The 243,793-nt window shown below is 43.5% G+C and overlaps 3 protein-coding genes, 2 long non-coding RNA genes, 1 other non-coding gene and 1 pseudogene across 16 annotated transcripts; 5 read left to right on the top strand and 2 right to left on the bottom strand.

Annotated features, from left to right (window-relative positions):
- The first annotated feature begins 1,550 nt into the window (after positions 1-1,550).
- MYO5C (myosin VC) lies at positions 1,551-119,387 on the top strand. Of its 4 annotated transcripts, none has more exons than XM_086320970.1 (41): positions 1,551-1,790; positions 19,276-19,386; positions 22,063-22,228; positions 22,774-22,918; positions 26,246-26,402; positions 28,540-28,683; positions 29,386-29,467; positions 30,927-31,034; positions 41,356-41,462; positions 44,859-45,124; positions 49,272-49,353; positions 51,525-51,665; positions 53,574-53,699; positions 57,157-57,240; positions 59,474-59,608; positions 60,459-60,556; positions 62,154-62,240; positions 62,699-62,810; positions 65,837-66,048; positions 68,521-68,686; positions 69,960-70,106; positions 73,284-73,448; positions 74,698-74,791; positions 75,607-75,670; positions 78,940-79,120; positions 83,350-83,443; positions 83,732-83,795; positions 83,877-83,957; positions 85,388-85,568; positions 87,354-87,447; positions 88,179-88,242; positions 90,032-90,200; positions 93,761-93,848; positions 97,278-97,376; positions 98,646-98,800; positions 101,340-101,429; positions 104,315-104,465; positions 105,515-105,797; positions 116,077-116,251; positions 116,747-116,827; positions 118,022-119,387. In XM_086320970.1, exons 1-41 carry the CDS (start codon positions 1,764-1,766, stop codon positions 118,172-118,174), a joined length of 5,229 nt encoding a protein of 1,742 aa, XP_086177096.1. In that variant the 5' UTR covers positions 1,551-1,763; the 3' UTR covers positions 118,175-119,387. The 4 variants fall into 4 exon arrangements, 3 of the variants coding, with proteins under 3 accessions (XP_086177096.1, XP_086177097.1, XP_086177095.1); XM_086320971.1 differs by having other exon boundaries at positions 1,603-1,790; positions 57,161-57,240; XM_086320969.1 differs by having other exon boundaries at positions 1,623-1,790; positions 22,063-22,126.
- An 11,989-nt stretch (positions 119,388-131,376) lies between these two features.
- On the top strand, positions 131,377-164,040 carry GNB5 (G protein subunit beta 5). 3 transcript variants are annotated; one of them, XM_086320965.1, is made up of 11 exons: positions 131,377-131,612; positions 140,966-141,102; positions 144,976-145,017; positions 147,813-147,889; positions 151,492-151,624; positions 154,783-154,926; positions 156,719-156,810; positions 159,087-159,135; positions 160,738-160,834; positions 161,716-161,882; positions 163,210-164,040. In XM_086320965.1, exons 1-11 carry the CDS (start codon positions 131,501-131,503, stop codon positions 163,219-163,221), a joined length of 1,062 nt encoding a protein of 353 aa, XP_086177091.1. In that variant the 5' UTR covers positions 131,377-131,500; the 3' UTR covers positions 163,222-164,040. The 3 variants fall into 3 exon arrangements, with proteins under 3 accessions (XP_086177091.1, XP_086177093.1, XP_086177092.1); XM_086320966.1 differs by lacking the exon at positions 131,377-131,612 and adding an exon at positions 137,903-140,868; XM_086320967.1 differs by lacking the exon at positions 159,087-159,135 and having other exon boundaries at positions 156,719-156,814; positions 160,703-160,834.
- LOC147364463 (uncharacterized) lies at positions 137,773-138,703 on the top strand. Its single transcript, XR_015134490.1, has 2 exons — positions 137,773-137,908; positions 138,498-138,703. It is a non-coding gene; the product is annotated as an uncharacterized LOC147364463 (long non-coding RNA).
- Positions 164,041-172,075: 8,035 nt separating the features above from the next.
- On the top strand, positions 172,076-183,203 carry BCL2L10 (BCL2 like 10). Of its 5 annotated transcripts, XR_015134487.1 has the most exons (5): positions 172,243-172,735; positions 174,462-174,580; positions 177,722-177,833; positions 179,643-179,767; positions 180,455-183,203. XR_015134487.1 is itself a non-coding variant. In XM_086320962.1 (3 exons), exons 1-3 carry the CDS (start codon positions 172,301-172,303, stop codon positions 176,365-176,367), a joined length of 627 nt encoding a protein of 208 aa, XP_086177088.1. In that variant the 5' UTR covers positions 172,243-172,300; the 3' UTR covers positions 176,368-176,929. The 5 variants fall into 5 exon arrangements, 3 of the variants coding, with proteins under 3 accessions (XP_086177090.1, XP_086177088.1, XP_086177089.1); XR_015134486.1 differs by lacking the exon at positions 180,455-183,203 and having other exon boundaries at positions 179,643-180,342; XM_086320962.1 differs by lacking the exons at positions 177,722-177,833; positions 179,643-179,767; positions 180,455-183,203 and adding an exon at positions 176,295-176,929.
- Positions 183,204-186,676: 3,473 nt separating this feature from the next.
- LOC147364460 (protein FAM114A2 pseudogene) lies at positions 186,677-188,441 on the bottom strand (annotated as a pseudogene).
- A 4,195-nt stretch (positions 188,442-192,636) lies between these two features.
- Positions 192,637-192,743, top strand: LOC147364459 (U6 spliceosomal RNA). The gene has a single exon (XR_015135644.1). It is a non-coding gene; the product is annotated as a U6 spliceosomal RNA (small nuclear RNA).
- A 21,501-nt stretch (positions 192,744-214,244) lies between these two features.
- On the bottom strand, positions 214,245-222,841 carry LOC147364458 (uncharacterized). Of its 2 annotated transcripts, XR_015134489.1 has the most exons (3): positions 222,350-222,841; positions 216,255-216,446; positions 214,245-215,829 (listed from the first exon to the last, which is right to left on the bottom strand). It is a non-coding gene; the product is annotated as an uncharacterized LOC147364458 (long non-coding RNA). The 2 variants fall into 2 exon arrangements; XR_015134488.1 differs by lacking the exon at positions 222,350-222,841 and having other exon boundaries at positions 216,255-222,343.
- Between the last annotated feature and the right edge of the window lie 20,952 nt (positions 222,842-243,793).

Below are 243,793 nucleotides of genomic sequence, written 5' to 3'. Positions count from 1 at the left end.
CCTGCCTCTTGAGAAACCTATATGCGGGTCAGGAAGCAACAGTTAGAACTGGACATGGAACAACAGACTGGTTCCAAATAGGAAAAGGAGTACGTCAAGGCTGTATATTTTCACCCTGCTTATTTAACTTATATGCAGAGTACATCATGAGAAACGCTGGACTGGAAGAAACACAAGCTGGAATCAAGATTGTCGGGAGAAATATCAATAACCTCAGATATGCAGATGACACCACCCTTATGGCAGAAAGAGGAACTAAAGAGGCTCTTGATGAAAGTGAAAGAGGAGAGTGAAAAAGTTGGCTTAAAGCTCAACATTCAGAAAACTAAGATCATGGCATCTTGTCCCATCACTTCATGGCAAATAGATGGGGAAACAGTGGAAACAGTGTCAGACTTTGATTTTTTTTTTTGCTCCAAAATCACTGCAGATGGTGATTGAAGCCATGAAATTAAAAGAGGCTTATTCCTTGGAAGGAAGGAAGGTTATGACCAACCTAGATAGTATATTCAAAAGCAGAAACATTACTTTGCCAACAAAGGTCCATCTAGTCAAGGCTATGGTTTTTCCTGTGGTCATGTATGGATGTGAGAGTTGGACTGTGAAGAAAGCTGAACGCCAAAGAATTAATGCTTTTGAACTGTGGTGTTGGAGGAGACTTCTGAGAGTCCCTTGGACTGCAAGGAGATCCTACCAGTCCATCCTAAAGGAGATCAGTCCTGGGTGTTCTTTGGAAGGACTGACGCTAAAGCTGAAACTCCAATACTTTGGCCACCTCATGCGAAGAGTTGACTCATTGGAAAAGACTCTGATGCTGGGAGGGATTGGGGGCAGGAGGAGGAGACGACAGAGGATGAGATAGCTGGATGGCATCACCGACTCGATGGACATGAGTTTGAGTGAACTCCAGGAGTTGGTGATGGACAGGGAGGCCTGGTGTGCTGCAGTTCATGGGGTCGCAGAGAGTTGGACACAACTGAGTGACTGAACTGAACTGAACTGACACCTGTACAATAGTAAATATTCCTAGCCATGAAAACAGCATGACTCCCCATTCCAATGTTCTTTTTGACCCTTGAAAATAAATTCAAACATTTTCTCCACAAAGGTAAAGTGCGTTTTTGTCAGCAGATACTTCGTTTTCGTTGATATTACAAATACCTTGTTTTCTATCTTTCTATAATATTTTCTAACTGGCTATTGATCATACACAGGAGAATTATTCATTTTAACATCTGATTTTGAATCTAGTTACCTGACTGAACTCTTTAACAAGTTCTAGTGGTTCTCCTGGATTTTCTATGCAAATAGTTATATCCTATGCTCTTTCCACTAAGCACGCAGAGACCTAAAGAAGCTAAAACTTGGTCGGGAACGCTTTGGAACACACCTTTTTCCTGCTTTGAGAGCCCGCGAATCCCCAGCGGACTAGTTCTTGGCTGAGCGCTCTCTGACCCCGCCAGGTGGACCCACTTAACCGCGGGAACCTGCGGGGCGGCGGGGCGCCCCGCCCGCAGCCCCCGTCCCGCCAATCACAGCGAGGCCTCGCCAGGTGGGCCGGGAAGGGCCAATCCGGGACTCCTTTCCTCCCCCGCCGCCAGCACTCGGGAAAGTTTCTCGGCTGCTGGAAAACTTCTCCCACAGCAGGATCCGGTCGTAATTTGTTGGGCCTGCAGGACGGTTGCCTTCCGCTGGGCCGCGGAGCCGCCCGCCCAGCCCCCGAGCCTCTCATCTCCGCAGCCCTCGAGCTGCCCTGTCTGCCCATGGCGGTAGCCGAGCTATACACAAAGGTAGGCGGGAGGACCAGACCTAAGGGAGGGCGCGTGGGAGGGCAGCGGGCAGGCGCTAGTGCTGACTGTACCTGGCGGCCGGGCCAAACCTGTGCACCTGGCGTTCTCGCCTCGGGGAGGGGCTGCGGAGGAACTGCGGGTCCGGGGAGCGTCGCCCCCTCGAGAGCTCCGGCCCCTGACCGTGGGGAAGGCCCTCTCTTCCCCACCCCTCCCCCGGCAGCCAGAGTCCCCTCGGGCTGGGAAGACCGAGTGCGAGAGGCTGCTGCTCCGGACCCAAGCTTCTCGGTTTCCGGGGGGTCGCGTGTCCTGTTCCTGCGCCTCTCGGCCCCTCCTCCTGAGCCACAGGTGGAATCAGAGTTGCCCATGGAGACTTAGAAACCTCAGACATGGGCAAATAATAACATCCGTAATCTTTCCTCTTGGGAGCCCCTCTGAGCACGTTGGCACAGAAGCTGGAACTGCAGCATTCAGGATGTTTTCTAGAATTCCTGCATTCTGACTCTGGGAATCACTCCAGAGCATTCCTCTGAAACCTCCTCTTCGCCACCAGAGGGTTCCTCCCCCACCCCTCCCCGCAACCCCACCCCAGTCTAGGAAGGCCAACATACCCACACGGTGCCCAGAATCTTCTGAGATAAGCTTGGTTAAATACTAGGATAAAAAGTGTGAAAGTGTTGGCCCTTCTGAAAAAAAATCCATTCTAATCGCTATAAAGCCATCCCCTACCCCAGTGGAGGAAATCTGTGGTCCCTGGTCCCCAGTATTCAAATGGAAAAGACTAGAATTCAACAATTTCCCCTGACATGTGCCCTAGATTTATGTTTAAAAAGACACTTTTGCTGTAGAAATAAGCACTGGCTGTAAATTTGTTTTAGTTGTTTAAGCAACTTTTTTTCTTCTACTTTGTTTAGTTAATAGTAAAAATATAAATTAACCAAACTATTTCCCCCTCTAATGCATTTCCATTAACCAGAATTCTAAATGGCAGTGTTGGAATAGTTTTACCTGGGAGAATGTGAGTCATCAGATATTCAAACATGCTACTTAGGGCTTCAACTTATTGAAGGTAAAAGAAAATTCTTGAACAAAAGTATTCTTGGAAGCTACTTTGGAGGACAGAGAAAAAAATTTTGATTCATCCATTTGAAGTAATTTTTCTTGAAGCAAAAATACAGGGATGTGAGGACACCTGTCATCAAGTGCCTCACACTAGAAATATTTATTAAATACCAACTACTAGGTACCTTGCCTGGAGAGTCCCAGGGACAGGGAGCCTGGTGGGCTGCTGTCTATGGGGTTGCACAGAGTCGGACACGACTGAAGCGACTTAGCAGCAGCGGCAGCAGGTACCAGGCACAATGTGGAAAAACTACTATGGACGAGTTTTCTAGAGGTGAGCTTGGCTGGACAAAGACTGAGACTCCCAGAGCCGAAGGGCACCTTGATGGCCAGCTCCACCCATTTTGTGTCCAAGTAAGTCCTGTGTCCGTAAGCTGCTACCTTTCTTCCCGGTAGCCAGTCAGCCTCCACTTTGTCAGTTTCAGAGCTACCCATCTGTGAAGCTCCCTGTTTAGGTTTTAGTGAACTTGCTTTGTTAAAGAGTTCTTCTTTAAACTGAGACAAAAGCTTACACTCTCTCCCTTGCTTCCCTATCACTCCCTCCCTCCACCTTCCTGCTTGGGGGTGAGGGGCGGGTAGAAAAAAATTTTAAGTGATAGTCTTGCCTCCAGGAGGTTTCTTTTTTAATTTAATTTATATATTTTTGGCTGCACTGGGTCTTCATTGCTGTGTGTGGGCTTTCTCTAGATGCAGTGAGCAGGGGCTACCCTTCATTGTGCTGCTCAGGCTTCTCATTGAGGTGGCTTCTCTTATTGCAAAGAAGAGGTTCTAGGCACTCAGGCTTCAGTAGCTGCAGCATGCGGGCTCAGTAGTTGGGGCTCCCAGGCTCTAGAGCACAGGCTCAGTAGTTGTGGCGCATGGGTTTAGTTGCTCCTTGGTATGTAGAATCTTTCTGGATCGGGATCAAACCCATGTCCCCTGCATCACCAGACAGATTCTTATCCACTGCACCACCAGGAAATCCCAGAAATTTTCTGGTTAATGAGATGTGAGTACTGTCGAGGAATTCAATTTGCTGAGGCCTGGAAAGCCTGCTCAAGGGTAGGGCTGAGAAGCGGAAAATCTTGACTGCCAAAGAGTTAAGTCAGGGCTTCATACTCCAATGAAGATTTTGAATGGGGTGTTTTAGGAAGTCAGATATGCCAGCACTGACCATGGGACTCTGTGCCTGTGGGAGAGAGGCTGGAGTCAGGTAGCTGAGTTCTCAGGTCATCCTAAATGTCCGGGAAAGAATCAGGGCTGCAGTATTAGAAGTGAAGGATGCAAGCTGATTCCAGAGAGCTTAAGATAGATAAAGAAGAGAGACTGAGCTAGGGCCTCTGAGTGGGAGGGGTGAGCCAAGAACGACGTGAGATTAGAGTCTGGATGATGGAAGCAGGATGGTGCTGTTGACGCAGGGACTTCAAGAGGAGGAGACGTTAGGGGAGTTACGAGGCAAGGTTTGTATCTGCAGAGGCTGAGGTGTTTGAGGGGGCTTCCTGGGAGCATTGCCCTGGCTGATTGGAGCCTGGTGTAGAGGATGGGCCAGGAGTTTCTGCCCAGAGGTAGCTGCTGAAGCCCAGGAAGTGAGGGCCTCAGCAAGATGTGAAAGAGAGCCAAGACAGGACACTAGGGCTGCATCCCCTCAGAAAGGGAGAGGAGGCTGAGGGGAGGCAGATGGAGCCACTGCAGGGAGGAGGACACGAGAGACCTGGCGTGGGAACCACAGGAAGAGGTTCTGAGAAAGGAGACTCCTGCGAGGCGAAGTGTTGAGAGTAGTTGCTGACAGTTGGAGTGTAAAATGACCCACCCCTTTTCAAAATCTGTTTGGCAATATGCCTTAGAAATGTTCAAAGCGGTTGCTGTTCAGCAGCTCCAGTATTTGAAATCTCTCTGAGAAAAACCGGTCCGGCCATCCTCTACTTGAGCCACTCTGGGGGTCCTTGTCACTTTCAGACTCACCAACCAGCCACAAGCCCCCCCACCCCCACCCCAACCCCCGCATCGTCAGGAGCCACCTGCCAGCTCCTACCTTGGCTCATGCTTTGCCAGGCTTCCTGCTGCCCTGCAGTGCATTCCTGCAGCTTCACCACTCTGTGCCCTGGTACAGTACCTGTCTGTGCTGCTCACCAGAGCCTTACCTTTACAAATTCAATTTGAGCAGTGCCGCATCGCTCTCTCTCTTTTTAATCGAAGTACAGTTGATTTACAATATTGTATTCGTTTCAGGTGTACAGCAAAGTTACTCAGTTATATATCTTTTTTCAGATTATTTTCCTTGATAGACGAATGCAAGATATTGAATGTTGTTCCCTGTGTTATACAGTAAACCCTTTTTGCTTATCTATCTTATCTATAGTAGTTTGGATCTGTTGATCCCGTGCTCCTAGTTTATCTCTCCCTCCTCCACTCCTTTCCCCCGCTGGTAACCATAAGTTTGTTTCCCGTGTGAGTCTGTTCTGTATATAGATCCATTTGTATTATTTTTTTGATTATACAGGTAAAGGTATAATATTTGTCTTTCTCCAACTTAATGGGATATTCTCTAGGTCCATCTGTGTTGCTGCAAATGGAAGTATTTCATTCTTTTTTTATGGCTGAATGTGTGTGTGTGTGTGTATGAGAAACACATCTTCTTAAGCCAGTCATCTGTTGATGGGCACTGGATCGTCTCCATGTCTTGGCTATTATGAATAGGGCTGCTATGAACATTGCAGGGCATGTATCCTTTTGAATTAGAGTTTTCATCTTTTTCGGATATAGGACCAGGATTGGGATTGCTGAATAATACGGTAGTGCTATTTTTAGTTTTTTAAGAAACCTCCATACTGTTTTCCATAGTGACCATCAATTTATATTCCTACCAACAGTATCAGAAGGTTTTTTTTTCCACACCCACTCCTGCATTTATTAGTTGTAGACATTTTGATGATGGGCAGTATGGTCACTATGAGGCGATACCTCGTTATGGTTTTAATTTGCATTTCTATAATAATAATTAATTATTATTAGTTGTTGTTTAGTAGCTAAGTTGTGTCCGACTCTTGTGACCCCATGGGCGGTGGCCTGCCAGGCTCCTCTGTCCATGGGATTTCCCAGGCAAGAATACTAAAGTGAGTTGCCATTTCCTTCTCCAAGGCATCTTCCCAGCCCAGGGATTGAAACCACATCTCCTCTGTCTCCTGCATTGGCAGACAGATTCTTTACCATTGAGCCAACCAGGGAAGCCCAATCATTATTAATTAATTGCTAATAATTAGCAGCATCAAGCATCTTTTCATGTGCCCATTGCCCATCTGTATGTATTCTTTGGACAAATGTCTATTGATGTCTTCTGCCCATTTTTTCATTGGGTTGTTTATTTTATTTTGAATTGTATGGGGTACTTGTGTATTTTGGATATTAACCTCTTGTTGAGGTTAATTCACATTGATGAGCAGTGCCTCTTCTGAGAAATTTTTGCAGCCAGTCCCTCCATCCAGGCACATTTCATGATGATGTAGCAGCTCCTTAACTCTTTCTCCCCTGTTGACCAAGAGTTTCTAGAGAACAGGGAGCAGTAAGGACTCAGTAAATGTTTGATGTGTGCACGCATGAATGAGTTTTTCTGCTTTCAGAAAGAGTTATGGGCATGACAAAGATGGTGTGGATCATGGTTACTTTTATCTTATAGTCACTGACTACTTCTTATGTGCCAGATGCCATCCTCAGAGGTTTGTGAACTTTATCCTCAGAGCATCTTTCATTTAATCTGAATGCACTGGTCATAACAAACACCCTCTTCCAACAACACAAGAGAAGACTCTATACATGGACATCACAAGATGGTCAACACCAAAATCAGATTGATTATATTCTTTGCAGCCAAAGATGGAGAAGCTCTATACAGTCAGCAAAAACAAGACCAGGAGCTGACTGTGGCTCAGACCATGAACTCCTTATTGCCAAATTCAGACTGAAATTGAAGAAAGTAGGGAAAACCACTAGACCATTCAGGTATGACCTAAATCAAATCCCTTATGATTATACAGTGGAAGTGAGAAATAGATTTAAGGGCCTAGATCTGATAGATAGAGTGCCTGATGAACTATGGACTGAGGTTGGTGACACTGTACAAGAGACAGGGATCAAGACCATCCCCATGGAAAAGAAATGCAAAAAAGTAAAATGGCTGTCTGGGGAGGCCTTACAAATAGCTGTGAAAAGAAGAGAAGTGAAAAGCAAAGGAGAAAAGGAAAGATATAAGCATCTGAATGCAGAGTTCCAAAGAATAGCAAGAAGAGATAAGAAAGCCTTCTTCAGCGATCAGTGCAAGAAATAGAGGAAAACAACAGAATGGGAAAGACTAGGGATCTCTTCAAGAAAATCAGAGATACCAAAGGAACATTTCATGCAAAGATGAGCTCGATAAAGGACAGAAATGGTATGGACCTAACAGAAGCAGAAGATATTAAGAAGAGATGGCAAGAATACACAGAAGAACTGTACAAAAAAGATCTTCACGACCCAGATAATCACAATGGTGTGATCACTGACCTAGAGCCAGACATCCTGGAATGTGAAGTCAAGTGGGCCTTAGAAAGCATCACTACGAACAAAGCTAGTGGAGGTGATGGAATTCCAGTGGAGCTATTCCAAATCCTGAAAGATGATGCTGTGAAAGTGCTGCACTCAATATGCCAGCAAATTTGGAAAACTCAGCAGTGGCCACAGGACTGCAAAAGGTCAGTTTTCATTCCAATCCCAAAGAAAGACAATGCCAAAGAATGCTCAAACTACCGCACAATTGCACTCATCTCACACACTAGTAAAGTAATGCTCAAAATTCTCCAAGCCAGGCTTCAGCAATATGTGAACTGTGAACTTCCTGATGTTCAAGCTGGTTTTAGAAAAGGCAAAGGAACCAGAGATCAAATTTCCAACATCTGCTGGATCATAGAAAAAGCAAGAGAGTTCCAGGAAAACATCTATTCCTGCTTTATTGACTATGCCAAAGCCTTGGACTGTGTGGATCACAATAAACTGTGGGAAATTCTGAAAGAGATGGGAATACCAGACCACCTGATCTGCCTCTTGAGAAATTTGTATGCAGGTCAGGAAGCAACAGTTAGAACTGGACATGGAACAACAGACTGGTTCCAAATAGGAAACGGAGTTCATCAAGGCTGTATATTGTCACCCTGTTTATTTAACTTCTATGCAGAGTACATCATGAGAAACACTGGACTGGAAGAAATACAAGCTGGAATCAAGATTGCCGGGAGAAATATCAATAACCTCAGATATGCAGATGACACCACCCTTATGGCAGAAAGTGAACAGGAACTCAAAAGCCTCTTGATGAAAGTGAAAGTGGAGAGTGAAACAGTTGGCTTAAAGCTCAACATTCAGAAAACTAAGATCATGGCATCCGGTCCCACCACTTCATGGGAAATAGATGGGGAAACAGTGAAAACAGTGTCAGACTTTATTTTTCTGGGCTCCAAAATCACTACAGATGGTGACTGCAGTCATGAAATTAAAAGACGCTTACTCCTTGGAAGGAAAGTTATGACCAACTTAGATAGCATATTCAAAAGCAGAGACATTACTTTGCCAACAAAGGTTCGTCTAGTCAAGGCTATGGTTTTTCCTGTGGTCATGTATGGATGTGAGAGTTGGACTGTGAAGAAGGCTGAGCACCGAAGAATTGATGCTTTTGAACTGTGGTGTTGGAGAAGACTCTTGAGAGTCCCTTGGACTGCAAGGAGATCCAACCAGTCCATTCTGAAGGAGATCAGCCCTGGGATTTCTTGGGAAGGAATGATGCTAAAGCTGAAATTCCAGTACTTTGGCCACCTCATGTGAAGAGTTGACTCGTTGGAAAAGACTCTGATGCTGGGAGGGATTGGGGGCAGAAGGAGAAGGGGACGACAGAGGATGAGATGGCTGGATGGCATCGCTGACTCGATGAACGTGAGTCTGAGTGAACTCCGGGAGTTGGTGATGGACAGGGAGGCCTGGCGTGCTGCGATTCATGGGGTCGCAAAGAGTCGGACACGACTGAGCGACTGATCTGGTCTGATCTGATCTGATGTGTTAGATATTGCTATCCCATTTTTACAAATCACTCAAACTTTCATGCATTGGAGAAGGAAATGGCAACCCACTCCAGTGTTCTTGCCTGGAGAATCCCAGGGACGGGGGAGCCTGGTGGGCTGCCGTATGGGGTCGCACAGAGTCGGACACGACTGAAGCGACTTAGCAGTAGCAGCAAGTAAGTTGCCTAAGGTTCCATAGAAGCAATCAAGCTAGGATTAAAAGCCTGTCTTCTTAATACATCCTACTGTTACCACCTATTCAACCGACTTCATCATCTTCAGTTTCTTCAAGGGATCTGACCTTTCTCCCCACAACACAGAGGAGTTTTGGAAAGTCCATCCATTTCATGGCTACCTCCTCCAACATCTGGTTATTTATCAGATCAAATAACCTTCTAATAACTAATTAGTTATTCTAATTACTTCTGGTAACTAAAATGGAACCAATCCCAATGTCCAGCATAGGGCTAGAGTTAAGTGAATTACAGAAAAAAGAATAGTATGAAGCCATTGAAAATGCTACTTATGAAGAGTTCATAACAACATGGTAAAATGAAGACACAAGAATTTATCCGCTGTGTGATCATAAACAAAATATGCAAAATATGGAGACCATGTATATCAGTAACAATTCGGCAGTCAGTTCTCTAGCTGCAGAGGAGTCAAGGAGAATGAAGGCTGAGGAAGTATCTTTAGGTTTGGCCTCCAGGATGTCCTTGGCATTGCTTCTCTTTTAGTAAAACTGTGAGGGCAAGAGGGGACACCTGGGCATGATCACAGACTGAAGGTATGGAACTGGTGGAAGACTGAAATTTGAAGATATAAGAAAGGCACCAGGCATGGAATAGCTTCAGAAGGGACTGGTGGACCTGAGGCAGGGTGGCAGGAGTTAAGACATGGAGCTCTTTAGAATGAGGTGTGGGCAGGACTGAGAGAGCGTGAGCAGAGAGACACTGCTACCAAACTCTTTCTTACAGTGTCATTCCAGACCTGTCACCATCAAGGCCACCTTCCTCTGGAACATTTTCAATTTCTTGATGCCCATCTTAGTGGCACAGCTCTCCAGGTCTGGCCTGCTCAGCCAGAGGACTGTGGAACTTGTAGGGCTGCAGCCTCTGTGAGCAGCCCTCTGTGCAGGCGAGCATTAAGTCGTGTTCTGTTGGTTTTAAGCAGAGCTGCTGTGTGCTGCTCCTGGAACGCACTGACACAGTGACTGGGTTAAGTCTTGGCTCCGCTGCTTCCTAACTGGATGACATTGACCAAGTTACTTAACTTCGCTGAGTTTCCACACCCATAGAATGGATTTAAGTCTTGACAGTCATTTTCATTGATTTTTACACAAGTCAATAAATAACTTACATAAAATCCCTAGCACAATACCTGACACATAATGCTTAATAGAGGTTAGTTTTTTTTTTTTTAATATTAATCCTATTGTAATACAGTTAATTTTTGGTACCTAACCATTGGATGTTAACATTTATTCCTGTTTAATTTTCCATCTTGTTGTTCAGTGTTCTGCAGCTTATCAAAACCTTTTTGAATCTTAAAAAAAATTTTTTTTTAATCTTGATCATCTTTAGCTCATCATTTAATGTGCATATTTGATACACGTGTTCTGGTTTTTTAATCTAAGATATTGGTGACAGTGATGAATGCAGGGTGCAGCAGTAGAGCTTTATAGCATGCTTCTAAAGACCTTAAATTGCTCTTTCTAATTAATCAGGACTCAGGTCTTAGCCGCAGATTCACAAGTTACATTATCCTTTACCCATCTCTTTCTCTTTTTTGAGCTTGAAGAATTCACAAGGCATCTTCACAGAAGTTCTGCTGAGACTCAGATATGCAAGGTCAAGAGAAATGCAGCCCAGGGCCTCAGTCTAAAATAAGGTCAAAACTGAGTTGAGTAATTTCCATTTGGGTATTCTAAACAGTTTTAGACTTCTATATATCATTAACCACTCTGGAAAATTAGATTTATCTATCATATTATAATTTATCTATTGTATTATATATGAACAGTTTAGGGATTTCCTTGGCAGTCCAGTGGTTAGGAGTCCACGCTCCGATACGGGCGGTGTGGGTTCAATCCCTGGTTGGGAAACTAAGGTCCTGCATATTGCATGGCATGGCCAAAAAAGAAAAAATTAAATTATATATGAGTAGTTCAAAAGAGTATAAAAAGGAGGGTGTAAAGACTAAAATACCAAGTTTATTTGTGCAAACTACTTGGAATTTGAATTTTTGTTCATAAATTTTTATGTTTTATACTAGCTATGGGGAGATCACTGTATTGAGTTCCAGGGAACAGAGACAAGGCTCCTGAAGCTCACATGCCAGTGGTGGAGAAGGGAAGCTACCAGAAACCTGGGGAAGGGGCAGAGAGAGCTCTGAATAGGAAGCATCCAGTCCTGCCTGGGTGGAAGGTATAGTGGGTGGGTCGGGGGGGAGCTACCACATGTGGGAGTCTTGAACTGACTCCGACTGCTCAGAGCAGTTGCTCACTGCAGGGGGGACGACGGGTGACACTGTGGGTGGAGGAACAGAAAGTGCACAGCAAAGAGCCAGAAGAGTTTGGCATGTTCCACAGTCTGCTCGTGGTTCCCGTGGCAGCAAGCAGGGGATGGACTGAAAATGAAGGTGAGTGAGGCCTGAGTAGGAGAACTGGCTTGACAGTGGTTCCCAGGCCTGATGTTTACCACCATCCATCAGGGGGCACTTCTAGTCTTCATCTTGCTGGGCCCCACTCATGGAAATTCAGGTGTGGGGAAAGGACTCTGTGTGTCCACAGAAACCCTGCGTTCAGCCTGGTGGAGGAAGCACTCAGCAGGCTGTGGGACCCGTCAGGAGAGTGGTGGGGGCAGCACAGGGGAAGCGATTGGTGGCCGTGGCATGGGGGAGTGGATGGGGCACACAGGTGAGCCCTGTTTAAGACGTAGGCCTTCTAGCACCTGGTGTCCACTAGGTTGTTAGGGGGGAAGGGAAGGCAGGTGGGGGTGCCCAGCAGTGTCCCAGGTTTCTGATTTGAGGAGTAAGAGAACTGAGGAGGAAGATCGCATTTGAGGCTGGTGTAGTGATCACTTGAGCCCAGCAGTTGTGTGTCAGAAGACATTTAAGGGGTGACGTATGGAAGACAGGTGGAAATGTGGTCTAGACCCACTGAGAGATCTGGGCTGGAAGAACTCCATGGTGCCGGGGGTGGAAGCTGTGGGCATGGCTGAAAGGCTCCAGAAACAGTCTGTCTTGAGGAGAGGCCACAAGGACCTTGGGAGACACGGGAGGAGGCTGGGGAGCTGAAAGGAGCCTGGAGGAATGGCTGAGGTGGAGGAGGAGAAGAGAGGGAGTGTGGGGCCACTGCTCTGGCCTGGCTGACCAAAAGTGGGAGACCCCCTTCCAGTTCAGAGAGTGGCGAGGAAGAAGACCCCCAGCACCCTACATGCCGAGTAAAGTCTCCAAGCCATTCAGTGCCTGATGCTGGTAGATCCCTTACATGGGCAGGAGGCATGAGCAGGTGGGGGGAAGGATGCAGCCTGTCCCTGGGGACGTGTCACTTCCTGAGGGTCAGGACTCCTGAAGCCTTTGCCTCCTTCCCCAGCCTCCTGGGCTGGCTGCTGCTAAGTCACTTCAGTCATGTCTGACTCTGTGCGACCCCATAGATGGCAGCCCACCAGGCTCCCCCGTCCCTGGGATTCTTCAGGCAAGAACACTGGAGTGGGTTGCCATTTCCTTCTCCAATGTGTGAAAGTGAAGTCGCTCAGTCGTGTCCAACTCTTAGCGACCCCATGGACTGCAGCCTACCAGGCTCCTCCATCCATGGGATTTTCCAGGCAAGAGTACTGGAGTGGGGTGCCATTGCCTTCTCTCTGGGCTGGGGCACACCATGATTTCCCTCTGCGGGAAGTAGGCCTCTCCTCTCTCCCGGCCCCACTGCAGGTGGCCCTGGAGGGCTTGGCAGGTGCCCGAGTCCAGGGGCACCTGCCCTAATAGGAAGGAGCCATCCTGAGGAGATCATATGAGAGCTAGTCACAGTGTTTGTCCAAACGCTGCAAAGGTAGCTCTCCTGCTTTGAAGTGTGGCCTTGTGGGTCGAGGAATGTGCGGCAGGAGGGTGGGACCTAATGGGTGTAACTGAGGTGGAACTGGGTAAACTTGGGCTGTTTACTTACCAGGTTGGGTCTCAGCTGCGGGGCTCTAAACAGCTGATAGCCTTGCCGGCGGAGACACCAGGCTTGGTGGGGTGTGGGCAGCCCGGGGGTCCGGGGCTGAGGAGGACATTTGTGTTCTTGCTGGAGAAAAACAGACTTTGGTTTCACGCGACCTGTTACATTTCATGCTACTTTGAGCTAAAACAAACCAGCCTGTGCACTCTCAAGGAGACGGTTGCGTTGAGAGTTCAGGATTATTTTCTAGGCAGGCTCATTTAATTAACAAGTAGTTCAAAGAAGGAGTCCCAAGCTTTGGCTCCCTGGAGTCCTGGCCTTTGAGATGCTCTGTGTGGTATTTGGCGAGTTACTGACCTCTCTGGGCTGGAGTTTGGGAATCAGTTAAACAAAGGGCTTGGGTTGGTTTAGTGATTTTTGCATCACTTCTCAGAGCCCAAGGATTCCATGGGAAGGCCTGGGGGACCTCAGCTGCAGAACATGGTAGGCTACCACCATTTCGTTTGAAGGGATCTCTAAAAAGAACTTTGACTGACAACTTGGAAAAGACAATCTCCCGGGACCCTTTCAGCTATAAAATTCTATAGTGGCCAACTCTTGATAAATGGGATAGTCTCAAATTATTTTTATCATAAAAATATTAGTGATTTATTTTATAATAAAAAAAATTTTATTATAAAAATTTCAGTTTTATAAAGTTAGTAATAATGTTTTCGATAGCAGATCTGATGTGAAAAACAGTAGCCCATGGCTACAAGTATGTGTGGAGTGTGGGTGTGGGTGTCTGCTTGTGAGGCTTCTGTCCACCTGTTTGCCTGGGTGTGTATTTCAAGTGTGTGTCATCACCTGCCAGGTCATTCTTTTTTAATATTTGTTTATTTATTTGTCTGTGCTGGGTCTTAGTTGCAGCATATGGTATCTAGTTCCCTAATCAGGGATGGAACCCCAGCCCCCTGTATTGGGTGCATGGAGTCTTAACCACTGGACCACCAGGAAGTCCCTGCCAAGTCATTCTTTCTTTCTCTTTAATATTTAGTTATTTATTTGGCTGCACTGGGTCTTATCTGTGGCATGTAGCATCTTCGATCTTTGTTGCAGCACTGGAATCCTTTAGTTCTGGCATGTGAACTCTTAGTTGTGGCATGTGGGATCTAGCTCCCTGACCCCCAGCCCCCTGCGTTGGGAGTGTGGAATTGCTAGCCACTGGACCGCCAGGGAAGGCCCTGCTGGGTCATTCTTCCATTTTCTCTCTCTCTCTGTTTCCCTCCCACCCACCCCACCCCACTCACAAATATTACTCACCCCATGCCACATTTCAGCAAGCTCCTACTCTTAGCTAGCTGTCAAGAATTAAAGCAACCCAGACAACTTAGGGAGTCATGATCGATATCAAATCAATGATATACATACATTTTTGTTTGATAAGTGAGGTAGCTTATATTAACTAATAGATTAATAAATGTGCTTCTCAGCCAGCTTTGTCCTAATCTAGTCCTAGTACCTGAAACTTTGTTTTATACTTATTCTTTATTTCCTTCAACAACTTATTATGAAAATTTAAAGTATATAAAAGAGTTGAAAAAACTTTACAGTCAGCCTCTGTCCCACCACCTAGATTGCAGTATGAATATTTGACTGTATTTGTTGTAATGCATCTGTGCATCTTTTTATACTTCTGTCCACTCCTCAGCCCATCTTATTTTGGGAAGCATTTTAGGGTAATTGCATACATCAGTATGTGTCCTCCTCAATATTCCAGTATGCACATTGTTCAGAGTTGCATATTCAGGTTTTGGGTTTTGGCCACACTACATGGTTTGCAGCGTCTTAGTTCTCCAACCAGGGATTAAACCTGAGTGATGGCAACGAAAGTGCCGAGTCCTAACCACTGGACCACCAGGGAATTTCCAAGAGTTCCATATTTGTTTAGTTCTTCATGTAAAATTTCCAGACAACAAAATGTACCAATCTTAAGTGTACATCCTCTGAGATTTGAAAAGTGGTAACACCTTTTAACCAAAACCCCTTCAAGGTACAAAATGTTGCCATTGCCCACAAGAGTACCTCCCTGGACCCACCATACCTGGAGGCGACTATTGTTCTCAGTTTTTCTCCACATTATATTTGTTTTACTTGTTCTAATACTACATTTAAAGGAGTCATACAGAATGTACTCATTTGTGTACAGCTTCTTTAACTCAGTCTAACACTTGGAGATTCACTCATGTTCTTGCTTATATCAGTAGTTAAGTATTTTTATTGGTAAGTAGTAGCCAATTATATGAAGATACCACAGTTTTATGTTTTTTTATTCTCATGGACACAGAGTGGACACAGTCTAATTTTCAGCAGTTATGAATAAAGTTACTATGAAATGTTCACGTATAAGTCTTTTTGTAAACATATTTTTAATTTTTGCCTTGTTTTGTTTTGGCCATGATGCACACATGCAGGACCTTAGTTGCTTGACCAGGGGTCGAACCTGCCCCTTGCAGAAGTCTTACACACTGCCAGGGAAGTCCCATATTTGCCTTTAAAGATGATATATTCTGATTTATATTACTTATAAAAGTAAAATATGCAAAAACAGAGAATATATAAAATCATAATGAAGAAGAATGAAAAGTCATAATTATTGCCCAGAATTTTATGTAACTGAAATAAGTATGATCTCTCAACCTAAGGAAATATTTCCCCATGGTGGAAAGGCACCAGCAGACCATGGGCCACGTGTTCAGACCAAGCCATCGTTTGGTCATGACATTTGCCTTCTCAGCTGTCCAGAAGCAGAGGTTCACAGAGGACAGTGTCTTGTGCGTGACTGTCCCCAGAGTCAAGGGTGGTGCCAGTGCCAGTTCAGTGACCAGGGACTGTACTCAGCAGGATGGCAGGCACTTAGGCAAAAGTGCCTTGACTTTTTCTCCTACAGGCACAAACATTCCCTGTTACAAGAATTTACACACTTGACAATTACCTTCAGACAGTCCATCTGTCCTGGTGAGGGACAATGCCAGAGGACCAGCATTCCTTTGGCCTGTGAGTATAAGGAGGTAGAACAGGGTGCCACTGTAGGCACCAGCCTGAACTGGTTGCTCATCTCAGGTCTGCTTCTGGGGAACCTGGAGTCCCTGAGGCTAGTTTTCTCTGGGAAATGAGGGTTAGATGCTGGATGGCCTATTAGGCTTCATCTAGATCTGGGATGGTTATGAGCTATCCAGCCTCTGGATTCAGGAATTTTTCTAAGTGCTGCTTCATGTCTCCATGTAAGTGCTTCCCAATTCTTGTTCCTTTTGGCCTGGTTATGTCTCAGGGTAGAGGGGTATCCCGTAGGGGTACCGCATTGCTAGAAACCACTGATATGTGAGCAGAGAGATGCAAATATACACATATGCACATACAGCTCTAGGTTAGAGATTGGCTGAGTTAGCAAAAAAAACCATGTTGACAAACCAGCACTGTGCCAGACACATACATGATAGTTGCCTAGGTGTTGAATCTGTAAATTAATGGCTAGATGGATGAATGAACAATAGAGTAAAGAACAAATAAATGAATGGATGACCACAGAAGAATGTGAGATGTGCGGTCCCGGTCAGAGCAAAAGCAGTCAGTGTATGATGCTGACAGCACGCATGGAGGAGAGAGACGAATGGCTCGTAGAGTCCTATCACAGCTGCCTGGTAGGGACATGGCAGTCACTTTGTGTTTATCTCAAGCAGCATTCAGGAACCACTGGTGAATTCCGGTGAGTGAGGCTGCCTGCTTCCCAATTTATGAGTGTGAATTGTTACATTGTGATAACAACATACCATAGACTGGGTGTTTCAGCAACAGAGGTGTATTAATATTTTCTCACAGTTCAGGAAGCTGGACAGCCCCCGATCAAGGTGTTGGCAGGGTTGGTGTCTGATGAGGGTCTTCTGTTTGGTGCAGACAGCTGTCTTCTCACTGTGAACTCCCATAACCTTTCTTTTTATGCATGCAGGTAGAGAGAGTGTGTTTGCAAACTCTGTTGTATCCCTTCTTCTTATGACATTAATCCTATCAGACCAGGGCGTTGTTACCTCATTTAGCCTTAATTATACCTCTTAAAGACCCTGTCTCCAACTACACTCACATATGGTTTAAGGCTTCAACATATGAAGTCTGGGGAGTGGGAACAATTCAGTACATAGCAGTGTGGTTCAAAAGCCTAAGGACTTGTACATTAGCACAGAGCCAGGTGGGAAACTGAGCTTGGAACTTCTGCGCTTCCCATGGAGGGAATCCCTGGCTGCTGACCAGTGCAGTAAGACTGTGGTAACACCGCTGTAACAAGACTTCCACAGCATTTTACAAAGTGCCATCAACTACACAGCTACACAGTCTTATTTAATTTTCCTGGCAAACCTATGAAGTAGGTCTTGTGCCCATTTTGCAGATGAGAAAAGTGAGCAGGAAAAGTGTCTGGCCCAGAGCCACATAGTCCATTAGTGATGAAACAAATCCCTCTGCTCCAATTCATGTCACAGTGCTCAGATCTTCCCACTGAGGGACTCACAGATTTCCCCTCCCAGGCTTTCCTTTTCTTTTCAAGATATATTCAGGAGGCTTTGGGAATTCTGGTACTTGTGACATGAAGCAGCTAGACCTGGTGCGTTGCAGATACACTAAAAATTACCTCAGGGGCTTTCCTGGCAGCTCAGTGGTAAAGAATCTGCCTGCCAGTGCAGGAGACACGGGTTTGATCCCTGATCCGGGAAGATCCCGCATGCTGCAGAGCAGCTAGGCTCATGCATCACAACTATTGAGCCTGTGCTTTAGAGTCCAGGAGCTGCAACTACTGTAGTCTGAGTGCCCTAGAGCCTGTGCTCTGCAGCAAGAGAAACCACCACACTGAGAAACCTGTGCACTGCAGCTAGAGAGTAGCCCCTGCCCTCCACAGTTACAGAAAAGCCCACATGGCAATGAAGACCCAGCACAGCCAATAAATACATTTTAAAAGTTCAGCTGGTGAAGAATCTGCCTGCAATGTGGGAGACCTGGGTTTGATTTCTGGATTGGGAAGATCCCTTGGAGAAGGGAAAAGCTGCCCACTCCTGTATTCTGGCCAGAAGAATTCCATAGACTGTATAGTCCATGGGGTTGCAAAGAGTTGGACACAACTGAGCAACTTTCACTTTCAAAAATTACATCACAAGCAAAAATTAGGTAAAAGTATTTCTAATGAACTTTGGTTCAATTCAGTCACTCAGTCATATCTGACTCTGCGACCCCATGGACTGCAGCATGCCAGGCTTTCCTGTCCATCACCAACTCCCAGAGTTTACTCAAACTCATGTTCATTGAGTCGGTGATGCCATCCAACCATCTCATCCTCTGTTGTTCCCTTCTCCTCTCGCCTTCAATCTTTCCCAGCATCAGAGTCTTTTCCAATGACTCAACTCTTCACATGAGGTGGCCAAAGTACTGGAGTTTCAGCTTTAGCATCATTCCTTCCAAAGAAATCCCAGGGCTGATCTCCTTCAGAATGGACTGGTTGGATCTCCTTGCAGTCCAAGGGACTCTCAACAGTCTTCTCCAACACCACAGTTCAAAAGCATCAATTCTTTTGTGCTCAGCTTTCTTTGTGGTCCAACTCTCACATCCATACATGACCAATGGAAAAACCATAGCTTTGACTAGATGGACCTTTGTTGGCAAAGTAATGTCTCTGCTTTTGAACATGATGTCTAGGTTGGTCCTAACTTTTCTTCCAAGGAGCAAATGTCTTCTAATTTCATGGTTGAAGTCATCATCTGGAGCCCCAAAAATAAAATCTGCCACTGTTTTCACTGTTTCACCATATATTTGCCATGAAGTGATGGGACCAGGTGCCATGATCTTCGTTTTCTGAATGTTGAGCTTTAAGCCAACTTTTTCACTCTCCTCTTTCACTTTCATCAAGAGGCTCTTTAGTTCTTCACTTTCTACCATAAGGGTGGTGTCATCTGCATATCTGAGGTTATTGATATTTCTCCCAGCAATCTTGATTCCAGCTTGTGCTTCATCCAGCCCAACGTTACTGACATAAGTGAACAGAGAAAACTTTCCCTGAGTCTAGTCATCTAACAATTTGTATTTTGCTTTTAAAGTGCTGAAATTAAACCTGTCTTATTCTCTTGGTCAGTACAACAGGGTTTGGATTCCTGATTCTGAAGAAGTTTGGAAGTCTGCTGAAATAGCAAAGGACTATAGAGTTGGTGACAAAGTTTTGCAACTCCTGCTGGAGGATGGAACGGTGAGGGTCCTTGGTCCTGGCTACCTTTATGTATAAAAGCGGAGCTGTGGGTGTGTACAGGAGGGACAGGCAAATGTTGCTGTGGGTGCAGCCCATGGGTGAGCACGTGAGGGGCAGCTGCTGCTGTGGATCCAGCTGTGTTCTTATGCCCCTCCCGCCTGCCCTGCCCCCACCCCACACTACCTTAAGATATCAAGTTTCCTACATCAGCTGAGTCTCTCTCTGGAGTGAGAAACAGTGGATAGGTCTGTGTTCTGTGCTGCCTTTCTGGGGATTCAGCAATGTTGGGAGGATGCTGAAATACGATTTTATTTTGGTTTTATGAGTCTCAGCAGAGAGACTGGGTGAAGATGAGAAACTTGGAGAGGAAGTTATTTGAGTTGTTGAGCTATAAAGACATCTTACTAGATTCACAGCTAGGCTGACCTTAGGTTTTTAGAATCAAGTCTTTGGGTGCAGAGCTGGACAAAGGATTTTCATGATCTATCTGGATGTGGGAGTTAGTCTGGGGAATATCACGTGAATATTAAAGTGGATTTCCAAGGTATGGAAATGTCTCTTAAGAGACAGAACACGATATTGCCCATCAGTCAGATGGACCTGGATTCGGTGGTCATTTCCTGAGATTCTGGGAAGGGAGACAAAGCAGTTTAAAAAGGGCACGTGCTCTAGAATCAGACTATCTGGATTCAAGTCCTACCACAGCCACTCACTAAGTCTGTGCCCGTGACTCCTCACCTTCGTCATGTGTCAGCTGAAGTTAGCAGCAGCGGGACCTCACAGGGCTGCTGGAGATCAGGTGAGATCATGCTTGGGGGCATATGCAGGTGCAGGGGATGAGGCCGAGATGCTGTTCTTTCCACTTAGCCTTCCCATTCCCAGCAGATACTCCTGGGGGGCAGTTGTTGAGTCTCAGTCATCTGATTAGGGATCAGATGGCTTTGGAGAGAAAAATCTCAGGGCGGCAGCTGCAGTGGCAGTGTGCTGCTTTAGTAACATGAGCAGGGCTTCAGGTGGCCACATTCCTGGCCCTGAACCAGCTGCCCGGATGGAGGAGGAGGGGGAGAGGCAGGTAAGGTAATAGGCGGCCACACTGCGCTTTATTTAACCCATTGTCTACACCATGAAGGACAAAGCCTGCTTTGTGTAAGAAAATGTCACCTCTGTCTCCATTCTCCATGTTCTTCACATTCACATTTCCCCCCTCCCCCAAAGACTGTCTGTTCCATTTGTCTTTCCCTCTCTGTTTCTTTTACACATAAAATGTACACGTGTGCACACACACAGTGGCTGAACTGGAAAAGGAGGTTGTTGATTTAAAATAGAAAACAGAAAAACTCAGGAAAAGTAAAAAATTATAAACGAGTAGCACTTTTCTTTATCTTATTCTTGAAAGTGTGTAGGTTAAGAATAGCCTGCTTGGGGCAGGTCCATAACATAACTGCATTGATAGTGAGCAGGCAGCTGCTCTGGGGCCCTGTGCCCAGTCGTCCTGGAGTGCCCCGAGCTGCTCTCCTTATGGAAAATGGCCCAACAAGTCAAACCCCCTGCCAGCACTGACTGGAGGCATCACGACACAGGCCTCAGAGTCAGCCAGACGCACGTTAACTGAGTGACCTTGGACAAGGATCTTTACCCCTCTGAATCTGTCTCCTTAAGTCTTGGTTTGGGATGCCAAGCCCTCCTTGGAGAGCAGTTTTGAGAATCAAGTGGAAACCAGTGCAGAGTACTTGGCCCAGGGGCTGCAGAGCAGGTTCTTGCTAAGGGGCAGCTGGCTCGCCTTTTCACCTTGTGCCTTTCTGGGAAGGAAGGCAGCCCGGGAAGGTGGAAGAGAAGCAAGCCTGCTGGGTGACTTTGCTCAAGTCCCTTCCCAAAACTGAGAAATGAAAGTACAGGAAGGTAGAACAGGTGGTGAAAAGGGCCCTTAATGCTCTGACACCTACAAGACCCACAAGACCTTTATTCTGCTCAGGCAGTTACTTCCAGAATACACACTGGTGAAATCCCACAGAAGAGGGGCCATCCTGAGCCGGTTACTCGGCCCAGGGCTGAGGTTGATAGAAACAGGCAGCCCTGCAGCAGGAGACGTGTGCCCCTGGGAACACAGGCAGCTGCAGACAGGAGTCACCTGCACAGGGAGCTGCCCACAGACAGACTCACCCACATCAGCTCCTTTGGACACTCCTCACCACCAAGAATGTCAACTTCATACAGAGATGCAGTAACCTTAGAGCTTCAAGGGCCCTTAGATCACTGAGTCATTTAGCAACAAAACCTTGTTTTCAAATGAAAATTTTTGTGGTACCCAGCAGCTGAATCACATACAAATAGAGCCCCTGTGTCAGAAATTGGACAGGGTACCCAGGTCCCTGGCCATATGGCTTCTCTGTCACCCCTCATTGAGGGTTCTGTAGCTCTGAGGATCCCCAATCCAGTCCAGCGCATCTTTTCACAGATGAAAGAAGAGAGACCCAGAGAGGATAAGTGATACACCCTAGGGCACACAGTCAATACCTTGATCCCCTGGCTCCCAAAAGTCAGATTATTTTCTCACTGCTATACATACATTTGTTTTCCAGAGTGCCAAAGAGGGGTAGATAGGAAAGAGGACAGTGATTCAGCAGAAACATTCCAAACCTTTTACTTCCAGAACTTTAATTTCATCTTTGTCCAAAGGAGCTGGATTATTCCATTGATCCTGAATGTCTGCCTCCACTTCGAAATCCTGACATCCTCGTGGGTGAGAATGACCTCACAGCTCTCAGCTATCTCCATGAGCCTGCAGTGCTCCACAATCTCAGAATCCGTTTTGCAGAATCCAAACTCATTTACACCTACAGCGGTAAGGAAAGCAATTCCAGGAGAGCAGGAACGCTTGCTGTCTAGAGCATCCTGATTACGTTTTAGATTATGTTTATATTAGAAATGTTGACTTCTGTCAAAATGCGTAATCACACCTAAACATTTGCCCAGATTGCTATCTAAAAGGTACAGACATCTGAACTTAGAGAATCTGTTATAAAATGAACTATCTCGGTGGGAAGAGTCTTCAACAAATACTAAGCTTGAACTACCAAGAAAAATGTATGTAGGTAAAGCTTGTGTTTGAGTTTCTATTGGCTATAATAAGTTTATTACTGGAGCAATATTATCATTGTGTTTACGCTGAGGATGGTAAGAGCCTCTCAGTTTTAGTGCATTGCCATCTGTCATCTTGTCTAACCTTAAGGGTGGCCTAGAAATATAGGTGACATCAGCAGGGAACGGAGATTCAGAGCATAAAGTGACCTACCCAGAGTCGCACAGCAGGTTTAATAAGTGGCTGATCTGAAAGTTTCTCAAAAGACCCAAAGAGGTGACATCACTGCATCCAACATCTTTCCTCAGGAATCATCTTGGTGGCCATGAATCCTTACAAGCAGCTGCCAATATATGGAGATCCCATCATCCACGCCTACAGCGGGCAGAACATGGGCGACATGGACCCACACATATTTGCCGTGGCGGAAGAGGCATACAAGCAGATGGCCAGGTGGGGCTTCCTCTGATTCTCCCAGTGCTCCTACATTTGCTGGGCCTCATAGTGGCAGGGAGACAGCTGGCCCAGTCTCATTAAAAGTGACCCTCAGGGACTTCCCCGATGGCCCAGTGGTTAAGAATCTACCTTGCAATGCAGGGAATGTGGGTATGACCCCCTGGTCTAGGAACTAGACATGCTGCAGAACAACCAAGCCCACTGCTACAACCAGGGAGTCCATGCGCCACAAAGTTCCTGCATGCTGTTCCTAAGACCAACAGCTAAATAAATAATTATTTTTAAGTGACCATCAGGCTGGAGGGGGTGCTTGGTAGAGCAGACTGGCTTGTACCGAATAGCAAATGTTAGATATAGCTGACCTGTCTCCACCAAGCCTCCTGGTTTTACTCCTAGATAGTCCTGTCGGTCCTACCAACCTGGGAATAGTCAATGCTTTTCTTGCAATGTGTTTGGTTGGAAGAAAACTGATTTTTTTCTCCACTGTGAGATGTTTAGGCTTTTTTGCCCAGCCAAGGCAGAAGATTCTGATGATAGATGAGCACAGGTTTTAGCTGTAGGATATTTGAAGTTTTATGCTAATATTGCCTCCTCTTTCTTGTGTGGTATGTGAAGTTCTTATTTGTTAGCACCGGACAAGGCACTGTGCACACACTCCCACACATCACCCTGAGTGCCCTCAAAAGAGCCCATGATGAGGATGCCCAGGCAGTGGTCAGATGACTGAGATTTGAAGCCATCCACCCAAGGTCACTCAGCAAGAGAAAGGCAGAGCTTGGATTTTCCCTCAGATTTCTACATTCCATGTGTAATTTTTTTTCCTTATAACTATTCTGTTTTGTCTTTAACATCCTGATCTGCAAAAGGATCTTTGTAGATCCTTACAGTTTGCAAAAGAACTTTCATAGACAGCGGTCTAGTTTGAGTCTGGAAACACCTCTGTGAAGTCTTCTGAGCTGCCATCATTTCCTTATTTCCAGATCAAGACTTGAGACACAGGACCTGAATCTGCTACTGTTTACTGCATAACCCTGGACACAGCCCTGAGCTCCCTGAGCTTCAGGGTCCTCATCCGTGAGCTGGATGCTCAGTGACTTAAGCAAGATAGAAATGCATGATTCTCTCATGCAGAAAAGTCTGCTGGGCAGTCCAGGACCAGCATGCCACCTCTACCAAGTCATCAGGGACCCAGTACTTCCCAGCATCCTGATCCTTGGGGCAGGATGCACATCCTCAGAGCCAAGCTAGTGCTCAGCCCTCTTCTCTCTTTTCTAGGCTAGAGTGTTCCAGGGAACGAGTGTGTCCCTCCTGGTTAAGGAGCCCTCCCAGAAGCCCCACAGAGCACTTCTGCTTATAGCTTATTGGTCAGGAGCTACTCACATGACTGTCCCAGCTGCAAGGGAGGCTGGGATATGTAGTCTTTTGTATGGGCAGCAACATGCCCACTAAGAACTGGAGCTTAGACCCTAAGAAGCATGGGGAGGATGACTGTTGGGTCTAGAATTATCAATTAATAACCAATCACCTGGGACACCTGAACCCCATGTCCTCAAGCTCAGCAGGTGTCCTCCATGTTCCAGTCAGGCCATGAGGGACTCTGTGACTCCCTCTTCTTTGAAACACATCAGAGGCAGGGAGACAGGCCAGCTTTGCTTTTGAGGACACCAGTTGGCCCCGAACCTGCCATCCCTACTCAGGTGCTGTGACAAATGATGTAAATTCTCCCCCTTTCCTGAGCCCTGGTGGTAGCATGGAGACTCATGAGCAGAGGGCAGCCAAGCCTGACAGTGCAGAAAATAAAAGATCTTGAAGGTTCCCCCCAAAGTTGCCAATTACCTTGGCTTTTGCTGCAGCAAGTTCCCTTTCAATCCTAAAACACCATGGATCTAGGATTTACCCTGGCCCCTGCAGGTCTCCAGGGCATCTGCAAGATTAGAATCTGTGTGCCTCAGAGCATACAGGACTACTCCTGGGTGTCAACAGCATGAGCTTATTGGAGCTTCAGAGCTGAGCCAGGTTCAAGCTTGAAGAGCCAGTTTCCTCTGGAGGCCTGTCTAACTGCAATAGCAGAATTGAACATAAAGCAGGCTCTTGTTGGACTTGTGGATACTATACTGGGAGTCAGGAGAGCTGGCTTCAGTAACCCCAGGGTGTCATTCATGTCCTCAGCATCTTAGCATCCTCTGTGGAACCAGGGACTCTCGCTAATGTCCTCTCCAGAGTTCCCAGAGAGGCTGTGTGTTCTGTGCATCACCGGGTCACTGTTATGTTCATCTGTAAAATGGATACAGTATGTGGTGTAGGATTTGTGTGAGGTTTAAATGAGAATCCTTGTAAATTATTCACCAAGAACCTCACACACAAGCAGTGCTAGGATGGCACTGTAAAAAGGTTCCACCATCATCATCTTAGGATATGGAAAATTTAGTGCATTTTTTTAAGATCTCCATGTTATATAACAGAGTATGTTGGCTTATGGAGCACACGTTTCCAGGCACATCTCAAGTAATTGCTCTCAAATAATGTCTTAAAAATGTTTTTATATTGAAGTGAAAGGAGAAAGGAGGTGACATAGGCCTGAGACTGCTGTCCTTAGAGACTTACGTGCAAGTTTGGCCCATGGTGAGCCTCTGGGAACTTGGATTTCAGGAGGGTTCATAGAACTTCCTAATTGCTGAGTAACAATTGTGAGTGGCTCACTATACCTAAACTGTTTGTGTGAACAAGGTGGTTCAGGCTGAACATCCGCTCTCCTTCTGGGCATCTGGAATTTTGGTATGTGATAGGAGAGGATATGTGACCAGACCCCAATAAAAACCCTGGACACAGTCTCTGTTGAGCATCCTGGGTAAACAGTGTTTCCCATGTGTTGTCATAATTCATTGCTGGAGGAAGTAAGTGCATCCTGTGTGACCCCCCGGGAGAGGACTCTTGGAAGTTCACACCTGGCCTCCTCTGGACTCAGCCCACATGCCATTGACCCTCGCTGATTTGCTGTCTCCTTCTGGTGTAGTAAGTCTTGGCCATGAGTACAAACGTGTGCTGAGACCTGTGAGTCCTCCTAGTGGATCACTGGTCTGGGACTGGCCTTGGGAACTCTCAATACAGGGGACACAGCAGGAGACAGAGTTGTGTGTTCAGCAGGATCACAGAGAAAAAGACTAGAAGGAAATTCACTGGCATGTTAAAAAAGTTCCTTTAGCATGATAAACCAAGTCCCTTCTGACTTATCTGCATTTTTATTAGTGCACGTATATTGCCTTTTTAATGGAAAGAAATGAACATTTTAAAAGAATTTTTTAAAAATCCTTCTGTTTGCCTTAGAAACAATAAAAACCAGTCAATAATTGTAAGTGGGGAGTCGGGTGCTGGAAAGACAGTGTCTGCTCGCTATGCCATGAGGTACTTTGCCACCGTCAGCAAGTCCAGCAGTAACACTCACGTGGAAGACAAGGTCCTCGCATCAAACCCCATAACCGAGGTGGGTACCCTGTGGGCATGGGGAGCGGGGGCAGAGGCGTGTATATGGAGAGGTGGGCTGGTTCATGTATACAGGTGTACCTTGTTTTACCGTGCTTTGCTTGATTGTGCTTTACAGATATTTCTTTTTGTTTTTTTAAAAAAACTAACTGAAGATTTATGGCAACTCTGTGTCAAGCAAGCCTACGAGCTCATTTTTCCAACAGCCTTTGCTTATTTTTTGTCTCTGTGTCCTGTTTTGATAAGTCTCACGGTGTTTCAAACCCTCCACCAGCAAAAAGATTACAGCTTGTTAAAGGGTCAGATGATGGTTAGCATTTTTTTTTAGCAAAAAAAAATTTTTAATGTGTGTGCATTGTTTTTTAGATACAATGCTATTTCACAGTTAATACACTATATAGTATAGTGCAAACATAACTTTTATCTGTACTGGGTAACCAGAAAATTCATGTGACTTTTATTGTGACATATGCTTTATTCCAGTGGTCTGGAACCAAAACCATAGTATCTTCAAGGTATGCCTATATGTGGTCCTTTAAAGACCAAAGAAGTAAGAGCAGGAAAGAGCCAGGAAGTCTGTTCCCTAGTGGGATTTGTAGGAGACTGGAGCACGGATTGCTGGTTCCAAAGCTTCTCTGCTCTACCTGCTGGGCTAGAAGTTCTACCATCAGGATTTTAGGAGTCCCCTGTTTACATTTATATCCCAGGGGAAAATTCCTCAACCGCAGACACAACTGGCACACTGAGACCAGCAGTGTTCTCTAGCCAACCAATACCAACTTTCATAAGCTGATTTTTAAATATTCAGGACTTTTTTTGCAAGTTGTTGTTAAAGCCTTGGTAGTTTGAAATCAGTCATGGTGGAAGTATTTATACCTTTCCAATTGGCAAATGTCACATATCCAGGCTCTTCCTCCTCCCTTCCCCAAGACTGACTCATTAGCACACCACTGACTTGGGCAAACATATGGGCAAGGCCACCTATGATGGCACCAAGGAGTTAAGGAAACAGCCCTCGAGGAAGAAAGAGCATCTGACAGCTCAGGGGAGAGGGAAATGAATCGATTTGGATTTATTTGGAAGCGTAGCAAATAGTTAAGACTGTTGGATTCTTAGACCTTTTCTTTCTGCTCTCTCGAATCAAAATCCTCAATGAATATTTATCAGACCACCTATTTTGTTCAAGTCACTATGCCTGATAATACAGGAAGTAAGGAAAAGATTAAGGTCCAATCCCCAAGTTTAAAGACTCCTCTAACATATTTTAAACTTAAATAGAAAGATAAATCACAACCCAAGATAGCTATAAAAAGGTGTCAAGAAACACTGCGCTGTTAAATGCCCGCAGGATAATATTGTGTGGCTGTTTCTTTAGGGTTGGTCTCACCTGCAGTTATAAGCTCCATGAAGGCGGGACCGTGTTCACTTGGTCCATCTTCACCTACCGAGCATGTGGCCCACGGCAGGTGCTGAGGAAACATATGTTGTCTGAAAGTGTAATGACCTGGACAGGAGCGCAGTAGTTGTGCATAGGAAAGGCACTTTGATATGGAGGGTGCTCAGGAAGGGAGAGGGCAAGAGGAGAGACAGAAGTCAAGAGCAGAAGTAAAAAGCAAAAGTCATCCTCAGCATGGGAGGGATGGGAGAGGGCTGTTTTTTGGTTGAGTAGAAAGTTTGAGTAGGGAAGTGATAAGGACAAAAATAAAGGTTGGATGAAGGAAGTGAACTTTAAGCATCTCTAATATTTTAGGCGTAGATGAGTTGAGGAACTTTATATTGATACTATCTCTTTTAATCCTCCCAACTCTGTAAGATGCATGCTTATATTACAGATAGAGAAATTGAGGCTTAGAAAGATGCTTGCTAGCATCACCCAGATAGTAAAAATTAACCTGGGGCCATAAAACATCAGAACCCATGCTTTCCCTCATCCTGCTCAGTGTCTACCAGTAAGATTGAGGAGAGCCTTGAAGTAAGATTGAGGAGAGCTAAGGATATGTTTCATTCTCTGCAAGCCCCTGCCTTCCAGCCTCCCTCTCTAATCAGATCTTCCCCTAGCATACAGGATTGGATTTTACTATAATTGCTCCAAGAATATGGATGCAAAGGTTTTTTAATGTTGTTGCTATGTTTTGTAGGCTGTTGGAAATGCCAAGACCACCCGCAATGACAACAGCAGTCGGTTTGGGAAATACACGGAAATTAGTTTTGATGAGAGAAATCAAATTATAGGAGCGAACATGAGAACTTACCTGCTAGAGAAATCCAGAGTTGTCTTTCAAGTAAGGATAAAAATATTAGTTAAATTTCCTTTTTCCCGACTTTTATAGTATGGCTCACATTTATGTATTCATTACACAACCTATGTTGTTTGGTGACTTGAGGTAGAATTTTCCTATCTTTCATTTGCAATGTGGGTTATTTTTTTCTGTTTCTTAAAAATGAAAATTGATGATAGGTACAGTATCAATAGAATTTCACAATCAAGGGAAAAGTTTATGACTTTCAATTTTAGGCACTTTAAAAATTCTTAGCATTTAAAGATCGTTTGTCTTTCTAGAACACAAAAACTATTTAAAACAAACGAAGTTGTTTTTTTTGTATTAGGAAGAGAATGGGATCAGAGCTAGTGAGGTGGGGTTTAAGAGAAAGATTCTTCTGTCCATAAAATGGAGAAAATTATCTTCATTTTGACGCAGAAGGAGAGAAAGTAAGCCTTGTATTGCAAGGAGTTTCTTTAAAATTTCAACTAGTACAAATTACATTATTCCCATTTCGTAGCATGTTTTCATTTAATATCATTTTCTCTGAGGGTGGTTATTTGGAAGGCGATCTTGGACCACCAGGTTGGGTCACAGCAAAAACACAGGTAGATGTCCATATCTGTGAGATCAGATTAGCCATCTAAGACCCTCTTATGGAAAACCTCACATTTTCATTTGATAAGGTCTGGTGTGATTTCAGGATTCCTCTTTATTTTACAGTCAGAAAATGAACGAAATTACCACATTTTCTATCAGCTTTGTGCATCCGCAGAGCAGTCGGAATTTAAACATCTTAAATTAGGTACGTAATGCATGGTGTGTAGAAGAGTCTCTTTTTTTGTGTAAGAATTTAAATTCTAGGTTAATCTCTTCTTCTTATAATAACATCACTTTAAAAAAGTATTCTGTCCAAAAACATAAGATCCTTCAGTTCCAGGAGTGGAATTGATGCATTTAACTAAGCAGGTAGATTAGTTAGGGGCAGGTTGGTCCAGGAATCAGGTACCCTTCAACCCCAGGGTTCTTTTCAAAGCTCCAGAGCAATGGAGATCATCCATCTAGAATCACCTGAAGAAGGCTTCTGACCGCTAGGACTTACTGATTTAAGTCCTTAAATTTTATTTTTATCTGAATTTCCTTGGATGGTCATTTTTCTAAGGTATGACATATTTCCCTTTCTCCTGAGACAGAGTATCTATATATATCATAATTTGAACATCCTTGAAGATTCAAAATCATTATTAATTGTAATCATAATTAATGAGCCACTTTTCCTTCAGTGCAAACAGCCCAGCTCCTGTGGTACCTCAGCTCTCCTGTCTTGGTCACCCGGGCTGAGTTGGTAGATAGAATTGTCTAGTGTATTGGAGTTGAATACACACTCTCTGCTGCTAAGTCACCTCAGTCGTGTCTGACTCTGCGCAACCCCATAGACGGCAGCTCACCAGGCTCCCCCGTCCCTGGGATTCTCCAGGCAAGAACACTGGAGTGGGTTGCTATTTCCTTCTCCAATGCATGAAAGTGAGAAGTGAAAGTGAAGTCGCTCAGCCGTGTCTGACTCTTAGCGACCCCATGGACTGCAGCCCACCAGGCTCCTCCATCCATGGGATTTTCCAGGCAAGAGTACTGGAGTATGGTGCCATCGCCTTCTCCGACACATACTCTAATCCTGAAGAATTTGCTTGCACTTGTAGAATCTGTTTCTTCAGATGTTATATAATGATAGTATCCATGCCTTATCTGCCAAACAGAATGCAGATAGTGAATGTGGAAGGGCTTTCTGAAGCATCACTTACTATTCAAATTTAGGTGCACATCTGGGCTGCCGTCTATGGGGTCACACAGAGTCGGACACGACTGAAGCGACTTAGCAGCCGCTGGTTATTATCTTGACCATGGTGATGTTTTTGTAACAGTATATGTATGTCAAAACTCATCAAGTTTTCTACAGTTCATCATACATTCAATGAACCTCAGTAAAGCTATATGAAATTGTTAGCTGTGGGAACAAAAACCATGTGCTCTGGAGTCACGCCTGCATTTTACTTCTTGCTCTGCCACAGTCACTTACTGTGAGCGGGCCATTTCACTTTTCTGAGCCTCAACTTCCGAGTCAGCAACGTAGAATTCTAAGGAGTCAGTGGAAAAACATTTGTGAAGTGCTTAATATAGCACATTAAGTGTGAACTGCTCTTCTTGCTTCTGATAAACATGTATGTTCACCTTCTTGTGTCACAAACATCATGATCTTTTGATTTCAGGGAGTGCAGAAGAATTTAATTATACGCGAATGGGGGGCAGCACGGTCCTTGAGGGTGTGAATGACAGAGCCGACATGATAGAGACTCAGAAGACCTTCACACTGCTGGGTGAGCGAAAACATCCTGTCCCAGGAGTGGCCGTCTTCTCTAAGAACACGGGGATGCCCAGCATGCGTGTGTTCTGAAGACATCTAATCAATTCTAAGTTTAGGATGTTGTTGTTGTGTTAGTTGCTCAGTCATGCCCAACTCTTTGTGACCCCATGGACTGTAAGCCACCAGGCTCCTCTGTCCATGGGATTCTCCAGGCAACTGGAATGGGTTGCCATTCCTTTCTCCAGGGGATCTTCCCAACTCAGGAATCAAACTCAGGTCGCCTGCTTTGCAGGTTGAATCTTTTACCATCTGAGCCACCAGGGAAGCCCAATTTTAGGATGAGTCAATCAAAAAACATATTTAGAGGCCAAATGATCTAGATTGTGCGTTTCCCTTGACAGATCTAGAAATCAACTCCTTTGCACTCAGGCTCACTGGCTTGCTGTGAGAAGCATGAGCCATAAACCCTGTGGATGCTCATTAGCTCTTCCAGGCTGACTACAGAGAAGACAGGTGAAAGGAAAGGTCTGAATCAGTTTAGAGGTGTGATGTTGAGCCTACTTGGCCTTGACAGGTATCCTGATGATCATGGTAAAATAAGGGACACCTATATGGAGTTCACTATGCACCAAGCACCATTCTAAATACTTTGTTGCCTGTATTAATTCATTTAAACCTTATAACCACCTTATGAGGTAGCTGCTTTTTTTTTTTTTTTTGCATTTACAATAGGAAAACTGAGGCATGGAGACAGTAAGTGATTTACCCAAGGTTGGGGTGGCTAGTAAAGAGCAGAACTGGGATTTATACTCAGGGTCTTTAGACATCTCATTTGTATACAGAAAACCTGATCTTTAATTGCTAGGATGCTGACCCAGGTGAAGTAGGTACTCTTCAGTTTTTTCCCACCTTGCCTTTCCCAAATGGAGCTCAAGTTTGAAAAGACTACAAGTGATATTTATAAAAATAGTCATTCACTTTCCCATTTTGTGTTAGTCTAGACATACATACAAAACTGCCAGTCAAAGCTTCTGATCAATGTGAGACTATAGACCATTTTTACATCTTACAGAAAATATTTCTCTCTTATTAGCCCTAGCTGTTTTCATTGTTGTGGCCTAGCTGATGATATTTGAATGCAAAAGGCAAAGAACTTGAGGTTAAATATATCAGAGTAATAGGTGAGATGAGCACAGTTGTGTAATCAAGAATGAACACAAGATGGTTTCCTAAGCACAATTTCCATCCAGTTCTGCTCCTTCAAAACTGCTTTAGGATTCCCCTGGCGGTCCAGTGATTAAGACTGCCTGCCAATGCAGAGAATGAGGGTTCAATCCCTGGTTGGGGAGTTAAGATCCCACTTTCCTCGCAGCCAAAAAAACAAAATATAAAATGGAAGCAGTATTGCAACAAGTTCAATAAAGACTTGGTCCTTACCCTTTGGGTCCTTACCCAAATTAAATAAAATGGTCCACATGAAAAAAAACCCTTAAAAGTGACCGCTTTAAGAAGGGCAATTTAGACAGTGTCTAATAATGTGATAAGCAGTTCTGGTGCTTATTAACATTTTCTTAAAATAATAATCATGATTTCAATCTCTGTGTAACGTGCTCCATTGAGAGGCAGCACGAGGAGGGGACAGGCAGCCTAGCTCTGGCAGGGCTCCCAGGGGACCTGTCCTTCCTTCCCACCTCTGTAATGGCACCTCACAGTGAAATGATGCAACAAGAGGAGGCTTTGCAATCAAATAAGCAAGAATTAAAAGCCAAGCTGGCAGGACTCTGGAGGTTACCCTCTCTAAGACTCAGCCTCTTGATCTGTAGAATGGCTGTATTCCTTACCCACAGGACACTCAAGACAACTGGTAGGGAAATGCACGCAGCACCAGGCTGAGCACACAGCAGATACTTGCTAAATGTTCCTGCCTGCTTTCTGTCTCTATGAACTATACCCTGTCGTCAAAGTCCTAACCATCCTTTGAACAAAACCATCCCCTCCTCCAGGAAACCCTCCCTAATTACTGGAAGTAGCAGCAGCAATTTTTTTCCAGTTTATCACATACATTAGATCATTTTACAAATGTCCACGCCAGCAAGGCCAGGACTAGCATGGGACAAGAGAGGCAACTGGGGTGCAGAGTTTAAGGAGTGCTTGCTCTCACCATGGCATAAGTGCAGAGCTGGCGCTGGGCACCTTGCTTGTGTTACCATGGCCCCAGCCCTGCACACCAGGCCAAGATATTTTAGGCAAAGCCCCCAAATTTTGTGGGGAATAAGGATAGCAGTCCGCTGCCTCCGATGGCTGATAAAGGTGATGGCTGCCCACTGTGCTGTGTGAGGGGGGGCTGGGAAGAAAGAGGCAGAGCTGTCCTGCTTCAATCTTTCCCGGGATTTGTCTCAGAGAGTGACTGGGTGTGGCTGGCAGCGCAACCGTAGAATCTGTACCTGGTTACTTCCCACCAAGTCTTATTATTTAAAAACACTAGCTTGGTGACCTCCTCTCCTCTGATGGCCTGCGCTTGCCCATTAGACCTCACAGTTTAGCCCTTAACTATCTATTGTCATGAATTTGCTCAGGCTTTTCCCCATGCCTCATAGAATAGGTCTGTGGCCTCGCACGTGTGTGTGTGCTAAATCGCTTCACTCATGTCCGACTCTGCGACCCTATGGACTGCAGGTAGACCTCCAGGCTTTTCTGTCCTTGGGATTCTCCAAGCAAGAATTCTGGAGTGGGTTGCCGTTTCCTCCTCCAAGGTATCTTCCCCACCCAGAGATCGAACCCACGTCTCTTGCGTATCCTACATTGGCAGGCAGGTTCTTTACCACTAGCACCACCTGGCACAGGTCAGTTATTATCTCTGGGTATCAGTTTCCCCATCTGTACACTGGGGCAGCAATGAAAATACTCAGTCATTTCAGTTATCTATTGCTGTACTCCAAATCTTGGTAGCTTAAAATGACTATTTTTGATAACATGACATAATTTATCATAATGTTCCTCTATTACAAACATTCAGGTTATTACTGGATTATTGTCATTAAGATGAAACTTTAATGAACAATTAATTCCATTTAACAAATAACCATTAAAATTGCAAACAATCCAGCACTGTTTTAAATGATCTTAACTATGAGTGCTACTCTTTGAGAAAGTGACTTATGCCAGTGGCTCTCAATACTGGAATATCAGGTCACCTGAGACTTTTCTTTTAAACATATCTAACACCTAGATATCACCCCAGACCAACTAAATCTGAATGAGAATATCTGCAAATAATGATATATCTGAAAGAGAAAAAAAAATCATGCAGAAACTTCTCATTCTAATCTATGAACTGTGTGAAAACTTTGATATAGACATTTCCAATTAAAAATATCTAACTCTGGGCTTCTTTCCATTAGGAATTTATGAACTAACATTCAATTTCTACCCTAGTCAATGGTTCTAACAAAACTTCTCATTTTAAAAAGATCAGGGACTTTCCTGGCGATCCAGTGGTTAACGCTTCACCTTCCAATGCAGGGAGTGCAATTTCAATCCCTAGTCAGGGAGCTGATATCCACCTGCGTCATGGCCAAAATAAAAAAAATATAAAACAGAAGCAGTATTATAACAAATTCAATAAAGACTTTAAAATGGCGCACATTTTTAAAAATCTTTTAAAAAGTACCACTCCTTAAAAAAATCAAAATTTTTTTTGCTACAAAATTTTATTTTCCAAAGTTCACTTAAACTCAACAAAAGAAAATCGTTATAGAGAAATATACAGTTCTTAATGTTTCTCCACATGCATGCATTGGAGATGGCTGTGAGTCCTCTAAGAATAAGAACTTTATCAATAAGCCAGATACAAAATAATAAATATTGTATGATTCCTCTTATATGAGGTACCAATAATAGGCAAATTCATAGAGACAGAAAATAGAAGAGAGGTTACCAAGAGCTAAGGAGCGGGAGGAATAGGGAGTCATTCAATAATGACTACAGAATTTCTGTTTGGAATGATTTTCTTTAAAAGTATGGAAATGGATAGTTGCACCATATTGTGAATGCAGTTTAACTGCATTGAATTAGGCACTTTTAATTGGTAAAAAATATAAATAAGTAATATGACAATTTATCATTGTCTCTTGTGACTCTGGGCTGACTGGGCTCAGCTGGGCACTTCTCACGTGGGGACTCTTGTCTGGTGGTGGCAGGGGCTCAATCAGCTGAAGACTTCTTCTGTTACATGGGCTGGGGTGACTGGAACTACTGGGCGCAGGGCAGGCATTTCTCTCTCTCCGTGTGGCCTTCCTCACGCATGCTGGTCTCAGGGTAGATGGACTGCACACGAGCTAGCTTTTCCCAGAGCCAGTTCCAATAGGCTCAGGTAGACTCTGTGGGTCTTTTTATGAACCAGCTTCAGAAGCAGTGCAGCATCACTACTGCTTATGTGCTTATAATCAAAAGCAAGGCATAGGATCAGCTGAGTCATGACCCTCAGGGAGGGAACCACAGAGGGTATGAACAATTGGAGGGTGATGCATTGTGGGGGGGGGGGTCATCATTGGTAGCCACCATAGTAGCTGTTAGGGATGTTGTGGGAATTAAGAGAGAATGTCTTAAATGGTTTGTGAACTGTGGTATGCTCTGTCTGTAAGAGATCAGTATACGTTTAATGAAAGCGTGACCTCAGTGCATGAATCACTAAAAAAATGTCTTTGGTCAGAGGTTGGCAGATTACAGCCTTTTTTTATAAATAAAGTTTTATTGGAACACAGAGACACTTTTTAACTATGATCTATGGCTGTTTTCATGCTTGATGCTAGAATTGAGTTCTTGTGACAACCTCTACAGCCTGCAAAGCCTAGTAAGAAAACATTTGTTGAACCTTGTCCCAGGTGATAGAGTGAGCATAGTTGATGGGTTCCTTTGACTTTTATTGAAATTTGTGAAAGGACTTGTGGGTGGAGTCATGAGCCTAGCTTCAACCCCAGTGTATCTAAAACATGGACGTCTCCTGAGGGCCCCTGACCAGGCAAAGAAGTTTCAGCAGTCTTTGGAGACCTGTTTCCTGCTGTAGAGTGGATTCACATATGGAACTCACTGTAACTTTGAGATTGCCATCATCCTGTGACCCCCACAGCCAATAATCTCATGCTATGTGTCAGTTTCATGGTCTGTGAACCTTCCTTGTCCAACACAGTAAGCACTAGCCACAGATGATTGTCTATGTTAGTTAAAATGAGATAAATTTTAAAATTCAGTTCCTCAGTTGCACTAGGTGTGTTTCGAGTGCTCATAACCATATGTAGCTAATAGCTGCCATGTAGTTCAGCACAGATAAAGAACCTTTCCTCCCCAAGGAAAGTTCTGTCCAACAGCACATGTCCAACAATGTGAATACCTCGTGTACACCACTTAGCCCATGGGTCGTGTCCTCTTGTTTGTGTCTCAGTGTTTTCTGTCTTAGATGTTGATTCCCTCATGAGCAGACTACCCAATGTGAATCATACATAGGCTTATAACACATTTGGGCAGATACCTTTCTTAAAATGTTATTGCTAAATAGGTACTTGCTGGTTGATTTGTCCATTGCTGTGATTTGTTACGGAGACGGTTTGGAGAGACAGACAAGGTTAGCAGTGAGGTCACCCAGCTCAGTATCCAGATCCACTTCATAGCACACCCAGTAAACAGACCTCTGGAGTCTGCTCACACTTCTTTGCCTGGTGTGGGGTTGTCAGGAGAGCATCACATTTAGATACCCTGGGGTGACCTAAGGCAGCTTTGTGATTCCATGGGTCTTTTCATACATTGCAGCAGTCACTGGCTGTAAATTGCTTAGCCATGACACATGCAGTGTGATTGTGACCTTGGCAAGTTTGCTAGACTTTCTGTGCTTTAGTTTCCCCCTCTGTAAAATGGAAACAGTTCAGTTCAGATTAGTTCAGTCACTCAGTTGTGTCAGACTCTTTGTGACCCCATGAACTGCAGCAGGCCAGGGTTCCCTGTCCATCACAAACTCCTGGAGCCTACTCAAACTCATGTCTGTTGTGTTGGTGATGCCATCCAACCATCTCATCCTCTGTCATGCCCTTTTCCTCCCACCTTCAATCTTTGCCAGCATCAGGGTCTTTTCCAATGAGTTGGTTTTTCGATTCAGGTAGCCAAAGTATTGGAATTTCAGCTTCAACATCAGTCCGCCAGTGAATATTCAGGACTGATTTCCTTTAGGATGGACTGGTTGGATCTCCTTGCAGTCCAGGGGACTCTCAAGAGTCTTCTCTACAAAAAAAAAAAAAAAGAGTCTTCTCCAACACCACAGTTCAAAAGCATCAGTTCTTCAGCACTCAGCTTTCTTTATAGTCCAATTTTCACATCCATACATGACTACTGGAAAAACTATAGCTTTGACTAGACAGACCTTTGTTGGTAAAGTAATGTCTCTGCTTTTGAATATGCTGTCTAGGTTGGTCATAACTTTTCTTCCAAAGAGCAAGTGTCTTTTAATTTAATGGCTGCAGTCACCATTTGCAGTGATTTTGGAGCCTAAAAAAATACTAGTACTTTATATACTTGGATTGTAAGGATTAGATGAGGTGACATGTGGAAAGTACTCAGGATAATGCTTGATGCAGAGTTTCATGCTCTTTCTCTTCTGGCTCTGTTTCTGACATACTACAATGATTCTGGTACCCAATTCCAGTGTGTTGCTGGGACGGGGGTCTCCCATACCGCGCTATTCCCTGGACACCAGCCGAGTGTCTTATAGTTCAACTCAGTGCTGACATTGTCTTCCTGGAGAAAGCATCCGATCTCACAGGTTGAGGGCTCAGCCCCGCCCCCGGCCATGTCAGGTGCCAGCCTCCTGTCCAGGTTGTTACTTGTGCTCCTGACTGAAGGGCTGTAAATCAGAGGTTCCCTTAACCACCTCCTTGAATTCAACCAATTTGCTAAAGCAGCTCGCAGAACTCAGGGAAACATTTTACTTAGTATATCACCAGTTTATTATGAAAGAATATAAAGCTCAAGAAAAGCCCATTGGAACAGATACATAGGAACAAGTATGTGGGAAGGAGCAAAAACTTCTGTGCTGAGTGTATCACTCTCCCCAGTCCCATGGGTTCACTCCAGGGCTCTCCAAACCTTGTCCTTTTGGGGTTAATGGAGACTTCAGTACAGGTACACTGATTAAATCATTGGCCATTGGCAGTCAGTCCAACTTGCAGTGCCTCTCTGCTCCCCGAAGGTTGAGGGGTGAGACTGAAAGTTCCCACTCTCATCGCAGGGTTGCTTCCCCTGGCAACCAGGCCCCATCCACACATGACCCAGGGGGCATTCCAAAATTGCCTCATTACCAAAAGACAGAAGTCTCTCTCACCACTTAGGAAGTTCCCAGGCTTTTAGCAGTTCTGTGCCAGAAACTAGATGAAGGCCAATTTATATATTTCTTAATACAAACCACAATATCTCAAGGACCTTAGCAGACCACAAGTTACCCCCTGAGGGAGCAGAATGGGGTGCATTTTGATCAAGAGCTTACTTCCTTTGTTCTTCTGCTGACTCTCATTTAATTTATCCTTTGATCTCTGCCTGACCATTAAGATCTCTGTCAGAAAGAAAACTCTGGAAACAGATCTTTCCTGGACCTCAGGTTCAAGGAACTTGACCACTGTGTTTCTTGTTGAAACCCACTTCAAGCCATCTGTGCTTTTGCAAGGATTTTATCTCACTGAAGAGAATTACTTAACTAAGGTCTTAAGTTCTTTCTTTGAGTCATTGCTTTGGAGTTGTTATTTCAGTTTTGTCAGTTCTGGAAGGCATGGGCTTAGTCATGGATTATGCAGAGAGTGGGAGTGCCAGAGCAGATTCTCCAAGTTTGCATTTTTAGTTGCTTTTCCTCATCACTTACCTGTCATTTATCATGGTGATGCCCTGGAGGTTATTTCTTTTATTTTTTTTTATTTTTTTTTACTTTAGATAAGAAAGGTTTTTTATTAATGACCTCAGTTTCCACCTTAAAATGTTTTTTTTAAAAAGAAAAATGAAACATAAAATAGGCAGAAGAAAGGATATAATATATATCAGAGGGTAAGTCAATGAAACAGAAAATATAAAAACAACAGGAAATTGAACAATAACTTTTTCAGGGTATCAAAATTAACAAACCTCTGCTGCTAAGTCGCTTCAGTCGTGTCCGACTCTGTGCGACCCCATAGACGGCAGCCCACCAGGCTCCCCCGTCCCTGGGATTCTCCAGGCAAGAACACTGGAGTGGGTTGCCATTTCCTTCTCCAGGTTATTTCTTTTAGAATCTGCTGTCCTTCAGATGGAAATGTTAGCTTGAAATGGGGTGACTGCAAATGTCTGGACTCTGGTTGAACTGGAGGCATCTATGTAATTTTGGTTTGAAATCATATCTGACTTTTTAAAATATTTGTTTATTTTTAATTGAAGGATAACGGCTTTAGAATATTGATTTGGTTTCTGCCATACATCATCAACATGGATCACCCATAGGTGTACATATGCCCCTCTCTCCCACCTCCCACCCTTTCCCATACCTCTAGCATGTTACAGAGCCCTAGTTTGAACTCCCTGAGTCATATAGCAAATGAAATCATATGTGACTTTGATTTTGTGTGGTCTTTGAAGGAGAAAAGACTCTCCAGGTTTTGAAATTCTTTTGGAACATGACCTAGCTGCTATTGAGATATTCCAGGTATCTTCAAGTCGGAAGCAGCAGTGACCACAATGGCTCTTTCTGGGCATTGAGGGCCTGCTGCTTTTTTGCTGGAGGAAGTGAGGGTCTCCTGTTGGCTGAAAAAAAATACACAACCTTAAAACTGAAAATTATGTTTTATTCAGTAGACAAAGCAGGGCTTGAGCCCAGGATGCAGCCTCTCAGACAGCTCTGAGGGACTGCTCTGAAGAGGTAAGGGAGGAGCCAGGATATATAGGAGTCTTACAGCAAAGACCAGGTAGTCAGAACATCAAAATATTACTGTTAGTTAAAGAAAACCAGGTATCTCAAATTAAGGAATTCAGCGCTTTTCTATCATATATATGGGAAGATGCAACAGTCTGGGCTCAGTGAAATCATTCCTTTGATAGGCACCTTAGCTACCTAGGACCAGTATTCTGCTTTTCTCCATCCTGAGTCCCCTCAGGGTGCACCCCTGGGGGCAGTGATAGTGGCTGAGAGCTTGATGGCCACAGCATCCATTGTTTGCTGATACGGCAGGCAACTCTTTTCATTCACAAGTGATATTCCACCTATATTGGTCAAGGTCCCATGCAAGGAACATGGGGCACATTCAAATAAGATAAAAGGAGGAGAGTTTATTTACCAAGGGAGCAAATACAAATTGCAAATTGTGTGGGGCTGAGAGGGCTGCAAGAAGCAGTAGGGGCCTGGAAATAACAACTCTTTCTGTTTGGGCACAGGGGTGTTAGTTGAGCCTGAAAGGAGGGTTGGGAAAAGTCAGCACCAGATCTGGAATAGATACCTCCTGCACAGCCAGCCTGAGGCAACTTCAAGGAAAGAGATGGGGAGATGTACCAATACCTTCTCCTCCTGTCCTCTGATCTCCTGACAGGGTACCAGTTGGCCAGACCCAACCAGAGGGCATGAAAACCCATCACCTTGGTCCAAACAGACCAGCCCCCTGGGTCAGAGAGCAGGGTGCAGAGCTGGAGGGGCAAATGGAGTCCTTCCAGCACCACCATAAAAAGCATTTGGGGAGCTTGTGAACAAAAAAGAAAAAAACATACCAATAAAAAAAGCACAGCAGGGACTTCCTTGGCAGTTCAGTGGTTAAGAGTTTGCCTTCCAAAGCAGAAGCTGTGAGTTTGGTTGGGTAGCTAAGATCCCACATATCTTGCAGCCAAAAAAAAAAAAAAAAACCAAAACATAAAATAGAAGCAATATTGTAATAAAGTCAATAAAGACTTCTAAAAAAATGGTCCACATTAAAAAAAAAAGTTTAAAAATTTATTTATTTAAAAAAGTAAGCACAACATACAGAATAAATGAGAGCCAATTCTCCCAGGAACCTGACATGAAATGGTTTCTCAGATATTAATTTCTGAGTTGAACTTCCTAGCAGCCACCACAGAGGGGAAGCCTGGTGGGCCGAACAGTTTACATTGCGTGTCTGCACACGTCAAACTAGAGAGACAAACTAGTGAGCCAGATTCTCCCTGGGGTCCACTCCCTTGTACCCTGTCCCATCTCTTGGCACTGACGGTATTAGAGGGTCCTGAAAGAATTCACGTGCTTATCTTACTAGTGATTATGCAAGAGAAGAAATGGAATATTCCTAATTTGGGAAACATTTTGTTTTCAGGTTTCAAGGAAGATTTTCAGATGGACGTTTTTAAGGTTCTGGCGGCCATCCTACATCTGGGCAATGTACAGATTGCAGCAGTGGGCAACGAGAGATCAGTGATCAGCGTAAGATATGTGTTTGTTTCCCCCATCCTGTGCTGGGAGGATGATCAGCAGAAGCTCTCAGGGTTACCCTGCTTTTGTATTTCAGCACCAGGCACACTGGACCTACTAGGGAGACTAGTTTAACAGGAACAAGGAAGATTGGGGTTTCCATGCGTTACCTTCAAAGAGGAAAGCTTCTGCCCCTTGCAACAGCAGAGAAGGGGGAAACACAGCCCCTGTGTGGTTTCCTTTTATTCAACAGATTTTTACTGAAAGCCTGCTATGTGCCAGACACTGTTGTAGGCTCTGGAGAAACATCAGTGAACAAAACAAAATCAGAAGGCCTTCATGAAGCTTTTGATCAGGGGGAGAAAATGGAGGGGAGGAGACACAGTAAAAGTTATAGGCTCTGGCAGCTGGCAATAACCATTAAAAATGAAAATAAGGGGCTTCCCTGGTGGCTCAGTGGTAAAGAATCCACTTGCCAATGCAGGAGACGCAGGTTCAATCCCTGGTCAGGGAGGATCCCACATGCTGCAGAACAACTAAGCCCATGGACCACAACTGTTGAGTCTGCTCTAGAGTCCAGGAACCACAACTGCTGAGCCCGAGTAGCACAGCTGCTGATGCCCACACTCCCTAGAGCCTGTGTTCCTCACCAAAAGACACCTCACTGGGAAGCCTGCACCCCGCGACTAGAGAGCAGCCCCTACTCACCACAGCTAGAGAAAAGCCTGCACAGCAACAAAGACTGAGCACAGCTCAAAATAAAAATAAATACAAATTATTTTTTTAAAAGAAGGAAAATGGGACTTCTCTGGTAGTCCAGTGGTTAAGACTCCACACTTCCAATGCAGGGAGTGTGGGTTGACTCTCTGGTCAGGAAGCTAAGATCCCACATGCCACAGGACATGGCTGAAAATTTAAAAAAGGAAAGTATAGCAGAATAGGTGGGGACAGGCTGTGCCTTTTGAATCGGGCATCCAGAGAAAGCCTTTCTAATTCAGTAAGCAAGTCAAATTGTGTCTATATCTGGAGGAGGAATATTCCAAGTAGAGGGAACAGCAGGTACAAAGGCCCTTGGGCAGGAAGTGTTATTGAAAAAATAGCCAAAAGGTTGGTAAATGCAAAGACAGTGAGAGAAAGGAGAAGTGGCGGGTGAGGTCAGAAACTGTGTGGGGGAGGGGCACAGATCATGAAGAACCTCGAGGGCTCTAGAGGCGTCTTGCCTCCTGACACGTGCCTGAATGAAACACCAGTGGTGCTGGCTTCCTCTCTGGAAATCGGCTTCCATGTAAGTTTTGTGACCGATTTCATCGTTTCATGGACACAAGATAAGTTTCTGTATATGTGTGTTGGGCAACAAATGCTATGTTTTGCTGTGAGGTATGTGGTTATCCTCAGCAATATCCATGTAACGAGGACAGTCACATGTTAACAATGTTTCTGTGAAATGCAAAATCTCCTTGCTGTTAAAGCTTTGTACTAACAATGTGTGTCTTGGTCAATTCCAGTTGTCATAACAAAATATCACAGGCCGGATGGCTTAACAACAGAAATCTATTCTCTCACAGTCCTAGAGTCTGGAAGTTCACAATCAAGGTGCCAACACAGTTGAGTTCTCAAGATGCTGGCTTGCAGACAGCTGCCCTCTTGCTGTGTCCTCACAGGGCAGAGAAAAGCCAAGCTCTATTCTCTTTCCTCCTCTTATAAGAACACTAATCCCATCAAGGGACCCCATCCTCATCTAAACCTCATTACCTCCCTAAGGCCCCACTTCCAGGTTAAGACTTCAACACATGAATTTTTCATATGACTGAGACATTCCGTCTTACAACAGTGCCTCCAGAACAACCGATGAGAACAATTGTTAATTTTGTACACCTGTTCATTTCTCAGCTCTGGTACCTACAGTTTAAGGGGAGAGAGCACTGAGCAGATGTGGAGGATGTGTTTTTTGGCTCAGTGCATCAGTCCTGTTGCCCTGTAACCAGGAAGTAATTCTTCAGATTATCACACTAAGTGCCTTGCCCCATCCCCACCAGTATCCAGTCCTTGCAGAGTCAGTTCACAAAGGACTGGGAAGTTTGGAGGAGGTGATGACAGCCCTGGAAGATGTGCGGGGTAGTTCTCCCACTGGGTCCTGGCTCATTTACCTCAGAAATGGGCTTCTGCACTTTTTCTTCTGAAACTCACATAGACTGAAGATACGACTTTCAAATACCCTGGCTTTGAACTCTGTTCTGTGAAGTTTGTTGTGAAGGTAGCATTTTGGAGAAGGAATTAAAATTGATAGACTAAAAATCTTTTGTCTATCAATCTTAGAAGACAAATCCCACACACAAAAAATGTCAGATCTTTGTAGAAAATAATTTTCATTCATTTGCATCAAGAATGTGAAATATTGGGCAAATTCAATCTGAATGAAGCCATCTTATATTTTAAAACTTGCTGCCCCTTTGCATTTCCCCCTATAGCTGGGTGTTTTTGTCTCAGAAGGTTGGGTTCCTGCTTAGAAGGAAGGAAACCAATGGCTCAACCAAACCTCATAGTCCTGACATGCTTTATTTTATTGTGATATTGGTCAGAAGGGATGTGGGTGGGCAGTAGGGAGGTGGTAGGACTTTTTAGGTTGTTAGAGCCACTATAACCTGATGCTTTTTAAATGCAGTCATGTGATTTTCCCAATTGACTGAGATGCTGTCTACAGATGAGCCCATCTGGGAAGTTTTCCCTGCCCAAGAGGAATGGTGGTATGCAGTCACATGGGATTGCATCTCCTTGCCTAGTGACAGGGACCCCTAGTTCCTGCTGCCTAAAGCAGGAGCAGACCTTTCCTAGTCTGCTGGCCAGTGGGGCAGCTCTCATGCCCAGGCTTGGGAGAGAAACAAGATTCACTTTGTACATCCAGAAGTCCCCCACCACAGCCCTCACGTTGGCTGGAAAACCACTTCAGTTCAGGGAGCCCACCACGTTCTCCCTGACAACACGCTGAGGTCTCTCCTGGGCCAGACCCCACGCTGGGCAGACCCCAGCTACACAAAGAGTTACAGGGCAAGTGTTGGCTCTGACAGGTGGCCTGGGTGTGATACAAAAGGGCAGAGAGAGGCCTTAAGGCTGTGTCCACAAGCACGGGAGAGGGGGGAGGATTGCTTCTGTGGCCTAAACATCACTACTGACATTCTTTGGCCAGAAGGAAAATCTGGGTAGGGCACAGCCTGGGATCTCCTGGCATCACCACAGCGGTGCCCAGCCTAGGACCAGGTGCAGGCTCCATGCCCCCACGGGCCCTCCTGCTTCACTCCCAGCCCTGGCTCTGTGTTGTGAGGCCTGATTGTGCCTAGATCGAGGGGCACAGCTGAGTGGGCCAGTGCCAGTTTAGATGGCCTGATGGGGCTGTGTCTTTTGTTTCTAAAGGAAGATGATGATCACCTGGAGGTGTTCTGTGAGCTCCTGGGCCTGGAGAGTGGCAGAGTCGCTCAGTGGCTGTGTAATCGCAAGATCGTCACAACCTCCGAGACAGTGGTGAAGCCCATGACCAGGCCCCAGGCTGTCAATGCCAGGGATGCACTGGCCAAAAAGATCTACGCTCACCTGTTTGACTACATTGTGGAGAGAATTAACCAAGCCTTGCAGTTTTCAGGCAAGCAGCACACTTTTATTGGTGTTTTGGACATTTATGGGTAAGATTCTCTTCGGTGAGCTTGTCTTTCCTCATTTAAATGTCAAATGCCTGTTATCTTTAGGTCGTTTTTAGTCTGGTTGTTCTTTTGTGTTTCACATGATCAGGAAGATGGTGTTCTCTGGTTTTGCGTCTATGGATGTTAAGTACAGTCTCCTGGGCTACAGTGTCTTTTGTGGAGGGTGCATTAAAAAAATTCTAAATCAGGAATGGCCAACATGAAGAGTGCATGCCAACTACCATGCTGAGTGGTTTCCATGCACTTTTTTATTCCTTAAACAACCTTATAATTGTCCCCATTTTACAGATAAAACAACCAAGGCTTAGGAAGACTCATTCACGGTTGCGCTGCTGGTGGGAGAACCCAGTACCACGTGAAGATTGCACCCACCTCTGTTTTCCTGCAGAGGCCACATGAAGTGTAGAACCCTGACATGCCTCTCCCACTTGACAGCCCCACAGGCCCTGCGCCTTGCCCGCGAGCACAGGGCCAGAGGCAGGCTCAGACCCGAGCCTTTTACCAACCAGGCCCCTCGTGCCTACATCCTCTTCCGTTCTCGGATCATAGGGGTCATGTGTTTGCCCATTCTCCATGAATTCTGATACATTTGGTGGATCAAGTTACCACACTGGAGGGTTTTTTCTAGCTTCTTTTCTTTGCCCAGTCCTGCTTTTCTGGGTCAGACTCATCCTAAAGACACTTAAAGAATAGAGTAGCCAGAGAGAGTGAGGGAGGGAAGCCCGGCCAGCATGGTGGCCAGCTCTGAGAGGAGTTAGCACTTGGGCTTTTGTTTGTTAGAGGCTGGCCTCAAGCGCCTAACCCCTTCCCCTCCCAGGACCAACCCTGGTTTCTCAGAGCGGGAGGGCAGATTTTCCCAGGGAAGGCATCACGGAGTATTCCACCTGAATTGGCGAGTAGCCCCTCACACCCTGGAGAAAGCAACTCACCCTCCTCCCTTCCCATATGGAGGGGCGAGCTAGCTCTGCTGGCCAGCTGCTACCTGCTGCAGGGTGAGGCAGGCAGAATTTCTACCCAAATATAGAGAAATAGTTATTTTGTATGAAATAGACTCAGGGGTGTTACCTGTTTAACACGGTGGTGGTTTGGTGGTTTAGTCACTAAGTCTTGTCAGACTCTCACAACCCCATGGACTGTAGCCCGCCAGGCTCCTCTGTCCATGGGATTTTCCAGGCAAGAGTACTGGAATGGGTTGCCATCTGGGTTCTAAGTTAATACATGTGACTCCCAATTAATAGTATCTGTCAACAGTTATAAAACTCTTACATTGCTGGGGTAGTCTAGTAAATTATTTACCTTAAAAGTAAGGATTTGAGCAGCCAGTAATCATCTAAGTAGACTTTTACATGGAAATAGTCCTGCTTAATAACAGTCTCTCTCATTGTGATGGAAATAAGTGATTGTTATATTTTTCTCTGTTCTTTTCTGTGTTTTCAAAAATAAATAGCCCTTTATTTTTAAGAATATATTATCTCATTCAAGAACACATATTCATGTGCCAGGAACTGTGTCAGGTGTGATGGGTGAACAGAACAGACATCTGGCCCCTGCCCTGTTGGGACTTAAATTTTAGTGGAGGAAGAGGCCATCAGAGATTGGGGTGGCTCCTGGGAAAGGAATAAGTGGATGGATGTGCCACTGGTTAACCAGGCACCAGGAAGAGAGGGGGCAGCTGAGAATTAGGAGTCAGGAGAACAGCAGGCAGGCATCCACAAAGCTGATAGACCACGGTAATCAGGAATTTGAATTTTTGGCTAAGTGGGCTAACTTTAGACAGGAGGAACTGTAAATTTTTAAGAACTTGTTAGAGTATGTTTTAAATTTAAATTTTAAAATTAAACCCCTCTCTAAACATTTAAATGGTAACATGCTCACTTGTCACCCATGAATTCATTTCACCCTCCAAAAAAGTAAGCTCTCCCCTTTAAATAAGAGTGGTACTGTCTGGAGTGAATCCTTTCATGCCTTTCTCCAGTATGCTCATGGGTGGATTAGCCCTCATTCCTGCACACCTGGAGCTGCTGCGAGAGCTGAGCTCAGGGTGAGCTGGGAATAAGGTGGCCTGAAAGGGAAAGTTACCCTGCATGAAGACAATGAAAGCCCAAGCTGTGAGCCTTGAGATTTCAGCTCCGGACGTCATGGAGGCTTGTGGTTCCCTAGCCAGGCAGATGTTTATGTTCTCTGGACGCCTAGCTGGAAGGGCTTGGGGCCGGGAGTCACACCCCAGGGAGTAAGCACTGCACCACACCCGTTGTATGGCCTGGAGGGTGTCACTGAACCTCAGTTTCTGTGTCTGTAAGATGGGGCCTCTCTCGCAGGGATATCACCAAGGTCAAATGGAAGAAATTATGAATGCATCTTTACAAACCATAAGGATTATTCCGATGTGAACAGGAAAAGGAATGTCACTGATGTTTGACATCCCGCCTCTACCCTAGGAAGTCCTGCCTTTGACCCCAGCTGTGGGATTCAGGGCACAGTGAGGCCCTTCTGCCTCCCCTCCAGGCCCAGCTGTGGCCTGTCTGCAGTGTCCAGCCGGCCGAGCCTCTCGATCACACAGGGCACTAGTGGAATGGGGCTGTCAGGGCTCTGGGTTCTCCTCTTGCTCCATGGACAGTCTGGGACCTTAACCTCCCCAGAAATTCTGTACTGAGCCAAATGGGCTCAGCCACGTGAGACTCCCAGGGGACCCGTGGTTGAAGCTGGCAGGAACCTCTCAGGATTAGAGCAATTAAGAACTAAGGCTTTAGAGTCACCACGAGCTGGGGTCAGATTTCGCGTGTCTGGCACTACTCTCTGATGGTCACCATCTCTTCTGACCGTCACCATCTCTTCTGACCGTCATGTGTAACAGTGGGGTGAGGGCAGCCCCTCACCTAGGGTGGTGTTAGGGTTAAGCGTGGTGATGGGCATCAGCACCAACACCTAAAGTGCTTGGATTCCTCCTGGCAGGAATGCTCCTCTGCCCAGGTGGTGGATCAGGTGCCCCAGTTCTGTTCAGCCTACATCGTGTTTTACTGCTGCTGCTGCTAAGTTGCTTCAGTCGTGTCCGACTCTGTGCGACCCCATAGATGGCAGCCCACCAGGTTCCCCCATCCCTGGGATTCCCCAGGCAAGAACACTGGAGTGGGTTGCTGTTTCCTCCTCCAATGCATAAAAGTGAAAAGTGAAAGGGAAGTCACTCTGTCGTGTCCGACTCTTTGCGACCCCATGGACTGCAGCCTACGAGGCTCCTCCATCCATGGGATTTTCCAGGCAAGAGTACTGGAGTGGGGTGCCATCGCCTTCTCTGACATCGTGTTTTACAGAGTGGGGTAATTCACATAAAAGTCCAGGTTTCTGGATTCTTTGAGAGTCAGGTGACCAGACATCCTGATCTGATTAAGCCATGGCCACAGCTGGCTCGAGCTGAGCAGCAACCATCCTGTAGGGCAGACCTGGTTATCACGGGTCCCACACAGTTCCAGCCACTCTCCATGCTGTTATCTCCCGGCCTTCTCAGCTCCTGGGTCTGCAACTCCGGCGGCAGCCATTGAAAAGTCTGAAGACGGAGGTGGGGCCATGTCTTCCTTGGGCCTGAAGGGGTCTGCTGGGCTGTGACCTTGCTCTTTTCCTCTGAGGACTATGAAAGCGCCCCTCTGGGAGGCAAAACTGTGCTGCCTCTGCCTTCAGCAAGGAGTCGGGGCACAGGAGACAATGTTGCTGTTTTCACTGGGAGCAGAAGTGCTACAGTCAGGTGGACTCATAGCTAAGTCTGACACTGACTGTGTGACCCAGACAAATTTTTGAACTTCTCAGTCTTGTTTCCTCATCTGTGAACTGAGGATAATAAGGCTGATGTCAGTGTTGTTGTACAGATTATGTGATATGCCATATTGTGCACATGCCTACGTTAGTGCCTGCCTCAAGTAGGTGTGTTGTACACACCGGATTCCTTCCTGGGGCAGCCTGGAAAAAAGAGACTTACAAGCTGACTGCTAGGATGGTTAAAACAAGAATTGAAGCATGTTTAAAACTCACAGAAAACATAAAAAACAGTTACACTATTAAAGTTGTGAAGAATACTAACCTATAAGCAAGTATGTATGTCCTTCAAGTTATGTCTTAACTAGTTTAAATTGTATTTCAGTTTTGAAACCTTTGATGTGAACAGCTTTGAACAGTTTTGCATCAATTATGCTAATGAAAAGCTGCAACAGCAGTTTAACCTGGTAGGTGACTTTTTTGCCTTCTTGAAACTAGCTCTCAGCTGTGTCTGTCTGTCTGTCTGTCTGAACAGGGAGCGAGTCGGAGTCTGGCTCTTGGCCTCCTCAAATCTCACCAGCATTAAAGAGTCACATGCTGGCTCACTGCACCATCTTGTGGCTGTTTCTTGAAACTGCACCTTCCCATCCGATGTCATTTTTGTGGAGGCACCTGCCAACGTTTGTTTGAGTTCATTACCTGCCATTCTTGGATACAGACCCATTCCAGCCAGACCAAGTCACTTAGTTTCCTGCAGGCTCTGGTCCTTGTGAGCCTCGGTATCTGCACCTACTCTCTGCCACAACCCGCCTGCCCCTGTCCTTTCCCATCCCTTCCTCTTCACCTGGAGAACTCCTGCTTGTCTTTGAAATTCAGCTTATCCCACACAACTCGTGAGGAAAAGATAGTGTGACATCATAGAGAGCATGAGTTTTTGCTGAAACGGAAGTGGATTTGAGTCTCAGATCTACCACCTCCTTCCCCTGGGGCCTTGGGTTCTCTGAGCCTCAGTTTTCTCATTTTGAAAACGGGTCAGTTGTATTTTCCTAGTATTCTTGTGAAGAGAAGACTTAATATTGAATGATATTCAGTAAATGCTTCTTTGCTTTCTTATTCCTTGCTCCAGAGTTAGTCCATGTATAAGCATTAAATTTCACCCCACATTTGTACTCTGTTATCATTCTCATGGATTCCCTGGAAGTTTAGCATTTAAAATTGAAACTAAGATTTATTCCAAGTGGATATGCTGCATAACTCACCTGAAGTCAAATTGTACATGTGGATCCTGCCCCTCTCTGGACTCCAGGGCCACCTTGCTTCGCAACACACACATTCACCAGAACCTTAGAATGATGCATATGCGAGACACTCTGAAAATAACACATCAGAGGCTGAAATTCCATTCTTTTCTTTTTTTTTTCTGCCTTTCCTCCTCTTCCACTAAATCCTTATTTTTCCCCCTTTGATGTTGTTAGAGTCATCTATCAATAGGCAGATCCTCCTGGGAGGGGTAATGACTTAAAATATAAGCCCTAGTGAGTTCTCTCCTGGCTCCTGTCCCATAAATCTGGCCTCTGCTGGACCCCTGCATCTGAGTAGCCTCTGGGAGGTAAGCCATGACAAAGGGACCCTGCCACCTTCCTCTTTTGGCCTCGGTGTTGTCTATGCTCCCTTCTGTGGTTAAAGCCCCACCCCTGACCCGGTGTCCTGAGCCTTGCATTCACCCAGCCTCTTTGCTCTTACTCCCCTTCCTTGCACAGTGTCCGGCCTCTGAGGAGCCCTGGGCTGAGTCCTGTCTGGGCTCTCCCCTCTAGTTCTGGCCTCTTCAAAGCCATTCCCACCCCCAAACTGAGTTACCTTTCCAGAACCTAAGTCTCGACATGAACTCCATGGGTGCTCATTGTCCCCAGGAAAAGGCCACAGGACTGAGATTCTCTGGGGGTTCTCCACGAATCTGGTCTGGCATGATTTCCCCTCTGCCGTCCTCCGCAGGCCCATCTATCACTCCAGCCATTACCATTGTGTGTTCTCTCTCTCTCTCTAGCTTGTGTGGGCACTGTCCAGTTCCCAGCCACCTGTTGGGCTTCCTTCAGTTCCCAGTGGGATTCTCCCATGGGAGCCTTTCTCCTCGCAACCCCTCCCCCTTCTGCCACCTGCAGCCAGGATGAGCCTGAGCCAGCCCTCTGGGAAGCCTTTCCTGTACCCCTATGGCTCAAACAAGTAATGCACAAAGCTCTTCAAGTTGTTAGCCTCTCACACTGGCGCCACAGCCAGCCCTCTCGGGTGGGCTTGCTCTTAACCCAATCAAAGAGACTGGCTCCATGTTTGACAGCAGCAGTGGCTGAGCAGGGAGAGGCTCCAGGACCGCCTTGAGTGCCAAAGGTGGCAGGCTGGTCCAGAGTTTACACCCCAGGATGTGGGGACCCACTCAGCCTGGGCAGCAAGATGACAACTAGACCCAGGTTAGGACCTCAGCAGCATTGATTGTGGGAAAGGGGAGTGACATGCACCTCGAAGGCTTCCATAAACATTACAAATCAAGTCATGTGCCTACATTTTCCAAATGTTTATGTCCTGTTCTTCAGAAGCACACTCTAATACTCTCTTTTACTTTCTATATTAACTTGTGGATTTCCAGCATGTCTTTAAACTTGAACAAGAAGAGTATATGAAGGAAGACATTCCTTGGACTCTGATAGACTTTTATGACAACCAACCAGTCATTGACCTGATTGAAGCAAAAATGGGCATTTTGGAGTTACTGGATGAAGAATGCTTGGTAACTTTTAAAAATAATTTTCTTTAACTTCAGAGCAATAATAGATGAGCCTATTTCCAAATAGAATTTTTAAAAATCTACATGTAAATTCCTGATTGATCAATTACCAGTTGATTGGCTATTAATTCTGGGACAGCAGTCCATAGCAGGAACCCCAGGAGGCCGGGTAAACCTCCCACCCTCAGCATGTATAGCCCACCCATGGGTAACATGCATGACCTCTTAGGTCATGTCCAGCAGGGAGGAGCCCTTTGAAGCTGTCTCTGGGTGTGTATATAGAGTAGACATGGAAACAGCAAGTGACCACACTCCAGTTGTTAATGACTAACAGGAATTGAGTTTTCTCTTACTTCCTGATTCCATGAGTCATCCACTGGGAGGTACAGCTGAAAAATCAACATCATACAATTGAGAAAAGAGTCTCTAGGAATTTTCCTATTGTTATTACCCTCTGGGAGGAACAACTTTATAGTGAGTCAGCCTAGCAGTGGCCTTCATGGGGCCATAGGAAAAAATAACCCTTAGGACGATATTTGGTCTTTTTGGTTGGAAATTGATATTTTAATGTTTAAACACATTTTTTTTTCCAAAGATTTATCACCCCCTTCCATGCTCAGATGGTAAAGTGTCTTGCTTACAATGTGGAAGACCTGGGTTCAATCCCTGAATCAGGAAGATCCTCTGGAGAAGGAAATGGCAACCCACTCCAGTACTCTTGCCTGGAAAATTCCTTGGACGGAGAAGTGTGGTAGGCTACAGTCCCTGGGGTCGCAAAGAATCAGACACGACTGAACGACTTCACTTGTCCATGATTATAATGTTGAAGACGTACTGGTATTTTCTCCCTATAATTCTCAATTCCATGGTTCTTCTCACAAACCATCCTTTCTGATGCCACCTATGTTTTAGTCCCTGCAGTGATGTAAGATTAAAAGGCAAGCACCAAGGCCAAACATTCTGGGATGATCTACTGGAGGCGGGGTTCAGAGGCCAGTGTGGGCTCTAGGAATATTTGTACCAAATCTACAGAGCTTCCCTGTTGACTCAGATGGTAAAGAATCTCCCTGCAACACAGGAGACCTGTGTTGCATCCCTGGGTTGGGAAGATCCCCTGGAGGAAAAAATGGCTGCCCACTCCAGTATTCTTGCCTGAAGAATCCCATGGACAGGAGGAGCCTGGCGGGCGACAGTCCCTAACATCTCAAAGAGTCGGATTCAACTGAGTGACTAACACTACAGAGATAGTCCCTAGGTGACCAGTGTCACAAAGAAGTTTGCAGATGTCATTTGGACACTATGTAGTATTAGATTCACAGAGTTCAGGCTGAATATAGCTGGTGATAGCTTCAAAATCACCAGTATCAAGAACAAGTTCTGCAACTAGCTTAGTGTAAGTAGTTAAGACCTTAGTTCAAGGAGGGAGTTATTAACTAGGCAGTAAAACAAAAGAAAAATTCTTCCTGAGGCGGGAGATGGAAAGGACTACATTTCGGTGCCAACCTTTCTCCATTCAACCAAGAATAAAAATTGTTTTCACCTAATGGAATTTATGCTACTTTTTCCTGAATCTTTAGACTACTTTGGGAAAAAATATTAAAATACTGCCAGTTTTGCAGAAATAAAATCCTTCATCCTTATATGATTATATCACTGTTTCCTTTTCATTGATAACATCTTGTTCTTCTAAAAGAGCATTGGTAAAATGTCTATTGAAATATCACTGTAAATAATAAGATCAAAGACAGACTCTTGCCTCTATTGCTGTTAAAAAAGGAGCCTCCCATGTCAAGCAGTCCACTTGGAAGTGCAGCTCATCTTGGTTTCTTAGAATTAGCACTTTTCCTCCCCTTAGTTAATCTTTTGTCTCTGGTTGTCTTACTTGCTATTTGGTTTGCTTTTCTCTTCCAGTTACCACATGGGACTGATGAAAACTGGCTTCAAAAGCTGTATAATAATTTTGTCAACAAAAACTCTTTGTTTGAAAAACCCAGAATGTCAAACACCTCCTTTATCATCCAGCACTTTGCAGATAAGGTACAGTGAAAGTCTGGAGCAGAGCTGTCTGCCCACAGCTGTCTAGCTGTCCCCTGGGATGAGCAGGCAAGCCAGGGGCTTTTCTGGTCAGAATTGTCACACTTAGCGTGTGGCTGTGATGAGGAATACTTGTGTGTATGCAAGTGTGTGTGTGTGTGTGTGTGTGTGTGTGTGTGAGACAGTTCTCAATTTGGCTTTATCACATAATACATGAGTTTCGATTATATTTTTTAAAGATAAACGTATTGCCAGTGGACCTCATTTCTGATTTGGGGCTTATTGTAAGTTCATTAACCATTTATCAGTTTATTTTCTCTATGAAATTGTTCTAATCAAGACTGGATAGGGACCTCCCCGGTGGTCCAGTGGCTAAAACTCCATGCTCCCAGTGCGGGGGCCTGGGTTCAGCCCCTGGTCAGGGAACTAGATCTCACATGCCACACATAGAGTTTGTGTGCCACAACTAAGACCCAGCACAGCCAAAATACATTAAACTTTTAAAAAAGACAGAGTAGGTGTTTCCTACACTGAAAGCTATGTCTTGTTTTTGACCCTTTGCTTTTCTATTGTCATAATTTATTTATTACTTTGGTAACATAGATTGACTCAAGATGATGGGTTTTCTAGGTGATCTTTGTTTTCTTTGTATGTCTCCAATTTCTTATGGAAAAATGTTACTTTAATTTCAAAAATTATTTTAAAAAATCAAATTAAAGAAAGCTTAGAAGATGGAAGGATAAGAAGACAATTCACCATAGCCACCTGCCCTAAACATGCTTCCTCATCTTACTTTCCTTCCTCAAGAAAACTCCTGCTGTCTGCTTTATTACCCAGTTGGGTGTTACTCCTGTGGCCTGGCCTGCACCTTGGGATTGTGGGGACAGCCTGGGCTTGTGTGTCCTAGCCACTGATGCTGTGGGTCAGTCTGCTGGTCGTGCCTGGGTGCCCACAGGGGCAGTGGAGGGGACAGCCAGCTGCTCAGCTGTAATAACCTGTGTGGGCAAGAGGAGCGCTGTTAAACATGATCACCTTTTAGTGCTTTAGTTTTTCACATAGGCTCCTGAAGAGATGCTCATGAAACGAGTGTTGATGTAGCAAGTTATATTTTCTAGCTGTCCTTTATAATTTCAGTTGTGATCCCAAGTTAAAAAAAAAAAAGGTATCAGACTTCCTGCAAAGCACATATATGGGATTTACTTCAAGAGACCCTGTCTATAGTACATGGTTTCTGTACATTTAATTCTTGTCATTTGGTACTTCTAAGAGGATCCTCTTAAGAGAGCTAACAACGCTGCATTTTGTGTGGACTGTGGATTGGAGGGAAGAAACCACACATGCCATAGCGTTAGCTTACATTCTCAATTTAATTAGCCAGGAAAATAAAATTATCTTCAGAACAAGGCAGCTGTGCTTAGATACAGTACGTCAGCACACTTTGCCGTGGTCCTCAGAGCCCAGACAGAGACACTCAGCTGCCTGGGACACAGTCCCTGCAGACAGTCTCCTGGGAAAGCTCTCTATTTATTACACCATTGCTTGTTTATCTAGTGGCTCACACACCAGCCTGGAAGAACTTACACAACAGTCCTCTTGCTTTATTCACACGGGTGTATTTACAGCCAGCCAGCGTTCCTGGTTCCTAACCCAAACTGTGCACCAGTAAGGATACTTTCCTCCCCATGGGACAAAGCAGAGTCCTTGTCAGGGGTCCCTGAACACCCTCTCTGCCTCCACATTCCAGCACCCCAAGAGCCTGTTTGTTCACAATTTTTAAAATGTTTTTTTATTTATGAAGAATATCACATTTTAAAATAACAGTCCAGAAATTTGACTACTGTAAATAGTGCTGCAATGAACAACAGGGGTGCAAATATCTTTTTGAATTAGTGTTTTGGTTTTCTTGAGATATATATATACACACACACACACACACACCCCCAGGAGTGGAATTGTTGGACCAAATGGTAATTCTATTTTTAATTTTTTGAGTAAACTCCATACTGTTTTCCATAGTGGCTGCACCAATCTGCATGCCCACTGACAGTACACGAGTGTTCTCTTTTCCCCACATCCTTACCAACACTTGTTATTTGTTGTCCTTTCAATGATAGCTATTCTGACAGGTGTGAGGTTTATCTCACTGTGGCTTTGATTTGGATTTCTCCAGTGATTAGTAGCCCTGAGTATCTTTTCATGTGCCTGGTGACCATCTGTTTGTCTTTGAAAAAATATCTATTCAGATTCTCTGCTCATTTTTGAAATAGGATTCTTTTTTTGTAGTTGAGTTATCTAAGTTCTTGTATTTTGGATATTAATCCCTTTTCAGATATATCATTCACAAATAACTTCTCCATTCTGTAGGTGGCCTTTTTGTTTTGTTGATAGTTTCCTTTGCTGTGTAAAAACTTCTTAGTTTGGTGTAGCCCGATTTATTTTTGCTTTTGTTTCCCTGGTCTGAGGAAACATATCCCCCAAAGTATTACTAAGACCAATGTCAAAGAGCATGCTACCTGTGTTCTCTTTTACAAGTTTTATGTTTTCAGGTCTTACATTTAAATTTTAATCCATTTTGAATTTATTTTTGTGCATGATGTGGGAGTAGTCCAGTTTGATTATTTTACATGTAGCTGTCCAGTTTCCCCAACACCACTTACCGGAGAGGCTGTCTTTTCCCCACCGTATGCTCTTGCCTCCTTTGTCATAGATTAATTGTCTATAAAAGTGTGGGTTCGTTTCTGGGCTCTCTGCTCTGTTATATTGATTTATGTGTCTGTCTTTATGCCAGTGCCATACTGTTTTGATGACTGTAGCTTTGTCACTAACTAGAGATTTGAATATTTAAGGAGCCACTCTGGCTATTTTGTTGTTACAGATTCAAGAAGCCTATGAATCAGAAAGGGCTTCATGGAGGGTTTTTCTAAACCAAACTCTAACCCACTGTAAATCTGACTCTAAGGGTTTTGTGCCTTGGAAAGCTGTGTGGTCAGCTGGTCAGTTTTTCTTTTCTTTCTACCACATTAATGCTGATTCAGGAAGACATTTCTGTTTGAACTCAGAGGATACCACTGAGCTTTTCTGCTCCTCCTGGTGACTTCAAAGGCAAAGAGAACCCTAAGTGAGGTCTTCGTTTATTAATTGCACATATAACAGGGAACAGTCACCCACCTGTGGCCAGTGGAAACTAACAGGTGAGTGTAGGTGAGTGTAGAGTGGCCAGTGAGAAGTCCAGGCAGTGGGAGAACACAGTGCTTCCCATCAGATGACACAGCCCCAGCTTTCCAAGATTTCTATAATATAATAAGGTTGCTGAGACAAACAGAAACTGGATCTCTTTTTAAAACATTGCTTTTATAGCCCCTTCATTAATCTTTCTTAAAAAAAAAAAAGAAAAGAAACTTGTGGTACTTAGATGCTTTCAGCTTTTGCCTCTTTGGAAATAATGCCTTTGTTTGCATAGGTAGAGTATAAATGTGAAGGCTTCCTTGAGAAGAACAGAGATACCGTCTATGACATGCTGGTTGAAATCCTGAGAGCAAGCAAGGTTTGTAAAGTACTAAAGGGTAATTGATGTTATTCATTGTGTACTTGACATGGACCTAGATGTGTATCAAGAGAAAGAAACATGTGCATGTTACCTGTCTTGTAACAATAAATTGTAGCTTCTACATAGAAAAAATCATCCTCATTAGTATAGTGATGAGCATTTTTTTTTAATTTTAGAGAGCTTTTTAAAATATAATTTAAAACTATTTTGTGCCAGTACAATATATTAATTTTACAAATCTAAAATTTTATCTACTCTTAAAGTATTTGCAAAAACCATACATCCTTCTTCAGCTTTATTGCACACTATAAGAAAATACTAATTTTTAAATTAGAAAATATAAAAATGCTTTCAATATAGAAGAGACAATCTAATTTTAAAGACAATACTGTATAAGAATGTCTACCCAGAAAACAAAAAACTTTCACAGGATACCAAGCTGGCCAGATGCTTCAGAAGATCCAGTACTAGTCCAAGATACTTAATCCCAGCTGTATCGTCCTTCTTCATTAGAAATCTAGATGCCACTCAAGGTGGTTTCATATATAAACAAAAAATGACCATTTTAGAATTGGCACTAAAATATGTTTCTAGCTTCTGAAAGCATTCAAATTTTTACTACATGCAAAATCAAAAATCAAATGTGCCGATGATAGAGAGGAAGGACAGTGAAGATGATCATTTAAAAAGTCATTCACACTTTATACCTTCACTCACAGATATTTATAGGGCACCTACCATACACCAAGCACGGTCCTAGACTCTGGGGAAACAGCAGTAAACAAGACAGATAGGGTTCCTGACCTCAAGGAGCTCACATCGCACAGGGAGCAACCTACCTCCCAGATGAGAGCAATTCGTGGAAGGCAGTGCTAAGTAAGTGCTCAAGGAAACCAAAGCAAGGCAGGATGCTGCTCTGCGAACGTGGGCTCCTTGAATCCATGGTACCATGTGCTGAAGTGTCACCGTAAGAGTAACTTCTGGCTTTTTCTTTTCCTCCTTAAACATTTTTCTCAATTTAAGAATTTTAAGAACTCAAATTCTTAAAGTTTGAGAATAAGGATGTTTCATCCACAGTCCTTCATTTTTTGTGAAGATTTGATTATCATACTTATTTTCCTTGTTTTTGAAGGTCCCTTGTCCTTTGTTAATGCTCAGGTGTTTTGACAGTTTCCTAAATAAGCCTGAGCACTTCCCCTAATGGTCATAAATAAATCACAGGCCATGGAAACTTCAGTTATTAAAATTGATCTATGACAGAGAATTCAATGTAGAAATAGTCTGTATTTTGTGTACCAAATTAGTTGACGTAATTCACCGATTGTATGTATACTCACCCCAGGCCAGCTTGGGGTCCAGCATGCTGAATTCCTCAAGAGGGATTCAGATTGCCATGAAGCACAGATGGGTCTCTCCACTAAACCCACAAGCTATCAGAGGCCTGGGAATTTCGCATTTACTTGTTCCATGGGGGCTACAGGATACATCAGGCAAGAATTCTCCCCCAGAGGAGATTCTCAATGTCTGATTTAAAAGAAGAAAACATAAGGTCTTCTCTAAGAGATAAGGCATTTAAAGGAAAAAGTGATGCAGAGTAGAAAGTAGTTCTTAAAAAAAGGTACAGATTAAAGATTAAGATAACTCAGAGGAAGTTGGAATTAATACATGCTGGGATACCAGGAAAGGTATTCTGAAGGGAGTGGGGCTGAAAATATTATAATAGAACCTTAAATAATGGGTAGGGTTTAGATAGCATCACCAACTCATTGGACATGAATTTGAGCAAATTCTAGGAGACGGTGGAAGACAGAGGAACCTGGCAGGCTGCAGTCCATGTGGTCACAAAGAGTCCAGCACAACTTAGTGACTGAACAACAGTTAAATCTGTGGGGCTGAGAATGTGAGGTTAGGAGGGAAGAGGTTCCAAGTGCAGAAGCAACATGAGCCAAGGCACAGAAGGAGGAAGATTATCTCGTTTTCTGACTGGTGGAGCGATACCCACATACAGATATTCACATGGTTTCCTTCCTGCTCTCATTCCTGGGAAAGAAACCATCAGGCATCCCCAGTGAGGGCGATCCCCTTGTGGAACTGAAATTTGGCCCGGATTGTTACTTTACCCACCACTGGTTTAGACAGGTTGGGATTATGTTGACCTTTTCCTCGATTATACCAGCTGAGGACTGTGGGCAAACACTTTTGACATTAAAACCCTCTCTGTTCTTCCTAGTTTCATCTCTGTGCCAACTTTTTTCAAGAAAATCCAGTTCCTTCTTCCCCATTTGGTTCAGCAATCACAGTGAAATCTGCAAAGCCAGTCATCAAGCCAAACAACAAGCATTTCCGGAGCACCGTGGGGAGCAAGGTACCCAGAGAGTGGCTGAGGGCCCAGCCAGGCTGAGGGCAGGATCAGGGCTGGGTGGGACCATTCTGGGCCTGGACACTGTGCTGTGCTCAGTTGTATCTGATTCTTTGTAACCCTTTGGACTATAGCCTGCTAGGCTCCTCTCTCCATGAGATTCTCCAGGCAAGAATACTGGCGTGGGTTGCCACACCCTCCTCCTGGGGATCTTCCAGACCCAGGGATCGAACCCATGTCTCTTATGTCTCCCGCACTGGCACGCAGATTCTTTACCATTGCATTACCTAGGAAGCCATGGACATGGACACTGGCACTGGGCTTCTTCAAATCTAATATAAATGCAAAGAAGAGTAGTAGTTCATCGTCATGGTGCCTCCACCTCTAAGGCTACACACACCTGAGCAAACTGTATGTTTGCACAATAACCTGCCTCACTAAGCCCTTGGCTGTTGGGGAGTATTGGACAGAGAACTCCTCTGTCCGTAACAGCAGGATATGCTGAGATAAACCCAGTCATAGACTAAAACCTTTCATAATAGATGTTTATGCATGAATTTCATTTTTCCTCTTCTTGAGTAACTTATCAAGGTTGAACCTCTTTTTTTAACTTTCTATTTTATACTGGAGTATGGCTGATTAACAATCTTGTGATAGTTTCAGATGAACAGCAAGGGGACCCAGCCATACATATACATGTATCCATTCTCCCCCAAACTCCCCTCCCATCCAGACTGCCACGGGACATTGAGTAGAGTTGCCTGTGCTATACAGTAGAGGCCCCTTTTTTCTTTTAACCTTCATCTAAGCGTTATTATATTCAGGGCAATGTTTGTCGCCTGACCTTGTTTCCTAGTTCCGCAGCTCTCTGTACTTGCTCATGGAGACACTCAACGCCACCACTCCCCACTATGTCCGATGCATTAAGCCAAATGATGAGAAACTGCCCTTTGAGTAAGTGTTCTGCAACAGAGGAGGGTGGGGGCAAACACCGAGAAAGCCGTCTCTGTCATGATGTTGGAGAATTTGCTTATAATTGTCTAGAACTTTACTATTTCTGGGTTTTTAAATGATTCAAAACAAGTCTGCCCTCTACATCTAGTATTAGTTCAACCCCTCTGGCTAAGCCGGCTCATCTCCGGGATTAAGCAAAGGGGCTAGATTGAAAGAATTATTCTACGGCTAGGGCTTATGCAACTGAGAAAGCCAGAACATTTTCCTTGATGGTGAGAATTTGTATGTGTTTGCAGGAGAAAGGCTGTAGAGGGGTCTGAAGTTTTGCCTTCAAACCTGGCATGAGGTCTTAGGCTTATTGTCTGGGGCCCCAAGAGGAAGACCCGAACCCACGAGTAGAAGTTACAGAGGGTCTCTTAGGTGACTCGAGCTGAGAGGCACCTTAGGGGCTGCACTGTCCTGTGTCTGGGGTCCTCAGAGGGTCAGACCTAGGCCAGAGGGCCACCTGGGGAGTGTCTTGTACAGGGAACATAGCAATGTGTAGGTGCTAGGATGGGGAACTTGGATGTTTCTCTCACTCTGGTTGTCGTTTCCCCACAAAGCTGCTCCTGCCATCTTGGTCAGAATCAGCTGCTCCCAGAGGAGATGCTTTCAGTTCTTCCCAGTTGAGAATAATGTTTGCTGGGGGTTTATCATACAGGGCCTTTATTATGTGGAAGTAGGTTCCCTCTTTACCACTTTCTGGAGAATTTTTATAATAAATGAATGTTGAATTTTGTTGAAAGCCTTTTCTGCATCTGTTAAGATTAGCATATGGTTTTTTGGAGCCCTCTAAATGATCATACTATAAAGAGTAAAACAGATGTTAAAAAGTTAGTTTGAGGTAAATATTTTGAAAGTCAAATTACTGGAATTAAGTTACTGTGTATCTACCAAAAACTTTTAAACATTTATTCATTTGAATCTAAAAACTGAAGCAGATTTCCGTGATCTATTTCTCCTAAATGTTGGTTATTTATTAATTGTTTTCTTACAATAATTTAAAGTTTTTTATCAAGACATAAAATATTTTTAAAATGTTGTGGTTCAAAATTGTAGTAAGTACAGAACAACAGTTTGGATGTAGACCTAGGGAATACATTCCTCTTAGTCCAAGTGATGGCATACCATCATAACGAAGAATGGTAGATTAAAGAAGTTATATATTTATGCAAGTATATATATTCTGCTTCATATTTATTATTTTAATAACCTAAATTTCAATAGTTTACTTTTAATTGGAACTATTCTCAAATATCATACATTCTTCAACTATTAATTCACACTGGATAGTCTTTAGAAAGCTGATTTGAAACTCCAAAAAAAAGAAACAATCAACTGGTCCTTTCCGTGTCCTCCGTGTGGCTTCTGAACTGTTCCACAGAGGTGCTACCCTCAATGACATCCAACACGTATTTATCAAGTATCTGCTGGGTTTGGGGGTCAGACAGGCAGATCCTGGTCCCCAGGAGCTCACAGTCGGGGCAGGTCTGCTACACTGTTTATGGGCCTGTTTGTCAACTATGATGATTTAATACATGATCAAATCGTCCTTAAGGTTTGACTCCAAAAGAATTGTTCAGCAGCTGCGAGCCTGTGGCGTCTTAGAAACGATTCGCATTAGTGCCCAGAGCTACCCTTCTAGGTATGTTGTCAGCTCCTCATTTGGGGGGAAGAGTGCCCAACTTCAGGTCTGTGCTGAGAACCAAGGGAGGAACTGCCTTGTGTTCCGGCAGATCTGTCCATAAGATATCCCACCATGCCGTGGGAAGGCAGAGAGGGTGATAGACGGGCAGCATGGTAGACAGAGGCCACTGTCCCCACCCACCACCCCATCTGTCCTAGTGAGGGTCACCTGCTACCCCCCCAGGGCTCCTGGGACAGCGGTCTGGAGTGGGCAGGGGAGACAGTTGTTGAAGTGGAGCATTAACAGAAGTCATCCGGGGAGCACACAAGTGTGCTCAGGTGAGGCTTGGGCGGTGTCCCAGCATCTCTGGGTCAAAGGTCAAGGCCCCCCAAACAGTGGCAAGTAAGCCTGTGGGGTCCACAGACAGCATGTGCTTTCCTCCAGCCTGCCTCCTCAGGTCTGCCTTGGTTTTCCAGGTGGACATACATTGAGTTCTACAGCCGCTATGGGGTCCTCATGACCAAGCAGGAGCTTTCATTCAGTGATAAGAAGGAAGTGTGCAAATTGGTCTTACACCGGCTCATCCAGGTCAGTCCTCCTTCCTGGAATCAAGGGCTCCTAAGCACTTGCCTCATCTTTGCCTGTGTCTTGGGGCCATAAATGTCATGAATGCCTGGGAAGAAAGAAGATGTGCCCGAGTGTCTGTGTGCTAAGGAGGTCAGAGCAGACTTACTCATGGAGCATCATCTCCCAACAGCAGGACTCATCTTCAGGGTCCCTCCCCTACCCCACCAAGTCCTCCTGTCCTGCTGGACTCTCCTGCAACCCAGCGACTTCTGTGGGCCTAACTTATGTTACACATTCAGCTACATAGTCATTAAGCCAGGTCGTGGCTCTCAGTGTGGATTTAGAAGGTTGCTGAAGCCATGAGTTTTGACAGAAAAGAGATGGGGAAAGTAGCTCTGATGGCCAGGAGAGGAGTGGTGTCCAGTGCAGTTCAGTCACTCAGTTGTGCCTGAAAATGGACTGCAACATGCCAGGCCTCCCTGTCCATCACCAACTCCTGGAGTTTACCCAAACCCAAGTCCATTGAGTCGGTGATGCCATCCAACCATCTCACCCTCTGTCGTCCCCTCCTCCTGCCCTCAATCCCTCCCAGCAGCAGGGTCTTTTCCAAAGAGTCAGCTCTTTGCATCAGGTGGCCAAAGTATTGGAGTTTCAGCTTCATCATCAGTCCTTCCAATGAATACCCAGGACTGATCTCCTTTAGGATGGACTGGTTAGATCTCCTTGCAGTCCAAGGGAGTCTCAAGAGTCTTCTCCAACACCACAGTTCAAAAGCATCAATTCTTTGGTGCTCAGCTTTCTTTATACTCCAACTCTCACATCCATATATGACCACTGGAAAAACCATAGCCTTGACTAGACGGACCTTTGTTGACAAAGCAATGTCTCTGCTTTTCAATATGCTATCTAGGTTGGTCATAACTTTCCTTCCAAGGAGTAAACGTCTTTTAATTTCATGGCTGCAGTCACCATTTGCAGTGATTTTGGAGCCCCAAAAAATAAAGTCTGACACTGTTTCCACTGTTTCCCCATCTATTTGCCGTGAAATGATGGGACCAGATGCCATGATCTTTGTTTTCTGAATGTTGAGCTTTAAGCCAACTTTTTCACTCTCCTCTTTCACTTTCATCAACAGGCTCTTTAGTTCTTCTTCACTTTCTGCCATAAGGGTGGTGTCATCTGCATATCTGAGTTTATTGATATTTCTCCCGGCAATCTTGACTCCAGCTTGTGCTTCCTCCAGCCCAGCGTTTCTCATGATGTACTCTGCATAGAAGTTAAATAAGCAGGGTGACAATATACAGCCTTGATGTACTCCTTTTCCTATTTGGAACCAATCTGTTGTTCCATGTCCAGTTCTAACTGTTGCTTCCTGACCTGCATAGAGGTTTCTCAAGAGGCAGATTAGGTGGTCTGGTATTCCCATCTCTTTCAGAATTTTCCACAGTTTATTGTGATCCACACAGTCAAAGGCTTTGGCGTAGTCAATAAAGCAGAATTAGATGTTTTTCTGGAACTCTCTTGCTTTTTTGATGATCCACCAGATGTTGAAAATTTGATCTCTGGTTCCTCTGTCTTTTCTAAGACCAGCTTAAATATCTGGAAGTTCACGGTTCATGTATTGCTGAAGTCTGGCTTGGAGAATTTTGAGCATTACTTTGCTAGCATGTGAGATGAGTGCAATTGTGTGGTAGTTTGAGCATTCTTTGGCATTGCCTTTCTTTGGGATTGGAATGAAAACTGACCTTTTGCAGTCCTGTGGCCACTGCTAAGTTTTCCAAATTTGCTGGCATATTGAGTGCAGCACTTTCACAGCATCATCTTTCAGAATTAGGAATAGCTCAACTGGAATTTCATCACCTCCACTAGCTTTGTTCGTAGTGATGCTTTCTAAGGCCCACTTGACTTCACATTCCAGGATGTCTGGCTCTAGGTCAGTGATCACACCATCGTGATTATCTGGGTCATGAAGATCTTTTTTGTACAGTTCTTCTGTGTATTCTTGCCACCTGTTTTTAATATCATCTGCTTCTGTTAGGTCCATACCATTTCTGTCCTTTATCAAGCCCATCTTTGCATGAAATGTTCCCTTAGTATCTCTAATTTTCTTGAAGAGATCTCTAGTCTTTCCCATTCTATTGTTTTCCTCTATTTCTTTGCAGTGATCACTGAGGAAGGCTTTCTTATCTCTTCTTGCCATTCTTTGGAACTCTGCATTCAAATGGATATATCTTTGCTTTTCTCCTTTGCTTCTCTTCTTTTCACAGCTATTTGTAAGGCCTCCCCAGACAGCCATTTTGCTTTTTTGCATTTCTTTTTCATGGCGATGGTCTTAATCCCTGTCTCCTGTACAATGTCACGAACCTCTGTCCATAGTTCATCAGGCAGTCTGTCTATCAGATCTAGTCCCTTAAATCTATTTCTTCCAGTGTATAGTCATAAGGGATTTGATTTAGGTCATACCTGAATGGTCTAGTGTTTTCACCATTTTCTTCAACTTTAGTCTGAATTTGGCAATAAGGAGTTCATGATCTGAGCCACAGTCAGCTCCTGGTCTTGTTTTTGCTGACTGTATAGAGCTTCTCCATCTTTGGCTGCAAAAATCAGTCTGATTTCGGTGTTGGCCTTCTGGCGATGTCCATGTAGAGACTCTTCTCTCGTTTTGTTGGAAGATTGATGAAGAGACGCCAAATGAAGACAGAAATGAAGCCTTTCCAGGCACCTCTGCCCTTCTGTGAAAACCACCTATAAGTGGCTGGAGCTCCCCAGCAGCCCAGTTGAAAATCACCCACAATACAAACATCCCCTCTCACCCTCACCCCACAGACACAACCCTCACCCTCCTGTCCACTTCTTCTTCCAAAGAGTCTTTAAACAAAAAAGGCAAAACATAAACTTCCAGGTCACAATCAGTTTTCCTCTTTATGTCAAAGAACAGAGATGTCAAAATAACAATATGGGTGGTGTGTTTGGATCTCTAAACATCTTTTCCAAATACTGTAGAAAATTTGACAGTTTGTTCTGATTATGTCATTTTTCTCTTCCAGGATTCTAATCAGTACCAGTTTGGTAAAACCAAAATTTTCTTCAGAGCAGGGCAAGTGGCTTATTTAGAAAAACTCCGGTTGGATAAACTGAGGCAGGGTTGTATTGCGATACAAAAGCACGTCCGTGGCTGGCTCCAGAGAAAAAAATTCCTCAGAGAGAGACAAGCGGCCCTGATCATCCAGCAGTACTTCCGGGGTCAGAAAACCATGAGGTATGTTGAAACCAGGAGTGAAAATTGGGTACGTGTTAGTCGCTCAGTCATGTCCAACTCATTGAGACCCCATGATCTGTAGCTTGCCAGGCTCCTCTGTCCATGGAATTCTTCAGGCAATTGGAAATTGGATAGCTATTCCCTTCTCCAGATCTGCCAGACCCAGGGATCAAACCTGGGTCTCCTGCATTGCAGGCAGATTCTTTACCCTCGGAATTGGAATCAAGAAAACTTGAGCAACTGTACGACTTTCTTCCCTATCACCCCCAGGGCCTCTTTTCTCCCAGGACCCAGGTGCAGATGTGTGTGTGGGTACACAGGTGGCTGTGAGCCTCAAGAGCAGACGGGTGTGTCCTTGGGGGCAGGTGGCGCTGACTCTGCGTACTGTCCCCACATGGCAGAGGTGGCAACCAAGACCTTGATGAGAGAAAGCCCCGATCAGGGTGTTGCTGAAGAGGGCCAGAATTCCTGGTGAGACCAGGTAGAGAGGCTGAGCCGCTAGTCCTTGGGAACTGAAAATGCCTAAGGGTGATCAGGGTCCAAGTGAAGCTTCTGAATAAGGACACCACTGACCAACCTAACTTGCAGGTAGTGGGGCCAGACCACGCCTGAGAGATCGTGGCAAGGCTCTGCCCACAAGCAATGAGTCCCCTGGGTAGGGCTGCCCGAGTGGAGGACACAGCCATCCCACCCCTCTGTGAGCGCTCCCAAGAGGCCGTCCTGGGATGGCCAGCGAGACGAGCATCCTTCCTGGATGGCACTGTGAGCATCTCCGTGTCTGCCCAGCCTCCCTCCTTCCCTTGCTGTGACGGTAGTAGGAGAGCCAGGTTTTTAAAGATAGGCTGTGTAGCTCAGGTTCCCTCATCCTGAGCCTTATGCCTGACCTCCAGCAGTATCTGGGCTCCTCCACGTGACTGACACACCACAGCCTTCATCTCAGCCCACCCCAAACTGGGCTTGCCATTCCACCACCCTGCCCCTACCTCCTGACCCACGCTCCCCTAGGCAACCATCTTACATACACTTACAGTCAGTCTCGCTTTCCCTCTCAAGCCTCTGGTTTCAGTTAATTGCAGGAGTCCCCAGGGCAGGAAAGTCCAGAGTTACTGTCTTCCCCAAACTCATGCTTCCTCCATTTGCCTCCTGTGTCTGTCCTGCTTATTTCATTCCACACCCCTGCCCTGCATGGAGCCTTCATTATCATTTGTGTTTCACTCTATAGCACAGCCCTCTACCCGCTGCCTCTCCTTCCTGACTTCTAAAGCAGCGCCTCAGAGAGCCCCTGCTCCTGCCTCTCATGCTTGCAGTGGCCCCTGTTTCCCAGAGAAGGGCACTCAGCCTTTGACCTGGTACTCATGGGTCCCCATGGCTTGGATGGAGCCATAAGCACAGACGCTCTGAGAGGACAGGGATGATACTTGCCTGGTTGCCTCTGCATCCATATCTAGGACCCAGCACAGTGAGTGGCACATAGTACATGTTCAGTAAGTACATATTTTGATAACAAACAGTCCCCATCTATTTTTTCTCACCTCACTAACTACCAGTTTTCTCCATGTATCTTATATTCTGGCAACTCCAAACAAATTCTCTTTTTCTGAATGTTTCAGGCACTGCTAGGCCTCCATGTCTTCACCTGTCCCTTAGTCTGAAATGCCTTTTCCAGCCTTTACTGTCTTCAGAAATCCTACTTTTCTGTCAAGCCTGGCTGACATGTCAGTTCTTCCCAAGAAGAATGATAGTTCAGTAAGATCTCTCTTACAGATCTTTTAGTAGTAATTTTATTTTTCTTCTTATCCCACTTGACCATTTCTAAGTCTGTTTTATGAGGTTGTAAACTCTGCAGGTAAGAACTTTCTCCTCACCTCCAGGCCATCATATAGGAGTTGACAAACTTTTTCTGTAAGGGCCAAATGTTTGGGCTTTTGGGGGTCTTGCGGTTTCTCTCACAACTATTAAACTCTACCTTTGTAGCATGAAATCAGCCATGGGCTATATGTAAATAATAAGTGTGACTATGTTACAACAAAATGTGACAATAGCAGGTGGGAAGGTGCAGCTGTGGCCCCAAGGCCATAGTTTTTAAACCCCTGATCTGGAGGTGCCAGCATGATCTCCCACATGAATGACTAGATGAATGAGCAAGCGCAAAGCCAAAGCACAGTTGTGTTGTCACAGACTCTGTGGGTATGTGAGTGATGGTGGGGTGATCGGCCTGAATGTGAAGAGTAGGATAGTTCCCCTGTGGTGCCTCATTCCTGGAACAGATCCATGTTCGAATCAGGATGGAAAGAAGAAGTAATAACACTGATCTTGACTAGACATTAGCGTAAACCATTCCAACGTTAAATGCATAATTTGCAGAACTTTGGAATATGCCTCAGTTAAGAAGTATTGTGCAAGCTGGTTGCTCTGGGGTGGAAGTCAGTGCCCCATTGGCAACAGGTTTACTCTGCATTCTTTTTAACCAAGGAAAGCTGTTACTGCCACTGCCTTAAAAGAAGCATGGGCAGCCATTGTCATTCAGAAGTACTGTCGAGCGTATCTCGTCCGCAACTTGTACCAGCTGATTCGTGTGGCCACTATCACCATCCAGGCCTACACCCGAGGATTCCTGGCAAGGAGGAGGTATCAAAAGGTGTGGCTTTCTGGGATATGAATGTCTGTTCATATGTGTCTGCTGCAGCCAGGATTTGGTTATTGTTTCCAAAGTCTAGGTAGGAGAAAATATCTGCAAGTAATGCTACCAACAAAGGATTAATTTCCAAAATATACAAATAGCTTATACTACTAAACATAACCCAGTCAAAAAATGGGCAGAAGACCTAAATAGACATTTCTCCAAAGAAGACATGCAGATGGCCAAGAGGCACATGAAAGATTCTCAGCATCACTAATTATTTAGAGAAATGCAAGTCAGAACTACAGTGAGGTAGCATCTCACACCAGTCAGATTGGCCATCATCAAAAAATCTACTAATAATAAACACTGGAAAGGTTATGGAAAAAAGGGAGCACTCCTACATTTTTGGTGGGAATGTAAATTGGTGTAGCCACTATGCAGAACATATGGAGGTTGCTTAAAAAGCTAAAAATAAAATTACCATATGATCCTGCAATCCTGCTCCTGGGCATATATCTAGAACAGATTCTAATTTGAAAAGATCCACCCACCCCTATGTTCATAGCAGTGCTGTTTACAGTAGCCAGGACCTGGAAACAACCTCAATGTCTATTCACAGATGAATGGATAAACAAGATGTGGTACATACATACCACATACACACCGGAATGTTATTTGGCCATTAAAAAAGTGTGAAATAATGTCATTTGCAGCAACATGGTTGAGGCTTGAAATTATCATAGTAAGTGAAGTAAATCAGAGAAAGACAAATATCATATGCCATCACTTATATGTGGAATCTTTTAAAATGATGCAAATGAACTTATTTACAGAACAGAAATAGACTCGCAGACATCGAAAACAAACATAGGGTTAGTTACCAAGAGGATAGTGGGAGGGGAGTAGAAAAATTAAGACTTTGGGATTAACATATATGCACTACTATATATAAAACAGATAAACTACAAAGACTATACACAGAGTATACACAGGGAACTATATCTTGTAATAACCTATAGTGAAAAAATCTGAGAAAGAATATATATATAGGTATAGCTGAATCACTGTGCGGTACACTTGAAACTCATACAACATTGTAAGTAAACTAGAGTTCAATTTTTAAAAATCTGAAAAAAAATAGGTAAACAGAATTGTGTGGGTTGACTACAAAAAATTAGTATTTCACCCTGTAGGAGTATTCTGGTAGTTACATCTCTCAACACTGAAAGAGTTGATGAGAAAAAACAGTGGAGACCCATTTTGCATTTCCCAAAATCTTCTTTTAAAGATGCTGAAGGAACACAAGGCTGTGATCCTGCAGAAATATGCCCGGGCATGGCTGGCCAGACGCAGATTTCAGAATATCCGACGATTCGTGCTCAACATTCAGCTCACTTACAGAGTTCAGCGTTTGCAGAAAAAGTTAGAAGACCAGGTAAGTGTTCATTATGCATCCTTCATATTTACTCTTTCTAACAGATTTATTTTAGTTCCAGACTAGTTCCTTAACTATGCTGTTGATGAAATAAAGTTATTTTAAGGCAAGACAAGAAAAATTGAACATAAAATTTTCTCTGCCCTTTGAGCCACAATGTTATCCCCGTTAGTGGACGTTGTGCATCTGCGCTATACGACAGCTGGGTCCCCTTAGAGGACACAGAAATGTCTGTTTAACACCCCGCCCCCACCCCACAAAGGAAAGCAATTTCCTTCAGGTGCCTGCCGGGGTCCAGCCCCGGTGGATCCAGGGAATTCGAAGCAGGGACGGCGTCGGCGAGGATCAGGAAACAACTGCTTAATTACACGTTAATTAAGGATATAAAGAGTAATAGAATGAGGATAGTTCAGTAGGAAAATTCAGTGAAGAGAAGAGGCTGAAATAAGGATAGCTCAGTGAGGAAATTCAGTGGAGAAAAGAGGCTGAATAATTCAGCCAGAAGGTGAGAGAAAGAACGACATGGGGAGACCAAGTTTCGGTGAACAAGGCCCGCACTTTATTTTCCAAAGTAGTTTTTATACCTTAAATTATGCATAGAGGATAATGGGGGAAGGGGTAGAGTCATGCAGCAAGCCAGGCTTTCTTCCTGCAGACTTATCATATGCAAAAGCTTAGGTGATTTGCATCATCTTCTGGCCCGGAGGCCTGTTAACATTTTAAGACCCTTTCTTCAGAAAACTTATTTTTCTCTAAAGGTGATTGGTCAGGAGCCACCCTCCAAAAGCATTAGATAAAGTTTCATTCCTACAGAGCAAAGGTGTGGTGGGCTATAACAAGAAAAAGAATTAACTCAAGGGTCCCAGGTTATAAACATTAAAGCTACTACTTACACCAATTATATTAATCAATACACTGCCAGGGACACAGCAGGTAAGGGATATGGAGACTTAGCAGCAAACATTAGCCCACCAAGTGAAAAACCCTTCACCAATACAATTTCTAATCAATCTTTTAACTACTCAAAGGAATCTGTGTTTAGACAGTTTAGAACATCTCCTGCCTCTCACAGTTGGGAGGCTCTGAGAGATCACATGTGGCCGGAAAAACCTATTCAGGCAGGCTAGAGGACTTCCAAAGGAGTTTGTAGGTTGAAACACTATCACACCCAGAAACTTTATTAACTGGAGCTATAAGTTAACTCTTGTTTCAGAGAGAGGTAGTGGGGGACAGCCCCCTCTGTAAAGTCAGAGGTGTAGGTGAGAGCACAAAGCAGAAAGTAGGCAGACTCTGGTTTTGGGGGTAGATGCTTGAGAATTTCCAGGGGGATTCCTGAGGCTCGATCCCACCTTTGCGTATGCCAAGCCTCCTTCCTCATGACCTTTGTCATGGGTGGAGCTCCTCGTGCTGGCTCCCGGCAGTGATAGACTTCCAGTTGAGCTATTCCAGATCCTGAAAGATTATGCTGTGAAGGTGCTGCACTCAATATGCAATATGCACTCAATATGCAATATGCCGGCTCCCGGCAGGTCCCAACTAGCAAGGTAGCCCCTTAAGAGATAAGAGTCTGCTCAAATCCTCTAAGAGGTCACAGTGATTTGCTATTTGCCTTGTTGGACTGTGTAAAATATCAATATTTTACTTTGATGTATAGCCCTTTGTCTCAAAAGCTTATATACCTGTGTTTTGACCTCTAACAGGTGGAACAGTCACCAGTTTTCTGAAAAACTGTCTCCTGGGTTATAATCCTCAGGTTGACTCAAATAAAATACTTTATTTCTTTCTTATATTGACTATTGATTAATTAATTTTTTGTCAACACTGAAGATTTATGCCCATGTTAGGAGGTTTAAGCAGTTTATATGGACTACTTGAGCTAGGAAGCAGAAGTACACTGTAAAGGGCTGATACACACGAGTGTGTAGGTTGCACACTGCACAAGGGCACCTGCCCAAGAAAGGAGAGGGAGCTGAAATCCAGTGTGACTTCCATGTGTCTTGGTGTAGAGTTGTACTGCCTTGAGGCAAGAGTGTCTTTTTCTAATTTGCACAAAGATGCTACCTTCATGCCAAGCCATGCTCCTTCAGAGCTGCATTGGCCCAGAGGAGTTGCCATTTTTTACTTCCCCAAAGGTCAATGTGGTCTGACTACAGCCCTGCCTAGTTTGGGAAGATTCCCCATTCCATTCCTATTGATAGGAAAAAAAAAAAAAACCCAAACTCCATACACCCTCAGTCAGTGTGGGAAGGCTGTGTCCAGGAATGTGTCCAGATCTATAAAACTCACTCCTACATCTGTCTCAAGTAATAATCAGATTCTCCTCTGATAAACTTTAAAGGTAGTGCTAAGCTGTATCATAGGAGTCCTTGGTGAGTGGGTGAATGTGCAAACCAAAAACTTGAGGTTTTGATACAGTTCCCCCTCCCTGTGTTGTGCAGCAGTCCTGCACATTATGTCGCTGGTATGGAACAGCCCTGAAAAACAGCCCTGACCACTGGCAGCGGGGCCTGTGGGAGACCCCACACTGCCTGAGCTGCATTCCAGATATTCATGTACTAGGGCTGCCGTGATAAGCCAGCACAGGGCAGGGCAGCTTAAACAACAGATATTTATTTTCTCACGGTGCAGGAAGCTGAAAGTCTAGGATCAAGATGTTGGCATCTTTGGTCTCTTCCAAGGTGTCTTTCCTTGGCTTATACATGGCCTTCTTCCCCATGTGTCTTCACGTCGTCTCCCCTCCCCTCACATCTGTCCTAATCTCTTCTTATAAAGACACCAGTCATACTGAATCAGGGTCCACCCATGTGACCTCGTTTTACCTTAGTTACGTCTTTTAAGACCAAATCTCCAAATACAGTGACATCCTGAGGTACTGGGGACTAGGACTTCAACATGTGGATTTGGGGAGATGAAGAAGACCCAGTTCAACTCACAGAACTAGGGTTGTCCTGGAGCTCCAGGGTTTGGACCAAAAGATCCCCCAACTCAGGAAAGCATTTGCCTGACCAGCTCTGCCTCCTTATTCTCACCGGGTGAAGATGCTTACGGGCCATTGTGATGATAATCATGGTCAGTGTAAAAAAAACCTCCCACTTAGATGAGAAGTTGCAAGAAGCTAATGGAACAGCTTCTTTATTTTGGATAAACCCCTGAGTATCTGACGTTTCTTTCCTCCAGAACAAAGAGAACCATGGGCTGGTGGAGAAGCTGACCAGCCTGGCTGCCCTTCGGGCCGGTGACGTGGAGAAGATTCAGAAACTGGAATCTGAACTGGACAGAGCAGCCACCCACAGGCAGAATTATGAGGAGAAGGGGATGAGATACAGGGCTTCCGTGGAAGAGGTCTGTGCTGGAAATGACTGTGCACGTAGCTTGTGAGTCTTTCTGTGGAAGAGATCGTGGTGCAGCATTTCCCACAGAGATGACTTCTGCACAGAAATCAGATTTTGCTGTTGGCTTTCATTACCAGAGAAAGCCTGCATTTTAGAGAAGGGAGATCTGAGGCCTAGAGTCTGGAGGGGAAAGGGGTAAGGGGAAGAGGAGACCTGTGCTTCAAGAAGCACATTGTAAGGTTTTCACTGCCTTCCACTTGTGTGGAGTGATGGAAGGCCTGAGAAAGGGCCCTAGGCAACGTCTCCCTCCCATCCAGCATGACCTTGGTCTCCTGTCACTTGTCCACCTGACGTGCACCCTGGAAGCATCATCCCCAGGGCAGCAGTGCAAAGCGTGGGCAGGTCTGCATCTCCGTGTCGTAGTAAAAAGAGCAGTAGATGTAAAAACCAGATGTCCCAGGTTGAGATCTTCTCTGTCTGGGAAACTTGGACAAGTCACTTACCCTCTCTGAATTTTAGTTTCCTCATATGGAAGATGGGAATAACAAAAAGGGACTGACAGAATTACTGTGACGATAAAATTGTCACATGAAATAGTTCAGCCAAGTGACTCATAGCCCTGCAAAAGCGTGAGCTGATATTTTCAAACCCATTATTTATTACCATCCATTCTGCACCTTCTAAAGTCCCACAACACCCAGAGTGGTGACAGCTTGGGGTACTAGGGCATCCCTCTGCCCTTCCTATGACCAAGTGCCTGGCTGCACTAACACAGAGGCTAGCATCTCCCACACTGCCAGTCACCAGTCACCAGCACCCAGGGGCCCCCAGCTGCCAGCCCAGCAGAGACTTTGCTGGAGAACTACTGTGATCATACATCCTTCCTGAGTCATAAGACTCTCGAAGTGTGAATCCACTTTATATCATAAATTTCCTACATTTAATGTATGAATATCCTGGCTATTTTTAGCCAATAAAAAGACAGAGGAGTTGTCTTGACTTTGGGAAGACCTTGGATTTGGTTCTTTCTCCTTGATTTCAGCCCTTGTTGGATGAGGCTGGGAACTAGTGTCTTTTGAAGTCACATGGAGCCCTTGCATGTGGAGCTAAACACAGCATCTCGCAGTGGGCTGCTGCCAGCTGTTACCTATGCATGGGCGCCGAGACCGAAAAATAACTAATTTAAAAATATGCAGGCAATGGTGATGAAACTCAAAGCAAGGTTTTCAAAAAACCATTTTTTCCCTTCCCTTTGCTAGAAACTGGCAAAGCTTCAGAAGCATAATTCAGAATTGGAAATACAGAAAGAACAAATACAGCTGAAGCTTCAAGAGAAGACTGAAGAGTTGAAAGGTAAAGCCCGAGGTGGCCCGATGCACATTCACCGGTTCACAGGCCTAGTCCTTCAGGAAATAGGCACTGGGCAGGAATCGAGTTTCAGGCTGAACCAGACACCTCTGGTGTAATGAGAACACTTTCACTCCACAGAAAATAACTGTATTTAAATTGTGGCAACTGTACCCTGCAGGTTCACCTGGCTTGTTTCCAACTTTTATCAGAGCACAGTAGTCCCTGTCTGTGCCTCAGAATCTCCTGGGCCATTTGCAAAGTACAGATGGGTGGGCCGTAAGCCTGGAGCTGTTATATCAGAAGATGGGGAGGGGGTGATGACTGTGGGTAGTGGTAACAGGGATCGTTCAGAATCTCATTTTTTAAAAATTTTATAGCCATCCTCGTGCATTGTCAGGGCAAAGCTGGAATAACGTTTGTGGCTTGCCAAGGATTTGCACTCAAATTTTAGCTCTGGCCAAGTTACCCAGTGTAAGTGGTACCCAGTCCTGGCCCTGAACAAAGACGCCTCCTTAGCACTGAGCCGCGTCAGCCCTGGGCTGTCACGTGCAGACCCTTGGGACCAGCAGCGTCAGTTTCCTTTGGCGTGTGGAGCAGCCATCCGCAGCCTAGCTTGTCCATCTGTACTTGTCCAATTCAGATTCTAATTGCAGAATTCTAATTTATAAAAGATGACAATTACACTCGCATCTTAAGTCCCATTAATAATAAATACCACCCGATTGTTCTTACATTCTTACTTTGTTAAATGTGGCATGAAACAATCAAGGCATTGCTTTTCACACCTATTTCAAAGAGCATTCATTCTCTTTTCACAGAAAAAATGGATAACCTCACCAAGCAGCTCTTTGATGATGTGCGAAAAGAAGAACAACAAAGAGTGTATGAAATCTCGTTTGCTTTAAAGCCACTGCTTCCTTCTCTGTCTGCTGTTTTCTAATTTGCTTCTCAGCTTGCAGGTTGCAGATCACAGACACAGGAGAGCACAGCGCGGATATTTTTAGGAAGTGAGAGACAGCTTTGTGAGAGCTACGTCCCCAAGGGTGCACATTTCAGACACTGCACAGGTTCTGGAGTTATGGACTCCAGAGTTCAGAGTTCAGAGACTGCCACGTTTTTCAGCTTTCAAGTCCAAGGGTGAAAATTATTGCCTCTTAAACCGTCCTTCTTTGCCCCCTACCCTCACACTGTATCTGTAAACTTGACTCTTGTCCCAGACAGTAAGGCGTGTAACTCACCTCACATAAGTTAAGGCAGGTCCAATAGCTCATGTAGCTCAATGTAAAAAAAGCAACCCAATCCAAAAAAATGGATGGAAGATCTGAATAGACATTTCTCCAAATAAGACATACAGATGACCAAGAGGCACATGAAAAGATGCTCAGTATCACTAATTATTAGAGAGATAAAAATCAAAACTACAATGAGGTATCACCTCACACCATTCAGAATGGCGATCATCCAAAAATTTACAAATGATAAATGCTAGAGAGGGTGTGGAGAAAAGGGAACCCTCTACACTGTTGGTGGGAATAAAAATTAGTGTAGCCGTTATGGAAGACAGTATGGAGGTTCCTTAACTAAAATTAGAGCCACCATATAATCCAGAAATCCCATTCCTGGGCATATATCTAGAGAAAACCATAATTCAGAATATTATATGCACCCCAATGTTCATAGCAGCACTGCTTACAATAGCCAGAACATGGAAGCAAACTAAATATTGATCAACAGAGGAGTGGACAAAGAAGATGGACATATATATTAATCAATGGCATATTGTTACTCTGCCGCAAACAAAAACAAAATAATGTCATTTGCAGTGACATGGATGGGCCTAAAGATTGTCATACTGAGTGGTGTCAGACAAAGACATATAACATGTGATAGTGCTTTCATGAGGAATCCAAAAGAATGATACAAGTGACCTTATTTATGAAACAGAAATAGAGTCACGGATTTAGAAAACAAATTGTAGTTACCAAGGGGTAAAGGGATAAATCAGGAGATTGGGATTGAGTTAATGTATACATACAGTGTTTCATGATCCTACATCTATTTTTTTTCTTTTGATGTATGTGTGTGCATATGTGAAAGTGGCTCAGTCCTGTCCGACTCTTTGCAATGCTTTGGACTGTAGCCTGCCAGGCTCCTCTATTCAAGGAATTTTCTAGGTAAGAATACTGGAGTGGATAGCCATTCCCTTCTCCAGGGGATCTTCCCAACCCAGGGATCAAACCCAGGTCTTCTACGTTGCAGGCAGATTCTTTACTGTATGAGCCACCAGGGAAGTCCTTTTGATGTGTAGTTGATTTATAATACTATATTAGCTTCAGGTGTACGACATAGTGGTTCAAAATGTTTATACATTATGCTCCATTTGTAGTTATTATAAAATGTTAGCTATATTCCCTGTGTTATGCAATATATCCTAGCAGCTTATTTATATCATACACAGTAGTCTGTACCTTTTAATCTCCTTCCCCTTTCTTGCTTCTCCACCTTCCCTCTCCCTACTGGTAACCACTAGTTTGTTTTTTATGAGTCTATTTGCCTTGCTATATTCATTTGTGTGTGTGTTTTTTTTTTTAATGTTCCACCTATAAAACACAGTGTCTTTTTCTATCTGACTTATTTCACTATGCATAAGATCCCTCAGTTTCATCCATATTGTTGCAAATGGAAATTTTTCTTTTTTATGCCTGAGTAGCATTCCATTGTATATATGTACCACATCTTCTTTATCCATTCATCTGGTGATGGACCCTTAGGTGGCTTCCATATCTTGACTATTGTAAATAGTGCTACTATGAACACTGGGGTGCATGCATTCTTTTAAAATAGTGTTTTCTTTTTCTTTGCATATATACCTAGGAGTGGAATTGCTGCATCATATTTACATCAGTTTTTAAATAGGACTAGTTAACTTTTTACCTTGAGTCTGTTTTTCCATGAATTCTTAACTTTAGAAGAGAGGAGCTCAGCTCTTGGCATCTCCTGGTCATCTGAGGCCACTTAAGAGCGATCATTTCAAGCAGGGGCTAGAGAGCCAGCCTGAGCTCTTTACAGTCCTCTTCAGCACTCACCCACAGCTCAGTCTGGTCCCTGGTCAGCTGACTGGGAAAGACTTGTCCCATCACAACCCTCTGGAAGCTCAAGGGTCCCACAGTCAGTGGGCACACTCCTGGTCAGCTTCCAAGTCTTAGACTACAAGTCTTAAGATTCTCTTTACATAAGATTTCTGGTTGCAATTTGCTTCTTCAAATGTATTTTCCTGGACTCTTAGAAACACTGTAGTTTTTGTTTTGTTTGTTTTTTTTAAATCTGAAAACAAAGTTTAAATGTTTGTTAATATTTATAAGAAGAAAAGAAACAAAATCCTATTGGGAATATGACTCTCTTCCTCAGGATTTTCCCCATTGTACTATAAAAGCAAGTCATAAAATGGACTGAGTTGACAGCCCAGCAGGTGGGAAAATGATTTAATAAACTCACAGAGTTCCTTGGACAGCTTCAATTCTGACTGGGCCCCTGTGGGCTGTGTGGGGCTGGTCTAGGTTCTGTATCTGTCTGGGGTTATTTTCTTGGGCACTTACCCTGTATTTAATTGTGCAATCTTCTTACAAGGTATTGGCTTTCTGTGGCCTTTGGGGTACCTGTATTTGCTGCAGTTTATTCTAAAATGTTTGACAAGCTGGACCCTTTTCCTTATTAAATGGCCATATTAACTTGTTTAGGACTAAGCCAGGCTGTTCCAGGATCCTTGATTCTAGGCAGGAGACAGGACTTGGCAGAATGTGCCAAGGTCTTTGCTGAGTGAAGCGGTCCCTTTAGGGGACTATGTGGAACCAGGGTGGCTTGGGGGCTATAGTACCCCAACAACCATTGAGTCTTTAAGTTCAGCCTCCCTCTCCTGTGTTCCCTGTGTGTGATCACTGTAGAGCCACACTTCTCTGATTCTGAAGAGGTAAGAAGCTGCCTTAACCTAAGGGGACATAAAAACAGTCTTCTAAAAATAAGGCCACCGTCCTCACAATAGGTCTTCACTTGGCTCTTCCTTTCTGAGTCTCCTCTTATTTCCAAAATGATGTGTAGTTCTAATTAAGGGTAAAGACCTTAGAAATGGTTCAAATTTTTCTTTTGATGCTTAGACTTCTTGAAAAAAGTTTTGAACTGAAAACACAAGACTATGAGAAGCAGATCCGGTCCTTGAAAGAAGAAATTAAAGCTCTCAAGGATGAGAAGATGCAACTACAGCATCAGCTGGAAGAAGAGCAGGTCACCTCTGATGGCCTGAAAGGAGAAGTGGCCCGGCTGAGCAAGCAGGCAAAGGTAAGACTCCTCGATCATCCACGAGCTCTTGGCTGATTTGTCTGCACAAGAGAGAGCGGCTTCACGTCCCCTCGGCTCTGCTGCTAAGTCGCGTCAGTCGTGTCCGACTCTGTGCAACCCCACAGACGGCAGCCCACAGGATCAGCTAAAAGCATCCAAGCTTGTTTCTCCCTCCATTCTTCAATGCAAACCATTTTAGTGAGATTGGAAAATTTTTAAGCTTCCACTAGATACGTGAAACACATGTTAGTAGAATAGTTGTTACAATTACACAAATATCCTCTGTAATCATCATGGAATAGCCATGCATAGTTTAGAAGATATGTCGTGGACTCATACCTGAATTTCTTAGCAGAACTGCCCATGTTCAGACTCTGGGTTCTGATTTCCTACTGTTTAAAATAGTAGATTGGACTGTGGAATCCAGAAGGACCACATATACCTGTGAGCCCTTCATCCTTAGCAGCCACGTAAGACTGATGTCAATCCGGGAGTCACATCATCTGGCTGCAGTTTGTATTTCATGAGATTATGTGGCTGCCCTTGGGGTGAAGTGAGTGAGAGGAAACCACTCACTTCCTCTCTGGTAGCTAAAACTATGATCTAAACTCTTCAGTGTGGTATATTAAGGAGATTAGTCTGATTTTCAAAGAAAATAAACCCATTGTCATCATTTATACATGTTATAATAAGCCTATAGGTAAATACCTATACCTAAATAAGGGCTTCCCTGGTGGTTCAGTGGTAAAGAATCTGCCTGCCAGTGCAAGAGATGCAGGTTCAATCACTGGGTCTGGAAGATCCCTTTGAGAAGCAAGCCACTCTAGTATTCTTGCCTGGAAAATCCCGTGGACAGAGGAGCCTGGTAGGCTACAGTCTATGGGTTGCAAAGAGTTGGACACGACCGAGCAACTAAATAGCAATAGGTAAATACAGATAAGACTTGGAACATTTACTTTAACAATACAGAGAGTGGAGCTTGAGGATGGATAGTCCTAGGTCCTGATAGCTCGCCCTGTGACCCTAAACAATGCATGTTACACTTTTGCATCTTCAGTTTTCTAGTCATTCTACTCACTTCATAGGCATGTTACAGGGGTGAGGTCATATATGTAAAATGATCAAAACATGCCAACTTGATCTCCTATTTTACCCACTGTGGAAACAAAAGCTGTATAACCTTTAAACACTTAGGCTAACTTAGAAAATATCCAGAGATGCGAGGGGAGTTTGGGGGAGCATGGATACAAGTGTGCGTATGGCTGAGTCCCTTTGCTGTTCACCTGAAACTATCACAACATTGTTAATTGGCTATCAGATCAGATCAGTCACTCAGTCGTGTCCGACTCTCTGCAACCCCATGAATCGCAGCACGCCAGGCCTCCCTGTCCATCACCAACTCCCGGAGTTCACTCAGACTCACGTCCATCGAGTCAGTGATGCCATCCAGCCATCTCATCCTCTGTCATCCCCTTCTCCTCCTGCCCCCAGTCCCTCCCAGCATCAGACTCTTTTCCAATGAGTCAACTCTTCGCACGAGGTGGCCAAAGTACTGGAGTTTCAGCTTTAGCATCATTCCTTCCAAAGAAATCCCAGGGCTGATCTCCTTCAGAATGGACTGGTTGGATCTCCTTGCAGTCCAAGAGACTCTCAAGAGTCTTCTCCAACACCACAGTTCAAAAGCAGCAATTCTTCAGCACTCAGTCTTCTTCACAGTCCAACTCTCACATCCATACACGACCACAGGAAAAACCATAGCCTTGACTAGACGAACCTTTGTTGGCAAAGTAATGTCTCTGCTTTTGAATATGCTATTTAGGTTGGTCATTACTTTCCTTCCAAGGAGTAAGCGTCTTTTAATTTCATGGCTGCAGTCACCATCTGTAGTGATTTTGGAGCCCAGAAAAATAAAGTCTGACACTGTTTCTACTGTTTCCCCATCTATTTCCCATGAAGTGATGGGACCAGATGCCATGATCTTCGTTTTCTGAATGTTGAGCTTTAAGCCAACTTTTTCATTCTCCACTTTCACCTTCATCAAGAGGCTTTTGAGTTCCTGTTCACTTTCTGCCATAAGGGTGGTGTCATCTGCATATCTGAGGTTATTGATATTTCTCCCGACAATCTTGATTCCAGCTTGTGTTTCTTCCAGTCCAGCGTTTCTCATGATGTACTCTGCATATAAGTTAAATAAACAGGGTGACAATATAGAGCCTTGACGTACTCCTTTTCCTATTTGGAACCAGTCTGTTGTTCCATGTCCAGTTCTAACTGTTGCTTCCTGACCTGCATACAAATTTCTCAAGAGGCAGATCAGGTGGTCTGGTATTCCCATCTCTTTCAGAATTTTCCACAGTTAATTGGCTACACCCCAATACAAAATGGGCTTGCCTGGTGGCTCAGATGGTAAAGAATCTGTCTGCAACGCAGGAGACACAGGTTCAGTCCCTGGGTTGGGAAGATCGCCTGGCGAAGGGCATGATAACCCACTCCAGTATTCTTGCCTGGAGAATTTCATGGACAGAGGAGTGTGGTGGGCTACAGTCCATAGTGTCACAAAGAGTTGGACATGACTGAGCTTAATGACTAGACAATGTAAAATAAAAAAAAAAATTTTAATGGCCACACAAAAATTCACCAGTTTTGATGTTTTGTTTTTTTTTTTAATTTCACAGGCAAAATTTTATCTGTCCCAAACACTGTTACACCACACTTCAGTAACAGAAGCTGCAGGTTATAGTCTACACATATATTTTCTCCTTGTTTTTTAATTAAAAACAATAGTAGCGATCTAGACACATGGCTTTCCTGTTTCAATCCCCACCCTCCTTTGTCATGAGTTACAACGCCATGAATGGGTAACATAAATGGAAGGGTTCCATTGCTCAGTGATGCTTCTGTGAGGTGCTTACTTTCACAGATAAGGTGTGTACCCTTTTCTCTTCCACTTCCATTTCTCTATCTGCCACCTGGGATGTGGGTGGGAGACTGGGGTTCCAGCAGATATTTTGAACCATAAGAACAGGAGCTGCTGAAAGGCATGGTGGAGTAATTGAGCCGGAAATTGCCTGGGACTGTTCTCTCAGTCTTGGGTTTTCTATCTCTGTGTTTTAATCAATAACAAAAAAAGGGCACATCTCATTTTTATATTAGCCAAACCTAATCTCAATTGATAAGCCTTCTGAAGAATTACTATCAGTTAGGGAGATCATATATATAAACATCTGGCCTTACATCAGTTCCAGCTCATCTCTGAAAATTGTACCTGAAAATTGAGTCATATAAACTAAAAATACTTTGACTATGTTTTCTGTTAAATGCTTGATTTTTAAAGCACATCCCTCCCCATTTTTAAGGCAAGCTGCATATTCAGCTCTGTTCATAAGTACATTTTAAGGAAAAGTAATTGAAAAGCTTTTGTGTTTAATGATACAAATAAATAGCAATCACTTTTTAAAGATGTTGTGAGAGCCAGTTCGACATGACTGAGTTCAATGACTAGATAATGCAAAATAAAAAAATTTTTTTAAATGGCCACACAAAAATTCACCAGTATTGATAAAGTTTTTTTTTTGTTTTAATACACACTGATATGACAACTCACAAAAACAGAAAAGAATATCCAGGAGGGGTTATTCATCTCTGTACGGCTCCCACATCTACACAAGTACAAACCTGAGCTCACAGGTGAATACAGGCAGAACGCAGCCTTCTCCCCACAAGCAGCCTCGCCCCCCTCCTGGACTCGGGTCATGCCCTCCCTGCCAACTCCCACAGACCCAGGGCGCACCCTGGCCCTGCCACTCAGTCCCATCTAAGACTAGCTGCAGCCCAAACCCTAAATAGGTGATGACTTTGCCCACTTCTTTGCGTGCAAGATTCCATCATAGAGTGAGAGAGAACTTGGCCCTTGTGCCTGGACTTCTCTCAGCTCCCTCACCTCCCCATCCCCACCCCAGGTAGTAAGGACTGACTTTTTCCCTTTATATAGTAGGGGGGCTAACTCGGTTGATACAACCAAGTACATGTGAGAATAAGAGTAGCTTAGATAGTTAAACAATACTTTATGGCCAAACTTTATGAGCAGTGAGGGCTTAACAAGATTTTAAGTGAGAAACTGGTGAGGACAACTTGCGTAGATAAACACACAGTACTAGTGCTCCCTTTGTCTGCTGTAAATTGTGACAGCTGTTTTTTCTTCACATGGTTCTGTCATTGCTGGGATTCAGACGATCTCTGAGTTTGAAAAGGAGATAGAGTTACTTCAGACACAGAAGATAGACGTGGAAAAGCATGTGCAGTCCCAGAAAAGGGAAATGAGAGGTAATGAAAATATGAGTCACTGAGTCCATGGCAGGCAGGCTGAAGGCATCATAGGTGTCTCCACTCGGGGCAGTGTGTCCTTTGATCTGAGGCTGGTTGGTTGGGTATATGGAAGGTTGAATAGTTGGTTGGCTTCATGATTGGTTGGTTGGATAGCTGGTAAGTTAGCTGATGAGATGGTTAGCTAGAGAGTCTGTAGGGCTAGAGGACCGGGCCCTAAAAAAGGAAATGGGAAAATAGAAATTATGCAAAAATGTAATTTATTCCAGTTCTGCCTTTTCCCCTCAGAAAAGATGTCGGAGATCACCAGACAACTTCTTGAGAGCTATGACATTGAAGATGTAAGAAACAGGTAATCATTTTTGCGTGAACAAGTATTTAGAAACACATAATACATGAGAGAAATGATTCTCTCACCCTCTTCATGTTTCAGGCTCTCTCTGGAAGATTTGGAACATTTAAATGAGGATGGAGAACTTTGGTTTGCTTATGAAGGACTAAAGAAAGCAACACGGTGAGAAATTTCCCTCAGGATTTTTCATGGTTTTTCAGAGACAAAATACTATTGCAAAGTCAAAAATTTACCTTTAATAGATTTGATTGACAAAGTAAATTCCTTACAGAATGGTCTCATAATTCCTGGGATGATTTCTTCAAGGATTGAGCAGTTAGTTTAATAATGAAGAACAATCTCTTTGTGGGATAACTGGCCAAGTAGTAAAACACATAACCTATTAAATGAAAACTGATAGCAAATAAGTTAGCCAGTGTTGCTATAGATATATTGTTGTTATTGTTTAGTCACAAGCCATGTCTGACTCTTTGTGACCCTGTGGACTGCAGCATGCCAGGCTTTCCTGTCCTTCACTGTCTCCCGGAGTTCGCTCAAACTCATGTCCATTGAGTCAGTGATGCCATCCAACCATTTCAACCTATGTTACCCTCTTATCCTCCTGCCCTCAATCTTTTCCAGCATCAGTGTCTTTTCCAACGTGTTGGCTCTTCGCATCAGGTGGCCAAAGTATTGGAGCCTCAGCTCAACATCCGTCCTTCCAATGAATATCCAGGGTTGATTTCCTTTAGGATTGACTGGTTTGATCTCCTTGCAGTCCAAGGGACTCTCAAGAGTCTTCTCAGCACCACAATTCAAAAGCATCAATTCTTCAGCATTCAGCCTTCAGCAGTGCAGGAGACCCAGGTTCAATTCCTGGGTTGGAAAGATCCCCTGGAGAAGGAAAGGGCCACCCACTCCAGTATTCTTGCCTGGAGAAGCCCATGGTCAGAGAAGCCTGGCAGGCTACAGTCCATGGGGTCGGTAGAGTACAACGCAACTTAGTGACTTCCCCACCAGCCTTCTTTATGGACCAACTCTCACTTTCACTTTCCTAGATATATAGATGTGTTTAAATTTAATATGTTTGCTTTCTTAAAATTAATAAACTATTTTTAGAGCACTTTTAGGTTCACAGAAAGTACAGAGATTCTTCATATACCTCCTACCCCTACACACACAGCCATCAACATGTGTCACCAGAGGGTACATCTGTTAGAGCCGATGAACCTATACTGACACACCATTATCACCCAGAGTCAATAGTTTACACTCTTGATGTTGTACATACTATGGGTTTTGAAAAATGTGTAGTGACATGTGTCTTTATCATTGTTGCATCAAACAGAGCGTACTTTTAATTATTAGAATAGAAACATAATTTTTAAAATGTCTAAAAATTTTTTTATCATCCACTACCTGTTAATACCACATAACATCACATAGCTGAAGTTTGTAATTATACATTACTAATTCCATAGCCTGTAACCTTTTGGACACAGGTGAACTTTATGTGCTTAGCACCTGGCGCTGATTGTGGGTTTTCATAACTGCTGAGAGTTGTCATCAGGATAAAGACCATGTGGTTAATTTCTTGATCATTCCTCTGACAGCGTTTTGGAGAACCATTTCCAGTCCCAGAAGGACTGCTATGAAAAGGAGATTGAAGCTCTGAACTTCAAAGTGGTGCATCTAAGTCAGGAAATCAACCACCTGCAGAAATTATTTAGAGAAGAGAATGACATCAATGAAAGTATCCGTCATGAAGTTACCAGGCTAACATCGGAAAACATGGTATGATCTCAGCCTTTATTCTAGAGATGTTATGCTTTAGTGAAGTAAAGTTCAGTGTCTCAGCTGGAAAACAAATTACATTTTCCAGGAGTGAAAGAACTGGTTCAGAAGATAAAACTATAAAATTACACCAGCCTAGAAAGCGTTTTGAAAGTGTGTACCATGGGATGAGTCCGAGTTCTGTGATTTGTGTGTGCTTTTAAATTTATATATGTTAAATCTAGCCCCAACCCCTTGGAAAGTCACAAAAAGCATAAAGATAAAAAGGTACCTCTTGAGAGGGGCTTGCATGCGGAAGGTCAGTTGCCCTCTTCTAGCTCTTCATCTCACTGTTTCAACAACTTCCTTCTTCCATGATGCCTGCTCTTCTCCACTGCATTTGTCTAATTCTTCCTTCTCACTTTTATCTACTGGTATGAAGGAATGCCTTAGGAATCTAATTATCAAAAACATGCCTTTCTTAACCCCATACCCCCTGCAGCCACCACCCCATTTCTCTGGGGGACTTGGCCATACTTCTCCATGCCATCTGGCTGTGATAGCTCCACTCATCTCCTGTTTGTGGCCACCCCATGCTGCGGTGTGTTCCTCCCTCTAACTGAATCTGCCTGCACAGAACTGAACACAAAGATTCCTTTTCACCCTGGTCTTAATCTCTCTGCAGCATTTGGTAATGTTTTTAATCACTCCCTCTTCCTCTTTATTGTTCTCTTGGCTTCCAGGACACCATGCTCTCCTGGGTTTCTTATCCCACCTCACTGGTTGCTCCTTCTCAACTTCTTTACTGGCTTTTCCTCCTCTGCCTAACCTGGGAGTATTAGGAAATCTCAAGGATGTGTCAGCAGGTGAGGAGAAATGACCCTGGGCACAGCAGATGTGTGAAACAGTAGTTAAGGACCTGCACATTTTTATTTACTACTTGGCTGAAACTTTAATGAGGAGTTTACAGTAAGATCTGATTGCACAATCAAACAAGTATTTTTCATCTTAACTTCAGAGGCACAGGTGTTTTCATAAACATGTACAGTTGAAAAAAAACTCTCCTTACCTGACTGTGCTCAGCTGGTAAAGAATATGCCTGCAATGTGGGAGACCTGGGTTCGATCTCTGGGTTGGGAAGATCCCCTGGAGAAGGGAAAGGCTACCCACTCCAGTATTCTGGCCTGGAGAATTCCATGGACTGTATAGTGCATGAGGTCGCAAAGAGTTGGACATGACTAAGCGACTTTCACTTGCACCTGACTACAAGTAGAAATGGTGGACGTTTAAACAAGCATACAGCTAGACAAGGACAGAGGATTATGAAACTTATTGGATCGTTCCAGACCTCTGATAAGAAAGCAGTGCGTGGCCTGGAATTCACAGGGCACAGCAGGACCCCTTTGAGATGATTCTCCTATTTCTGATGAGGAGATCATGTCTCTGAACCAAAGAGACTGGTTGTCATTCTTCCCATCTCCCTCCCTCAGCTCAGCAGAGAATTCCCATAAATCCTCCCAGATGGTGCCCCTCCAGGAGCCCTCCGGGATGTGGAGGGTGGAGCTGGGTGAGAACCACACACTCTGAGCATGCTGGTATTTCTTGTGACAGTATAGGTCTTGAGGTAAAAAACATGATTTCATCCAGTCTAATACCTTGGCTAGCTGTCTTACATAACTATTCTAGACGTGTGTTCCATGGGGTTAAAGATCTAGGCAGTTTAGTTTGCTTCTGAGCAGCTCTGGGATTTTAAAGTTCATATATCAAAGTGTTTCATATTCTAATATTTCCAATTCTTCTCTGAAGATGATCCCAGACTTTAAACAACAAATTTCAGAACTGGAAAAACAGAAGCGAGATCTCGAAATCCGCCTGAATGAACAAACTGAAACCATGAAAGGTAACTGGAACCCTCATGAACCTGCTTTTAGAAAATGGTTTCCTGTTGGGGGAAAAGGTGGTTAGGGAGTTGAGGATGACATGTGCACACTGCTGTATTTAAAATAGGTAACTAACAGGGACCTACTGTACAGCACATGGAACTCTGCTCAATGTTACGTGGCAGCCTGGATGGGAGGGGAGATTGGGGGAGAATGGATACATGTATATGTATGGCTGAGTCCCTTTGCTATCCACTTGAAACTGTCACAACATTGTTAATTGGCTTTACTCCAATATAAAATAGAAAGTTTTTTTGAAAAAGAAAATGGTTTCCTGTATCCAAGAAATGACCAAAAGGTCATTGTCAAACTGATTCTCCAAGGACTTAGGTGACATAAATGTGAAAGTGGGATGTGTGGACAGTACAGTAAGATTCATAGGCATTTGAAGGCAGCAGCTGCCTCCAAGCAAGCCCTGTTGACTTTTGCCGACTAAGATCTCGGGCTCCAGTGTTGCTTGATATTCCTATTTTTAAAGAAAAAATAGAAATCCAGGTTTTTATGTGAAATATCACAATTTTTAAATAATGGCTTATGAAGTTTTTAAACATTGTTCAGATCAAATAAAACCTCATCTCTAGCTGGGTGCATTTTAGGACTCCTGATAACTGAAAATATGAAATATGATCAAACTCAAATCAGAATGCAGTGGTATGACCCCCCAAAGGACTGATAGCTCTTCTTGTCTTAGGAAAACTAGAAGAATTGTCAAATCAGTTGAATCACAATCAAGAAGAAGAAGGAACACAGAGCAAGTAAGTGTCAACCTGCATGTACCTCAAGCCCACACTCATGCAATGCTTTGCTTTTCTGAAATTGTGGGAGATACCAAAGAAGGTTATTAAGCCACAAAAGCAAGATATTCTTCAGGTGTAAAAATAAATGCTTGTGTACACACACACCCTCCTCTGGGATAATGTACAAGAAATGAAACCAACAAAACATTGGTTGCCTGCAGGAAGGGTAACTGGGTGACTGGTGCCCGGAAGATGGAAGAGACTTGCTTTTCACTGTGTACCCGTTTATGCCCTTAGAACATTATGCCATATGCATAAATTATGTCTTCAAAAAACTGATAAAATAATATCGTATGAGAGAGGACAGTGTTTCTCTCAGCAGGCCACTTAGGGTGAGGCTTAAAATCCATTTTGATAGAGAATCTTCATTTGATAACTGCTCCCCCAAATTACATCCTGACCAACAGAGCCCCTGGTGGAACCTTGTGAGAAAAATGTTTTGTGACGAGCTTGTTGAGATACTTTGTGTAAAATTTTTTTGATGATGATCAAAAATTATTTTAATAGAAATTTTAACCATTTCTCTGGAGAAGCAGATAAAAGAATAATCAGTGGTGTTTTAATTCATTTAAAACGCACATTGAGCTTTGACAAATACATGAAGGTGCGAAGGTGAGTGAGGCATTTGCCCAAACCCTCAATTTCCTCAGTGTCTTGTGTTCCAAGATCCTTACCTGTGTAATTTACTTCCACTCATCACTGAACTTCTTCCAGTCAATCAGAGTGGTGAATTCCCTTAGTCATATTCATGTACAGACACACAGTGTGTGGGTTCTTCCCTCTCTCTTAGAAATATAGAAAGATTATGCATTTCCTGCTGACTTTTCCATCATGGAGAAGTTGACAAACATTCATAGAATCACTGGATCATAACTGTAAAACATTTTTAAAGCTTTATTTTGATTCAATTCTTTCATAATAAAATCTAGATTAAATTATTTATGTGTAACTCAAGTTAGAATTGCAATTTTAGAGCTTTACATTCATTAAAGGGTACCATTTTATATCCTAGTGTTTTTCCATACCACATAACATTGCTCATATCAAATAATATTTTTATAGCTTAGATTAGATTGTGCTTTTGTATGGTAAAAATATTTTGGAAAATTTTATAATCTTTAGAAAAGTCAGTTACCCTGACTTCTTCACTGTGAATTTTATTCACAATCATTTTGTTATCCTAATCAGATTAAAATCGACTCTCATATTATTATTTATCATCAGAGGAATAGATGTCAAACTTGTCATTCAGGTTCCATTCCAATTTAAAAATCCTCAAGATACTTAATTTCAAGAAAAATAAACAAACACTCTACATCCCAGAGAGAATTTCTTCATTGGGAGGGTAGGGGCCAGGTGTAGGAAAGTGGTGGGCATCATTTTGGGACTCTGGATGGGGTCCCTTTTCTTCTCTCTCTGATCCCTGGATTTTTGAGTATCTGATCCCAGGCTTTTCACAAAGGAGATAATGACTGGGCTTTTGGTCATAAGGGTGTGAGTGGGTATGGATGTCTTACGGGAGCCATCAAGGGGTGTGGGCGAGTGAGGATGAGAAATTTTTATCAGGTTAAGAGACTGAAGCAGCTGTGGACTTCTATACCCCACTAACCCTGGTCTCTTCCCCCACGCTGTGAGCACTCCCCTATTCAGGTACAATTTGTTTTACACGTAAGTTGGCCAAACTATTTTTCCACTGATTTTTCATGATGATCAAATTTATACCAAAACTTCCTAATCCTTTCCTCAGGACCATAGAAGCCCAAAATGAAATACATACCAAAGAGAAAGAGAAGCTGATGGATAAGATTCAAGAAATTCAGGAGGCCAGTGAGCACTTGAGGAAACAATCTGAAACTGAAAATGAAGTCAAGAGTAGTTTCCAGCAGGAAGCATCTCGTCTCACTATGGAGAAGAGGGTGAGAAGTTTTCTAACCCGTTGATAAATGACTGCCTGTGTGCAGGTATCACTGAAAGGGGGGACAGGCCACCCCAAGCATCTGATGAGTAGCATCCACCTCTCACTGGAGCAATCTGTTTCTTTTTCTCAAAAGACAGGTGGCCTCTGTGGTTACGGCCATTGCAGGGGAGCCAGGGGATTTACGCAGGCTGAGAGAGGACCAGTGGAAGGTCCTGAGCATTGTCCCATGGGCAGTGCTTGTCTGAGATGACAACAGCCTTGCCTGGAGCATGTTGAGGATGCCAGGCTGATGTGTGACCTTCTCTGAACAAAGCTTACTCCATCCAAGACCCCCGCTTGCTTCTGGGGAAATGCTCTTCCCATAATTTTCAGAGTCAAAGTGTTATTCTATGAAATGATCAAAATAATAGGTGGCTAACTTTTTAAACTATGAAAGTATTCATCCAGTTATAAATGCCCCTGTCAAAATGGCATTTGGCAACTCTGTTAGCTCCCAGAAATGCTTCTGAAATTGTATTGGTGTGTGAAACCCACAAGGATGAGAAGCGCCAGAGTAGCAGATGGAGTAGTTTCCTGGGAGGTGGATGCTCTCAGGCGCCTTCCTGGCCTGGCAGCCTCCAAGACCATGACCAGGTAAGGGCTCACCCAGCCAGTGGTCAGGCCGCACATGCCCACTGGCTCTGCTCCTCCTCATCAGGCCCCCCCATTTCCTATCTCACAAGAAAAACATGATAGGGTAAAATCATATTTTGCAGTGTCAGAACTTAACTTAAAAGGGTAGTTATATATATAAAAAGAGGAATGCAGAGAGTTTAACATTTAATAGGAAATAATACATTCTAGTCAGATGATCCCTGGAAAATCCCATGGACAGAGGAGCCTGGAGGGCTGCAGTCCATGGGGTTGCTGAGGGTTGGACATGACTGAGCGGCTTCACTTTCACTTTTCATTTTCATTCATTGGAGAAGGAAATGGCAACCCACTCCAGTGTTCTTGCCTGGAGAATCCCAGGGACGGGGGAGCCTGGTGGGCTGCCGCCTATGGGGTCGCACAGAGTCGGACACGACTGAAGTGACTTAGCAGTAGCAGCAGCAGTCAGATGATCCAGATCATCACTTGGGTGATGACCATCTTTTTTGAGAGGGGTACGCCTTTCTCAGAGAATAGGTTTCTCAAGTCACACCATAAGGATAGTCTTATTGAATTTAGGACCCATCCTGATCCAGTGTGACCTCACATTGATCCTTGGTTTAATTGCAACTGCAGAGACCTTATTTCTAGTAAGGTCACATTCTGTGGTTCTAAGTGGATATGAAGGGTTTTTAACTTTCTATTTTATATTGGAGTATAGCCAGTTAACAATTTTGTGATAGTTTCAGGTGAACACTGAAGGGGCTCAGCCACATATGTACGTATATTCATTCTCCCCCAAATCCCCCTCCCATGTAAGCTGCCACACAACATTGAGCAGAGTTCCCTGGGCTATAAAGTAGGTCTTTTGGTTATCCATTTTAAATAAAGCAGTGTGTACATGTCCATCTAAATGGATGTGAATTTCAAGGAGACACTGTTCAGCCCACTGCATGAGCCTCTGAGTCAAAGAAAATCATTTATTTAAAGTTGGAAAGAAAAGTTTAAGCGATCTTCTATTTATCAAAGAAATACCAAATTAAAGCTAGGTATTTTTTTGATTCTCAAATAATGGAGATCTTATGGTGCTGGTGAGAACACCCTGAAGTGCACCCAGCTACACATGATTTCAGGGGATAGAAATTGGTGTCAACTTTCTTAGGGGCAGTTTGGAGGCAAATGTCAGGAACCTCTGAAAGTGCATTCCCTTTGACTCAGTGATGCAACTTCTGAGATTCTGTCCTAAGTAGATAATTAAATATGTGAACAAGGATTTTCATCTAGAATGGTCAGCATAGTATTATTAGACACAGCAAAAAAAGAAAGGATGCCCAGCTGTAGTGGGTAGATTAAATTATTGTATATCAGATGACAGTTTGGTATATTATCAATGATGGGGGAAATATCTACAGTATAATAAGAAACAGAATTTAAAACTTTACAAGCAGTATGACCCAATTTTATAAAATGGATATATGCCATATTAGGAGGAAAAAAATGAAATAAAACATAAACAGTGATTTCCTCAGGTTCTGGATTGATGGGTGACTTTTTAATTATTAGATGTATTGTAAAATAGGCTCAAATAGGAGGGAAGAAACTGCGCCCACAATCCCACATGTGAGGCCAGATAAAGCTCCTAATGTGTTTAGCCAGGAACATGACTGTAGTAGGGAGAGGTAGCCATGAGTAGAAACAGCACAACTTCCCTGGGCTCTGAGAGTCCCCAGAGGGCCCATCCATGCCTGCAGGGACTGATTGCGAGGTGGGAATTGCTGGATCAGAGAAGCCTGAATCCTTTCTGTGTCAAAGCCCTTGGAGTTCAGGGAGAACCTGAATACTCTCTGCCCTTTATAGGAAATATTTATAGGTGTCCAAGACTCTTCTGGTTCTTGAGCCAAATTCAGCATAGGCAGGGCCACCCCCTTTATCAGGAAGGAGAGGCAAAGCCAGGACCCAAATCTCTGAAGCCTCTCTGCCTTCAGCTTCTGACATCAAGAGAGCACATTTTCACACCTGCGTGTGAAAATTTTTAAACTCTCTACGATGGGCATGGCTTTATCAAGGAAAAATTAGATCAAGATAAATGTGGTATACCCATACAATAGGATAGTATAGTATTCAGTCAAAAAAAAAGGAGTGAAGTACTGGGAATTCCCTGGTGGTCCAGTGGTCATGTGGAGAAGGCAATGGCACCCCACTCCAGTACTTTTGCCTGGAAAATCCCATGGATGGAGGAGCCTGGAGGGCTGCAGTCCATGGGGTCGCAAAGAGTCGGACACGACTGAACGACTTCACTTTCACTTTTCACTTTCATGCATTGGAGAAGGAAATGGCAACCCACTCCAGTGTTCTTGCCTGGAGAACCCCAGGGACGGGGGAGCCTGGTGGGCTGCCGTCCATGGGGTCGCACAGAGTCGGACACGACTGAAGCGACTTAGCAGCAGCAACAGCAGCCAGTAGTCAGGACTCAGTGCTTTCACTGATTGGAGGAAACTAAGATCCCACAGCCAAAAAAACAATGAAGTACTGATACCTGCTGCAGCACAGATAAACCTGGAAAGCGTTATTCCAAATGAAAGAAGCCAGACACAAAAGGCCACATATTCTATGATTTAATTTATATTAAATATTTAGAATAGGCGAATATGTAGAGACAGTAGGTAGATTAGTGGTTGTCCAGGGCTGGGAAGGAATAGGAGGGCAAAGAGTTGCCAGCTAAAAGTTATATGTTTGTTTTTAATGTGATGAAAATATTCTGGAATCAGATGGTGGTGATGGTTGCACAACCAACTATACTGAAAATCATGAGTGTACACTAAGTGGGTGAATTGTGTGGTATGTGAATTACAGCTCAGCAAAGTTCTTACCAAATAATAGAATTAAGATGCTTCTGAGCTAACATCCTCTTTCTTTTGATTTTTGTAGGATCTTGAAGAAGAGTTAGACATGAAGGAAAGAGTGATTAAAAAGTTACAAGATCAAGTGAAGACTCTTACCAAGACAATTGAAAAAGGTAGAAAAACAACATCCATGTTCCAATTTTTTTGAACTTTCAGCTACAGTTTACATGTGTTGACATATTACTTCCTGATGTGGTCCAAAGAATTTGAAAACTAAAGAAATGAGTCTCCGCTGGTGTGTTTGGGGCCCAGTGATGGGCTAGTGGAGATCCTTAAAGGCAGGCAGGTGGCTCACCACCTCTCAGGTGATACCAGATGTGCTCATGTAATTGTAAGGGGTACCCTGAAAGGAATGCTTTTAACCTCTTTCTCTGTTAACTCTCTCGTTGTTAAAATGGAATTGTGAAAACGTTTCAGATTTAACTGCTTTAAAGTTTATTTCCTCTCTGTTACATGGGGTCAATATCCTACTTTCTATTAGAAGAAAAGATACTAGATAGCTAATTAGATATCTATTAGATAGCTAAGAAGCCAGACTGAAGTCCTCAACATGAACTGAATTGCACACTGAGTGTCCTTATAAGTTCCAGGGAAAAAGATTCTCTGCCTTTCTTTCGTTCGCCTGATTCTGTGTCACTGAATTTTTCTTTTTTTTAAATTGATTTTTAATTGGAAGATAATTGCTTTACGATGCTATGCTGGTTTCTGCCATACAACAGTGTGAATCAACCATAAGTACACATACGTCCCCTCCCTCTTCAGCCTCCCTCCCACCCCCATCCCACCCCTCCAGGTTGTCACAGAGTGTCCATAGGTTGAGTTTCCTATGTTGTGCATAGCTTCCCACTGGCCGTCTGTTTTACATATGGTAATATATATGTCCAGTGCTTCTCTCGAATTCACCCCACCCTCTCCTTCCCCTGCTGTGTCCACACGTCTGGTCTCTATGTCTGTGTCTCTATTCCTGCCCTGCAAATAGTCACTGAAACGTTCTGACTTTTCTCATCTAACTCTTTACTCATTTGTTCAATATTGCTGCTTTCTCCCAATCTCTGTCACTAAGGTTGTATCTGCAACTCTCTGTTCCTTTTACTATCCTCATTTCTTTGAAGAACTCCTTTATTGGTTTTTTTTTTTCAACTTTTCATCAGACTTTAAGTTTCCAAAACCAAAATGAGGCTCTTTTCCTTTCCATAATTATTGATAAAGGTCATCTGCCCCATGAGGGAAGAGACCATGTCTGTCCTTCCCATTACCCCATGGTATCCCCATTGTGGGAAAGAATGAATCAACTGCCATCTCTACGTAAGGACTTCCAAAATCCACCTGCCGTTCCTCACTTTTCCTGAGTCCTACTCCCTTTTTGCCTCTAAGATTACTCCTTCACCTTTCTATTATCACCTCCAGCCCAACTTGTTTTAAGTGGAATGCATCAGCTTCCATTCCTGTATCAGGTATCTATTGATCATATAACAAACTACTCCCAAATTTAGTAGCTTAAAATGACAAACACTTAACAGTGCAATTTCTGAAGGTCGAGAATCTATAAGCAGCTCAGCTGGCTGGTTCTAGCTGAGTCACAGTAGAGTAGTCAGCAAGGATGCTGACATCTGAAGGCTTAGCTGGAGCTGGAGTACCTGCTTCCAGGCTCACTCACATGACTGTTGTCAGGAAAAGCCAGTACCTCTAGGACACTCTTTAGGTGGTACTAGCTCCCAAGAAACATGCTCAGATACAAGTCACCACACTTAAGAATACCCAAAATAGGATGTCCTTATCAGGTACTTCTGCATCATTTATTGGTTTTCCCGGTCTAGATGGAGTTCAGCAATCAGTGGTCCTTCTTACCATAAACAGGTTGCTTAGTAAAATAGTTAACATTCTACCTTTATCAGTCTTCAAGGGAACAGGGCTGGTAAATCACAGAACAAACTCTCATGCAGTAGAAGAGAGTTCTGTTAATTCTTTACCTGTATTATCTTCTTTCTCACCCATCAGAGCCTACTCACTTTTCTTGGCCCAGCTGGAGTGCTACCTCCTTCAAGAACCATTTTTCAACAGTTCTTACTTACCTCTGCATAAATTCTTGTGTCCTCTATTTATTTTTTATGGCTGCTTAGCAAATCACCGTGAAATTAGTGGCTTAATAGAACATGAAACTTACAGTTCTGGATGTCAGAAGTTCAAAATGGTGTTCACTGGCTTAAAATCAACACGTCAGCAGGGCTTCTGGAGGCTTTAGGAGGAGATTCTATTCCCTTGCCTTTTCCAGCTTCTAGAGGCCACCCACTTTTCCTGACTTGTGGGCCTCTTTCACCATCTTCAAATTTGGCAGCATAAAATCTTTGGAATCATTCTGACATTCTAACTTGTACTTCTATAAGTCACATCTCCTCTCAGAGTGGACATGAGTCTTTGGGGACCAGAAGGCAGACTGTGGCCCACCCAAAGATATCCACATCCCAGTCCCCAGAACCTATGAATATATGACTCTACATGGCAGAGGGATTTTGTATATGTGAGTATGTGAGTATTTTTTTTTAATTATTTGTTTGGCTGCCTCAGGTCTTAGCTGTGGCAAGCCGGATCTTCATTCATCATCTTTTGTTGTGGTGCACTAACTCTAGTTTGGACATGGGCTCCAGAGCACATGGGCTCAATAGCTGTGGTACACAGGCTTAGTTGCTCCATGGTATGTGGAATCTTAGGACCCCGACCAAGGATTGAACCCATGTCCCCTGCATTGAAGGGGGATTCTTAACCACTGGACCACCAAGGGGAGTCCCTATGTGAAGGATCTTGAGATGAGGAGATCTACTTGGATCATCCAAGTAGATCCAATATAATCACAAGAGACTTTGTAAGAAAGAGACAGGAATGACAGAGTGAGGGAAGGTGATGGAAGCAGAGAGAGAGAAAGAAGTGATGATAGAAGCAGAGGTCAGAGTGATGTGGCCAGAGCCAAAGAATGTGGTCAGCCTCTAGAAACTGGAAAAGGCAAGAAATGAATTCTCCACTAGAGCCTCCAGAAGAAAAACAGCTCTGCTGACATTTCGATTTTTGTACTGTAAGATCTGTTTTAGTCTATGAACTCCAGAACTGTAAGATTTTTTAAATTGTAGTTTAAAAAATTTTTGTTTTATGCCACTGTAACAGTGGCATAAAACAGCACATAGGAAACTAGTCCAGCCACCTTGGGATCATGCTGTTTGGTGACTGCACACTACATGTTTTGTGAATCTCGTTTTTTTTTAACTGTAATAAGGCAGAAGCAATATCCTGTATTGCTTTCATATCCCTACTGCACTCATTATATACCAGGTGACCATGAGAAAATACATTGGCAGCTATACTCATGGATATACTCATAGATAAGAATTGCTACCAGAAGAAATTCTTCAGGCTTCAATAAAGTTTGCATTTATCAGAAAGCCAGAGCATTTCATGGGCAAATCAGCCAGAATGGGATGGAAAGAGATGGAGTAGTCTCATTATAATGCTTGTTATTGTGTATTTAGCTGATTATTTGCCTCTGCCTACAGCCAATGACGTGCACCTGTCCTCAGGACCCAAGGAGTACCTTGGAATGCTGGAATACAAGAGAGAAGATGAGGCCAAGCTCATTCAAAACCTCATTCTTGGTAATGAAACCTGGGACTCTGAATTTTTGCTTAATTTTTGAGAACTTGAGCCTTAGTCATTGCCACGGTCTTGGGCAGGGATGATAGTTCCTCTTTTTCCTCCACTGCTTCTTCCCCTAGCACAGAGCTTCTCAGCCTCATTTTTGACCATGTGATTCTTTGTTTCGGGTGGATAGGGGCTTTGTATTGTAGGATATTGAGCAGTATCATTGGCTTCTATTCTCTAGAATCCAGTGGCAACCCCTAATCATGACAATAAAAAAAAATGCTGTCAGACATTGCCACATGCCTTCTGGCATCTGCTACCTTGCCTTCAGTTGAGATGCACTACCCTAACCTCTTCCCAAGTCTCATCACATGGTCAGGGTAGAAGACACACCTCCTCATCTTTGTGGTTTAGCACAGGAGTCTTGGGAGAAGTAACCGTGGCTCCCTTGTTCCATTTGCCTTCTGCTGAGAAATTCGTTTGTGTGGCAGGGCCTTCTCAGCCATGGCTATTACAGGAATCTCCCGATTGGCATGCTGTATGGTTGGCAGTCTTAGAACCAGTGCTACTAGCCTGCCTGTCGTCACCATGGAAACCACATAGTCTTCTAGGGAGAAGGAGAAAAACTGCCTCCCTATCAGCTGGTCCCAGGATCTCAAAGCAGAAAGCCCATGTATAGCCTTACTCCTCTTCTCCTAAGTGACCCTCCCCAGAGCACAGGAGCCGCCTACCCATTCTTTCCACCCTGCACTGGTACACAGCTGAGGGGCCTCTTTGTTCCCCTGTCCTAATGCAGACATGGGGAGGTCTTTGTTTGCTTTTCTTAACTTGTTCTATAAAGTTTCTCTCTACATCCCTACTCCGACTTCCAGCCATTCTCTTCTCCTCAAGGCCAACTGATCCTCCTCTGCAGGACTGTTGTACACCTGTTTTCTCTATTCATGGCAGAGGCATGTGATTGCTAAGATCATTCCATCCTCATCATAGAGGCTGAAGTGGGGGTGCATGGACTGGGGTTCCTCTCTTACCTTGGAGATATGAAATTCTGTCTTTTATTCAACCTTGGAAAAGAGAAAATACTTTGCAAATGAGAAGTAAGAGAAGCAGGTGGCACCTGCATGTATATTTTTGCTAAGAAAAAAAGCCAGCCTTAATTCCTCAAAGGGAAAAAACATCTCTGGGTATTCAGGCACTGCATCAAGTACAGAAAAGCAGACACCCCCACCCATACATAGGTTTCTTATCGGGGGAGCTGCAGTCCTCACCGACTCTCTCTGCTCCAGACCTGAAGCCCCGCGGTGTGGTGGTGAACATGATCCCCGGGCTGCCGGCTCACATCCTGTTCATGTGTGTACGCTACGCAGACTCTCTAAATGACGCCGACATGCTCAAGTCCCTCATGAACAGCACCATTAATGGCATCAAGCAGGTGGTTAAGGTAGGAACTACTTTTCTGACATTGGACCTTGGTATTAGGGCTACTTTAGGAACATTTGTGGAAATGACCAGATGCCCAGACTTTTCCCAACCTACACCTCCAGTGTTTGGTCAACTACATGCTTCTTCAAGCCAGTCAGAGGCCCAGTGAAAGACGCCAATCTAATTAGGAAAAGACAGCTTAGGTCAGACAGCCCTAAGGGTGGGACACGGCCAGTTACACCTCAAGTCCTTACCTGTAAGACTACAACCTGATGGTCACCACCCCATCACGTCTGTCCCCTCAGGTGTGAGATTCTTGACTGTAGGGAGTATGTGTCTATCCACGTAACAAGTTTGAATGCCAAGGAATAGGAATAGCCGAAAAATACTCATCTCTTCCCTTGGCACTTATATAATTCTCCTTTATAAAACCACAGTATATACTTTTATTCTTAGCCCAGACATGAAGATAAGGTATATGTAAGGGACCAGTAAAATATAGATCCATTATCCTTTATTCCCCTTCCAAATAAGGAGTAATGTTTGATTATGAGATGTATTTAAAATGTTTAGTTGGGAAAGTCCTATCTTACTTTTAGTAAAATATGTGTTCTAGAAAAGTCATGAGCAATCAAACCCTATCTTAAATACTCTTGGAAAAGAGAAGAAATAAAAGCAGTGAGTGCATCAGGAAATGGGTAATTCTCCCACCGTCCACCCTGCCCAATTTTGTACTAAGAATTCATTATTCATCAGGAGTTAGGAGTAGAAAGCTGACATTGATTTGGTGCTTTACAGTCAGTCTTCATGGGAGCCACCCATGTGTTCTTAGAAGAGACTGCCATAAATCATGTTTTTCCTGTCCCTATTTTCCTAAGTTGGGTTTTCTGCAGACACACTCGCATTACGTTCCAGGCTGTAGGCACACGGTGTTTGCCCCTTCTTGCTGCTCTGGATTGTTTAAATACTTTGAAAGTGAAAGGTACATAGCATAAGGAGTATGAAGCCTTTCTTGTGAGCATCTTCCACCTCAGCTTCTTCAGCGGCTCCGTGATCCTCCCACTCCAGTGCACAGCACGTTAAAGCAGCCCTCACTTGTTCCACATACCCCCTTGACCACTGGGCCTTTTTCTCACACACCCCCTCCTGGCTGCCAGAGCACTTAAAATACTTGTCTCCACCAACTATTTTTCCCTCCTTGCAGCCTGGCTTCTACCCACATTACTCCACAGAAAGATCACCAGTAATTCCTCTTGCTAAATCCAATGGTATTTTATTAACTTATTCTCTTTAAATGGATTAAACAGTAGCAGCACCTCTTTGAAACTCTCTGACATTGTTTTTTAAAACCCAGGGCTCTCCCAGTTTTCTTCTTATCTCTCTGGTCTTCATTACTTCTGACTCCTTTGCTCATTCCTCTCCTTCCTGTCCCATAAGTTGGAATGTTCTTGCCAGCAGAGTCCTTGATCCTGAGCTCTTGTCTGGCCACCCTTTTCCTTCAAGGAGGATATCCTTCTGCCTCTCTCCTGTGGTTTTCTCAGCTGCCCTGGTTCCCCATCATTTCTGCATCCTCTGAGTTTTTGTAGCACCGCCTATGCCTACCATGTAAGCTGTCAGCCACCTATTTAACTGTGTCCTACATATGTCGTGTCTGTCTTCCCAGCCAGAATGTGACATTTGGAGGCCAAGGACTGAGACTTTTCTCAGGCATTCCTACAGTGCCTGCTTCAAGTGTCATAACAGATGATATAACCTGTACAGAAGTACTTTGCAAACCATAATCTGCTAAATAAATACGGCTTTATTTTCATGTTGTTGTTCAGTTGCTCAGTCGTATCTGACTCTTTGCCACCCCATGAACTGCAGCACGCCAGGCTTCCCTGTCCTTCACCATCTCCCAGAGCTTGCTCAAACTCATGTCCATTGAGTCAGTGATGCCATCCAACCATCTCAGCCTCTGTTGTCCCCTTCTCCTCTTTCCTTCAATCTTTCCCAGCATCAGGAGGTCTTTTCCAATGAATTTCTCTTCACATCAGGTGCCCAAGTATTAGAGCTTCAGCTTCAGCATCAGTCCTTCCAATGAATATTCAGGGTTGATTTCCTTTCCTTTAGTCAAATCCTTGACTGATTTGATCTCCTTGCAGTCCAAGGGACTCTCAAGAGTCTTCTCTAGCACTGCAGTTCAAAAGCATCATTGTCCAACTCTCACATCCATACATGACTAGTGGAAAAACCATAGCTTTGACTATATGGACCTTTGTAGGCAAAGTAATGTCTCTGCTTTTTAATATGCTGTCTAGATTTGTCATTGCTTTTTTTTCCAAGGAGTAAGTGTCTGTCTTTTAATTTCATGGCTGCAGTCACCATCCTCAGTGATTTTGAAGCCCAAGAAAATAAAATTCTTTTTATAGTGTAAATTTAATAAAGTCTTTAATTAATAAAAGAAGAATTATTTTTGGTCAAAAGCCACCAGCTAGAAAAACAAGTTAAATATGTCTGTTCTTGGCTCAGAACAATAACAAAATCCAACTTTGTCTTTTCTTGGTTTTTTTTTTAAGGAACATTTAGAAGACTTTGAGATGCTGTCCTTTTGGCTTTCCAATACCTGTCATTTCCTCAATTGCCTGAAGCAGTACAGTGGAGAAGAGGTAGGGACGCCTGCTGCTCCGTGCTCTGTACTGACCGCCAGTCTGCGACCTCCTTGTGGGCCCGAGCTCGCCGGAGTAATTAGGAATCAGACTGCCCAGCCCAGGAACATCCTCTGCTCCAACTGGCCTCCTGGCTTCCTTCTTCCCCAGGAGACCAGCTTCACATCACCAGCTAAATGGAGGTCACAGGCAAAAAGACTTCCAGAAGGAGGTTTAGACCCCGGGCATGATACTAAGCCTCAGTGTCCTTGACTTTCAAATTACATGAGGTGGATTCTTCCCTGGTGGTCCACTGGTTGAGACTTCATCTTTCAAGGAGAGGGTGTGGGTTGAATCCCTGGTTGGGGAGCTGAGATCCCACATGCCTTGCAATCAAAAAAAAAAACAAAACATAAAACAGAAGTAATGTTGTAACTTAAAAGTCTTTATTGAACCAGTTCAATAAAGACTTTTAAAACGATTCACATCAAAAAATCTTTTTAAAAAATTCATGAGATAGATTCAGAGATTTTTCATTTTCCTTCTGGCTGTAAAATTCTGGAGTTGTTAATGTTATCACTCTAAAACACAGCCTTTAGTTCAACCTGCCTACGTTTTCATAGCTGTTATCACTACAAGATTTTGGTTATTCCTCCATCATCTGTAAATCCTTTGCCATTCCTACTCTGCTTTCAAGGGGCTAACATTATAATGAAGTTCTTCACCATCAAGTACTCACAGAGCATTATTTCACTGACCTAAAAGAACAAAAATGACTGGGATTTTCAATGCTCTGCAAAATGGGTATACCATTCTATAGTCCTATCAGTAGTATATAAAGTTCTAGCGTGTCATACCTTTTGCCAACACTAGGTATTGACAGATGTTTTATTGCTTATCAGTCTCATGGGTATAAGATGATACTCTGTTGACTTAAATTGTAATTGCTTGATCACTAGCAAGGTCAAGCATCATTTCATATGCTTACTCATCAGTTGGATTGTTTTTTAAATTGCCTAGTCACATCCATTACCCGTTTTTCTTAGGGGTGATTCTTTTTTCTTATTGATTTATAGGAGGTCTTTACATAGATTGTGGCCTATCATTAACTTTTCTTTATGGAGTCGTTTGTCATCCACAAGTTTTGAATTTTGATGTACTTAAATCTGTCTGTCCTGTTCTTTTATAATACATGATTCAGTGTCCTGTTCAAGAAATTCTTCCCTACCCTGAGATCATGAAGTTCTTTTTTCTTCTAACTTTTTAATTCAAATTTAGAGTTCATAATTATGCTTTTATCCATAATTGATGTGATTATTTATCCCAAATTGACATGTGAAGTAATGATCACATATCTTCTTTCAGGAGAGAAAATAAAATATGAGTAATCCTACTAGTATTAAAGAACAAAAGGAGAAATAGGTAAAGAAAATCCAACTTCTAACCAAAAGGAACGTTGGAGCTGAGAGGGGCACAGACCAGTCCTTTAAGATAACCTGGCATCTGTGTGGCTTTAATGGGAGGCATATCATCATCATTTTTAAAAATTTTATTTTTAATTGCATCACCATTATTTAAATCCTTTCTTTACCCACTTTAACCATGTATACAATGTTTTTTTCCTTGTCTGAAGATTCTTTATTTACTATTTTTTATTTCTAAAATTCCAATGGTTCTTTTTTACCTCTGCCTTTTACAATGTCCTATTCTTATCTTAAATTTTTTTTTTAAATTTTACTTCTTTGAACATTGTAAATGTATTACCATGTTCAGGCTGGGCTGCTGTAACAGAATACCACAGACTAGGTGGCCTGAACAACAGAAATTTATTTTCTCGCAGTTCTGGAGAATGGAAACCTGAGATCAGGGTGCAAGCATTGGGTCACTGGTGAAAGTTCACTTTTAGACTTGAAGATAGTCACCTTCTCCCTGTGTACTCACATGGCCTTTCCTCAGTGCATGGGATCTCTCTAGTGTCTCCTTTTATAAGAACACTAATCCTATCAGGTCAGGACTCCCACCCTTGTGACCTTGTTTAACCTTAATAACATGGAGACAGAGACCCCATCTCCAAAGCTAGCCACAATGGAGATTATGGCTTCAACATATAAATTTGAGGGGGAAACAAATACTCAGTCCATAACATCCATATTAAAGCATTTCAGATTGGTCTATACTCTGTAAAGTTATGAATCTCATTTATTGCATCTATCAACATTTTACAGTAGTTTATTTCCTTGAATGCTTCACTGTTTTTCCTATGAGCTTCCATGGGGGAACAGTAGTATTTACAGATCCTTAGATTCAATCAATTATAGATCATGTAGTACTATATAATACATAACTTAGTGAAAAAGGTCCACGTGTAAGTGGACCTTTTTAAGACCTTACACATGTAAGACCTATGTAGTTCAAACACATATCATTTAAGGGTCAAGTGTAGTTAGTTATAGAAAATAAATGCTATCCAAAACACTAAGAATTTGATACAGATCAGACATTAAGTATAGGAGTTATGCTGCTGCTGCTGCTGCTAAGTCGCGTCAGTCATATCCGACTCTGTGCGACCCCATAGATGGCAGCCCACCAGGCTCCCCCATCCCTGGGATTCTCCAGGCAAGAACACTGGAGTGGGTTGCCATTTCCGTCTCCAATGCATGAAAGTGAAAAGTGAAAGTGAAGTCGCTCAGTCGTGTCCGACTCCTAGCGATCCCATGGACTGCAGCGCACCAGGCTTCTCCGTCCATGGGATTTTCCAGGCAAGAGTACTGGAGTGGGGTGCCATTGCCTTCTCCATAGGAGTTATAGTATAAACTTATTGTAATATCATTAGATACAGAGATAGTATTTTAATATCCTATGTGTCTACATTATTCTAATATTTATATGTTCAAAATTACTTTCAGGAATTCATGAAGCATAATAGTCCACATCAGAATAAGAATTGCTTGAACAATTTTGACCTTTCAGAATACAGACAGATTCTTAGTGATGTGGCTATACGAATATATCATCAGTTCGTTATCGTAATGGAAAATAACATTCAACCAATAATAGGTAAGAAAAGAATTGATGACTAAGAAATATTTATAATGATGTTGAGACCTTAAAAAATAAATCTGCATGGAATGTGTAATTGAAAAGAATATAATTTTTTTAAGCCAATAGTAAAATAATTTATTGGTTTAGTCTTATCCTTTTCTGCCCCACCCTTCCCCCAAAGAAAACAACTAAGTCATGTTGACATAAGTGGTTTTAGTCACTAGGGTGATAGTACTCATAGTAGCAGAAAATGCCAGTGTGGTGTTGACAATCCAAATTGTGACTTGGTCATGTTTCCAGTGGTATAAGCAAACGTTCACACAAAAACCTCTACATCTCCCAAAAACAAGCATTAATTTTCAGAGGTGGTACAGCCATGATACTCAGAAAGGAAGAGAACCATTTTTTCCTCAAGTAATACTATTTTTAGAGATTTTCCCTAACCACAATGCAAATAAGAGATTCACAGTATCACCTACATAAGTATGCTTCTCTACTGTAGCTTCAAAGAACGTAATTTTAGAACAAGAAACTTTACTAATATAAATGCCCACTATTTAATTCTCTGATTGCCTAAAGTGATTACATATATAAAAGTACATGGGTCATAGTTTTCTTTCTGTAAGGGGGATCCATCCTGTAGGGAAAGATTTGGGAGAACCGCTGCTCCTTATGTGGCTAACACTGGTTCTGAGCCAAGTATTTTGGAAATCCTAGAGCTCCACTCAACTTCTTGTATACTTTCTTCAGTTTTCTGAAATTGAAATACTGTAGGCTTTAAGTAGTTCCAGACCATGAGTTGTCATGCTAACCAGCTCTCTCTCCTGTCAAGTTGAAAGAAGAGGAACTGTTCCCCTCCTGTAGATGGTGGTGCATTCCCATCCACCCCTTACAGCCTGGTGTTCCCCAACCCTCCATCCTTCTGCTTTCTCTGTTACAGCTGTATCCACCCTAACTCTTGTGAAAATTGTCGCACTCCCTGAAACAGACACACGAGAGCAGGGGAAATGTCCTCTGGGCGTCCCCACTGCGTGTGCAAGAAAAGCCTCCATTTTTCTCCGTAGTGCCAGGCATGCTGGAGTACGAGAGTCTGCAGGGCATTTCTGGCCTGAAGCCCACAGGCTTCCGGAAGCGGTCCTCCAGCATAGACGACACGGATGCCTACACGATGACCTCCGTCCTGCAGCAGCTGAGCTACTTCTACAGCACCATGTGCCAGAATGGCCTGGACCCTGAGATCATGAGGCAGGCAGTGAAGCAGCTCTTCTTCTTGATCGGGGCGGTGACCCTGAACAGCCTCTTCCTGCGCAAGGACATGTGCTCCTGTAGAAAAGGGATGCAGATAAGGTAAGATCCATAAGCCACCACTAACCCTGGAGAGGCTGGCTGGAAAGGATGCTCCTGAAGTCCGAGACTGCATGCTCTGCCCGCCCTCCCTCCACAAGAGCGGCACTGCTGGAGGGTGTGGAAAATGACTCTTAGAGCCATGGAGATCTCAGCCATATGATGCCAGGCCCTCCTCCCATCACTCTACCTATGCTAACTTGACACTCTGGCAGAGTGGCTTCAACTAAGAGCTAATAACTGTGTATTTTAAATTCTGGCCCTCTGTGGTTATCATATATGCAGCCAGTACTTGTTGACCACCACCTCTGTGATTAGCACTGCTGGTGGGGGACACAGGAAACAAAGGAAAGGGTGATTTGATCCCTGCTGTTGAGAAGCTAAATGATGATTCAAGATCACTATAATTAAGTCATAAATAAGTGGTACAGGAAGTGCTTCACAGAGGAGAGATGACTGTGGCCAGAAAAGTTAAAGAAGCCTGAAAACTGTTTGTGAGTGATCAAAAATGGAAGAACATTCCGGGCAAGGGAATGAGTGGGCAAAGCCATAGTGGTAGGACCGAGTGAGGACCCCTCCTCAGGCAGGAGTAAATATCAATAGCTCTGTCTAGATTAAGTGCAGAGAAGGCAATGGCACCCCACTCCAGTGCTCTTGCCTGGAAACTCCCATGGACAGAGGAGCCTGGTAGGCTGCAGTCCATGGGGTCGCTAAGGGTCGGACACGACTGAGCGACTTCACTTTCAATTTTCACTTTCATTCATTGGAGAAGGAAATGGCAACCCACTCCAGTGTTCTTGCCTGGAGAATCCAAGGGACGGGCAAGCCTGGTGGGCTGCTGTCTATGGGGTCGCACAGAGTTGGACACAACTAAAGCAACTTAGCAGCAGCAGCTAGATTAAGTGAAGGTTTATATCAGGATCTACAGGACTGAAGTAGAGTGGTAAGCTGGACCTAGATTGGGAGGGCGTAAAATGCCAGGCCAAGCATTGAGAGTTCATCCTGCAGACATGGTTATCCAGTTTGTTTGTTTGTTTTTTTAATTTCTTTTTGTGTATTTATTTATTTTTGGCTGTGCTGAGTTTCTGTTGCTTTTCGAGGGCTTTCTCTAGTTGCCTCTTATGGGGCTATTCTTCCTGCAGTGTGAAAGCCTCTCATTACAGTGGCTTCTCTAGTTGCAGAGCACGGGCTCTAGAGCACGGGCTAAGTAGTCGTGGCATGTGGGATTAGTTGCCTGGTGTTATGCGGGATCTTTCCGGATCAGAGGTTGAACCCGTGTCCCCTGCTTTGGCAGGCAGATTCTTATCCATTGTGTCACCTGGAAGTCTAGTCATCCAGTTTTGAAGTGTGTCAGCTTCTCTGTCTCTAAGAGAAGAGAAAACACAGATCATTAGCTATTGTTTGAATTAACACTGTCACATGATTAGAAAGCAAATAATATGGGCTAGATATTTAAGATTTTTTAATATGTACACGGATTTGATACCTGTAGGTGACAGGAGGATGTAGGGTGGTGATGATGGCAGTTACACAATGAAAAGTGACCTAAAAAGTTTATTAAGCCAAGTAGTACATAAGAGGCATCCATTACACCTTAGCGTTGGTGAAGCTTGGACGTCTCTACAAAGCAGTGTGTGAAATTCCCATGACCCCATGTTGTAGTTTTCAGATACAAGGGAGTATTCAGGAGGGCTGGGCTTTGTGGGTCTTTTCTTCTTCACTGAGAGGAAAGGCTTCTGTTTATTTCCCAAGTTCTGAACAGATGCCCTGAAGTCCTCTGGGGCAGGCCTCAGGCTTATTTAAAGTCAAGTCATAAACCTACACATGTCACCAAAGTCTTTGCTAAACAACTCTTATTCCACCAGTAGGTCCCCAAGCTCAGTGAACATTTGTCCCCATAGGTGCCCAGCACTCTTTCCTCTCACCAACTGGAAGTGCTATTAGGGAAGTACTGCCTTTCCAGTGTGTTGCTCTGAGTGAACAGCACATACATCTTAGAGACATTTGTTCATTCAGATATTGATTCAGCTTCTGCCATAAACAAGGTACTTCAGGATTGGCAGTGATTTTACCATGACAACACAAGCACTGCAATAGCAAAACATGAACACAAGTGGAAAATCAAACTCCAAGAAAGGAAAAATAAACAGTGGACAGAGTAGCTTGAAAACGGGCACTGGGCTTTCTGACTGCCAGGAGAAAAAAGCAAAACATCAGTAGCTCTCTGGTCTCATCTGGCATGGTGAAGCAGACCAGTTCCTGGGAAAAGGTAAAAATTTTCCTAGTACGTAGTTCTTTTTGTTGTTCCTAATGGGCTGCCGTCTACGGAGTCTCACAGAATCGGACACAACTGAAGCGACTTAGCAGCAGCAGTCATAAATTTATAAAAAATATTATCTCATGTGGAACTTTATCTCACCATCTCCACAATAGCATTTTTATTGCAGGTTCCATTGTGGTTATTTTGCCCAGGCATCATATATATATATATATATATATATATAAATTTTTTTGGCTCTGCTGGATCTTCATTGCTGTGCAAATCTCTAATTGCAGCAAGTGGGGGCTACTCTAGTTGCAATGTGCAGGCTTCACACTGCAGCAGCTTCTCTTGCTGCCGAGCATGGGCTCCAGGTGCAGGGGCTTCAGTAATTGTGGCTCGTGGTTTCAGTAGTTGCGGCTTCCAGGCTCTAGAGCACAGGCTCGACAGTTGTGGTGCATGGGCTTAGATGTTCCACAGCAAGTGGGATGTTCTCAGATCAGAGATTGAACCTGTGTCTCCTGAATTGGCAGGTGGATTCTTTACCACTGAGCCTTCAAGGAAGGCCGCCCAGGGTTCTTTGATAAGAACCTAGGTAGGGCCTGTGGAGACAGTTCTGTTAGGAACCAGAATGATGTGGCCCAAGTACAGACATTGCTTGTTGTCCTGAGGGAATCTGGGAGAATATAAAAGGCATTGACTTGGGTCTTAGAGGACAAGAAGGATTTCAGCCCAAGAACTAGAGAATTGAGCACAGGCCTCAGTGAAGGAATGCTTAGGGCAGGGTATGAATAGCCCTCCTTGAAAGGAGAACCAGAGTGATGGGTGGATCTAGAAAGATAAGTTACAGAGACAGAGCGGAGTGCCAGCATGAGAAATGCATGCTTTAGTCCCTCAGGAATGGCAGCAACCTCAGAGATTTTTCTTTTTCAGAAGGCTTTAAACTATGGATTTTTTTTTTTTTTTAGTAGTTGTGGGATTATTCGGGTTATAGATTTCATCTTAGGTGAGTCTGGTAGTTTTTGGTTTTCAAGGAATTAGTCCGCTTCATCACAGTTGAGGTAATGTGGGTATCACTGTTCAGAATATTCCTTTATTATTCTTTTAATTTCTGCAGAATTTGTAGCAACGGCCCCCGTCCACTCCTCTTTGGGTAATTTGTCTTCTCTTCTCCTTGGTCAGTCTTGCTACAGGTATATCAATTTTATGATCTTTTCAAAGAACCAGGTTTTGATTTCATTGATTGTCTTATTTTTTAAATTTAATGGACTTCTGTTCCTGTCTTTCTTCATTCCTTCTGCCTACTTTGCATTTAGTTTTCTTTTCTTCTAGGTTCCTAAAGTAGAAGCCTGGATTATTAGCTCTGAGACTCTTTTCTAACATAAGCATTTAATGCTATACATTTCTCTCCCAGCACTATTTTAACTCTATCCCCCAACACACAGTTTTGACGTATGTTGTTCAGTTCATTTTTGTTCAATTCAAAATATTTTTTAATTTCCCTCAAGTCTTACTCTTTGACTCTTGGATGGTATAGAAGTGTGTGTTGTTTAATTTCCAAGTGTTTAGAGACTCTCTTGTTACCTTTCTGTTATTGATTTTAGTTTAATTTTGTTGTGCTTAAAGAATATACTTTGTCAGTCGGACTGTTAGAAACAGAAGGTAGAATGGTGGTTGCCTGAAGCTGATGAGAGAGAGAGAGAAAGGGAGTTGTTGTTCCGTGGATGTACAGTTTCAGTTTTACAAAATGTTCTGGGAGCTTAGTTTCACAACATGGTGCATATAGTTAAGGCTACTATGCTATCCTATACACTTACAATGGTTAACATGGTAATTTTATGTTATGTATTTTCTACCACAATTTTTAAAAAGATCCCTAGATGCACACAGGTTAACATACACTGTAGGTTATGATGCTAGAGTTCCCAACCATCCCACTTTGTCTTAGACTTTCCCAGATTTATTTTTAAAACACAAACTTATAAATACTTTTACATTGAAAAAAACAAACTTTATATTTGTTATTGTTGGTCAGTCATTAAGTCATGGCTCTTTGCAACCCCATGAACTGCAGCACACCAGGCTTCCCTGTCCTTCACCATCTCCCAGAGCTTGCTCAAACTCATGACCATTGAGTCGGTGATGCCATCCAACCATCTCATCCTCTGTCATCCCCTTCTCCTCCTGCCTTCAATCTTTCCCAGCATCAGGAGGTCTTTTCCAATGAATTTCTCTTCACATCAGGTGGCCAAGTATTGGAACTTCAGCTTCAGCATCAGTCCTTCCAATGAATATTCAAGGTTGTTTTCCTTCAAGATTGACTGGTTTGATCTCCTTGCAGTCCAAGGGACTCTCAAGAGTCTTCTCCATCACCACAGTTCAAAAGCATCAATTCTTTGGTGTTCAGCTTTCTTTATGGTCCAACTCTCACATCCGTACATGACTACTGGAAAAGCCATAGCTTTGATTAGACGGACCTTTGTCAGCAAAGTAATGTCTCTGCTTTTTAATATGCTGTCTAGGTTGGTCATAGCTTTTCTTCCAAAGAGCAAGCATCTTTTAATTTCATGGCTGCAGTCACCATCGGCAGTGATTTTGGAGCCCGAGAAAATAAAGTCTGTCACTGTTTCCACTGTTTCCCCATCTATTTGCCATGAAGTGATGAGAAAATTTATATGATTTCAGTTATTTTTAAATTTGTTAATACTTGCTTTTATGACCCAGAATACAGTCTACTTTTGTGAATATTCCAAATGCAGTTGAAAAGAATGTACATTCTTCTGTTGTTGGGTAGAATATTCTATAAATGTCAATTTGTCGATGGTATTTTTCAGGGCTTCCCTGGTGACTCAGACAATAAATAATCTGCCTGCCATGCAGGAGACCTGGGTTCGATCCCTGGGTCAGGAAGATCCCCTGGAGAAGGGAATGGCAATCCACTCCAGTATTCTTGCCTGGAGAATTCCATGGACAGAGGAGTGACTAAGACTTTGACTTTCACTTTCATTTTTCAGTTCTTCTGTATCCTTGCTGATTTTCTGTCTACTAATTCTATTGACTACTGAGAGGTGTATTGAAGTCTTCAACTGTAATTATGAATGTGTCTGTTCTTTCAATCTGTCAGTTTTTGCATTATGTATTCTGAAGCTGTGTTTTTCTTACACTCTGAGTAAGGTGCATACACATTAAACATTGTTATGTCATCTTGGTGAACTGACCCTCCTATCATTATGTGGGGGTCTCTCTTTATCCCATCCTGTTAATTTTCTCTGCTTTGACGTCTACTTTATGGACTTCCCTGGTGGCTCAGATGGTAAAGTGTCTGTCTACAATGCAGGAGACCCGGGTTCGATCCCTGGGTTGGGAAGATCCCCTGGAGAAGGAAATGGCAATCCACTCCAGTACTATTGCCTGGAAAATCCCATGGAAAGAGGAGCCTGGTAGGCTACAGTCCATGGGGTCACAAAGAGTCGGACATGACTGAGCGAAATGAGTCAGTCATATCTTGTCTGAAAGTCTACTTTTTAATTGGATCAGTGTTTTCATAGTATACCTTTTCCCATCCTTTTATTGTAAACTTATTTGTGTAATATTTGAAGTGTAGGCAGCATATATTTGGGTCCTTTTTTTTTTTAATCCAGTCTGACAATCTCTGTTTCTTGTTATATTTAAACCATTTTAATTTAATGTATTTATTGATATATGACATATTTAGATATAAGTCTACATTTTTGTCATTTTCTATTTGTTCCTTCTGGTTTTTATTTCTTTGATTTCCTGTTTCTGTCTTATTTGGGGTTCTTTGAACATTTTTGGCATCCTTTTTAAATTTCCCTATTGTGTTTTCTCTATATCTCTCTGTATCTTTTTTAATGGTTGTTCTAGAAATTATAGTATCATACTTACCTTTTTCAATCTATTTGGAATCAATATCTTTTATTTTTAAATTGGATTTTTAAAAAGCTGTTTATTTGGATTTTTTAGTCACACTGCATGGCATGCATGGTATTGGTTCCCCAACAAGGGATTGAACCCATGCCCCCTTCACTGAAAGTTTGGATCCCCAACCATTTATCACATTAAGTCTACTTGGGCTTTACTTAACTCACTATGTGCTACACTCCCAGCAAATGTCCCCATCTGGGGTCAGGTGGTGGGAGGACGGAGCTAAGAAGCATTCACCCCCATCCCCTTGAGCTGCAGTTCCTCCAGCTGAAGAAGTTCCCCTCTCTGATTTAGTTTGCTGCTGGAGCCTGCTGCCACCACCATAGGACTGTTTGGGGCTTGTGCATAACAGAGTGAAGAAAAATAAAGAAAAGGAGAAATAAGAAAAACAGAATTTCTACCCTCTCTCAGAGTATTAGGACACCCCCTTTTCAGCACCTCAAACCAGAACTGGAGGGTTCCTCCTAGAGCTCTTAGTTATCAGCAATGCCCACTGCTGAATTTCAGGCTGCTTTGAGTTCAAACCAGTGACTAGCCAAGGGGAAGATACTGGTAAACTCAGTATTAATTGGGAGATACTTCAGATTCTGGTCTTTTTCCCCACACCACCTGCTACTGTTTACTTTTCAAAGTCCTCAAATAGTTGTTCCAGGCATTCCATCCAGGTTTTATAACTGCATTCCGTGGGAGACACAAAATGGAGTGCTTATTCCATCTTACCAAGAACTAGAGCTCCCAATACAGATTTTTGAGTAGGAGGATTAAGATGCTCAAAATTCAGATTTAGAAAAACTGTGGCAGAATTGAATAGGATGGATTAGAAGGGATGAGATGGGAGGCCCATTAGGAATCTACTGTAATAAGAACTTAAGCTAGTGGGACAAAATTGAGAATGACAGTGTCGGGGTGGGGGTGGGGTGCTTACCAGAGCAAGAGAAGTCATTTCACACTTATTACCTCCTTATGGAATACATTAACTCAGCGTTATTGTCCCAGTGATATAACCCATGGGGAGTTGCTAATCTGGAAGGTCAGAGCTAGAGCTGACCTTAGAGATCACCTAGTTCACTCAATTTCTTAAACAGCTTCATTGATATATAATCTCCATGCCATACAGTTCACTTGTTTAAAGTGTAGAGTTCAATGAAGTTTGGTATATTTACAGAATTATGTAACCATCACCATAATGTAATTTTAGAAAAGCTTCATCACTCCAAAAAGAAACCTTAAACCCAGTTATCAGCCACTCTTATCCCCTACCCACATCCCACTGAGTCCCCTCCTCCTCACCTCAGTTCAGTTCAGTTCAGTCGCTCAGTCATGTCCGACTCTTTGTGACCCCATGGACGCCAGGCCTCCCTGTCCATCACCAACTCCCAGAGTTTACTCAAATTCACGTCCATTGAGTTGGTGATGCCATCCAACCATCTCATCCTCTGTCGTCCCCTTCTCCTCCTGCCTTCAATCTTTCCCAGCATCAGGGTCTTTTCCAATGAGTCAGTTCTTTGCATCAGGTGGCCTTAATATGCGAGCTTCAGCATCAGTCCCTCATGAATATTCAGGACTTACTTCCTTTAGGATGGACTGGTTGGATCTCCTTGCAGTCCAAGGGACTCTCAAGAGTCTTCTCCAAAATCACAGTTCAAAAGCATCAATTCTTCAGTGCTCAGCTTTCTTTATGGTCCAACTCTCACATCAGTACATGACTATTGGAGAAACCATAGCTTTGACTATACAGACCTTTGCTGACAAAGTAATGTCTCTGCTTTTTAATATGGTGTCTAGGTTGGTCATAGCTTCTCTTCCATGGAACAAGTGTCTTAATTTCATGGCAGCCATCACCATCTGCAGTGATTTTGGAGCCCAAGAGAATAAAGTCTGTCACTGTTTCCATTGTTTCCCCATCTATTTGCCATGAAGTGATGGGACCGGATGCCTTGATCTTATTTTTTGAATGTTGAGTTTTAAGCCAGCTTTTTTTTTTTTTTCAAGCCAGCTTTTTCACTGTACTCTTTCACTTTCATCAAGAGACTCTTTAGTTCCTCTTCGCTTTCTGCCATAAGGTTGCATATCTAAGGTTATTGATGTTTCTCCCAGCAATCTTGATTCCAGCTTGTGCTTCATGCAGCCCAGCATTTCACATGATGTACTTTGCATATAAGTTAAATAAGCAGGGTGATGATATACAACCTTGATGTACTCCTTTCCCAATTTTGAACCAGGCCATTGTTCCATATCTGGTTCTGTTGCTTCTTGACCTTTATACAGATTTCTCAGGAGCCAGGTAAGGTGATCTGGTATTCCCATGTCTTTCCATACATCAACATGCATCCGCCACGTTTACACCCGTGGCGGATGCATGTTGATGTATGGCAAAACCAATACAATATTGTAAAGTAAAATAATAATAATAATAATTAAAAAATTAAAAAAAATTTTTCCACAGTTTGTTGTGATCCACACAGTCAAAGGCTTTAGTGTAGTCAATGAAGCAGCAGTAGATGTTTTTCTGGAATTCTCTTGCTTTTTCTTTGATCCAATGACAACATCAAATATATTTTCTTCCTCTACAGATTTGCTTATAATAAATGAAATCATAAAATACATTGTCTTTTGTGAGTAGCTTCATTCACTTAGTGTAATGTTTTCATATTTCACCCATGTAGTAGCATGTGTCAGTATCTCACTCATTTTTATTGTTGAATAACATCTTATTGTATAGATAGACCACAATTTATTTATCTGCCCACCAATTGGTAAACATTAGGGTTGTTTTCATTTTTTGACTATAATGATTAATGCTCCTGTGAACATTTGTGTATGATTTTTTTGTGTGGACCTTTCAATTCGGAGTTGCTGGGTCAGATGGTAGTTCTATGTCTAACATTTTGAGGAAATGCTTGTTTTCCTTAGCAGCTGTACTATTTACATTCTCCCTAGCAATGTGTGAGTGTTCTCAACACCCTGATTTACCAAGAGAGGTAGAGTAACTTTCCAGGCTCACAAAACAGATTGGTGAGATTAAAACCCATGCCTCTTAACTTATAAACCTATGATAGTAAGTGACAGAAACTAGAATAGAAACCCCAGTGAACTTAGAAAACCTTCTACCAGTTGAAAATTTTCTGCTACTTTAGGAAAAGAGTTCAAACAGTTTTTATACCAGTGTAAATCCCCTCTTGGAAGGAAAGTTATGACCAACATAGACAGCATATTAAAAAGCAGAGACATTACTTTGCCAACAAAGGTTCGTCTAGTCAAGGCTATGGTTTTTCCTGTGGTCATGTATGGATGTGAGAGTTGGACTGTGAAGAAGGCTGAGTGCCGAAGAATTGATGCTTTTGAACTGTGGTGTTGGAGAAGACTCTTGAGAGTCCCTTGGACTGCAAGGAGGTCCAACCAGTCCATCCTAAAGGAGATCAGTCCTGGGTGTTCATTGGAAGGACTGATGTTGAAGCTGAAACTCCAATACTTTGGCCACCTCATGCAAAGAGTTGACTCATTGGAAAAGACCCTGATGCTGGGAGGGATTGGGGGCAGGAGAAGGGGACAACAGAGGATGAGATGGTTGGATGGCATCACTGACTCAATGGACATGAGTTCGAGTGAACTCCAGGAGTTGGTGATGGAAGGGAGGCCTGGCGTGCTACGATTCATGGGGTCGCTAAGAGTCGGACACGACTGAGCGACTGAACTGAACTGAATTGAAGTCCCCCCTTCAAATATCACTATGAGGTTTTCCTTTAAGATATTTTCAAATCTATTATTAAAGGTACATTAATAGATTGTTTTATAAATTATTGTAGTCACTGTTCTTTGCTCAGATTTTCTCCAAAGTTTATTGCTATTATGACCACTCACCCTAGACCATCATGATCCTTAGAATCATGGATCATGAGAGCTGATCACCTGGCCCAACCCTCTCTTGTTACAAATGAAGAAACTGCTGGACGTGGTCCTAAGGATCTTAGTGAACACTGGTACCATGCTGGGACATGCTTAGGGACTCTACACCTTCCCCTAAAGTGTTCTAAATGGATCACCCACTGTTCTCTGCTCCTCTGGCTTTTACTCCAGGTGCAACATCAGTTACTTAGAAGAATGGCTTAAAGATAAGAATTTACAGAACAACTTGGCCAAGGAAACTTTGGAGCCTCTCTCACAGGCAGCATGGTTGCTTCAGGTGAAGAAGACCACCGACAGTGATGCCAAGGAGATCTACGAACGCTGTACCTCCCTGTCTGCTGTGCAGGTAATCAGGTTTGTTCAGTGTCTCCCTGATCTTCACCAGTGATCATGTGACTGGCATCCCCTTTCCTGGCTTAGCTGGCATGGGGTGCATCTGCATCTCTGTGTGCTCTTTGGCCTACCCACTTATCTAACAAGCATTTATTAAATAGTAACTCTAGACCTTGAAAACCTAAAAGTTTGTATGGCACATTCCCTGCCCACAAAACCACAGATGTGTGTGTGTGGGGGGAGAGGATGTAGGACTGGAGAAGGAGGCTGGAAATGGGGAATTGTCTCACAGTCATCTAATTATATGATGTCCTTGCTCCCATCTATGCTCTTCTCAGCTTGTTTTCTCTCTTCTTGGGGAAAAAAATAACACATGGTTCCTAGAGCCAGATTACAGTATTAAAGAACCACTTGTGGTTCCCAACTGTGCCCAGACCACTGGAACCATCATTTCATGGACAGAGTTATCCTTTTCGTGGCCTTATACTATCTTATGCATTGTTTGCAGATCATAAAGATTCTTAATTCATACACACCTATAGATGACTTTGAAAAAAGAGTGACTCCATCCTTCGTTCGCAAAGTGCAGGTGAGATGCTTAAGATGTGCCTTTTAATTTTTAGTATGAGACAGTGATATTTAATTACCACTATAGAAGTTCAGAATTAAAGTACATGTAACAAATATACAAAGGAAATGCCCACAGGAAAAGTGGCAGAAATCTTCCCTGTCAAATTCCCCCCGTTTTCAGAAGCCATTTTAGCCCTGGTGGCAAGGGACTGAAAACACCAAAACCATGACTCTCAGTCTACAGTCCTTCAGCATGTCTTGTTTCTCATCAGTCTTTGAGCATGGACAAGGGAACAGAGGCTGAATAGAAACAGAGAACCTACGTACTCATTTTTTCTTATTTTAATCCCTAAAGTTTCTTTCCCAATGCCTTAGGGCAGCAGTTCTCAAAAGTTGCATTCAAGAGTCTTTGGTGAGGTGGGGAGGAGTGGATCCTTGAGATAATTTCAGAGAGTCTGCAAAGTCTTCCTTTTTCCAAATATATACCTGTGTGAGGCAGACTTTTCTTCACACACTTCAACCAGAATAGCAAATCACTACAGGTGAATGCAGAAGCAGATACAAGATTCCACCTGTCACATTAAGTCAGTCATTAAAAATTTACAAAATTATAAAAAATAATACTACTTCCCAGTAGTTTTTTTTTAATTTTCTTTCAAATTTGAGTTATTTTTCAATAAAAATATGTTAACATGTCTTGGGCTTTTCTTGTTAAAAGTAGTTTAAATTATTGTTTTATTACTAATATGATAAATATCCATAGCTCTAACCACATGCACGAAAGCTGTTTAGGGTCCTCAGTAATTTAAGATTTTAAAGGGGTCCTGAGACCAAAAAGTTTGCAAACCACTGAACTAAAAATAATTATGAATGCAATAAAAATTTAATACTGAGCTCCACTCATGAGCTGAGAATTATGCCATGAGAATAGGTAAGAATAGAAACTAGATCGATTTACAGTCAGCCCATCCTGGGGGAAATTAACTTCTGAAGTGAAAAAGAGCAAGTAGGTCTTCATGAGAGCTGGCCTGGAAGACCCAAACAGACCATTTCACCTTGTGCTGTGCTGTCGAAAAGCCCCTTTGTGTGTTATCTCACAAGATTTTGAAAGGAGTTTTTCACTGTTGTGTTTTCCTTACTCTTGACTTCCAGACAGCAACATAGCAGAGCGCACTGGTTTCCTTATTCATCTTCCCCCTGGTTCTCATTTCAGGCTCTCCTCAACAGCCGAGAGGATTCATCACACCTGATGTTGGACACCAAACACCTCTTTCAAGTCACATTTCCTTTTACTCCCTCTCCACATGCCCTGGAAATGATCCAGATCCCCAGCAGTTTTAAGCTTGGCTTTCTCAATAGGTTATAGCAGGAGAAAAGGGCATAAGTGCACTTTTCTTTCAAAAGCTCAGTGAAGCTCAAATAAGAGGGAGGTGGCTTACACCTGATTGGAACTGGAGATGCTTTGGAATGTGATTTAATGAGGAAAATAAGAATTCTCCCAAATGGGCCACATCTCTTCTTGCTCATGGTGATGGTGCTGCCGCCGTCATCTTGTAAGAATTAACACACACCAGTTGAGATTGGAAAGGCCACATCTACCTTTGGAATCTCAGCCAAATTTTACTAGAATTCCTTCAATACTCATATTTTCTGCCTGGTGCCTCTATCTTATGACAAGAGTCCACCCAGTGGGAGTGAGACTCTCGGGACACAGCTTATCCTGTTTTCTAAGGTTCATGTGAAGCCCAGATATTTATGAAGCCACAAATGGGTTCCAGGATTGTCTTTCAAATCATCCCATTTGACCATGACCCATCAGAAATTCTCTCACCCGCACGCTTGCTTGATGAGAGTGGGGGTGCTTCACCAACTCTTTTTACTGAAGATGCTTCTGCATTAAAAAATATTTATTTCAGGCCCCTCTAATTTTTAAGAGAATATTCAACCTGAAATAAATCATGAAGTATTTTTATGTAAATATTCATTTAAAACTAATATATCATTCAAGTCTAACTCCCACATCATTTATCATCTCCTCCAAAAGAACACGTCATTAAATTTTCTCTGCCAACATATTTGCCATAACTTTTCATTGTTTAATATCTTTCATACGATGACTTAAATAACTAGTTTGAAAAGGCAACCTAAATGATTTTTTCTGTCTTATCAGCATTCAAATATGTTTTAAGATTTCCTCATAAAAATAACTGAAAAATTATGTCAGTTCCGTCTTTTGAGAAATCTCCCAAGTTTTCTGGGAACTGACTATTCCTTGTTCCTCCAGGTTTCCTAATTTCTTCCTCTCAGAGCAGAAAACGTGACTTGATAAGCACTCCTGGCCTGTGGACTCAGTGCTCTTCCATACCTCCCCAGAGTCACAGGCCATGGCTAACTGTAATATGGGCATATACCTTAGGAGTAGAGATGATCCATGATGATGAATTAACGTCACCCTTCCAATATGTAATAATGTCTTTTCATATCATAAATGATTTAATTTAGTTCACTCGGATATATTGTATATGAAGACATGAGAAGTAGAACTTTGTAATATTTTAATCAATAAAATTACCACATGATCTGGGTCAAATTCTTTTATTTGCCAGGAGATTACATTTTTCCTAAGTGCACAAGGTTTATGCTTTGCTTTAAGGGTCATACTTAAAGATGCTGGAAATGTTACAGATTCATAACACCTCATAAAACATATATAAAATTTTTTAGCAAGGAAGTAAATATGCCCTCTTTGGCTGTATCTCCAGGTAGCTCCCAGACTGTGCCAGCATTAGGGGCTACTTGGCAGAGAGTTGGCTGGGTTTTGATTCACATGGATTGCCTTCTTCCTGCCCCTTCCAGGTCTCCCCTACACCACAAAGAGCCCATCACTCTTCCTTTTTGGCTCCCATAACTCAAGCTTCCTGTCTGTTTTATAGCACCCATCATGGGCTATAGGACAGTAACATTGGCCGTTCCCTCTGGTACCCTGTGAGCTCCTGGAGAAAAGGTCATCTCAATGCTAGCAAGTGGAACTTCAGGAGCAGAGTCCTACTGGAGGCAGCAGGGTTTGTAGGGGGTCAGTCTTGGGAAGGAGTAGATCTTGTTTGAAGACAAGGGGACCTGCAGAGCCTGAAGAGCATACACATGGAGAAAGGGGCAGGGAAGCACTCACCACACTGTCTAGATCCATTCTACAAAGACGAAGGTGGAAAGAGTGGCCAAAACCATGAGGTACTGATGGGGTGAGGACTGTAAAAAGGCAGGAGCTGCTGCTAACCTTCAATAACAGGTAAATGTCAGGGCCACTCAGTGAAGCAGGGTGTGAATTCATAGGGGTCAAACCTGCCAAACTCTGCTTCCTGCAGAGAGCAGAGAACTACACTCTAAAAACTGGTCCACGGGGTTTCTGAGGGAACCTGGCGGTATGGAGGCCTAGGGGGTGAGTGAGTGATGCAACCTGCAGTGAGTGCCCCAGCTGTGAACACAGAGCGGAGGTGGGAAGGAAGAGAGCCGCTGAGCTGTAAAGTCCAGATAAGGAGATTACTTAGACGGATGCAGTTGCCTTAGCACCTTGAAGCTGCAGCTCTAACTTCTCCACATTCTGCTGATCGGTTCCAAGTGTTGACTCTCTGGAAGGTATGTATGTGTTAACATTAGAGTACTCAGACTTCCTTAAATGCTCAGAAAAGTGTTCAGATGTGTGCATACCAAGTTGTTGACAGGGGTCTTTCTGGGCAGTGAGGGTATAGGTAAAGGAAGTTATGGTAGTTAATCTGTATGTTCTAATTTTTCCACATTTCACATGCATTTCTTCTGAGATAGGTGCTTTGTTTTAAGAATATATTTAGTATTGACATCAGGGGCAAATTAAGCATCTTTACAATTTAATAAGTTTTAAAAACTGACCCACATAACACTTCACATGTCAACGTAAATCTTGAAGTGCAGCATATAGAATAGAAAGAGGCTTCTAACACTAAACATTACATAGTTTTAATGACTGTGAGACTCACCCATTCATTGTCATGTGTATCAGCAGTTTATTCATTTTTATTAGATGAACATATCACAATTTATGTATCTATCTAAATTGACGAATATTTGGGTTTTTCCAGCTTGGGGCTATTATAAATAAAACTATTATGACATTCATGGTTTTTTTGAGGATGTAAGTCTTCATTTCTGTTGAGTATATATCAAGGAGTAAAATGATATGTTTGCATAGCTTTAGTGGCTCCTATCAATTAGTTTTCTGGTGTGGTTGTACCAGTTTATTCTCTCACCAGCTGAAGGGGTCCACTTCTCTACATTCTCACCCACACTTCACGCCATCAGTCTTTACTCTTAGGTGTTCTGGTGGGTAAGTAGTGGATTCACAGTGTCTTTTAACTTGCATTTCATTGACACCTAATGATGTTGAGCACCTCTTTATCTGTTTATTGACTGTATGAATATCTGCATTTGTTAAGTGTCCAAGTTTTTGCCCACTTAAAAATAATCTGTACTGAGATACAACTGCACACAACATAAAACTCACTGTTTTATAGCATACATTTCAGTGGTTTTTAGTAAATTCACAAGCAAATTACATTATCTAATTCTAGAGAATTTCCATCACTCCTAAAAATAAACCCCATACTCGTTAAGCAGTCACTCCAACCCCCTACCTCCCACATGTTGCCAACCTCTAATCTTTCTGTCTCTGTGCATTTGCCTATCCTGGATGTATTGTATAAATGCAATCACAATCTGTGGCCTTTTGCATCTTACTTACTTCACTTAGCGTAAAGTTTTCAAGGTTCATCCATGTTGTAGCACATCAGACTTCATCCTTTTTTTAATTGCCAAATAAGAGTCTACTGGATGAACAGACCACATTTTCTTTATTCATTCCTCAGTTGCTGGACATGTTAGTTGTTTCCACTTCTTTGGCTTAAATGCTGCTACAGATATTCGTGTGTAGATTTTTATGTGCACATATGTATTTGATGGTCTTGGAATATGCCCAGGAGTAAATCTGCTTGGTCATTTGGTAGCAACCATGTTTAACTTCTTGAGTAACTGCCAAGCTGTTTTCCACAGAGGCAGCAACATTTTACATTCCCACTGGCAAAGTATGAGGGTAATTTTGCCCATTTTTAATTGGGTCAATGAAGCACAATTTTAAAAGTGAAAACTGGGGGTACCCTATATATCCTACAGTAGGATGTTGGCTTATTAAATTGTGATACTCCATCACTCCATAGTATAAAATAATACTAAAGCTATTACCAAAAAACAGATAGCTCTGTAAGCAGTAACAGAATAAGTTAGGTAAAAAAGCAAGTGGCTAACAGTTCCATTTATGTAACTAACAAAGCTTTATCTATGGCATCAGAAAACTCTGGAAGAATAGCCTCCAAACTCAGGGCACTGAGTGTAGGGCAGGTAATGGGGATTTTCACTTTTGACTTTCTATCCTTGGCACTGACTTTTTAAAAAAATAATCATGGGGTAGTAGGTGATTTGGTAATTTTTTTTTTTTTTGGAAATGTATATTTAAGTGAAACATTTCAAAGAAATTTTGTGCTTGGCTTAGGGTTAGGTAACTCCTACTGCAGAGCAATCTCATGTCAGAATTTGTTAAAATGGGGTATTTTTATTTTTTTCTTGTCAAAGTGCCCACTGAAGCTTTTGCTCTAGCTGTGAAAAGTTCCCTCATCATAAAAATGATTATTTTCAATAAGTACAATAGACTGTACTAAAATTAAATTTAGCCCATGTTATAAAAACTAAATGGAAAATACCAGGATGTAAAGAGTGCACACGAACAGTATGACTCCTGGTCCTAAAAGTCTATTCCTGCATAGCTAAAATGTGAAGTGGAGTCTCTGGGCAATGGGTTATGGGTGACTGTTTTCTTCCTTATACCTTTCTGATTTTTCCAAATTTTCCACAATGAGCATGTATAACGTTTATAGTTTTAAAATGCTATAATCTTCCAAATTTACTTTGTTGCTTGCTCATGTTCAACCAACCGGATCTAAAATGCTAGCTATACAATATAATTTACGGTGGATATGACTCAAGACTTGTGGTCTCCATTTAAAAATTGGTGTTTTCCAAGAATATGCAACAACATGCGAAGATGAAAACGCTATTACGCAAAAAACCAAAGTTCAAAATTGCATATGGCATGTAATTCCAATTTTTTTAATGTGTACTCATAGATGCCTATGGAGATATTAGAATAAAACATAAAATGCTAACAGAGGTCAGTTACTTGTTAGGACAAGGCATGTAGATGACAGATTTTCCTTTTTCGTGTCCTTCTATTTCCAATTATATATAATGAACATGTACATCTTTTATAATGTGAAAAAAAATATAAAATTCAGTATAGGAATAGTCTTTATCCAGATTTGGAATATTGGCAATTTTTTAAAAATTTTATTGGAGTATAGCTAATTTATAATTTTGTGTTTCAAGTGTACACCAAAGTGAATCAGTTATACAAATACATATATCCACTCTTTTTTTAGATTCTTTCCCCTATAGATCATTACAGAGTACAGAGTTCCCTGTACTATATAGTAGGTACTTATTCATTACCTATTTTATATACAGTAGTATGTATATGTCAATCCCAATCTCCCGATGTATCTTCCTGCCCATCCCCCAGTAACCATGTTTGTTTTCTACATCTGTGACTCTGCTTTTGTTTTATAAATAAGTTTGTTCCTTTAAAAAAAAAAGATTCCACATATAAGTGATATCATATGATATTTGTCTTTCTGTGTGGCAATTTTTCTACTTCTCTCTTGGTGGGAGTCAATCTCCCATAATTCCTAGTCGTCCTTCTATTCCTTCTGCATTTAGTTCCTGGGGTTTCTCTCACCTTCCACTCCTGCAGCTACTACTCTGTCCAGAGCATATTTCCTCTTCTCCAGTACTTGATAACAGTCTCTTAACCTAATTGATTTTCCTGCTGTACACTCTCTCTCTGACCTACTTGCAGAAGTGCAAATGCTGGAATAATCCACTTGAATGACGTCACTCCCTGCTGAAAACCCATGGCTCACCTTCCTAATGCTATTACTCGGAGTCCTGAGCACGACCTTGTGACTGGCCACCTTGGCAGGTTTGGGCAGTGGCAGGGGGTGGGGGAGGCAGGGGCAGCATTACCAGGCCTCCACCCCAGGCCAGTCCCTGGTGGGCAGGCCCTTTCCCATTCTTTAACTCTCTTTTTGTGACAAAGCAGAACAGCGTGATGGTGCTGGCTCTGTGGTAAGGGTCGTGGACTTCCTCTGCATACAGATTCAGGCTCCATCACTGACCTTTCCGTTGTTAAACCCTCAGTATCTCCCTTGTGGTAACACAGATGTCCTGCTTCCCTCCCTGGGTGGCTGTGAGAGGTCAGGGCCTCTCACAGGCCCTCTCATGAGTTCCCCGGTCTCTCCCCAGCCCCATGGTTACCCCTGTGTGGTAGACATCCCCCCAGGGGTGTCCCCACTGCCACCTGCCCCACAAATACATCCTTCTCAATTTGGACTCTGTTCAAACATTCAGGCTAGTGCCCCCAAAGCTCTTTATACTCAGGGGATTTCTTCTTTGAACCTTGACATGGCCCACCCTTTGGAACATGTATTAAATTGGCGTGGCTACAATGGCTGTCCCCTCCCACCTTCACCCCCTGGTCCTCATTCTCCAACAGTGGCGCCCCGACCCCTCAGCCTTCCAACAGAAACCTAAGAGACATCCTAGACATCTCCCTCCCCTCTTCCCCAAACATCACCAAGTCCAGTTCCCTCTCCTTTGGAAGCATGGTCCAAGTCCATCCCACAGCATTGCCATAGTACAGGATTCATCTCATCTAAACTGTGGCCATAGACTCCTCTCTGCTTTTTCCTCACCTCCAGCCTCATCCCCACTCCCCTCCTTTCTCCCGCTGCCACAGCTTCTGCTGTTGTAGCCACTCACAGGGCAGCATAACATCCATGGAGCACTCACTGTATTCCAGCCTTGAGCTAAATACTTCATGTGCTATCTCTCATAATTCCCCTGACACCGCAGATGCTAAGATCCCCATTTGACAGATGAGCAAAGATGCAGAGAGGTGAAGTCACTTGCCCAAGTAGTGGGGCCAGGATTGGGTCAGCCAGCACCCCACCCTTTAGCACAAATGCTTGTTTCCTCAAGGTTGCCCTCCCTTCAGTGACCTGGGCCTGTCTATTGACTTCGGTGGACAGGCAGTGACCCCTGGATCTGTGACTGGCAAATGTTTCATGAATGAGGTGTGTTCCTTACAGGGAACCAATACCACATTTACTTGGTTGGGGTCAGGCTCCAGGTTTTCTGACTTAATCTTTACTCCAAAAGTTCATCTGGAGGGGAGAATTTTTTTAAGTTTTAAATTACAGAATCTACTACAAGGGGCTTCCCTGGTGACTCAGTGGTAAAGAATCCACCTGTCAATGCAGGAGACGTGGGTTCAATCCCTGGGTCGGGAAGATCCCCTGGAGAAGTGAATGACAACCCACTCCAGTATTCTTGCCTGGGAAATCCCATGACAGAGGAGCCTGGCGGGCTACAGTCCATGGGGTCACAAACGAGTTGACACGACCTACAGACTAAAGAACAACAACAACATTGTAAGGCCCCACAGGATTAAAATACTGTACTGCAAAGATCCATTGTGTCCATGTCTGTTCTGAAAGTCTATTGTCTGACACTTTCTTACTGATTAAATAAATGAGCTGGTGTTGACCCATCATGTTGTAATGAAGTGAAGGTTACAAATTAACTGCATAGACTTTATTTGCATGTATAGGTCTGAGCAACTACCATGATAACGAGAAGATGAGTTGATGTTTTTTTGCCACACCTCACGGGATGCAGGATCCTAGTTCCCTGACCAGGAATCAAACCCAAGTCCCCTGCAGTGGAAGAGCAGAGCTTCAACCACCGGACCGCCAAGGAGTCCCGAGATGAGGTTTTAAAAAGCTGTTTCCTTTGGCTTTTCTCATACATACACACACACCCCTTCTCCCCTTTTCTCTCTCTCTCTTTTTCTTTCTTTTTTTAAAAAAAGTCAACAAAAACCTGTATTGTGGAATTCCCTGGCAGTCCAGTGGTTAAGACTACATGGTTCCAATGCTGGGGGTGAGGGTTTGATCCCTGGTTGGGATATTGAGATCCCACATGCCACACGTATGGCCAAGAAAACAAGAAAGAAAGGAGGAAAAAAGGAAAGAAAGAAAAGAGAAGCTGCATGGGAGGGTGACGCATGCTTTGTCTAACAAGTCACTTTATCTAGCTCTCTGCTCTGCTTTCAGCCCAAGAAGTTGATTTTACATTTATGCTAATGTTAATACAAAGTTAATACAAAATACATCTATGTTAATACAAAGCTTATTAAAGTCTAGTACAAAGTTTCTTTTATGAACAAACAGTAGAAAGTAAAAATTTGCAGACCATTATAAAATATTTTTCATACTGTTCATGGGGTTCTCAAGGCAAGAATACTGAAGTGGTTTGCCAATCCCTTCTCCAGTGGACCTCATTCTGTCAGACCTCTCCACCATGACCCGCCCGTCTTGGGTGGCCCCACACAGCATGGCTTAGTTTCATTGAGTTAGACAAGGCTGTGGTCCTATGTGATTAGATTGACTAGTTTCTGTGAGTATGGTTTCAGTGTGTTTGCCCTCTGATGCCCTCTTGCAACACCTACCGTCTTACTTGGGTTTCTCTTACCTTGGATGTGGGGTATCTCTTCACGGCTGCTCCAGCAAAGCGCAGCCGCTGCTCCTTACCTTGGACGAGGGGTATCTCCTCACCGCCGCCCCTCCTCACCTTGAACGTGGAATAGCTCCTCTAGGCCCTCAATGCTGAAGCTGAAACTCCAGTACTTTGGCCACCTCATGCGAAGAGTTGACTCACTGGAAAAGACTCTGATGCTGGGAGGGATTGGGGGCAGGAGGAGAAGGGGACGACAGAGGATGAGATAGCTGGATGGCATCACTAACTTGATGGACGTGAGTCTGAGTGAACTCCGGAAGATGGTGATGGACGGGGAGGCCTGGTGTGCTGTGATTCATGGGGTCGGAAAGGGTCAGACACGAGTGAGCGACTGAACTGAACTGATAAAATATTTAGGACTGTTTCATAATACTTTCAGTTGCTATGAAATGCCCAAGAAATCAGAGAAATGAGACTAAAGAGCTTGTTAAAGGTTGTTTCTTAATTTGTGAAACTTTTCTCATACACACACCTCCCTTTTTTTCTCTCCCTCTTTTCCAGCGTCAGCTGGGGTAAAATATGGATCAGACCTTTTTAGTTAACGTATTTGGCTCCTGTGACAGATGCTTCAAACAACGGGCTCTGAGACCAGTTTTCAAGAAATCTGAACAGCTCAACTACTGTTCACTATGTGTAGAAATTGTAAGTGCCGCTTTTTAAAAAAACATTTACGTCGTTACCTGTCTTTAAATAATGTCTAATGTGAGGGTCCTGTGACTGGTGGGTTGCCATAGAATCAGGGTACACACACGAACATTTGCATCACACCCAGGCTGAGTGAGACAGTACAGTGTGAGGCTTTAGGATGTGAGCTTTGGTGTCTGATGGGCTGGCTTCAACTCCCAGTTATGTTCCTCGGGGGCCTTGTGCCAGTGGATCTCAGCTCTGCCAAGAGATCTGTTTTCCCATCAGAAAACAACAATATTGCATCTATCTCAGGGTTTAGGGAGGAAGAAGAATGAGTTTATTTTATAAAGTGTTTAATACTCAGCAGAGAAAGTACTCAATAAATGTTTCAGCTTATTATTTTTTAGAGCGAATGCTTTTTCCTTCTGTCTTCTCCTAGTTGGCTTGGCAAACAAGCAAGCTAAAAGGGACTCTGGTAAATAAACAGCCAGGGAGCACCTTCCCAAAGGCTTTGTGCCAGCTGTCCCTAGGAACAGCTCTGTTGAAGACTGAAGCACATAGGCCTCAGTTATGAGCAAAATCAAGCTCAAGGAAAACTGTTCCTTGGACCTAAGCCTTCAGCCAGGGTAGGGACTGAACCAAAAACCTGGCACTTTTCAGAGTATACAAATCAGTCTTCACCAGAGACGGCTTTGCACAGGCTTCAAATCCTGTAGCAGCAATGTCCACAGTCTGGCTGAGGCTCTAGGAATGAGTCCTGTCTCAGAGGATTTGCAAAGCTGTCCTCAGCAGCGCAGCTCAGTGGAGCCCCCACCTGGTCACAAGTGGCAAAGCACACTTTCCCACAGGCTCCGTAGGAAATCTCCATCGTGGACACAATGAGAAAACAAAAACCGAGACACTTAGCTAAGTGGGGAAAGATAACTTTCACATTTTATCCAACTGAAGGGAAAACCGTATTCATCCTTTTGGTCACATTATAACTCCTAACAGTGAACACATTTTAAAAAATTATTCCTGTAAAGCAAATGGCAGATAAGCAGCCTAAGGGGACACACAGGGTTTGGTGCAGTATAGTAATCCTGATGTCACAGGATTCAGGTTCATTGTGATGGGCTTCTACCTGCAGCACATTTTGTTCTAAACTTGGATCTGCACACTGCAAGCTGAGGACACTCAGTTCTTAAACCTGCTTTCTGGTGGCCCTACCATCCTGGAGCAGTACTATGTGTTAATCTTTCTCTACTTGAAACTACATTCCCTGGACAGATTGGAGCCCAGAATCCCAGATGTCAGGTCCTCTGTAGCATCACAGATTCTTCCCAGGTCAGAACCCTGCCTGCAGATGTTCTTCAGAGGATTGTCATCTGCTCCACCACGAGCACTTGGAAGGTTCCCAAATATTCAGACAGATTCTTTTGACTATAGAGACCTCCAAATGACTAACAGCTAACTTTTTAATCCGGGTGTTTGGGATTGTGTAGACACAGCCCCCAGTGGGTACTTTTCATGGATGGGGCAACCCTCTAACTCCACCACTGCTGAAATGTAGCAGATAACTTTTCTGACTTACACTTTAAAAAAAGCAGTGCACAGCAAAGTAATGGAAGGCACTTAGCAAACTTTGAAAGTGAAAGTCACATCCAACTCTTTGCAACCCATGGACTATACAGTCCATGGAATTCTCCAGGCCAGAATACTGGAGTAGGTAGCCTTTCCCTTCTCTAGGGGATCTTCCTGACCCAGGAACCCAAGTGAGGTCTCCTGCATTGCATGCGGATTCTTTACCAACTGAGCTATGAGGGAAGCCCTTGCAAACCTTGCCAGACATTAAAGCATTCCTTGGCTTCCTCTCCAGATGGTAAACTCCCTAGATTGGAGGATGTTTGGGGGTTATTTTACACAGAACCTTCAGAAGAGGGCACACTCCAGTATGAAGCTCCACTCACCCCAGGTCTTCACGAACACGCAGACCCTGAGTCAGGCACACGTATCCCGCGATGGGCCATGAAATCCTGAAGAGGTGATATGACGATGCTGCTTTTCCCAGGCTTTCTGAGACGGCCTTCTGAGAGGTGTCCCCATGACCCACGGTCTCATACTTCCTGTTAATTGCTCACATGTACCAGGTAGCCTTCATAATATCAAGGAGCACATAACTGTGTGCCACGCTTTGCTCTGAATGCTCTACGCAGTCACTCCTTATGAGGATTCTATGAGGAAGGTGTTCTCCCCATTTACAGATGAGGAGCCTGAGACACAGAGAAACTGAGTAAGCCACTCAAGGCCGAACAGCACAACCAGGATTGACCCCCAGGCAGTGGAATGTAGACAGAGCCTGTGTTCTTAATATTTTGTTCTAAGGACTCTGAAATTGTTTCTGGGAGAGTGAACCAAGCAAATCATCTCACTTTTCTGTGCCTCTTTTGTAAAACAGAGGTGACAACAGTGCTCCTTCAGGGTGACTGTTGTGAGTTACTAATGTAAAGCAGTGGGACAGTGCCTGGTACAGGGTGACTGTTTTGAGTTACTAATGTAAAGCAGTGGGACAGTGCCTGGCACGAAAGGGACTGCAAAGCGCAGATGCTTGAGTTTGCCACAAAGTCATTAATTTGCTTCCCTGAGGGAACTGCAGCAGCCCTTCATTCTAAGGTGGAGTGACCCGTCATAAGCGACCGGTCTGAGATCACTGATCAGGGGCTCTGAAGCCCTGAGTCTGGGTCCTTGTGAGTCCCTGACCCCATCATCACTTCCTTTGACTGCCCCCCCAGGACAGGGACTTGATTCTGTAGTGAATAAGAGAAGAGCAAAACCAAGAACGGGCAAAGACTCCAGAGCTTTGCAGAAGCCAGAACTAGCTTTATTTTTGTATCAGTTCAGTTGAGCTCAATCTCTCAGTCGTGTCCAATTCTTCGTGACCTCATGGACTGCAGCCAGGCCTCCCTGTCCATCACCAACTCCTGGAGCTTACTCAAACTCACATCCATCAAGTTGGTGATACCATCCAACCATCTCATCTTCTGTGGTCCCCTTCTTCTCCTCCCTTCAATCTTTCCCAGCAACAGGGTCGTTTCAAATGTGTCACTTCTTCATATCAGGTGGCCAAAGTATTGGAGTTTCAACTTCAGTATCAGTCCTTCCAATGAATATTCAGGACTGATCTCCTTTAGGATGGACTGGTTGGATCTCCTTGCAGTCCAATGGACTCTCAAGAGTCTTCTCCAACACCACAGTTCAAAAGGATCAATTCTTTGGCATTCAAATTTTGTTATAGTCCAACTCTCACATCCGTACATGACTACTGGAAAAACCACAGCCTTGACTAGATGGAACTTTGTTGGCAAAGTAATGTCTCTGCTTTTGAATATGCTATCTAGGTTGGTCATAACTTTCCTTCCAAGGAGTAAGCGTCTCATAATTTCATGGCTGCAGTCACCATCTGCAGTGATTTTGGAGCCCCAAAAAATAAAGTCTGACACTGTTTCCACTGTTTCCCCATCTATTTCCCATGAAGTGATGGGACCAGATGCCATGATCTTAGTTTTCTGAATGTTGAGCTTTAAGCTAACTTTTTCACTCTCCTCTGTCACTTTCATCAAGAGGCTTTTTAGTTTCTCTTCACTTTCTGCCATAAGCGTGGTGTCATCTGCATATCTGAGGTTGATATTTCTCCCGGCAATCTTGATTCCAGCTTGTGCTTCTTCCAGCAGCGTTTCTCATGATGTACTCTGCATATAAGTTAAATAAGCAGGGTGACAATATACAGTCTTGACGAACTCCTTTTCCTATTTTACCCTCAGGCACACCTAAACATTAAGTCCCAAACAGGGGAGGTGAGAGGAAGGGGCGTTGGAAGGGCTCTACCATTGGGACTTCGCCAAACTCCCAGGAGCAGGAGCAGTTCTGGGTTGGAATCCCAGCCTGGCCTTCACTAACTGCGCATCCTTTAGCAAGTCGCTTATCACTTCCGAGCCTTGGTTTTTCCACCAGCAAAATGGGCACAACGTTCCTGCGTGCCGGCAGGCTGTGCGCTAACATTAGCGTCGCCGGGGGCACGGCGCGGGGGCGCGGGGGCGCGGAGGTGGCGCTGTTCTTGCGGCCCGCGGAGAGGGAGGAGGATCGGCCTCCGCAGCCGGGCTCTCAGCGGCGGCGTACGCGGCGGAGGGCGGGGCGCGCTCGGGGAGGCGACTGGAGCTGCGCCGGTGGCGGCTGGGCGCCCGCTAGCCGGCCCGGCCACCGCCGCCTGCTAACTCGCATCCCCGCTTCCCTCCCGCCGCGTCCCCGCGCGAAGATGGCAGCCGACGGGCTGCATGAGAACGAGACGCTGGCGTCGCTCAAGAGCGAGGCCGAGAGCCTCAAGGGCAAACTGGAGGAGGAGCGGGCCAAGCTGCACGACGTGGAGTGTGAGTGCGGGCCGCGGCGGGGGCTGCGCGCCGGGAGGCGGGCGGTGGGAAGGAGACCAGCGGGGCGGGTCCGGGGGCGGGGGCGCAGGATGGAGGAGTCAGGCCCGCGCCGCCGCCCTGGCTGAGGGCCCGGCGCCCCGGCGCCGCTTGAGACGCAGCCCGATCCCCCGGATGCGCTTGTTGGGGGCCGGAGCCGGACCCTCGCGGGCTCCCAGCACCTCTTAGAGCCCCCCGCCCGCTGGCGGAAGCCAGCCCGCCTCTGGGCGGAGCAGCTCCTGGCCGCTGTCCTCCTGACGGGGGATCGTGGGACCAGTTATCGTCATCACCTGCCTGGACGAAGCAAACTGATCTCATTCTTCCCGTTCCCAAGCAGAGCGGGGTGTAGGGGGTTGTCAGGGGAGGCAAGCGCCCCGAGCTCTTGTGGACACGGCCTAGGGGAAACTCCTGGTTTGGGGTTTGGTTTGGGGTTTTTTTCGGTTGTCATTTTACTTTCTCCATCACTGTTGTTTTTTCTCAGTTTTGCTTTTGTAAGGAACCAGACTCTGATTTAAAATCTCACTTTTCCAATCTGAGGGTGGAAACAGGGAAAGGAAGCAGAGGGGCTTACCAAACGCAAACATTTCGTTCATTTGAGGTTGTTAAGATGCTTTTGTTTGGATGCGGTGTGGTTGGCATAAAAGAGGAGCAGCAGTCTTAAATAAATTTACATTATTACGACCATAATGCAGAACCAGCTCTGTGATTTTTATGAGTGAGCAATTAAATAGCCCGGTGACATGATTCCTGGCGGAATCGGCTTCCCTTTACTCTGTCGGGGCTTGGGCTAAGGCCAGGCTTGGGGAAGTGGCTTTATCTGCTTCTTGTTCAGCCCTGAGAGTGGCAGCTCCTCTGCTGAGCCGGACCTTCCCAAGGCACCCTCAGGCACATCTAAGCGTTGTGCTCCTGCCATTTTGGTACCACCCTGTCTGCATCCTCTTTGGAAAAAAAAAATGAGGTTAGTGCTAGGTGCTTCAGCACCTGATTCCTTTCTTTGACAAACCTCTTGATAGAAGTAGATGACCTGAATCTCAAACATGTTGTGCCTTTGTAGGGACCTCCTTTAAATAGGTAAGCTGAGCCCCTATATCTTTTAGAAATATATTCAGTTACAATTAGCTATAATCCCCAAAGTAATTAAGTAAATAGGGAGTTGTTTTTCTTAACAAGAATCAGGGTAGGCAGTCGCCTGCTTTGGTTCAGGTGCCCAGCGTGTCATCAGGAACCCATGCTTCTTTTCTTTCCACTGCTTAAGGCACTCGTGTCTGCCCTGTGATTATGATATAACTGCCACAGCGTCAGGTATCACCTTTGTATCCAGGGCTGGAAGAAGGGGGAATGTGGGCACCAGCCTCTGTTTCTCCTTCTTTTCACGAAGGCAAAAGTTTTTTTCATAAATCTCCTTTCTCCCCAACATATTTCTCTTTGTACTTCATTGGCCAGAACTAGGTCACATGGCTACAGCAAGGGAGGCTGAGAAAGGAAGTAAGCTGGGCAGGCTGCCATCCCCAAACAAAGTTGGGTTCTGTTATCAGAGAAGTAGGGAATGGCTGATGGGTCTGTCCCATTTCCCTCTGCAAATTCCTATGCTCCACAGACAATAGTGATGATGCCCCGAGCATCATCACCCCGAGGTGTTAGTGCCTCTGGGTCATCTGATGTCTCCATTTTACAGATGAGGAAACTGAGGCATAAAGAGGTGAAAGTGAAGTCGCTCAGTTGTGTCTGACTCTTTGCAACCCCATGGATGGCAACCTACCAGGCTCCGCAGTCCATGGGATTTTCCAGGCAAGAATACTGGAGTAGGCTGCCATTTGCTTCTCCAGGGGATTTTCCCAACCCAGGGATCGAACCCAGATCTCTTGCATTGCAGACAGATGCTTTACCGTCTGAGCCACTAGGGAAGCCCAAAGAGGTGAAAGGATTTACCAAATGATCCCAGCTACTAAGTAGAGGACCCGGGATTCCAGCCCAGCCTCACTTTCAATTTGTTTTATTGTTGTTGTTTGTTTGTTTTACCAAATACGTTAGTGCTCAGTGCAGAGGGCATTCTCTGGAAACTCTTTTACTCAACAGTACAGGCTGCCCACTGGGATATTTTTCAGCCTTTTCTGTGAATCTGGTAAATTGCCTGAGACAGAGAGATGGTTACAATGCAGCTTTTCAACAGGAAACCCCTGTCCTGCCCAAAATGCAGGGCTTTCAGAAACCGGGGTCAAATCATGAGCCCACAGCAGAAGGATTTATCCCCACCTGTATATGGCAGAATTTTTGAGTAGAAAAGATCAGAGATCATGTGGCCAGGGTCCCATTTATTCCCTCTGCAGCTTCTGGACCACTTCTCTTCACTCTCATGTTAAACCCTTGCTCCACTGAGGCTCTGAGCATTCAGCTGACCTCCCTCTCCCTCTCACCTCTGTTCTACTGTCTCCCGACCTCCCAGCCAGGCTCCCTCCTTTCTTGAGGACTTTGGCACATGGCTCAAGTCCTCCTTTTGACTCTAAGCCCTGTCCCATCCCTGGCGTCTTCAGGATCCACAAGGGTGACCCTCATCAGATACTGGCCCCTCACGCCATCACAGACCCCTGGAATCACAGCACAGCTCCTCTGACCGCAGCCTCTCCCTTAGAGATCTCCTTGATCTTGGGTCGCTGGGTTCTTCCCACTTCCAGTCTCTCAGCCTCTTCCTGAGTGTGTGTGTGTTTGTGTTTTGGTGTTGTTATAGGTGACCCTGTAGCCCCTGTCCTGGTCTGGGAAGGATCTTTAAGCCATAAGCCAAGGTGACCAAGTCATCTTTGCGTGCCTGGGACTCTCGATTTTATAAAATGGAAAGCCTTGCATTCTGGGAAGACCTTCAGTCCTGGGCAAACTGCAACAGTTGGTCAGCCTTCTGTTTGCTCTACCTTGCCCAAATTCTTGCCTTAAAAAAGTCAATACAACAAAACTAGAGCATAAACATGGAGGAAAGTGAACTTAATTCCAGATTCAGTTCTTCAGCTCCCTTCCCTTTGACCCTCAGACCAGCATCCATACCGCTGGACCCTCATCCCCAGGTCAAAGCCTGGGCCAACTCTTAACTACAGGAAGTGGTTCTTATGGGTGACCTAAGGGCAAGCCAGCCTACATCAAACTCCATAGCCCCAGGCCCTGTGCCACTGCCCTGCCTTTCCCCTCACTCCTCCAGGCCCTCCTGCTTCTCCCCTTCATCACCTTCTCATGACCTTCTGATGACTTTCCCCCCTGAGTAGGTGCTTCCTCACCTGATTCTCAGGCATTTTAGAACCGTGAGGTGACAGCTTGTATTAGTTTCATGTTGCTTTTGTACAAATTTCCATAAACACAGTGGCTTAAGACAACATAAATTTATTCTCTTACCAGTTCTGGAGGTGAGAAGTCTAAAAGCGGTGAGAAGGGCTGCGTTCCTTCTGAGGCTTTGTGGCAGAGTCCATTCCTTGTCTTCCCAGCTTCTAGAGGTTGCCTGCATGCCTTGGCTTGTAGCTCCATAAAACTCCAACTCCGCTTCTGTCATCACATCTCTTTCTTTGACTTTGACCCCTTGTCTCCCTCTTATAAGAACCCTTGTAATTAATTTCATTGGACCCCCCTGTATGATCCAGGATACTCTTCCCATTTCAAGATCCCTAACTTCATCACATCGTCAAAGTCCCTTTTGCCACAGAAGCTAGCATATTCACAGGTTCTGGGAATTAGGATGTGAACATCTTTGGGGGATGTGGCTATCATACAACTCTTAAAACTACAGGGGTCACCTGCTTCAACCTCAGTCTTCGAGCACAAAAAGTTTTCTTCCCCTCCCAACACCCCTCTCCCCTTTCCTTGTGAATGAAGAAGCAGCCAAAGGCTTAGGGCTTTCCCAGAGATTATCCAGCTACTCTCAGAACACACGCAGAATAGACACCAGGCTCCTAGTAGCTCTCCTCCTCACCATGCTAGGCCATCTCTCAGAAAGCTGAGATTCACATTAAAAAGGGGAAAGGAAACTAAGTCTGTGTGTATATTGAAAGTTGTCAATATTAAGTAAGTAAACCAAAGTGCCCAACAGTGTATACAACATGGTCTTATTAACTTAAACAAGAGATGCTTGTATATGCATTAAATGTGTGGCAGGACGCATGGGAGATGTTATCTCCAGAGAGGGGAGTAGAGGGGGATGTAGAGGTACTCTTAACTTTATACCCATTGGTGTATTTACTGCTTTTGTCATCAAAAGTGAATACTGGAATGAGAGTTAAGATCAAGGGGAAAAAAAGGAGAGAGTTCAACTCTAAAGAGTTCTTAATTTGAAATTAAAGTGACAAATGATCTGGAAGACAGGCTGAAAGCAGACAGCCAGAGGGAGGCTGTGTTCGTTTCAGCCTACATGTGTGAAGGTCTCGTGGGCCTGTGTGGGGGTTCCATGCAGGTTTCCAGCCCCTTAAGGGAAGATTCTGTTTTTGTCTAGGAACAGAGTAACTCAAAAAAAAGAGACTTATGTAACATCTCTAGGTACAAATCCAGGCAAAATATGGGAAACCACAGGGTTTATCACCCAGTGCTATTCCCTTTTCTATCTGTTCTAAATACAACATTGTGAAAGGTTTTATCTCAAAAGCTCTATGGCTGTAGCCTTGGACTATTCTGATGTTCCCATGTTAGGAAAACCATATTTCTGGATTGGTGTGAAGCAAATTTATTGGTTGACTTTTTCCATGTTCTGAGGAAATATGCTATGTATACTGAGTTTTAAAAAAGTGAGTTTCCCAGCAGAGTAATCTGCTTCTGGCTCTTGTGTGTGTGGCCTATTAGGTCAGAAGGAGCAGAAAGCAAACCTGCCTTTCATTTCCCCACCCCTTCCTCTTGCTAGAAGACTGTCATCATAAGCTCATGCCACTGTAGCAGATTCAGAAATACAGAAAAACATCATCCGTAAGCCCACCACCCAGAGGTAACCACGTTTAGTATCTTGTGTTTTATAGCTTATGTTTTCACTTTTGTGTATATATTTATAAGCATGCTTGGAATTGTCCGAGGTACAGTTTGAGTTGGTTTTTCGTTTGAGCCTAGTTTTAATTGAACCCAGTGAATTGACTAGCCCCTTGTATCATTTTTATAGTTCTTTTTAATGTCAGTATTTAAAAGTATGATTTAAAATCACATATTATTCCATCATAAAGGCTCTACCATACGTAATTTAACCCTTCCAACTTCTAATTCGGGATTTGAGAGGAGGTTTTTTGTCTGTGGCTAATACATGGTTTTGTTGTTGTTTAGTCACTAAGTCGTATCAGACTCTCTTGCAATGCCATGAACCCTATGTAGCCAGCCAGGCTTCTCTGTCCGTGGGATTTCCCAGGCAACAATCCTGGAGTGGGTTACCATTTCCTTCTTCAGGGGATCTTCCTGACCCAGGGATCAAACCCATGTCTCCTGCATTGCAGGCAGATTCTTTACCATGTGAGCCACCAGAGAAGCCCAATTTATGGTTTGGGGGCAATTAGAAAATCTCTTACAAACATAAGTGAGGTAAGTGATTGTAAATATTTTCCTTCCATCCAGGTGTTTGAGGGTTTTGTATACATCCCACCCCATTTTGTCTTGGGGTGGGATGACAGAATGAGTTTTTACAAATTAGCTTTGTTTAAGTTTTCTTGCTTGATTCCTTTCATCTTCTACCAAATTGTGGCCATCACAGAAACTGTATATTGGTGCAAAATTTAGAAAGTTAATCAAGATCATTTAAAAAATAATTCTGTTTTCCTGTTTAAGACCCCTCATTCATCTTTAAACTTATGTTCTATATTAATAATTGATTTCACAGTGTTTGTTTTCAAGGATATTTTAAGTGTGCTTCCTTTGTGCCTGACTGGAATAGTCTTGCCAACAACCCCATGAGGAAAATGAGGTTGCAGGAAGGCGAGCCCCTGCTCATGGATGTGGAGCAGCTGCACGGGGCTGTGACCTAGAGCCCAGGCTCCTGACGGCTCTGCTCCAGTGCATGCTCCAAGGAGATCCAAGCAGAAAGCTCCCCATGCTCCTGCCACTTACCTTCTAGAGGAATTTCTTCACAGGTTATCATTATATTCTAGAAGTTCTTATTATAGAAACCAGCTGGTTGTCTTCATCATTTCTTTTCTTTTTTGTTTTTCAAGAAAAAGTTAAATCCTGAAGGGGTAGTTCATCAGAAGGCAAAGGAGAAACCCCATCTGCCCTGAACCAAGCTCCCACAAAAGATTTACAGGACATATTCAGCTCATTTCCAGGTTTTTGTTTTTAATGTCATTAAAAAAATTTTTTTTTAACTCAAATTTAGTGAATGTGAGATTTGGCAGATAGAAGCAGGATAGAGTGGGTTGGGAGTGAATCTGTGTATAGGAAGAGAAAATGTCATGAGAAAAAATAATTAATAAGTTGGAGTGTGTTCAAATTCATGTTATGTAAGGAGACCCATTTTGGTTGGTGAGTCTTTTTTGGTAAGAGGGACATTGAATGGCTAGGATTGCCCTAATGCTGAACGGAGGGAAGCAGCGCTAGTACAGATACGAAGTTTCAAAGTGAAATACCAACTAGGATATGCTCACAGCTCTGGGGCAAGCTTGTGTAAAAGGCTTGTAAAAAAGTAGAAAACTTCTGTCTGCTTTTAAATTGCATTCTGTATGTTTTTGTGAAGAACATTGCCATAAAAGACTAATGTGCTGTTTATGGCAATAAAAAATGTGGTGTTTTAACAGAAGCAATGGTGTTTTATTTGCCCATTCATGTAGCATTTTATAGTTTAGCAAGCACTTTTAACAGCTTGGGTTTTCACAAAGACTTTTAACCTGTGTACTCTTTTCTTTCATCATAAAAAAGGGGACAACTGAAAGAAACCAAGACTTCTTGGAGAAGTGGCTGCTTCTGGGGCCAGGGCATGGAGGGGACATGAGCCTGCCAGAAGATGCTCTCAGAGGATGATGTGGTTGTGTGGGAAGGTCTCTGCTGTTTGATGGGGCTCCCACTGAGCAAATCAGGGCCCAGTTGGGCATCCAAATAAATAGTAGCAAAGGATTATAACCTCTTGAATTAAGTGAGAATCCATGAGTTCCCCACTAATGTAAATAAATGAATAAATACACTGGGGAAGAGGGAACCTTCCTCTGTATACTAGAAGGCCAACTGAAAACTTCAGAAGGAACAATTTAGAAAAGTCACCACTTGCCAGCCATTGTAATAATCAGGTTCAAGCAAGAATCATTAATGGATATTAAAAGTGGGATATTCAAGTTTGAGGGGTAACATGATATGTATGTGCTCTCAGAGTACATCCCCACAAAGTACTTTTTCATGACAAAAGGCACAATGGTAACTGTACAGTGGAGCACCATGGCAGATGCCACCTTGACCAGGTGATCAGAGTAAGCACCGCTGGGGAGGGACCAGCAGACAGCAGACGCCTCCCGGTGGGGCAGATGCACGGGGAGGACCTCATCTCTGGTCCGCAGTGTTCCTGCCGATGTCCTTTACCCAAAGCTCATTTGGAAGAAGCGTCAGACAAGCCCAGCTGGGGAACAAAATCACTGGAGACAAAAGAAAATGACCACTGAATGCAACATGTGATCTTAGGTTTTCTTTTGCTATAGTGATATCGTTGGGACAATGGAGAACGTCTCAGTAAGGTCTATAGATTAGACATAGGGTTGTGTCTGTTCTCTGATCATTATACAGTAGTTATGTAAGAAAGTTCCTTGTTTTGGGGAACTATACACGAAAGTGTTTAGAGAGAGAGAAGGGAAGAGGGGAAGGAAGAAGGAAGGGTTTCCCAAGAAGGGGCACTGTTGTCACAGGGCTTACTGCAGGGTCAGCCCCTCGGTCCGGGCTTCCCGGGAGGGAGGTGGGCACTTCCCCAGTGAGGAAGGAAGGGGCCAGTGCCTTGTCCCTCTCCACCCCAGATGCTTTGTCTGTACCAAGACCCTACAGCTTTCCTGGGGCTGACCCCTGGCTTAGAATGTCCCCTTCTCTCCTCCCCACCTGCCTGAAAAAAGGCCCAGCTGAGAGGTGTGGAGGAAAGAGCGACAGAGATGAGGTGAGGAGCCCAGGCACAGCCTCTAACCTGGAAGGGGGAGGCAAGTGCAGCAAGGGGCAGATGCCATGTGATTCCCCCACCACCTCGATGACTGGATGGACCAGATGGCTTCTGGGGCCCTTTCTTCTGTTTCATGTGAACTTGTCTCCTTTTAAGACTCGTCAGTTGACTGCATTTCTAAAAACCCCTCAGAAGCTCTCCCTAAACCTCATGATAAAGGCTGTGGTCCCAGCCCCTGAAGGATTGATTTTTGGAGCATCTTCCTGGTGTACATACCTCCTGCACCTCATGGGTTCAGACCCATAGAATGTTGCCTTGATCTCTGCCGGCATTGTAAGCTTTCAGTAAATCCATGGGGTACTGTTTGCTGGGTTGGTCAATTCGTTCTTTCCAACAGCATGTGGAGGGGACACCAGCCACATCCCAGGCCTGAGCCAGGCGTGGGGGGACCAGAGAGGACACACGGGCCTGCTGTTGAGCAGGTGGAGGCACATCCTGGCACCCGATGGGGCGGTTTCTGTAAGGTCATTTGTCCTTGTGACTGGAAAGGAGTCGGTGAGAGAGCCACAAGCCCCTTCTTCGCTCCCAGTTAGTTGTATGAACTGGTATTAGCCGGATAACCTCTGTGAGCCTCAGCCTCCTCGCCCATCGGTGGGAGTAGCGACCTCATTCCACTGCCTGCCCCTGAATTGCAGAGCTGTGGCCTTTCAGTGGGAGGATTCTGTGTCAAGCTTTGCAGATAGCAGGCAGTCCTTTCCTCAGGCCCTCAGCATGCATATATGGATGCAAGCGCCTTGAAACACATAGGGTCTTTTTTGATGAAGCATAGTTGATATATGATATTACGTAAGTTATAAACATAGAGTCTGAAGCCCACGGAAAATGACAGCATGTCTCTACCTTCTGTGTTTTGTGTGTGCTTAGTTGCTCAGTTGTGTCCAACTCTTTGTGACCCTTTGGACTGTAGCCTGCCAGGCTCCTCTGTCCATGGGATTCTCCAGTGAAGAATACTGGATTGGGTTGCCATTTCTTCCTCCAGGGGATCTTCCCGACCCAGGGATGGAACCTGCATCTGCCGTGTCTCCTGCAATGCAGGCAGATTCTTCACCCACTGAGCTATGGGGGCTGAGCCTGAAAGAGAGAGCATCTCGAGTCCTGAGGGTAAAGTGCAGGAGGAAGAGCCCTGACAGCCTCCTGTTCAGTGTATGGCTCAGACCTGGTCCTTGGTCACGGGATTGAGCGCACCTTGTCCTTGCAGTGCACCAGGTGGCTGAGCGCGTGGAGGCCCTGGGGCAGTTTGTCATGAAGACCAGAAGGACCCTCAAAGGCCACGGGAACAAGGTTCTGTGCATGGACTGGTGCAAGGATAAGAGAAGGCTCGTGAGCTCCTCTCAGGTACGTCACACCCATCGGGTGATGGTGGGCATGCTTCTGGTTGTAAAGCTGAAGGGAAGGAGCCATCCTTTTCAAAAACCCTCTCAGGACGTTATGACTCTGCCTATTTGCCAAAGGGCACCAGTTACCTCGTTAAGAATTCTCTGGCATGCTTGAGAACTTAACTAATTTGGGTAGATTTGCAATTGGCAGTAACTAAAATATTATAAACTCTGTTTGACAAACCATTCAAAAGTTTTTCTTCCTGAGCATATTTCATGGTCTTATTTGTAAGGGAAAGCATTTTTAAATTAGGATGTTTTTCTCCCCCCAAGTTGAGGGCATAAGTGAAGTGCCCCCTTGGCTACTTTCAGCTTAAGAGTTTAGCAATTTTTACACCTTAAGTAACACATTTAAACTGTGTATTTTGTGAAATATAATTTTTGTCAGTCACCTTATATAGGTCACATCATTGATTTTGCAGCCTATGTATTATTAAACTGCTGCATGACAAGTTTCCCCCAAGTTTAGCAACTTAATCAGTGGATATTTGGTATCTTACATGGTTTCTGAGAGTGAGGAGTCAGGGGCAGCTCAGCGGGATGGTTCTGGCTCAGGGTGTCTCACAAGGTTCCAGTCAATACATTGGTAGGGGATGCACTCATTTGACAGCTCGGCTAAGGCAGAAGTTCATTTCCAAGATGGCTCGCTCACTTGGCTCTTGGCTGGAGGCCTTAGCTCCTCACTGTGTGGACCTCTCCATTGGTCTGCTCATGACGCGGTAGCTGGCCTCCCACAGCAACAGAAGGAGACAGAAGAAGAAGCCATGCTGTGTTTGATGACCTGGCCTCAGCAGTGACATTCCCTCCCTTCTGCTGTATACCACTGGTCCCACAGACCAACCCTGATATAACGAGGGAGGGGCCTGGACAAGGACATGTCTCTCAGGAGGCTGACTACACCACTTAGTGCTTTTTATGTCTATGTTGGTGTTACACGCATTGAACCACACACTGAGGTCATATATTTTTTTGGCTGATTTAGCTTCTGGCTCCTGCCGCTTCCTTTAGTCCAGCTTTTTCAAAGGAAAATTTGATTTTTGTTTATAGCCCTTATAAATATTAAAACGGGGGGGGGAAAGTGAAAGTGTTAGTCAGTCATTGTCTGACTCTTTGCGACCCTATGGACTATAGCCCGTCAGGCTCCTCTGTCCAGGCAAGAATACTGGAGTGGGTAGCCATTCCCTTTTTCCAGGGGATCTTTCCAACCCAGGGATCTAATCTGGGTCTCCTGCATTGCAGGCAGGTTCTTTACCATCTGAACCACCAGGGAGGTACATATTCTAAATAATCCATGAGCTCTAATATCCATGTCAGTACGGTATAGGACAGGTGTTATTAATCTCCTGTATTACCTACAGATCTAGTATATCACATTGCATGTGCTTTTTAATTTATTGGTTATGTATTTTACTGGAAATGAGAGCAAAGAGAAGTTTTTACTCCTACCACCCTGTCATAGTCAGTATTATTTTAGAGCATTTCTTTCTAGGCTTATTTTTCCCAAATGCTCCATCTTACAAAGAGGTTGTTCAGATGTCTGTGTTGCTGCCTAGTCTTTTAGACTTTTTTTTAATCCTTGAAAGAACACCATATGTTGGGTTTCTGTCGCTCTGTACCGCTCTTACTAGAGAGGGAGGGAGGGGAGGAGGGCTGCATCGGCACCGCTGACTCACGCCATCCATCCACCCAGACTGCAGAGGGCGTCTGGAGGTGGATGGAGGTGGGAGGAAGGTGGGGAGCAGCAGAAGGGCCCTGGAACAGACTCTGAGTGACTCAGAGCAGCCTTTCTCCCCTAAAAGGCAGATTAATCCGCCTGACTGTGTGGGTGGGGTTGGGGTAGGCTCAATCTCTCCAGGTGCATAGGCCCCTGGTGTATACATCTGTGCTCATGGAGGGACCACATTTAGTTCTGAGACTGATTTTAGCCTCACGGGTGCCTCTGTCTCTCCAGAGCACACAGTGGGTGGGTGGTGGGGCCAGGCAGGCCACCTGTGCGCTGGAGGAAGCCTCTGAAGGGAGCGCTGACTTGGGCGATGCACCGAGTCTCTACCCCCACCCCAGCAAGCAGGAGCTCCAGACCCCACCCCACCCCCAGCTCTCTTCTCTGCTCTGTATCTAATCCACCCAAACTTTGTGTTTGGGCCTTTAGTCAGAGAAATTAGACTAGAAGAACCAACGTGCTTAGGAGTCTTAAAAGACTCTGAGCTGCCGGCTTTGACCTTGACCATGACTCCTCAGGCCCACGCAGCATGATCTCAGCATCAGATGAAGTGAAGCAAGCTGCTGTGTCACTTTAGTTCATCAGACCTTGCTGGTGTCCCTAAGTGGCATCCGCCTCACTTACCAGATTTGGCTCCAGATGGCTTGAGTGATTAATAAAAAATCCAGCCTACCATAGAGGCTGCAGATTCTCCATCCCTGAGGATTGCACATCCTCCACCCATGTGCTGGAGGAAATCTACTCAGCCATTCTCCTCCACTGCTGGCCAGAGCCTGGGGGCCTGGACCACCCGCACACCACGTTCTGGGCAGATGACTGCCCTGTAGGGACTGCAGCTCATGTGGGTTTATCTCTGGTGAGTTTGTATTAAATGGATGAGATCATAGCCCCTCCCCACACCCCCAGTGAGGGCTGCAGCAGTGACTGCAGTGAACATGGCCACGTTGTCCGTGGCATCGCCAGCCCAGAGGTCTGTGGAAGTGATCTGCATTTCCTGAACAGCTGCCCACTCGGGTCCCCACCATCATAGGTGTGAGTCCCATGTTTGCAGCATAGGTGTGGTAGGTGTGAAACGTCAGGGTAGGGGATGTTCCTGAGCACCTGGAGAAGTCAGACTGATCTCAGAACTGCTCCACAGCTTCCACACAGGGTAGGGAGACCAGGAGTGGTGTGAGGCTCTTATACATTCCTACAGGGAATGTGGACTCCAAGGTGAGTGGTAGAGAGGAGAGACTGGTGGGGAGGGTGAGGAGACGGAGACTGTTGGTGGCTGTTAGGCATCTGAAGGTCATTTCAGGATTACCTCATCCTAGTGAACTCACTGACATCCGGGGTATGTTGGTGATGGGAGTTTACCAGCAGTTTGTGCTTGGTTTATAAATGGTAGGAAAAAAGTGTCTGAGCATTGCTTTCTGTCATTGTATCTCTGCAAGGGATGCAGGGTTTAGAACTGAGCCTTGCACCAGGCTGGGAAGTGTAGCCCCATCTATTCCTGTTTCCTCAAGGGTGCATTGTAGGGTCTTAATTGTCCAGACACTTGCTCGGGTTTTCCAAGTGGTTCTGAGCAGTTCACCTGTTGTCTTGTTGATGATTCTTAAACTGTTTGCTCTTTTTTGTTTTTGTTTTGTTTCTCTTGTAGTTGATATGCAATATTATGTTACAGGTGTACAGTATAGTGATGTACAATTTTTAAAGGTTGTATGCTCCATTTATAGTTATTACAAATATTGGCTATATTCTGTATGTTGTACAATATATCATACGTAATGGTTTGTACCTCTTTTTTAAATGTTTTTTTTTTATTGTGGTAAAAGTCACATAATATAAAACATACTATTTTAACCAGATTTAGCTGCATAGTGCAGTGGCACTAAGTACACTCACTCGGTTGTGCAACTCACCCTCATCCATCTCCCAAATTTTTCACTTTCCTAAACTGAAACTTTTCCTGTTAAACACTTAACTCCCCACTCCCCAGCCCACCCCCAGCCCCTGGCATCTAGCAGTGTAACAGTTTGTACCTCTCCCTCCCCGCCCCTATGCTGCGCCTGCCCCCACCATCTCCCCAGTGGTGATCACTAGTTTGTTGAACTCTTTACTCTTTTCCTCCAGGATGGGAAAGTGATCGTGTGGGATTCCTTCACCACTAACAAGGTAAGGCATTGTCCCCGGTGGATTGAGGCACTCCAGAATCCCAGTCCTGTCCTCATCCTCTCCAAGCATCACCCTAGTGGTTTCCCTGGCCCTCAGGAGCCTACTTGGGGGTGTAAACTCCACAAAAGCCCATCTGTGTTCAGATGGCTCAGCAGCCCACTGTAGCATTCATTCCTCTCAAATCCAGCCCTTGGCCCGGAGAAGAGCATGAGGAGGCTGACATGGAAACAGGAAAGAGTGTGGCCCAGAAACTTGTCCCATTCACACTTGCTACTGTGTTGATGATTTTTCTTCTGATGGATGAGAAGAGATACCAGATCCCCAGTCTTCTCTTCCCTCTCTGTCTCCCACTAGACCCCATGGTGGGTGGGGAGCTGAGACTTCAGTGGGATTAAACTGCACTTCATGGGGGTGCCATGGAGTCTGAGCCCCTTGCAAGTCTGGCATAGACATGCACTGCTCCAAAGGAGGCCTAAGTTTAGACTATTAACTAAACGGAAAGGGCAGAATCTATGTGTAGGTGAGCTTGCGTGCCTGCATTGTGTCGGCATTTACAGTAACAAGTACTGTATGTTAAATATGGACTCCAATAGTTACTTAGAAAGACAGTGTCCCTTTCACTGTGTAAAAAAGAAAACCCATATCTGTCTCAACAGCATCCTTATTGTGCACTATTGAACATGTTCACTAAATGTCATAATGGGCAGTTGGTGTGGTCAAGAACCATCTTTTTTTTTTTTTTAATTTAATTTTATTTTTAAACTTTACATAATTGTATTAGTTTTGCCAAATATCAAAATTAATCCGCCATAGGTATACATGTGTTCGCCTGAACCCTCCTCCCTCCTCCCTCCCCATACCATCCCTCTGGGTCGTCTCAGTGCACCAGCCCCAAGCATCCAGTATTGTGCATCGAACCTGGACTGGCATCTCGTTACATACATGATATTTTACATGTTTCAATGTCATTCTCCCAAATCTTCCCACCCTCTCCCTCTGCGACAGAGTCCATAAGACTGTTCTATACATCAGTGTCTCTTTTGCTGTCTCGTACACAGGGTTATCGTTACCATCTTTCTAAATTCCATATATATGCGTTAGTATACTATATTGGTGTTTTTCCTTCTGGCTTACTTCACTCTGTATAATAGGCTCCAGTTTCATCCACCTCATTAGAACTGATTCAAATGTATTCTTTTTAATGGCTGAGTAATACTCCATTGTGTATATGTACCACTGCTTTCTTATCCATTCATCTGCTGATGGACATATAGGTTGCTTCCATGTCCTGGCTATTATAAACAGTGCTGCGATGAACATTGGGGTACACGTGTCTCTTTCCCTTCTGGTTTCCTCAGTGTGTATGCCCAGCAGTGGGATTGCTGGATCATAAGGCAGTTCTATTTCCAGTTTTTTAAGGAATCTGCACACTGTTCTCCATAGTGGCTGTACTAGTTTGCATTCCCACCAACAGTGTAAGAGGGTTCCCTTTTCTCCACACCCTCTCCAGCATTTATTATTTGTAGATTTTTGGATCGCAGCCATTCAAGAACCATCTTGTAGAGCAAAGTCCTAAATGGTCACACCCCTGGGGAATGACAGAGATGACAGTATAGCAGCTTGCAGAGGGCTTCCCTGTATGTCGCCCTGCCTCTCCCAGCACTCCTCAGCGTCCTCAGGAGTGGGGAGTGGGGACCCTTCCCCGGAGGCCTTAGCATGGTGGGAAGCACACGCTGCCTGGTTTCTGGGGAGTTGCGGTGTTGCCACTGGAGGCCCCTGGCAGGGCGTGTCGTCACTGCTGGTCAGCAGGAGGGCTGCATGCCCTGTGCTGAGAGTGGCCACCTCACCTCCTTCGTGACACCCTGAGGCTATTCATGGTGTCCAAAGGGCTGCTAGACTGGGAGTGACAGCAGAATCTTGACAGGAGTATCAGGGCCAATGTCTCCCCACAAAAACACAGAGGATCATAACAGGAAAGAAGACCAGCGCTCGAGTGTGCTTTAGAAACCGTCTAGTCCCATCTTCCGCCTCGCCAGGTGGAGAGGGAAACTGAGGTGGATCCGACGGCCAGCCTGTGTGGCCGCACGTATCGCTGGCGTTGGGACCGGGACCAGGGCCCAGGGCTCCCAGGGAAGTAAGGCCACAGAAGTTTTTTAAGTGTGCCTTGGTTGCCTATCTGCGTATGCAGGAGAATACGGGTGACTCAGACCCCAGCCAGAATCCGAGGACTTTCATGTCCTCTTAGTGCTTCCATTTTACTGGTTCCCTTTTCTCCCTCCACTCCCCCTCCCCACCCTCACCCACACTCCTGCCTGGAATGGTTTAGGACCCACAGGGGACAGAGGCTATCATATACTCACTCGCAAGTAAACAAACTTACACATATAAAAAGTCAAGAGTGTGTTTTAAAAATAGCATCTGAGTAAATAAGATGAAGTGTGTGTGTGTGTGTATATATATACACACATACACACACACATATATATCTGAAATGAAATTTGGATAGTCTTTTCAAAGAAAATGAGCCCCAGTATTCATTCAGAACAACAGGGGGAGTATAGCAGTAAGAAAGAAGATGTTAAGGATACTTTTTTGCTCGGTGAGATTTTTCACTCATAGAATATATGATATAAGGTTTAGATGGTTATTGGAGAGCTGAGTCTCCTCACCAGTCTCAACCCCTTTGCAACTGGAATGTAATTTGGTAGATGCCTCAGCCATTTTCCTTGTTAAAAGCTGACACTTGTGTAGAAGCGCCCTCATTTGTTCTGAGCACGGTGTGTGCTGTGTTTCAGGAGCACGCAGTCACGATGCCCTGCACGTGGGTGATGGCATGTGCGTACGCCCCATCGGGATGTGCCATTGCATGTGGGTGAGTAGGGGAGACAGCAGCCTTTCATGTGTCCTGTTAGCCATAAAACACTGTTCTATAAACAAAACATACAGATAAGAACTTGTAATTTTTGTTGATTACTTAAGCATTGTGTAATCCTCCTTGAATTTTACCAAGGAAAAAGAAACTGCAGAATGTCTTTCATAATTGATTTTCATTACAGATTGACATTAGTATAAGTTTAAAATCTGTTCTCTCTGCTCTCAGATGCTGTTGGCAGGGACCACAAATTTGTGCAGATACTTCGGAAAGCATGTTGGTAATACGTATTCAAAGCCTTGAAAAATTTATGACCATTGATCTAGTGATTCCACGTCTAAGAACTTGTTTGAAAGAAAGAAATATAGAAAAAAAAATGAGCAATAACATTTATTGTATTGTTATTTAAAATAAAGCAAAAAAGGGGAAACAATATGCCCACCAAAGGAAATTAAGTGAATGGTGGTACATGAATTGAATGGAATATTATATACTGTTAAAAAGGAGATTCTTAATGACAGTAAGTGAAAAGAGCATCAAGAGTAATAGAAATATTGTGCCTTAATCTGTTTTTCTTGTGCTCAGTTTAACAGAGTTGGCAGTGAGAATTGCAACCACTATAATTCCCTGTCCTTGTGTTAATTCTGGACCATTCAAAGTATTTCTATAGTAGGAGCTCAGCCATATTTAGAGAAGAAGCGTCAGCATAAAGGCTGCAATGAAGTACACCAAAATGCAACTGTAGTTCTCCTGGATGTTGAGACTATGGATGTTTTTCTCTTTGTCACAATTTTGTCTATTTTCAGTTTTTTTTAAGCATATGTTATTTTTATAATCAAGAGAAAAGGGTTTTATTTCAAATATGAAAATACTGGACCTCCAAGCAAAAACTTTGAAGCCTTCTCCAGCCAGGGTCACCCTAGCCATCACTCCCCACATCTTCTCTGTCTAGACCGTTGTTTTAGGGCAACTTCCCACTCTCTCCACTTGCTGAGATCCCTCTGGAGACCCTGCTTATATACATGCATTTCATATTTTCCCACTTTTTAATAACTCAAAAGTATATTGTATCATTTTATAACTGGATGGCAATATTTATGTAAACTGTATATCAATGTACTTCCTAAAAGGATATGAAGGGACAATAAAAGATAAAGGTATAAATATAGATGTGAACACACATACATGTTTAACACATTTATATACATATGACACAGTTATAAGGTAGGTGTGAAGGAGTTCAGACAGCTCAGCAGTTACATGGCATAACCCCCACTAGACTCTCCTCAACTTCACATAGGCACAGGGTATGCCCCCAAATTACCATCAGGCTCAGTAATTAACTAGAACTCAGGAAAGTGCTATACTTAACGCTCACAGTTTCATCACAGTGAAAGGATACAAATTAGAACCAGCCAGAGGAGGAGATGCACAGGGCACAGTCCAGGAGGGCTCTAAACATGGAGCGCCCAGTCATCCCCTCCCTGTGAAGTCACGTGGCCTTCCTTCTTCTTGCATCACACTGCAGGACTTTTGTACTTCGCATAGCATTACAACTAATCCTAAGTGTGAGTATCCCAACAGAGCTACAGCAGTGACCCTGAAGCTTCAGAATAGGAGAACATATTTCACCTCGAGGGTTAGGGAAGCCCAGTCTGGAGCATGCTTGTCCGTTGTCACAGCCAAGTGCCAATCGTTCTCACCCACATGATCTATAAACAAGCTTGCCAAGGCCAGTCACTGGTCATAAACTAGCCAGGCCTACACCTGTACCTCCAAGCAATTAGAAAGGTACAGGGCCTCAGAAGAGAGTACCCCTCCCAAATGTCATTCCCCACTAAATAGAAGCAGGGCTGCTTGGAGTCGGTCTGGGCAGGAAGAGAATAAAGCAAGCTGAAGGTGTTTCCTCGTTCCAGGAAGCAAGGGAACATTCAGTCATATCAGTGGCGTCATATCAAATGGAAAACAAGACCCGCTTGAAGGGGCCCCCAGTGTCCAAATTTGGGATAATTTCAGCATATCATGAAATGATGATAGTAATGGATCTTAACACTTTTGACATGCCTTCCTCACTAAGTTTGATCATTTCTGGCCTTTGATTTAGTGAGAGACTTGTGACGGTTCCTTTCACTTAAACACTTGGAGGCCATTGTAGGGTTAATAATTGGTTGAATTTCATTATTGTTGTGTCTCAGAAAATAGGCAGGTCTGAGGGGAAGAAGAGAGATGGAGGAACAGCTGAGCGGTGGAGCAGTCAGAACACATGCAGCATTTATCGATTAAGTTCACCATTGTAAATGGGCACAGTTTGTGGCATTCCTAAACCATTACAGTAGTAACATCAGAGATGACTGATCACTATAAAACATGTAATAACAATGAAAAGGTTTGTAATATTGTGAGAATTATCAAAACGTGACACAGAGACATGAAGTGAGCAAATTGCTGTTGGAAGACTTACACTGATAGGCTTGCTTGAGGCAGGGTCGCCACAAACCTTCAATTTGTAAAAAATGCAAAATGCAGTAGAACAAGGTATGCTTGTAATCACCAGCAAGTCACCCTTACTGTGGAAAGATCTTGTGGTCCCCACTTTGACCAAATAATCAAAGTTGGCACCACCAATCTTGGGATGAGAGGCATGGCAAGCCTCCTAAAGTGAAGCAGTAGGAAAGAAATGCACAAAAAAGTCACATTTGTATTATTGCTAGAAATGTTATACTTAAATGTAACATTAATAAAAGTGAAAGTGTTAGTGGCTCTGTTGTGTCCAGCTGTTTGTGTCTCCATGGACTGTAGCCCACCAGCCTCCTCTGTCCATGGAATTCTCCAGGCAAGAATACTGGAGTGGGTAGCCATTCTGAACACAACAAATCCAGACTGTGTGACATTCTCTAAGACAAATGACCTAATGAAGTCTCTCATTATAAACAGTCAAAAACTGTGTCTGTCCTGCATTAAAAGATCTTGTTGTTGTTGTTTAGTCGCTCAGTCGTGTCCAACTCTTTGCAACCCCATGGACTGCAGGCCCCCAGGCTCCTCTGTCCCTGGGATTCTCCAGGCAAGAATACTGGAGTGGGTTGCCGTTTCCTTCTCCATTAAAAAATCTTAAAAAGATATAAAAACAGAATGTAATGTGTAGACCTATTTGGGCTCTGGATCCTTGAGACAGTTGGGAAATTGAATATGGATGGCTTACTACATGGTGTTACGGAATTTTTGTTAGTTTTCTCAGATGTGATAATGAGTTAGTGATTATAAAGGAATGGTCTTATTTTTAGGAGATGTAATTTGCAGATTGAAGTATTTAGATGTAGTATGTCATATCTGCAACTTGCATTCAAATGGTTCAGAATTTGCTCCCACAAATGCAACAAAATGTTAAGTTAGCGAATCCACATGAAGGGATCTGGGAGTTTGTTGTACTATTTTTCTTTCGGTTTTACTATTAATTTTAAAATATTCAAAGTAAAAGTTTAGGGATAGGTTACAACATATAATACCGCCAAAGGAAAACATTTTGAAAGTGTGTGTGAATGAGAAAGTTACACATGTTCTATTGCCCTGTATTAACATTTGACACTTCTGTCTTTCCCTGCTAGTGGTTTGGATAATAAATGTTCTGTGTATCCACTGACGTTCGACAAAAATGAAAACATGGCTGCCAAAAAGAAGTCTGTTGCTATGCACACCAACTACCTGTCGGCCTGCAGCTTCACCAACTCTGACATGCAGGTAAATCAGGGGCCTGGGTGATGGTGGGCCAGCCTGCAGGGGGAGCAAGTTCAGTCGTGGAGAACTAAAGAGGGGGTGCAGGTGAGGAAACTGTTCCAGTGTCCCTCTTTACAGGAGAATGTGTGTGCTCCAGCAGTTGGCCCTAAGAGGAAGCTCCTGTTGCTTCTCACTGGTTTTATCTGTACTATAATTTATATATATATATATATATAATTTTATATAGAAGACTAAGTCACTTTAGTTGGCTCTTTGCAACCCTGTGATCATATCCCACCAGACTCCTCTGTCCATGGGATTCTCCAGGCAAGAACGCTAGAGTGGGTTGCCATGCCCTCCTCCAGGGGATCTTCCCAACCCAGGGTTAAAACCCACAGCTACTACATTGGTAGGCGAGTTCTTTACCACTAGTGCCACCTGGAAAGCCCAAGTATGATATATATATATATATATATATATAAAATAATTTTGACCATACCACATGGCTTGCCGAATCTCAGTTCCCCAACAAGGGATTGAACCCAGGCCACAATGATGAAAGTGTGGAATCCAAACCACTAGCCCATCAGGGAACTCCTAGTTACATTATCATTTTTAATAAGATCAGAAATGGGTAGAGTCGGGGCTGTTAATTGTTGGTACAGTTGAAATAATTCCCTGCCATATCAAACCTCCTCCTCTAATTGAGTTGGTAGGGGTGGGAGTGGATCAGGGAATCTTCTGGGGTGGTAGAAATTCCTATCTTGAGTGGGAGAAGTGGTCCCAAGGTCCTTCTGGGTGCTGACTTTCAGAGTTGTGTACTTGACACACCTCATTGTACCTATATTAGACTTCTGTTTTAACAAATGTGAAAAAAGAAGGCTTCATATAGAAAATCTGTACCCTACTTTGAATAAGCCACAAAGTGGAGGTAATACATAGGCTCCATTTTCTTTCAGAATCCTAAACATCCTACACTGCCCTTGTCACTTCTCTCCAACAAACCCTCGTAGATGCCACCACCCACATGGCCAGCTACCAGTGGTGGCTGCACAGCGGGGAGGCTGGGAGCCTGGAGCAGGAGTGGGGGGTCATAAACATGCCTTGAGAGGCTGCCTTGGAGGACTGTGTTGCCAGTGAGGTGTGAGGGGAGCACTGTGGGAGGCAGGCAGCCTGAGAGGTAGGAGGGTAGGTTACGTGCCCTGCATGGCGGAGCTGACCCTACAGACGGTGGGCGGCCATTGCAGGGGCTGGGGCAGGTTGGGTTTATTTGAAGGAGGAGATTGAGTCAGACTAAAGCCCGTTCTGGTTTCAGCTGACTGATGTCAGGAGGCGGGCCAGCAAGGGCAGTGCCCGGGAGACCTGGTGATGGGGAACTGTTCGGTTGCTGTCTGGGGGCCGTGTTCTGACTGGGAGGGCAGCGTTTGCCCCTGTTGTTCGCCACCAGGAGTCTCGCGTGTCTGTGCAGTAGGGGGCACGGTAGCCCTGGCTGCTGCCGTGGCCATTCCTCACGTCTTTGGGTGTGAGGAGCAGCCAAAGCAACAGAAGATGTTCTAAACCAGGTTTTATTATCCTGTGTTTCGTTTTTCTCACCTACAGGTGAGGATGGTAGTATATTCCTCCCTCATGAGGTTTTCTGAGGGTTAAATGAGATGATTCATGTAAAATACTTGGTGTTGTTGCTTAGTAGCTAAATTGTGTCTGACTCTTTTGCAACCCTATGAACTGTAGCCCACCAGGCTCCTCTGTCCGTAGGATTTCCCAGGCAAGAATCCTGCAGTGGGTTGCCATTTCCTTCTCCAGAAGTACTTGGTATAAACCCTGGTAAATATCAATAAATGCTAGCTCTTATTATTTTATTATTAACACAAAGCTTCACAGGTAATTCAGATGCATGGCCTTTGCTGGGTACCACTGAACTCATGAACTAAGCCTCCTTCCAGCCCTGGGATCTAAGGTGAAAAATGAAAACCTCAAAAGGCTGGTATAAGACCTGCAAGTTCTATACAATCCAAAATAAATGAGTGACAGTGGAGTTAGAGGATCTGTTTAGTGCATTTATCATAATGAATGTTTGATTTTAAAATTTTATTTTTACTTATAATGAAGAGCACAAATATTTAAAATATTTTAAAGATTAAGAATTTACTGTTAACTTTTAAAAACTATTCATTTCTTTGATCAAAGAGTATGCCAGGAAAATTTTCCATTAAAGAGCTAGACTGAGGACTTCCCTGATGGCTCAGACGATAAAGAATCCACCTGCAATGAAGGAGACCTAGGCTCAATCCCTGGGTCAGGAAGATTCCCTGGAGAAGGGAATGGCAACCTACTCCAGTATTCTTGCCTGGAGAAACCCATGGAAAGAGGAGCCTGGTGGGCTGTGGTCCATGAAGTCACAAAGAATCAGACATGACTAAAGGGACTTAGCACAGCACACTCTGTTTCATTAATTTTTTACAAAGCTATTAGTCCTGCTAATAAGTTGTTTAGTTAGTTCAGAGTCTTAATCTCACAGGATCAGGTTATTTCCTGGAGCAAGCAGCTAGTTTATTTTTACTTGGTCTCAGTATTGTCTAATGCAGCACTGGGAAAGTGTGGCTTGCCCTGGAATTGATTAACATGGGGACAGGGAGTTAGATGGGCTTCCTGCCAATCCTGTTAACAGAGCTCCAGGAGAGCAGCGACCAAGGCAGTGTCTTTCTGCAACCCTGCCACCTAGTGGAGGGCCTGGACGTGGTCAGCACACAGCAAAGGCCTTGGCCCTGCACGTGTGTGTCCGCACCACTCAGTGGCCCAGGGAGCCTCTGGGTGTGGGGTGCACGCTAATGTCTGGGAAGCTCAGTGGTAGGCTTGGCTGCCTGTGGGACCCGCTGAGGGTTCTGTTCAGCAGGTGTTCACAGAGTGCTTCCTACATGTCAGGCAGGCAGGTATTGCAGGAAGGCCTCCAGATTTCATCCTCTGCAAGAGGACAGGAATGTAAACAGCTCACGACAGCAAGGGTGTCAAAAATGGGCTGTCTTTCTCAGTACTAGAGAAAGAGTTCTGTGCTAGAGTCCAGATTCAGCAGGGGTGTGTGTGTGTGTATGTGTGAGGAGCCTTCTCTTCCCTGTGGAACTGCAAGCATCTGCTTGGCTTCCCAGAGGGCCTAATGACACCCTTCCTGTCCTTTCCGGCGGCAGATCCTGACGGCGAGCGGTGACGGCACATGTGCCCTGTGGGATGTGGAGAGCGGGCAGTTGCTGCAGAGCTTCCATGGGCATGGGGCCGACGTGCTCTGCCTGGACCTGGCCCCATCAGAAACCGGGAACACCTTCGTGTCTGGGGTAAAGATCCCAGGAAGATCTCTAGGAGCCCTCTGTCCCCCAGGGAGCCTCAGGGTGGCACTTCCTGTCAATTTGTGGGACTAGACAGGACACCCCTGGAGCGGGGCTGAGACTCCTTGGCTGAGTAGCAGAGAGTTGGCATCCAAGAGCAGTAGAGACAGCAGCCAGGACACCAGGCGGCTCAGGTAGAAACAGCAGTGAGGCATAGCTGTGGTGTGATCAGGGTTTTGGCATCAGTGGGACACTCTCCCACCCCACCCCTGCCAGCCTCCAGCCCCTCCAACTCCCAGGCACAGGGAACAGTGTGTCTGAAGGCTCAGAGTCGGCAGGCAGGCCACCATGGCAAAGGAGCACCAGACGAGTTAGGACACCTGGGACCCACCTTTGCTGCCTGACCACATTTCATCCTTTGTAAATTGTGTAGAAGGCACAAAAGCACTTGCCCCCCACCTCCCCATATATTCTACTGTATTATGAATAGTAGAGGGAAGAGTTTCCAGTGTGTTATGCAAGTAGGAGAGGCAAATATTTCTAGGACATCTGGGAATAAGTGTGGAGAACTGAGCTGGCTGACCTGACCCTGGTCCTGTCTCATCTCTGTCAAGAGACAGTGGTGGGAGGGGACAGAGATGCAGACACCATCTAATGATGTTTGCAACTGGAAGACATAAAGGCCCTTTGTTCCAAGCTGCCCACCTCTTAGTTCTGGACCTCAGGTGAGGGTTGTGAAGCCTCTAATTGGCAGGGACACTGATTTTCTTCTTGAATATTTGGCCCCATCTGTGTAAGTTTAATTCCCGTGTCTTTGTATAACTGTATTTATCTCCAATCAACTACACTGTTTTTTCAGATTGTTGATATCATTATAGATCATATTCTCTCTTTCAGAGTATTAAACTTCATGATTTAGGGTCCTCCAAAGATTTGAAGACACTCTGATTCCTTTGTCCGCATTCTCAGTAAAGATGTTGGAGAGTTGAATCCCCATTGCAGGTCTTTCTGAAACATCAGTATGGTACCTCACCCACCCCTTCCTCTGAGTTGAAACCAACAGTCTAATTTTAACCCATGTTTCCTTCTGTTTGTCCTTTGAGACTCTAATTATACAGCTCATGCTTAATCACAGACTGCTCTGCAAAAATTTATCAAAATGCTTCTAGAAGCAGGATAGTATGCATAAACTTGGTGTTTTTGATTCTCTGGGTCATGTTAGCTACCCAGAGAGGGTTCATTTTATAGGTGTTGAGGCCGAGACCCAGGGAGGTGACTTGCCTGAGCCACCCAGTTGACTATGGGCAGCCCCCTGACTGGGCTGCTGGGCTGCAGCTGGCCAGGAGCACCTGGCTGTCCACCTGTCTTCAGGCTGCCCCACACCCCTGAGGCAAGCCTGGGGGCTCCCACCATACCCACTGTCCACTTGCCCTCCCCTCTGGCCTTATAGAAGCAGAGATAAAGAGGAGGGGGAAACATGAAGAGAAATGCCTAGGAGGAAAGGAAGAAGGAGGCCCTGGAGAACTTGCAGCCATTTAGAAAGATGGCAGAGAAGAAAACATGCTAAAAAGGGTGTCTGGGTACTTTCTTTTGCTCCCCCTACCCTAGGACCTAGCTCTGACCTCCTGAGGTCAGAGGGAAGTGGCCTTAAAGAAAGCTAGTCTTAGGGAAAAAAAAAAGCATGTTGTCAGAGCCCTTTACTAATGGGAACTGAATGATCTCTGTGACATAACCAGAACTCATACCTGTCTGTGGGCAGTCCTTGCAGTAGTCATAACTTGGGGTAACTTTACGTTTGCAGGGATGTGACAAGAAAGCCATGGTGTGGGACATGCGCTCTGGACAGTGCGTGCAGGCCTTTGAAACACACGAATCTGACATCAATAGTGTCCGGTCCGTGAGTAGAATGTTCTCATTGCTTCTCTATTTTCTGCTGTCTCCTAGCCTGGGCTAATGCTTAGCCTCCAGCCTCAATTTACTTTGCTGAGAGAGGCTTTTCCAGCAATAACAGCTGATGTGTGGTGAGACTGAACAATACTCCAGGTTTCTTGGAGCATTTCAATGTAATTTCACCAGGAGCAATGGCTATTTCCTGTCTAAAGGAAGTCAGTGTTTTTTGTTCATTCATTCAACCAATATTTATTAAGTACTTATCTGTTGAACATTATTCCAGGAACTGGGAATATTGTTTTAAACAAGATAAAAATTTTCTACTTTCCTATAGGAGACAAATAAGACAAAGCACAGATAAATGTACAGTATACAAAGATACTGATAAGTTCCATTGAAAAGTAAAACAGGGAACTGTGATGGAGATAGGTTATTTCTTTGACTGGTCAGGCATCTCTGAGAAATTGATGTTTAAATTGATACCAGGATAGTGAAGGAGCCAGGCTTTCAAAGAGCTGGGAGGAGGATCAGGGAGATGAGATGCTCAGGGACCTAACAAAAGGCCAGGTGACCACTTGAGGTGGCTAACATGATACAAGTTTTGTCTTTAAAAGATCACTCTGGCTGCTGTATGGAGAATGCATTGTAGGGGAATGAGAATGGAAGTATTATAGCCAGTTAGAAGGCTGTTGTGTGAGTTCCAGATAGAAGTGATGGTGGCTGAAACTAAAGAAGACACAGTGAGGATAGAAATGTCTAGAATTGGGAAGGATTTGAGATTTTACCCTGATTGCAGGCTATCAAGTAAGGCTTCCAGAGTTTCATGGGTGCTGGTAAAAGGCATAAGATTCCTGGGTTAGAGATGAAGGATAGTTGATTACCAATAGTGATGGTGGTAGCTATGCTAGTTATCCAAGCTCCAGTATCACAGGGTGACATGAAAAGGACTAAATGACACCTGCACATTCAAGGGGTTGCATTTCAGGAGGAGAATCCTGAGCTCAGGGAACCTGAATCTGTTATAAGGGACATAAACCCTGATCCATTTGCTAAATCCGGGAGGGTTGGAAGCAGTGCAGGGAGAAGGCAATGGTTGCACATGGATTCTGGAGTTCTGTCTTGGGCTAGCCAAGCTTGAGATGCTATTGTATGACCAAGTGGAGACGTCAAGTAGGTAGCCGGATCTGGGAACTGGATTCCAAGAGAGAGGTCAGGAGTTAACATATACATTTGGAAGATGGCACCATCAGGACAGCATTTAAAGTGTAACCACTGAAGAATCTTCATTATACTTAGAGGAAAGCACTAGACTTATTCCCCTTAAAAGCTAGAACACAGTAAGAATAATTACTTTATTAGTAGAAATGTTAATAAGAATTTTCTAGCTCACTGACCTTAAATGTAGGAAGGGGAAAAAACTATCATTTTTTGCAGATGTGTAGAGAGTACCTAGAAAATCCAAGGAAATAATTTGAGAAATTACTACAGTAAGTGAAATTATTAAGATACAAGATAGACTATAAAGCTACAAAAATAAATTCCTATATATTCATGAAATAACAGCTTAAAATTGCATATTCTCTCACCCATGCTGTCCCCTCAACCCAGAACCCTCTTCTGATATTCATCAGGTCTCAACTTACAGTACCCTCTCTCCAGAGGCCTGATTATTGAGGAGAGGATGACTGTAACAGTAATCATATCATTAATTGCATTCATTTTATCTGGCCCCATGCCATTTTTTTGTGTGTATACTGTCTTATTCAGTCTTTACAATAGGAAATGTGCATTATCCTCCTCACTTTTCAGATGAAGAAACTGAGGCTGGGCCAGTCGAAGTCGCTTGCCAAAAGTATCCCCTGTAGTGAGTGGCCAGTGTAGTCCCCTTTCATCCAATTGCAGCGTCTGTGTTTGTAAGCACTGTCTTATCCCTGACCTCTGGCCAAGCCTTTGGAATGGGGTGTGTGATCAAGGGAAAGTAAGGATATAGGCATCTGCCTGTGTTCAGTGTCAGATACAAATAGACATATTGTCTCATTTATCCTCACCAACACTCTGCAAGGCCAGTGTCACTGTCCCCTGTTTACAGAGAAGAAACTAAGGTAGGCCAGTGGGGCCTTCCTGCTGAGCCTCCGTTTCTGGTCTCTGTAATGAGTAGTCCTTGTGTCCCTAGAGTCCGAGGGCCCAGCGTGGGCCGGCCTTCCCAGAGGCTTCTGATGGTCACCCAGGATTGGGAATCACGGCTCTAAGTGCCTTCTCCCCACACTTCCTCTCTGCAGGTACTACCCAAGTGGAGATGCCTTTGCTTCAGGATCAGATGATGCTACGGTATGTTTAAGTCCTCAAGAGCTTTTCCTATTTGAAGGAGAGATATGCTGACTTAATTTTATGTTTCAAAAATAATTGTTTTCCTGATTACAGAACTGATATGACTTCTATAAAGAAAACTTAGGGGGAAAAAACTAAATTTTGTTAATCATTCTATACAAGAAAAATCACAGTTGAGTAAATTCCTTTCTGTCTTTTTAGTTTTTAAACAAATGCTGTTTTATAATTTGCTTTTTGCACTTAGCAATAGATTGTGAACATTTTCTCATGCCAATAAATACTTTCCTACATTATATATTCTTAATGATTGAATAGTTTTCCATATTATGGATATGTCATCATTTACTAACCAATCTTCAATCTGGGGACATTTAGGTTTTTTTTAGGGTTTTTTTTCCCTGTTAAAAACTCTGCTATAAGCAAGTATTTTTGGTACCTCTCTTATTGTTTCCTTAGGATGAATTCTCATACATAAACTTGATGAGTCAAAAACTGGCCTAATTTTAAGTCTTTTGATACTAGTTGCAAAATAATGTTGACCTGTTTTTCAGTAGGCACAACCTTACTGTGCTCTCAAAATAGCAAATATCTTATTAAATAATGAATTTAACCTTAGTTTGCTATTGTGAAAGAAATGACAAGGAATAGACTGAGAGTTTGTTAATAATGAAAATTTAAAACTTCTGTATGCCAAATATTTAACAAAATATAAGGGCATAGATTTTGGGAATTTTAAAAGCTTTCCTTATCCTTTGTAATTTCTTGGAAACAATTCTAAGGATTCCATTCCTTAGCTATTCTGAGAAAATATTAAAGATACATATAAAGATTTTGATAGCAGAATGATCATGGCTTCCTCATAATTTTATTTATAAAAGAGAAAAATTAGACACAATCAAGACACTTAGCAGAGTATGGCTAAGTAGATTCTGATCTATCCACATGAGGAATATAACAACCACATTAATCCTATTTTTTGAAGATTATTATTGAAGCAATAATGAAACAGCCACCCCATTTAAATCCACACGTAAAATAGATTAAGACTGGGACTTCCCTGATGGTCCAGTAGCTAAGACTCCGAGCTCCCAATGCAGGGGTCGCAGGTTTGATCCCTGATAAAGGAACTAGATCTCACGTGTTGCAATTAAAGATGCTACATGCCACAATAAAGACTGAAGACCCTGTGCGTGCCACAACTAAGCTGTTGCAGCCAAATAAGTAATTTTTTTAAAGTAGATTAAAACTGAAGGAAATAGCCAGGTGTTAGTAAATATCTCTAGGATTTCCTTCTTTATGCATTTCTGAGATTTTCTGAATTTTCTACAATGAACACATATTCCTTATCAGAAAAAAAGAAGGCTTACATTTTGTTTTTTGTACTAAAGAAATCTGCCTTTGCTGTTTCTTCGAGTCTCCAGTGCTTCATGGGGATATAATAAGAATTGGGATTGAGGAAGAAAACACTGAGAGAAAGAGAAAGGTTTTCCCCCTGACCCTCAAACCACACAAGCTACCGGCACCTGCCTGTAGCTCTGTGATCACTGATGCACCAAACAGGACCCAGAAACAAGTGCCTCTTTGTCCTCTTTGTCACCCCAGTGTCGCCTCTATGACCTCCGGGCAGACAGGGAGGTCGCCATCTATTCCAAAGAGAGCATCATCTTTGGAGCTTCCAGCGTGGACTTCTCCCTCAGTGGTAAGGTTTTCCTGGGACTGTGAAACGGGACCTCAGAAAATCCGTCAGGCTTCCCCTCAGCTGAACTTCCTATGGCTCCACCTGCTGAGAGTCTAGCCTGCACTGGTTTTCCTCCAATGCATTTTTGACACCACATTTTGCCCAGCCTGAAGCAGCTTCCCCAGCCCATACATGAAGGCTGGGCCCATCTAACACTCTTCTTCAGAACAATGATATATCAGAACTCCATCTGCTATGCCTTTAGGCATTTCCTCTCCAGCCTTCCATTTCCCCCTTGACACTTGAAAAGGGACTTTTTTCAGAGGTGGAAGGAGTGAAGCGAGAGTCCCCTTCTTGTTGCCCCGAAGCTCACGTCGCCTCTGCCTTCGCAGCTGGAGAGGCTACCAGGGAAAGTCAGGGCAGCACTGGCACATTGTGTCCGTGGACCATTCAATTCTCCCAGACACCTTCCAGTCGTGCAACTGTGCCTTTGTGCTGCTGCTGCTCCCTGGAACGTCATTTTCCCTCCCTTCTCTGCATGGCAAACTCCTATTCAACTCTCCAAGGCCAACTCAGATAGTGCTTCTCCCATAGTATCCTCTTTGATCCCCTTGCCTCTGTGATCACATAGCACTTAACACATAGCTGAGCACTTCCATTACAGCCCCTTCCACACAGCGTGCAATGATACATGAGTCAGCCCGCCCACCAGCACCCTCCACAGGGGCCAGCAACTGTGCTTTCTCCTCTTTGAATCCCCAGGGCAAACCACAATGCCTGGTATATAGTGGGCACTAAAGCACTGTTTATTGAATGAGTGAACGAGCACATGAATGAGCGTCATGAAAAGAAAATCAAAAGGAAGGAGCTGGTTGAGTAACCATGTTACCTCTTGCTTTAAGGTCGCCTGCTGTTTGCTGGATACAATGATTATACCATCAACGTCTGGGATGTCCTCAAGGGGTCTCGAGTCTCCATCTTGTTTGGACATGAAAACCGTGTTAGTACTCTACGAGTTTCCCCTGATGGGACTGCCTTTTGCTCAGGATCATGGGATCATACCCTCAGAGTAAGAGAAGCTTGTTCTACATTACTGTGTGTGTGAGAGCAGGCGGGATTGGTCTTCTTGAAAGCAGAGAGGTCAGAGTAAGCTAGGATGGGCCTGGGCAGCCAAAAGAGAGCTCTAATTTCAAGTCTGTAGCCACAGAGGAATGATTTGCCTTGGGAGGTAGTGAGTTCCCCATCAATGCAGGTATTCCAACACAGATACCCTAAAAGTCTGATTCCAGCCTGTGACAAATCCAATTTCCAATCTCACCTCCCAGGAGCACCAAGATCCTTATCCCAGTCACAGACCCCTGTGAAGTTCACACAGAGGCTTCAGGAGACCTATGAAGTCTGTGCAGTTACATGCTAAATTGTGTATATGTGTGCATTTTTCCAGGAATAGTGTCCGTATGGCTTTATTAGATTCTCAAAGAGCTCCATGACTGTGTCAGGTGTTGGCTCCCTAGAAATGCCACCAAAATAACTGTTCAGCAAGCAAAACTTACTTCACTGTGGAAGATCACAAGCTTGACAGTCATCTTAGCATTTCAGAAGGAGAGAGCAAAGGCAGATATTTATCTGCCAAAGGTTTTAGGGGTCTGATTGAAGGTAAATCTTTTGATGGAGGGACTTAAGTAGGATTGAACAAATTTGGGACATAGCTTAAGATTGTTTGCTGGACACAGGGTCAGGGGAGGGAGAGAATTTCAAAGACTGTCTAGAAAAGTAGCTGGTCATTTGATGCTGCATATTATCCTAAGAAGTGTATGTCATTTCTAAAATGAGTAATTGAATAGTCCAGTCTTAGGATAAATGGATTTTTTTCAAAATTCATGAAATAAACAGTGAAGTTGTGATTCCATCATCCTGGGCAAGAGTTTGATAAATTAATAAAGCCATGTCAGTATACCCAGAGAGCTGGATGCGTACAGAGAATTCCAGTTGTCAGTCTAAGAATTACCATTCCTTAGCAAGGGGGCCTGGAGAAGGAAATGGCAACCCACTCCAGTGTTCTTGCCTGGAGAATCCCAGGGACGGGGGAGCCTGGTGGGCTGCCGTTTATGGGGTCGCACAGAGTCGGACATGACTGAAGCGATTTAGCAGCAGCAGCAAGGGGGCCACAGATGCCCTTCAGACAGTTAACTAAGGGAGAGGGAAGGCGAGGGCCAAAGAAGCGCGTTTGAGTTGCTAGGAATGAAGTATTATCCTTCTGAGACATGTGAGTGCTCTATTTTGGATGCAGTGTGTATGTTTGTGTATTAAAAATTTTGATATTCTGTCTTTAAACTCAGGTTTTACAAATGTCAACTGGAAAACAGACTGAATATTGTCTGTCTGTGTCTTTGCAGGTCTGGGCTTAATCACAGTGCACATGGGCACCTGAAAATAGAACCTGAACTCATCACATGTAAATAGATCTTACTTCTAGAGGGTCTGAGAGTTTCTTGCAACTTAGCTTCAAGTGAGCAGCTCCATGACTGACAGTTCACCAAACGCCTCCAACATTACTATTAAAACCATCACCCTGGAAAGATCCCGGTGTGAACCTCCAACACTATGAAAACACCTTCCAGCACAGTGTTTTTCATTTTGAACATTTTTGCAAATATATCTGTTTTTAAGATTATTATAAATTATACTAGTCTCAAACTCATTCTCTATTCCTGGTAGAATTCTACTATTCCCAGTAGAATTGACCATTTACTATATCCCGTTTTGTTTCCTGGAATCAAGATTTTTTTTTTGGAGCACTTTAAAAGCTGATTTTTCTCAGTGTGCATTCTGACATTTGAAACCTTCCCCAGGAACTGCTGATTTTAATGGACTATGTGAGGACCACGTTACTTGGTCTTAGAAGAAAATTCCAATTCCAAATGTAATAAGACAAAATCAGTTCTTTTACATGTGTTTTTATTGTGAAAGTATCCTTTTCAGCCTTGCTTCCTCTTGTCTTTTTTTTTTCAGGTAAAACATTTCCGTGTTACAAATGAAGCAGAGATATGGGTAGAATAGACAGGTTTGATCTATGTTTCTTGTGATGGTGGCTTGTATCGGGAGGACGGGACATTTTCTGTCATTAGAGGGAAAAGCTGAGTGCTGTTTGGGACACAAACGCTTCTCAGAGGAACCAAAACCGTTCTATGTGGGAACAGAGGACAGTAAACTTATTTAAAAACCTATTTGTGGTATTAGATGTATTAGGATTAGTAGCATCTACTCAAGCTAAAGTGAATCTTGTCCATATCAATTATACTCATATTTATTGCATTGCAAGTGTAATGACATACACAGATTGTTAGCTCTTGAATGATGATGTCTTTGCTTCACTTATATGGAGGAAAAAAACATAATATCCTGCCTTTATTTAAAATTCATCAGATCCTTCTGGAAGATACCAAGTGCTTTAGTTGTAGGATCCCTTATTTTCAAGTGTAGAAGCTTATCCTTTGTTTTAGAAAATTCCTCATTCATAAAGACGGGATTCATCACTTAGGGAAATAAAAGGTCACCTCAAACCAAAAACCATTCCTGGGTGAGGCTTGCCCTCTGGGTGGTTGGGTCTGCCGGGCCATGTCCTTGTGTTGTCTGAGGGCTGTGTGTGCTGAGTCCCCCAGATCCTCGGTCCCCTCTCATGGCCCTGCTGCAGCCTGGCCCTTCTCCTTCTCTTCCCTTCTCTCGTCTGGCTTTGCAGGCCCAGCCCCAGGTTCTGCTGCTTGCAGAGGCCTTTCCAGACCTGGAGCCATCTGATAGGCCTGTAAACCTCAGGGGGTGCACCAGGCCCACCGGCAAAACTACTCATTCAGATATCAAAATGAGTCAGAAATTCCCCAGGCCAGCTTTTCCATAAACTCTTAAAATAAACATAATGGTTATATTCAATCATTTGCCAAGAAAACATTTACTAAGGGTTTTACTACACAGTAGGTCCTGGAGTAGAGAGAGACCATGTGAAAGGCTCCTACTCACCTCCCCCAACCTGCACCCACTCCATCTCTGCTGCTCTATCCACCTTGAGAACAAGACAGAAGATGGGCCAGAGCATAGCCCAGAGGGACACCTTTCAGCACCTTCTCCATTTAGCAGACTCCATTCTGATCAGGGGCTCAGGGAAATGGGCAGCGGGTCCACCCAGTTCCTGCCAGCTGCTGAAGTGCTGGCCCCACAACTTGTCCTGTGAAATCCCCAAGCTCCGCTCCCAGAAGGTTCTCCCGAGTTTGTTCCTGGGCTCCTCATTATGGTACTTCCTTCCCTGTCTCCCACAGACCCTTCCATGTGTCTGCACTCTGACCTGGACCTCCCAGAAGTGAAGGAAGACAGGGCAAAGGAGAAGTCACTCAGATGCAAGCAAATTCAATGTATATTTGGAGAGGTGGGAGGTATCATCAGTATATGTGCAAAGTAGTCCCTAACTTTACAATCAGAAAAGTGACTTTCAGGGCCCTGAGAAAGTATTCCCTCCAACACTCACCCCCATGGTCAGTAAGCCACCTCCCCTATAAGTATGTAGTCTCACTTGGGTGTTGTTCAGTAGTATTATTGATGAAATACGTGGTTGGGAACATACAGACTACATGGAGATTCAGGGATTAAACTTTAGGTAATAAATTGTATTTTGCATATTGAAAATAATACTGAGTGGAGTTTGTTAATCAGGCTTTCTTTTTTTTTAGAAGACTAGGAGGCAAAGGTACTAAACCATTGTGGTGAAGGGGCCAAACAGATGTGCCCACAGGTGTGCACAGCCTTGGACACCCCCTTTCCAGCCAGCGAAGAGAAAGGTTAGGCAGAGAAGGGGTTTAACAAGGAGGTGTGTGATGACAGGTGGTGTGGGAAATACCTGTGCACTAAAACCAAGGCAGCTGCTTTGAGGGAGCGGGCGGCTGGCCTCCCAGAAGGGGGTCTGGGTTCGGGGTTCTGCAGTGAGCCCGGGGCCAGAGCAGCCACCCATTATCCACTTCCCTCTTCCTATCCTGGGCCTCCTCCACACCCTTCCCTGCATTGTAAGTGACTTTAAAAGAGCACAAGATGTAAGGGCCGTTGCAACCTGGCCTCCTAGTTGCTTGGCCATCTGGCTAGAAGGTGATCCTGCTAACCCTTGATTGATCTTAAGAGGGGGACAGCATAGGGACAAAGGTTTAGACCGAGCTTTTCCACTTTTACAGGATATATAATATCTAAATGCCTCTCAGCCTCAGTTTCCTCATCTAGGAAATGGGAGAGCTCTAAAGTTCCTTCCCTCTTACCTTTGCTGTTCTCATCCTCTCCCTTCCAACTCCTCCTGTCCCTTCTCCCACATTCTTCCCCTTGTCCTCCCATCCTCCCCCTCCTCTCTCTCCTTATTTCCCCTCTTTCCTTGTCTCTCTCCTCCTCCTCCTCTCTCTCCCCCTCCTCCTCCTCCCTCTCCCCCTCCTCCCTACTCTCCTCCTTTTTCATTCTTTCCTCTCCTCTCACCCCTACAGTCCCTACTCATGTATCAAAATAGTAATTATTAAAGATTCATCTAGGCTAGTGGTTCTCAATGTTTTCATCTAAAGATATCTCTACACTCTTAAAAATTATTGAGGACCCAAAGAGCTTCTTGTTTATATGGCTTATATCTATCAATATTTATCATATTAGAAATGAAAACTGAGAAAAATGATGAAACACAGGATTCCAGAAGCACATATTCTACCACCCATCAGTAGCCTCTTGAAAACTCCTGAGAAAATGAGAGTTTTAAAAGCCACACGTACAAAAAAGGAGTCAGTATTATTGTGAAAATAGTTTTGACTTTGGAGAGTCCCCTGGAAAGACTCCCAGGGTCATACTGACTTTGAAAGCAGCGTACCTGGGCACAGAGAGGCAGTGGGCAAGGCAAGAGACCAGCGGGGGCTGTCTCTTTGACAGTCTTTCCAAAGGAAGACCCTTGGGATTCTGGGGTAAGCCCAACTGCTGAGTTCAAAGATTAACTGGCACTGGGATTGGAGCTTCCCTCCAAGCCTAGGATTGCTGACTGAGCAGGCATTTGTAGATCTGCGTTCCCCACATGTGCCCACTGGCTCAACAGCAAGTTAAACACACAGACCCTAAGGCCCCTCCCTGGAGATCAGGATAAGGCAGGACTGAAGTGGGCTGGGAATTCTGATGAGGGGGCAAGCTGGGGAAGGGTCTCAGTGAATCTTCTTGTCTGTAGATCCTTTGGGAGCACGTGCTCTCTCACCAGTGAGAGGGGAGAATCAGGTCAGTCTTCAGAGCATCTGCCAACGCCTTTTTCTCTAACCAGGGCTTGGTGCTAGCTAGGCTGGCCTTCAGGACTGGTCAGTCTCCACGGTGCGTGGACTTACAGTAATTCTGGTGAAAGAAGTGAAATGAATATGTTTCTGTAGTTGCGAAAAGGATGCAGACCCTCCAGGGAGGAGATGGGATCAGAAATAATGTGCTGGTTGATTTAACCACATACATAAGAAAAACTCAGTGCAAATATGGTATGAACATTTATGCAAAGACTGTGACAACAAAAATTGCCTATCTTTGAACCCCAGGTTATCTGACCAACACACCACTGGGGAATGCTTAACATTTGCCTGGTTACTCATGTAAACCAGGAACCAGAAGTCGCTGTTTCCAACCCGTCTGTGTTCCCCAGTAATAGGTGGCCTTCCCCTCCTAGGCGTGTACCTGAGGGAAATGAAAACATGTCCACACAGAAACTTGAGCACAAATGTTCAGAGCAACTCAAAGTGGAACAATTCAAAGGTTCAACTGCTGATGAATGGATAGCCAAAATGTGGTCTATCTATACAATGGGATATTTTTTAGCAATACAAAGGAATTAAGTACTGATTCAAGCTCCAACATGGATGAGCTTTGAAAACATACCAGGTGAAAGAAGCCGGGCACACAGGACCCCATAGTGAATGATTCCATTTACACGAAATGTGCCACTTTCATGATAGGCAGATCCATAGCGACAGAAAGTAGATCAGTGGTTACTGAGGAGATTGGATATCCTTTGAGATAATGAAATTACACAGTGGTGATGGTTGCACTACTGGGAATATACTACAACCCACTGAAATCTATACTTTAAAAGTGAATTTTGTGGTATTATGAATTATATCACAATAAAGCTGTTAAAATGTATATGAAAAAATAGTAGGTGGTCTCTAGCTACTTTCAGTATTTTAAAATCAAAACCAGAAACCGTATAGGTAAGGCTCACCAAAAATGTCACAAATTGCATTTGGGTTAGAAGTGGTGCAAGTGAGCCTGGTAACCTTGATCAATTCATATCAATAATATAAGCTCCTCTGTAAAGAGCTTTTACTATGTGTCAAGCAGTATGCTAAAGCCTTTGTACATACCAACTCATGTAACCCTTGTAACAACCTATGATGCAGACAGTTCATCACATCCATTTCTTACATTAGGAAATTGAGGCCGGGAGAGCTGAAAAACTTTTTTCACAGTTGCACAGCTTCCAAGTGGCAGAGCAGGGATTATAGCCAAGTCTGACTGCAAACTGGATAAGAAGTTCTGTGTGGAGGTTATTTATTCATTTGTTTGATTCAGCTGATACTAACCAATGGCAGGGCCAGAAGATTTACTACTAACACCCAGGCTACTCCAAATCTAAGAAACAACTGTGCTTGCTGCTAAAATAAAAAGTTCAAAAATATAAAATCATGACTCCCGTGAAAATAAAACATGAACCTATATCAAAACATTTAACTTAATAAGGGAACTCATAAGATGTCCCAACCAGCTCAGTTTGACAAGGTTTATATTCCCTTCTGGCAAAATTCATTTCTCACCACATCAGAATCGCTGGCACTTGCAGATCAGGCCCTCAGCAGTAGCATTAGCCAGCTCAGCCTTCAGAGAGGGAGTTCTGTTATGGCCACATCCTCTGTCTCTGCTGCATGGCCTCTTCATTCATGGGCATTCATAGAGCAGGCACCATGGCAGCTGTGTAAAGAAGCTCTCTGATAGCCACATAGCACAGAATTTTGTCTACTTGATTAGTGAGATCCTCTATAGTGGCCACCCTTTGGAGGCATTGACATGGGAGACAACTGTCTTCAATCTGCACCTGTTTAGAGGGGTTCACCCACATATCTGTGTCCAAGATTTCCTTGTCACCAGTCTTCAAGGTCCTGACCATTCAGCCAAACCATCAGCAGCTGCCCAAGTATCAGTGTAGGTCTCTACTCTAGCCATCTCTCACCCCAGACTTAGGGTACAGTCATATATCCTGCTTCAATTTCTAACCAGTGGGAGGATTTTCCTTCACCACTGTCTTCACAAGCCCCCGGACCCTGAGCAGAGCTATAAGGCTCTAGCCATCCACTTTCATGTGGTACCAGCATATCATATACACCTATCTACAATATATCAATAACCTCAGATATGCAGATGACACCACCCTAACAATAGAAAGCAAAGCGGAACTAAAGAGCCTCTTGATGAAGGTGAAAGAGAAGAGTGAAATAGCTGGCTTGAAACTCAACATTCAAAAAACTAAGACCATGGCATCTGGTCCCATCACTTCATGGCAAATAGATGGGGAAAAAATGGAAACAATGACAGACTTAATTTTATTGTGCTCCAAAATCACTGTGGGCAGTGACTTCAGCCATGAAATTAAAAGACACTTGCTCCTTGGAAAAAAAGCCATGACAAACCTAGGCAGTGTAGTAAAAAGCAGAGACATCACTTTGCTGACAAAGGTCTGTATAACCAAAGCTGTGGTGTTTCCACCACATGTAGTCATGTATAGATATGAGAGTTGGACCATAAAAAAGGCTGAGTGCTGAAGACTGATGCTTTCAAACTGTGGTGCTGGAGAAGACTCTTGAGAGTCCCTTGAACAGCAAGGAGATAAAACCAGTCAATCCCAAAGGAAATCAACCCTGCACATTCATTGGAAAGACTGATGCTGGAGCTGAAGCTCCAATATTTTGGGCACCTGATGTGAAGGCCTAACTCATTGGAAAAGACCCTGATGCTGGGAAAGATTGGGGGCAGAAGGACAAGGGGGTGACAGAGGATGAGATGGTTGGATGGCATCATTGACTCAGTGGACATGAGTTTGAGCAAACTCTGGGAGATTATGAAGGACAGTGAAGCCTGGTATGCTGCTGTTCATGAGGTCGGACATGACTGAGCAACTAAACAACAACACATCTACAATCCAGGCTTGAGTTCTTGTCCCTCAGTCAACTTGTCATAAGCAACTCCCTGGAGGCCATAGGCATGGAATGAGGGGGCAAAGCAACAGGAGTTGGTGTTGCAATGATCTGAGCCACCTACCTATACAATCCTACGTCATGGACCTGAGTTCAGTCTCTTACATACCATTTCTATGATAGATTGCTACTGGGCATGCCTAACTTTATAACCAGATAGGTCCAACAGCATCCATATTATGATGAGATCTCAAACTTCATGATCACCTCATTCAGCTTCTACCAAGACTGAGTAGCAAGCCAGAACCTGCTTCTCAAAAGGAGAATGCTGCTGCTGCTGCTAAGTCGCTTCAGTCGTGTCCGACTGTGCGACCCCACAGACAGCAGCCCACCAGGCTCCCCCCGTCCCTGGGATTCTCCAGGCAAGAACACTGGAGTGGGTTGCCATTTCCTTCTCCAATGTGTGAAAGTGAAAAGTGAAAGTGAAGTCGCTCAGTCGTGTCTGACTCCTAGCGACCCCGTGGACTGCAGCCTACCAGGCTCCTCCGCCCATGGGATTTTCCAGGCAAGAGTACTGGAGTGGGGTGCCATTGTCTTCTCCCCAAAAGGAGAATAGTTACTGGCAAAAGAGGACATAGATTTGCTTTAAAATCCTACAGGTCTGCACTGCAATGCTACTGGTGCTCGTCAGAGATTCCATCCAGCTTCCCTGTTTGACACTTCAAGTATCATTGGATCTGTTGGATCATAAGACCCAAGTAGTACAGCAGCTTGTTGTTGCTGATTAGTCACCCCCGTGGACTGTAGCCCACCAGGTTCCTCTGTCCATGGGCTTTCCCCGGCAAGAATACTGCATTGGGTTGCCATTTCCGTCTCCAAGGTATCTTCCCAACCCAGGGACTGAACTCACATCTCCTGCATTGCAGGCAGATCCTTTACCACTGTACCACCTGGGAAATCAGCTCGTGCTGCAGCCTCAACAGCTGCAGAGCCTTCTCTTGTTTTACTCCTAAGTCCACCAGCCTGTAGATGTGTTGAGGTTGCATACTCAGATGTGTATGTTCCCTCCAAAGTGACCTACCAAGTTCGTGCCTCTTTCTTTTTGTAGGTGATACAAGTTACAGCTATTCATCTTTCACCCTGGTGGGGATATTTCAAACTGCTCCAGACCAATGAACCCTCTCAAATTTCACAGCTGATACCAATTCTGTGTCTGCCTGAGTCCATTCAGGAGAAAGAAGCCATGGAGTAACATGAACAGAGAAAGATTAAGTATAAGAAGTACATTAACTATAATAGGGGAGTGGAGTAATGAGGGATTGGCTAGTAAAAAGTGGAGAATTTTAAGTAATATAAGGATGTAGCTATAAGAAACAGCCAAAAGCTGAATAATTCTATTATAGCCACAGTTTAACTGTGCTGGGACTGGCCGTTTCTTTGTCCCATCACTTAGACTGTAGGGTCCTTAAGACCACATGCCTTGTTCTCCATTGTATCTCCAGTGCTAAGGGGGAGACCTAGCACCCCAAAGGCTAGGAGTAAATGAGTGAATGAATGAATGCACGAAAGTAGATAATATTGGTACTCTAGTAGCAACATGCAGGAGAATTATCCTGTTTCCTGTCCCGTATGGCCAGACTCCAACACACACCTGGATGCTTCCATCCAATCGGAGAAAATGCTGATAATACTTTCAAGGGAGTCACCAGTGGAGGGCTGTGTGTAGCCTTTGTCAACCTCTCCTAGTATGAAAGAAAGTGTTGGTGGCTCACTCATGTTCGGCTCATGAACTATAGCCCCCTAGGCTCCTCTGTCCATGGAATTCTTCAGGCAAGAATACCGGAGTGGGTAGCCATTCCCTTCTCCAGGGTACCTTCCCCACCTAGGGATCAAACCCTGGTCTCCTGGATCGCAGGCAGATTCTTCACCATCTGAGCCACCAGGGAACCTCTCCTAAAGGAGAGACAAGTCTAGCCCAGCTGCCCAGACTGTCCCCTCCGGGTTCTTAGTCCCCAAGCCGAAAGCTAAAAACAATAACCCCCAAAGAGTCTCACTCTGGCCCTGACTTCTATGTGAATCCATGCACACCACGGGGCCTCGGCTGTTCGGACCGGAACAAGTGTAGATGGGATTCCCATCAAAGGCGCCTCTCCAGACCTGGGAAAGCAACTGCCTGGGGGCGGGCTGAGCCGAGCCAATGCGAGAAGGGGCGGGGCGTCGGCAGGCCCAGAAAACAGGCCGGGGTCGGACCCCCGGTAGAGGCGGAGCCATGGTGGACCCGTTTAGGGAGCGCACCGCCCGGCTGCTGATGGACTACCTGGAGTTCTGCGCCCGGGAGCCCGGCACTCCAGCTCCTGCGCCGTCCACGCCTGAGGCTGCCGTGCTGCGCCACGTGGCCGCACGTATCCAGGAAGCAAATCGAAACGTCTTGCCCCTATACCGCCGCTGCCGCAGGCACCGCGTCGAGCTGGTGGCCAGGATGGCGCAGAGGCTACTCGACGAAGACCCTGGCCCCAGCTGGGGCCGCGTGGCCTCACTCGTGACCTTCGCGGGGTCGCTGCTGGAGAGGCCACCGCAGACGACCCGACGGCAGGAGAAGAGAGACGACGACGGCGTTAGCAGGGACTGTCGGCTCCTGGTGGCCCTTCTGTGTGCTCAGTTCTGCGAAAGGCACCGCGCCTGGCTGATGGCTAACGGCGGCTGGGTGAGCGCGAAGGACGCGGGGCTGGTGGGCAGCCTGGGACGCGCCCACGCTGCCGGCTAGCAGAGGGACTCCAAGACGCCAGTCCTGTAGGGCATTCGTTTCAGCAGGACTGGGAAGTTTGGGGTGAAGTCTGACTTTCTGTACTGGTAGAGTCAGTTACCGAAACAGGCCTAGCTAGACAGCTCGCATACTAAACCATTCTGAAAAAGCATCAGGCCCTTCCCTTGACCACCTTCCGGTTTTAGGGTGTGCTCGTGTTAGGTCTGGATGCTTTGTTTAGTTAAGTAGATCCCATAGTGATGAAGTCCGCAATGGGGTGACCTGGGCCAGATGGATTCTTTATACAGAACTTTTAGATGCAGCTTTGTTTATGGAGCCCACAGCTCTGCAGGTCAGAGCACCCCAGCCTAAAACATGAGAATGAAAAAGCAGCCCCTGGTCCGTCCCCACATCTCTCAGGAAGCACTAAGGCGGAGGTGTCTGGGGGGGGTGGGGTGTGCACGTGCGCCCTGTGGTGGTGCTGACCTGAGGTTCCTTAACTTCTAATTTACTGCACTTAGCCTTCAATTGTGAGATCGCCTGTCGCCCTGGCTCTCAGCTGTAAGTCATTGATCACTGTGGTCTAGGCTGGAGCAGGAGTTTCACTGCTGCTCCATAACGAAGCCGATGATCAAGCAGAATCTGGCCAGCCTGCAGTAAGAGGGTAGAATGCCCTGCTGGGTTCTGAGCGAGACCCCTGCTTCTTTCTTCTCTTCCTTACTGGACTTGAAGCAATGACTGTAGTGACCCAAGTTACAGAAGAAATGCAGCCAAATTATTAAAACCAGCAATTAAAAACATGATCTAAAAAGCAATTGAAACATAATCGAAAAATAATCTAGGGAAGACACTGCACTGTTTGCAATTTCCTGACAGACCTGTATCGATGAATTGGGTTCCTTTTGTGGAGGAAGGATAGTATTGAGTCAGAACCTTGACCTTATACGAACAGTTTAAGGTGTTAGCATTAATGGCATCCTTTTGAGGGGATGGGGGCGTAGGTCTTCAAACTCTCCAGGCCTGTGAATTATCAGAAACTCACCTGAGCCGTTAGTCTTAACAAGGCATTTGGCCCCCAAGGGCCTTCCACACGAAAGAGGAAGTTGATGGGGAGGTGGTGTTTTTTTTTTTTCCTCAACTTTTGGCTAATCACCATTGAGTAAGAAACAATCTTTTAATATCAAAATGCAGAAACTCTCCAATTGGGTAAAGAAGACGTGCCCACATCTCTCTCAGCTGCAGTTAAAATGCCACAGTCTGGATTTCAGGTCCCTTCCTGCCCATTTTTCTGAATGGAACTACTTGCTTTATTGTCTCAGGAGATACCTTTCAAGTTAGTAATTTGTCATTTTCCCAGATAGCATCTGTTTTGTGATCAGGAAAAAACAGGCTATAGTATTCTACTTTCTTCTTGGGTTTTGAAAGAAGTGAGTGAAAAGATGAGGATTCCTGCTCTAAGTGACAAAATCACGTCCTCTACGTTCTTCTACCTCCTGTGTTAGACAACTTCTTACAAACCCTAACTGAAAGATTCCTAATTACAAGTAACCTACTGGTCAGGACTTTTTTTTAACTTTTTAAATCCAGGAATTGTCTTAGTGCTTCGTCCAGAAGCACTGTGTGTTTAATTGAGTACAGGTTTTGAGTATTATGAAACAATCTAATTCTCTTCTCCCTCCCCTTTTAGGATGGATTTTGTCTCTTCTTCAGCCACTCATTCCAGCCATCTTGGGAAAGACAGCTGGTCTGGTTTTTCCTCTCATACTGGACAGCAATAATCATAATCTACTTCTGGATAAAATTATCGTGAGTTCTAAAATTCTTATTTCTACCTGCCTAACTCTGAGCAACCAAGCAAAATTGAAATGTGAAAGACCAAATCAGAGTAAACCACCTTCTGAGACATTTTTATCTGCATTCATGTAAGGTCGCAAAGAGTCGGACACGACTGAGCGACTGATCTGATCTGATGTAAGGAGTCCTACAGTGTTTCAGCCAGCGTTTTAACTCCTGACAACCCAATATATTGGGACAAAGGCACAAGTGGCTCTTTTTAAAATGGGGGACACAGGGGTCAAAAGGCTTATTGCTCCAAAGAATTACAGAAGAAACTGCTTACCATTAACTACGAAATATGGTGCTATTTGCTACATTTGGATAAGAGTGGATATGCGTCTCTCATCTATCCATGATTTCATGTGCTACTGCTGAGTGATTTATCAAGGCAGTGTGTCTGGGGTGTAAAATGATACCACAAGTTCCCTGAGTTACAGTCTGACAAAGAATGTAATAGTAAATCTTTTTAAAGGAATCCTTTCTAAATTCTTCTTGGTTTCTAGAGTTAATGTATTGAAATTTATTAAATTTTATTTTTTATTTCAATAAATTTTTAAATCTTAAGTTTTAATAAATTTATGCATCTTTTTCAAAAATGTAGTTGGTGTTGCTTGGGATTCAATAAGCCTTTATTCTTAGCAGTAACTTGACAGTTTCCTTTTATTGTCTCTTTAAATATAGCACAGACAATCATTTTAAACATTTAATCAATACACAAGTGCTTAGCAAGTCCTTATCTTTCACCTTCCATTCTGAATTCAGTTCATCAGTTGAAGTTGATGGAAAGAGAAAACTTGAAGCCTCTTAGATACTGTACCTGAGGCCTGTGAATTTAGAAGACAAAAGATAGAAAACAGGAGGAAAACATACATATTTTATTTGTTGCTGTTTTTTACAGGGGACTTTATAGAAAACAAGTGAAAAAGAAACATACTTGGGCTTTGTATACCGTTTTAGCAGAGAATGGAAAATTGTGGAGATATGACTAAACAAGGGATTCCCAGGTGGCTCAGTGGTAGAGAATCTACCTGCCAATGCAGGAAATGCAGGAGATGATGGTTTAATCCCTGTTTGGGGAAGATCCCCTGGAGTAGAAAATGGCAGCCTGCTCCAGTATTCTCACCTAGAAAATTCCATGGACAGAGGAGTGAGTCCATGGGGTCTCAAAAGAGTCCAACACGACTGAGCCACACAAGCATGACTAAACAAAGGGAAGGGGTTGGGCTATCAGGGGTCGTTTTGCATTGGCCAGAAAGTTTGTTTGGGTTTTTCTGTAACATCTTATGAAAAAACCCAAACGCACTTTTTGGCCAACACAATATATTGTGAGACAGTGACTAGGAAATAAATGGGGGAAGCAAATGGAAGATGAGTATTATTTTAGTAAAATTAATGCAGATTCATCTTGGTATTAACTCCCATTGCCAGTAATAGAAGTGTTCTCCCCTTCCTGGTACAAAAAGGCACCTTTCTCACAGGAAATTTATGCCCTCCTTTTAGGCAGGAAGAGGGAGAATAGAGAGCCCTTCCTATATATGCTATTTCTCAGTTTTCTTCAGCTCAAATTAATCAGTATGTCAAAGTGGCATATTTGGGGGTAACATATTCTGATCTGTTTCAGTGGTTAACTGTGAGCATAGTTATCCTGCTGCCCACTGGAATCTGTGTCCATATGTCCTTTTAGAGCCAACATGGACCCAGCCAAGCTTGTCAGCAGCCAGGGGAATAACATCTGTGTGGATAAAAAGCCAGCCTAGATCTGCTTCAGCGATGTCTTCATAGATGAAGCTGTTGCTGATGCTGTTAGAACAAGACTTCGACCAAAAGGAATGGATAAAATGGTTCAAGATGGGAGAGGTAATGAGACCATTACAAACGGTGCTTCCATTCTGAAACAAACACGAATGTTATATCCAGCCACCAGAATGCTGGGAGCTACGGCTCAAGAGAACCAGGGAAGTGGCGCCACATCAGCGGTCGTTGTTTCTGGCTCACACTCTCTCTCCAATTGCTAAAACAACTTTTTTCAGAAATGGATTTATTATTTCTGAGTCATCCTTGAAGGATTTGGAAAAGGGTATTAAAGTCTTGACGTGCCTTGACCTGTGGAACCAAGTGACAGAGGAAAGTTGTTAACAGTGCAACCGCTTCGTTGAACTCAACCATTGTCTCTCAGTATCAAGTGTAAATGCAGGGAGGAGAGCGACAGACCCACCACAGCTGCTGGCGTAGATCTTAGAGATGTCAGAAGCGCTAAGAAACCTGCTAATCCCCTCGAGGGTGTAATGCTAAGTGAAATAAATCAGACAGAAAGACAAATATCGTGTGATCTCTCTTACAGATGGAATCTAAAAAATAATAAAGAACCAAGCTTATAGATAGAATAAGTTGGTGGTTGCCAGAGGTAGGGGGTGGAGGGTGAGAGAAATAGGTAAACTGTCATTTTAAAAAAGAGGCGGGGGCGGGGGGAAAACTTGCTGGGACTGTTCATTGTGAGTTGGTGCAAGGGCCGGTTCTCAACCAAAATGTGGCCAATTCTGACATAAGCAGAATTGAAAAGCCTAAGATTGGGCTTAAAAGCAAATCAGGATAATCAGTGTCTGTTGTGCCCAGATGGACCAAGCCCTGAGGGAAGACAGTCTATGTTCTAAGTGAAGCAAATTTTAAAGATGGATAGAAGTCTCTTCTTAAGACATGATCGTAGTGATCTTAAATTAAGTTTCCTGATCAAAATGAACATTGCAGTAGTTAAGGATATTGAAAGAAACTGGAACCAAGCCACTTGCTCATACTGACCAACTTACTGCTGACATGCTGGGTTTGGGTGAGTGAGCCGAGGGGATCAGTTTACATGATCCTGGCAAACTGCTCCAGGTTACAGGCTGTATAAGCCTAGGAAAAGGTTCCGGTTGTGGTTCCTGGTCCTAACAAACCAGTGCTTGAAGAAGCTGAGCCCTTGATTCATGATGCCCTATGTGTGATTCGTTTTTGAGTGAAGCAGAGAGTTCTTCTTGCAGGAGGGCGTGCTCCAGAAATAGTGGGCCCCATGGTTAACTGGATATGCATGAACGTTGAGTGGTATGAGATCCTACTGCGTTTGTGCCTTTACAGATGTTGAGGCGGTCATTTCATCTACGCTAGCTAAAACTGCTGGGCTGAATCCCATCCCTACAGTAACAGAACAAAAAACAAGCGAAAAACTGGTGTGCCCAAGGAGAAAACGGTAGGCATTAGTGTCCAAAAGGGTGGTATTTCCAGGGCTTTGGAGGAACTGATGGTTCAGCCTTTGTTGGCTTCAGTCAGTGTACTGATACTAGCAACTGAAACTGTCTGGAGCATCCTGCACCTTGATGATGTAAATGCTCAGTGATCTGGATGGTGCTGGCTGGCCCCGTCACGGCCACTGACAGTGTGGCTGGAGTGGACCGCTGCCTTGGTGTCCCTTCTTGTTTGTGAGATTGTTTCCTCTTTACATTCCTGGGCTTGGTCTTCCACTTGGCATTTGCTTGAAATTGTCTTGACACAATGAAAATATTAACTATTTGGTTATAAAATTAAAAAACTGCAGTGTCCCCCCAGGCCTTCCTGGCCATTACTTTACTTGCATTTTACAAACAATTGGACCTGCTTTGTTGCCTCATCTTATGAGCCTTTTCTCTTCAGAACATGCAGTTCTGCTTTCTGTTCTGACTTGTTCAGTATGGCAGGATAAGCTGATTTAACTTTCCATTGCCTTGTGTTTTAGGGTGTTTCTCCCTTTATGGGCTATTGGAAACAATATTGCATGGATTTTGTATATGTGCATAGCCCTGCATTATTATGTCTACAGAAAATAATTCTAGAAAAAGATTGAGTCACAGTTGATGTGTATTAAAATTTAGCTGCTGCCAAATTACTTCTCAAAAGAGGTTCTACCAATCCAAACTTACACCAGGTCAGGGAATGCTTAGCTCTTCACACTCTTGCCAGTGTTAAATCATCCTAAGCTTTTGCCTGTATAGCTTGTGGTATTTGTCACCTTTAGGAAAGTCATTCTTGTCCCAGGACTACAAAGAAAGTATTTTATGTCCTTGGTCATTGATCCATTCTGGAATCCTTTTTAATGTAGTATGTAATAGGGAAGAACAAATCTGACTCCATGCTTGATCTGTTCCTTTTACTAACATTTGTGCTTTGTTGCCAATGCTTAGTCATGCTGCCTCTGCACTTCTTGTAAAAGGGTGTTGCCTACTGTCTGAAATATACAGGATAGCCTATTCTCAGGGCTCTGACTTTTAAGAGTCTATTCATATATAGATAAAAAGTTGCAAGACAGAGAATAATATCTATCTTGTTGGAGGTTTACAGGACCATCATGACCTGACCTATGTGGGAAGCTGCAAGAACAAAGGCTTCCCACACCAAGAAGTTTGCAACAACTAACCTAGCCCCTCCCTCACCTTGCCTTCAAAAGTGCTTTGATGAAACTCTGAGAAGTTCCAGGCTTGAGGATAGGAGCCACCTGTCTCCTTGTAGAGCTCTGCAATAAGTCTTTCTGTGCTCCACACGCTGTCATTTCGATTTGTCTGGCTTCACTGTGTGTGGGGCACTTGAACTTGCATTTGGTAGCAGCATGAAGTAGGACATAGTCCTTCCAAAAGAAGAGTTGGGGTAGTATTTCAGCCTTGTTTATAGATGGTCCATTTTTTCCTAGCTAATTTGAATGTATTATCTAGTTTGTAGACTTATCTTTTTCTTTACTAACAGTGCTGTCTCAATTACTATGTGTTTATAGCATATTTGAACATCTGGTTTTATAGTTTAATCTCCTCCACCATTCTTCTTTAAAAAAAAAAATCTTTGGCTATTTTTGTGAATTAAGATAAATTCTAAAAACCAGTTAATAAAGAATCCACTAAGACTTCTCTTTAGGATTTTGAATAGAATGGGATTAGATTATAAATCAATTTGGAAATAAGTAATATGTTTACAATATTGCATTTTCCCTTCTAAGAATATGAACTTCTGTTCCATTTATTTAGGTCTTTTACAGTTTTCTTCACATAGGTCCTGTGTCCTTGCCAGACGTATTCCAGCTCTTTGACTTACGTCACCATTGGGAATAGAATCTGGAAAGAATGTTTTGCCTTCCCACAGAGAAGAGGTCACAGAACAGAGGTCAGAGATTGGGGGCGGGATGGAGTGTGGAGAAATAGTTTTGATGACATGACTGAAATCTCATAATTTGAGTGTGCCTAAAGCTACTTGGGGCTTGATAAATTTCCTTTTTGGCTTAAACTGATTTTTTTCTAATTTTTTTAACTTTTTATTTCTTTTTGGCGTTTACTTGATAAACAATGTTGTGTTAGTTTCAGATGTACAGCAAAGTGATTCAGCTAGCATAAATATGTGTCTATTCTTCAAATTCTTTTCCCATCTAGCTTATTAAATATTATTGAGCAGAGTTCCTTATTATTGAGCAGTAGGTCCTTATTGTTTATTGATTTTATATATAGTAATATGTGTATGTTAATCACAAACTCCCTAACTATCCTTCCCATCCCCCCTACCCCCCACGCCCCACACCCTCACCCATTCCCCTCCGGTAACCAAAAGCTTGTTCTCTAAGACTGTGAATCTGTTTCTGTTTTGTAAATTCATTTGTGCCATTTTTTAGATTCCCCATATAAGCGACATTACATATTTGTCTTTGTCTGACTTCACTCAGTATGACAATCTGTAGGTCCGTCACTGTTGCTGCAGATGGCATTGTTTCATTCTTTTTTTAAAGATTTTTTAAAAAGTGAATCCTTTTTAAAGTATTTATTGAATTTGTTACAATATTGCTTCTGTTTTATGTTTTAGTTTTTTGGCCTCAAGGCGTATGGGGTCTTAGCTCCCTGACTAGGGATTGAACTTTCACCTCCTGCATTTGAAGGCAACGTCGTAACCACTGGACCACCAGAGAAGTCACTATTCCGTTCTTTCTAATGGCTGAGTAATATTCCGTGGAATATACGTGCCACATAGTCCACCCATTCTTCTGTCAGTGGACGTGTAGGGTGCTTCCATGTTTGGGCTATTTTAAACAGTGCTGCAGTGAACACTGGGGTGCATGTGTCCTTTCAGATCATGTTTTTCTCCAGATGTGTGCCCATGAATGGGATTGCAGAATCGTACAGCAACTGTTTTTAGTTTTTTAAGCATAATTTTTTAGAATTTATTTTTAATTGGAGGAAAATTGCTTTACAGTGTTGTGTTGATTTCTGCCATACAACAGCATGAATCAGCCATAAATATACATATATCCCCTCTTTCTCAACCTGCACCCCCACCAGCTCCGCAGCCCACCCTGCTAAGTCATCACAGAGCACTGGGCTGAGCTCCCTGTGTTGTACAGCAGCTTCCCACTAGCTAGCTATTTTACACACTGTAATGTATATGTTTCAGTACTACTCACTCAGTCTGTCCCACCCTTCCCTTAGCCAGCAGTGTTCACAAGTCCATTCTCTACATCTGCTTCCTATTCCTGACTCGCAAATAGGCTCATCAGTACCATTTTTCTAGATTCCATCAGTCAGTTCAGTTCAGTCACTCAGTCATGTCCAACTCTTTGCAACCCCTTGAATCCCAGCACGCCAGGCCTCCCTGTCCATCACCAACTCCCAGAGATCACTCAGAATCACCTCCATCGAGTCAGTGATGCCATCAGCCATCTCATCCTCTGTTGTCCCCTTCTCCTCCTGCCCCCAATCCCTCCCAGCATCAGGGTCTTTTCCAATGAGTCAACTCTTCGCATGAGGTGACCAAAGTACTGAAGTTTCAGCTTTAGCATCATTCTTTCCAAAGAAATCCCAGGGCTGATCTCCTTCAGAATGGACTGGTTGGATCTCCTTGCAGTCCATGGGACTCTCAAGAGTCTTCTCCAACACCACACTTCAAAAGCATCAATTCTTTGGCACTCAGCTTTCTTCACAGTCCAACTCTTACATCCATACATGACCACTGGAAAAACCATAGCCTTGACTAGACGGACCTTTGTTGGCAAAGTAATGTCTCTGCTTTTCAATATGCTATCTAGGTTGGTCATAACTTTCCTTCCAAGGAGTAAGCATCTTTTAATTTCATGGCTGCAATCACCATCTGCAGTGATTTGGATCCCAGAAAAATAAAGTCTGACACTGTTTCCCCATCTATTTCCCATGAAGTGATGGGACCAGATGCCATGATCTTCATTTTCTGAATATTGAGCTTTAAGCCAACTTTTTTACTCTCCTCTTTCACTTTCATCAAGAGGCTTTTTAGTTCCTCTTCACTTTCTGCCATAAGGGTGGTGTCATCTGCATATCTGAGGTTATTGGTATTTCTCCTGGCAGTCTTGATTCCAGCTTGTGCTTCTTCCAGCTCAGCGTTTCTCATGATATACTCTGCATAGAAGTTAAATAAGCAGGGTGACAATATACAGCCTTGACGTACTCCTTTTCCTATTTCAAACCAGTCTGTTGTTCCATGTCCAGTTCTAACTGTTGCTTCCTGACCTGCATACAAATTTCTCAAGAGGCAGGTCAGATGGTCTGGTATTCCCACCTCTTTCAGAATTTTCCACAGTTTATTGTGATCCACACAGTCAAAGGCTTTGGCATAGTCAATAAAGCAGAAATAGGTGTTTTTCTGGAACTCTCTTGCTTTTTCCATGATCCAGCAGACGTTGGCAATTTGGTCTCTGGTTCCTCTGCCTTTTCTAAAACCAGCTTGAACATCTGGAAGTTCACAGTTCACGTATTGCTGAAGCCTGGCTTGGAGAATTTTGAGCATTACTTTACTAGTAATTTGTGTCCATTGAGTCACTGATGCCATCCAACCATCTCATCCTCTGTCATCCCCTTCTCCTCCTGCCTTCAATCCTTCCCAGCATCAGCATCTTTTCAAATGAGTCAGCCCTTCGCATCAGGTAGCCAAAGTATTGGAGCTTCAGATTCAGCATCAGTCCTTCCAGTGAACATTCAGGACTGATTTCCTTTAGGATGGACTGGTTGGATCTTCTTGCAGTTCAAGGGACTCTCAAGAGTCTTCTCCAACACCACAGTTCAAAAGCATCAATGCTTTGGTGCTCAGCCTTCTGTATAGTCCAATTCTCACATCCATACATGACCATTGGAAAAACCATAGCCTTGACTAGATGGACCTTTGTTGGCAAAGTAATGTCTCTGCTTTTTAATATGCTATCTGCTACTGCTGCTAAGGTGCTTCAGTCGTGTCCGACTCTGTGCGACCCCATAGACGGCAGCCCACCAGGCTCTGCCCTCCCTGGGATTCTCCAGGCAAGAACATTGGAGTGTGTTGCCATTTCCTTCTCCAATGCGTGAAAAGTGAAAGTGAAGTCGCTCAGTGGTGTCCGACTCTATGCGACCCCATGGACTGCAGGCCACCAGGCTCCTCTGTCCATAGGATTTTCCAGGCAAGAATACTGGAGTGGGTTGCCATTGCCTTCTCCAATATGCTATCTAGGTTGGTCATAACTTTCCTTCCAAGGAGCAAGCGTCTTTTAATTTCATGACTGCAGTTACCATCTGCAGTGATTTTGGAGCCAAAAATAAATAAATAAATTCAGCCACTGTGTTGACTGTTTCCCCATCTATTTGCCATGAAGTGATGGAACCAGATGCCATGATCTTAGTTTTCTGAATGTTGAACTTTAAGCCAACTTTTTCATTCTCCTGTTTCACTATTATCAAGAGACTCTTTAGTTCTTCACTTTCTGCCATAAGGGTGGTGTCATCTGCATATCTGACATTATTGATATTTCTCCTGGCAATCTTGATTCCAGGTTGTGCTTCTTCCAGCGCATCATTTCTCATTATGTACTCTGCATATAAGTTAAATAAGGAAGGTGACAATATACAGCCTTGAGGTACTCCTTTTCCTATTTGGAACCAGTCTGTTGTTCCATGTCCAGTTCTAACTGTTGCTTCCTGACCTGCATACAGATTTCTCAAGAAGCAGGTTAGGTGGTCTGGTATGCCCATCTCTTTCAGAATTTTCCACAGTTTATTGTGATCCACATAGTCAAAGACTTTGGCATAGTCAATAAAGCAGAAATAGATGTTTTTCTGGAACTCGCTTGCTTTTTTCGATGATCCAGCAGATGTTGGCAATTTGATCTCTGGTTCCTCTGCCTTTTTCTAAAACCAGCTTGAACATCTGTAGTTCACGGTTCATGTATTGCTGAAGCCTGGCTTGGAGAATTTTAAGCATTACTTTACTAGCGTGTGAGATGAGTGCAATTGTGTGGTAGTTTGAGCATTCTTTGGCATTGCCTTTCTTTGGGATTGGAATGAAAACTGACCTTTTCCAGTCCTGTGGCCACTGCCGAGTTTTCCAAGTTTGCTGGCCTATTGAGTGCAGCAGTTTCACAGCATCATCTTCCAGGATTTGTAATAGCTCAACTGGAATTCCATCACCTCCACTAGCTTTGTTCGTAGTGATGCTTTCTAAGGCCCACTTGACTTCACATTCCAGGATGTCTGGCTCTAGGTGAGTGATCACACCATCATGATTATCTTGGTCATGAAGATCTTTTTTGTACAGTTCTTCTGTGTACCACCTCTTCTTAATATCTTCTGCTTCTGTTAGGTCCATATCATTTCTGTCCTTTATCGAGCCCATCTTTGCCTGAAATGTTCCCTTGGTATCTCTAATTTTCTTGAAGAGATCTCTAGTCTTTCCCATTCTGTTGTTTTCCTCTTTTTCTTTGCATTGATCACTGAGGAAGGCTTTCTTATCTCTTCTTGCTAGTCTTTGGAACTCTGCATTCAGATGCTTATATCTTTCCTTTTCTCCTTTGCTTTTCGCTTCTCTCCTTTTCACAGCTATTTGTAAGGCCTCCTCAGACAGCCATTTTGCTTTTTTGCATTTCTTTTCCATGAGAACGGTCTTGATCCCTGTCTCCTGTACAATGTCACAAACCTCCGTCCATAGTTCATCAGGCACTCTGTCTATCAGATCTAGTCCCTTAGATCTATTTCTCACTTCCACTGTATAGTCATGAGGGATTTGATTTAGGTCATACCTGAATGGTCTAGTGGTTTTTCTCCACTTTCTTCAACTTAAGTCTGAATTTGGCATAAGGAGTTCATGATCTGAGCCACAATCAGCTCCCAGTCTTGTTTTTGCTGACTGTATAGAGCTTCTCCATCTTTGGCTGCAAGAATATAATCAATCTGATTTCGGTGTTGACCATGTGGTGATGTCCATGTGTAGAGTCTTCTCTTGTGTTTTTGGAAGAGGGTGTTTGCTATGACCAGTGCATTCTCTTGGCAGAACTCTATTCGCTTTTGCCCTGCTTCATTCTATACTCCAAAGCCAAATTTGCCTGTTACTCCAGGTGTTTCTTGACTTCCTACTTTTGCATTCCAGTCCCCTATAATGAAAAGGACATCTTTTTTGGGTGTTAGTTCTAGAGATATAATTGGAATATAACATCAGTTTTAGGTGTACAACATAGTGATTACATATATATTAATATGTGTATAATATATATAATGCAAAATGATTATCACAATAAGTTAACTTCCATCACCTCATAAAGTTAACAGATTTTTTCCTATGATGAAAAATTTTAAGACCTACTCTCTTAGCAGCTTACAGTTCTGCAATGCAGTGTTATCAATTATACTCAGATACATTACATCCTCAGGACTTACTGTACAACTGGAAGTTTGTACCTTTTCACCACCTTCTATTTTCCCCACCAATAGCCACCTCCTCTGACTACTACCAATCAGTTCTCTGTATCTATGAGTTTTGGATTTTTATTTATTTTTTATTAATTTTTTTTGATGTTTGTGTACCTTTTTATTCCAAATCTACCTTGCTTAACAAACTTCCCCCATCCCAAATAAGGTGACACATAGAAACAGTCTTGATATCAACCTGTGTTATAGATTCGCTTTGCTATTTCTTTGGTTTGAGAAGATATTGGGGCTTACATTTGGAAAAATAAATGAAAGGATAAACTGAAAGAACTATTACATTTTATTTAAAGGTTTTAAAAGATACGGAGCAGAGCTCACAAAAGTTACCTGAATCATTAAAAACCATAAAGTTGGAGAATGTTTTTTTTTTTTTTTAATATAAATTTATTTATTTTCACAATGGACTTTATTATTATTTTTTTTAATGAGAACGGTTTTTTAAAAGAGTAGATACCAACATAGCTTTAAGGAAGAGGATAACCTGTAAGTATTTTAAATTGCTGAAGAAAGCAAAAGAAGACTTAAGATCTGAAGGATAAAAGTTACATTTATAAACATGCTAAAGAATACATTAAAAGAAATAAAAAAGAATGAAGAAACTATACTGTGTCTTAATTCTATTATACATGAACATCATTTTCATGGGACTCTACAGTCCACTTCAGCAATATTCATACAACAAAAACAATGACTGAGAGAGCTTCAACACTCTTTGGAGCTGGCTATTATAGAATTCATCCTGTATATAGGGTATGCATGAAAAACATCCTGGAAACTCAGAATATCTGCACACAAAATTGCACTTCTTGGTCTTGAATCTGGTAGAGTTGGGGTCAGCTACAACTTGAAGCTTACCATTGTGGGATGGGAGAGCAATTTGAACTCAAGGGGCACTTTGCTATAGTTAAATATTCTATAAGCTTCCCTCAATGCCACATATCTACTGAGAATTAAAGAGTAAATGAAATTTTCTAACCAGTTACAAGAATCCATGTAATAAAGGGTAACGCTACAGGATTTATACATACTCAGTTTTCTTAAAGCCATAGACTTTATTATAGAAAGTAGAAAGAAAATGGCATTAATAGATCAAGCACATGAATTCCAGAATACTGAATTCCTTTTCCTCTTTTTTTTTTTAATTTCTTTTCCTCTTGCTTAACAACCAGTTAAATCCATGGATTATAAAATTACATCCATGACAAAAATTTTAGTGTTTTGCGTATTGTCAAAGACCACTATCTAAAAAAAAAAAAAAAAGACCACTATCTTTACCTGAGTGTCCCATTAACTTTAACCTAGAGCTATTTTTTAACTGTCTATAAAGTTTCTTTTCAAATAATTTATTAATTATAACAACTGGGAAGAGCCGTGTGAGGACCTGAATACTTCAGCCAAGCAGTGCAGACAACAAACTTCCTTCAAACCTGCTCTCCTGCCGGGATTTTTATATACTTAAATAACCATTCTCCCTCACTTCTGCAGGGCTACCAGAAGACAGTGGCATTTCTTGGCCATCACAAGTCTTAGGTAGAATCTTCTCTGTTCCTCGATGTTTGGACAAAGGCTTCTGGACATGAAGTTCATGCCTCTGGTAACTCGGTAATGTTCTCAATAAGAGAGATCTCCAATTCGGGTAAAAGTCACTGAAAGACATCCAGCATGTAGGAAGCACTGTTTGATGCCTCTAGTGATTAGTGGATTAAGGACATCACCCTTTTCCTTACCCCCAGCAGCTGTTAGGCAGGTGATGAACTCTTTAGACAGAGAGGACAGCTCTTGACACAACAAAACTGTCATCTGGCAAAGGGCTCTTCTCCTTTCTATGGTTGTTACTTCCTGCTTCTAGCCATGCAGAACCAGAGCAGCTGTTTTGTGAAGCAGTTCAATTGAGCAGGCAGGCAGTTCTGCTAGGCTCCAGATTGCAAATGCATGGATATCCTCTATTGAATTGTTATTGATTTGCTCAGATTTTTCTGCTTCCAACTGTTTTTTCTTCTTCTTCCTCTCTTCCACTTGTTTGGCCAGGGATGTCCTGATCCATTCATAGGCTGTATTTCTTGCCCTGGCAAGTTTCTCTTGTTTGGAGGAGACATGCAGCTGAGAAAATAGCTCTGTTCTCTCTTTGGTAAAGTCTTCATTCCCTTTCTTCTCTTCCTCCTCTTCCTCATAGAACTCTGCTAGGGAAAATGCTTCTTTGAGTTGCTCCAGTTCAAGTTTTAGAGTCTCTAATTTTTCTCAGATAATTAAGAATAGATTTCACCTTTATTTCACTTTCTCGAGAGGGCATCTCCAGAGCTTCTATATGTGAAAGGCCTTGAAATTCATCAAAGGGTAGCCCATAATGAATTTTCTTGTCTGTTTCCATGGTAACCTCATTGGAAGTCTGTAGCTCTTCTTTCTCCTTTGCCTCTTGTAAAACCTGAGACAGTGTAGATCAGAAGTCTGGTTCATCAGGCCCTTGGTTCTTTTAAATCCAGGATCCCCTTCTGCTATTACATCCCTTGTCTTTTTCCCAATGAATTCTAAGGCATCCAAACTCCCAGTGATAACACTCTTTCCTGTTCTCTGAACAGCAGTAGAGATGGTCGAGAATACCCCAAATGGCCCACTCATTGGAGAGGACTTTCCATTCTCTTTGGCATTTGTCTCTCCTATTGCATACTGGACTTCAGTTGAAATTTCACTGGGACTAGGGATTCCAAGGGAGGCCTCTGCCTTCTCAATGACATTTGAAATACCTTGTCCTACCTGAGGCTGAGGAGAGCAAGGACTTGCCCCAGCTGCCCCAATAGCCCCATCCAGACTTGGGTACATCTTTGGAAACAGTCTCTTGGCCTGCAGCTTGTGATGCCTGAATAGGGAGAACTTCTGTCTCAAGGTCACTGGAACATTTGGACTCTGGTCTTTTCTGAGTAGAAGCTATAGATTCTGATTTACTCTGACTTGACACTAGTCAACTGACTCAAAAGTCTTGGCTGAAGTTGAGAAGATGATAAGTTCTCATCTTCATGGATGGGAGTTGCTTCAGTTATCACTGCAGTCTCAAGATCATCTTTATCTGACATGATTAGATCATTGCCCAGGCCACCTCCTCCCTCACCACAGCCACAGCCGCCTCCTCGGAGCTGCTCCTACTTATTTTTTATTAAATTTTAATGCAGTATAATTGCTTTACAGTGTTTTAGTCTCTGTTGTACAGAAAGTGAATCAGCTACATGTTTATATATGTCCCCTGTCATTGGATTTCCTTCCATTTAGGTCACCATAGACCATTGAGTAGAGTTCCCTGAGCATTTCACTAGATTCTCATTATTTATGTATTTTATGCATAGTACCAATAGTACACATATGTCAATCCCAATTTCACAGTTCATTCCACCCCACCTCCTCCATCTTGGTGTCCATACGTTTGTTCTCTGTGTGTGTATGAGTGCAAATAGGATCATCTATACCATTTTCCTAGATTCCATGTCCATGAGTTAGTATACGATATTTGCTTTTCTCTTTCTGACATAGTGAACTCTATATGACTGTCTGTAGGTCCATTCATGTCTCTGCAAATGACACAGTTTCACTCCTTTTTCTAACTAAGTAATATTCCATTGTGTATTTGTACCACATCTTCTTTATCTATTCCTCTGTTAATGGAAATTTACCTTGCTCCCCTCTCCTAGATATTGTAAATAGTGCTGCAGTGAACAATGGTGTGGATGTATCTTTTGAATTATGGTTTTCATTGTGTATTTGCCCAGAAGTGGGATTGCAGGGTTATATGGTAGTTATATATATATATATTTTTGCATAAAAACAGCACATTTATTTTTAACTGAAAGCAAAAGATAATAAAAGAATGATAAATATTCCATAGATTTGAATTTACCAAATGAAAATGCTTGATTCTTTTAGCAAATTAATAGGTATGTCTTAAATGTTTAGGGTATTTATCTCACCTCTGTGAGCATTATTCTAATTAGCATTTTAAATCTTGGAAAAAGAGCTAAAATCAACACAGGGAATTTAACAGAGTTAAGTGAAGGTTACACATTCATAAAGCAAATAAATTCCAGGATTAGGTAACTCAAAAAAAAAATATTAACTATAGGAAGGTGTGAGCTGAGTCAGACAACTCAGTAATAATTCATTTGAAAAGATCTAAGAACTTAGGCAATAAGTTCAAGGTAAGAGAAAAAGGTGTGGTAAATATGTTTTCAATACATATACTTTAACCTAATTAATTAACACTTGGGGATTAATCTACAATTGAGTGTTGACATCTACATATTATATTTAAAAATGAGTATCACCTCAATGGCAAAATCTTTGCTAGATACTACAGAGAATGAAAAGCAAGGAAAAACGTATATTCCCTAGAAGAATAATCATTGTGGGAGGTCGTAGGAAAGTTGAGTGAAGTGTCAAGTACACTAATAGTAAAAATACAAAGTCGATTCAGAAGTGAGAAAAATGCATTCAAAAGAATGTTTAGATAAGCCAGCTTGAAGTGTATCAACATATTATATATAGGAAATATTATATATAGAAAGTCTGAGCTCAGAACTCACTTCTTATTTGAATAGGTTATAGAAAAAAAGGCTAGTTTGCAAAGCAATATAAAAGAAAACAAAAGGAAATTGATAGGTTGGAAGAAAGCAAAAGAATAAAATTACTGAATGTTTGATTCCTAGAACATTAAGGAAACAGAAAAGTCATGAATTAAACAAGGAGATTTTCCAAAAGAAAAATATAGGTTTGGAATTCAAGAGAATATCTCCACAGCTTTTGATAATTAAAGTTTTACAGGTAAAGTTAAGGGAGAGAATTAAAATATGCACAGACACACACACACACTCAAAATCTAGCCAAGAGCATACTCTTAAGTAATAATCTCATATAGGAGAAGGAGAAATAAAAGGAACTGGCAGAGGACAATTTATGGAGATGGGAAGGGAACCAACATACTTCAGTATTACGAAGAGAGAATACAAGGAGGTATTCCTCAGGGGTGGAGTGAACTGTGGAAGTTATTTGGGCTTTTCACAAATGTTTGGTTCTTTCCTAGTCACATAAGATTATTCTTCCTGCCTGTGCCTCACCCCTCCCCCACTTAATTCAGGAATGGCCAAGTGGCTTAGTTGACCAATAAAATATAAATGGAAGTACCTGTCTATTCAAGGCTGTGGCTTTTCCCGTGGTCATGTATGGATGTGAGAGTTGGACTGTGAAGAAAGCTGAGCGCCAAAGAATTGATGCTTTTGAAGTGTGGTGTTGGAGAAGACTCTTGAGAGTCCCTTGGACTGCAAGGAGATCAGCCCTGGGTGTTCTTTGGAAGGAATGATGCTAACGCTGAAACTCCAGTGCTTTGGCCACCTCATGCGAAGAGTTGACTCATTGGAAAAGACTCTGATGCTGGGAGGGATTGGGGGCAGGAGGAGAAGGGGACGACAGAGGATGAGATGGCTGGATGGCATCACTGACTCGATGGACGTGAGTCTGGGTGAACTCCGGGAGTTGGTGATGGACAGGGAGGCCTGGCGTGCTGTGATTCATGGGGTCGCAAAGAGTCAGACATGACTGAGCAACTGAACTGAACTGAACTGAACCTGTGTCACTCCCAGATGAACCTTTGAATGCCAGAGCATCCAGTCACAGGCAGCATTCCGGAAAGTTCTGCTCTACAGGTTAGCATTCCAGGAGTGAGGATAACATAGATCTTCTAGATGATTCTCACCGGACATGTATTGTGACAATCATAGTTTTTAAAATCTTTTGTTTTACTTTTTTAAGTTATGAAATTATAACACATTTATAAGAGACTTGGAAAATACAGAACAAAGTTACATATGGTTCACTATATGTGACAATTGTTTAAGTAGATAAATTAAGATTTTTAGTTGGAGTTTTAATATCAAACTCAGAAATTAACTGAATGAATGTTCATAAAAGTAAAATAATATAGTAGACCTGAAAAGCATTATGAACCAATTCAACATGATTAAGGTTTATACAATTTGCACACAACAGTAGGATACAAATTCTATTCAAGTTCCCATAGACTATAAACTAGGAGACACTGAAACATCCAGAAGACCAGCTACAGAAATGTCATGGTCTAGAGGTATTGAAATAAAACAGATCTGTTCTCTTACTACTGTGGAATTATGTTACAGACCAATATCAAAAGGTATTTGAAAATAACCTACATATTTTCAAGTGCCATGTGACATTTACCAAGAGAGATCTTTGAGTTAGCTGTTGAAACTCTTGATAAAGTTCAAAGACTGAAAAAACATGGAGGGTGATTACAAAGAGTAAAGGATTTAAGTGGGAATTTAGTATCAAAATGAGAAATAATAACAAAGATCTTTTAAAAATCCCATGTATTTAGAAATTAAATGTCCAGTTTTAGATGAGGGTATATCTAAGAAGCCATAACAAGGAAAATTAGAAAATATTTGTAATAAAATAAAAATGAAAAGAGAATTTACCAAAATGTGCTGCATGTAGCTGAAGCTGCTCAATGCAATAAAAGGTGGAGTCTTGAATAAGGTATGAAAACAATAATAGAAACATGATTAACCTAACAGAATTTTTGCAGTTAGATACCATGAAGGCAATAGCACCCCACTCCAGTACTCTTGCCTGGAAAATCCCATGGATGGAGGAGCCTGGTAGGCTGCAGTCCATGGGGTCGCAAAGAGTCGGACACGACTGAGCGACTTCACTTTCACTTTTCACTTTCATGCATTGGAGAAGGAAATGGCAACCCACTCCAGTATTCTTGCCTGGAGAATCCCAGGGACGGGGGAGCCTGGTGGGCTGCCGTCTATGGGGTCGCACAGAGTTGGACACAACTGAAGCGACGTAGCAGCAGCAGCAGAATGATGTGTTAAGTGGAAAGGTACACATGCATATGTTTTCATTGACCCAGCCAGTCTCTATCTTTTGGTTAATGCATTTAATCCATTTCCATTTAAGGTAATTATCAATATGTATGATCCTATTATCATTTTCTTAATTGTTTTAGATTTATTCTGTGTAAGTCTCTTCTTTCTCTTGTGTTTCCTGCTTAGAGATGTTCCTTTAGCATTCATTGTAAAGCTGGTTTGGGGGTGCTGAACTCTTAACTTTTGTTTATTTGGAAAGCTTTTGATTTCTGCATCAAACCTGAATGAGAATCTTGCTGGGTAGACTATTCTTGGTTATAGGTTCTTCTCTTTTATCCCTTTAAATATATCATGCCATTTCCTTCTAGCTTCCCTGGTAGCTCAGTTGGTAAAGAATCTGCCTGCAGTGCTCGCTTCGGCAGCACATATACTAAAATTGGAACGCTACAGAGAAGATTAGCATGGCCCCTGTGCAAGGATGACATGCAAATTCGTGAAGTGTTCCATATTTTTAAAACATCAAGGAAAAAAAAAATCAACTGAAAAAAAAAAAAGAAGAATCTGCCTGCAATGCAGGAGACCCTGGTTCAATTCCTGGGATAGGAAGATCCCCTGGAGAAGGGATGGGCTGCTCACTCCAGTATTCTTGGGCTTCCCTCATGGCTCAGCTGGTAAAGAATCTGCCCGCAATGCAGGAGACCTGGGTTTGATCCCCAAATTGGGAAGATCCCCTGGAGAAGGGAAAGGCTACCTACTCCAGTATTCTGGCCTGGAGAATTCCACGGACTATACAGAGTCACAAAGAGTCAGACACAACTGAGCCACTTTCACTTTTCACTTTCTAGAGTTTCTGTTGCGAAATAAGCTGATAACCTTATGGGAGTTCCCTCATATGCTATTTGTTGTTTTTCCATTGTTGCTTTTAGTATATTTTCTTTGTCTTTAATTTTTACTATATGTCTCAGTGTGTTCCTCCTTGGGTTTATCCTGTCTGAGCCATGCCTCCGGACTTCATAGACTGTTTCCTTTCCCGTGTTAGGGAAGTTTTCAAGCTATTATCTCTTCTAATATTTTCTCAGGTCCTTTCTCTCTCCTCCTTCTGGGATGCCTATAATGCAAATGTCAGTGCCTTTCTTGTTGTCCCAGAGATCTCTTTAAAGTGAAAGGCCCCAGTCGTGTCCGACTCTTCACGACCCCATGGACTATACAGTCCATGGAATTCTCCAGGCCAGAATACTGGAGTGGGTTAGGCTGCCTCATTTTTTTCATTATTTTTTCTATATTCTGTTCTGTGGCAGTGATTTTCACCATTCTGTCCTTCATGTCATTGGTCTCTTCTGCCTCAGTCATTCTGCTATTGATTCCTTCGAGTGTATTATTCATCTGTTTGTTTGTTCTTTAGTTCTTATAGGTCTTTAAACATTTCTTGCATCTTCTTCATTATTTTCCCAAGATCCTGGGTCATCTTCACTGTCATTATCATGAATTCTTCTTCTGGAAGGTTGCCTATCTCCACTTCATTTAGTTGTTTTTCTGGGGTTTTATCTTGTCCCTACATCTGAGATATAACTTTCTGCATTTTCTTCTGATTAACTTTCTGTAATGTGATTTTTGTTCTAGCCAGCTGTGGAACTGTAGATCTTCCTGCTGCTTCTTTCTGCCCTCTGATGGAGTAGGCTAAGAGGCTTGTGTAAGCTTCCTAATGGGAGGGACTGGCGGTGGGAAAAAGTGGGTCTTGCTCTGGCGGGCAGGGTGTGCTCAGTAAACTTTAATCAAATTGTCTACTAATGGATGTGATTGTGTTCCCTCTCTGTTAGTTGTTTAGCCTGAAGCGACCTGCCCTGGGGTCTGTGGGCTCTATGGTAGGGTTAGTGGTGACCTTCAAGAGGACTTACACCAAGGGTCCCCTTCCAGGACTGCTGCTGCCAGAGCCTGTGTCCCTGCTGCAAGCTGCTGCTGACACATGCCTCTGCATCAGACTCCCCAACACCAGCAGGAAGGTCTTATCCAGTCTCTTGTGGGGTCATTGCTCCTTTCCACTGGGTCTTGGTGCACTCAAGATTTTGTTTGTGCCCTCCAAGGGTGGAGTCTGTTTCCCCCAGTCCTGAGTAAGTCTTGTAGTCAAATCCTACCAGCCCATAGAATCAGATTCACTGGGTATTCCCAGTCCCTTTGTTGGATCCCCTGGCTGGGAAGACTGATGTGGGTCTCAGAACCTTCACAACAGTGGGAGAACTTTTTTTGGTATTGTTCTCCAGTTTGTGGGTCGCCCATCCAGCAGGTATAGGATTTTACTTTATCGTGATTGCACCCCTCTTGCGGTCTTGTAACAGCTTCGTCTTTGTCTTTGGACATGGGGTACCTTTTTTTGGTGGGTTCCACTGTCCTCCTGTCCATGGTTGTTCAACAGCTAGTTGCAATTTTGGTGTTCTCGCAGGAGGAGATGAACATACTTCTTCCTCTCCGCCATCTTCAACCAGCAACAACATTTATTCTTAGCTTTTTAAGGAACCTCTATACTTTTCTCCATAGTGGCTATATCAGTTTACATTCCCACCAGCAGTGTAGTAATATTCCTTTTCCTTCACACTCTGTGCAGCATTTATGGGTTGTAGATGTTTTCTTATCCTGAAATTGGACAATAGTGCTTTATAGTGTTGTATTGGTTTCTGCTGTACAGCAGCATGACTCAGCTATAAGTATACATATATTCCCTTCCTCTTGAGCCTTCCTCCAACCCACACCATCTGACCTGTAAGATCATCACAGACCACTGCACAAATTGTACTGTGCTACAGAGCTGCTGCATGCTAGCTTTCTGTTTTACACATGGTAGTGTATATATGTCAGTGATACTCTGTTAATTCATCTTACCCTCTCCATCCTCCACAAGTCCTTCCATTGTCCACCAGTCCATTTCTACATCTCAGTCTCTATTCCTCCCCTGCAAGTATGCTCATCAGTACCATTTTTCTGGATTCCATATATATGCATTAGTATATGGTATTTGTTTATCTCTTTCTGACTTACTTCATTTTGTATGACAGGCTCTAGGTTCATCCCCCTGACTACAACTGACTCAATCTCATTTCTTTTTATGACAGTAACATTCCATTGTGTGTAAATACATATCACAACTTCTTTATCTGCACATTTGTGGATGGAATCTAGGTTGCTTCCCTGTCCTAGCTGTTGGAAGTAGTGCTGCTGTGAACATTAGGGTACATGTATCTTTTGCAGTTATGGTTTTCTCTGCATATATGCCCAGTAGTGATATTGCCAGGTCATATGGTACTTTTATTCTGAGTTTTTTACGGACTCTCTGTACTCTTCTCCATAGTGGCTCTATCAATATACATTGCCACCAACAGAGTAGGAAAGTTCTCTTTTCTCCACGCTCTCCCCTGAAGTTATTGTCTGTAGACTGTTTTATGATGGCCATTCTGACTGGTATGAGGTGATACCTCATTGTACTTTTGATTTGTATTTCTCCAATAATTGGACTTCCTTGGTGGCTCAGCGTTAAGAATCCACTGCAGTCCTGGAAACACAAGTTGGATCCCTGGACCAGGTAGATCCCCTCAAGAAGGAAATGGCAACCACACCAGTATTCTTACCTTGAAAATTTCAGGGACAGAGGAGCCTAGCAGGCTAAGTCCGTTGGGTCACAAAGGGTCTGACATGACTGAGCAACTCTCTACATACAGCACAAACATTCTCTTCCTTACTGCAGCCCGTCACAGGTGGGGATTGTCAAATTATCTCCCTGTGAGCTGAACAAAGGAAACTTAGACCAACAGTCAGGCAGAGGGGCTGGGTTTTCGGAGGCATGGCCTTATATATGATTATGATAACAACAACAGGAAAAGAAGTCAAAGAAATAGTTCCAACATGAAGTCAGATTTGCTTCTTCTCTGCCATGTTTACGTGGTGTATCTTTTCCATCCATTTACTTTTAATCTGTGGATATCATATTAAAGTATTTTTTTGTAAGCAGCATATATTTAAGTCATGCTTTCCCCCAAGTCTGCTCCTGCTTTGTTCTTTTTAGTTGTTTACTTTTTAAAGTATTTTTATATTTTTAAGTTTGCTTATTTTTAATTGGAGGCTATTGCTTTACAATACTGTGTTGGTCTGTCATGTATCAACATAACCCTCCCTCTTGAACTTCCTTCCTTCATACTACTCCATCTCACCCCTGTAGGTTGCCATAGACCTCCTGATTTGAGCTCCCTGCATCATACAGCAAATTTCTACTGATTATTTAATTTTACATATGGGTAACGTATATGTTTCAATACTACTGTCTCAATTGGCCCCACCCTCTCCTTCCCCTACTATGTCCACAAGTCTGTTTTCTAAATCTGTGTCTCCATTGCTCTCCTGCAAATAGGTTCATCAGTACTATCTTTCTAGATTCCATATATATGCATTCATTAATATACTGTATTTCTTTTTCTGTCTGTCTTACTTCACTCTGTGTAATAGGCTCTAGGTTCATCCACCTCATTAAAACTGAATCAAGTGCCTTGCTTCTTCAGTTCATTTCAGTCGCTCAGTTGTGTCCAATGCACTGTACCATGCCAGGCTTCCCTGTCCATCACCATCTCCCAGAGCTTGCTCAAACTCATGTTCATTGAATCAGTGATACCATCTAACCATCTCATCCTCTGTCGACCCTTCTCCTCCTGCCTTTAATCTTTCCCAGCATCAGGGTCTTTTCCAGTGAGTCAGTTCTTTGCATTAGTGAAAGTGAAAGTGAAGTCGCTCAGTCATGTCCGACTCTTAGCGACCCCATGGACTACAGCCCATCAGGCCCTCCGTCCATGGGACTTTCCAGGCAAGAGTACTGGAGTGGGGTGCCATTGCCTTCTCCATTAACAGCAGCAATACATATTATATTAACTTGGAGCTGGTATACTTGGTGACAGCCTTAGTGCCCTCAGACACGGCGTCCTTGGCCAGCTCCCCAGGTAGCAGCAAGCGCACGGCAGTCTGGATCTTATTGGAGCTTCAGCTTCAGCATCAGTGAATGTTCAGGATTGATTTTCTTCCAGCGAATATTCAGGATTGATTTCCTTTAGAATGGACTGGTTTGATCCCCTTGCAGTCCAAGGGACTCTCAAGAGTCTTCTCCAAACCAGTTCAAAAGCATCAGTTCTTTGGCACTCAGCTTTCTTTATAGTCCAACTATCACATCCATACATGACTACTGGAAAACCGTAGCTTTGACTAGATGGGCCTTTATCAGCAAAGTAATGTCTCTGCTTTTTAAGATGCTGTCTACGTTTGTCATAGCTTTTCTTCTAAGGAGCAAGCGTCTTTTAATTTCATGGCTGCAGTCACCATATACAGTGATTTTGGAGCCCAAGAAAATGAAGTCTGTCATTTTTTTTCATTGTTTCCCCATCTATTTGCCATGAAGTGATGGGACAAGATGCCATGATATTCGGTTTTTGAATGTTGAGTTTTAAGCCAGCTTTTTCACTCTCCTCTTTCACTTTCATCAAGAGACTCTTCAGTTTCTCTTCACTTTTTCCCATAAGGATGGTGTCATCTGCATATTGATGTTTTTGATATTATGAGGTTATTGATATTTCTCCCGGCAATCTTGATTCCAGCTTGCACTTCATCTAGCCCAGCATTTTGCATGATGTACTCTGAATATAAGTTAAAAAAGCAGTGTGACAATATACAGCCTTGATGTATTCCTTTCCCAATTTGGAACCAGTCCACTGTTCCATGTCCATTTCTAACTGTTGCTTCTTGACCTGCCTACAGATTTCTTAGGAAGCAACTCAGGTGGTCTGGTATTCCCATCTCTTTAGAATTTTCCATAGTTTGTTGTGATCCACACAGTCAAAGCTTTGGCATTGTCAATGAAGCAAAAATAGATGTTTTTCTGGAATTCTCTTCCTCTTTCTATGATCTAGTAGATATTGACAATTTCATCTCTGGTTCCTCTGCCTTTTCTAAATCCAGCTTGAACACCTGGAAGTTCTTGGTTCACATACTGTTGAAGCCTGGTTGGAGAATTTTGAGCATTACTTTACTAGCATGTGAGATGAGTGCAATTGTGCGGTAGTTTGAGCATTCTTTGGCATTGCCTTTCTTTGGGATTGGAATGAAAACTGACCTTTTCCAGTCCTGTTGACCACTGCTGAGTTTTCCAGATTTTCTGGCATATTGAGTGCAGCACTTTCACAGCATCTTAGGATTTGAAAAAGCTCAACTAGAATTCCATCACCTCCACTAGCTTTGTTTGTAGTGATGCTTCCTAAGGCCCCTTGACTTCGCATTCCAGGATGTCTGGCTCTAGGCTCCTTTTTATGGCTGAGTAATATTCCATCGTGTATGTACAACTTCTTTAGCCACTCATATGTCAGTGGACATTTAGGTTGCTTCCATATCCTAGCTATTGTAAATAGTGCTGTGATGAACATCGGGGTACATATGTCTTTTTCAGTTATGGTTTTCTTGGAGTATATGCCTAGTAGTGGGATTCTTGAGTCATATGGTAGTTTTATTCCTAGTTTTTTAAGGAATCTCCATATTCTTTTTAGTGGTTTTATCAATTTGCATTCCCACCAGCAGTGCAAGAGGGTTCCCTTTTCTCCACACGCTGTCCAGCATTTATGTTCATTGATGTTTTTATGATGACCATTCTGATAGGTGGAAGTGATTCTTCATTTTAGTTTTGATTTGTGTTTCTCTAATAATTGAACTTCCCTGGTGGATCAGCAATAGAGAATCTACTGCAATACAGGAGATGTGAGTTTGATCCCTGGGTGGGGAAGATCCACTCAAGTAGAAAATTACAACCCACTCCAATATTTTTCCTTTGAAAACTTCATGGACAGAGGAGTATAGCAGGTTAAAGTCTATGGTTGCAAAGAGTTGACACAACTGAGTAACTGTTCACACACAGAAGTCTATTCCTTCTTGTATCCAGTTGCAGGTGAGAAGTGTCAGATGTGAACTGAATAAAGGCACTTTAGTCCAACACTCAGGCAGAGGGGCTGGGTTTACTGAGACAGGGCCTTATGTATGATAATTACAGCAGCATGAAAGACAAGTCAAAGAAGCTGTTCCAACATGGAGTCAGAATTGCTTCTTGGAAACATTAGCATGGTATATCATTTTTTTATCCTTTTACTTTTAATCTGTAGGTATCATATTAAAATATTTTTTGTAGGCAGCAAAAATATTTAGGTCATGTTTTTCCCCCAGTATACTTTTTCCTTGATTACTGTGATGCTGAATGGTTTACCTGTGAAATGAACTGAGATCATTCTGTCATTTTTAAGATTGCACCTAAGTACTGCATTTCTAACTTTTTTTTTTTTGACTATCAGGGCTACTGCATTTCTCCTAAGGGATTCTTGCCTACAGTAGTAGATATACTGGTCATATGAATTAAATTTGCCCATTCCCATCCATTTTAGCTCACTGATTTTGAAGATGTCAGTGTCCTCTCTTGCCATCTCCTGCTTGACCATGTCCAATTTACCTTGATTCATGGGCTTAACATTATGCAATATTGTTCTTTATAGCATCAGACTTTATTTACACTGTTAGTGTATAGAAATGCAGCAGATTTCTGCATATTAATTTTATAACCTGCAACTTTCCCACATTCATTGATGAGCTCTAGTAGTTTTCTGGTAGCATCTTTAGGATTTTCTATATGTAGTATCATGTCATTTGCAAACAGTGACAGCTTAACTTCTTGTTTTTCAATTTCAATTCCTTTTATTTCTTTCTCTTCTCTGAATGCCATAGCTAAGAATTGTAAAAATACATTGAATAAAAGTGGCAAGAGTGAATATTCTCACCTTGTTCCTACTTCGAGAGGAGATGCTTTCAGCTTTTCACTGTTGAATATGATGTTAGCTATAGGTTTGTCATTTATGGCCTTTATTATTGATGTAGGTTGAGATGGTTAGATAGAGTCACCAACTTAATGGACAAAATTTTGAGCAACTCTGTCTCCGAGAGATGTATATATGGCCTTTATCATTGGCCTTTATTGTTGAGGTAGGTTCCCTCTGTACCTACTCTCTGGAGAGTTTTTATCATAAATGGGTGCTGAATTTTGTCAAAACTTCTTCATCTATTGAGATAATCACATGGCTTCCATTCTGCCAACTAAAGTGTTATAGTTCTTGCTTCTACTGTCTGCCTTCTAGTGAATGAGACTAAGAGGCTTATGTAGACTTCCTTGTAGGAGGGGCTAGTTCCTGCCCAGTGGTGGGTGGAGCTGGGTCTTGTCTTTCTGGTGGGCAGTCCATGCTTCAGTTCAGTTCAGTCACTCAGTCATGTCGGACTCTTTGCGACCCCATGAATTGCAGCATGCCAGGCCTCCCTGTCCATCACCAACTCCCAGAGTTCACCCAAACTCTTGTCCATCCAGTCGGTGATGCCCTCCAGCAATCTCATCCTCTATGGTCCCCTTCTCTTCCTCCCCGCAATCCCTCCCAGCATCAGAGTCTTTTCCAATGAGTCAACTCTTCGCATGAGGTGGCCAAAGTACTGGAGTTTCAGCTTTAGCATCATTCCTTTCAAAGAACACCCAGGACTGATCTCCTTCAGAATGGACTGGTTGGATCTCCTTGCAGTCCAAGGGACTCTCAACAGTCTTCTCCAACACCACAGTTCAAAAGCATCAATTCTTTGGCACTCAGCTTTCTTCACAGTCCAACTCTCGCATCCATTCATGACCACCGGAAAAACCATAGCCTTGACTAGACGGACCTTTGTTGGCAAAGTAATGTCTCTGCTTTCAATATGCTACCTAGGTTGGTCATAACTTTCCTTCCAAGGAGTAAGCATCTTTTAATTTCATGGCTATAATCACTATCTGCAGTGATTTTGGAGCCCCCAAAAAATAAAGTCTGACACTGTTTCCACTGTTTCTCCATCTATTTCCCATGAAGTGATGGGACCAGATGCCATGATTTTAGTTTTCTGAATGTTGAGCTGTAAGCCAACTTTTTCACTCTCCACTTTCACTTTCATCAAGAGGCTTTTTAGTTCCTCTTCACTTTCTGCCATAAGAGTGGTGTCCTCTGCATTATCTGAGGTTATTGATGTTTCTCCCAGCAATCTTGATTCCAGCTTGTGCTTCTTCCAGCCCAGCATTTCTCATGATGTACTCTGCATATAAGTTAAATAAGCAGGGTGACAATATACAGCCTTGACATACTCCTTTTCCTATTTGGAATCAGTCTGTTGTTGATGTCCAATTCTAACTGTTGCTTCCTGACCTGCATATAGGTTTCTCAAGAGGCAGGTCAGATGATCTGGTATTCCCATCTCTTGAAGAATTTTCCACAGTTTATTGTGATCCACACAGTCAAAGGCTTTGGCATAGTCAATAAAGCAGAAATAGATGTTTTTCTGGAATTCGCTTGCTTTTTCGATGATCCAGTGGATGTTGGCAATTTGATCTCTGGTTCCTCTGCCTTTTCTAAAACCAGCTTGAACATCAGGAAGTTCATGGTTCACGTATTGCTGAAGCCTGGCTTGGAGAATTTTGAGCATTACTTTACTAGCATGTGAGATGAGTGCAATTGTGTGGTAGTTTGAGCATTCTTTGGCATTGCCTTTCTTTGGGATTGGAATGAAAACGGACCTTTTCCAGTCCTGTTGACCACTGCTGAGTTTTCCAGATTTTCTGGCATATTGAGTGCAGCACTTTCACAGCATCATCTTCCAGGATTTGAAATAGCTCAACTGGAATTCCATCACCTCCACTAGCTTTGTTCATAGTGATGCTTTCTAAGGCCCACTGAACTTCACATTCCAGGATGTCTGGCTCTAGGTCAGTGATCACACCATCGTGATTATCTGGGTCATTAAGATCTTTTTTGTACAGTTCTTCTGTGTATTCTTGCCACTTCTTCTTAATATCTTCTGCTTCTGTTAGGTCCATACCATTTCTGTCCTTTATCGAGCCCATCTTTGCCTAAAATGTTCCCTTGGTATCTCTAATTTTCTTGAAGAGATCTCTAGTCTTTCCCATTCTGTTGTTTTCCTCTATTTCTTTGCACTGATCGCTGAGGAAGGCTTTCTTATCTCTCCTTGCTATTCTTTGGAACTCTGCATTCAAATAGGAATATCTTTCCTTTTCTCCTTTGCTTTTCGCTTCTCTCCTCTTCACAGCTATTTGTAAGGCCTCCCCAGACAGCTATTTTGCTTTTTTGCATTTTGTTTCCATGGGGATGATCTCGATCCCTGTCTCCTGTACAATTTCACGAATCTCCATCCATAGTTCAACAGGCACTCTATCAAATCTAGTCCCTTAAATCTATTTCTCACTTCTACTGTATAATCTTAAGGGATTTGATTTAGGTCATACCTGAATAGTCTAGTGGTTTTCCCTACTTTCTTCAATTTAAGTCTGAATTTGGCAATAAGGAGTTCATGATCTGAGCCACAATTAGCTCCTGGTCTTGTTTTTGTTGACTGTATAGAACTTCTCCATCTTTGGCTGCAAGAATATAATCAATCTGATTTCGGTGTTGACCATCTGGTGATGTCCATGTGTAGAATCTTCTCTTGTGTTGTTGGAAGAGGGTGTTTACTATGACCAGTGCATTTTCTTGGCAAAAGTCTATTAGTCTTTGCCCTGCTTCATTCCACATTCCAAGGCCAAATTTGCCTGTTACTCCAGGTGTTTCTTGACTTCCTACTTTTGCATTCCAGTCCCCTATAATGAAAAGGACATCTTTTTTGGGTGTTAGTTCTAGAAGGTCTTGGAGGTCTTCATAGAATCGTTCAACTTCAGCTTCTTCAGCATTACTGGTTGGGGCATAGACTTGGATTACTGTTATATTGAATGGTGTGCCTTGGAAATGAACAGAGATCATTCTGTCGTTTTTGAGATTGCATCCAAGTACTGCATTTCAGACTCTTTTGTTGACCACTCCTGCCCACCGTAGTAGATATAATGGTCTGAGTTAAATTCACCCATTCCAGTCCATTTTAGTTCACTGATTCCTAGAATGTCGACATTCACCAGTATACTGCATTATAAATTAATAAAAAATAAAATAAACCCCCCAAACTCACAGAACTGATTGGTGGTAGCCAGAAGAGGTGACTGATGGTAGGGGAAGTAGAAGATGGTGGTGAAAAGGGTCACCCTGTGGAGATGATGTTTGAGTCCGAGGAGGAGTGGGGAGAGCCTTTGGGAAAGGGAAGAGAAGAGGGCAAAGAAAAGGAAGAAAATAGGAGTGTAATAGCAACCAAGAGGAGGTGGCCCTTGAAGTCAGGACTCCTTAACATCACATGACAGAACCTACAGCGGTAATTTAGGGCTGAATTGCTTTCTGACTGACCCACATGGATTTTGCCTGGCATGGAGGTCTTCATTTTCCTCCCTCTGGATTTTGGGGGTGAGGGAGGTCACAGTATTTTTTTTTTCAGTTTTACTGAGGTGTAATTGACATATATCACTATATAGGTTGAAGGTATACATCTTAATGGCTTAACTTATATTGTGAAATGATTACTACTATAAAAAGAAAATTATTTTTCCTCTAAGGAGAACTAAGGATCTAATAGTTTTCTTAATAACATTCCTGTCTATCATACAGCATTGTTAACTATAGTCATCGTTTGTACATTATATCCCTGCTGCTGCTAAGTCGCTTCAGTCGTGTCCAACTCTGTGCGACCCCATAGACGGCAGGCCATCAGGCTCCCCCGTCCCTGGGATTCTCCAGGCAAGAACACTGGAGTGGGCTGCCATTTCCTTCTCCAATGCATGAAAGGGAAAAGTGAAAGTGAAGTCACTCAGTCGTGTCTGACTCCTCACGACCCCATGGACCGCAGCCCACCAGGCTCCTCCGTCCATGGGATTTCCAGGCAAGAGTACTGGAGTGGGGTGCCATCGCCTTCTCCAACATTATATCCCTAGTAGGTATTTATCTTATAACTGAAAGTTTGTACATTTTGACTACTTTCATCCAGTTCTCCTTCCCCCAACCCCTACTCTTGGTAACAGCAAATCTGACCTTTTTTTTATGATTTGCTTTATTTTTAGATTCCATGTATATGTGAGATGATACAGTATGTCTTTCTTAGATTTATTTTAGTTCACATAATGTCTTACAGGGCTTCCCCAGTGGCTCAGCCAGTAAAGAATCCACCTGCCAATTCAGGAGATGCAGGTTTGATCCCTGGGTTGGGAAGATTCCCTGGAGAAGGAAATAGCAACCCACTCTAGTATTCTTGTCTGGAAAATTACATGGACAGAGGAGCCTGGCTGGCTATAGTTCATGTGGTTGCAAAGAGTTGGACAGGACTGAGCACACATGCCTAGTGCCTAATGTCTTAGAGGTCCATGCATGTTGTTGCAAATGGCAGGATTTCCATGCTGTTGTTATGGCTGAATAATATTCCTGTGTGTGTCTGTGTGTGTGTATGTAGAAGACTCTTAAGTCTCCACCTAATAATAATTAAAGTTAATAAATGAATTCAGCAAAATTTCAGGATACAATATACAGAACTCTGTTGCTTTTCTATACACTAATATTGAATTAGCATACATACACCATAGCTTCCTTTTCCACTCATTGATTGATAAACACCTAAGTTGTTTCCATGTCTTGGGTAATTGTAAATAATGCTGCTGTAAACACGAGAGTGCACATATATTTTTGAGTTAATATTTTCATTTCTTTTGGATATATTTCCAGAAGTCAAGCTGCTAAATTATATGGTATTTGTGTTTTTAATTTTTGAGCACTTAAGCAATGAGTTGTTTCTTGAGGAAGGCCTGTATCATTATAAACTTCCCTCTTAGAACTGCTTTTGCTGTGTCCCACAGATTTGGGAGTGTTGTGTTTCCATTTTCATTTGTCTCAAGATATTTTCTGATTTCTTTTTTGATTTCTTCATTAACCCATTGATTTTTTAGTAGCATGTTTGTTGTTTTCCCATTTTTCTTTCTGTAACAGATTTCTAGTTTCATACCATTGTGTTCAAAAAATATTTGATATAATATCTATCCTCTTAAATTTGTTGAGAATTATTTTCTGGCCTAGGATGTGGTCTGTCCTGGAAAACATTCCATGTGTATCTGAACAGAATGTATTCTGTTGTTTTGGAATGGAATGTCCTATAGATATCTACAAGTCCAGCTAGTCTGTTGTATCATTTAAGACCACTGTTGCCTTAGTGATTTTCTGAAGTTTCCATTAATGTCAGTGAGGTGTTAAAGTCCTCTGCTATTATTGTATTATTGTCAGTTTCTCCTGTTATGTCTGTTAGTATTTCTATATGAACATAATATCAGGTGCTCCTGTATAGGGTGTGTAAATGTTAACGAGTGTAATCTCTTCTTGTACTGATCATTTTATCATTATATAATACCTTGATGTGAGTATTGCTAGCCCCGCTTTCTTATTGTTTTCATTTGCAAGAAATATCTTTTTCTGTCCCTTCACTTTCAATTTTTGTGTATTTAGCTGTGATGTGAGTCTCTTATAGGAAGCATATGGAAGGGTCTTGGTTTTTCATCCAATAAGCCAAGCTATGTTTTGACTCGAGCATTTAGTCCATTGACATTCAAAGAAATTGTTGATAAGTATGTACTTATTCCCATTTTATTGTTTCCCGGGATGGGGGATGGAAGTTATAGTTATTCTTTCTTCGCTTTTGTTCCGTTTTGGTTTGATGATTTTCCTTAAAATATGCTTGCTTTCCTTTCTTTTTTAGTTTTTGTGTATCTGTTGTACATATTTGATTTGTGGTTACCATGTGGATAATATATGTTGACCTAACTATATCTATTTGTGTTAAACTAGTACTCATGTAAGTTCAGAGACATCTAAGAGATCTACATTTTTTTTTTTACTCTCCTTGATCACATTTTTCATGTTTGATGTCATATTTTACATCATGTTTATCCCTTGAGTGTTTAGTTATAATTGCTTCTACAGTTTCATGTCTTTCTGTCTTCAGACTGCCTTACTTAAGTGACTGATCTTCAGTCACTTTTATATATTTGCCTTTCCTTTGGCGATTTTCCCTTTCCTCTGAATTCTTACTTCTTTTCTATGTAGAGAAGAACCTTTAACATTTCTTTTACGGTAAGTTTAATATTAATAAACTCTTTTAGTTTTTGCTTGTCTGAGTTTTTTTTCTCTATTACTGAATGATTATTTTGCTGTAGAGTATCCTCAGTTGCAGATTTTTACCTTTCTGCACTTTGAATGTATTATGCCACTCCCTTCTGGGCTGCAGTCTTCTTTTACATAATCAGCTGATAGCTTTCTGGGGAAGAGTTCCTTGGTATATGACTTTGTTTTTCTCTTGCTGCCTTTAAAATTGTCTTTTTAACTTTTGCCATTTTAATTATATGCTTACTGTGTGTCCATTTGGGTTCATGTTGTTTGGGATCCTATCTGTTTCCTATCCCTGGGTATCTATTTCCTTCTTCAACTTTGGGAAGTTTTTAGCCATAATTTCCTCAACTATATTTTCAATATTCTTCTTGCTCTCTTTTCCTTCTGGGACCCTTATTATACAAATTATAATATGCTTTATGTTATCCCAAAAATCTCTTAAATTGTTTTCATTTTTTAAATTTTCTTTTTGTTGTTCTGATAGGGTGATTTCCATTATGCATACTTCTGAGTCACTTAGTGTGCTGTTCATTCCTTTCTGTGTATTTTTTATTTCCGCTATTGACTTCACCATTTCTGATTCTTTATATTTTCTAGCTCCTTGTTAAATCTTCCACTATGTACATATATTCTTTCCTCTAATTCAGTTGACATTTGTATTACCAATGCTTTGAATTCTTTATATGGTAAATTGTTTATTTCTGTTTCATTACTTTTTCAGGGGTCTTCTCTTGCTCTTTTAATCGAGAGCAGTTCCTGTGCATTTCCATTTTGCTTGACTTTTCTCTGCCTCTGTGAACTTAGGTGAAACAGTTAGGATTGCCTCTTGTAGGGGTGTTATTATGTGGGAGTGTCCCTGTACAGACTGTGTGCCCAGTGCCTTTGATGGGAGAGCTGGATTCGAATGGACACATCCACATCTTGCCTCAGGGTGTGCTGGCAGCCATCACCTTGGTAGGGGGTGGGGCTGGAGATGGAGGGGCTGGAGCTAGAGCTGAGTGTGAGGGGGGACTTCTGCTCTTCTCAGCGGCTGTCATCTTCCTATCAGGGGCAGGGTCTGGTCCCAAGTAGCTGGAGCAGAAGCTCCAAGGTTCGGGCTGACCTGCCCTTTAAGCGTGTGTTTTCCCTTCTCCCCAGAGCAAGGACATTCTGAAGCATATGGGGCCCCTGTGGGCTCTTGGCTCATGTCGGTGTAGACAGAGGTCCAAGCTGTCTCTGATGCGCTCTGTGCAGGCACCTGCAGCTTTCTTTCCCTCCACGCAGATGCAGACTTGGATACAAGTGTCGCTTGTCTGTCACAGCTAGTCAGTGCCCCCAGCCTCTGCTGCCCATGCCCTGTTTTGGATCCACACTACAGGGCAGGAGGGGCCCACATGGACTCTGAACATGTATCACGGGTTGAGCTGTGGAGGAGCAACACCGTCAGAATCTGGGCTGCTTCTGGTATGTGCTTGAGAAAGCTCCACCAGTGGCCACCACTGCCCCACCCAGGCTCCACCACAGAACCAGGTCACCTCTCTATCCCACAGTCAAGTCTCCTCCCTGCTGATGGCCACCCCAAATCCAGTGCTGACCATTCACTTGACTCAGGGTAGGGTGTGCAGGGTGTGCAGGAAACCCAGCAGCTGCTAGAGCAGACCTCTGTCTGCCCTGCCTCAGGGGCAGCCCGCACATGGGTGCTTGTTTCAAGTGGACTCCAGGCTTCCCAGAGCCCTGCTGTTACTCCCAGCAATCCTCCAATGAGCCATGTAGGCTCTTCTTTTCCTTCTGGTGTGGGATACCAGGACTGTGATGCTCAATCTGTGGCCCTGACCAGTCACTCCCTAAGGTGGGTGTCCACCCATGTAATCTCCCTTTTTCTCTGAATTCCCTCCCAGGGGCATAGATCCATACCTAATTTCTATTCTTCCTTTCCTACTTGATCTTTCTTACATCCTTGGTTGTACAGGAGTCCTCCTGCCACTTTCTTGATAGTTTTCAGTGAGAATTGTTCCACATGTAGATGTATTTTTTATGCGTTCATGGGGGGAAGGTGAACTCCATGTCCTCTTATTCCACACCTTGATTGATCCACACACACACACCTGTAATAGATATATATGTATTCTGCAATGTGTCAGTTATCTAACACTCATTTGATTATTGTGCTCAGCCTTCATGGATTATGGCCTTTGTTCATGATTACTATTTACATCTAGGACTTAGAGTAACCACTTGTATTCTTCTTCTTGGGCTGCCATAACAAAACACCATAGACTGGGTATCTTCAACAACAGAAATTGACTTCTCACAGCTCTGGAGGCTTTAAGTCCAAGATCAAGGTGTTGGCTGCATTGGTTTCTCAGCTTGCAGATGGCCATCTTCTCATGTCCTCACATGGACTTTTCTCTGCACAGGCATTCTTGGTATCTCCCTTCTTATATTATACCACTAATTACCTCTTAAAGACCCTGTCTCCAAATACAATCACACTGAGGGGTAGAATTTCAACTTACAAATTTTGTAGGGGCCAGTTAAGTCCATAACAACTGTCAATTTCCCATCCTCTTCAAACTAAAACCTAAGAAGCTCAACCCTACTGAAAGTTTTCCATCTTTCCAGCCAGAAAGCTTTCTTACAAAGCCAGACTGTTAGTAGCGAGCCTCCCAGCTTTCACAGTTTACACTATCTAAATTAATCCATAAGGGTCTAAGCCATTGGCATCTTGCTCGGTTCTGACTTCATATCCTATTGAGTACAAGCCACCCCAGCTGATGCTCTGACCCTTTTTCACCATTCTCCTGTCCCCTCTCCACCATTTTCCTTCCTTATGGAAGTGATTATAGCTTGCAAACTTAGATTTTTTTCCTGTGGGCTTCTATCTGCTCTTCTATTATCTATATTCTTTATGCAGTTGAATCTTACTTGTTCAAGACTCAGTGTAAGTATCTCCTCTTCTAGAAGCCTCTTGACAGGACACTTCTCTGCACAGCATTCTATCTCGTGTGCATATTTATAGCTCCGATTGTGCCTCTTGGTGTGTCTCACCCCATCTGAACCATAACCTCCTTGAGGGCAGGGACTATGTCCTTGTTATTCCATTTGTATTCCCAGCCCTTGGCACAATGCCTAGGATGTCTAGAAGAAGAAATCCATGGAACTATTTTAGAGTTCCTTGTGCTATACAGTAGGTTCTCATTAGTTATCTATTTTATACATAGTAGTGTGTATATGTCAATCCCAATCTCCCAGTTCATCCCACCCCACCCCCCATTGGTGTCCATATGTTTGTTCTCTAAATCTTTGTATTTCTGTTTGCAAATAGGTTCATCTGTACCATTTTTCTAGATTCATACAGATGCATTAATAAATGATACTTGTTTTTCACTGTCTGACTTACTTCCCTTTGTATAAGTTTCTAGGTATATCCACATCTCTGCAAATGGCCCTATTTTCTTCCTTTTTATGGCTGAGTAATATTCCGTTGTAAGTATATACCATTTCTTCTTTATCTATTGCTCTGTTGATAGACATTTAGGTTGCTTCTGTGACCCTGGTATTGTAAGTAGTGCTACAGTGTACATTGGGGTGCATGTATCTTTTTGAATTATCTTTTCTCCAGGTAAATGCCCAGGAGTGGGATTTCTGGATTATATAGTGGTTCTATTTGTAGTTTCTTGAGAAACCTCTGTACTGTTCTCCATAGTGGCTGTACCAATTTACCTTCCCACCAACAGTGCAGGAGAGTTTTTTCTCCTTCTCTCATTCCATCTTCTAAGCAAATGGCACTGTTCGTGGCCATTGTGGATTCCTATTACGATGATCACGGGGGCATCCTTTCTCACTGATTATGCTGATATATTACTAGCTGGCCCTGGTTTATAAGCTATCTTGTTAATGGTCCCCACAAAGAACTAGAAAAAAAAAAACTAACCCATAATTAGCAGAAGGAAGGAAATAAAGATCAGAGAGAAAGAAATGGAAACTAGATAAAAATAGGAAGAATCAACAAAACTAAGAACTAGTTCTTTGAAAAGATAGCTAGACTATATATGTGCATATTGCTATAAACTTTCAGAACTTCTTTCACTGCATCTCACAAGATCTGAAATGGTATATTTACATGTTCGTTTCAGTAACTTTTAATTGCAGTTTCTTCTTTAACCGTTGGTGGTGTTTAAAAGTGTATTGTTTAGTTTTCACTTGTATAGATCTCACTATAAAACATGTGAAAGGTGTATTGACCCCTTTGTCATTATATAGTGACTATATTTGTCACTTATTTTTTATTTCAAGTCTACTCTGACTGATATAAATATTGCTAAACCCACTTTCTTTTTGCTTCTGATTGCTTGGAATATCTTTTCCAAGGCCTATACTTGGAGCCTATATATGTCTTTACAGTTGAAATGTGTCTCCTTAGGCAGCATTCGGTTCGGTCTTTTTTGCAATCCAGCCAGCCACTCTGTACCTTTTGATTGCTGAGTTCAATCCCTTTATATTTTATATTTTGCTTTCTGACTACTTGTCTTTCCACTGGTTTTGTTCCTTCTGTTTCTACCTTTGTAAGTTGTTTCTTTTCATGGTGATTTGTTCATTATCCCCTTTTTTTATGTTTTGTGTCTCTGATCTTGGTTTTTACTTTGTGGTTACCATGAAGTTTACATACATCATCTCATATATAAATTGCTATCAACAGAAAAGGGACAATTTTATCTTCTTTTAAATTTATTTTTATTGAAGTGTCGTTGATTTACTATGTGTTAATTTCTGCTATACAGCAAATTGACTCAGTTACCTATTTTGTATATTCTTTTCCATTATGCTTTCTAACAGGATACTGAACATAGTTCTCTGTGCTATCTAGTAGTAGGACCTTGTTGTTTATCCATTCTGTATATTATTACTTATATCTGCTAACCCCAAAATCACAATTCATCCCTCCCTCAAACCCTTCTGCCTTGGCACCAAGTGTGTTCTCTATTTCTGAGTCTGTTTTCCTTTTGTAGATAAGTTCATTTGTGTCCTATTTTAGATGCCATATAAGTGATATCATATTTGTCTTACTTCAGTTAATATGATAGTCTCCAGATCTATTCATGTTGTTGCGAATGGCAATATTTCATCCCTTTTATAGCTAAGTAGTACCCCATTGTTTATATGTACCACATCTTCTTTCTTCATTCATCTCTTGATGGACATTTAGGCTGTTTCCGTGTCTTGGTTATTGTGCATAGTGCTGCTGTGAACATAGGGGTGCAAGTATCTTTTTGCATTAGAATTTTGTCGAGGTATATGCCCAGGAGTGGGATTGCTAGATCATATGTTCCTTCTATTTTTAGTTTCCTGTAGGACCTCCATACTGTTTTCCACAGTGGCTGCACAAACTTACATTCCCACCAACAGGAGGGTTCCCTTGGCTCCACACCTTTTACAGGATTTATTTGTAGACTTTTTAATGATGACCATTCCGCTCAGTGTGAGGTGGCACCTTACTATAGTTAGGTTTGCATATCTCTAATAATTAGTGATGTTGAGCCTCTTTTCACATGCTTATTGGCCATCTATATTTCTTCCTTGGGAAATGTCTCTTCAAGTCTTCTGCCCATTTTTCATTTGCATTGTTTGTTGTTGAGTTATATAATCTGTCTCATCAGTCACATCATTGGCAAGTATTTTCTCCCATTCTCTAGGTTGTCTTTTTATTTCTTTTTATGATTTCCTTTGTTATGCAAAAGCCTGTAAGTTTGATTGTTTTTGTTCAGTTGCCAAGTCATGTTCAACTCTTTGCAACTCCCTGGACAGCAGCATGGCAGGCTTCCCTGACCCTCATCATCTCCTGAAGTTTGCCCAAGTCCATGTGCATTGAATCAATGATGCCATCCAACCATTTCATCCTCTGTTACCCTCTGCCTTCAATCTTACCCAGCATCCAGGTCTTCACCAGTGAATCAGCTGTTCGCATTAGGTGGCCAAAGTATTGGAGCTTCAGCATCAGTCCTTCCAAAGAGTATTCAGGGTTGATTTCCTTTGAAATTGACTGGTTTGATCTACTTGGTTTTCAGGGGACTGAGTCTTCTCCAGCACCACAGATTGAAAGCATCAATTCTCTGGTGCTCTGCCTTCTTTATTGTCCAACTCTCACATCTGCACATGACTACTGGAAAGACCACAGCCTTAACTATACAGACCTTTGTCAGCAAAAACAAGACCTGAAGCTGACTGTGGCTCAGATCATCAGTTCCTCATAGCAAAATTCAAGCTTCAACTAAAGAAAGCTAGGAAACCCACTAGGCCAGTCAGGTACAACTTAAATCCCCTATGAATATACAGTAGAGTGACAAATAGATTCAAGGGATTGGATCTAGTGAACAGACTGCCAAAGAACTATGGACAGAGGTCCATAATATTTGACAGGAGGCAGCAAACAAAACTATCCCAAAGAAAAAGAAATCCAAGAAGGCAAAGTGGTTGTCCGAGGAGGCTTTACAAATAGCTGAGGAAAGAAGAGAAGCAAAAAGCAAGGGAGTACACCCAACTAAATGCAGAGATCCAGAGAAGAGCAGGGAGAGACAAGAAGGCCTTCTTCAAAGAACAAAGCAAAGAAATAGAGGAAAATTTGATTAGGTACCATTTATCCTTGTTTTATTTCTATGGCTTTGGGAGACTTCTCTAAGAAAACATTGGTACAGTGTACATCAGAGAATGTTTTGTCTATGATCTCTTTTGGGAGTTTTATGGTGTCATGTCTTATGTTTAAGTCTTTAAGCCACTTTGAGTTTACTTTCCTATAAGGCGAGAGGGTGTGTTGTAACCATTGACTTACGTCCAGCTTTCCCAACATAGCTTGCTGAAGAGACTGTCTTTTTCCCAGTGTATATTCTTGCCTCCTTGGTCAAAGATTAATTGACTGTAGGTGTATGGGTTTATTTCTGGGCACTCTGTTGTATTTCACTGACCTATGTGTGTCTGTGGTGGTACTGCACTGTTTTGATGCCTGTGGCTTTGTAGTCTTATCTTGTGTGGAAGTTGCTGGCTGGCAGGAGTGGGTGGCGAGGCTACAGTGGAACCCGGCTCCAGTCTTCTTGTAGCTGGTGTCTGCCCCCTGGTAAATGAGACTGGGAACTGGGGTCTCTGGCTAGAGGGCTCTGGATGCTTCAGGTCTAGTACACGCTGGTATGTGAGCCTGGGTCACGAGCCCCCTCGTGGACAAGGCCATGTCCAGAGGCACTGGTGGGCTCAGAGGGTCTCATGGCAGCCTCTCTGCTGGAGGGTGGGGCTGGAGCCACACCCAGTTACCTGCTTGACCCGAAGCATCCCAGCAATGGTGCCCACAGGCCAGTTCAAGGCGGCTCCTGGGGCTGAGGAACTAGAGGGAGGGCTCCATCCATGAAGGCACTTGCCCACACAGTGTCCACAGAAGGGGCTCCCCAGAATAGCTGCTGTCGGTACCTGTATCTCCAGGGTGGGCTGCAGGTGCTTCTTGCTTCCCAAGAAGACTCTCCAGCATCAGCAGGAGGTCTGACCCAGGCTTCTGTCAAATCACTGCTTCTCCCTGGGTCCTGGAGTGCGTGAGATTTTGTGCACACTCTAAGAGTGAAGTCTCTCTTTCCTACAGCCCTCTGGGAACCCTGACAGTCAGTACTGCTGGCCTTCAAACCTACATGCTCTAGGAGCTCATCTCTCTGGTGTAGAACCCCCAGGCTAGGGAGCCCTACATGGAGCTTGGACCTCTCACTATTTGGGGAGAACCTCTGCAATTGTAATTATTTTCCCATTTGTGGGTTGCCAACCAGTGGGCAGGGGACTTGACTATATTAGCACTCTGCCTCTCCTACCTGTTGTGGCTCCTCCTTTGTGTCTTTAGTTATAGATGTTTTTTGGTTTTATTCATCAATGGTTGTTCTGCAGATAGCTTTTATTTGGGTATGCCTGTGAGAAAATGTGAGCTCAGGATCTTTCTATTCCACCATCTTGATGGATTTCCTCCCTAAATAATTTCCAAATTCTTACACTCTGACTTGCTAATTCTCTCTTCCATCTGATCTGCTCTGTTTTTCAGTGTTTGTAATGCAGTCTTCATCTCACTTCTTGGGCTTCCCAGGTGGCGCAGTGGTAAAGAATCTGCCTGCCAATGCAGAAGATGCAAGAGATATGAGCTCAATCCCTGGGTCAGGAAGATCCCCTGGAGGAGGAAAATCCCATGGACAGAGGAGCCTAGCTATAGTCCATAGGGTGGCAAAGAGTCAGACATTTCTGAGCATGCATGCAGTCTTGGTAAAGTATTCCTTCTGTTTACTGATTTTATTTCTTAGTTCATTGAGTTGCCAAGTTTTCTTATATATAGCTTGAATTTCTCCATGACAACTCTTTTGAATTCTTTATAAGGTAAATCATAGTATTCTGTGTCTTTGAGTTCAGTTGCTGAAAATGGTCATTTTATTTTGGGGATACCGTATTACCATGATTTTTTCATACTATTTGATGAAATGTACCTCTGCACATCTTCATTTGAAATAATGAATGCCTTTCTTATTTAGGTAAGGTTTTGTTTGTGTGTGCACATTCAGTCATGTCCAGTTCTGCAGCCCCATGGACTGTAGCCCACCAGTCTCCTCTATCCATGGGATTTTCCAGGCAAGAATACTGGAGTGGGTTGCCATGCCCTTCTCCAGGGCATCTTCCCAACCCAGGGACCAAACCTGCATCTCCTGCATTGGCAGGCAGATTCTATACCACTGTGTCACCTGAGTGATTCAAGGCTTTTTTACTTCGCTTCTAATATTTCAACAGGCTGGCAATAAAATGCTTTTTTTTTTTTTGCTTTCCAGAAGGTGGCACTATAGCACAAGATTCTGATTTATTCTACTGGTGCTAAATAGGGAAGACGTGCATGTGCCTGGAAAATTCCATAGACATAGTAGCCTGATGGGCTACAGTCCATGCATGGGGTCGAAAATAGTTGGGTTGAACACACACACACATATGCATAAGAAACCTAGTGTTAAAAAAAGGATGGTGATGGAGTTGGGGTGGGGGAGGTATACAATAAGCACTTGGCACTTTGAGTGTGCCCATGGCCCAGTAGGGGAGTCCTCTACTAAGGGAATGCCAGCAGAGAGAGGTCAGGGTGGGAGGGGACATGTCTCAGTGGAATTCTGGGACAAACAGCAGGAAATCCACACCTTCAGTTGTCCTTGGCTGCCTTCTTCCGTTTCCATCCTCCCAGTCACAGAGGTCTCTCTTCAGGACTCAGGGTGTTGCTGAGGACTCCAGCTGCGCCCCCATCACCAGCTGGATGTTCACTCACCTTTTTCCCTTTCCACCTGCTCTGCCAGAGAAACTGATGCCACTGGCTGCCACCTTCACCACAACTCCCTTGGTGTGGCCTTCTCCAGGGTGCAGTCCACCCACGTTCAGATGCACAGATGGGTGCATCTCTAGGTGTCTTGGTGTGTGTGCAGAGGCACTTTCGTTACAGATGTCTAATTAGTTGTAGGTTGAAGGGGAGAGAAAAAAGGAACACTTCATGCCATGATGCTGCCCTCAGTCCCAGCCTCACTCTTGTGATCAACTGCCAACATTTACATTGTGCCCTGAAACACATCCTTTTCTTGTATGTAATTAACAACAGGTGGAAATCAAATCCTTTCAGAAGCCATTTATTATTCAGAGATAACATGTGTGCGTGCTAAGTCACGTTGGACTCTGTGACCCTGTGGACTGTAGCCCGCCAGGCTCCTCTGTCCATGGGATTTTCCAGGCAAGAATACTGGAGTGGGTTGCCATTTTCTCCTCCAGGGGATCTTCCAGCCCCAGGAATTGAACCCACATCTCCTGCATCACACGCACATTCTTTACCACTAAGCCACCAGGGAAGCCCATGGAATTAACAAGACAAGAATGATACCTGTATCCATAGTATTGACAACTGCACGTCCCCTACTGGTTGTAGTCCTGGAAGTCTAGTGGAGAGCATTTCAAGGAGGAAGGAGTAATCAGCTATCAAATGGGTAATGTAGGAGAAATGACCCCTGGATTAACAATGTGGATGTCATTAGTGGTCTTAAGCAATTTTGCTGAAATGGTAAGGGGGAAAAACCTGAATGAAGGAAGAAAAAAATCAGTCAGTGAATATACTATTTCAGGGAGTACTACCCTAAAGAGAAGCAAATAATGTAATAGCTGGAGAGGAAGCAGAATTGAGATGATTTTTTTTAACCTTTTCCATGTATATTTTTCAAGCATACATAAGAATAGAGGGGAAAAGTAACATGAACCTACATGTTCTCGTTACCCAATTTCAATACCTATTGATATTTTGAAAACTGTGCTTCATCTACAACATTTTGATTGGAATATTTTTAAGAACCATTGTTTCACCTCTGATAACTTTAGTGTATATCATTTTCAGATGAGAACTTAAAACTTATCAAAATAGCATTATTAACAAGAGTGCCTTAACATAATATCATAACTCATCGGTGTTTATCTTTTTTTAATAGAAGAGAGGATTTTTAAAGGGAAAATTAACAGCATGTGTGTATACTGATGGGACTGATCAAAGAGATGGAAAGGACAAGAGGCGATGGAGGGAGCAGTGGCTTTACCCAGGTGCAGAGTGGTCGCCTGCGCGAGAGGAGAGAAGGCAGAGTGTGCACACAGATGCACAGCATGGGGGAAATGTGGTGGAGATGGTGTGTGGTGGTTCTATGTAGATGCTTCCATTTTCCCGGTGAAATAAGCAGCAGTATCCTCATCCGGGGTCAGGATGGAAGAGAAAGAACTGGAGGTTTGAGGAGGAGAAAGTGTGCAATAGCAGAGGCCAGGCACTACTTGGCATCCTTAAGAGGAGCAGGAGTAGAAAGGCAAGTCACTTTGCGTGGCCACCACTAAAAACACAATTCAAAGGGAGCATGTAAAGTAACTGGTGCAGAAGCAAAACTTCATCATTTCCAGGTTCAGGAATTTATATCCAAATCTATCTGTATGCCAAGTGACTGGACGTTCTAGTTTTGAAGACTGTTAATGAGTGGTCCATTTCAAGGCCCAATGAGGTGGTCACTGTAGAACAGAAAAAATTCTAATCCCGAAAGAGAAACTGCTGCTGTCCCCCCCTTCCATTTTATCTCTCAGCTTCTGCTTTCTGATTTGAAAGTTTGCATTATCAATTGGGAATTTCTCTCAGCTTTTTCAGGGCTAATTGCAAATTTAAAAATTATTCGAACTATATTATGACATTCCTCGCCTTTACATTTATCTAAACTCTCCTCTGTAAATTCACTCCTGTCTGCTTTCACAGCTCTCTGAAATTATAATGGCTAATTAACATTTATTCAGTATGCACTCTATGCTTTATACTCATTTGAAGAAACGGACTTTTTTTAAGTGACTCGCCCAAAGACACATAACTGGTAAAGGACCAGTTCTTAAACTAAGGTCATATGACTTCCAAGACCTCTGTCCCAGCCACAATACTTCTCCCCCTTGGCTATCACGCAGAGAGGTCCTCCCCTCTCCCCCATTAGCACAGTGACATGCTGAAAAGCAAACTCAGACCACAGGCTGGACTCCTGACCCTGCCTGCTCTAATCTCAGTTCCACCACTTCCTAACTGAATGACATATTAGCCTTTTGTAACATACATTACCCCATTAGTGTGGAAAAATGCCTGTTAATAGATTTACAACATAAGGTTGTTTTGAAGATTGAATTGGAGCATTACTTAACTCAGGGCCTGCCGCATAACGAGTATTAACTAAATGTTACCTAACAACACTGTTCTTACCACTCATCAGCTTTGGGCAAGTGACTGCACATCTCTGAATATCATGTTCCACTCCCCTGATTTGCTTTGATAGAGTTCTGGGAATCACTGAACAATGTAAGGTATACCTTAGGTGACCATGTTCCTGCTTTTGCCCTGGTAGAATCATAAGGACATCTAATTCTTCAGTTCTCTGATCATCCCGTGAAACTCTTTTCTCGCAGTGACTGTATTTGTTCTGGGAAGCTGTTACATCCTATCTGCCTATTATTTATTTGGAACTACAGTACAGAGACTTTTTATATTTTCATCAGTGCTAATTTCCCACAGAAAAATTGTAAAATTAGGCCACACAAAAATGGTAAAAACAAAGTATTTTTCAGTAGATAATATTTAGTTCTCCAGAGATTAAAAACCTAAGAGACAGGTTCATTAGCACTCAGTTCTGCCCAGTAGTCAGATGGGCAGAGACTGGAAGGGCTTTAGGTTCGGGGTGAGAGGATTGGTCTAAAGTCAGTTCTTTTGCAATGAGGTACACCTCCCACCAGTCAGAATGGCCATAGTGAAAAAACTCTACAAATAACAAATACTGGAGAAGGTGTGGAGAAAAGGGAATACTCCTACACTATTGGTGGGAATGGAAAACAGTACAGAGGTTCCTCAAAAAACTATATAAATACAGAGTTGCCATATGATCCTATAATCTTACTATTGGGCATATACCCAGAGAAAACTCTTAATTTAAAAAGATACATGCATCCCTATGTTCACAGCAGCACTCTTTACAACAGCCAAGACATGGAAGCAAGCTAAATGTGTGTGTTGCGTGCTGTGCTTAGTCACTCAGATTTGTCTGTCCGTGAGGATTCTCCAGTAAAGAACACTGGACTGAGTTGCCATGCCCTCCTCCAGGGGATCTTCCCAACCCAGAGATCAAACCCAGGTCTCCCGCATTGCAGGCGGATTCTTTACCAGCTGAGCCACCAGGGAAGCCCAAGAATACTGGAGTGGGTAGCCTGTTCATTCTTTGAGAATCTTCCCAACCCAGGAATGATTCTACCCAGGAATCTAATCGGGGTCGCCTGCATACCTAAATGTCTACTGACAGATAAATGGATAAAAAAGATGTGATGTGTGTATATATACATATACACACAATGTAGTATTACTCAGCCGTAAAAAACAATGCAATCTGCAGCAACATGGATGGACCTACAGATTGTCCTACTGAGTGGAATAAGTCAGAAAGAGAAATACCATATGACATACCTTATATGTGGAATCTAAAAAGAAATGATGGGGCTTCTCGGGTCGCACAGTGACAAAGAACCCGCCTGCTAGTGCAGGAGATATGGTTTCAATCCCTTGGTCTGGAAGATCCCCTGAAGGAGGAAATGGCAACCCACTTCAGTATTCTTGCCTGGGAAATCCCATGGATAGAGGAGCTTGGCTGGTTACAGTTCGTTGGGTCACAGTCTGAACACACCCAAAAAGAAATGACACAAATAAAAGAAAGTAAAAGTCGCTCAGTTATGTCCGCCTCTTTGCGACCCATGAACTATACAATCCATGGAATTCTCCAGGCCAGAATACTGGAGTGGGTAGCCTTTCCCTTCTCTAGGGGATCGTCCCAACCCAGGGATCAAACCCAGGTCTCCCACATTGCAGGCGGATTCTTTGCCAGCTGAGCCACAAGGGAAGCCCAAATACAAATGAACTTATTTAAAAAACAGAAACAGACTTATAGAACAAACTTAGGGTTGGGAAGGCAGTGGCACCCCACTCCAGTACTCTTGCCTGGAAAATCCCATGGACGGAGAAGCCTGGTAGCCTGCAGTCCATAGGGTCTCTAAGAGTCGGACACGACTGAGCGACTTCACTTTCACTTTTCACTTTCATGCATTGGAGAAGGAAATGGCAACCCACTCCAGTGTTCTTGCCTGGAGAATCCCAGGGACGGGGGAGCCTGCTGGGCTGCCATCTATGGGGTCTCATGGAGTCGGACACGACTGAAGTGACTTAGCAGCAGCACGGTTGGGGTACAGGGGTTGGGGGAGAAGATTGGGGGGAAGGGATAGTTAGGAAGTTTGAGATGAACATTATGGCTAACCAACAAGGACCTACTGTATAGCACAGGGAACTCTGCTCAGTGTTATGCGGCAGCCTGGATGGGAGGGGCATCTGGGGGAGAATGGATACATGTATGTGTATGACTGAATCCATTCCCTGTTCACCTGAAACTATCACAACATTGTTAATTGGCTATACCCCAATACAAAAGAAAAAGTTTAAAGAAAAAAAAAGATATATATATATATTCAATAGAGTATTACTCAGCTGTAAAAAAAAAAAAAAGCCTTTTGCAGCAACACGGATGGACCTAGAGATCATACTAAGTTAACGTCAGTCAGAAAGAGAAAGATAAATGCCGTATGGGATCATTTATTTGTGGAATCTGAACTATGACACAAATGAACCTATCTACAAAATGGAAACAGACTCACAGAGAAGAGACTCATGGTGGCCAAGGGAGAGGGGCTGTAAGGGTGGGATGGGTTGTGAGTTTGGGATTAGCAGATGCAAACTGTTAATATCGTATATAGAATGGATAAACAACAAGGTCCTACTGTATAGCACAGAGAACTATATATATTCAGTATCCTGGGATAAACCATAATGAAAAAAATATGAAAAATAATATATGTATAGCTGAATCACTTTGCTGTACAGCAGAAATTAACACAATATTGTAAATCAACCATACTTCAATAAAGCTCTCACTGACGTTAAAATTTATTTTGGAAGAGTTGTGGTATCTATCTTTAGTCACCTTGCACAAAGCCTTTCTGGTATTTAAAAGTGCTCAGATTTTTGTTTTAGAGGTATATCTGTATCATTCCAAAATTGAAATGTTACATTTAAGTCAAAAGCATGCAATGGTGTGGTTCTTCTGAGGAAAATGTACAGACAGAATTAATGGTCTTCATCAGTCCCTGACCCCTTCCCCAAGTCTTGCAATTTGTAATGCCTACATTCATTGGAACTCAGTTTCCTCACTGGTGGTGAAGTTAAAAGAAGCCCATTTAAGAAAGTACAGTATGTTGACAATCTCTACATTTATGCTGTAACAAACAGGCCCAAACTCCCTAAGAAAATTGTTTCCCTTCATTCAAGTATCATCAGGCATGATCCAACGATGGCTCAGGCAACTTGGTCATTAGCAGTTTTTTAAAAAAATAATTGTTCTTTTATTTCTTATGTATTTTATTTCTGGGATATTTCATTTAGACTTATAAATATTGAGAGCACAATGCTTAAGGATATAATTATAACCAGTACAGTCTTAAAGGTCCTTAGTTGATGGATTCCAAGTTCACAGTTCTGTTGTCTTCCTCTTTATTAATTTTTTCTCTAAGAGGCATCCACTGGCAAAATTTGGGACAACTTGAGCATCAATTAATAAAGATAAGACATGATTAGAACCCATTGAATAATGGGTAAAATACCAAAGCCCATACTGATAAAAAACAGATACCAAGAAGGGAAAGTCATTTCTCCAAGAAAACCTGGTTCCTTTTAGCAGCAGATGGTATTTACATGCTGAATTGCATTTTACACTAAGATTTTACATCTGTATTCATCTGACTCTTAAATTTTTTATTTTGTTAGGAAGACTAGGTTTGATGGGCTGAAACAGCTTTTTATCCTTTTATGTTTCTGCTATCATTTTTAATCACAAATTACTTGCAAGTGTCCATACTGATAATAGAAAATCAACTAAATATATATTAATCTCCTCCTTTCTTCTCAAAGACTACTGGAAAGACACTACAGTAATCAATAGAAAATTGGGATGGTGTCTTCAGCAGTATGGAGTTTCCAGATTTAATGTCAATGGGAACAAATTGACAGAGGAATCCAGCAGAACTGAGAGATTTTTCACAGCCCACTTCAGGCAATAAAGTGTATCTCCAAAAATTGAACTTTCTCTCCCAGAAAACTATGAAATAATGCCAAGATCAGAAGCTGCAAAAGAGGGAGTAGTGCCTGGAAGTTGGCTGGGCATCAAATAAACAGTGAAGCACCAGGTCCAGTCTCAAACCCCAGACTTCTGACTCTAGCTTTTTCCCAGTGGATAAAAGCACAATTACATTTTTAATAAATTAGAGTTCTGGCAAGGGAGCCATCAAAGTTAGAATAGAAGCAAGAGGAGCAGCAGAGCTGCAGTCACAAAATACCTGCGAGCCTTCCTGGACCCCTCTCGAGCTGTTGTTCTTCTCAACCCCACCCTCCACAACACCTAAGGTGGACATAAATAGAGTTTCCTGGCCCCACACAATCTCCTAAGATGGAGTTTCCATAGTCTCTACATTCACCAAGGAGGAATTTCCTGAAGTCCCACAGGCTCCTGAGCCCACACATCTGACTCTTCTTTCCTGGCAAAAACTTAGCCAATGAAAACCCATGGCTTCTGTTTACTCTAGCTCTCCCGAATTCCTTTTCGCCTCTATAAGAGTTCTCATGCCTAACCGTGTGGGGACATGCAAGTAACTCCACATGGTTGCAGATCTTGAATTTTAATTCTCTGCAGATTCTGGATACATCCATTCTTGCGAAAGAAACATAGAACAAGCTTGTGATAAGCATAACAACCATAATTACACCTTAGAATCAGAGAATCTAAGTAACATTAGAAATCATCTAACCCATGAGGATTTCTTTTTTTTTTTTTCAGCTTCACTGCAGGACATGTGGAATCTTATTTCCCCCACAGGGATGGAATCAGCACCCCCTTAGATAGGTAGAGTTCTGTTCTTTCTTATAATCCACTAATACAGATGTTTCTGGCTCCCCAAAATATCCTAAAGGAGAGTTTTGTAGGCCTCAGAAATCCCATAAGGTGTAGTTTCTTGGGGCCCACAGTGAAATGAGGTAGAGTTTTGGGCATCTCAATCATTTAAGCCACTATGAGTTTTCTTGAGCCTTCACAATCACCTAAGCTACACTTGGATGGGCCCCCAAAATTAACTAAGGTACCTAAGACAAACCTAGACACCATAGCAGAGACATCACTTGGCCAACAAAGGTCCATTCCAGTCAAAGCTATGGATTTTCCAGTAGTCATGTACAGATTGGATCAGAGAGCTGGACCACAAAGAAGGCTGAGCACCAAAGACTTGATACTTTTGAACTGTGGTGCTGGAGAAGACTCTCAAGAGACCCTTGGACAGCAAGGTGATCAAACCAGTCCATCCTAAAGGAAATCAACCCTGAATGTTCATGGGAAGGACTCATGCTGAGGTTCCAAACTTGGGCCACCAGATTCAAAGAGCCAACTCACTAGAAAAGACCCCCATTCTGGGAGAGACTGAGGGCAGGAGGAAAAGGGGACAACAGAGGAGTAGATAGGTAGAGGGCATCACCAGCTCAACACACATGAGTTTGAGCAAACCTATTGAAGGACTGGGAAGCCTGGTGTGCTGCAGTTTATGGGGTTGCAGAGAGTCAGACATGACTGAGCAACTGAACAACAAGAGTTCCTTGGGCTCCCGCCATCACCCAGGATTTGTTTCCTGGGCCACCCAAATTCCACGAGTTAGAGATGTGGGTCCAGAAAAAACACTGATGAAGAGTTTCCTGGCCCCCACAAACACACACTAGTTTCCTGGTCTACCACCATCACCCCAAGTATTATTTCATGGGCCCCCACAATCACCTAATCAAGTCCCTAATTCCCCAAATCACCTATGATAGAGTTTTTCCATGCTCCTGGCAATGGCACCCCACTCCAGTACTCTTGCCTGGAAAAATCCCATGGGTGGAGGAGCCCAGTAGGCTGCAGTCCATGGGGTCACAAAGAGTCGGACACGACTGAGCGACTTCACTTTCACTTTTCACTTTCATGCATTGGAGAAGGAAATGGCAACCCACTCCAGTGTTCTTGCCTGGAGAACCCCAGGGACGGGGGAACCTGGTGGGCTGCCGTCTATGGGGTCACACAGAGTCGGACACGACTGAAGCGACTTAGCAGCAGCAGCAACATTACCTAACATAGAGTTGCTTGCGTGCATGCCTCCATGCGAGCTCATTTGTGTCTGAGTCTTTGTGGCCCCATGGACTTTGGCTGCCAGGCTCCCCTTTCCATGGGATTTGCCAGGCAAGAATAATGGATTGTGTTGCCATTTGCTCTTCCTGGAAACCTTCCCAACCCAGAGACCAGACCAGAGTCGCCTGCATCTCCTGCCTTGGCAGGCAGATCCTTTACCACTGTACCACCTAGGAAGCCCATGCAGTCCCTTAATTTAGGGTGTCCTGTAGCCCCACAATCACCTTAGGTAGAGTTTAAGCCACAGTCACCTACTATAGAACTTCTGAGGCCCACAACACCGAAGGGAGAGTTTTTCCAGCCACCACAGTCCCCTAAGTTCGAATAGCCCAGCCCCATTATTAGTTCAGCTAGACTTTTCCTTGCCCCCACAATCACCTACACAGAATTTTCTAAGCCACCCTCCTCACCTAAGATATACTTTCCTGAATTCAGGAAAATACTTAAGTTTTCAAGCCCCACAATGCTCTAAAGGGAGATTTCACTGGGCTTCCACATCACTTATACAGAATTTCTAGGCTCCCAGTTCACCTAGATAGCATTCCCCAGCTAGATTTTCCTGAGGCCACTATCACCTAAAGTAATTAAATTTTGGACCCCACAATCTCTTAAGAGATGATTTCCTGGCCTCCACACTCACATAAGCTAGAGTTTCCTGAACACCAACAATCACCTAAGGTAGAGTATTCTGGCCCTACAACCACCTACCTTAGATTTTTCTTGGCTGCCTCCCCACCCACCCAATCAACCTAGGTAAATTCGCTGTGCCCCACAATCACCTCAGCTAAGTTCCAGAGCCACCAAAAAAGCCTACGTTAGAGTTACCCAAACCAGCATGATTACCTATGGTCGAATGTTGGAGGCCCACTCAATCACCTAGACCATCCTGGGTATCACAGTTTCCAAAGTATGAGTATCCTGGCCTCACTGTCACTAAAAGGTAGAGTTCCTATCCCCACTGGGCCCCCAAATTCATCTAACGGAATAATGTCTGGCCCCCAAAATAACATAAGGTAGAGATTCCTGTGCCCTCACATCACTGTAAGAAAACTTTCTGGGCCATCACAATCACAAGAGATTTTCCAGGGTCCCCACAGTTACCTAAGGTACTATGACCTTTGCCCCCAGAAATCACCAAAGGAAGAGTTTCCTAGGTCCACAATCACTGGAGCCAGTGCTTCCTAGACCCTCAATCCCTGGAGCTTAAGATTCCCAGCCCCACCAAAATCACCCAAGGTAGGATTTCCTAGGCCTCCAACATCTCAGGGAGTGTTTCCTGGGCCCTCACTATCACCTATGGTATTTACCTGGCTCCACAATCTCCTAGGGAGACATTCTTGGAAATTAGAGTTTCTTAGGCCCACTGTCACCGAACGTAGAGTTTCTGGCACAACACATCCATCTTGGTCAAGTCTGGGACACAATCACCTACTTCAGAGTTTCCTGGACCCCCATAATCATCTAAGTGAAAGTGAAGTGAAAGTGAAAGTCACTCAGTAGTGTCCGACTCTTTGTGACCCCATAGACTATACAGTCCATGGAATTCTCCAGGCCAGAATACTGGAGTGGGTAGCCTTTCCCTTCTCCAGGGGATCTTCCCAACCCAGGAATCGAATCAGGGTCTCCTGCATTGCAGGTGGATTCTTTACCAGCTGAGCCACAAAGGAAACCCAAGAATACTTGAGTGGGTAGCCTATCCCTTCTCCAGTGGATCTTCCCAACCCAGGAATCGAATCAGGGTCTCCTGCATTGCAGGTGGATTCTTTACCAACTGAGCTATCAGGGAAGCCCAAAGTCAAATGCAAAAGTAGGAAGTCAAGAGATATCTCGAGTAACAGGCAAGTTTGTCCTTGGGGTACAAATGAACCAGGGCAATATCTAATAGATTTTTGCCAAGAGAACGCACTAGTCATAGCAAACATTCTCTTCCAACAACACAAGAGATGACTCTACAGAATGACATCACCAGATGGCCAAAATCATATAATTGTATTCTTTGCAGCCGAGGATGAATAGCTCTATACCGTCAGCAAAAACAGGACCTGTAGCTCAGATTATGAGCTCCTTATTGAAAAATTCAATCTTAAAATTGAAGAAAGTAGGGAAAACCACAAGGTCATTCAGGTATGACTTAAATCCTTCATGATTATATAGTCTAAGTGACAATTAGATTCACAGGATTAGATCTGATAGAGTGCCTGAAAAACTATGGACAGAGGTTTACAACTTTGTACACGATGTGGTGATTAAAACCATCCTACAGTAAAATGAAAGAAGGCAAAATAATTGTCTGAGGAGGCCTTACGAATACCTGAGGAAAGAAGAAAATCAAAAGGCAAAGGAGAAAGGGAAAAATATACTCATCTGAATGCAGAGTTCCAGAGAATAACAAGGAGAGATAAGCAAGCCTTCTAAAGTGAACAATGCAAGGAAATAGAGGAAAACAATAGAATTGGAAAGACTAGAGGTCTCTTCCGGAGAAGGCAATGGCAACCCACTCCAGTACTCTTGCCTGGAAAATCCCATGGATGGAGGAGCCTGGTAGGCTGCAGTCCATGGGGTCGCTAGGAGTCGGACATGACTGAGTGACTTCACTTTCGCTTTTCACTTTCATGCATTGGAGAAGGAAATGGCAACCCACTCCAGTGTTCTTGCCTGGAGAATCCCAGGGACGGTGGAGCCTGGTGGCCTGCCATCTCTGGGGTTGCACAGAGTCGGACACGACTGAAGCGACTTAGCAGCAGTAGCAGCAGCAGAGGTCTCTTCAGGAAAACTGGAGATACCCAGGGAACATTTCATGCAAAAATGGACACAATAAAGGACAAAACCACAAGGACTTAACAGAAGCAGAAGGTATTAAGAAGAGGTGGCAAGAATATGCAGAAGAACTGTACAAAAAAGGTCTTAATGACCAAGATAACCACCATGGTGTGGTCATTCATGTAGAGCCAGACATCCTGGAGTTTGAAGTCAAGTTGGCCTTAGGAAGCATTACTACAAACAAAGGTAGTGGAGGTGATGGAAGTCCAGCTGAACTATTTCAGATCCTAGAAGACGATGCTGTTAAAGTGTTTAACTCAATATGCCAGCAAATTTGGAAAACTCAGCAGTGGCCACAGGACTGGAAAAGGTCAGTTTTCATTCCAATCCCAAAGAAGGGCAATGCCAAAGAATATTCAGACTACCATACAATTGCACTCATTTCACAGGCTAGCAAAGTAGTGTTCAAAATCCTTCAAGCTAGGCTTCAGCAGTATGTGAACCTAGGACTTCCAGACTTACAAGCTGAATTTAGAAAAGGCAGAAAACCAGAGATCAAATTGCCAACATCTGCTGAGTCATAAAAAAAAGCAAGGGAATTTCAAAAAGACATCTACTTCTGCTTCATTGACTACACTAAAGCTTCTGACTGTGTGGATCACAACAAACTTTGGGAAATTCTTTAAGAGATGGGAATACCAGACCACCTTACCTGTCTCCTGAGAATCCTGTATGCCAGTCAAGAAACAGCAGTTAGAATCATGCAGGAACAACTAGCTCTAAACTGGGAACAAGTGGTTCTAAACTGGGAAAGGAGTACGTGTTGGGAAAGGCTGTATATTATTACCCTGCTTACTTAACTTATATGCAGAGTACATCATGTGAAATGCCAGGCTGGATGAATCACAAGCCGGTATCAAGATTTCCAGGAGAAATGTCAATAACCTCAGATATGCAGATGACACCATCCTAATGGCAGAAAGTGAAGAGGAACTAAAGAGCCTCTTGATGAAGGTAAAAGAGGAGAGTGAAAAAGATGTCTTAAACCTCAACATTCAGAAAACTAAGATCATGGCACTCAGTCCCATGACTTCATGGCAAATAGATAGGGAGAAAAATGGAAACCATGACAGATTTTATTTTCTTCAGCTCAAAAATCACTGTGGACAGAGACTGCAGCCTTGAAATTAAAACATCCTTGTTCCTTGGAAGACAAGCTATGACAAATCTAGACAGCATATTAAAAAGCAGAGACATCACTTTGCCAACAAATGTCTGTATATTCAAAGCTGTGGTTTTTCCAGTAGTCATGTATAGCTGTGAGAGCTGGACCATAAAGAAGGCTGAGCACCAAAAAATTGATGCTTTCAAAGTGTGGTGCTGGAGAAGACTCTCGAAAATCCCTTGGACTGCAAGGAGATCCAACCAGTCAGTCCTAAAGGAAATCAACCCTGAATATTCATTGGAAGGACTGATACTGAAGCTCCAATATTTTGGCTACCTGATGCAAACAGATGACTCATTGGAAAAGACTCTGATCTTAGGAAAGATTGAAGGCAAGAGGAGAAGGCAGTGACAGAGGATGAGAAGGTTGAATGGCATCACTGACTCAATGGGCATGAGTTTGAGTAAACTCTGGGAGTTGGTGATGGACAGGGAGGCCTGGCATGCTGCAGTCCATGGGGTTGCAAAGAGTCAGACACAACTTAGTGACTGAACAACAGAATTTCCTGGACCCCTACAATCACTAAGCTAGATTTACCTGAGTCCCCACGATCACCTAAGCTAGAGTTTCCTTTGCCCAATGAAGGAAAGTTACATGGTTCAAAATAGCCTGGAGTTAAAACTCCTCTCCAGGTTCTCCCCACCATTCTATGCAAAACAAAGAACTCTCTCACCCGAAAAAAAAAAAAAAAAAGGACATTAAGGTTGATTATGCCCAGCTCCCAGCCAGTCCAGCCTGTAAAGTGCCGGTCTCCCTCTTTTTCTGAACCTCGCCTTCTCTAACTCCCTTACCCTACACTTTTTGGTGCCAAAACCCAGGAGGTTGAGATTCCTTCTCCTTCTCCTTCTCCACGGCCAGCTCCTTCTCCTTCTCCACAGCCAGCTCTTTGGCTAGCTCTTGGAAGCCTGCCAAGCCCACTTTCCCGCCCTGGCTTTCAAGACCTCCTCAACAGGACACCCTATGCCTTCGTGAACAGTACAAGTCCTGTGTAAGGGCTTTATTGGTTTTCCACATAACCCAAGGAATACTGGCCTCTCTCTCTCTCTCTCTTCCTCTTTTCTCTATACTTTCTTTTCCATGAGACCGACCAACTCCAGGACAGAGGCCTTTTGCCATTCGACCTCCCTCCATCCACCACGAATTCTCACCTGACCCAGTAGCCCAGGTAAGCTCGGACAGTACGCTAGGGTGCCATAGACTACTATCATCCTTCCCATGTTCCCGGGGAACCCTCAGGCCAAAAGGCCCTCTGGAGAGGTTCTTGGGGGACACCCCTCCCTCCTTCATAGTCTCTCTCTCTCTCTTTGCCCGGTCAAAAGATGACCTTTTCTCTCGACCAGACAGTCACTAGCCATTTGCTATGGGGGCAAACCAGTCTGTCCCATGGGACTCTCTCTTAGCCTGTGAAAACGAAACCTCAAACCTCTACTCTTGACCGATCTCAAGGTTCATAAACTCGAGTCACTTTGCACTCAAATTTGGCCTCAGTACAAACTGGATAATCAAAACCACTAGCCTGAGTTAGGACTTTTGATTTCAATATTTTATCAGATCTCACTAACTTCCTCAAACGGAATGGCAAATGGTCGGAGGTCCCCTATATTCAAGCCTTCTGGGACCTTAGAAGCCATCCTTCTCTCTGCAAGGACTGTTCTACCTATGAAATCCTCCTCTGCTCTCTCCCCCTCCCCCATTACAAAAGAATCCAAATCTAAAGCCCCTAAAAGGCCTCCTAAACCCTCAGCAGATGAGCTGATTTTGACCCAGCAGATGAGCCTCCTCCCTACCGTCCAGGAGAGAAAGCTTCCGGAGACGGGACCCCATCCTCTAGCGCTTCCTCCTGCAAAACAGGAAACCCGGAAAGAGTTTTCCACCCCCGCTCCTTCGGCCACGACCTGAAGCAAATACATTTCCTCTCAGAGAGGTAGCGGGACCGAGGGCCCTACACGGGTTCATGTGCCTTTCTCAATTTCTGATATGAGCCAAATTGAAGAAAAATTGGGATCCTTTTCAGAGAATCCTACTAGATATAGAAAAGAATTCCTCCACCTCATACAAGCATATCATTTAACCTGGAATGACCTTTATTACATCCTAAATGCCACTTTAACCCCTGAAGAAAAGGAACGGATATGGCAGGCAGCCTGGACCCATGCTGATCAGCTCTATAACCAAGATAGGACTAATGCGGTAGCTGATGATGCAGTCCCTTTAACTGAGCCACGGTGGACATATCAAGCAGGTGATGCCGACATCCAGTACCTGCGTCATATGATTACCTGTTAATTAGAAGGAATGCTAAAAAGCTCTCACATTCATGTTAACTACGATAAGATTAGGGAAGTGACAAAAAAAAAAGATGAAAATCCTGCCCTTTTTCTTTCACAGCTTACTGAGGCAATCCAAAAATACACTAGATATTTCCACCCCTGCCGGACTTCTGTACCTACATGTCCAGTTCATAAGCCAGTCAGCCCCCAATATTCGCGGAAAACTACGCCAGTTAGAGAAGGGCCCCCAAACCCCTCAGTGAGATCTCCTAGAAATAGCCCTTAAAGTTTTCAACAATAGGGAGGAAGAAGCGAAAAAAGGAAAGGAAAGAAAGGCCAAACATGCTTTATACAGCAGCTATCCAAGGAGAAAATTCAACCCCTTTGGCCCATCAACCTCGGCCCACCCGTATGAGACCTAACCCTCCAGGCCCCTGCTTCAGATGTAACCAAACAAGACACTGGGCTAAGTCCTGTCCAAATCCCCAGCCACCCACCAAACCCTGCCCCACCTGCAAACAGTGGGGCCATTGGAAAATGGATTGTCCTCAGACACTACCCACCAAATCTCGGGGTCCACCCCAGGCCCAACAACAATGGGCCAGGAACCAGACTCAGGGAGGCCCTGGCACCCCAGACCATGGTTCCTCGGATGAGGTGAGAGATGATCCAGTTGTGCCTGAGTTACTCCAGTGACAGAGCCCAAGCTCCAGACCCCAAGTCCGCCCCATACAGATGGACTCAGAGCTTCAAGTAATTGGCATAGTGGTCAGACACAAAGTCTCGTTTCTAATAGACATTGGAGCAGCCTTTTCACTTTTAACCTCCTCTAAGGGCCCTCTCCCAGAGAAGGCAATGGCACCCCACTCCAGTACTCTTACCTGGAAAATCCCATGGACGGAGGGGCCTGGTGGGCTGCAGTCTATGGGGTCGCTGCGACTTCACTTTCACTTTTCGCTTTCATGCATTGGAGAAGGAAATGGCAACCCACTCCAGTGTTCTTGCCTGGAGAATCCCAGGGACGGGGGAGCCTGTTTGGCTGCCATCTCTGGGGTCGCACAGAGTCGGACATGACTGAAGTGACTTAGCAGCAGCAGCAAGGGCCCTCTCAAACCTTCAGAAGTGGCCATTGAAGGGGTCTCAGACATCCCTTTTTATCCCAAAATAACCCCTCCTTCTCCTTTGTTCCTTTGGCAAAGCAACACTAACACATTCTTTTATAGTAGTTCCTCAATGCCCAATGACGTTGATGGGACGTGATCTTCTGGCTAAGCTACAAACTTCTATAAACCTCCCATTCTTAGATCCCATATCAATTCTTTGCATCCAGATGGCACCTGAACCATTGGCCAGCCCTCATTCCCAAAACCTGCCCCAATCTTCCCCAGATAGATCCTCAGGTCTGGAACACTGAAGCCCCCATCAGTAGCTAGACACCATTCCCCCGTGTGGTTCTTTCTTAAAAATCCCTCTCAAGTAATAACCCAAACTCAATATACCCTGACCACAGAATCCCGACAAGGACTTAAACCAATAATCTACCGACTGCTCAAAGCCGGCCTTTTGCAGCCTATCTGTTCTCCTCATAATACTCCTATCCTGGCAGTTAAAAAGGGACCCCACTCCTGGTGTCTAGTCCACGATCTTCGCAAGATTAATGAGGCCATAATACCTGTACACCCCGTGGTCACTAACCCTACACCCTTCTCTCGCATATTCCCCCTGACACACTCTATTTCACGGTATTAGCCCTCAAAGATGCTTTCTTTACTATACCTCTACACCACTCCTCACAGCCCCTATCTGCCTTCACCTGGATGGATCCAGACACATATCAATCTCAACAATTAACTTAGACCGTTTTACCACAAGGGTTTAAAGATAGCCCTCATTTTTTCCGTCAAGCCCTTCAAAGAAACCTACAAACTTTAGACCTAGGCTCTACTACCTTACTCTAATATATGGACAATTTACTGTTACCTAGTTCCTCTTGCCATAACGGCCTAGTCCACACTGTGATGATATTAAATGCCCTCGGCAACTGGGGCTACAGAGTCTCGTCCTCCAAAGCACAAATAGCTTCCACCACTGTCAATTACATGGGATTGCTTCTCACTCCCACATCCAAAATAATCCCAGCTCAGAGACTGCGAGCCTTGACACAGACCCCCAGGCCCCAAACCAAGAGGGAACTTCTTTCTCTATTAGGTCCATTAAACTTCTTCCAAATATGGGTCCCAAATTTTGCTCTCTATGCAAAACCTCTCTACCAAGCTACTCGAGGAAACTTAGATGAACCCTTATTGGCCCCCACCTTTCTCCACACCCCAATACAGACTCTTATCAAACATTTACTACAGGCCCCTTCTCTTTACTTACCTGATTACACCAATCCTTTTTCCCTTTTTGTACATTCTCAACAAGGACATGCCTTAGGGATTCTGTGCCAAAAAAGGGAGGACATATGGGGCCCTCTGGCTTACTTATCTAAACAACTCAATCTCATCACGCTCGGATGGCCACCTTGTCTCTAGGCCTTAGCTGCAACCACCCTCTTAATACCTGAAGCCCAAAAACTAACCCGAAATGCTCCTCTAAATGTATGCTCACCTCATTCCTTCAAAGATTTACTCTCTCATCAGGCTTTCCTTTCTCTGCCCGCTGCTTGACTACAGATCCTCCAGCACACCTCCTCGACCCATCCCTTTCTTTTATGCCTTGTAAACCTCTGAATCCTGCTAGCTTACTCCCTATACCAGATCCAGAAGCAGAACATCTATCTCATGACTGTGTTCAGACCTTAGATATGACACTTAATCCCTTTGAACATTTAACTGATCAGCCCCTTACTGACCCCAAAGTCTCATCCTGCTTCATAGATGGCAGTGCCCAGAAACAAGCCCCATTTGGGGCTGGATACGCTATAGTTCAGGGACAGTCCAACAAAGTTATCCCCCCTCACCTCATCAAGTCAGCCACACTCCCAGCTCACACATCCTCACAACAGGCTGAACTGATAGCTCTTACACAAGTCTTGACCCTAGCCAAAGACCAAAAGATAAACATTTACATTGATTCCAAATATGTCTATAACATATTACATTCTAACATTATAATCTGGAGGGAGAGGGGATTCCTGACTCAGAAGGGCACACCTGTTTCTCAATGCTTCTTTTTATTTCTGAACTCCTCCATGTGGCTCAGCTCCTAAAACAAGCTGCTGTAATACATTGCTGGGGACATCAGGGACATAGTCCTATCTCCTTTTATAACAATATAGCAGATCACGAAGCAAAGTGACAGGCTGCCTCTGTTAGTCCTGTCTTTACTATAGCCCAAATTGACGAGCCTAACATCCGCACATTACTTTCATATTTACATTCCCTTTTCCACCCCTCTGCAAAAGTACTTAAGGCATTCCTTAAGAACTTTATTGAACTAAGGACGATATGACTTATTTAAATAATCTGACCCAAACTGTACCATTTGTCTGCAGACAAATCCTAATTCTAACATTCGTGCCCCCCCACCCCCACCCCGCCTCGTTTCCCCACCCACCAAATTCACCGACATCTTCCCGCACAAGACTGGCAGGTAGATTTCACCCACATGCTATCTGTAAAAAGGGTTAAATTTCTCCTAGTCTTTGTAGATACATTTTCTGGATGGATTGAAGCTTTCCCGACTACTAACAAATGAGCCCCTTCTGTGGCTCAGCTTATTCTTAATGAAATCCTCCCAAGGTTTGGAATGCCTTCATCCCTCCAGTCTGACAACGGGCCTGAATTCGCATCCCAGATCACCCAAAATATTGCACGAGCCCTTCAAGTTCCTTGGAGGTTTAACATTCCTTATCATTCCTGGTCTTCCGGTAAGGTTGAGATAGCCAACCGAGTCCTAAAAGAAATTCTGACCAAATTAACGATCGAACTTCATTAAGACTGGACTAAACTTCTCCCTTTAGCCCTCTTAAAGGTCTGGGCCTTACCAAAAAAAAAAAAAACCCTTAAATATCAGTCCATTCGAGGCCACGTATGGGAGGCCCATAATACTCTGGGTCTTCCCCCGTCCCAGGACAGTCCCAAATTTCCTTCCCACCTTCCTTTTCCTTTAATTGCCCAGATACAAGATGCCCTTTGGCAACATATGGATAACTTACTCCCTCAACGACACCACAATCTTCCATACCCATCCCTTCAAGTAGGAGACAAAGTCTATATGACAGTTCAGTCCCACTCAGATCTAACCCCAAAATGACAAGGTCCCTACATGGTAATTCTGCAGACTCCTACCACCGCAAAATTAAAAGAAATCATCCCTTGGGTACACATCACTCGTTTAAAAAAGTTTATGCAGCCCAATGATGAAAATGCTTGCCAGACTAATACTTATCAAGTTTCTCACACAGTCCCTACAACTCTACAGCTCTCACGGCTTCCCCTGGCCCCAACTGGCAACAGATGAGCCTGTCGTTTTCACGGCTGCAATTATTCCTGGAACAACTTCTGGCAGATATCTAGGTCTTGAGTCCTCAAGGATCCATGTTTGAACACGTTGAAGATTACATCTCCACCCTGTGGCTACAAGAAACCTTTTATAATTTTTACCCCTTTGAAATCCAATTCTTTTCTATCTTATACTCACTTCCCTAAATGTTGTTTAACATCTTCTTATCCTCCCTTCCTCCTCTGACCCACAAACTCCTTCAAAATCCTAACCTCAACTATCTATTCCAGACCCTTAATTTAACCCATACCCTTCTCAATGCTTCTAACCCACAATTGGCTAAAGACTGCTGGATATGTTTATCCATAACTCCTCTGGGAGATTCAGCCCTCCCCACATCCATCCTCGACTGGACCACAGGTAACATGTCCCTACACCACTCATATCGTGGAGAGCCTTTATTCATCTTATATCTTAAATATCTTCACACTAGTGACCAAATCAGAAATTCAGACATACTCTTAGAATCTTTACTCACCAAACTTCCCTCCTTCAACAAAAAACCTCCAATAGGAGGCCCTATTGCCCAGAGAGTAACACTGTTACAACCAGCTCCTTTTTGCATATCCAGAAATTCCCAAACCAGTTCAAATGACCAACCACCATGGGCACAATCCCTAACTCCATGTGCAACCATACCTCCACCTTACTCTTTGCCACTGGAAAGGCTATATATAATGTTTCTGGTCCTACAGGACACTCTTTAACCTTTACAGGGCAGTTTCCCTCAGCATATTCCTCCACCTCTCCCATCGTTGGGGCCACCTTAGCAGGATCTCTGAGTGTCCTTGAACGAATGATCAAGACCCCGCCTCGACTCCTTTTCACCATTGACTTCAGCTGTTGTATTATGACACCTGGCCTATTTTTCCTGTGTGGAACATCCACATACCTCTGTCTACCTACTAATTAGACCGGGACCTCCACCCTTGTATTCTCCAGTCCAAACATTTTAATAGCCCCCAATGATCAGTTCACTCACTCAGTCATGCCCGACTCTTTGTGACCCCACGAACCACAGCTTGCCTATTCCTCTCATCCACAAGCGAATAAAACAAGCCATTCATTTCATTCCCCTCTTAGTAGGACTAGAAATAGCGGCTGAAATTGGAACAGGAACCGCCAGCTTAACCACCTCCAACCAAAACTATCAGACACTATCTAAAGACCTATCAGACAGCCTCCATGAAATAACTCAAGGCCTAATAACTATCCAAAATCAACTTGATTCCTTGGCAGCCGTAGTATTACAAAATAGAAGATTAGATCTATTCACTGCAGAGAAGGGAGGTCTGTGTCTTTTTCTAGACAAATCCTGCTGTTTCTATGCCAACCAGTCCAATATTGTCCAAGGAGCTGCAAAAAACCTTACAGATCAAGCCTCACGAATCCGCCAGAGATTAAGCAACTCCTGGCAGTCATGGTTAACTGATTGGAACTGGATGCCTTGGGTTTTACCCCTTCTCGGACCATTTATTTTTATCATCCTCCTACTCACCTTGGGCCTTGTTTTTTTAATCTTTTCCAGGGATTCCTCCAAGACCGAATCCAAGCCATTTCCTGAGACCAAGTCAAGACTATTCTTTTACTTGAGACCCTGACGGCTAGAATAGAAAATCAACACTACGGGCCTTAGACTTCCTTCCTCCCAGACCACAAACCCCTGACTCTCATTTATCAGCACAAAGAAGCCCTGAACATTAATGGCACCCACCTCTCTTTATCTTTTTGTATATATTTCTTAGGGTCTGGAATGAAGGAAAGTTACATGGCTCAAAATAGCCTGGAGTTAAAACTCCCCTCCAGGTCCTCCCCACCATTCTATGCAAAGCAAAGAACTCTCTCTCCTGGAAGGAAAAAAAAAAAAAAAAAAGGACATTAAGGTTGATTACACCCAGGTCCCAGCTGGTCCAGCCTCTGACCAATCTCCAGAATTCTTTGCCCCAGCCGTTTAAGAGATAACTACTCCAAAACACCTTGCAGAAGAACAGGCCCCCTTAAGATAGTAGCTTTCCACATATATGCCTATATATACTTACTCTTTTCTTGGGTTAGTGCAGCAGCTCACTAATCTGACTGCTGCCCTTTCTCGCCTCATTAAAGGTGATCTGTTCCTGTAAAGCGCCTGTCTCGTTTTTTTTCTAAACCTCACCTTCTCTAACTCCCTTACCCTACACCCACCTTCCAACCAAGGGAGAGTTCCTGGGCCACTGCACCACATAAGTTAGACTTTTCCAACTCCTCAAAATCACTTTAGGTAGACCTTTCTAGGCCCCCACCATCAATTATAGTAAACTGTGCTTGAACTATACTCACCTAAAGTACAGTCCTCAAAAGCCCCAGAATCACCTAAGCAATTGTTTTTGGCTCTCATAATTACCTAAGGGCGAGACTTCTGGACCCTCGTAACCACTTATGGTAGAAGTTCCTCATCCCCCACAATCACATAAGTTAGTACCTCTGCTCCTGCAATCACCAAAATTTCCTTAGACCAAAAGCAATGAAGACAGTTTCCTGGCATCCCCAAATCACCTGAAATAAAGATTTCTGGTCCCTCATGATCACCTTAAGTAGATTTTCCTGAGCCCAAACCAACAAAGGTAACTATCTAGTCCCAACAATCACTAAGGTAGACGTTCCAGGCAGTTTACCTACAGTTACCTAAGCCAGAGTCTCCTGGGCCTCCCACAACCACCTAAGCTAGAATTTCCAGGGTCCCACAATCACCTAAGCTAGGGTTTCCCAAACTCCCACAATCACATGAGGTAGAATTGCTGGCCCCCTATAATCACCTAACATATGGTATCACGAGCCTGCAAGAATTACATAAGCTAGAGTTTTGGGCCTCCTAAATCACCTAACATAAGATTTCCTGGGGCACCAAAGTCACTGCTATATTTTCATATACCTAAATTACCTAAGATTCCTGAGTCCAAAATCACCTAATGTAATGTTAGCAGGGTCATTAATTTCACCTTAGGTAGAATTTCCAGGGCCCCCAGTTGCTAATAGTACCTTCTCCCCCATGAGGAACTAAGGTTGATTCCTGGGTACCCACAATCTCCTGTTTTCTGGTTACACAATCACCCAAGATAGAGTTTCCTAGAATTAAATGACCTAAGGTAGATTTTCCTGGCCTCCATAATAGCATAATTACAGCTGCAGTTTCCTGTTCCCCTACAATTGCTGAAGGTACAATTTCCTGGGCCCCAGGTATCACCTGAGCTAGAGATTCCGGGCCTCCCACAATCCCCTTCATTAAACTTTCCTGGTCTCCCAAAATACTCTAAGGAAGGTGTCCTGAGTATCAAAATCACCTAAGGTAGAGGTCATGTGTGCTCAGTTGCTCAGTTGTGTCCAGCTCTTTGTGACCCTACGCACGACAGCCTGCCAGGCTCCTCTGATGATGGAATTCTCCAGGCAAGGATACTAGAGAAGGGTGCCATTTCCTCCTCCAGGGATCTTCATGATCCAGGGATCCAACCCTCATCTCTTGTGTCTCCTGCAATGGCAGGTGGTTTCTTTACCACTGCACCACCTGGGAAGCCCCAAGGTAGAGATCACAGACCCCAAATCACCCAAGACCCACAGTCACCTAAGATTGAGTTTCATTGACCCACAATCACCCTCTCTCTACAACTTCCTGCTGCTGCTGCTGCTGCTGCTAAGTCGCTTCAGTCGTGTCCAACTCTGTGCCCCATAGACGGCAGCCAACCAGGCTTCGAGGTCCCTGGGATTCTCCAGGCAAGAACACTGGAGTGGGTTGCCATTGCCTTCTCCAATGCATGAAAGTGAAAAGTGAAAGTCAAGTCTCTCAGTCGTGTCAGACTCTTCGCGACCCCATGGACTGCAGCCTACCAGGCTCCTCCGCCCATAGGATTTTCCAGGCAAGAGTACTGGAGTGGGGTGCCATTGCCTTCTCCGCTACAACTTCCTGGGCCTCAACAATCACCTAGAGTAGAGGCCACAGCCCACCACATTGATCTAAGTGAAGTGTGGGCCACAATCACCTACTTTAGGGTTACCTGGGCCCCTGCAACAACCTAAGGCAGAATTTTCCTGGACCCCTACAATCAGTAAAATAGAATGATTGGCCCCCACAAAGTAATAAGTAGATTTTCCTAGGCACCCACAGTCATTTAAGGTACAATCCCCTAGAGCAGAGCTCCCCAACCTCCGGGCCATGGACTGGTACCTCCTGTCAGATCAGCGGCAGCATTAGATCAGAAATAAAGTGCACTGGGCTTCCCTAGTAGCTCAGTGGTAAAAGAAACTGCCTGCCAATGCAGAAGACACAGGTTTTACCCCTGATCCGGGAAGATCCCGCATGCCATGGAGCCAATTAAGCCCAGGCACCACAACTATTAAGCCTGTGCTCTAGTGCCCAGGAGCCAAAGCTACTGAGCCCACATGCTCTAGAGCCCTTGCTCCACAACAAGAGAAGCCACTGCAATGAGAATGCCACACACTCCAACTAGAGCAAAACCCATGCAGCAACAAAGACCCAGCACACCCCAAAATAAATAAAATTTAAAAAAAAAATCAATTTAATGAAAAAGAAAGAAATTGGAGAATAAATGTAATGCATTTGAATCATCCCAAAACTATCCCCTGAGCCCTAGTCCACGGAAAAATTGTATTCAATGAAATCGGTCCCTGGTGCCAAATTGGGGACCACTACCCTAGAGCCCCACAGTCACCTATGGTTAAGATTCCTGGGCCCCCACAATCACTTATGGCTTATTTCTCCAGGCACCCACAATCACCTAAAGCACAATTAGCTAAGGCAGAGTTTTCTGGGACCATCATCACCTAAAATAGAGTTTCCTGGGCCCTCACAGCACCTATCTAGTTACCTGAGATTACCAGCCTCCTACAATCACCTAAATGAGGGATTCCCGGGCCCACATAACCTATGCTGAGAGTTGTCATGCCCCCACGACCACCTAAGGTAGAGTTTCTTGGGCCCACACTATTACTATCACCTAAAGTAAGTTTCTACCAGGGAACAGGGCTTAGAATTGGACAGAGCCAGCACATCAGTTAATCTAGATTAGAAACTCTCAACTCCAACTGTATAGAGAATCACCGAGGGGATCTGACACCAATGCCCAGGGATCCCCCTACCTCCCCTGAAAATTCTGATATAGTTGGTCTACACACCAACCGCAGCATTCCCAGGTGATTCTAATCAGTAGCAAGAATTAGATGAGATTTAGACCCTCATCAATAACCATTAACCCCCAAGGTTCACAAAAGAGAACTCCAACTGCATAGCAGAAGCAACAACATGGCAGAAAGAAAATTTCCAAGGGAGCAGAAGCAAAGAAGAAACTAGAATACAAAATCAGTGCCTCAGATTTGGAAGCCTTTTAACAATCTTCCTGGGATAAAGTTCTTGGAAATGAGAAACATTACTGAGATAAATTTGCTGGGCCTTCCACTAATTTTTGCAATTTTTACATAAAATTCACCATTTTACCATTGTAAATTGTACAATTCAGTATATTTACAATGTTATGCAACCATTGCCATTATCTAATTCCAGACATTTCCAGCTCCTATAAAGGAAACCCCACATCCATTAGGCAGTCACTCCCAATTCTCCCTCCCCCAACCCCTCACCACCAGCAATGTACTTCCCATCTCTGGCTTTGCCTATTCTGGCTGGTCATTTCATACAAATGGAATTATACAACAAGTGGCCTTTAGAGTCTGACTTCTTGCATTCAGAATTATATTTTCAAGGTTTATCCATGTTCTAGCATATGTCAGTATTTCATTCCTATTTATGGCTGAGTAATACTTCATTGTATGGCTGTATCCACTTTGTTTATCCATTCATCTGTTGATGGACATCTGGGTTGTTTGCTGTTCTTGGTTATCATGAATAATGCTGCTATGAACATTCTTTTATAAGGTGTTTGTGTGGACATATACTTTCAAGGTATATTCCTTGGCGTTCAATTACTGGGTCATAAGGTAGTTTTAGGTTTAACATCCTGGGGAAATGCCAAACTGTTTCCCAGAGCAATTGTTCTATTTAACATGCCCATCAGCAGCACAGGAGAGTTTCAGCTTCTTCAACTTTCCAACCTCAGGGTTTCAAAGGGGGAAAGGAAAGAGCTGCCTGGGCACAACCTGAGGAAAATACATCTTGTGCCTTTAAAATGCAGAGAGGACTCATGACTTGTGCCCCCTACCCCTTCACGTTTCCAGTGCCACATGGCCACCCATCCTGACGTACCAGCCCCAAAACTGACCGACAGACAGGGCACCTCTCCTAGACAAGGTAGGAGATCAGCCACTGACTCCTCTCTCTGCCCTACACAAAGTCAAAGGTGCTTCCCCCACAACACTTGGCCACTTTTGCCCCGTGGCCTCCATTCTGCTTTGTCTGCCACTCAGCTGTCACTACAAGTTCTGCTCAAGAAGATAATGAAGTATGTGATTTTACATTTCTCAGCCAAACCTCTTCTAATATTGTTTAAAATTCAAAGGAATTGAAAACGCAGGTGAACACAATAAAAACCCTGAAACAAGGCACTGCTGTGCCCGTTTGTTAGGCACGCTCTTGGGGATAGGTTTATGACTTGCTGCTGCTGCTGCTAAGTCACTTCAGTCATGTCCGACTCTGTTCGACCCCGTAGATAGCAGCCCATTAGGCTACTCTGTCCCTGGGATTCTCCAGGCAAGAACACTGGAGTGGGTTACCATTTCCTTCTCCAGTGCATGAAAGTGAAAAGTGAAAGTGAAGTCGCTCAGTCGTGGCCGACTCTTAGCGACCCCATGGACTGCAGCCTACCGGGCTCCTCCATCCATGGGATTTTCCAGGCAAGAGTACTGGAGTGGGGTGCCATTGCCTTCTCCGATGACTTACTGCTACACCTCTCCAATTCTGGTCACCAGTTTACTGACCCTGAACTTGAACACCGGGATCCAGACAGCGTCTACCTCGGCAAAGCTTGCGCATTTTCTGAGCTCCTACGGAGATCTAATTCACGTACTGCTGAAGCCTGGCTTGGAGAATTTTGAGCATTACTTTGCTAGCCTGTGAGATGAGTGCAATTGTGCAGTAGTTTTAGCATTCTTTGGCATTGCCTTTCTTTGGGATTGGAATGAAAACTGACCTTTTCCAGGCCTGTGGCCACTGCTGAGTTTTCCAAATTTGCTGACATATTGAGTGCAGCACTTTCATAGCATCATCTTTTCAGTTCAGTTCAGTCGCTCAGTCAAGTCCAACTCTTTGTGATCCCATGGACTGCAGCACGCCAGGCTTCTCTGTCCCTCACCAACTCCCGGAGTTTACTCAAACTCATGTCCATTGAGTCAGTGATGCCATCCAACCATCTCATCCTCTGTCGTCCCCTTCTCCTCCCGCCTTCAATCTTTCCCAGCTCAGGGTCTTTTCCAATGAGTCAGTTCTTTGCATCAGGTGGCCAAAGTATTGGAGTTTCAGCTTCAACATCAGTCCTTCCAATGAATATTCAGGACTGATTTCCTTTAGGATGGACTGGTTGGATCTCCTAGCAGTCCAAGGGTCTCTCAAGAGCCTTCTCCAACACCACAGTTCAAAAGCATCAATTCTTCAATGCTCAGCTTTCTTTATAGTCCAACTCTCACATCCATACATGACTACTGGAAAAACCATAGCCTTGACTAGATGGACCTTTGTTGGCAAAGTAATGTCTCTGCTTTTTAATATTCTGTCTAGGTTGGTCATAGATTTTCTTCCAAGGACAAATCTCTTTTAATTTCATGGCTGCAATCACCATTTGCAGTTTTTGGAGCCCCAAAAAATAAAGTCAGCCACTGTTTCCATTGTTTCCCCATCTATTTGCCATGAAGTAATGGGACCAGATGCCGTGATTTTAGTTTTCTGAATGTTGAGTTTTAAGCCAACTTTTTCACTCTCCTCTTTCACTTTCATCAAGAGGCTCTTTAATTCTTCTTCACTTTCTGCCATAAGGGTGGTATGACCTGTGTATCTGAGGTTATTGATATTTCTCCCGGCAATCTTGCTTCCAGTTTGTGCTTCATCCAGCCCAGCATTTTTCATGATGTACTCTGCGTATAAGTTAAATAAGCAGGGTGACAACATACAGCCTTGACATACTCCTTTCCCTATTTGGCACCAGTCTGTTGTTCCATGTCCAGTTCTAACTGTTGTTTCCTGACCTGATTTCTCAAAAGGCAGGTCAGGTGGTCTGGTATTCCCATCATCTTTTAGGATTTGAAATAGCTCAACTGGAATTCCATCACCTCCACTAGCTTTGTTCGTTGTGATGCTTCCTAAGGCCCACTTGACTTTGCATTCCAGGATGTCTGGCTCTGGGTGAGTGATCATACCATCGTGGTTATCTGGGTCAAGAAGATCTTTTTTGTACAGTTCTTCTATGTATTCTTGTCACTCTTCTTAATATCTTCTGCCTCTGTTAGGTCCATACCATTTCTGTCCTTTATTGTGCCCATCTTTGCATGAAATGTTCCCTTAGTATCTCTACTTTTCTTGAAGAGATCTCTAGTCTTTCCCATTCTATTGTTTTCCTCTATTTCTTTGCTTTGATCACCCAGGAAGGCTTTCTTATCTCTCCTTGCTATTCTTTGGAACTCTGCATTCAAATGGGTATATCTTTCCTTCTCTCATTTGCCTTTCACTTCTCTTCTTTTCTCAGCTATTTTTAAGGCTTCCTCCCACAACAATTTTGCCTTAAACTAAAATATGCAGAAGACACATTCAGATATACAGATAAGACCACCCTTATGGCAGAAAGTGAAGAAGAACTAAATAGTCTCTTGATGAGAGTGAAAAAGT

This window comes from Bos grunniens, chromosome 10 (assembly GCF_055505025.1).
Source record: "Bos grunniens cultivar Pamir isolate PY7600 chromosome 10, Bosgru_T2T1.0, whole genome shotgun sequence".
Classification (NCBI taxonomy): Eukaryota; Metazoa; Chordata; class Mammalia; order Artiodactyla; family Bovidae; genus Bos; species Bos grunniens.
The sequence above is the reverse complement of the archived record's forward strand: the minus strand, read 5'-3'. Positions and strand labels throughout refer to the sequence as shown.

Excerpts from the sequence above, each read along its gene's own strand:
- GNB5 (XM_086320967.1), top strand. The coding sequence starts at position 131,501 with ATGGCAGCCGACGGGCTGCATGAGAACGAGACGCTGGCGTCGCTCAAG. Across the intron at positions 160,835-161,715 it reads CGTGGACTTCTCCCTCAGTG|GTCGCCTGCTGTTTGCTGGA; the intron begins GTAAGGTTTTCC and ends TCTTGCTTTAAG. Across the intron at positions 161,883-163,209 it reads CATGGGATCATACCCTCAGA|GTCTGGGCTTAATCACAGTG; the intron begins GTAAGAGAAGCT and ends GTGTCTTTGCAG.
- BCL2L10 (XM_086320964.1), top strand. The coding sequence starts at position 172,229 with ATGCGAGAAGGGGCGGGGCGTCGGCAGGCCCAGAAAACAGGCCGGGGT. Across the intron at positions 172,736-174,461 it reads TGATGGCTAACGGCGGCTGG|GATGGATTTTGTCTCTTCTT; the intron begins GTGAGCGCGAAG and ends CTCCCCTTTTAG.
- MYO5C (XM_086320970.1), top strand. The coding sequence starts at position 1,764 with ATGGCGGTAGCCGAGCTATACACAAAG. Across the intron at positions 105,798-116,076 it reads AGAAAAGGGATGCAGATAAG|GTGCAACATCAGTTACTTAG; the intron begins GTAAGATCCATA and ends CTTTTACTCCAG. Across the intron at positions 116,252-116,746 it reads CCTCCCTGTCTGCTGTGCAG|ATCATAAAGATTCTTAATTC; the intron begins GTAATCAGGTTT and ends CATTGTTTGCAG.